Source organism: Chamaea fasciata, unplaced genomic scaffold (genome assembly GCF_029207755.1).
Source record: "Chamaea fasciata isolate MVZ Bird 193981 ecotype frontalis unplaced genomic scaffold, bChaFas1.0.hap1 SCAF_1, whole genome shotgun sequence".
Classification (NCBI taxonomy): domain Eukaryota; kingdom Metazoa; phylum Chordata; class Aves; order Passeriformes; family Sylviidae; genus Chamaea; species Chamaea fasciata.
Genome location: NW_027094086.1, coordinates 115,074,394 through 115,348,972, shown reverse-complemented (window position 1 = coordinate 115,348,972; position 274,579 = coordinate 115,074,394). Strand labels below are relative to the sequence as shown.

The following is a 274,579-nucleotide window of genomic DNA, read 5'->3' as shown; positions in this document are numbered from 1 at the left end:
CCAACAAGGAGGAAGCTGGATGCAGGGTCCTGTCCCTGCCACAGCCCACGGCAGCTCCAAGTTGTCTTTTTCCCTAGCACAGCCTCAGTAGCACTGGGCTCAATGCAGTCTCCTCAGGGCTCTGCACTCATTTTTGTCCCTGGTCTCTTATCCATCCTTCCAAGTCTGTCCCATATACGCAGGCATGGGAGGCAGTGGGGCCGGGGCCACCTCACAGGGCACCCAGGGCCACCCCACACAGTGCCCAGCATTACCAAAAGTCACAGGCATTCACCCCCCCACAAACCTCCTCCCACGTAATGACACCATTCCTTTTCCAGCCCAAAATTATGTTTGTGCTAGCACAGTTGTATGGCTGAAAGCCCTCTCAGACACCTCGATGGTCAGCAGAGCCAAATTCTCTGTAAGAACACCCGAAGCTACATTAAACAGCCCAGGAAAGGCACAGAGAGGCACTAAAAAAATTTTAAAATAATCCAGCCTCCCTCTGTTGCTGTGTTGACAGGTACAACAGACAGGAGGTGCAGTGCTGCAGCTTGTCCTCTGTAGCTGTGGACAGAGTGTAAACTTTGCTTTGCATCTCAGACCAAAAGCTGTCACAGAAGTTTGTACAAATACCATTAGGATTTCTCTAAGGCATGCATTCATAGCTGCACAGATGAACAGTGGGCTTTTGCTTTAAAAGAAAAGACAAAAGGAGGGAGGAATTCCTGCTAATGTTTCAACCTGGGCATTCAGGTGGCTTGGGAATTCTTCCCCGATTTGTGATACACACTTATGTTCAAAGTCCTACAAATACCAAGAATAAAAAGAGCAGACAGAGGACAACACCAGGCAAAACCATTTCCAACCTCTAAACCAAATACTATCTGTAAAATATCTTTCTATACAAGTGAGAAGAAATAATATAACAATTTATTCAACAGTTATGAGGATGAGATCTGGATCAACTACCCATTTGATCAATGCCTAGTCATCAAAAGCCAAAAGCTCTCCTCTCCTTTCCTCAAAATAATGAGAAATGGCTGAAGATACTACAAGTAAACTGTTTGCAATCACATTTCCAGATAATTAGATCACACTGTTTCTTTTTAAATCACTTCTGCACCACTGGAAGGACAGATACCTGAGAAGAAAATGGAAAACAGAGGAGAAAAAAAAACAAGCCCAGGTAATTACAAGGCACTGTTATTTGGGGTTCATCACCAGGACTTACTCATTCACAGGCTGCAGAGCCATCCCTACAAAAAGAAAAAAATCTGTCAGTGGTAAAACAAGCATTGTTACATGCAACCTGTAGTGCATGCCAGACTCCCTGACATCAAATTTCAGTTAGCTAAGGTAATGTTGGTGCAATACCCTTAATCATCAGTGAAATTACCCCTACATGAGAAAGTTTTAAGAGAAAACTTTTCAGGGACATTCAGGCTGCTGGTGGCCTAAGAGCTGTGACACCCAGAGAGTCCTGGCTGAAAGCAGTAGATAAACTCTTCTTGCAGAGCAGGTAGTTAATTGCTCATATTGTTGGTACATTAAATCTATCTATTGAAAAATAAAATGATTAAGCAAAAAAAGATAACATTAATCTCCAGTAACCACAGGTGATGTCACTTCACCAAAGAAGACCCAAGATGTTATTCAAGCAACAAATTTAAAGAGATTAATCTTCTCAAGAGAGTTAAGAAAAATAGCTAATAGGGACTGGTGACGGAATTCTCTGCTCACCTCAAAATAAAAAAGTTTCAGAGGATTTTGGGAAAATACCCGGGAAACACCTGAGAGTCAAACTCAGTCCTAAGAGCACAAGACTCTTATGCAAATACAGATTACATGTATTTGTTGAAAGTACCAAATTAAAGGCTGCAAAAAAACCAAAACTAAAGCTAATTGGAAATCAGATGTTGTACCCATTACCATCAAGTGGTATCAAATATGACTAATATGCTTATGTTACTATTAAAAGCCTGTGGTAGACATTAAAAAAACTATTCAGAAATGCACTAAGCAATTCTTAGACAAGAACCATGGAACCAGTTTTGGGGTGAGAAAAGGTAACACTAAATTTCAGAAAAAAAACCCCAAATGCTCTCAGTTAGATACTCTCAAAAACTAAAGAGTCAGAAGAAAAAGTAACTATTATCTCACTGTCTGTCGAAATCCTGCTTGTGAAATAAAACATATTTCCACACTGACAAACACACGAGCCCTGGGAGGCAGGTGAACGAAAGGAGAAAGACAGCTATTATCCTGCAAAGCAGAGAAAAGGAAGGGTGTCCTGTTCCAAGAATACACAAGCCTCTTTATTATGAGGCAGAAAATATAATGAAAGAAAATATCCTTCTTCACCTTTGCAAAGTGCACAGTCTCCACCTTGACTGCTGCTCTCTTGAGTCTGCTACATCACACCTACTGGCACACTTTCCATGCATGTGCTTTATAGGATTCAGTTGTGGAAACAAGGGAAGAAAAAACACTGCTTTGAGGAATGCGTACCAGTGCCTTGCCAGTGACAGATGAGGCCCAGCACTGTGTTTGATTGGCATCATTCCCAGTCACCAATGTCTGAAGGTACTCAAATCAATTTTCACTGTGGAACCCTGCTGAGGACAAGCAGAGTACTAAGGCTCAGCAGAACTTGTCTCAGGGATAAGGTCAGTAGGAATTTGAAAAGGACGGGAAAACTGACCTGTGTAAACCAGGCAAATCTATGACACACTGATTTATGGGGATTTGTCTGCCTGCCAAACAAAGGCTGGTAATTCGTTGGCTGGTTGGAAAAGTGGAGTAGGAAGATTTAAGACATGTAAGTGTAAATAGTCACTGCAAACACACCACATACAAAAAAAAAGACTGTCCCTTTTCCCCGGTTTTGTAGTAATTTGTGTGAACTTTCTAAAAGTCCTAGGGACCTAAATATAATTGTATGCCTTGGGGATGAATTTGGACACCAGTTATCAGATAACACCTGGTATGGCTTCCAGTACAGCACAGACCTAAATGTCAGATGTAGGAGAGGAAAGTCATATTTCTGGGAGGATTTAATAATTTACAATTTCCAACAAAAATTAGAAACTATAATACAGGGAGACTCCTCAACCACTAAAATCTAATGTACAATGATTGTAGTTGGTTAAGCTGGATACAAGATCACTGGGAAATGATGAGAGGGAAGAAGACTCATTTTGCTCATCTCAGGAACACACAGATATTTTTCATACCTTCAGTATAAACCAGCAGAACTGCTGCTGTAAGATGGCTCTAAATATGTGTTGCTGTGCTGTTATCCTGCAATACCAGCTCCTCCAGCACAATGCCTGGAATCGTTTCTGCACAAAGTGTCACCACAGCTGCTGCTGTATATTTGGCTTGAAGTTCCACCTCTAGGGAAACCCATGCCAAACTATTTATAATAATGGGCTGCAATTTATGTGAAATGACTTCATACCCTTCCTACATGAGAAAGATTCAGCATACCAGTCTATTCATTAATGCCTCATTAGTTTAAAGGTTCCTTTATAAAACAATAATACGGGTACTTTGCTTCGCCATGGTGTCGTTCTGCAAAGAATGTCAAAATGTTTTCCAAACGTAACCAAATATTTAACAGCCTCCAAAATCAGCGTGGAAGATGGGAAAAGATTATTATGTCTGTACCTAGTATACGTTCAAATTACTGATAAAAGGGGGCATTTAATAGTCAAAAGCCTCTGAGTTCCTACCAGGGCTCTCTGTTCTGGCTTTCACCTTGCACTGCTCCTGGAAAGAAGAGAAAGAAAAACATGTCACAGGCAGAGCTGTACACAAACTCAGGAAAAAAAGCTCACTCTGTCAGGGGAATCAAGCTCACCAGTGTAAAAACTGTGTGGAATTCTCTACACCCTCATGTGTGGGTTGTGCAGCCAGGATTTCTTACTTTTGTACTTGATGGATGGCTTGAAAACTATTATAAGAAAGTTACAATGAAATCTCAAAAAACTCCCACAAATTCAAGTCTACAAAGCACTTAAGCAGGAGATTAGCTTCCAGCATGGAAGTAATCGAAAACAATGCAACGTTACCTGTTTTGCCAAGTCACAGTATAAAGCAAGAATTTGCTCTCTTATTTAATGTCTGATGGGGGACAGTAAAGGCTGCCACACAGATGCACAATTCTTCCACAAAGCTCACTGTTCACTGTATTATCTACCTGAAAGTGGCCAAATTTAGACTCTCTCAGCTATGAGCTCTGTTCTTAGAAAGAGGTCATCCCCAGCTCCACAGTTTTGAATGCTGATGCAGTTTGAGTGTTGCCAATTTTCCTGAAAGCTTTGAACAAATTGTTCTCTGTGCTGCCCATCTCTTTCAGTTTTTCCTCCAAGGAATACTGGAGGCTGGTAATAGGAACTTCTGGACAGAAACAAGCAGGGAGTATAGCAAATCTCCACTCCTCTGCCCAAAGGTAGCCCTATTAATTACACTGCTTATTTTTATTCATGCTAAAATGAAGTGGACCACTAAGTAACCTAGTTTCTGTGAGCCAGACAGGTCTGTTGAGCAAACTCACAGCTATCTAATTCAAATCACATATTTTCTCAAAGCCTGCCAGTGACTTCCTACAGAAGCTACAGAACATCTTGGTTCATCTTTGTCTCAAACTGACAGTGACAACTCAAGCTGAGCAGATGGTCATTTTTCTGGTCAGGAGATTTCCTGTGACATTCCTTCAGCCACATATCTAAAATACTTCTAGCTCCCTCATTCGCACTATATTGATTTCTCTCTTTCTGAACGTGGTATTTACATCCTTAACATCTTTGGCATCTTCTGGAATGAGATAAGCAATCTTCTCTGTTTATTTGCTGTAGTGTACCTAATTAGCTCGCAGGCAAAACTCAAAGTAACCAAAACCAAAAAAGCAACCCTACCTCTACCATAGCTGGCTCTTTCCTGTGTAATTTGTCTCTGTCTTACAAACACCCAAAACTCACCCCACTTAGGGTGAATGATTGAAATTACTAATCCAGTGCTTAAGCTGAATGTATGAGGAGACCCGGGCCATCTGTAAAGATCACCAGGAACCTGTTGCAAGCCTACATTTTGACAATATGCATGTTCCTGACAGCTTAGATAATTGAACACTCTGCATACAGGCATGTTCCCTGGGGGGTGTGCTGCAGAAAGCAAAAAAACAGCCCCAGACTGTAAACCCTGCCAAGTACAAAGCACTCCACTCATCCATTACTCCACCTTGTTCAATTCTCTACTGCCTTCTCGCAGGCAGAGGAGATAGAAAAATCCTAGGAGGAATATTAAAATACACATCTTAACTCTGAATCATTATCCCAGGACTTTTTCCCTAAATAGGTAGCTATGGATGGGCTTTGCTAATTATGTTGCTCCTGACCAACAAATATGTGACATGTTCCCTGTGACCACCACTGACCACAGGACACTCATCACTCAGCAGCCTCATGAAGGCAATGAGGAATTTGATCTTCTGTGTAATGAAGGCTCCAAATAATCCCAGCCCCCCAAGAGCAGAACATAGTTGAAAGGACTGTGCTCACAATACAGAAATAGTTAGTTTTTCCACTTAGCAAGCTGTCCCGTAAGTAGTATATCACAGTTTTTGCAAAATAGTCCACAAGTCATTCTCAGCTCCCAACTCACTAAAGTTTATAAAGCATATGTTAAGTCCCATTTATTTTGCTGGAAGCAATCCCATTTTTAGCTTTCAGCTAGCAATGTTGCCAAATACAGGTATTCAAAAGTCTTGAGTAAAGTACTACATTCCAAAGTAATAGGTCAGTATTTTCTTAAAGATTTTATTTTTCCTTGGACTCATTTTCAAACTGCAGACCAGAACCACAAGGACTACAAAACTGGGTTTAAATTCAAAGTTGAAGATTTGAAACTCAGTTAACACAACTAAAGCCTTAAGATCAACACAAAACAGATGAGACATGGCAATGCTGAGTTAGATAGGCACATGCTTAAGTGATTTGTTTTGTTTCCTTCTTGAAGGGAAGGGCTTTGGATGAGAGGAGGTCAGAACTTTAACCTCCAACCCTTTCACCTTTGAATCCTTACTCAAAAGCTTCCAAGAAGGAAAAAGGACTTTGCAGCATGTCTGGGCACTTAACAAATCCAGGCTCTGGTTAATCAAATAGAGAAGCCCTAGGGCTGTACTAATTCCTAGACCCAATGAGGCCCCTCAGAATAGAAGGAAACTGTGAGCATAATAAGTAGTAGAGCTGCTTGAGTTCATTTACATGACATATCCCTGGCTCCTAAGCTATTCTAATGCTTCTGACTGAATTCAAAAAAGGAGGTTTTCCCCACCCAAAACACTGATCTGGTCCACTCAGGGCACAGTTAACTAGGTGACCCCCAGATTTCCTGCACTGCAAAGCACACTAAATATTATGGGGTGAGTGAGGCTCCAGGAAATTATAAATAAATCCATATATAAATATGGATTGTATTTATCAAGTGTGCTAATAGATGTACCAGATCTGACACTGCCTGTACAAAATCAGAGATTCAGTACAAAAACATACAAAGAAGAAAAAAGCTAAACTGCTAATTACACAAGAAAAGACACATCACAAATGTTTTCTTGCAGTCAAATTTTCTTCCTGCCCTCTCAATTGAATGACCTGCTATTACTTCATACCAAACTCAGTCGTAATTACCTAGCCATGATGCTTTACATCAAGACCTCTTTGGTAACTGGGTAGTTCCACGCAAGACATCAGAATTTAGAAAGCAATTTAAGGATCAAATGATTCAGCGTAATCTTTCTGCAACCTGCAATTTAAAGGGCTAAATGTCTTTCTGCAGCCATCAATGCTTTCAGAGTCATGCGCTTATTTTTTACTCTGTTATTTCACTTGGTAAGGGGACTGTAGATATTTAAGGGGATGGCTGATCCTAAAACAGGAGCTCAGTCTTTAAAAACTGTTCAGCAGACATAGTATTCTGGTTTGCAGAATAAAAAATGAGGGGGGAAGCTTTACTTGGGTTTGAATATTGACAATTTTACATATATAAAAAAGAAATTTATCCAGTTACTGCTAGGCAATCTGCTCTGGAGAATGTAGCAATATTTTTTTAAAACTACACAACTAAGGTTTACAGACCTTGCCAAAGAGATGAAGTCTCAAGTCTGAAATTTTCTGTAATTTTATTTATTTTAAAAAAGTCCTTTCTTGCCTCACAACAAATAAAAATGATCACTAACTTATTTGCGTCTCTTCAGAAATGCAAGCAGCCAGAAACTCAGAAACTGAACTGAGAAAAATGAGGCACTGATTGGACTCATTCTTGTAGGATGGTTCAGGTAAATATTACACTATGTACATAGATTATCTTCTTATCTTTTAGCAAATAGTTTTCTAGTCAGTCTTGGCTCTCACTAATCCCTCTCAATCTCAGATTTGCTGTATATTTCCAGTTAACAGTTTTCAGCCCATTGTTTATTGCTAATATCTAGGATGTGATAACCATTGTGTATCCGATACCTGGAAAAATAACTGTAATGCTACAATAATTAGAAGACCTTGCAATTAATTTTTGGGCAACATTTTGGCCCTACTTGATGAAGTTTTTTCATATTCTGCAATATGATGGACCCCAGAACAAAAGTGAACCAGAGCCATACTTCAGTTGGCTTAGAAGAAAATTAGATTTGTTGGGGCGAAAGCCTAATTGTAAAATCAGCTTAATCAGACATTCAGTTATTTAGCTAACAGAAGGAAAGCCTGAGTAGCTGGGAGTTTGGTAACAATAAGTGATGACATCATTAAGTTGTTCGACTCCCACCTTACAGCTACTGAAATTTATTGCAGACTGCGGTTGCTGATCAATACAAGTATGCAAAGCAGCCTTTGGGTTTTAAACCTGTTCTGAGGTGTTTGAAACTTGCATGAAAATCAATGTGATAACTATGATTAATTGCTGTCTTGCAACCCAGGCAAAGGAAATTACATTGTCCGCAAGGTGTTCCCTCTAAGTGAAGGGAGAGACCCCTACAGCACTAATCCTATTTGGTGTTCTATCATCACTTATTAAAAAAAATCCCAAACCAATAACAACAATTACATAATTAATAACCTACAATTACATAATATGGGTGAGGAAGAAAAAGTTTGCAAAATCAAATATTTTTCGTGTCAATCTCAGTTCTCTCAGATTTCAAACATTCTAAACCTTCCTGAGATCATATTTCCATGCTGACTTAGAAGATATGTGAGAGCTAAGGCTCCCAAGTCATTAATTTCTCCATCATCATTTGATTGTTTCTAATTTCCCACCTTAACTTGAATCTTTCTGGATCTTCTGATTGTTAGAGCAAAAGTTGCTTAGTTAAATTTATTCAATAAACACAGATAAATAATCATTGAGATGGCAGATTAATTCTCAAAATGGACAAGGATGTAGCACACTGTGGAACACATAGCCACATGGGGAACTGCCATATTTATCCCTTTACCTAGACCCCTTCCAAAACCATTCATGAAGACCTAATAATAAATAAACAACAACAATAACAACAAAAATCCCCCCCCCAAAAAAAAAAACAAAACCAAACAAACACACAAACAAAAACAAACAAAAAAACCCCAACCAACTGAATTCTGGAAAGCAATCAAGATCCCTTAAGAATATTGTGATTGTACTTATCCACTAGAATATCTTCTAGTACATTAAATATGGGGGGAGGGAGGTGTTTAATAGTTTCTTTATTGTCAACATGAGAATAAACATTTCTTGACTTTAACAAATGTGACAAGTGTTTGGGAAACCAAAGAAATTATAAAGCACAGACTCCATGTAAAGAGGCAAACAAATGAGGGTTTATTGCTGACTTTAGCTCCAACCAACAATTCTAGCAAGAAATATCAGAAATAAGAATTGAATTTCTTAAACAATTATCTGCTTTTCTTCTTTCAAAATTAATAAAAGAATGAACCATCTCAGAAAAAGCTTTTTTTTCTCCAATCCTTATATAAATAGCAATTGTTTTATTCTCTTTCTTCAGACAGTAACAGGGTATCCACTCCTCCCAGGGCTGAGATTTCCCTTCAGCCAGCAGGGGAACTGGTTCTGGGCCATTTCCCAGCACTGCAGGTTACTATGTCACACCTGTCAGTTATCACATTTCCCAGCTCGGGCTACTGAGTGTTTCAGTAATACCATGACAGTGCACAAACACATTTGTGTATACAAAGTGCAAACTTATACTTGCATCCTGAATGGCTTGTTTTGGAGAAAGGGGGAAAAGATTGTTGAGGGAAAAGTAAATCATTCCAGGTTGCTTCCATAACATGCAGCATCAAAGTTACTTTCCCAAAATGGCACCTATCCACACAGAATCTAAGTAGCCTGACTCTAAGTACCCTGAAATTCAAAGATCTGATATGCGAAGACAAAATTCCAATACCTAAACACACCTTTGTTATAGCACCTTTATTCTGTGATACAAGACAATATTTCACAGGGTTGTTTCTTCTGCTAAATATGTCAAGACCCAACACACTTGTTGTGCCTGCACTTGGTGTTGTGCCAAACCATAAGGGGCACCTGAGCCACTCTGGTATGAAGAGCTCTAAACACAGAGTTTGTGGGTGGCTCATGACTGTGTGATGAGAGATGAAAACACTGCCCTAGTGGCTAGTAACACACACCTGGAGCAAGGGATGGAGTGAGGCTGTACACAAATAAATAAAACTCACTGGTAGCTAAGGTTTTCTCTTAGCTTAAAACACTCATGCATACACACACAAAGACTAACACTGTCTTGACCGTGTCCCCTCACAATGCCTTGAGAACCTCAGCCCCTTGCTGGCATGGCAACGTAAAGCAGAAAAGGCCTTGGCTCTGCGTGAGCCCTGTTCAGCACTATCAAAAACATCCCTATATTTTCAACAATGTTTTCAGCACAAATCCAAGACATAGCCCCATACTCACCACTGTGAAAAAAACTAAGTCTAACCCAGACACTTGCCTTGCTGTTTTTCTCAGAGATGAGTTACTTTAATTTTATCTAGATCAGTTTGTGATACTCTACTGCTCTTATGGGCCAGGGAAGAGACCAGTCTGCCAGCCTTCATCCCACCTTCAATCAGAAAATGGAAGGGTGAAACCAAACTCAGATACTCACCAAAGGGGAAACAAGAACTGGTTGTGAATGCCCTTGGGGTTTTTGGTTTTATTTTCCTTTTTCTTTCAAGGCAAAGCTGATACAGCTATGCTCTTTTTTTTCTTCTTCTTTTTTTCTTTCTCTCATATACCAAGCTTGCACAAAAAGGAGAGTTGCTTTAGAGTCAATCTTCTCACCTCAGGTGGGAAATGACAGGGGACGGGATGGAGGAAGGACTGAGTTGCTGTACTAATTTGCAGGGAAAAGTTTTGGTAGTGGGGCGTTTCTGGTCACAGGGATTACTTCTGTGAGAAGCTGTTCCCCACGTTCTGCGGAGTCAATGCCAGATGGTTCCAGGATGGACATGCTTCTGGCCAAGGCTGAGCCAATCAGAGATGGCAGTAGCACCACTATAATAACAGATTTAAGAAGGAAATAAAGTTATTTTACAAAGGTAATCGTAACCAGAGAGGAGCAGAGTGAGAAAATGTGACTGGAACAGCTACACAGACACCAGGGTCAGTGGAGAAGGAGGGCAGGAGGTGTTCCAGGAACCAGAGATTTCCCTGCAGCCTGTGGTGCAGCTCGTGGTGAGGCGGCTGTGTCCCTGCAGCCCAGGGAGATCCATGGGAGTGCAAAGATTCCCCTGCAGTCCGTGGAGGAGACCCACACCAGAGCAGGTGAGTGACTGAGAGGAGACTGTGACCCTGTGGGAGGCCTGTGGCAGAGCAGGCTCCAAGCAGGGATCTGCAGTCCCGTGTCGGGGAGCCATGCTGGAGCAGCCTGTCCTTGAAGGACTGCACCTGGTGGAAGAGTGATTCATGTTTGTGGCCCTTTTGTGGAGAACTGCTGCCTGTGGGATGAACTCACACTGGAGAAGCTCACGGAGAACAAGGGGAGACACCCCATGGTGCAGCAGGGGAAAGACTCCTCTCCCTGAGCAGTGGCAGGAATAACGTGTGATGAACAGACCATAACCCTCATTCCACATCTCCCTGAGCTGCTGTGGGGGGTAAGAAGTAGAGCATGGGTAGATAGAGGGTGGGGAGGAAGTTGTTTTTAAGGTTTGTTTTACTCCTCTCATTATCCTGCTCTAGTTTTGATGGTTATAAATTCAATTAATATCCCCAAATTCAGTCTGATTTGCCCATGATGGTAAACAGTGAATGATCTTTCCCTGTCCTTATCTCAGTTCATGAATCTTTCATTGTATTTTCTCTACCCTGTCCACTTGAGGAGGGGAGTGATAGACAGGCTTTGTGGACATCTGACATCTAGACGGGTCAATCCACCAGAGCTGTGGTAGATATTTGGAAGCCAAAGAGGAGTATTTTTTGAAGAAATGGAAGTTAGGGTCTCCTTCCTGTTTTCCACATCTCACAGAGGCATAAAGAAAAAGGTAGAAGCCACACAAATGAAAAAATTTTGAGTATGTGTCTTTCCCAACGGGAAATAAGAGAAGTAAGAAAAACATGAGTAATAGAAGCCGGAGCTCTGATGCTTTGGTAAAACCACGTCTATTTTGGATGGGACTGTGTTTCCTAAGCACACTGCTGTTGGCCTTTTCCATAGCTTTGCTGATTTTGTAACCATCTACTGGAGGCTTCAGCCAGCAATCTTGAGTAATATAATTTAAAAGAGACAAAATCTATTCTCGTAAAACTTTACTAGAATGAAATTACACATTATTGAGCTCCTTTATCATAAAACATATTTTAAAATAAAGTACAGGGTTTTTTAGATCATGTTAGAAGAAAATGAGTTATTTTTAATATGCTGATCAATTTGTATGGAGACTATGAGTGTCTTCTCATGCTTCTGAAAAGGCCTCCCCTGACTACAGGAATGGGGTGTAAAAACTAGTGAATACATTATCTTTCAAATGCTATACAGAATAATAATCTAGAGAAACAGTTATACATTATAATTATGTGCTATTCAGAGGCCTTAACTAGGTAGAAAGACACAGTGAGGAGCTATAGATAGGAATGTTATTTTCAGTGTAAGATCTTAATTTCATTTCATTCATCTTCTCACTGATGTGATTTTGATCATCTCTCAGAATCCTGATTTGTTGGAGGATTTTATATCATATATCCTTACCAAAGTTGTATTTTATTTTTCTTTAACTAAGATGATATTTACTATTCAAGCAGTCTGTAAACTCCCCAGATCAAATTAATCAACTGAGAAGCTTCTGGAATTTTAAATATGGTCCCTATGGCAATAAACAGGTTTCACACTTGATTTTGATTTACCAGAAATAAAACACATACTCATTTCATTCTACAAATTGATCATGACAGCCAAACTCTACAACATGGCACTTTGGTACTGTCCTATGACTCTCCTGAACAAAAAACATATCACATATGAAATACCTTCTAAGATGTTAATGTCTTTGCTACATAATATTTCATTGAAATATAGTGTTGTGAAGACCAGGGCACAAAACAGCTTGGATTAAATGTCTGGGAAATTAAATCCCTTTGGATGACTGTCAGGAGTAGCCTGCCTCCATTATCCCAAGACACAAGCTGGCACATTATCATTTTTATACATAGTTAAATACCCAGTCTCTGATTTCATTAATCATTCAGTTAGGGCTGCAGATTTACCAGGGAGAGGGCATTCCCTGTCTTCACATGAAATGCTATTTCCTAAAATACTATAGATGCATTACATCATATAAATGTCTGACATTTTAGCAATAATAATAGCACTTGAATCAAAGGTGTTTTCCCCTCAGTTCCCCTTTAGCCTGCATACATTTTCATTTCTGCAACTCCTACTCCTCTAACAGAATTACAGAAGCCTTCTTAGACCAAAACAGAGCGGGGGGGGGGGGGGGGGGGAAGCGCATTTTTTTGAGTACTTCACTCCACTTCAATTACAGGTAGCTCTGGAAGTGCAGATCTTTATCCCCATCACATGCCAAAGAAAAAGTTATAATTCCTTATAAGCCAAGAAGGAAAAAAAAAAAAAAAAAAAAAACAAAAAAAAAAAACAAAAAAAAACAAAAAAAAACCACAAAAACAGTATCTGCAGAACAATAAGCTGAATCAGCTTCCAAAAGATGATGCCAGGGAATTAGAGCCTCCTGCCTTGCAAAACGGATCCATTTTCATAACACTGGAGACCCTGCCTGTCTCAAGCCAAGACCATGATCACACCATAAGCTCCCTGTAAAATGACTGAGCACAAGCAGTCTACTCAGCAATATTCGCTCTTCCTTCAGCATAAAGCTCAGAAATTTTCCAGTTGAGTCATTTTCAGGGTCATATTTATAACACAAACTGGGATTGGGATTCATTCCTAATTTGTCCCATCTTGGATTTCATGCCAGGACCAACTGGAAGAGATATGCCCTTCCACTCTTCCAGGATGCATTGCAAGGAGCTGGAAAGAATTTCGGTGTTCCGTGTAAGCACCGTGCTAATACACAGCGTTGATACCGTGCCACTGTGGTGGCATCGTAATATTTTCCATTACTAGCAAATGAAATAACTTGTACACTATTTCAAGCAAAATTTTAAAGCACAGGCTTATTTTCATTTGCATCCTTTATGGGGGGAAAAAAAAAATAGAAACAAGTTGTCTCTACAAAGTTAGGTCATCGCAGGTATAGGTCCTTTATAAGTAGAATCAGGTACTTCAATGTTTAATTTTAAAGAGAAAAATAGTTACAGATAACTGGTATCATCTGTCAGGGTATTTTCTGAGATCTCCTTCCTTATAGCCAAACTAATACCCAGACTTGGGAAGAAACAGTGAACTGTTAACTATATACTAGTCTTGGTGAAAATTTATTATTTTAAAACCATTTCCTGTAAAGGAAAGTTGTATAAAACCCAACTCTGTACTTTGACTAAGGTAATTTCTTCTGATTTTCAGGAAACTAGATCCTGAAATTATGCTAAGATGCCAATCATAATGAAAACAATTTCCTTTTAAAGAGAGATTTATATGATACACACCGTTATCCCAGTCTGTATCTGCCCTTTTTAAGCAGAACATGACACTTTTGTCCAAACTGTATGAAGAAACAGATACCATTAATAATCCCTATATGCAGGCATATAGGAGTTATAGTTTAAGATGGATCTGGATACTGAGATATACCATATTATTTTTTAATTCCCATTGAGATTCTCCCACTCCTCTTTCCTTGGTATTTAGTTTGCTTGTTCAAGAAGAATTACTGATATATAAAATAAACTGACATATTGCAAATAAATTCTACTTAAACAATGTCCCTATTTAGGACAGCAGGGCAAGCAGGATGTGGTCCTAGATGTGAGTACAATATTGATCTTGGATTGAGCCTATCTTAACAGGGTAAGGCTTTTTGTATGTAGTCACTAAAAAGAGCTCAGAGCAGTGAGGTATGAAAACATGCCATTTTGCTATCACTGGATGTACACACATTCTCCCTTGACCCTCTCTTTTTCCAGTTTAGTGGATGTCCTCTCCCACAAAGTCTAGATTTTCTCACCCAGTTATCTCCACTGCCTTTGGAACATCTCCTTCTGTACCACCTAGCTCAGTTAATTGTTTCATGACTTTCCTTCTAATCCAATTCTCTCTCATATGCTATTCTTTTCTAAATCTTGGCACAATATAATCTTTTTTTCAGATTAATTCCCATGCTGTTACGTGAGGCTATACCCATCCTCCAGCATCACAGAACAGGCCCTGTTCATGCAGCTCGGCAGTAGAACACTAGAACTCCAAAAATTCATTCATGTTAATAGTTAAATTTAAAAAGGGTGTTTAAAAAAAAATAATTTTGAAAAAAAGGAAAAAAAAGTCAGTTTGTAGATAAAACTTTCCTCACCAAATACCATTAAGAGCATTGTGTTCTAGCACCAAATATTTTTCTCCCATAAACATGACTGTCAGTCCCTTGGTTGATATGTAATTACAACAAACCTGCCAGGGTAAATCATTTTTATTCATAGAGAGTAATACTCAAGCAAGTTTTCTGCTTAAAGATGATGCAGAAACATTTTGTAAAACATCTTGTAGCAGCCTACATCAAACAAATCAGTGATGGATCCCTGACTCTGAGCTAAGAATCATGCAGTCCCACTGAAGTCTCTCTTGGCCTGGACTGAGAGATGCTGGGTTTGCTGCAGATAAAGACATTCCCCTTTAAAATAAACAACCACTTGAAGTAGTTGAAAACTTACTAGTTTCAAAATGTCTGAGCTTTGTACATCCCCAGGGTCTCTCTGTTTGCATCTCCTTAAACAATACAAGCCATTATTAAGAACATGAATAATGTGGCATGCTATCATATTAGGATATAATAAAAAACAAGACAGCAAAGCCTCAAAGCTGTGCTGAACATACCACACATATTGCAGCCTTCTGCATTTGTTCTGAATTAAAATCCTACTTCTCACTTGAATCCTCTCATCCGTGTTCCCCACACAGCAGCTAGTGTCTATTTGAAAAAACATTCACTTTTGGCAGAACAGCTGTACCATCAGTTCGGGAATGGGGGAGTGGGGGGGACCAACCCACGTGTTTCCCCAAGCATCCTTTCTCTCTGGCTGTTAGGGAGGGCTTAGGCAGCCATGGGAGCAAGAAAACATCACTCCTCACAGAACATGTGGCCAGGCTGACAGTTCACCCAACACCCAGCCCCACCAGTCTCTCTCCTGGAGGCAGCATATCTACCCCCTCTTTTCCCAAGTTACCAGCTTCCAGTCCACAGCAGTCCCATGGGGGCCTCTCCCACAGCAAAAGGACTGAATCTGCAGCTGTGATCATAGCCAGGACTTCCCCAGCACCATTAGGACTTGTACAAAACCAAATTAAGGCACCCACATATTCTTCCATCAAGCACTCCATTCTCAGAGCCAGCTTTCTCTTACTAATCTATTTACCTAACCTCAAATATTACATTAAAAGCCAAAAACATGTTGGCAGGTGACCTAATTTTACTCAGCTATCAGCTGACTCAGAGCCAGGAGGGATGCCAGGCAAGCACTGCTGTAGGTGCCAGTCCTTTGTGACAGCTCCTCTTTCCCCCTTTCCCTGCTGTTGCAGCAGGTTGGCACCACAGAGAAAAGCAAGCAGAGAGCTCTCAACCTGACTAAAGCCTTTGCAAGTGGCCAGTGTGCTCTGCCTGCTGATTTTAACTCACAATTCTTCTCTCTTCCACACCTTGAAGTGTAACAAGGCTGTCTGCCTTAAGCACTGCCCATAATGCCAACCTAAACCTCTTCAACTCCACAACCTCTTCAGACTTGTCAGACTGTGAAGAAATCACCAGGACTTTGTGGCCTGGAAGAATGGAGGCCATTGAGGACAAGAAGGAGCTCTAAGAAGTGTTCAGAGAAGAACCCGCTGGCTGCATTTCTTCAGCCAGGGGTCAGAAGAGTTCAGAGGCCTTGGGGATGACCAATAAAATTATTAGTTGTAGTCATTCTAGAAAAATGTCTGGAAAAGGTCCTCCCAGGCCTGCCCGGGACATTTCTAAAGCCAGCTATGGACTCATACCAGACCTGAAACATCAGAAACCTGCTGAGCAAGGAGGGCAGCTATAAACAGTGTAGGTGCTTTGGTGCCTAGCTTTGCTTTTGTGGTTTTGTCTGCAGAGGCCAGTGAACTGGTGTAGTTCCAGCTAAAGTGGCTCAGCACACAAGCCTTTAACCAGTCTGAAGGCTAATCTAACAATGATCTATTGCTCCCTTGGGCAGGATTAAGAGCTGTTTAAAATGAAATATTGTTGGAGGAGAGATATGAGTAATACTGGGAACCCCAAACAGAGGGGTTTCTAGTGCCTTTGCTTGTGTTCATGGACTTTTCTATTTTATTGCCCAGTCAGTTAAGCTCTAGCTCTTGATTGCCCCAAATACAGCTAGAAGATCAGACTACAGTCAGGAGCTTTGAGCAACTCCATGGGGAATACCAACAGTAACAAAGCCTTCCCCCTCCACGCACCATGACCTCTGTCAGTGAGGTTTGGTAGGGGGAAGTGGTTGGTTTGATTTGAGGGGTGCATTTTTTTCTTTTTCAGCCATCAAAGCATTAGACTTCTCAGGAATAAAATACAAAAAACTGATGAATGTGTTTTGTCTCCTGACACACTGTTCTTAGTATGACCTGCAGCTCAGAAGACTTCAGATCTGTCAACCTGTGACATGGCCCTGCCTTACGAAGCAGAGATGCCATGGCTACCACGTTGTATTCTCACCCAAGGGTCCAGTAGAGACATGCCAAGTTGCCCATTCAAGCAAAGAGCAAAGCCCGGTTTCAGATACGTCTTTCCAGATGTGGGTAGAGCCAGGTTGTGACACAGTAGTGAAAACTTCCTGACGAAGCTTTCTCTGAAGTCTGGAGTGCTGCTATGGAGACCATCCTTGAAAGCAGGCTCAGTGCCTCTTTTGCTGAGCTTTTAAGTTCTACCACAGGGAAGAAAAGTGATCTTTAAATTTTGTCCTGTTGCCTGATCTATTGCTCTATATCTTCTTCCTGCCTCACCAGGGCAACAATTTCTTATTCTCTGTATTGGTTCAGCTAATTATTCCATTAATGATTCAGCTAATATAGTTTAATACAGGAAGTGTAGATGTCACATCATTAAACAATTATTTATGTATTCTAGACCTTTTAACATAATCCATCTTGAGATGCGTTAATTTATTTCTCCCCTGGTGTTTATAAGGTATGACATCCTGCAAGCAACTAATTCTGGATCTCCGTTCTGTTTGAGATTTAATCAGTATTTGAGACTTACATCTGGTATTATGCCAGAATAACTAGAAAGCAAGAACAAGCAAGCTTTCCAGCATTTGGCAATTCCTTTGAAACAAGCAGAATTTTAGAAGTTGATGTGAAACCCATAAAAACCTTACAAAAACTACCAGTTCTTTCTCTCATTAAAAACAAAACAAATTAAAAAAGAAACCTCTTGCTTATACAAGCTTGATTGAAATAGTGCTTAAAAGTTCATTTAAAAACCTACACAATAATATTCTAGTTTCTCTCAAATAAAAGGAAAGCTAAGTAAATCTAATTGCTCTCAGTGGCACAACGTAAGCATGGGTCAGTGTGCCCTGAATAGCTTAAAATACAGATCCAGGGAAAACACAACCAGAGATTCCCTTGGCTGAGAAAAAGAGCTTTTCATCTTGCATCTCCAGGTAACCAAGGCCGTGTAAGTGTTGTGGATGATGTGGTATAGAGACTGACTCCATTATTCATGTTTTCTTATCTCTTTTATTAGTCACCTTAATTAACACCAAGTTAAATAGCACCTTAGACTGAAATCTATGTATGACTCAATTCAATTATTTACGAGACAATTGCTAATTAAATAATGTAGTTAATTTAGCAATAGACACATGTAAGGAGAGGTCGCTACCATTTTACAATGAAGGATTCTTTTAAAATTGAGGGACAAACTTAATGAAAGTGAAAAGCAAGAAGAAACATTGAGGAAGAGACATGACTTAGAGAGACACGAATGTTCCGAGTGAAGTCAAGAAACAGTGAGTGCAGATTTTGTGTTATTCTCTGGCTGAGCTCCTACTAACAGGACTGGCCTTCATACTCCAGCCTAAAATCATTGGATCCTTTACCTGGCAGTAGAGAAGAAGTAATTTGAGTAAAAAAGCTCACAGACCCATTCTGCTCCTTTGAACCTCCACACAAAAAATGTTCATTAACAGACCTCCCAGCTAGATCTTCCCATATTTGTACCTGCAGCTCCAGGTTTGATCTAGGTACATGACCTACCCTGTTATAGGTCTTGGTTCACTTTATCCCCCTTGGGAGTAAAGCTGAATAGGGCAAAGGAAGTGAGGAACCCTCCATGGGCCAACTACCATGTTATCATACAAAAAAGGAACCAAAGGGTTCAAGTGTGGAAGACATGAGGAGAGGCTGGAAGGGTACAAACATTTTTGAAACTTTAGGCATTAGAGAGGCCATGAGAGGAAGAAGGAGAAGAGATGGTGAGTGCTGGGTTAGGAATAATGGCAGTGGCAGGGACACAGTTCTGTGGAGAAGAGGAGAAGGAGAAGATCATAGTGGATCATGCACAGCATCCAAAGTTGTGCTAGTGGAGATAGTGGAGGGAGAGGAAGGATACTGAACTATCAAAGAGGAAACCAAAGCAGATCCAGAAACAGGCACAGGAGGAGACAAGACAGTTAAAAGCTGTGATTGAGGTGGGGGCTGTAGTATGAATGAGGGGTTGGTTGATCAAAAAAAAAAAAAAATTTGAAAAAATAGTAAAGGTGGAGGCCGAGGAGGGCCCTCTGCAACTGGGAGAGCATCACCCCACCTGCAAGGGAGCAGAGACATAACTCAGAGCTTCCCAGTGAGCTCTTCTGTTCTGTAGAGTAAGCTTTCCTATGAAATAGAAGGCATTTGATCTCCACAGAAAAGCTTCACCTAAGTCTGATAGATACACTTCTGGATAATTATGTCTCAGATGGCTGGCCAAGAAAAAATAAGTGGATTTGGCATAAGCTGGAAAACAAAAGAGGGCCTGTAAGTGTGCTCTACTTGCTTATCTGTTTCAGGTAATATACTAAGGAACAGGACTTCAGTGGATTTTTTCAAGATCCACTTTAAGGGAGTAAGCATTAAAATATCAGAGGTACAATCAGGGTATTATACAACTGCAACATAAAAATTGTAGACAGAGATAAAAATCACACAAAGTGCTATTTTACTGTGCAATTATAACTGGTCAGATGCACTGGGGCATGACAGTAGATGACAGTAATCAAGGCTCACTGAAAGCAATTATAGTTACAGGAAAAGAAAATATGCAAAAGCACATTTAAACCTGAGCCAAATTCAGCATGAAGCAGAAAGCCTTTTCCAGTTATCCTATGCAAAGAACAGAATAAATAAGTCAGCACTCAGGAGCAAAGAAACTTTTCATTTTGTTTCCAAAAAAACCGCAGCAGAACCCAACCGTTTCCAAAACAAGAATTTAATGCTAATTACTGGTGTGAAAGTGAGACTACAAAGTAGGTACTTTATTCCTATAAGCAATCTAATATGCCACCAGACTCTTTTTAAAAACTGAATTTACCTGGCTCAGTGTGAAACAACACATACATTTCATTACTTGCTGTGCTTTATTTGCATACCAACACGGCCATGAACCAGACTACAGTGTTGGCCCACTTCATTCTAGCACCTGCCCAAACCTCTGCAGCCAACTCTTCTGCATCCTATCACTTGCTAAAACACCAAATGCACAAGCACAGCTGTCAGAGCTGACAGAGCCACAGGTATTTGGGTTCTTTCTTTATTAGCACAATGCAAACACCCAACGCACATGACTCAGTTGTGTTTGCTCTCTTCTCACCCACCTCTGGGTCAGATGCGTCTGTCCCAAAAAGTCTTCCCTAGATAACATATCAAGCCTAACTCTTTTTTCTTTACAGGGCAGAAAACTGTGTTTCTGGCTCCAAGGCATTTCTTTGAAATAGGAACTGGAGCTGATCTAGTCCTTCATAGTCAAAAAAGTTTTTCCTGACCTTAAAATTGCTAAGGATTTATTTGGACAGGTATTTTAAGGCACCATACTAGGTTGCAATAGCTGTCTTGATCTAACAAACACCTTCTAAAAGCTTGGATAAAAAAGAAAACCAAATTTTACCTCTTACTGAAATTGCTTGTTTGAAGTTTTGATTCCCCTCTATAGTTTCAGGAGGTTATTATCCTCTCTTTGTTTTAATTTGCTTCAAACCAGCACTATTTATGCTGAGCAAGCCAGGTCTGGTCCAGCTGAGCCACATTTAGAGCATAAGTTGTTCCCATTGCACTGGGGTAGGCAGTATTGCAGTGCCTGCTGGACTGGAAGCAGGGATCAGGGATGAGCTGCAGCCTGAGAAAGAAAAGGCAATGATAGCTCCTTGCCTGCTCATGCTCTTCACTGCTCAGCCTCATCTGCAGCAGCAGCTGCGGGCCAGAGCCTTACTGTCTGTGTTCCTCAGAGGATAGTTGCTGCAGCAGTAAACCCCAGAAGTGCAGAGCAGGGAGAATTAGCAGCAGTGGAATAGTAACCCCACAGCAGATCCAATGATAGAGTGGGTCTGTGAGCTCTCCTGCCAAGGATGAGACAAAAATCAGACATCCTGCAAGGGAGGTATTTCAAATCCCTCTGAAGGCCCTGCAGCACTTCTCCTTCCTTCCCTAGCTTGCAAACTTATAGGGACTGGAACACTTTGTGCCTTCACATCCTGTATTCCTGCATCAGCCCACGAGCATTCCCTGAAATCACCATCCTGCCTGCAGCAACAAAGTGCTGAGACCATCTGGGACTACTTACAACCCCTGTTACTCTAAACTTTAGGCTAAACACAGTTTAAAACTGCTCCTCTATCCTCCAAAAATACTGAATACACCAAACAGCTCCAGAAACCATCCCTAGAATTAGCAAGCAGCCTGTCTGCTCTCCAGCAGTGTAAATCTATTTCACCTCAATCCTGCCCTGCAAGTGTTCATGCCTATGGAAATTGTGTGTTGTGTAGATTACACAAATTTGCCTGAGGGGTGGCCTGTCTGAAGTAAAGCAAGACTGTTTAAGTGTAACTGGTAAATCTTCTGTAGCACACTTTGTTCTACCCAATTTTTTTTAAAGTGACTTGAATCCTTTGACAATTTAAAAAGAACACAAAAAGCATAACCTTATGAGCATCTTCACTCAGACTGCTGCAATTTAATAATGTATTAAATAATAATAATAATAATAATAATAATAATAATAATAATAATAATAATAATAATAATAATAATAATGTGGTGAAGCAGTCTCAGTTTTCCTAGGTTCCTTTTTACCATGTTCTGCAGTCTTCTCACTGCAGGTTGTGAACTCTTTGGCTCTCACAGTGTAATCATGAACAGGTTGAGTTGGCATTTGGATAGGAAATACACAGGGAGGCCATAGTAGTCCTTTAGATTATTCAGTTACAGAAAGAACACTTTTCCCTTTGTACTTGCAACAATTCTTCCATGTACCTTGAGAGACAGCCCTGCTTCTCAGATAAAGATTATCAAGAAGCTGTAGGCCAATATTTGTGGCTCCACTTTTTTTTTCCTGTGGAAGCTCTCTGTGATGAATGGAAACCTAGAGACATAAGGCTTGCTAAATCAGCTTCATAGTTATGTTAGCATTCCATAAAAACAAAGGTATTTCTGGACTGAAAGTTCCCCCCCAAAAAATTACCATTTCAAGCCACTTGTGTTTGTCAACCTTCCTTTCAGTCTTGGTACCTGATTCAAATCCAGCTGCTGAAGACTACATCTTAAAAACATAAGCTTCAGGAGCTGGCACTGGAATCCTGGGTTCTTTTCCCTCTTCATGTGTATTATGGAATAGGATAATGTTAAGTCCAATTAAAGCACTGCAATTTATTTCCCACAGTAGATCCCCAGTGTACACTGCCTTTCAAACATCAGGGCTGCCTTCCCATTTCTGAGAGTTCAGAATCAAAAGCACTAGAAGGAGGAAAAATGCAGATCTCAAATGGCTCCCCAGTTCAAGGTTTCTGTTCACCTGATGGAAACCTGCAGACACAGAAGGTAGGTAAGAAAGTATTGGGCTGTTTCCCCAGGGTTGCCTGGCTACCAGGATGGGCTCCCGAACAAGTCATAACTCTGCCAATTGGCTTCCTCATTGCTTAAGAATGTAGCTCCAGTTTACGCAAGCTTCTAATAGCAGACCAGAAGGTAGAAATAAACTCTAATGCAAAGATATGCTGGTCAAAGCCTTTTTTCCAAAGCAAAAAATCTTACACCAGTAACCAAGACAAAGGAATAAAGTAGGTGCCACAATGGAAGTCAAGAATCTACTAGGTAGATTGCCTCTTTCAGGGCTGCTTTACTTTAAATGAGCACAGCAAAATCAGACCTAGCAGAACAGAGAACGAGAACCCATTAATTTCAAATATTGTTAATAGGGAATATTTGGGGAAAAAAAGTGATGCAAAATGCAAAGGATTTATTTGGCTGGGTTTGGTACAGTGCTGAATAAAAATAAAATTCTTACACTCATGCATCACTGAAATGAACAATCACTGTCAATTAGTACTTGCATTCAATATTTAGTGGAATTATTTTACAGTACTCTCAATCTTCAACATTACTACTAGTGTTATTTTGTTTAATGTATACAGCATCTCATTCAAATTCTGCACTTGTGTTAAGTGCTTTTTATGAGTTATTGATGCTCCATTGTTTTGCATGTACTTCATTCTTCACCATCAGTGACAAGATTTTTAATCTTTATACAGAAGAAACCAGGCTTAAGCAAGAATGACCTGTCAAGAATGCTTATGGCTTTGTGGTTAGCTTTCTCCTGAGTGTGATTTAATCGACGTAGTGCTGCCTGACAACACACAAGATTCAGTAACATAATAAAGTCTTGATCTTAACCTTCTGAGACCATCAAAGCTAGAGGTATAGACTATTGGGGATTTGCAATAGCACAAAAACCAAGTAATCTGGGACATCCAAGTTTCTTCTTTAACAAGTGGTTTGAAGTAGGTTTTATTTAAATGGGACAACTGCATGTTTACATTTTAGTGCTGCTTGATTTTTCATATTAGTGTTATGAAGACTATGGACAGCAATAAAAAAGACGTCCAAGTGCAGTTCTGTCACTGGGTCTTATCTTTATGTGAATATCAGTTTAAGCTACCTTTTGGGGCAGTCTTCGACCTCACTGTTGAGCAAACATGGCACTTGCTGCAATGTATATTTACCTGGTATGAGGTACACTAGTGCCACCAAACATATAATCTAGAAGACAGCACTTGGACACCATTCCAATACATATTTCAGGATAGACACTGTAGGAAGGAGACTCAGGAGGGCTATTAATGTACAGCCATGATAGGAAGAGAGATGAGCTACTCTAGTGATGAGGGGTAGGTGACTGGGGTCTAGGTAAAAAACCTGCTGCAGTGCTTATGGACTAATCTTCCAGACTTTTATTCCACTCCAGTGGATAAGCACTCATGCCAGGGTCTATCCCTGAAAGCTACATGCCTCCTCTCCTGTCAGTCTGCTCCACCTGGTGACAGGTCCATGCTTCCCCTAACACACTGGTGCCGACCTTGCTAAGTCAGCTGGAACACATCAGACGTTTTAATCCATTCTAAATCAGTCCACTAGCTCTCCTTTATCCACCACATTAGATTTAAACTGTCTGCTCTCACCTTTAGTGCCCCGCATAACTGCACGCTTTCTGTGCATAGAGGTTTGCTCTCTCCACTTAACAGTGACATCATTCTTGATGTCCCACTTACCTACCTCTCCAGCAAGCTTTTCTATCTCATGCTGCCTGGTTTGTGAGATGCAGTGCTGCTGATTCTGGTTGACTGAATTTGAACTTCTCATTCAAATCCCCCCTCTTGAGTTCATTTTGGTGGTGCCTACAATTAGTGGATCGCTGATCATAATTATTTTAAATAAACCATTTAGTTAAGCAATTGAGGTGTTTACAAGCCCCAACAGCTTAACAGCTTGATCTTACTGCTGTTATGTGTGAGGTAGTTCCTCACTCCATCTCCTCCTGCTGTTTATTACTCTCTTTTTAATCTAAAGTCAGATAGTAAATTCTTCAGAGAAGTGATTATATCTTTCTTTCATTCAGTGCAATGCCTGTCATGTTTTAGGGCCCAATAAAATGTAACACAGAATGTGCACAAACTGATACCTGTAATCCAACATAGGCTCAAACCCATTAATACAATTAAGAAAAAGTAAGTCTTAAAACCCAAACATCACGGTGTGTTTTCAGTGCCCAATAAAAACGGCAGAAATCCTTAACAGGATAACCATCTTAGGTGAAAGGCTTCATTTACAAGTCTCCTTAAAGAAGCAATGCCACACTTCAGGAAAATGGGGAAAACACTCAAGCAAATAGTACTATAGAGGTGCTTAAAACTCAGTAGACTGAATGAATGAGAATGGCCTATTTCAGTCTATGTAAGCAGGCAAGAATGTCTGTCTAGAAACGGTTTTCCAGGACATAGCTGTCACATGCTTCAGATGAATGTTGTGCTTGCTTCTAGTACAGCTGAATGTCTATGACTTAATATTATCTGTTTAACATCCAAGATTCCAGTTTTAGATTTGTGGCAGCAAGCATATGCTACCCCTGTGGCAACTGCATAACAACATAATAGAGTTAAAAAAATCCAGATCCTTTAAGGCTTAATTACCTCATGAAACTATTTTAAAATTCAGGGTGAACAAAACTGCAGTATTTCAGTTTACAAGCATCATTTTAGTTTACAGCTGTTTTAAAGGACCCATTCTAATGTTTAATGTCTTTCACCACCTGCAGAACTGAATGAAAATACTTATTCTATTTTGCAGAGGGCTACCAGAACCAAAAAAGCAGAGCTAAGTTAGAAAGAATAAGGTATTTTAAATTAAAGATAAGATCCAGGGTAGCTGACTTTATTACCACTCTGCAACACTGAAGATAGGTTAAAATCTTGCAAGGCCAGAATAAAAACAACCTACAAGCAAGCAAGAATCTTTTAAATGGTCTATTCCCTGAATTAGTATTTATATTAATACTTATAATCCTGATACAACCAAATCAGGTTTTTAAGCATTTAATTACTGTTTTTGAACCCTGTATGTTTATAAAAAGATGGGTCTCTTTAACCTGTGGAATTAATTCAACTGCATTCTAAATTCTTTGGGTTGGAACTCTCCTTTCAGTGATTATTAATACCAGCTGGAGGCTCCATTGTAATATAAAATAAAGAAAAAAATGGGATATATTATAAAGAAAAAGCCAGACCTTGAAAGAGCACTATCTGGGGCCAGGAAAGACATCCTCCTCCCCAAAATAGCAAAGACTAAAGAGAAAAGCGATGAATCACAAAATGAAAAAAAAAGTAAGTGAAGCAGGAAAAAGAACAAGGTGAAGGCTGCAGGAGGGGAATAGTAGGGAGTGAAGGGAGGAAAGATGATGGAGTTGAAAGGAATCAGTCTCTTTGGTTTGAAGTTAACCAAAGGGTTAACCAAAGGAATTATGTTAACACTGCAGGAAAAGGAGTTGAAGGTTTATATAAATGTCCTGGTCTGAGACCCAAGCAGAAACCCCAGGCAGTACCAGCTTTTCTGCAGAAGAGTTGAAGGATTCAGTGAGCAATGCCCAAATGAGCTCTGTCCAGATGCAGGAGAGAATTAGGAATGGAAAGAGCAGGTCTCCCTCTTCACCTTTCTCTTTGTGAGCAGTTAATGGATGCTAAGAGGTACTGCATGGTAGCTGACAGCACAGCAGGTACAGGTGTTGCCCTTCACACCAGAAAGTTCATGCTGCTACACTAATGTTTATTAACTGCAGCTCATACCAGAGGGGCCAATTCCACTACAAAGTGGGCAGGCAAGTGTCCATGTCCTTTTGTCCTCTGCAAAGATGGCCCCAAGGCAGTACGTGTGGTTTCACATCAGTGTACCTATTTACTAGGAACCAATATGAGGCCATATATACACTTCATTCAGAACAGCTGTCTGGCTGCAAGGCTTTCAGCAGAGCTGGGAAAATGATGGGCAGGGGGGAGGCAAATTCTCTATGAATTATGGAGCTGGTCAAACGCCAGAAAAACTGGTCTGTCAAATAAATGATTTGAGGAAAACCAGCCACATTCACTGAACAGTGAAGAGTTTCTTCACGTTAGAGCATATCCATCTACATTTTCAAGCTGATTCTGAACCAGACATAATTTCCATTCCTTCATGTCTCTTCATGGCAGGCACTGATAATCTTTTCATAAATAGTTTTAGACCAAGAATTATTATGTGAAGAAATGTATGAATAACTTTGAATTACAAGTAAGTTAAAGAGTTTCACAGTCTGTCCATGAACTATGTACTGGTGAGGAAAAGCAGCTATCTTCACTGAATAAATAATTTGCTCGAAATTACTTGCTTAGTCCAGACTTACAGACTTACCAATTTGGCCTGGATTCAAGCCAGTCATTAAGTGAAAAATTGTTTCCTGAAACCCATCCAACAAGAAAGGTCAATTTTCACAAACCTTAGATGTATTTAGTCACTCTAGGTAAAACATGATAGTTTGTAACTGGCTCATCAGCACCACAGGTCTGAGCAGCGATGTCTGCCTGCATCTGCAGACAGTCCGGATCATTAACTTTGGGAAACGTGAAGTGCACCATGAATGTCAATAGCATGTGAAGAAAGTGCTCTCAGGATCCTGTCAACAGCCCCTCGGGACGAGCCTGGAAGTGACAAGCACAGCGGCAGGTCCCAGCCAGTCACTCGAGAGAGTGTAAGGACTGGAAGACTTATCTACAACCTCCCCTCCTTCCAGGTGCTTTTATCCAGGGAAAAGCCTGCTGCTACAGCAGAGAGCTGTGAAAGTAGCCTCTTGCTACTCCTGCTCTACAAAAGTGAAGAGGGCCCCCCGTGCTCCTGTCATGCCAGTTTGGAGCAAGGGCATGGTATGGCTGTCATAGCAAGGATGCTATTTTGTTCCTGAAGCTCACTTCTTTTGGCAGCTATGCCAGCTTAAGTAATTCTTGCTTCTTCTTCCTTTAGCAATGTCTCAGTTGGGTTTGCAAAGGTCTGGCTGGCTCTATTGTGAATCAGATCATGGACTGACCAAGAGCAAATATAACCTTGTAAAAAAAAGTTATTTTTAACCAAGATGGGAGGGAATCGGGAAAAAGAGCTTTCTACCAATAGCTCACTGCCTGGAGTTAGTGAGAAATCAGTGCCTACAAACTTCTTTAGTGCTCACTGAAACATACTTGGGTGCACTATGGCAAAACTATCCTCAAAAGCACAAAGACAGGGATAGAGGCCCTTCAGTCTCTCATTATCCACCTCCTCAACTCACTCAGGAACCTTATATCTGTGATGGAAATATAGTTCATTGGCTGGGTTTTGTAAAACTGTGTTTGACTGGGGTTTTTAAAATTTATTTATTGTTCTCCATTTAGTGATGTGTTTGCTCAACAATTCAAGAAGGCTACTTAAAGTATGTTTTTATTTACAGAAGATGTGTAAAATATTCGGGACAGCTATGCTGAAATAATTTGAGGTAAAGTGATAAGAAAATCAAGTATATGGTTGACAGCTGGGAAAAAGGAACAATGTTAGAGGCACATTTTAGCAAAAACAGTATTAATGTATTATACCTTTATAGTACACTGTAAACACACACTTGATTAAGCCTACTTCTATTTAAACTAAGGAAGCTACACCGACACAGTAAGCAAAAGGATACATAGGAACGTGCTGGATTAGGTCTAAGCTGATGTGTAGTAACACATAACACTTTAATATATATGCCCAAACAAGAGCTATGAGTGGAAAAATAATATTAACACCAGAAAAAAAGGTTGCACTAATTAACTCCAGTTTTAGATTATTCCTAGATATATCTCATAAAGACAGTGGGATTTCCCAAGTCTCAGAAATATAAAACGGCCTCTGCAGCATTTAAAAAGGAGATTACACTCTTCAGCTTTTTTTCTGTTTTTTTTTTTAAAGGTTGTACAACTAGCAAAGAGACCTGCTAATAATTATGTAAATTATTCGACTCAGTATGAACTTCTTTGTTTAATATGTACCATGCTGTTATGCATATGATAATGTTTAACATTAAGGTGTCGAAGCAATAGGGGAAAATCTTATTCTTAATGAATTTGAATACTGCATATTTTCATAGATTTTTTTTTTTTTTGATTTTTTTTTTTTTTTTTGGTGAATCATTTTGTTGGAACAGCAGCCTCCTCAAATCATAGTCATGGATACTAAATTAACTCCAATAAAGGTAAATATTTTTGCAAATCCTGAGGTAGAATTATGTCAATGAAACCCTGACCTCTTTCCAGCACTTCTCCGTCATGTAAAACAGCCTTTAGTGAGGATTCACCCTAAATCACGTCAGCAATCAGATGAGAACCAGAGCTAAGTGAAAGACACTGCAAAAGAAGAAGATTTTTGCCTACAAACTTTGATTTACCTCAAACTTTGATTTAACCTTAAAACCAAATCCACCTAAACAGGCCTAAGGCAGGAACAGTAGAGACGCAACTTGCTATGCACAAGCATTCAAAAATAGTGAGGCAAAAATCATTACTTTGGCTTGAAAATCTAACACTGAGGGGTGAGTGCTTTTTCTAAGAGTTGTGAAACTACAGGATTCATTTTTTCAAAATTTTTACATGGTTTTTATAAACCTGAGGTTCTCCCCATGGTCTCAGAACATCTGGATATGGTGATTTCAGGAGAGCATTCCACATCACTTCAAATATTAATATGCAGACTGCCAGCTTGTCTCTGCAGTATTACCAGCAGAAATCTTCTTTTGGTGCTGCAGGGAACTCAGTTCAGCAACAGAGCAGCATGGCAGGAATTCCTGTAGGCAGGAGAGGAAAAGAAGAAGTGATGAGAGTTGGAGTTCCTCTTAGCACCTCCTAGAAAAGAGCACATATCATTTTATCATTGCCTGTGGGACAAAGGATGGTTATGCTGCTGCGTGTCCCCACTTTGTGCATTTTCAAGCAGCTTGTGGTTCTGGCTTGAAAAGCTTCAATGTGTCAAATCCATAAACTGTAAAATTTTGGTGGCAAAAGTATTTTTTTTTCTGATTGACAAGTCAAACAGATATCACTAGACTAAGGTGACTAAAAGGCCAAGATAGTTGAGATAAAGATGGGCTGGGTACAGGTTTATAGTGGTAACTGAAATGGATATTAAGAGAATTACATATGCAAATACAGTGCTGATGTGCTGAATCACATTTGGTCGTATTTTCTGTCCCAGTCCTCATGACGGATTCCTACTGTGGGTCAGCATCTGCAACAAGAGTCTCCTGAAAGATGTCTGGCAACAGCCACTGTCTGATTTGTTCCACTTTAAAAAGAAAAGTTTCTGACAAAATCATTGCCTGTTCTTCAGTTTCTATTAGCATTTTAAAATGTACTTCCTCAATACAGATTTCTTGGCTACTGCAGGTTAAAAATGACATGGCACTTGGTCAGTGTAAGAAGCTCTTTCAAATCTAGATATTTCAGTCCATAAAACCCCAGTGGAGTTGGCTCAGACACAGTCATTCCTGAAGGAAATGCCATGTGCCTGAAGAGCAGTTTTCTCTGAAAGTAGAGAGAGATGGGAGGGGACAAAAGCAAGAAGTGGGTGCACACTGGTTTCCCACTGACCTAGGATGGATTTTAATTTTCTGCTTCTTCCCATATGTTTCTCCTTCCCTCCAGCCCTAGAGAGCGTGAGAAAGTAAGAGCCAAGGCACAGCTTTTGGGTGAGAAGATTCTGGTATGGATTAGGAGACCTAGACAAACTGCTGAGCACAGTGCCTTCCACAGGTCAGCTGAATGTCCTTACCACCTAAGAGAAGCCCACAGGAGAACAAGTCTCTGTATTGTGTCCTAAAATAACCCACAGTGGTGCTTTCCAGGGGGTTTTAGGACAAGGCAGTAAGTCCTATTATTATTTTACTGCCATGAGGGAGCTGTCTTCAAATGCATGGTGATAGAGCAATAATGTACAATGTACATCCTTATCATCACTTGTGAGTCATATAAAACTCCTCCATTATCATATACCAGAAAAAGATTAGGCCACATGCACATTTTAAGTGGTAATTATTACATTTAAAGAAAAGAAACCACATTATGAATTGTATCAGTACATTATTTAGCACAAGAGGTGCCACCAATTTAATTTTTTTCCATTAAAGCAGGTTTTCATAATTCCTACTTGCTTAGAAAATAAAAGCTTAAGGTCAAGCATGGCTGCTGAAAAGCATTAAAGAAACCTGTGTCTGCACTGCAGAACCAAAGCTGTAGGAGAGGTGGCAGCTCGCCACAGAAAAGGGCAGATGAGATAGGGAAAGCAGTAACAAGGGAGGCATGAAATAGTAGGAGATAGCAAAGATTTACGAATGAGTTACTTGTTGCCATTCATTACCATCTATATCTACATCAGGGAAAAATGAAGTTGAGAAGTTTCACAGTTTTGAAAATGTCAGAATGTTACGATAATATCAAAGCTGATCACCAAAATCTCCAGTTTGACTCACTCACACATTACTTACAGGATCTGGTTACATCTAAATAGACATGCATTTGGAACCAGTCATTCATGTGGTTGGGCCCTCAAAGGCATATGTACAGTCTGTTATTAATCTTTGGAAATCGACTGTGTTCCTTACAAACACAAATTCATGTACTGCTTTTTTATATTTCCAAGTTCTTATATAATAAAATGCATCCTTTCAATCAAGGCAATGCAAGCTGACATGTGCTTTTCCTTTGTGAAGCAGATGTTTTAATTGTTAGATAAGCTCCTAATAGTTTGCTTTCTTTTAAAGGAAAGTGAAAGTATATGAATGACCTCTCCCTCCCCACGGCTTTCAGAGCAGCTACTTTTCTTGAAGATTAGGAGTCTCTTGGACTCCAGCCCCAGCTTCTCTTGTATCTGCAAACTACAGTCTGAATTAGTTTTCTCCTTTAACAAAAACTCCTGCTGTGTTGAGAATCTCTTAATTACTTTTCAAGCTTCTCCTGTTATTGTGCAACTCTGAAAATCTGATTACTGTGCTAATAAAGTGAGTGAATGCCATTTTTTTCTATTTCATCTGAAGACTTCAAAATGCAAAGATACACAAAGTCACACAGCAAGATTGCATTAATATAAATATATTACTGGTGTCAAATGAGAACCTTATGTGAGTAAAATGTAACTGTGGGAACTATTCAGTCTGTATCTGATAACAAGAAGAACTAAGGAACAAAATTTGACAATTTAGTTGTTCAGAATTCTTTATCAAGGTAGTTTATAAGACAGAATTTTTGTTCCTTCTGAGAGCCAAGAAAAAACTGCATTTAGAATCATAGAATCATCAAGGTAGAAAAAGACTGGCAAGATCAACAAGTCCAACCTTTGACTGAACTCCACCCTGCCAACTAAACCTTAGCACTAAGAGCCACTAGTCCAATCATTCCTTGAACACTTCCAGGGATGGTGACTCCACCAACTCCCTGGACAGCTCATTCCAGTGCTTAACCACCCTTCCAGTGAAGCAATTCTTCCTGATATCCAAACTGAACCTCCCCTGGCACAGCTTAAGGCAAATTCCTCTTGTTCAGTCAATGGCTGCCCGGAAGAAGAGAGCAATCTCCATCTCACTACAGCCTCCTTTCAGGCAGTTGAAGGGAGTGATAAGGTCACCCTGAGCCTCCTTTTCTCCAGGCTAAACATTCCCAGTTTCCTCAGCTGTTCCCCATAGGACTCGTGTTCCAGACCCTTCACCAGTCTCACTGCCCTTCTCAGGACACACTCCAGTACCTCAGTGTCTCCAGCCCCTCTTGCAGTGAGGGGCCCAAAACTGAACACAGGATTTGATGTGTGACCTCAACAGTGCTGAGCACAGGGGGACAATCACTGCCCTGGTCCTGCTGGTCACACTGTTGCTGACACAGGCCAGGATGCCATGGGCCTGCTTGGCCACCTGGGCACATGTTGAATCACGTCCAGCTGCTGTCAACCAGCACCCCCAGGTCCTTTTCCACCAGGCAGATTTCCAGCCACCCTGACCCAAGCCTATAGCACTGCAGGGTGCTGCTGTGACCTAAGTGCAAGACTCAGCACTTGGCCTTGTTGAACCTCTCACAACTGGCCTCAGCCCATTGACCCAGCCTGTCCAGATCCCTCTGCAGATATTCCTACCCTCCAGCAGACCAACACTCCCTCCCAGCCTAGTGTCATCAGTGAACTTACCGAAGGTGCACTCAATCCCTTCATCCAAATAATCAATAAAGATATTAAACAGCACTGGCCTTAATCAATTCCCACAACCTTTAGTAAAAAAAACCCAAATAACCCAAGCCAACAACAGGGTGGAAAACCTCAAGTCCAAGAACGCCAAAGTAGTGTGAACTTTTACAGGTGATAGTGGTGCTTCAAAGGCCACCAGATATGAAGATTCTGAACACACAGTCAGAGTTACTGTGTGTTCACCTGTCTTTTTATTAGCAATAAAGATTAAAAAATCTGCACAGTCAAAATTATACAGTACAAGACCAAAAAGGAAAACAGAGCTCTGCAGCAGGGAATTGCAAATCTGTTTTGGTTTAGCAGATGGTCATCTCTTCTGTATTAGATGTCTTTATCCTGGGCTAACTGTATCCCATACGAATGGCAAAGAAATTCACAAAGCTCCAAACCACAGCTGAGATAACCTGATTTGAACACAGTGGGCCAGGATAGAAGTGAAGTTTCCTCTTTTTTAAGATACTGATGTGTCTGGAGGAGAATTAAAGAAATCTTCTGTGGGAACAGCCCCAGATGATGAGAACCTTAATCACCTCATTGGTTTTGTCTCTGAAGAAGCCTCTTCTCCATTAATGTCTTTTTAAACTCTGTCTCCTCAAGTTGATTTGGAATGTACATTCCTTCAACATTTTTTTCTTCCTTGGTAATTTATCCTTTGAGATGAGTAGCTGGACATACAAGAAGATTTATGCTAGCCAATATTAGAAATCACAGGGGAGACAATAGAGAGCCTCATCTTAAAAATACATGTGCTTAATCATCATAAAAAGCATAACAGTGAAAGGGTGGTGTGCCAGACGGTGGAATTGATTATGCTGATATAAAACTAAAGAAACATGGCTGAATTCTATGGGGTTTTTACTTTATTTTTAGAAAAAATAAAGTGAAGGGGTGGTGTTTCAATAAGGATAAGGGTGCTGGATGTCCATGGTATCTGGCAAAGCAGGCTGCTCCACACTGCCTCCAGAAATTTAGCAGGAACTTAAGCCATTGCCTTGCTGGAGGCAGCTGATCAGCTGCATCCTGCCTCCAGGCTGAGCTCCTGCAGGCAGTCTTTTAGAAACCAGACATCTGCCTTCAAAAATGGCACTCAGTGTTATTCAAAATAAAGGAATGGAGGCAAGGCATATCACTCTCTTCTAGCACCGGACATCTGCATATTTATGGTGCTTGAACTCTCACACCAGTCCCATGAGTTTTATGCCAGCATTCAGCCACTGATCCTCTGCTCCTCAGAGATATCAAGGTGCATGGGCTGCTACATGCAAATTATTACTGCCTGAAAAAGCAGTGGCTTCCTGAGCCTCCCTGTGGAGAGATGGGCAGATTTTCACTGGCATTATACTGCCTTTGGCTTTGGCTCCTTGCATTTCTGCACTGACCAAGGAGTCCTTCTTCCCTACCTGTCAGCCCTAGGTACGAGAAGCCATTGACACACATGTAAACATTAGAGTTTTGTTAACATTTTATCGGTCTGCTAAAGCTATTGTGCCAGAAGAGGAGGGAGGGGGGAAAAGAGTAGAAGGCAGGCTGGTTGTTTGCTGGCTGTTTGCTCTCACGAGACTGATGTCCTGACGTCACCCAGCAGCGATTTCCTAATATCACCCACGAGCACGGGCAGAGTCGAGCATTCCTCTTTTGGTTCTTTTGCTGCTGTTCAGAGTGACAGTTCACTGTTGATTATGCTGCTGTAACAAATGGGAGGCAGAACACTTTAGTATTTTTTTTCTCCTGTAAACTCAGAGTAAATTAGATTTGGTGCTGTGCCAAGAACAAAAGACAGTCTACTATTGTAAGAATTGTTATGGGCCAGATCTACAAATCTGTACTACTGGCAAAGTGTGTTTGTCCAAATGTTGAGTTAGTAAAGATATCTGATTTGACCCAATACCTTTTACATCTCTGCCTTTAATTCTCTTCCTCCCAGAACACACCAGTGAATACAGGCTTTAGAATAGAAAAAAAAATTATCTGCTTAAATAAGCAGTTCAGGACTCCCAGCTGCAACTATACCTGGTCTGGCTGATTGAAGATCTTTGCTTCAAAACAGTGCAATTAATGTTTATAGTATACAAATATGAGCTCTGATGATCCCAACACCATTTGCATGGGTCGAATAAAATAAATCCAATGCACCTGAGAGGAGAATGAAGGTTGAAATAATATCTAGGAGTCGCAATATTAACGGCCTTACAGAAAGTTGGAAATTACTTCTGTTTTCCTTGCTGCTTTTTCTAATGCTTGTTGGTTTTTTCTCTCCAGAGCCTCTCAGAGTCTGAATAAAAGAATACTCATGATTTTTACTAAAATTTTAAAGTGGTTTTGTCCATAACTCATACATGTTGGCTTCCCCTAAACTGCTAATTTCTAGCCAAAGTCTTCTCTTTTGCACTTCACAAGGAGGGCACAGCAGACAATTTTATCTAATCCCAAAAGTGCAAATGTCAGACTAATTTATTTTTTGATGAGTCCCACAAATGATTTTAAATAATTCCAAAATAGCTTATACATGCATGTTATATGTCCAAACATTAAAATCCAACAAGAAGAATCCAGTAAACAAAAGTTTCATTATAATTGATTTGCCTATCTCTGTCTCACAAAATTTTCCCTGCATTGTCTGGATGCAATGATGCCTGCTGTCATGAATACAAATTACATGGTTTAGTATCTCTTCTTTGCTGTGAAAAAAATGATTAAAATAGAATTTTAAATGGAATCATTTTATAAAAGGTTACAATTTATTAGAGAAAATGTATTTTCATTGTAAAATTATTTTTAAATGACAGGATACGGGATGGAGAAGCATTCTAGAAGGACCAGAGAGCAGTGGAGGAATTCCAGTGTTTTCATGTGAAAAACGTGGTGCTTTATTAGTAATAGCCTTTTTTGATAATGAGATTTGTTTTAATTAATAGTCTGTTAAACATGTGCATTCCATTATCAGGAATTATTGTGCTTCAGAGGCCTCTCAGTGGAAGTAAAGGCACGGTGGAGGATGGTGTAAAGATGTTTGATGTGAAGGAAGCCACAGTGGCTCCACAGCCGTGAGGAGCAGATTCGTATTATCGTGGTGCTGTGAATGGTGACTTCTGCCAAGGAGTGCTTTAGTCTCTACAACAACGGGATCACCCATTCCAGGCAAACATGACCCTCCATAAGAAATGGACAAATGCATTTTCCATTTCTTGGGGTAGAAAATCATGTGGAATCACACGGCACAGTAATATAGATGAGCAAATCTATTAGGGCCAGGTTGAACAGGTAGAGTAAAAAGTTGTTTGCTTTTTGTTTGAAAATAAGGGATAGAAAATAAGAAATATTACCTTCTTCTTTTTCATATCCTTTCTACTCTTACTGCTTCCACAACTCACCTCACAAAACAGTCAGAGTAGACACTCATTTGCAGCTATTTCTGCTGTCATAATACATTCTCTAGAGGTTTGAGGTAAGACGGGGATAAAAAAGCTGAGGTTTAACCTGCATGAAGGAGTAAATACTGGTAACTGATGCCCACTGGGAGCAAAGCTGAGTGCTTCACTCTGGCAGAGGAGATGCCAAATCACTCTGCTATTTTCTTTACTGAGAGTACCATACCTATGATGACATGAACCTCACAGATTTAAACTGGTGTAATTGATTATTATTTTTGCTAGTCTTCCAGATGTTGAGATGCATATTATTTTCCTAGGCCCAGATCCCTCCCTCAACAATGTTTAGGAATGTGTCCTTGTAGCCACTCTGTACTACTCTGTTAATTACAGAGGTATGAGCTGTCCCTGAAGTGATCACGCTAATTTCCTTCAGTAAGTGGATGTAGAAGAGTGCTCAGCCTACTGAAGGTAATGTCAATCCCATCTGAGTTTACTGAGTTTATGTGTTAAACCACTTTGTGACTGCAGAGTATTGCATATAAAAAGACTGAGACTCTTCTGGGTGATCGCCATCTGGGATTGCTGATCTGAGACAAGGGTGTGAAAGCATGCAGTCTGTGTGAATTGTCTGTATCCTCCCAGTTGCTGCTGCTCTGCGTCATTCTTTGAAGTATTCCCTAAGGAATGGCATGCTACCCAGCTGAATCAAGCACAGTTAAATCTTGCTATAAAATCACATTCCCAAAGCTGGTCTATTTCAGCTTGAAATAAGTTATGCCCCTTGTTTGTATATATAATTGTTAAACCTAAAAATATTTCTTTTGCAGAACAGAGAGAATCCCCCCTTAAAGTGTGTTGAAGGAGTAGTGATAAATCAATTATATAAAAGATACTTGAGGCTAGCTTTCTCAAACAATTTTCCTCTTGATCTATGCTTACTCTGTGAATCTGACTGAAATTTAATTAAAGAATATTCTAAGACATTGATTCTGGAAATATGGTTGGCATTTTGTGTTAGTCAAATTGGTTTTGTTCTGCATGTAAACTGACTCCAAGAAATCATTTTCTGACAGCTGAAAGTTAAGGGAAACTCTTTCTCAGTATTTCAGTGACTCGCTCCATACTATGACTTGTCAAAGCATTCCTTTTTGTCACTTAAACAGCACCTTGGACTAAAGCATTTGTGCTGAACCGTAAAATGACAGCCCGGGTCAGGACAGAACACACAGGTATTGTTCAGAGAGCAGTAGAAGAAAGGCCCCAAAGAGACAAGTGTCCTTGTTAATGTCATTGCTCTAATACTGCTGACCTGACCAGTTTGCTGATCAGTACACTGAAGGAAGTAGAGTCTCCTAGGAGCTGAGGCCCTTCTTTTCTTGGGCAGAAAGTATTGAAAATCTAAGGCAGTTACTTTAGTTTTGGCCCTTCAGATCCACACAGCTCAGATCTAATGTACAGTTTATGTCTGGCCCATTAGCCATATGACCCCACAATAATATAGTTAAAGAAGATTCTCTTCTGACAGTACCGCTCCTATTTTAATCAAAATCTCCCTCTTAAAGTACTTCTAATATATTTGGGAGTTGCTGCTAATCTGGAAATATTTTCCACTTCTGAAATCAGTCATTAATGAGACTGCTACTACTGCACATTCCATCTAGAGTTTTCCAGGCATGCTAAAAGTATGGAACAAGATCTTTGTTTTAAAACAGTGCAATTAATGTTTATAGTATACAAATATGAGCTCTGATGATCCCAACACCATTTGCATGGGTCGAATAAAATAAATCCAATGCACCTGAGAGGAGAATGAAGGTCGAAATAATGTCTAGGAGCCACAATATTAACGGCCTTACAGAAAGTTGGAACTTACTTCTGTTTTCCTTCCTGCTTAAGCACCATAAGGTGTTTAAACTAAAATGGAGGATCATCTAAATGCTGTATTGTAAGAGGTTAGGGGGCATTACCAGATTAATATATGCCCCAATACAGAGAGGGTTGCAATTTCAATTATTGCTTCTGATTTTTAGCAATTCTGACCTGTAGTGTAGATGGCATCTTTGCAGATTTCATGCAGGGAACATAAATAGTTGCCTTTACTTACAGCTGCATAGACCTGTACCCTCATGATGTTGTAACAACATCTACAGTTATGCAGGAAATAATACCAGATAGGTATCCGACAGGCTTTGTCTTTGAAGGTGGCTCAGAAATTCAATATCTGGAAGAGAACAGCTCTCTGATTAACAGCCTCCCAATTTGTCATCAACCAACAGTCTGTGGGTTACAGTTCGTGAAGTGAAGAACTAAGGCACATGTTGACACATCTGAAAGGGAAAAAAATCACAACAGATTGGATTGGGGCAGAGAAGATTATCCAGGGACACAGTCAAGAAGAAGAATGTGTGTAAAGAGACAACAGGGAAAAATAGAGTTGTTGAAAAAGGAAAGGGAAGAAGGAAGAGACAAAATAGCAAGCTGTTCAGGTATGAAAGGCTTATTTGAAGAAAAACACGAAAAAGTAGAAGGTAAGTGACAAAAAAAAAAAGGCAAAAAGCAAATACAAAGGCAGAGAAAGGACAATGGGAGACTTACTCAAAGAGAATTAAATGTGAGATGCTCACCACAGTTTTTTCTCCCTAGTTCACCTCTTCTCCACTTGCTGTAGGGACCTTTTTCTTACTTTGGTTTTGTGGATTTTTAAGGCTTAAAATACTCAGCTCCCTTTTCATTATCTCAAGGTAGTTAATGAAAGCAGACTTCATTCCAGATGCCAAAACCTGTTTGCTACTAAATAAATTAATGAATAAGGCCATAAGCTGACAGACAAGTCAAATTTATAATACATTATCATCTGTTCCCTGAAGGGATAGGAGGGATAAAACAGCTTATTCACAGAAAAACACATTTTGCCTTAGATCACAACCTTTTAGGGCAATATCATGTGGAAAGCAGGCATTATACAGAGTTGTTCTAAAAGTCACAGTGGCTGTCAAAGGCAAGCTATGAAAGTAATCCCTGTCTTCAGACAGTGAAGCATGAACCATCACAAGAAAGCATAGGGGAGTGAGAGGGGCTGTGGTTTTTCACTTTCACATAGGGTATCTATGTGAAGAATTCTTTGAAGCAGATAGAAGGCTATCTGGTACTTTGTGTACATGGAAAATCTGAAAAAGACTGTAACCAAACAAGAGGAAGGTTTTGGTGAGGCACATACCCCTTCCAGGGTGCTTTTGGTTCCTTGACTCTTTGAAAGAGTATGTAGCTTTAGAACATAAACTGTGACGGAAGTGTGGTTTGGAGGAAAAAAAGGTTTCAAAACCTACTGTATTTATATGAAAAACTGGTAATAAAAAGAAAACAGAAATAGGCTTCGTCTGAAAAACTTAGGTAACCAATACGGACGAAGATGACAGGTATTCATGCAGAAGAGAAATACCTGGCATATGAAACATGTTGTTGACTGATTACTGGTTTGAAGTAAATATTTTCAAAAATTTTTTTTTTGCAGTAAAGTTAGTTGGTTGATTTCTTCTATGTCCCTGAGATAACAGGCTAGATGAGGATCTAAACTGAGATCCCTCGGGGTAGGCATACAGCCTTAAATGTTTGCTTCAAGTAGTGAGTAACATGGGTCCCAATCTTGATCCCACCTAAAAGAATGATAGGTAGAGGTCTACAGCTTGCAGTAAATAGTGACAAACTAAACAGAAGGTGTTGAAGTGTTGGCTGCTTCTCTCCCAGGAATCTTTACAGAGGTCACCAGACTTCTCCCCAAGGTTGCACCTAACAGCAGGGAGCTGAACAGCTCATGAGTCAGCTCTAAACCACCACAGCCTACAGCTTGGCCTATTAAGGTAAACCAACATTGATTTTGGTTTATGCTGCACTGCAAGGTTCAGAAGCTGATTCACAAGCCATTTGGTCTCCCCTGCTACAAGGTAGGTGCCCATGGAAGACAGCAGAGACAGGGGTGCTTTTTTTGCTTCAGCCACTGCACTTTCCCCTGCCATTAGCTATGCGCTGGTACCTTTATGGGAAGTTCACTGTGGAGAAGACCACAAAACAAACAACCTAAAAGAAACTTCCAGCTTAGTCTGGAACTCTTATAATAATAATTTGTAGTTTGCTTAGGATCTCTGTCTTCCTAGATCACTGTGTTGGGGGTTAGGTTTGTTCGTTCTTTCTCTAAAGAATTTTTTCCCCATAAGTTACCAAGGAGACCAAGTGTTAGATACTTGAGTGTACTTAACCGAAACAAAGAGGTGGACAAAGTTGGAAGGGGGAAATAATGCAGGTAAAGGACAGAGCTTGAGGTAGCTGCAGGCACTTCTTTTTCCGGCGTTTGGGGAGAGAGAGAACGGCTGTTGCTAGCTAGAAGAGTTTCACTGTGGCCAAAGGGATCCAGTCCTGGGAAATCTACTATCACCGGTTCGGCCTGAATCCGGAGTTTTCTCTGCCACCGGCGGGAGCTGGGCCAGTTCCGCCTCGCCTTCGGCTTCTTCGGCGCTGCTCCTCTTGCTACAGCGTGACCCTGCACCCCCTGCGCTGCCGGGACATCCTGCCCCTGCCTGCCGGGACACCCTGCCATCCCAGCTACCAGCCCGGGACTTTTCCACTGTTTCAGCTTGGTGCTCTGAGGATCCTGCAGGGACACCGAAACCAAACTGCCCTGGGTTTTGTGAAACAAAGCCCTCAAGGTTCTTGGTACTGTTCTCGTTTGTTATTAATGCTGTAGTTGTTTGGTGAGGGGTTTTTTTGTGTTTTTTTGCTTTGTAATACAGACTAGTAAAGAACTGCTATTCCTATTTCCCAAATCTTTGCCTAAGAGCCTCTGATTGTAATTTATAATTGAAAAAGAAAAAAAGGGGGTGGAGGGGGAGGTTTACACTCTCCATACCAAAGGAAACGGCAGTTGTTTTTTTTTTATTATTACCTGGCAAATACCTGTCTTCCCAAACCACGACACACTGTTAAAACTGTACATTATTGTTGTTACCAAGAATGCATCTGCAACCTGAGATGTCGGACGTGTATTTTTTCTGTTCCTGGAGTGAAAAATTGCATTCAAGTCGCCTTTACAGCTATACTGTGGAAAATTAAAGCTCTCGTAGCATTCACTGATGGTTCCAAGAGTTGTATTAATATTTGGCATCTCGACCTGGAGGATTCATAAATCTATACAAATATCCGGGGGAGGAGGGCTGAATTTTTAACATCCATGTGACTATTATGTATACTTTGTAGAGAAACTGAGGAAAAGTTGCTCATTTGTGTGGTTACACAAGTTATCTTAACTCTTCTTACTTTATATTCTATGTTTTACCAGAAAAGACAATTCTTACTCCATAACACTTATAAGAAAATCTGATGCCACATAAAACTATGCAGTTCAGAGTTGCACTGTAAATTTAAAACTTAGTTCCTTTTTAGAAAAAGCCTTACTATGACATTCATTAACTTTTGAATTAATACAGATACTGTTTTGAGCAAACTTTCCTATAGATATGTTTGGTAATCAAACTATGTGAAGTAAATGAAACCACATCACCCAAGCTTTGATGCTTCTAAGTCAGTTTTGGTTTGCATTTTGAGTTCCAGACCAAAGCCACAGCTGAGTGAAAAAACTGTTATGAATCAGAATAAAGAATATGTGCATGTGAGGTGCTCCCTAAAGAAACCCACAAACTTTTGCACAGTTCTCTATTTTCCCTATAAAATTAAAGAGCGCTTTAAGCCTTCTTTCAGAAATAAAGCTAAAGTCTCCTGTCAGAGAGCTTGCCCTTGTTAGGGTTTCAAAACAGAGACAGATTTTAAGGAGCATATTCCCTACAGTACATTCAGGACTGTTCTATTAAAATACATACACGGCAAATAATATATGGCACCACTAAGAAGGGTTTTATAGTGGCAATTGGGATTTTTTCCAAAGTCCATTAATCCCAATGGAAATGTTTCCATTTATTTCCAAGGAGTTTGCAGTAGGTCCACATGAAAATAGAAGTACACTGGTCTCTAAATCTGTCCTAGTCCACCCAGATGAGAGGGAACCTGTGTCTGTTTCACATGCCTCCCTTACCTTCTGGGCTGTTACCAATGGATTTTTAATTACTGGTAATGGGCAGACCATTATATTTAAATTGCCATCCAATTTCTGGCCCATTGTTTCAGATCTGTGGGCTCTGTGAGCAGATGCCGAGGCAGCTGTGCAGCTCACAGCTTCCATGGCATTTCACCTCAAGAGAGATGTAGCACAGCAAGCCATTTAGCTGGCATCCCCCACCACTGGGAACTTTGGTCCGGTAATGCAGCACAATCCAAGCTGCTGGCATGCAGGAGGGAAAAGCTATTGTTGAATCCCTTCCAAAACCAAATTATATCTCCCATTGTCTCAAAGGAATAATAAACCCTGGCTGGCTGATTGTGGAATATAATAATAATCTAGCTGAATTAGTGGGCATTCCTGGGAGTGACTGATTTCTGCTTTTTCCCAACAGCATTTTTTTTTTTGAAGATAATAATTCTCCTCTGGAAAACAGGACTTATGTATACATAACTATATGGAAATTAAATTTAAGAAATTTAGAAATGTTACACTCAGAATCATACTCCTTGTGTGTCCATAATCAAAATAAAATGCTCTTAGCAAAAATACATGGCTGTTGAAAATGGTTTTACTGACATAGTGTCTGGGTCCTGAGGGCACATGCAGCGCAATTCTCCTTGCTCAGCCTCCCCCGGGGATTCCGTCACCCTGCCTAGGAGTCCATGTTAGACCACCAGGACTGTCAGCCTCATCCCAAGGGAAGTTCCCAATGTCCAGGGAAAAGCACAGTGCATTATATTGTAAGGAATTTCAAACAAAAATGTCCTCACTGAGACTGACCACTCACCCATCATGTCAGGTCTGTTTGTCCCACTTGGTCTGAACGGGATGCTTGAAAACCTTGCTAGTGCATCAGCACACCTTTGCAGGGCATGTGTAAATGGGTAACACACATTTTGTTATTTTAATTTTAATGTATTTTTCCAGTTAGTGGTGGATTGTGGTGTTTTCTCAGTTTAAGTAAGTCATACCTTTGATCTCATGAGTAGAAACCCAGGTTTCATGTCATCAAGCAATTTAACACCCATTTGTGGTCCTGACAATCATGAATCACAAGCTAAGGATCCTGTAATCTTGCCTGCAGATGTTGTCCTAGCAGAGCAAGCATTCCCACTTTCACCAAAGCACGGGCAGAAGCACCTCTTCAAAACGTGAAGCATTTAGATCTTTGACTGAGGATGTCAGAGACACAGGCACAAGCCACCTGTTTTCCTGGAGGGACTCTTAATCTCACATTGCTACCTTGAAAACATGCAGTGGTGTGGGAAGGGGACAGGGGACTTCCTAATCTCTCTTGCTAATGCTATTCCATTTTGAACAGGATCATTAAATATTAAAAGAGTGAAAGATCAAAAGATAGAGAATGACTTTTAGCCTGTTTGTTAGGCATCTCACGTTTTCAGTTCCAACCCAGTGAAGATGTAGGTATATTTTAGAGAGAAGAGATGCAATGAGAGAGAACAAATAAGCCAAGCACCAAAATGCTGTAGTGTTTAAGACACAATTCTGAAAGTTATAAACTGTGGGGGGTTTGTCCTTTCAGGAAGCTGACAGAATTAAATTTCTACTTCCCAGATTATCAGTGATGCCACTGTCAGCACACTGGATAGGCAAGGGTTTTCTGCTAGAACCAGGAGATCATGAACTCATTGGTGATACTGGCACCATATTCCAACCAACTCAGCTAATCCACCTGTAGTTAAATCCCCAATGAGAGGTATGTACCCATATTTGCGGAAGACTCTGTACTGTTATCATCTCTCCCTGCCACTTCCTGATGACTAGGTTAAGTAGATAACTACTCAGCCAAATATTTGTGGACCTCCACTGTCTAAATATCTAGTCCTGTTAATCTATCTCCCTTGAAATGTGTGGCCTTCTCTGAGAACTGTGTACTTCACTAGATTTTCCAGTATCAATAGTTAGAAATTGCAACAGATATCAAATTGCATTTGTGGGCCTAGTCCTCAGCTATGCCTTGGGTTCCGGTTCCAAAAATTTGCCAAACACGGGAAACAAAGAGAAACAGTGTGCTGGATTTTCTATTTTCCACTTTCCCAGATTAACTGTAAAATGCAAGAAGTGTGCACTTTGCAGAGGTAGAAATGCCTATGTAAGATGCAAAGCTGGTCTAAATAAGGGTTCACTTGGATTAAAATACAGGAATAAATACAGCTATGGAGCCTCTCAACTGAGTTAAGAGGTTAAGCAAAATTTCTTCAAATACCCATTATGATAAGATGAAGGTGTCCAAGAGTCCACTTTTGTGCAGCTCAGGGCTCTGAACTGTGTTAAGGATACAGGAAAAAAGTCTGCTTACTTAGGAAGTAGATATGTGTTCCTGTGTTGCATTTTTCAGCCTCCTAAAATAAATGAGGACCTGTGTCCTCCCCACTGCCTCTCCATGACTTTGCAGGCTTGGGAACAGTTCTAGTGTGATTAAGGGAGTGCATCCCTACCCTGAAGTTGCTGCACCCACTGCTTGCTTCATTTTTTTGCCTTGAGGAAGACGAGCACTTGTTTTGATTCCTGCTCCCTGAAGTTCTACAGATGTAGCTTATGGAAGAGCAGAGAGAAGTCTGCCGGGTTCCGCCTAGACCTATAGGCAAGAGATTCCATTTATTCCCTGCAATAATTACCACCAAGGATAAGACAAAAGAGGTTTGATTTTTTCCTTCCTTTGTTTGTCCTTGGACTTAGCTGCTGGCAGCTGCTGTATTGGCACCAGTTGTGTATAAGATTCCACAAAGCAGAAGGAATAATTTAGGTTTATCAAACTGCAGACGTTCCCCTCCACTCCTTCCAATTACAGCCCAAATCAGGCTCTTTGGCTGGGATTTTCAGGAAATAAGTGCAAAATATGACTAGTCTGACTTATTACCGCAGGGGACTTCCACTTCACTGAGGGAATTCCCAGCAGAGAACAGAGAACATGCAGGTATTTCCCACTGTGTATGAGGCAGACAGTCTGCTTTAGACTCATTGTGGTCCACTGGGTTCCTGAAATATATTTGGTCACTCCTATCAAAGGGATTGAACAAGCCTGCATATGGGGTTTGCTTTGCTGTGGTGGATGCAGAGCGTATTCCCGAGGCATGCATTAATCATGCATTAAACATAGAGAACATTAGCCCACATTCTTCTGGAACCTTAACTTTATTAAAAGGGAACATGAGTGCCCACAGCTTCTTTTTCTGTGTAAAGATGTAACCTTCCCAACAGAACCACAAGAGATCCTCAGAATTTTACCCATCCTTAATCAGAAAACCAAGCTCTGATCCTGTGAATTAAGATGTTATGAAACCAACAGAAAATAATAGGAATGCGGAGGCGCTAAAGAGAGTGTGGAAATAACACCTAAAACACCCCAATTTTCTTTTCTAACCTGTCTTCACTTTTCAACATTTTCTCCCACATATGGTGATGAATTAAGACAGGCAATGCAGGGAATTCTTCCAGTTACTGGTCACTGCATTACAATAGCTCTGGAAATAAAGATTTTTCCCTTCAGTACATGCAACATGAGATTTTTAAAGCAGCAGCTTAGTCTAGGATTCAGTTGTCAACCATGTCTGTGTAGAAACTATTACAGAATTATCCTGCACAATCATCTCGCAGTTAGGCTCTAAGTTAGGCTCTAAACCAGCACACAGAAACAAACCTCTGTTCTGGACACTATGCAGTTAATTTATTCCCTGTCTTAAACAAAAATACAGACTTTCATTAAGGACATGGAAGCAAGTTATGACCTCCCTCTTACCCACTCCTAATACATTTTATCTTTATTCTTTACAATCCTGGATAGCAAAGCAGCTGAGAGCCACCAGGATTTCTGATGCCACACAGTTATTGTCCTGGTTGTTTGTTCTGGTTCTAGCTGAATGATAGTGGGAACTGTTCTGCTTCTGAGCAAAGGGGAGGAGGAGCTGCAAATTCTTAGTTTTTTAGGCTGGAATTAAAGAGACCTTAAAAGCTGTTTGCCACACAACTTACAACTCCTTTTGTATTTAATGGCATGAAAATATTAGAGTGAATAAATGCTAATGATTTGGGGGTTTGCAGTATTGTAGAGCAAATAAAGAACTCAGGCTAGCAATAACTTGCCTCTGTGTTCACACAATCATTTTACTTAAGAATGCCATGAAAATACTTTAAACAGATTTCTGTCAAGGCATTGTTTGAATAATAGGCTTACCTAGTGTTCAGGATTCAATCAGTGTTTTCCTTGATATAGAATGTCATTTTGCAAGTGATGAGGACATACACAATTAACTGAAAACTCTAATGAAATTTCTGCTGCAGATACCTTCTTTGCTATGCCACTTTATTGTACATGTTGATGGAAGAGCAACAAGAAGAATCCTGATCTCTGAATCACTCAGATTCTGCATTTTCAGACACAGCTGGCACTTCAGAGATCAGGGTACCTGTGAATTTCAGTTTACATTTGCCAACATACAGAGTGGGATTCATCCAAGTGGCAACACAAAAGCCAACAAGATTGTAAGGAAAAAAAAATTAGATGCAGTGTGAGAATAACCTATCTACAAATAGGAAAAAGAGAACTCCCAAAGAGGGAAAAAATAGAGAACAAGCTAGATCTGCGGGATGGTCCTTACAGCTTTGTGCCATCATAGTAGCGTAAGGAAAACCAGTTATGGGAGAAGCATCCTGGAACAGCATAAAGCTACTGCACAAACTCCTCATTTGGTGCCTCACCACAGCTCAGGATGGAGGACCAGAGTGGGAAAGAGAGAGCCTGCTGCTGAGAGCTGCCTGCTGTCCACTCTCCAAACGGCCCCATGGACCCCAGCTCCCAGCAGGGGATAGAAGGGGGAACAGCACAGGCTACGACAGCTCCTGTGGAGCTGGAAAGTGGAATCAGGTAAAGAATGAAGAAAAGCACCTTTGTCCCCATTCCTCCAACCTTCTGCTGATAATAGTTCAGATGGATGAAACAAACTGGCTCATTAGGACTTGGTTGGAAAAGATTGATATATCAGGCACATCATGGACAAATTAATATTACCATCTCACCTTTTAATATAAAATATTAAAGTTTTGAAAGAAAGATATGCTATCACAAGAGAGGTAGTTATGTCTTCACCTATACCATGGTTGGACGGTTTCTCATCTTTTCTCTACCTCAGAAAACCAAACCCTTTTAACCAGTTTTAACTTGACAATGGTGTCCATTCAACGATTTTAACAGTCACATAAAAATGACATGTCCTTTTAAATGAGAATGAACAGTAATCCATAAATAGAAATGCAAAGAAAACATCAAAGTTGCATTTTTCCTATTTCTTATTTTGACATAGAACAATATTTCCCTGGTTTTAATTAAAAAAGAAATGGATAAAGCTCACCATAATTGAGTAGAGCTCAAAAAGTTAAAAAACCTGAAAAATCTAAATAGAACTATTACTTCTCTAAATTAAACACTTTTAAATGGAAACTATGCTCAGATTTCTCCATCATAGATTTTGACTGACATATCTGTCCTTGTACCAGACACTCTAAATCAAGAGCCCTTAACAGAAGTGTCCTTAACTATAACAATTTTAAAGCGTGACTGCCAGGTGAGATGAACTCCAGTGTGCCTCCGCAAGGAAGCTCCAAGCCTCTGGAAGAGTAAAGAACTCATGTTGCTTTGGATGTGTCTGGTGGTGTAAATAATGTCAGCTTTTAGAAACGACACAAAACTAATCATATGGGGGTGGGGGAAGGTGTAACTTGTGTGCCTTAGCACTCCACCATGGGTGAAATTTAACACTGAAATATTGCCACTCACTTCAAAAGGGCCAGGATTCAACCTATAGAACCCAAATTTAGAAAAGTTCTCCAAAGGATTTTGAGCAATATTATGCAACCTTTAACATCTGAGGGCCAAGCATGTTATTTTGAAAGGTCAAAAGGATAAAAATGGGAGCAGCTGACTACCCTGCCCTAGTCTCTTTACACTGCAGAGGTAGGGCTCCTTCAAAACCTCGGCTTTTAAAACAGGGCACACCTCAGTGTGTATGTTCTATTCATGAGGCAGTACAAACCTTCTGCCTAGTTTAGTTGTCCTTAATTTAAGTCCTACCATTTAGGGCTCTGGACCAGAGGTTACACACCAAAAGAAAAAATCAGGGCCTGACTTGTGATGACTCAAACCTCTCACTCGGTGCTGAAACACTTCAGCGCTCCCTTGATTATTTTGGCACTGGGAATTTATGACCCAGATTCTGGGACACTGTATAGCCCCATCCTGCCCCTGTCTCAATTAGGCTATTCACTCAGCTTCTCCCTCTGTGCTTCCTGCAAATCCTAGCAGAAAAGATCTGTAATGAAGCACCATGAACTGTCACCAAAGAAAAGTCCTGAGACAGGCTGAGGAGTTAACGTAGATGAATGTATGCCTCCTTTAAGGCACCTTTAAGCCATCAGAGCAACATTAGGGAAATATAGTTAGAAGAATCATTTAGAATTTATAGCTTCCTGGATGGTTTTTGGCAGGTCTATTTTTGAATGACCAAAAGGAGAAAGCATGGCTTAAGTGATTTTAGAAGGAACCACGATGTCAAGAATGTGCAGTGCACCTTTCAGCACAATGAGAAGCATTACTTGCAGGAGGTTTGCGTTTTTTGAAGGACTTTCACACATCATATTCTATTAATTATTTCACTATTAGTTCTTCTGAGAGGCCAATGTATGCTAGCAGATAGAAACCCACCTGACTGACATTAGGAGCTTTTCTCCATCATAAGCAGGAAAATATCTTTGTAAATGCATGAGGAACAGGAAGAACTAGCTGACTGTGGTATTTTTAGGTTTAGGTGAAAATATCACTGGGATTATTTAGCGAAGAAGTAGGAAGAGTAAATATAGCAAGTAATTAAAAAACGATTTCTCAACAAAGAAAATGATTAATTTTACATACAGGGAAACTGCAAAATGCACTCAGGTTATCTGGATATAACATAAGAGCAGGTATCAAAAATGTTTCTAATCCTTATATATCTCAGTAATGCTTCAAGTTCTCAACTGCTGCACGTTTGGTGGCACAGACTCCACCTACACCTTAACCAGACGTCAGAAAAAAATACAATACTTCACAGCTCAGGCAGGGAGAAACTTTTCCTCCTACATGTGGAATGGTGAGAACACGTTTTATTTTTTAAATTCCCTTTAGTTGTTAAAAGAGGGAAAACATTTTGACTTAGCACTACCCCTTTACCTTTGGCTGGTATATTTCCCTGTTAGAGGAAGAAAGGTTTGAGGTGGTAGTTTACATAACACAGCTAAGCATATTATGTAAAGATCAAAGCAGCAGGGTCGGCACAGGGACAGAAACGTCTGACTCGCCCAGCGCAGCCGGGGTTACCTGACAGCCAGTTCTGCTGCAGGTTTGTTTTGTTCCAGGTTAGTATTCCCACCAAACAACTAACATTTAAGCGCAGCTTTGCCTTGGCCTCTCCCATTCCTGACTGCGATGCTTTCCACAGAAGCAATGCCTGCCTGCGTGGGAGGCGAGGTTCATTTACCTGGCCACAACCAGGCGACAGCGCCTATCTCCAGCCGGGATGCCGCACGTCACCCGGTGCCGGCAGCAGCTGGGGGCGGTTTGTGCCACCCAGCCGTGCTGATGCCATGCAGTGGTCGAAACTGCCACGGTAACACCAAGTGTGGCCACCAAGTGCCAAGGGCCTGGGCCCTCCCTGCAGGCCGGCGGAGGCACCGCGTGCCCTCGCACCGCCCCTCCCCAGGTACCGCGTCCCGCCCCGCCCGGGGCATCGGCCGCGTCGCCCCCGGCTGCTCCCTCCCGCTCCGCGGAGACAAAGGCGCTGGGGAGGTGCGGGCGGCGGGCCGGCAGGACCGGGGAGGGGGCGAAGGAGGGCGCGACTGGCGAGGGGAACAAAGGAGCCGAAAAAGACGAAAAGAGCCAAGAAAGTTGATACCGGCCTCCGCCGCCCCCTGCCCTGTCCCGGCCCGCCCATCCCACCTCCCGGACTTTCGCGTGGGGGCCCACGGCAGCCCAGCGGCGGCAGGGAGAAAGGCCGGGTACCCTCACCTCCATATCCCCCACCCCAAATCCCCGGCCGAAGATCCCCCGCTCGCCCCATCCTCTCCCGCCTCCTCCTTCTTCCTCTGCCCCGCTGACCCCGCCCAGCCCCCGCTGCTTCCCTTTAACGCGCGCTCCCGCCGCTGCCTCTTGCCCCTCCCCCCTGCCCGGCGGCGCGCGGCCTCCTCCAGCCCCCGCGGGCACGCGCCCGCCCGCGCCCCTCATCCCGGCACTTTCCCCCCCGCGCTCCCTGCCGAAATCGCGCGCGCGCGCCCCCGCCTTCCCGCCCCTCCCTCGGCGGCCCGCGAACGCCCGGGAGAATTGGCTGGCGGGCGCGCGCGCCCGCGCGGCGCCGGGCGGACGGGTGGGGGCGCGCGCGCGCGGAGGCGGCGGCGGCGGGGGTGCGCGCGCGCGCGCGGCAGCGGCTTCACTTCTCTCCGGGCAGCGGGGGCAGGAGCGGCGGCGGTGGGAGAAGCAGCAGCAGCAGCCGCCGTCGCTGCTGCTCGGGAGAGACGGGAAAGGGGAGAGGAAGCCGAGAGCGAGGAGCGCGGGGGAGCAGGCTCATGACTCAGTGAGTGGCTGCAGCCCCTTTCCAGCCCCGCGCCCGGCCGGAGTCGGGGCGACCGCGACGGATTGTCCCGCAGCCTGTGCTCGGCACCAGCGAGAGAGAGACCTGCGCTCGCCTGCAGGTAGCAGAGGCTTTCCCCCGTCTCTGCCGGGGTACACCTACCTCTGCCCCAGCTGAGCTCCCCGTCTGCCTCCCCTCCCCCCGCTGGGCTCCTAACCCCCCCGTCGCTCGCCATCCCTCCCCCACGGCAGCACCCTCTCCCCCACATTTAGCTGTGACCCTCGGTCTCTACCTTCATCCTTCATCTTCCCTCCCCTCTCCGCATCCCCCTGGCGCTGCCTGGTACCCCCTTCCCCCCCCTTGTCATTCTCGGCCGTGCCCTTTCATAGCAACCGTCCCGGCCGCCCCCCCGCCGCCCCCGGCCACCTCGGCATCTCTGCCGGCGCTCCCCGCTCCCCCAGGCTCCATCCAGCCTCCATTGCTCCTCAGCACCCCCACACCCTTTCAGCAACTCTTCCGTGTCCATTTGTCCTGCTCGCCCCGCTGCGGGCGGGAGCAGCCACCACCCCCGCTCCCCCCAACCCCTCTGGCCCTGCTCCGCATGGTCCCCGCGGCACTCTCTGCGCCCCTGGGTCGCTCGGGCGCCGGGGTACCCCCTGCCCCCTACCACGATCGAGCCTCCTGGGATGCGCTATCCCCACATCCCCCGCCGCAGCGGTGGGCACCCGGGGCTGGAACCCCTCGGGAAAAGGCACTGTCCTCCCCACTCCCCACCCCCGCGCCCCGAGGAGCCCCGCAGCCCAACCCTCTCCCTTCCCGCATGTGCCCCCGACGTCTTCCTCTCGCAGTCTCCTCCTCCTCCTCCTCCTCTCCCCGGTTGTCTGCTACTTCTCACCCTGGCCCGGCCGCCGCCCGGCCGGCCGTGGGTGTGCGGGGGGTGCATGGTTCTGGGGATGCTCGTTCCCGTTCCCGCACGGCGGGGGCTTCCCGACGGGAGAGTCGCGCCTGTGCCCACCCGCGGCCGTGGCAGCCCGGGGCTGCCATCCTGTCCTGTCCCGTCCTATCCTTCCGGGTGCCCCTCTCAGTGTCAGACCCTTCCCTGGCACAGACCGGGCTCTTTCTGCCTCCCGTCCCGGGGTGTTGTGGTCTTTTTGACCTTTATGGTTGTTAATGAAGATGAAGTAAGGCGGCTGCTGCCGTTGCTGCTCGTGGTGGACCCTGCAGAAACACTCAATTTATCTTGGCTTATGGGAAATTACGAGCGCTTTAGAAAGACATCATCACCAGCTCTGCCGCCCTTGGGACCCCATCCTGCACATTGCCAGGATCTTGCTGTCCCCGACTGGTGGAATTTCTTTTAAATATTATTTTCTTTTTTTTGGTGTGTGATGTGTGATAATGACCTGGTGGCTTGAGGTATTTTTGTTGTTATTGTTTGTTTTTGTTGTTAGTTTGTTTCAGTTGTTGTTTTGTTTTTAGTTTGAGGAGGAGAGGGAAGGTGCCAGTGGATATATTTGACAAAAGCAAAATATTTTGGACACTCTTCACTTCGAATTGATAGCTGTAGTTACACTTGTAATCTCTCTCTGTGCTGATTCATCTCACGTTAAGGGAGAGACTTTTAAGTCCCCCTTGGTTCCTTCCTCTGTCCCCTCTGCTCATTTTTCTGTGCACAACAGCAGGGAGGTTAGCAACCCTCGTCTGAATGTAGAATAGCCTGGCAGCCGGGAACCTGGACATCGTGTGTCTTCTGTGTGACAGTTGCAAACACACTTAGAGTCCTTCAGATTCAAGGAGTATATTGTATTTTTGTCTGTGTTAGTGGCAGCAAAATGTTTTCTTCACAGTGTCATATTCTGAGCTGATTTTTTTGCCCCCATTCTCTTACTTGTTCATGTGTTTGTGTGTCTTTTAAGTTTGACCCCATTTGGAGTGTCTGATTTCAGGCCCCTTAAAACATGCTTTTACCGCAGTATTGAGCATCCCTTGAACAAAACTTCCTAAAATTGCAGATATTGTGAGGAGAGGGAATAAAAAGAATTGCCTGGATGTCAGATGGGGGAACAGGGACAGAAGGAGAAAGGAAAAATACCATCGAAAAGCCACCCCCACCCCCAAAACTAGCCAGACATCAAACTACAGATTTAAGCATTTTCCTCTTGTAAATGCTAGCATTACATGTTACAGTAATTATATGCTCTGGGCTACTGTTACAGTGTTTGTCTGCTGGATAGTAACCTGAACTTATAAAGTGAATACAGTTGTTTTTTGGATAATAGTAATATTTATAGCCAAGATTATTCATAGCAGATGTCTTATGCATATAAGCATTATTAAATATGCTTTTAAATTTCTGGCCTGCAGTGTTAAAGCCTATGTACATTGTGAAGAGAGATTTTTCTCTTTAAAATTAGATGTATTAAGCAAAGTTCAGAAGTAAAATCTAGGGCAAATAAAGGCCAACGTAAGTATTATAAAAAGAGATGAGGTTGTATTTTAACTTTATGTAGAAGCAAGGAAAATGGGCACTTACTACCAAAATTGCATTATAGTTGTGTATTTTGACTTGTCAGAATGTGATGCTTTTGTTGTTTATTGCCTCTAAGTGTTCTGTTGCTTTTACCTTGAAATCTGACAACCAGGATTTAAATATCTGAATGCTAGCCTGTGTAAATTTACAAACTATGTTAAATATATTGTTGTAGCTCTGCTATAGAAGAAATTGTTCTCTATAATTTTAAAATACCAAAACCATGTTCCCTATAAAATTAAAATACATAATTATATATAAATTATGTTCTCTATAAAATTAAAATACAAAAATTGTCCATTCGAATTGAGTGGACAATTTTTTGTATTTTGATTTTAGGGCCGAAACTCTGCATTATTTCAGTTACCTTAATGAGCAGGCTAGGTGCTGTGTATTTATATATATTTAGATATGAAAATATTATTTTCTGTTGTAAAATCAAAAATGCAGCTTAAGCTTGTGGTAGCTGATTAGGGAAACTTTAGTCACATATATATCACTTGGTATAGCTTGCCGTTTCTTTTAATGTCTGTGCATTTTGAAGGGGTGCCATACTTCGAGAATTCTTTTTCAGTATAGCTGCACAAAATAGATGAAATAGTCCTAATTCCTCCTGAAGTTGGTTGAATGTGTCAATAATGTCTGAACAGATTATTTCTTCTTCTCCATAGTGTGTATTATTTGATAGGATTAGATCTTGGTAAGGATTTTTCAGTATAGGAGTAAATTTATTTCTATTCTGTAACAGGAACACTTACGCCTTTTTAAAAAGCATCCTTTTTAACATAATCCTGTTGGCATTGATATTAATTTACTTTTCCTTTGCTGTCTCTTTCCATAAATATGTACAGGGAGATGAACTTTGTTTAATCCACAGAACAAGCGTGGTTGAATCTGAGCCTGAAATCTCATTATTCTTCCTTGAGTGAATCTTAAAACATATAATAGTCAAGGTGAATCGTTTGGTTCTTAATTGGGATGATGTCTGTACATAGGTAAGAGGAAAAGCGAGTCAAAGTTCACAGCAATTTGAAACTCCTTGTATGAAAGAGCAAATTCTTGATTCAGACAGATTTGATCAGAAAACCACCCAGATACATGGGGATTGTGTGGGTGTAAGCAAATAATGTTTGGGCCTGTGTGCTTTTTATTAAAAATCTCTAGAGAAGGATATGTAACATAGGTATATAAGGTACAGATTTGGAGTTAAAGGAAAGACCTGGCTTTCAGTTTAGCTTTGATTTGGTTTGGGTTTTTTGTTTGGTTTGGGTGGGGTTTTTTTGGTTTTTTGGTTTGTTTTTTTGTTGTTTTTTTTTAATCAGTCAGTGCCACTGCATATGCTAATTCACTAAGAGTTTTTCATGGACATCTGCCCTTCATTGGAACAGTTTGAGAGTTTGAGAAGTCATGACAGCTGTAACAGTGGGCTTGTAATTCCTCATCTGTTGGCATATTGTTATACTATTTAAAATGAAGGAAGAAATTAAAATAGCTAACTAGTATTAGAAGTGTGTGAATAAAGCATTAACTTGACTTCTGAAATATGCTGAGATTTCTTGCTGCTCATGTTCTCTGACAAGTTTGTTGCCTCATGTTGCCTGACGGAAAAACTTCCTTATATCCTCTACCAATGTGCTCACCGTTTTAGTAAATACAAACAGCCCTGTGTTAGAGCTTTTTAGTTCTGTGTTTCCATCAGGCATGCCAAGATGTGGATTTTGTAATGTGGAAACCAACACTTTAGGCTTGGAATGAGCCCACAGATTTATTTCATATGGGATAACAGAGAGTCCTAAGATAGTAATAACTCTCAGTTTTTGTCTAACTGTGGTAGATTTGAACTGGTAGCATAGTTGATGGGACAGCTAACTCATGGTATTGCTGAGTGGTTGAAAAATAGAATTCACAGTGAATGGTTTTACACTTGAAGGATTATGTTGCCCTTAACTTCAATAACTTCTGGTTTTCATATATATATATGTGTGTGTATGAGGAGTTTGGCAGGGGGGTTGGTTTGTGTGTTTATTTTGTGCTTTTTTGTTTGTGGGTTGGTTGGGGTTTTTGGAGGGCTGGCAGTGGTACAGGGTTTAAAACTGCCAGCTCTTGAGTTATTGTTAAGATGCTTGTGGCAAAACTCTTCAGTACGAGGATTACTGAACTACTGTGACAAAAGCATTATTTTATTAAGACAAAGACACGCATCCCGTGTGTTCTTTCCTTAAGCATGTCAGAAATACAATTAGGCAGTTTCTTCTCAGAAAGCTAACTTCAGTTGTTTGTCTTTGTTCAGTGCAGCATCTGCCATGTCTACAGAGGGGCAGAGAGTGGATGATAGTCCAAGCACTAGTGGAGGCAGCTCTGATGGAGATCAGCGTGAAGGTGTTCAGCAGGAACAAGAAAGGGAGCAAGTTCAACCCAAGAAAAAAGAGGGGAAAATATCAAGCAAAACAGCTGCTAAATTGTCAACTAGTGCTAAAAGGTACAGTGTTCTTCCTGGTTGTTTATTTTCCTTTCTTTTCTTTCAGCTGCCCATCAGATCCATGTATTGACTCAGTATATTAATTTTCTGATTGTTTTATTGTAACACTACTGTATCAGTGTAATAGCCTTTTGAGGCTGATCACAATAATGAGACCTGTATACTTTTTCCTTTCTTTGTCAGTTTGCCTCTTTCACATGGTTTTAATAGTTGCTTTCATGATAAAAGCTGACATTTTTTTATTGCTAATAAAACTCAGACAGTTTTGTAGCCTTATAAAATACATCTCTGTGTTTGTATGTATGACTGATGTTGAAAGTTGTCAGTGTAACTTACAGTTAATTAGCCATAAACATTTCAGACAGTTCAGTAACTCAGCATGTTAGGACTACCGTAATACCTATTGCCATGAAGTACTGCCTTTTCTTTTCCCAGATGGTCAGGTCAGAAATACTTGAGTGAACAACAAATGTATGTTGGTTTCATTACTTTAAACTGTGATCTGGTTTAATACCCATTTATTTCCTCTCCCTTTTCTGATTGAGATGAAAGGTTGGTTTCTAGACTAGCTATTTAAATTATTCTATGCTATCATGTCCATCTCCAGATAACGATTGTCTTGCTGAGACCAGACAGAAGGAATTTACAGCTTAGTGTTGCTTCGCTAGTACATGTAGGGTTGTTAGTCTGGGCAAGTGGGATTATAGTGATTGAAGTTAAAAAGCACTCATAAAATAATCTGACAAGAGACCAATTCTGCCGACTGTCCTGATGCAGAATTCCCAGGTCTCGTTTCTTTGCTAGTCCAAGGCTATGTAAACTACAAGACAAAACAGTGCAGTTGTACAGCTGTGGTGCTGTAGTAAAGGAGAAGCATCAAGCCCCTGCTGCCCTAATTTATAACGTATGCATGTAGTCAGCCCACAGTAAATAACACTATATAAACATGTGCTTACATCTCGTCAGGATTCAGGTCTTTGTTTTGCTTTAATCTGTCTCTTACCAATTAAATCCTTTTCTGAATTAAGGTATCTTTTGTCTTTCCAGTGAGATACTGTCATGCTTTTCTTCTGCTATAGATACCTTTCTTACGGCTAGTTTTTCTTTGTTTTTAATTCCCTGGAGAAATACTTTCTGGACACCCGTTCCTACTATGACGCTATGAGAAGATTACCTGGTCGTATCACTTACAGAATGGCCAGCAAAACTTGCCTGTGCTTGCTTGTATGACAAGAAGGGAAAAAACCCCACCCAGCTTTCACTACAAACCATGATGTTATTAATGTAGTTAATTCTCACAGCTGTTTTGGTTTCTGGTCTTCTTCTCTTTCGTCTGCTTCCTGCTATTATTATTTTTTAAATATTAGGAATATTGGATTAGTCATTACTTTTAAGGTCATAAAAACAGTTTCCAGCATCTTTAGAGAGCAGTCTGTGTATTCTGAACCTTGTACAATGCCTGGTGTAATGATGCTACAATTCTGACAAGAGCCTGTGGACACTATCCTATTAAAAAATTAATAATGATATGTCAGAAATTGGTCTATTAATCTTAGCTTTGTATCTTCAAAGCTTAGGGCTTTTATCAACAAGCATTTTACAGCGATAAAATTACTTAAACCTTTTAAAGTTTAATCATATCTGCTTATGGTTCTGCTGAAACTAATTATGCCATCAGTTGCTGACATCAGTACATTTGCCAGTTAGACTCTAAAGCTAGTTTCACATGTGTAGTAATATTGATTATACATTTTAGAAATACGCATTTTATTATACTTTTTAAAAGCTGACATGACATACCATAGTTCTGTAGATATGTGTGCAGTATTTTTGAAGAGCAACGTATTTTAGGAGTGCTGGTTGTCATAGCACTTTCTGGAAGAATTACAGAAACAGTTTTTATAGTAATGGAGGTTTTCATTAGTATCATTGTAGGTTTTTTTCCTTTTTTTGTTTTTGAATATTGAGTAGTTTGTCATTGCGTTAGAGTTGGGATTGCACCTTCTCTAATCTGGCCAGATTTTCATAATATAGGTTTTGTTTCTGTGCTTTTTAATTAAAATCAGTAGTGTCTCAAGAAAGCTAAATCAGAAATTAAAGTAGAGGCTAAAAAGAGAGGAGTAGCATAAAGGAAGGGAAAATGTCTTGAAGTCCTCAATATGTGATAAGCATTCCAGAAACGGTCTGCATAAAATATCTTCATAGTAATATTGTTATTTTAGTTCGTTAGGAATGAGAAATAATGCAGGATTAATAAGGTTTTACTCTGGTAATATACTTTTGTAACAGTGAAGGAGTCAACTCAGCTAAAATCAGTAGAACACTGGAACAGCAGTGTGTAGTGCAGTTGCGGCTTTGGTCAAGATTCCTTAATTCCTGTTAAAAGCATCAAACACCAGCAAGTTCAGTAGAGCTGAAGTCACAGACTATAGACTTGATTCTAACCTGAGTTTGGAAATCAGATTTTCTCACTTGGTAAGCTTTTTTGTGCATATGGAATTGTGGCCACAGTATTTTACAGTGTATGAAGGAAGATTTGTGCATCTCTTTTTTGGAAAACTCCTGTTTTGCTTTTCATTTGTATGTTTATGTATTCAGTTAGATTTAAAAAATTTTCAGTAGCATGAGGTTTTATATAAATCACGATTTAGCAGTGTGCTGACTTTCGCTTGTGTAATAGTAAACTGCTCCCGTGTCTTATGTATGAATATACTGTTCATGCAGCTTAACTGCTTTCCAAAGTGGTCTGCTTACAGAGGGTGTATGAAACCACTTAAACTTCTATTTGAGTAAGATTTTTGGTATTGAGATACAGAGTTTCTTCTGTTAGCATTGCTGTGGATGGCATCAAGAAGGCAGAATGCCATCATGTGCTGTCCTACTCTGTTAATGCTTCAGGACTAGTTGCTGTACAGGTGTAATAGCTTACAGCATATGTCATGCAGTGTGCTGGTCCTTCAATTTTCCTCACCCAGAGGGCATCACCTTAAATAGCAACCTTTCTTACCCAACATGTCAAGACTGAGAAACTCGCTGCATATCACAATTACATTTCAGACACGGAATTGAATTGCTGTCCTTGAAAACAGCAGGCATCTTGTTACCTCTTAAGTAGCAAATCTTAGCATGACCTTTGGATTGAGAGAAGTGTAACCATTCTTGGCTGACATAGTAGCTCAACAAATAAATGTTGCTTGGCTCCTGAAAATCTGTAAACCTTTATGTCCAATCCTGAAATTTAAAAAAAATATCTGTGCCTACAATGAATTGTGAACTGTACAACTTTAGTTGTAATCTTTTCGTTATTCAAAGAAGTTGCAGCCTTAAGGAGAAGCAAATAAGCGATAGATTAAATTGGTTCAAAATTCAACAAACCTGAGCTATTTTTCCCTTCCCACTCCCCTCGCTCCCCCACTTTTTTTTTTTCCTGAGTAGTTTATCACAGAATCTGGAAATTATATTTAGCATGTTGAATATGACAGGAAAATATGGAGTGCTTTTTCTTACAAGAAATATCCTTGTCATTTATCCATCTTTTAGTACGTAGGTGAGAATATTCCTTTTCCTCCAGTATGAACCTCACCATCATTAGATCAATTTCTTGCTCAGTCACAATTTATTTAGTATTGAAATACATACCAGTGACTGTGTTTTTAAGTATTTTTGAAGTAGCATATTCTTCAGTATAGGGTATTGATTCATCTGGCTTTTATGGGTAGAGAGACATGTAGTTTAGAAAAGTGGATGTGGTAAAAATAGTTGATTGTCATGTAGTCCTTTATTTTATTTCTTTTCCTATTAATAATGTTGAGAAATTCTGTAACATGTTCTAATGTGCCTCAGCTTTAGAGAACTATTTCATGAAGGAAACAACACTCAGTACTTTTTGGCTTAGTACAATAGTATGTGTCTGTGAGAATTAATAATATTGGAAATCCACAATGTACTTTCATGCTTTCTGAATTTATGAGTAGATTAACCTTTGCACCATTACTGGTAGGCAATCAGTGTTTGTTCTTTTCTGTTAGTAAAATGGAGGGAATTTTTTTTATATTAACATATATATATGAGAGACAAGAGTCAAATGACTTCTCTAAGACCAAAGAAAGTATCAGATCTGACATTGCAAATTAAATGTTTTATGTGTGCAGCCCAGGGCTTTGATTACTAGCAAGGGCCTCACCCCCTGCCATTGTCCAATACGTAGTAAACCACAATGCCATTAGTTTAAATATAAACTGTACATATATAATGATTTTAATTTAGGGGGTTTTTCCTCTTTGACATTGCTAAACATAACTGTTATTGGGGCAGAAAATCCAAAGAAACAGATGCCAGAAAGGACCCTGAAAAAAATGTTTTTGTTGCCAGAGGCCGCGTATTCTCGCGGTGAATCCTCTGTGGTCAGCAAAGGAAATGAGGCACGTCCTCTGCTGTAGCAGGTTCTGAGGGCAGCTCAGTGAGGATGTGGAACGAGTGCCAGAGCACATGCAGACAAAGGGCTACTTGCACACTGGAGGTCTCTATCAGTGCAAGGCTCTCTGGGATGCTGGGCGATGATTTAATTGTAATTTTGAATGCTGTGACATGTGAACAAGCTACGTGTCAGCCGTTCCACAGAAACTATTTGTGAATGAGCTCTCAGCATGAGTGCAAGGTAAATTAAGGTTGCAACAAAAGAAATGTAAGGTGCATAAATTAATTTTAGTTTGGGACACCACGGAGAAGGAGAATAAACATGGACATCTTGCTGAGGAGCAATTGATGGACAGTATTGTGTTAATATGTTGATCTTGTTTGTATTAAAATAATCATGAATTAAGCATCTCTTTGTCTTAGATGTTTGCAAAAGCAATGATGTCCTTTGAACATTAATAGACAGTGCCATCTGATCAATTTTTACGTCTTGAAGCAGAAAGCTGGTTTGTCCATATCTGCTCAATCACAGAATAGCTTCATAGAGGGCCATTTTAGTGCTCTTGGCATTAGAAGTTTTGGGTTGAACTAGAACAGATGGAGAAAATGAGAGATTGTTTTGTTTTCAGAATGTAAGGAACGTGGGTTAGGATTTAGGAGGAAGAATGTAAAGTTTTTGATCTAGGACTGAAGTTGTTGAAGTTGTCAATCCATTCTTGACGTGCCTCATACTTGTTCTAATGCCATGAAATATTAACTGTTTTTACTACTATATGTAAAACAAAGGAGCGATCTCTGATTCTATAATAAAGTGCAATGCCATCATTCTGAAACTTCAAAAAAGGCTGAGAAAGGAAAAAAACCTCATAAACCACAAAATTGAAGTTCCCATGCAACCTAGGTTTTCTGTAGTTTGAATTTGTGATAGCATAAATTTTAAAATCGTGGCAGAATTTTGTAGTGTACAGAAGAAATATTTTAAGCATTCCCATACTTAAAAGATCTCCCTTCTAAAAGTTGTGATTTTTTAGGATTGTTTAAATGGTCTAACTGTTTTAATACATTTTTGTCGTGCTTAAACTTCACTAATTTAAAAAATGGGATGACTTTCAGCATTACTACAATCATTTTGTGCTTGATTAAGCAGACTGTGCCTGTATTTTTATAAGAAAGTTTGGATATTGGAGGAATTCTGTATGCTGGAGGTACAAACATCTCAATGAGTAGAAAAAGCAAGTAAAGATCAAATTTCTCCCCCTCTACAGAAATAACTACATGAGTTTGTGTGTTAGTATGGTATACACCAGCTCTGTATGTAGGGTATATACACCCAGCTGTGGCAGGGATCAAGTATTCAAGGACTTGACTTGGAAACATCAGCCTGGGAATGTCCAGAGATCCTTAACAACAAAGTTGCTCTCCTTGAAGTTAAAACTCTGGCAAGATGCCTGTAATGTCTTTATGGGTGACCTGGAGGATATGACAGAATGCGCTCTAAAGTTTTCAGATGGCACCAAGTTGGGTTTGAGCAGGTGGTACAATGCAGGGACATTTAAGATTATATATGCCAATGTACCTGAATGCTTATTTTGATAAGCCATTTGCTTTGCCTGTATTTATATGTGTAGAAGTTAGAAGAAAATCTAAGTATCTGGAGGAGTATTTTTATTTTTTCAATGATCTCATCAGGTCTTAATAAATGATTATTACCTCTGCCTACAAATCTTACCCACATATGTCCTAATTATTTCAGAGTGTGAATGATAAAGGCTTGAGTTTCTGGTTCAGGCCAGTTCTTCTACTGTTGGTTCATTTATTCATTATAGCCATAAAATCAATTCATAGTTACATAAGGGGAATTTTGATAGTGGCTGTGAGACTCCTTAACATGTAAGGTTGTGTTTGGATTATAACATTATATAAGGAATTAAACTGCTCATTTTTATATTATATATGCCAATATACCTGAATGCTTATTTTGATAAGCCATTTCCTTTACCGGTATTTATATGAAAAATGGGTAGCAGTCATTTTTAACAAGATATGCGTAGGTCAGGCCTGAACCTTTGGCTTGTGGCTTGAACACCTATCTCGAGAATTTGAGTGGTATTATTATTTCTTTTCTAGTGTAGGGAATATTAGGAATAGCAATCTCTTCTGTGCATGAAATCTTGTGAAGGAGAAGGCAAGAAGCAAATACTGAGGATATATTGAATTGTTTTTCTTTTCCTTCCTCCTTCTAAATGTTCATGTTTTTGCACCGAGGTAGCCTCTAAAAAAAAAACCTTGGATGTGGTTTATAGGGAAGGTGGCATTCGCAGTCCTGCTCATGGTATAATACTCTGGCAAGTCTTTGGGAACTGTAAACCCCTACAAGTTCCTTTGGGAACTCTGTATCCTATTCTGCATAATGACATTTCTTCAGAGGTCAAGATACTGGCTCTAATGCAGATGCTGGTGTAAGGGAAAAAAGCCCCATTGCCAGCTGTGGCAGAGATCAGGTATTCAAGGACTTAGCTGGGAAGCGTCAGCCTTGGAATGTCCAGAAATCCTTAACGACCAAGCTGCTCTCCCTGGAGGAAGAGCTCTGGCAGGATGCCTGCAATGTCTTTATTGGTGACCTGGAGGATGTGGCAGAGTGCACTGAGAAGTTTTCAAATGACAAGCAGTTTGAACACACAGGGACAAGGCTGTGGCTCAGAGGGATCTGGCCAGGCGGCAGGAGAGGGTTGACAGAGAACTCATGAATTTCAGCAAGGACAAATGAACACAATGTACGTGTGGAGGACTTACCCCCTTGCACACATACATACTGGGGATCGCCCCTGCTCAGAAGGGCATGGGGGCCTTGGCAGGCAGCAGGCTCGGTGTGAGGCAGTGACAAAGGCTGGGCTGCCTCCTGGGAGGTATTAACAGAAGCATAGCCCATAGACAGATGAAAAAGATTTATCTGCCTTTATTCAGCTCTCATTAGATTGTAATTTTGTTCCCTCAGTGAAAAGAAGGCAGGTATCAGAGCAAGTCCAGTTGCAGGTCCCCAGGCTGACCAGGGAGCTGGTGCACTTCCCTTTGGGAGAACCTGATATCAGCCCCTCAATATGTAGGAGTTTGTGAAGTCCTGGGTGGGCTTGTTCTGGGCAATTTTCCTTTGAGTTGGGGGGTTTGGCCCTGCCAGCACAATATATATTAAGAAGCTAAGTATTCTGGAGGGCAAGAACTATGAGACGTATAGTTGGAGGGGAAATAGAGAAGGAGGGTGTATGAGATATTTAGTAATTGTGTAAGTGAGGAAAGGAGCTGAGAATCCTGACCTATGGAAAAAGTGTGATTTTCTAGGTGATTGCTCATGGCATTTGTTTCATATTGGAGGTTCATTTTTTAGAAAAAACTTGGTTTTTATTTCTACATATTCTTGCACAGTTTCATGAAACATTATAGATCAGCTTTCAATCGGAAATTCAAATAATTATATTTTGTTACTATTGATTGATGTAGAAATGTTCATAAAGTTGAATGAAACAGATTTTAAAAAAGTCCTGATAATACCTTTTTTTTTCTCTTAAGAATTCAGAAAGAACTTGCAGAAATTACATTAGACCCTCCTCCAAACTGTAGGTAAGTTCACCTGGATTTTATTAATTTGGAGTATGGAAATTAAATGTATGGAGCTGTGGGAATTGCATAGGGGACTGGGGTAAATTTTAGCTATTCCTTTGTGCTGATTATTTAGTAATTTTGGAATAAGAGCTGATGGATAATATGTTGCCTACATGTAAGGAATTGATATGACATACTTTCTGGCAACCAAAGTAGTGGCATAAATGGATGAACTCCATGATGCATTAATAGATAAAGGACAAAAACCACCCTTCATTTCAGATACTAAAGCAATAGTATTTTGTTTGTTTCAGTAAAATGTGATCTTGGTGGCAGTTGCTTGGTATATTTAATTCCTTTCTCTTGCAAGTGGTGAATATTATGGAGAAAGGAAAATGGTATGGGCACAAACTGTTAGTAGTTTTCTGACTGTGTTTGTGGCAGTCAATTGTGATATATGATGGACTCTTCTTGAATTAGAGTATAGCATCATACAGACTTTCAGATAATGACTGTGCACTTCTTTAGTTTGGGTTTTTTATTTTGTTGTGGTTTGGTTTGGGGGGGGTGTGGGTTGTGTTTTTTTTTCTCAGGTATTTTTACTTATGGTATGTTTAAAGTTGGCTTTGAAATGAATGATGAGGTAGACCTTGAAACCCTCGCTGTCTGGTGGCTGGGGCTGTGTACAGTTGTTTTCAGATGGCTGTCTCGGGCTTCTTATCTGTCAGCTTGTGACATATGGTCAGTGTTGGAGCTGGGCCAGGGCTGCACATTGCTGTTTAAAAGAGCCCTTGCTACTGCACCTCTTGTGATGAGAGGTTGGGCTCAGTGCAGAAGAATAGCTTCCACCCGGTCCAGCCAACCCATTTCCACTGATGTGGTTAGTAGGTTTCATTCTGTTAATGCACTAAAAAGAAAGATTGATAGAAATGGCTGATTGCATGCAGCTTTTATAATGAATCCCAGTATGTTTCAGTATCGAATTAACTAAGCAACTGGTAGTAAAAATGACAGTCAGCTTTATTGTTTTGGTCTCTTGACAAAAGTATGTGTAAGAAAATACTCTAATAAGATTTGATGTGGTTGTGCTGGATCTCAAGATTTAAGTCAAGTGGCTATGTACCAAAGTGCTGCTTAGTGAAGTAGCCTTGCAATAATAGCATTCAGTGAGTATTTCAGTCAATTAGGATGAACAGTTTTTTGCTGGATAAAACATTTTAATAGCTAAGCTGTTCTGTCGTGCTTACGACTGTGTGTGAGTCTTCAATCACATCAAAGCTGTTTCATGTGGCAGATTTTACTTCGGTGTTGATGACTGATGCCTATTAGTGGATTGATTTGCTGAGATGAATATGAAACTTCTGTCTGTTGTAGAAGAATGCTTAAGTCTTTGAACTGAGAGTAAAAGGCTTACAGGTTTTTACAGCAGTGTCATTTCTAGATTTCTGAAGCCTTATGTTTATAACAAAGCAGTTGTTTCAGTGTACAAGATACTATTATTTTTGGTTTGTTTCTGTTTTTTTGTTTGTTTTTTGTTTGTTTTTTTTTTTTTTTGCTAGCAAGTGTAAGGTAAGCATTGGCTGTCTGAGTGGAAAGCCCTTTGGTGACTTGCAATTTACAGAAAAAACAAGTGAGCTGGAGATTTTGTGGGTTTGTTGAATTATTTACACTAATGATAAAATATCAAGAAAGTGCACTCCATGATGGTGTTTTGCAAAATCACAAAATTACATCTAACTTCATATGTCTGCTGCTTTAACACAGTTCTTAAGATGCAGAATTACTTCATACTGTGATCTTGATAGATAACCATTAGTAACTTCACTATTAGCAAATATGTTTTTATAGTCAATACAAAATCACTTCATTTAGTTTTATGCTTTGTTGACATAGTCTAAACAGTGTTTTCATTTGAACTTCATCTATTTTCTATTATAGTTAAACATTACAAAATAAATACATCAGTCAGGCATGATTCTTTAGAATAAGGGGGAAAGCTGAGCTATTATACAGTGTATCCTACCCTAAAGTATTGATACATCCTTTCTTGTTTTCAGTGAAATTTAAGTCATTGTTAAAAGATGTTAGTTTTATCTATTAAAAAACCCAACCATATTTCATGAAGATAAGTTCATTTCAGATGTAGGCTACTTGCAATGGTTGTGATTCCATCTTGCCCTCACTGTGTGTACTCTTTCATATATAAAATAAATCACGACTAGGCGATAGGAATGTGATAATTCTGAAAACTAAGTGTCATAGAAGGTGTGAGGAAAGTATTATTCAAGAATACAGCTGTGTTAAGTAGCTACTTAGGAAGTTCTGATAGGAAGGCTGTTCAGCTGAATTGGAACTTAGATGGAGTATTGCAAGACAGTTTGCAAGATTTTCATTAACTGCAGCAGGCCAAAGCTTCAGGTTTCTCCCATTCATGAAAAAAGCCCCAAATGGAGCAGTGTCTGTAGCACAGTAGCATCCCTCAATCGTGGGATAGACTACACAGTCGCTGCAAGCTCCAAGGCAGCTGCAGCTTCCACTGCTGCAGCAGCTGTGATCTTAACATTTCCCCCGTCTCATCCCTGTGAAGAGAATAGACTGTGCAATCTTTGTGTTTGTTTGGAAGACAAAAAAAAAGTCTTGCTCACAAATATGCCTTGGAATTGGCAGATTATCAATGCTGGGACTTGCAGCATCTTTCCAAAACTGTGGAAAGCTGTGGGTTTCAGAGTTCCTAAAAAATCTGTCTCTTCGACTTTAAAAGAAGATTTAATACTATAAGAAATTAGAGTTGCCTGTGTCTCTACTTCTTTTTCTGTAGTTTGGGTACTGGGCGATGGAGAGAGTCCTCTTGGCTCCACAAACTTTGGCTCCTTCCTCAGGACTGAGAATGTATAATGTTCTACGTGTAAAAAAGCCAAGCTAAGGGGGGGGGGGGGGGGGGGTGTAGGAGTTGAGCAGTGTAATCATTGCTATTTTTGGAGGAAGGCATGTCATAAAAAAGCCTGTTACACTTCACATTTAACAGAAAGAACTGGATGGTTTTCAGTATGTGTTGTCCCATGCCTCCCCCTATTTTATTTTCGTAATGAGCTGAATTTACTCTCAAGGACAGTCCTGAATGCCAAGCAGGTACATTTATGTTTTAAATCTGCAGCATTGTGAAATTTCAGTTTGTCAGGAGATGGGATACCTAAACTCTAGATATTTGCCACTCTTGTCTTTTTTTTCCCTCTCATTGAAATATCAAAACTTGATTGCTAGAAATGGCACACATGTTATACTCCTGAGTCATGCAGAGTATAGCTTTTCTCACAGGTGGTAAGATCCTCATATTTAAGTGTCATTTTCCTATATTGTCTTGCTGAAAGAGGGGAACAGTTGGAAATATTTGTAGCTAAAATAATGCGTTTTCAAACTTCCCCATATTTTCAGCTGCATTGTGCATAAGACAAAAGATTTCATAGAATACAACTTCTTGTATACTAGTTCCCTTCTCACTGGCAAGAGGACAACATCTCTGTGGCAACTTATACCAATTGCTTACATGGGAAAATAATATTTGGAAAGTATTTCATGTATTTTTAGCTTCTTTCAATGTGAACTTAGCAGCTGGAAACAAGGAGAGCCAGCATGAAGTGAATAGCAGCTCTCTGTGGACACCACTTGGAGCAAATGCTCAAATTTTTCCTATTAAGTCACTGATATTACCTGTCTTCCCCTTCATGTTTTCTTTTGGTGTTCTCTAGTGTACTTTTCACCATTCTTCTCTTTTCTGTGTATTTACTGCAATTCCTACTATGTTTTTTACATTTCATTTCTTTTACCCTCTAGCAATATAGGTAATGCTTGAGGCTCAGAAATCTACTGTGAAGGACTGTGCAGTTTAGTGGGCAGAATGACTGTCATTCCAGAACAATCAGTTTAAAATCCTGTGTGTAGTCTTATGTCCTCTGTTTGTTTGGAGTCATTACATTAATTCCTTGCTTTTCATACTATCTGCAAAATTGATAAACAGCCAGCATGTGTAGTTCTAGTATTTTGCTTTTGAAAACTAACCACTCTGATAATCTTTAAAACAGTTCTTTTTGTGACAGTGTTGAGACAAGCCAAGTGGAATGGCAAAATTTTCAGTTTGACTTAGGGAGAGACATGAGTGTGCCTCATGGTATCTCTTGTCTTATTAATGACTGTATGGAGTCCAGTATTTCTATTTAATACTGCTTTGACTCTGTTTTTGCTGAAGTGTTGAGACTGGGATCTTCACAACTCCATGGGATTATGTGAATTCCAATAATTTCAGTTATTGTTTTTGGGGCCACATTTAAACTCCTACCTAGTGCTACTTAAAAGCTAAAGAGATGCCACAAGTGTCAGGAGCAGAAAACAAAAGGGGGCACAATATCAGGGAAAGACTGGGAGGGAGAAGACGGTCAGCCTTGCTCTAAAATGCAGAGGGAGAGAAGTGGAGGGACCTGGAGCAGCAGGTACAGCGAGTATCTACCCTGCAATTGTGATTTTGGTTGTTTATCTTGGGGAGGCATCGGTCTGTTGCCACAGGCACACGGCTGTGATGCATGTGATGCTAATGTGTGAGCAGGATGAAAAACTGGAGTGAGAAATTATTTCTCTGAACATTTTTCTTAGCAAACATTTCCAGCCTGAATTCAGGCTCCCTTTCCATTGTGTTACTCATGGAGTTTACCGTCTGCCTGTATAGACTTATTTTGATCTGCTGCTAGTCACCTTCTTGAGAACATGCGACATGGAGCATTATATATACCTTAGCCTGGTCTCTTTAGAATAAGTAGCAAAACTTAGTCAAAAAGATAAGCATGGAAGTGGTTTATACTAGGGTGCAGGATCCTGTTGGTTTTAAATCCATGATGTTTTAACGATTAAGAATAAAGATGGTTGAAAAATTTGAGTGTTCACCACAATTTTTGTGTTTTACTTTTGAGTCCCTTTCTGCTTCAAAAGCAGCAAGAAACATGTCCCAAAGGTATGCAAGTTAGCAATCACACTGGGATTATATTTTATAATAGCAATCATACTGTATTTTATCACTTGAATTAGATTGCTTGATTTTTTAACTGGTGAGGTTTTTAGATTTTATTGCCTTGGTGCCTTGAAGTACCTTGGATGAAAAGTGGCAGGTTACTTTTTAATATATAAACTTTTCATTCAGTTTTTTTCTTCTAAGACAATGCAGAACCATAATTTGTGGTTTAAGCTCTGAAGTATATAACTGTATTGAAACAACTTCTTTAAAAAAATCTGTTCATTTTCACTGTAAAAGTGGCCTTTCAATGACATATTGTTTACAAAGCATTTGTTTTTTAAAAATAACACAGTTATTTTTCTTCATGTGTCTTCCTTGTGTCAAGATGCAATGTACTTGGAAGGCCCTGTAAAATAGAGGTGATTTTTTTTAGTGGTCTGATATCTTTGAAAATACATGTTTGATATGAAAAATTATTAGAGAGCACTGAATTTTTTTTTTTTCAATGAATAAACTGAGTTTTCAAAATCTGCCTGATTGCAGTATTGCCTGCGGTTCTGGGGTGGTTTTAGGATTGGTTACATGCAATGCTTGAAAGCTTCAGGATGTGTTGTGGCCGTTGGTGGCTTGAAATGTTGGCAACTTTCATGAAAGCAGGAGAGGTAATAAAAGAAAGAAAGGCAGTAAGGGGAACCTGCCACTGGCTGCCTGCCAGGTCTGGCAACCTCACTCAGTGATGACGGTGTAAGGAACTGTCTGACAACACCCATTAATACCTCCCAGCTTAACAATACCTCCACATGATTCCTGCCAGTTCTCCCAGGTTTTGAATGATGACAACTTCTCTCCCAGGAGGAGAAGAAAAGAGAAACTAGTGTTAGAGGAGAATAAGAGTACTTCAGCAAGCACTGTGTGAGTCGAGATTTGGAAGGTCAGGGGGAAACCAGAGGACATCCCATGGCACAGCTGAAACAGGGAAATGAGATTGGGGCATAAGGAGGGGTCCTGAAGATCACACATTCCTTGAAGCAGAAAAGGGCAGCAGGATACTCAAAAAGCAGCCCGTGACGGACATGGGAGGGTTCCTTGATATTTGCTATGTGCTTAGTGTAGAAGATAACTAAATTTCTGGTTTAAATTGTAACTTGGGGAAGGTGGTGTGAAGAACTGTAACAAGGGTAAAACGAAACACTTTGATGCTTTTAGTGTGGGGAATTCTGAACAGAGAAATTCTTTTCCAGCAGTTTCATACTGAGTTGCAGCTGGTCTTTATAAGTCAGTCTCCTACGGTGTACAAGAGCAGTCCCCAATGCTTTTAGCTCTAGAATTTTTCAGACCACCTTTCATAGACATTTCTTTTGCCTTCTCCTAAATAGCTAAACAAAGGTGCTGGTTTATGGTGGGAGATTTTTTGTTTTGTTTTTCATATGAGCCAGAATTTGGTTTATATTATAAACCTCATATTTTATATGCATGTTTTTGTAATCTCCTTAATAATGCCCTCATAAAACACGTACACAAAAGATACCCTTCCCCCCCCCCAACCCCTAAAATAAGTGTGTTAAATAAACAATCATTGCTTGCCAGCAAGGGAAGCAAAACCACCTTGAGTGAGGCTTTACATCATTGCTAGGGGACTTTGCAAAGAAATACCTGAATGTGTAGATTTTATATATCGTTAGCTATTTTTATGAGATTTTTTTTTCCTTAAATGTAGACTAATTTCTAGTTTGAAAACTATGTAAAGGTCAATTTCTTTACAGAAATTTGATGGAGAAGAATTATTTAAAAGTGTGACTGTAGTAGGTACTGTTGCACTGAACAAGCAGACACTGCCATTTCATGATAATCATGTAAAAAAACATGCTTTTATTAGCAGCTCATTACCCTTTAGTAATTTACTCATTATTGAATAAATGAGGGAAATGGAGGATATTTTGTCTGTTGGTTGGGACTGACAGCATAATGAAGTATTTGTTTTCTTCAATAAATGGCACAATCTCGTAACTGCCTAACACTGTTGTCTTCAGTAAACCACATTTGAGCAGAATTTGAATTCTGCTCTTCCCTGTAATACTTAAATCCCCTCCCCTTGGAAATCCATTTTAAAAGCAAATCAGTCTTTCTCAATTCCAATACTGCAATAGCTTTTTAACAGCTATTAATGTTTAGTGCACTTTATTTTTTTTTTTTTTTGGGGGGGGGAGCGGGGGGATATTGTTTGTTTGTGTGTTTTGGCTTTTTGTTGTTGGTTTTGTTTGGGGGCTTTTTGTGTAGTCATGACAGTCTGAGGCAATGCAGTAATTTTCCCTTTTGCTCTTGGTATATATGGAATGTATGCAGATTAAGAATTAATAGATCGAATTTAATAAAATAGTTGTCCAAAATCTCCTGGCAGAAAAGCTGCAGTTTAGGACTAAAAAGTCATGAACTAGTAACAGAGCATGCTTTGCAATACTTTGGAAACAAACTATGAAATTGATCTGGACGCTGTTTTCTTGGTGAGCAATAAAACTTATTTATGCTGTACTTACACATTTTCAGCTTTGTTACAAGCTTTTTAGGGTATCTAATTGGCTGCAGCTTTGAATCATATCATAAACATGCCAAATGTTACTAATTGCAATTAAGATATCTCCTTGAAATAATCTTTGTTTTCATTTTCTCCAACAAATTTTTTTTTCCACTTATTTACATGCCTTTAATTTTTCATTTTAACAGTTCTTGCAGCACGTTTTTTTTTGTTTCAAGGCTGTGGAATTGGATTAAACAGGGTTTTTAAATACTTCCATGTTGCTTGGAAAGAAGCCAGTTACTGTGTATTGGCTTAATAGAAACCATGCTTAGCAGTGCCTCACATATGGCAGCTCATGTTTGTGTGGTAAGGCATTATGTATTTTAAATATTACCTTTTATGCGATAGTCAAATTTATGCCAGAATCTGAAGTTTCCTCTGATTAATGTTAACATTCTGGTTTTTTTAGGGAGAAATGTGTAGTCAAATACATAATTTACTGTCTGCTTGGCACAAAGGCCATATTTATGTGGCCTTTATTAACTTGAGATGCATACTGTGCCTAGACAGGGCTATAGGTGAGTGATAATATGCTTGCATGACACTTGTAGCCTTTTAATGTTGTAAATATTGTGGAGGCCAAGATGGTGATTCTCTAAGTAAGATTGAATTACAAGGATTTATGTTCAATTTGGTAGATTGAGTTGTATTTGAAGAATAAGCTGTACATGGTTACAGCAATTACTCTTGGAGTAACGACATAGCTGACAACTTAAATCTTAAATTTCTAAAGGTTTTTTTCCGGTTTGGGTGTTGTTGTTGTATTAGGTTGTTTAATTATTTAATTATGGTAACTTTTATGGAATTTAGAGATTAGTATAGCCTCTAAGAATTTTAAAGCTTTTAAAGGCGTTTATTCTGGATTATCTTGCTGTAGGCAGTCTTTTTCTACAAAATTTCGGCAGTGAAATAGTAAAATTTTTTTATCAGAAAATAATGTTGTTTTGCAGTGGAGAAACAGTGAATAATTCCATTCTCTCAAAATGATTGCCTCATTTTTAATACACATTGGTTTTTGGGGTAGGAGGGCTTTTTATTTCTGCCAGATTAGCTGGTGTTTGATTTAACTTTTGTTTGGAAGGTATTCACAGTAAACACCATTGAATACTCACATCATAGAGATTTTTATCCTTTTTATTATAACTTTAAAGTTGTCAAGGGAAATTCTGTTCTTTCTGTGACAGCAGTGCAGTATCTTCTGCATATATCATAATTCTATGGGTAATGGAAAAAACCTGTGCTAACAAACTGGATTTTGCTATTTAAGGTGTTTTAATTCTAAAGTGGCTTTTATTTTTAAGTGTGTTATTACACTAGCTTATGACTAGTCTGTAAGAAGGCAGTATTTAGGACTCTAAATACTACTAAATCTACTTCTGAGCTAAATAGATAAATATTCTTTAAAGATAATTATAGTATGCTTGGGATAACTATATGGTGTCAGCTGTGTGGTCATTTTACCATAGATGGGATACAGAGAATGTTAAATTTCTGTCAAGTCTCATTATTTGCTATCTTAGGTAGCTTAAATGGGATAAATATATGTATTGCCTACAAAATTAGGCATGTTATAACCCTTCCAGAGAAGATGGATGGATGGAATGTAACACAGTTAATTTTCAGAGAAGTTTAGGACTGAAAAATTAGATGTCTGCCTAGTATGCAATTTCAGATTTGTTGATATAAATAATTGATTGCTAAGCTCGTAGCTGTTGCATTTAGGGTTGCAAACCAGGGATTTTAAAAAACTTTCTAAATTTAGGGCTTGCAGTCAGGGTGGATTCATAGGAATATTGGTTTCAGAATCACTGCGGTAAATGCAGTGCCAGGTTTTGCAGCAGCATGAAGTAACTGTGGATGGGATTCATTAAGCGTTCTAGGTTAAAGTGTTGGCTGGAGTTAACTGGGCTCGAGCATTCCACAGGAATTTTGAGAAAGACTCTAGTGTGAAAAACGGACCTTCCTATTATTCCAGATTTTGTTGGATAGCTTGAAAAGCAGGGCATTCATGACTGAACCTGTCTTGGAAGAGTGTCTGGCTTTTGATTACAGGAGAAAAGTTAGCCTAGCTCCATGTTACATTGGAGTCTGTTGCTTTTTCTGCAGCAGGCATCATGAGACACACTTGAGTTTGCTCATTCAAAATACTTTGTGGGCATGCGCTTCTTGGCACTGGACCTCTGTGAGAACTCATATTGCTGGCTGGGTCAGAAACACAACTGTGGCTTCTTGTATCTCCTGCATACAATCTGCCACATTGCCTGCCAGAAACGATCCCTGGAGTCACTTTGTGCCTCAGGTACAAAGAGTGGGTTCTTTGTCTCCCTTTCTTGAGGAGCTTTTATGAGATCTGCTGTAGTTTGGCTCAGAGAAAATACTTGGCGCTAGTGGGAGGTAAAAACCCAACACCCAAGGTGTCCTTCCTCATAATTGGCTGTTTGTTTATTTGTGTTCTGTTACACACGAAATAAGTTCTGTCAGTCTGTAAAACTATTTCCAAGAGAGGGCTTGCTTCACTGCCATGTCTTATTCACAGCAATGTCCTGTTGGTAGCAGCAAGACCAGTAAAACACTTTGACACACAGTGTGTGCATTACAAAAATGAAGTGTCATATCAAAAATGGCTGTAAACATTTTCACAGTCACTTGTCATTGCATGTTTGAAGGTGGGAAATTTTTAGAGAAGACAGCTCAATTTTCTTCCTTTCCTGCATGTTCAGGCTGCCTAGAAGGGAGGACATATTTACATAGTACGGTATTTCAGTGGGCTATTGTGGATATGACTACTACAATTCTAGTTGTCTGAGTACATTCTTCAGCAATCTGTCAACACACTGAGTAAGTATCAATGCAAGAGGGCTATTTTGAATTTTGATCCAGCATTAACCAAGTTAATTCAGGGGGATTTTGTTGCTACTGTTTTTTGCTTGTTTGTAAACTGTAGACTTTGAAGAATAAGGTCAGGTGATCACAAGTATCATTGCTATGGAATAGTGTATAGCTGGTAGGCATCACATAATCAACTTGAAAATCTCATGTGTGTCCGGAATTACTGTAGTGTAAATCAGATTTAAATTCATGATTCAAGTGTAATGGCCTTCTGCATCACAAACCTCCCTAAGTGATATTTAATTAATAATGTGTGTTAACCATGAGTGTTTTGGCATACGTGTGGGGCTTGCATTTTCAGGTAGCTACAAATGCAACCTCAAAAGCTCACAATGTGGTGGCTGTAGGATGACGCATTCTGAAGATGTTCTACAACAACCTGCTTGCTCCTTACTGAATACAAATAGCTGAGGGATGACAGCCATCTCAGCTTCAGTGGAGTCTTTATGATTTATATGATAATGATAATTTTATTCTGCTGCCAGTACAGAGCACTTTGCAGACTGATATCAAGGTTAATTGTCACTTTGAGAAGAAGTGAAGCACAGTCTGCCAACCTGATGCTGTGCTCAGCTGAGAAAGATAATTGTTATTCAAGTAGTATTTAAATGAGCCCAAACGCTGATAAATACACAACCAAAATACTTTTTTTTTTCTCTCATGTTTATTCACTGTGCTAAAGAATGAGGTCATCACTGTGTATAAATACCGCTAATGGATGCTGTAGTAAAAAAAAGCATGCTGAGTATTTACAGAACTTACCAGGAGTGGGTTCCTCCTCCAACCACATGTGGGCTGAAGGGAAGTACTTTAAACTTGAGTTCCTCTTGTCAACACATTCTAATTCTTTTATGTTGCTGGTTGCTTGTAGCAGTTGTACTGGTACCTTACACGACTCTTTATGCACTGTGACCTGACCTTACTAGCGCACCTGAGAGGTTTGCAATCTCTACCAGAATTTGTGAGTTCTTAGAGTTAGTCCGTGCTCAATGTATCTCATTGTGATTTAAAAGATAACTTCAATTTTTTTCCCCTCTGTGTTTGGGAACACAGCTTAGGACCCAGAGAAACAGTGCAGAAATATGCAAATATTGCTATAAGTTGGAAGGTTGGATTTTTTTTTTTTTTTGTATTCCTGGTAGCTTCACGGCTTTTTAAGGAAGATGGTCAGCTGTATACAACAATGCAGTTCTGTATTCCAGAAAGCAATGGGGCTGTCCCAAAATCTAGGACTGACTTTATTCAATTTACATAACTCGTTTCATCCAAGGGCCTTCAAGGTTAAGATTTTACTGTGGATTTTAAAACATTTCAGTTGAATAGAATGCATGCATTTCATTCCACCTGCTACCCCTCGAGATGATTTGTTTCTTCCTCCTGTGCTGTTTGAAAATTATGGGTTGCAATTTCTTAGCCTTGAGAACTTTTAGGTAATTTTGATACAACAGTAGATATCTTTATACTTGCATTGCTGTTCTTTGCTGCACTGTCAAACTGATTTTTTCTTCATCCACATGAAAACTTCCCATTTGTGTTTAGCAATTTGTTTGTTGCTAATATTCCAGTGAAGTAGGTGAGTCCTGTTTGTTTGGGTTTTTAAAAATTACTTAGGATGTTAATTTGATGCAATTTCTGAACTAAATTAGTAACCGATGTAACTCTACTAGACAGACTATATTATAAATATGCCAAGAATTTGCACAAAACACAGTAAAATGGTAGAATTGTTACTTTCAAGACTTTAGGAAGTAAAAATAAACTTGCCTTAGTGGTTTATGTCAAGGGAATGATTTTTCCCATGACAATTCATAAATTTGTGGCTAAAGTGTTTGCATATTATTACTTTGTAGGGGGACAGTTTAGTACTTAACTGGCAAGAGACCACTTGTTTGTTAATTCTGTTATTTCGCATGTGTTATAGTCCTGTGGCTAAGAAACATAAGTGCTTAAATGGCTTGTTTTCAGTCCTAAACACTTCCATACGTTCCTGTAATATTTTTAGAGTCTGTATGGCTTAGTAGCTTTCCACATGACTAATGCAGATTTTAACAAGCAAAATGGAAAAGGGCCAGCTCATAATTGTTAGTGCAGTGGCATAATCAGCCATACATGGTTTGTTTATTGTAGTTCAGCAATAGAAGAATGTTTCAAAGAGAAAACACGCGGACATGATTAGTGAGTTGCACAGTGATTTGAGACTGTCCAACTACAGAAGCTGTCTAGCTGGGTTATTAATTTACTTCAGGATATGCTTTCATTTTTCTTATCGTAAGGGGCACTGATAATGTCAGATTTTAGTGGCCATTTACACCGAGTTACTATGAAAAATATACACAAAAGGGTTTTTTTCTGGGATGAATGGATGTGTCATGGAAGTGTGGTGAATGCTGCGTGTTATACATACTACCGAACTGGTTAGAGCTTGCTTAATGCAAATAATGAAAAGAGGAAAAAATATTTGGCAGAAAGACAATTGTTTTTGAGCAATAAAATGTTTAATCAGATGGTTATCAAAGATATAGGTAAGTAACTTCAGCTTTTATATTGTAGCAATTGCAAAGGCTACAAAATAGGCATTCTTTCTGGCTGTGATTGGAAATAACAGTGCAGTGTGATAAGTAATGGGGAGAAGACTCAATTGCATAATGGTTGGTGTTACTGCTTTTCAATCTTTGCTGAATTTGTTGGAAGCAAGTTTTAAAACAAAAAATAAACCCAAAAAGAAACAAAAAAATGCTTGTCTCTTAAATAGAAAATGGTAAATTTGCTGCTTATATGTGGAGAGACGGTGTATTAGTATCTGTTTTCCAAAAGTAAATGCCACTTAGTCCTAAAATTTCCACTGAGTTTACAGATTATTTTGCCCACCATTTCACTCACCCTTTAGCAAAACAGTTGGCTTGCAAGCCTTATGCTCTTCCAGCTTCTACTATGTGTTCTTTCATACCCCTGACACAGTGACTTGAATCATCAACTTTTTCCAAATATGCAGGCTACAGAAGCTGATGAATTGGTTGAATTAGTTTTAAACTGATTTTAATTAAAATGTGTCCAGATTTTTTTTAATTCTTTAGTTTCTCTCTTATTTAGGGTTATATTAAGTCTATTGATTTTTAAACTGAATCAATGTAAACGTTGTTTCTAAATGTTCTTTCAACTTTTTTTACCATTGCAGCTCAAACTATTCTTAAATTATGTGTTTTTCTTGAACAGCGAAATTAGGGGTAGGCAAGCCTGCAGCTAGGTGTCCATTTTGCTTCTTTTTTCCTTAGTTCTTCCTGAAGAAAAAATCCCCAGAAAGTCCAAAACCTAAGTAGTGCGTTGGGGAAATATCAAGTATTTGTAGCTAACTTCTTCACCTCTTCGAATTTTATTGGTTTCAGTGATTTTATTGGACAGGAAACTTGCTTTAACCCAAAAGATATTTTTGGGGACAAGGTAAACAAAAACATGTTGTATGTTGTACAACATAATTTCTGATGACATCTGCTGTACAGCTTCTGTAAAATGAAATTCGGTAGACAAGAGGAAATACAGGAAGACCTCATGCAAGTGGATTACAAATACCAAGAAGGTGTAAAGAAGGTAAAGCCAGGCTCTTTTCAAATGTGCCAAGTGATAGGGCAAGAAGCAACAAGCACAAAGTGAAACACAGGAGGCTCTGTCTGAACATCAGAAAACACTTTTTCCATTGTGAGGTTGACCATGAATTGCCACAGCTCACCCAGGGAGGCTGTCGGGTCTTCATGCTCAAAGATACTCAAAAGAAGTCTGGACAAAAAACCTGGGCAACTGGGTGGAGGTGGCCCTGCTTAAGCCAGGGGTTTAGGCAAGAGGACCTTCTCAACCTCTGCTGTTTCTGGAATTCTGTGATAATTAAATTGTAATTTGTTTGTTGGTTTCGGGGTTGGGTTGTTTGTTTCCTTTTTCTTGTTGAAAAGCATAAATAGTCCAGCATTTTTTTGAGTTGGTCATTAAAAGAACTTAAGTTTCAGTTTGTATCCTTTTTCTGGGGTGACACAATGAAGGTGAGATGCAGTTTAAAAACACCCAATGTGTGGTGGTTGGCTCACATTCTGTGAGTTTATCTGTATGTAATGTATGAACGTGTTCATTACAAATTTTGCTTTTGTTATACCTTAATAAACCAGGTGCAGTGTTTCTTTTTGGAGCAGAATATGGCTTGTGTTGGCAGATAACTGATTGAAACTAAAAGTTAACTTAAGAGAAGCCATGGAAGAGATGTACACAAATTTTGCCCTTTTTGAAACGAGTTAATTTTTGGCCTGACATTTAAATTCACTAATTAGGTCTTTGATTGAAAATTTTATGGAACCACTTCATTTGAGCAGCATGCAACTATTTTTATCACCTGGATTGCACTGTTTTATATTCAGACTTCGAATAAATGAAATTGGCTGACTGTTGTCTTTTAATAACTGTGAAGTTTAATACTGTTAAGTGCTTCCACTTGCTTGTGTTACTGAAGTGTATATAAAGTCTCGAAGAACTCTTCTGTATACTGAACAATTTAGTTGGGGTTTTTTTTACACACTTGAAAGTTACTGGACTGCTTTTGGATTTATTCCATGTCCTTTTGAATAAAAATCAAGAGCCAGCCAGCACCTAAAGACTTTCTTAATAGATGGCAGCTGCAATCCCTCCTAAGCTTATAACCCATTTCACATACTCAGACACATCCAACCCCAAATACAGGAAGAGATCGATCACCACTTAACCTCAGAGCCATCCTGCAGAATGCCAGCCCTCTGTTATTAGCACTGGTGTGGCTCCTGGTCTGCATGAAGGAGGATCCCTGTCTCTCCCTGGCTTGCCAGAATGGTAGTAAATAGTTTATATAACCCCCACACTTGTTACTCAAAATATTCTTTTATATCCAAGCAGTAAACATTCTGGTCCTTTCATTTTCTTCTAAGAGTAGTAACTAAATAGATCAACCAAAAAAAGGAGTAAATTATACACTTAAACTTAGGCCTTGCTGATGACACATTGAGCACTGTGTGGGTTACATAAAGAACTAGCATTGAATACACTAATAAAAAGTCTGGACCTGTATTGGCTCATTGCAGTCATATCACATGCACTAAGTTTCAGAAGATGACTTAAGAGGCAGGAGTGGCTTTCCTGAAATGGAAAATAGAAGCATCTTTCACCAAAGAAGAAATTATCTGATGGATGTATAGCTAAACGGTTGGGAGACATTAATTCAGCATATAGACCACATTAAAAAACATATTTATATGATGATTTTTTGCTTGAAAAATAATCTGGAAGTCTGTCAAATAAGTGCATGTGGGTCAACATCATATACATGTAATTTGGTGTTGAAATTTCTTTAAAAGTTTACAAAATTTAGGAATAAAGTTTTAAAAAATTATGAGCATGTGTTTTTTTAAACAATATTTCTTCTGTTTCAGAACTTTTTGTTACAATAAAACCCCAAACCAAATCCTAACCTCAAATCTCAAAGAGACTCTTTGATGGTTTACGCATTAAGCCTAAGTATATTGATCAATTTGGAATGCAGTTTTTGCATTCATTTTTTCAAAACAAGGTTTTGTTTTTCCTTGCTTCAATTTAGTCAAATATATATATATGTAAAAAAAACCCCTGGTTATTCCTTGCACTCCCTTAACTTTATGAACCATTGTAGTTTCATTTGTGGACAGTTTGGTCCATTCCATACTGTGAAACTTTGGTTGTCTTAAATTGAAGCTGTAAGAGTTAATGCTTCTGACTTTGACTTGACTGGTTTGCTCCAGTAATTTTGTTATTAAACTTGGAATTTTATTGTTTAATTACAGTTTACTGGCAGCAGGCAGAGAAACTTCAACATTGGTTTAGGGAAGGGTAACAGTAGGAGAGGGATGCTGCTGATGATCCATGTACTGTTTAAAAGAGATACTTTCCTTCCTAAACAGCCACATGATTCCTCGTGTAAGAAATAAATATTGCTGAAAAACCTTTTGAAAATAGCTTTTAAATTGTTATCCAATTTTAAGTAACCAATCCAGAGGATAAATTTAACCAAGAGCACCTTTGCAGCCAGTTTGTTCTTGTACAAACATTCCTGTTGTAAATAGTCATATGTTCAAGCAAAAACTTTTTTTACTCCTTGTGGTTAGTGAATCTGTTCATCACTAAAAATGCCAGTAATAGAGCTTGTGACGTAGCAGTGGCCTTTTCATACAACAGAAACTAAAAGGGACTATATTTACCATGTAATCTTGTTGATAAAAAATGTTGAAAATTATTGAGAAAACTGAGTGTATTCATGGGGACTTTACTGCGTTATAAGTGACAAGAATTTGGTGAAAGTACTTCTTGTAATGGTAATTACCTAAAATAGCAATAGCATTAAAACAAACAAAAATATTTTGGGTACTTGATGCTGAGAGCATCTTTCTTGCTCTGAATGCTTCCGTTTTTTTCTTCCTAAGTACTATAAAAACTAGCTATTTAATATTTTTGGTAACAAGATGTCCATCCCTTGTGGTGTTTCATGGTTTGTCCTAGACAATTCTGTTAACTCCTTTTGTTTATTGTTCATGTTCTTTCCCTTCTTGTTACAAAGAGGAGATGGGCCCTCTGGACTTGTCACTCAGGTTTATATGGATAAAATGATCGACTCCAGAATGCATTTTTGGACTGTTGTTATTAATACTACTAGCTTATTAGAACCATCTGGCAAGGCTTTGCACATCATCCACCTATATTCTTCTGAACAAATTTTGGATGTGCCTGGGGAGGAGGGAGACTGAAGGAGATTCCCATCCAACAGTTGTATACTTTGAAGGGTAAGGGAGTATGGACAGGCTGTTCTGAGCCAGCTGGCCTTAGTGCCAGCAGACAGTCATGACGTGTTTAATTTACTCTGGTAGGTCCAGTCTTTGTTCTATACAGCATACCAAACAGAAACTGCGTGAACCTTGGCTTTCCACGCTGGGCATATATATGAGGGGTTACGTATCATTTGTCTATTAGATTACTTCCAGGTTTCCCCACTTACTGCTGGGTGCTATTGAAAGGGTGACTTTCATAGCTGTGTTTGGGCTGTATTTACTCAGAGCAAGGGGCCACCAAGTTATGCTGGGAAATACCTCAGTGGGCCATGGTTTTGCATGATTGTCTAGACAGGATGTTTTGAGAATGTAACCCGCTCTTCTCAATGCAATGTTGTGTTAGTATTTTGGAATTTCTGCACAGCAGTAGTATAGTTATTCACATCTCTTAAAACATGAACTTAATAACACTGATGTTAAAAGGTGATAGAAATTTCATTAAAATCATGTGTAAATTAAAAGGGACTTCATGTGCTGAAATGGAAGAAGGCAACTGCATGCCTTGCTTGTACCAAGAGATCAGAAGTTTGGTGTATGAGTCCAGCTGGTTGCCAAGGTATAGCAGCTATACCCCATTTAATTTTCTGGGGCTCTTGGCATTGATGATGGTCACCGTTGCTGGCCTTCCAGTGTGGAAGCACTGTTCCAAGGCTGTTGCTTTAAGTATGCCTCTGCAAGCTTGACAGATTATGTCAAAAGGTGATATGGGGGAGGGGAAGAAAAAAAAGGAAAAAGGAATTATTGGAGGGTTTTGTCAGCCAGAAATAAGACTTCACTTTATAGTGGCAGAAAGTGTTGCTTTTTCAAGTTTAACTTCCCAGACATAAAACATATAAGAGCTTCCAACCTGGTCCCAAACCAGAGTGGTTGTTAACCTGGTCAAAAGTTACCAAAATGTACACTCTAATTCTTTAAATGGCTGCTTGGTGACTTTTTATATGGGATCATAATTGATGGTGTCAGTTTTAATAAATAATTCAGTAGTTCTCTCTCTTTGATTGTATAGCAGGATTTGTGGATAATAGAAGTCTGAGGACTAAGTGTGACTGATGAGAATGGATGGCACATTACTATCAATCTTGTCACATTTTTACCGCAGGTTAAAATTGAATTTGAGCTGTTGACCATCACTCAGCATATTTGTCCTCTCACTGTGTGTGGACCTAAAACACGCTCAGAAGGCAATTATTAAACTTTGTGTGCCTGAAATAACCAGTGCTAGTTACATAGCCCCAGTGTCAGTTTTCCTGATTTTATTTATTTATTTACTACATGGAGAGTGTGAGAATCTTTTGTTAATTTCTTAATTTCATTGAGCCTTATTTTCTTGTAGTTTAGCTTTAAAAGAAATTTACACTTGTATTTACCGTTGTGAAGTCAAACTATTTAATCATTCCATGTGGTGAGAAAGGGCTTATTTGACTCTGATAATTACAGTGAATGCTTTGTAGTTAAAAGCCAAGGTCAATAAATTAAGGTATTCTAGTAACGTTTGTTCTTCTCTGTGTCTATGTACATAAGGACAACAGTCTTTGGCTGATTCTGCCTAACTGCCAGTTTCAATTTGTTTTTCTCTATCTCTTTTTTTGCCTAAGTTGTAGTTCATGATTCATCATCTTGGAGTATTTTCCACTGTTCAGTCATATTCAGTCGTAAGTGGAATTCTGATTGATTGTACTATCATACCTTTCTGTATCATGATGTCCAGTAATCAAGATGTTGTTGGATGTTTCTTCATTTAAATGTGTCTAGGGAGAGCAATAGGCCATTTCTGTCCACCATATTTCTTGCCTTTCCTTGCAGGTTTCTGTTTTTCTTTATCATTTTTGTTTCAGGGTTCACCAAGCCCTTGAATATGGTTGGAACATGGTAAATATTACCTCTGCCATACCAGCCTTTCCCCTAACCTAAAACAGATCAGTCAGTGATAATATAATGTAATTGTAAGTCAAATAAACTTTCTTTTCTTTGAGAGAGAATATATTATTGCTACTTGCAGGAACTTCTTTGATCACAGTCCAAAGAAGAATCCTAGCATTCTTTTAGGGTGGGTTTTTTTTTTTTTTCCATAAAATAAAACAGAAGACTTCCATGAATACATGGAAGCTTGGCTTCTTCCATATCCCAAAAGGTTGCATATGGATTGATCATCCCCCCTTGCTCCCTTGCCTCGTGACTTCTGTACCAGTATCAACTGTATTCAGTCCAGAAGTTATCCCTCTTAAAATAAATTGGAGCACTTCTCTACACCAATTTCTTCACTGTGCTCTCATCAGTAGCCCAGGGAATAGTGCTAGGAACACTCCAGAGCATACTGATCAGCACTTTGAGCCTGAAGCTTCAGCCTAACTCAAAAAACTTGCATTCTAATTTCTCCCAGCCCTTCCTCCACTGTCAATGCTCTTAGGAGCCATGGGCACCTGTCTCCCTCAAACCCTCTCTGGGATACCACACAGATGGCAAGTCAGGTCTGCTGCTTTGGTGCTTAGAAGTCTGGACATGAGATGGTCTTCCCTGGTGTAATTAAAGTACCTGTGTGCTTGATATTAAATTTCTGTCCACTTTCCTTCCCACTGTATATTTTTTTCTCCTGAGCATCTCCCAGCTATCAATAATAGAGACTAATATAATGGATGTCAATTGCTCTGTGCTGTCCCTCATGTTGATGTATGCCTCCGCTTTTGTGTGTTTTATTTTGGGATGGTTTGGTTTTCTTTGTGGTTTTCTTTTTCTTTTTTTTCTTTTTTTCTTTTTTTTTTTTTTCTTGTTAGGTTTGTGGGGGGTGGGGATTGTTTGCTTTGTGGTTGGTTGTTGTTTTTTTTTAATTTGGTCAAACTCTGTTCAAAGGAGAGTGTTCTTTATGCCTGGCATCTGTAAGCTGCCTGCAACAAGTGCATACATGCTGCAGTTTTTACACATCCTACATTAATCAAGAAATCTTTAGCTGCCAAGTTGGTCTTAAAGGATTGTATAAGGCCATAGCATGCTCCACAAATTATTCATGTTCATAGCTTTAAACCTGTGCCTGTGTGTGTTCCAGCAGAGGCCAGAAGGTTTGTGTACAGCCAGCGCATACCTTTTTGTGCTCTGAATGAACTGATGTCTTGATTACTGCCCTTCACCATGAGTGGTGCAGATTACTAGGGCATATTGCAAATGCCCCTGTTAAAGCCAAAACAAGCTTAATCTTAGGGTCTGTGGAGCTGAACTTCACCTTTTGATGGGGAGCAGTGTGGGAAGATATTTTGGTAGACAATTGAAGGTCCATTCAAACAATTCAAAACACTACTGCAGGTGAATAGATAATATTATTAAGCTGATTGCTATGTGCAGCTTCTTCAACTGAAATGAAATGTGAAACATGTGCTGTTTGCCTCAGTGGATGAGGAGCTGTTCCATGTTTAATGCCCCCCTCCACACCTGTCTATGCTCGTTCAGCTTTGTCTACAATCCCGATTTACAATTTATATCTTCTCCAGGCTGAGTATCAATAAAACATGAATGTATCGAGTAGGTACAGTCATTATACATTTAAAATAAATTAATTTCTGGTACAACTGTCTGGACGCTAGAAGCCTTTCATCAGGTATAGACCTCAATAATATTATTTTACTTGAAGTATTGTTTCATTCACAAAACAGCATTTGTAATATTTGCAGACATCCTAACGTAATATTGGGTTTCTAGAAATAGCTAAATAGCAAATAAGATTATGTTTTTGTATGACAGTCATATGTACTCTGTACCATTCTCTGAAAGGATAATGGAGCACTACTATGTACTTAAACTGGCTTAGCTTCTGAACTCTATTTTAAACCTTCATAGCAGTAAGCTTGTATTCTGTAATAAATGCTCGTTTCTGTAATGTTAAGCTCACATTTATTAAAGCTACAGCTTCCAATAAATATCCCAGTTGGTGAAAGCACCTCCTACAACTACTTCTTCTTTCCTTTATGATGAGCAGATACCTAGTTTTTATATTATTTTTATGTAATTTGGTTTTTCAATGGCAAAAAATTATACAATCACCGTGTTGTTTCTGAAGTATTCAGAGAGGAAGCTCAGTGGCTAATTTCAACCAATTTGACAGGAAAGTAGGAGTCTAAAAAATGCTAAATTCCTACAATAAGCCTACACACCATATGGCCCAGAGCCCGCTTGTAATCCTTGTAGCTATTCCTTTCGTGTGCCAGTGGCCAGGGGGCAACATGTTCCCTTTCATCACATATTCAACAGATCATCTGCAAAACAGGAGAGCCAATTTCTTCCAACAGTTTCTCTAGTGAATAAGCTCACAAGCAACAAAGGGTCAAAACACGCTTCTCAACTTCCTTTGGATAGGCAGAAGTCCTTATTTAGGGATATGTTTAATATTAAGAAGGAACTGAGTTTTGGAAGTACCTCCCATATTAAGGGATCTGCTGTTTTGGAAAGAGCTAGGGCAGACAATTTTCATGGTACTTTCTCTCTTGGCTCTGTGCCTCAGGCTGCCAAATAGCAGGTGCTGTGGGAGGACAGTGAGCTGACTGGTGTTCTTTAGAGTGATATGGAGTTTGTCTTTGAGCTTCAGCCTTCAGAGATCTGATAGAGCTGTTGTAATTTTAAGAAAAGATGTGGTTTTGTGAGGGGCTGTAGTCTCAGGGCTGGTTCCTAGTAAGGCAGCTGGCTGTCAGTGAAGTGCCTGATTCAGGCAAGATTCAAGATTTCTTTGGTCAAAGGATGGGAGGATATTAATTCCTGCAGAACTGTGATCATTCCACAAGTTCTTCAGCTATCTTTTTGACAAGAAGACAGTGCAGTATCTTTCTGGATCAACAGATAAATGATTTACCCTTTAGTATGCTGTAGCCAAGGAGATAAAAGTGCCCTCTGTCACAGTTCTCATACATTCCTAAAAGCTTGACTGGAATTAATAGCATACTTCCCCTGTGTCTGAGCATATGTGCAAACCTACAGTTGTTGATAATTTAGCTGTCAGGTATGTTAAATTAGTATTCACCTTCCAAGTCATACAGCTGTATGATGTTAGCATAGACCACATTTAAAGGTAGGACAGAGAATCAAAACAAAACTGTATTATATTGTAGGAGTTGGCGCATTCTAGAGAAGGAAGACGAGAGCAAGGTGCTTATTATTATTAAGGAAATAGGAATTTCAGATTATGCTTGCTATTTAAGTCTCTCTGTTGTGAGTGGGGGACAGTTTTACTGGTGTTAAACTTAGAAGTTTTCTCAATTCCAGTTTTCTTTATGTATTTTTGGTCTGTGTAGAGGTGTGAATTTTTATTATCTTGCTCAGATGATGTGTTTTTAGGTAAGTGTTCTTGTGACATGCAACTTGTGACATGTGGTTTGCCACTGTGCGGGTATCAATCCTGTCTGCTACTTCTTCCTTCCTGGTACTGTCCCCTATCCTCAGTGGCCGAATTTCAGCCAATGTTGACAGAAGAGGTTTCAGAGACACTGAATTCATATGAAGTTCCTGAAAATCAGATGACTAATAAGGAGGATTCTTTTGCCCTGTGGGAATATTAGTATGCAAATACAACCCATATTAGACATTAGAGAATCCCCATGGGAACTCAGCCCTGAGGCACAAACCCATAATAAACTGTTGCTTACTGGCACTATCTTTTTGTTTCCTGTTTTTACCAGTTGATCTCCATTTTGGGGCTTCTGGGGGTTGTGAGGAGAGGGGAGAAAGAGAAAAGCAGGTTTCTCTGTAAAACTAAAAAACTGGTTTGCTTCTGTTTCTTGTTAAAGTGTAGCAAGTTTTGAAAATGTTGTTACTATTCTTCAAAGAACTAACTTTGGCTAAATCTGCCTTTTCTTTTAAAAGACAGCATCAAAAGGGTTAGATGTCCTTGACTGAACATAAGTTGCAGTCTTTCAAAAATTTTATGATTTGGCCTTTTTCTGACAGTTGTAGCTGGAAATATCTGTTTCATCTCAGTTCTTGAACTAGAGTTAATCCATCAGTTAAGCAGCATTTTGGTTTATTTCTCTTTAATTCTTAAATGGGGAAAAATACTTCAATTAAAGTGCTGCTAAATATTAGGAAGCAAACATGGGACAAAAAAAACCTTGTGAAAGAAAAAGCAGTGGAAAAAGAAATATTGTGCTGCTCATTTCTATTTTTGTGATTTGCAGTTATGAGAAGAGCCTTGTATTCATAAACATATGTATATATTTCAGAGTGGACTGTAGAGACTGTCTTGCCCTGGATCAAAACTGAGTGCTTCTTCCTAGACAAGCTGTTGATTTAAATTGCAGGAACTTGGATCAACCAAATACACACACTCCTGCATGTATATTACATTTAAAGTTTAAAGAATTTCTGCTTCTAGAGGGGTAGAAAGACTATGTAGAATTTTTGCGAAACTACATATATTTGGTGTTCAAGTTTGTGGTGTACTCATCTGTCTGTCCATCCCCTGCCCCCCCACCCCCCGCCAAAAAAAAACCAACCCCCAAAACCTCACCCATCAAAACAAATAACAATTCATGCAGTCTGTTTATTTATGCAGTCTGTTTCTTGGCTAGAAGATTTAGATCTGGCTTACATGTATGATTCTCAGGTATAGGTGTCCTGCAGGCTACTGATTATTTCATTCTGGAATGCACATCAGATTGATAGGGGATGTCAATAAAAGAGGTGGCAGTGTAGAGTGGATGACTGTTACAGTGCTGAACCAAGTCAGGAACAGTCAGATTTCATTACATGTATTTATCTGGGACTCTAGCACTGCATTTCTAGGAAATCATCTGTAGGTAGAGTTGGGATTACCGTCAATCTTTTCTTGGATCCTAAGCCACTGTAGAATTGCATTTCCACCAGTCCTAGGAGAGGCGTTTGTCTTAACCTGTCTTTTAGGGTAACTATAGTTACTGGTTCCTTAGAGTTGCAACTTGTGTTTCATTGGCCACATTTCTTTTGCCCTTTTCCCCCAGGCCCCCTGCAGGTCTGAAACAACACGGGATATCCTTCTGTCCTTCCTGAAATCCTTCTGGTTTCACCTGCTTTGCAAAGGGACCGTGCTGGGTCAGGCGTTACACCTTCATCTGCTGAGGAGCTGATTAGCATTAGAGCTGATGATAGATACTTCTGCTGATAGTGCTGAAATCCAAAGACTTAATGCCACCCAATGTAAATAGATACGGCTTTGCCTTTCAATATAATGTAAACAGAAAAGAAGCGGCTCCCTTTGAAACGCAAATGATTGCAGCATTAGGGTGTATTAGTGTAATGACAGCGTTGAAGTAATGTCTGCTGACTTCTGAGTAGGTCAAGTAGCATGTAGTGTTTGGAAGACCTGTGTTTTTTGTGCATGAATATAGCTCAAACTGAGACAACAGCTTCTGTAAAATGAATTTATTCGAATACAAAAAGACTGATTTGCACAAAAATGTGTTTGCATTGTTCAGAATGATGGAAAGTGTTCTTAGGCTGCACTTCATTGCTCCAAAATTTTCAGGTTTTTGGTTCTTCCCCAAACCCATGAAATAAAGAAAGGTATCTTGTATTAAACAGCTGTATTTTAGCAGGAATTAACATACAAATGCTTGAGACTGAAAGTTTATAATGCCTTTTATCCTTTTTATGCTTATCTGTTTTAAATAGCTTCAGTGCTCTGTGAAGACAAAGGCGCTGGTGTACATGCCACTGATAATAGACAGTGTGACCGTATCATGTATGCTTCCTTAATAATGTCTGACATTATCAGATTGATTAACTCAGCAGGGGGCTTTAATCAGATTTAACTACTGTTGGCAGCTGTACACTGGCAGAATAGTAATACATCAGGGAGTAATATTGAACTTCTTTTATAAGTGGCATTAATCTTGAAACTAAAAAAATGTACAATAAAAATTATCATTATTTCTAGTATTAATGCAAAGAGAAGTGAAGCTTACACATTGCTCACACAGTCTCAGATCTGTTTTGAAATGTGCTTTACCAAATTTCCTGTTTTCACCAGTGCCAAATACTGATGATTTTCAGATTCTCCTTTGGTAGTTAATGACAGTGTATCTTAAATACAGATATTTCTTTCAGGATTCAATGACCTATAAATCATTTGGGACTCAATGACTTAAGCAGAAAAAGTAATGAAAATATTTTGTAGCTACAGCTTTAAACATTTGTGTAAGTGACAAAGTAATGTCAGTTGGGTTTTCTGCTTTGTCCACTTCAAGTCAAATGCCATATTATGACGCATTGCTTTAGTTTTATTTCATGCAGAATACTCTCAGTATTAATACATAAAATTAGGGCTTCAAAGATGTTAATGTAACATTCATTCATAGATCAATAGGTCAGAAGGGACAACTGTGATCATCAGATGTGACCTTCTGCCTATTGCATGACATTAAGATTTTCCGAGTTCATTCTTGTTTGAACTAAAGCATGTCTTCTTGAAAAGACTAACTTTTGATTGAAACAAATTGATGAAGGGGACAAGCATAGTCTTTGGCTATTTGTCCCAGTTATCCTTCAGGTAAATTGCAGTCTGGGTTGGTTTTTGGGGTTTTTTAAGTGTAGTTAAAGGCTGATTCTGCTGATGCTACATTGTGTTTTTCATTAACTTTCCTTGCTTTGTATTTCTCCATAACTTCCTATTTGAAAGCAAAATAATTCCAGTCCCTGGAGTATTCTTGTTCTACAGTAAGCTTTTTAAGGGTTTGAGTACTGTTGTGTAAGATACCTGTGTTCAGCTGTTTTTTTTGTGGCACATTATTGAGTCCTCCTTCCCAAATCAAATTTTATTGTTATTCTGAATGTACTGTCTGTATTTTTGTGTCTTGCATATAAGACTTTATGTTTCTTGATATTCCAAAGCTGCTATTTGCTTGTATTGATCTTGTCAAGAATTTCAGGTTGTTTGACCTAGGCAGTTCAGGGTTTTTCCATTTCTCCCATCTCTGTTGAAGCTGTAATTGTTACCAGTGAGGATTTAGTTTACTTCAGGTTATGAATATAAATGTGTAGCCACAGAGCACCAAGACTTGATTTTACAAGTTACTGCTAGACTGTTTCAACTCCTCCTTTTTCAGCTGTGCCTAAAATCCTGCCATTTTATTTTCTGCATTTCTTATATTGCAAGCAGATTGGAAGAGTATGACCTTCTCTCCTCCTCTTCCAGATTACAAGTTCTTTTAACTGACATCCCATAGCTGGTACAGCAGACTGAGCTGTGCTTAAACACTCATTTCCTCATCAGAACAAATTTTTCAAATTTTGTGGAAAATTCTTTATAAATAGTCTTTCACATTGCTTAATTCATAATTGGAAGAGCAAGTTAGTATCTAATTTGGGTTCTTTAGTGTCCTGTCTGGTATTTTTTGTTTCCATCTCAGACTCTGGCAAGAGGTGCTGCACAAGTGAGCTTTGCAGAAAAGGGAATGATGCAGCTGACTGCAGCTTAGAAAAATCCTTATTTAGGTTTCATTGTTCTGACATATCTTCAGCTTCATAGAGTTTCATGTCCATCTCTTCGAGGTGAAGTTGGATGAGACTCTGAGCAACCCAGTCCAGTGGGAGGTGTTCCTGCCTACCGTAGGTAGGTTGGAACTAGATGATCTTTGAGGTCCCTTCCAATCCAGGCCATTCTATGATTCTGTGACTATTGCTAAAACAGGATAAAATCGTTGGTAGGAGGTTAGGTGAGGAAATTATTAAAAGCGATCATAAATAATAAAATCTTAATGAAATATGTGAATTACTTTATAGAAATCTAATTTACTTTTTTTCCCAGAATACCAAACTTCTCGCTCCAAATGGAGCGAGATATTACAACTGCTGTAATACAACAATGTTCCTGCTGCTTTGCTCAGTTTGTAATGGAAGCATCTCAGGCAGTGACAACTGTGTGCACTTCATTATGTATATGGCAGAGAATTTCATTTATATAATGTAAGCAAGCAAAGAGATGTTATTTTGAATGTATTTGTGATTATACAGGAAAGTGCTGTTGGGGACCTGTAAAATAGATGAGCATTGATCACTATAACAGAGGTGGAAGAGAGTCAATAATAACATACATTCAAACAAATCAAAGTAGCATTTGAGCAGTTCAAAAATACTATCATTTCAATAAGATGCAGTAAGAACCATCAAAAGTGTTGATAGTTCTCCAGTATTTCTGCATACTTGAGGGGGAGGGAGGTGGGAAAGATAGTAAGTTGATGAATATGTCAGGTATGAAGAGGAAATGCTTCTGAGAACAGGCAAATGTTTAAGCAGAATGTTACTAACATTGCAATAGACATTGGCATCTGGCAGTCATGTAATTTATGACAGTGTGTATTTCAGCAGCAATTGCTCAGAAAGGCAGCAGATTATAAAAACGTGCATAAATTTTTTTTCTCGTTGTACTTTTGTTATTGTGATTTTTTTCATTTCACAGCCATCCTTTATCAGTCTAGTACCTCTGGGGCTGCCTTGCAGATCATTAAGGTGTTTTGAAACTGCTTTTGAATGACAGAGTTTTACAGATTACTTTCCTTCCATGTGACAGAAAGTGTTCTGTGCCACTGTTATGATAGATAAAATTGTTACCAGTCTGATGTTCTGGGAGCCCTATGGGGTATGCTTGTGTGTATTTGTTTGAAAATGTGTTATTTACAATTCTCATTTGTTATTTCATGTCTTAAGGCCTAATTATATTGGTTTGTGCATCAAACTGAGTCTCCAGATTTACAAAAATAACACAAAAAATATCCCACAAAATTAACAGTAGTGATTCAAACAAATCTTTTATAAAGATATATATATATCTCACATAGTATTATGCAATGCTATACCTAAATATGTATTTCCATGTTTTTCGTTGTTCAGGATAGACTTGAATACCCATTATGGTCTCCTCAGCTAGTATTTGTGTAGTATTTTTGTCACATAAGACTTAATCATTTTAGCACAGAAAGGTACACAACATTGAAGGGGTTCAGATAGTGCAATGTGGTTTTGTGTGGATTTGGTTGTTATTGCTAAGGCAGAAGAAAGAACACATTCTCTGAAAGGACTTTACTTCATGAAGAGATGTATGGGACACAAAGATTGATTAATCAGGTTCTCTAGCTGCTGGCAGATGTTTTGTTCCATGTCCCTGTGAGTATCACCTGCTCTGGAGAAAAAAATAAACTGCTTCACCAGCAAGGATAAATTAGAAAAAACCAAGTCAGCATTACAACAGTGAATTCAGTTGTTGTAAGAACTTAATGTATGCTAATAACTAGCCCACTTCTTAAAATTACTGAAAGATAATACATTACCTGTACCAAAAAGAAATTTTAGGGAATTGCATAGTTAAAGATTTTCCTTCCTTACCATTTAGATTTTTGCAAAAAGGTTTTTGCCTTCTGTATCAGTCTTTGAATACCAAGTATCTTATGAATTTGAAGCTCCACTTGCCTCTAGCAGCTGGAGGGAACAGGCTGTCCAAAGTATTTTGGAGCTTGTGAGGCTGAATGCTAGGATTAGATCACTTGCTTCTTTTGCAGCCTGCCTGCTGTTGCTTTAAAAAGGGATTTTTAAAGTCTTTCACACAATTCCCCAGGGTTATCTGGGTTATCCTGAGTTTTCTTTTTCCAATGAGTCAGTGCTACTACTCATGATAAGCTGCTCTGTTTGGTTTTTTTCCCACTGTTAGAGTGAGATTCGCATACTTATTGCTACTTTGTTTTGGGCATATGGCTGAAGAAAAGAATCAGAAGTTTAAAAAAAAAAAAAAAGTTAATTTTCATTCTGCTCCTGCAGCCAGATAGAATTTTCTTTAGGCTTGGGAATACAGCCTTACTGGTTTACAGTTGGTTATTAAGTTCATAATTGGAAAATTGCATTTTTGCCCTAGAAGGAGAGGAAGCTACCTTTGCTGCAAAACATAATTATTTTTCAGAAAAACTATTATTGAGTTAGATGACAAAGTGGTTATAAACCATTTTCCACTTGTCACTGCTATTCAGAAGAGTGGGTTTTTACAGCCCTTTTGCCATGGACCATCGAATTTTGTTCTAGGCAATTGAGTTGGGACCCAAAGATAGGACAAATAAATCCTGGAAATGTAATCCCAAATAAAAGATCATACACTTTCTAGTAGGATGGTGGGCTCCATTTATTTAGTGTCTTAGAAGTAGCATAACTTTGTATCTGATGACAAAGCTTTTAATTGTCAGAGAAAGCGACAGTAATCTCTTGTGTAAGATCCAGGGGGAAAAAAATAACTGAATATGAAAGGACAAAGGATGAGAGCAAACAGCTCTCATCAATAGATGTGTTACAGTGAACTCAGCATGCTCGAGATGTGTAGAATAGATCATTACTCCTCTGAAGAAAGTGGCATTTTCACTCCAATATGGAAGCAAATACAATTAGAGATACACTGACAATCTGCTTGTGGGAGTAGATCTTGCATCAAAAGAAAAGGTTTTTCTTTTGCTGTGAACTATAAAATAACTGGAATGCAATAATTTGGGTCAGATCATTGTAGCAGTATTATTAATTTAAATATTCTTCTTAAAATGCTATATAGTCCACATTAAAGTTGTGAAACCAAGATGCAATCATTACTGTGTCAAACATTGTTCCTCAACTTGGGGCACTGAGCAAAAGTGAAAATAAGTTTCTGCTTTCAGAGTGGGAGGGTATTACTTTTAGTTTAGTAGTGTGGCAGTCTTGAAGCTAAAACGCTAATTTTTATTTGGAATAAAGAAGCTGTTAATTGTTTTGTAGAATACTATTGAAAATCCATTAATGTATGGGAGAGCAAAATCGATTGTGCATCTGTTCACATTTTTACTGGTCCTTGGGAAAAATGTCACTGCAGATTAGAAGAGTTCTGTCCTGGGACCTAAAAAACATGTATTCTTCAAGCTTTATTAAAAAAAAGGACTGAGAAATGGCTTGCAATGTCAGTGAAGGCTTGCCATCTATATCCATTAACTTTGCTAGAAGGACATTGGAGTTACATTGTATTGTCATAAAAGGTGCTAAATTGTTCTCCTTCTGGGAAAATGTATCAAGAATTTGGTTGCATTCTACCTCAGCTAAATAATTAATTCCTCCCTTCAGTGGCCAGGGCAGTTACTTGGGTAGCTGACTCTCAAAGAGGGTGAGCTGATCTGCTCTTAGTGCTGTACAGAGCTTCTTGTGGGAAAGATTGCAACTGTGGCACTAAATTAACAAGGGAAGAGGGGTGGGAGTGAGTAGGTGGTTGTAAATGCTTAGGGAGAGAGTGAGGACTTCTTTTTGTGTATTTTTCTTAACCAACTGGACTTTCTGAGAGTCCTTATAAAACTAAAAGCTGTGTCCATCCAGCAAGTTTGTCACCATTATCATGGAGCTAGGCAAGGATTCAGGGAGAGAGAGGCATGAGTGACTGATTGTCATATCGATGTCAGTTGTTCCAGATTTATGCCAGCAAAGTGCTTTAAGAGAATGAAAACTATGGCAGGACTAAAAATTGCAGCAGGACTTCTAAACTACTTAGCAGGAGTAACACTGCGGTAGCATGTCTAATATATGCATCACTTCTGTTATTTTTGTGTATCCCTATTTAATTGAAATCTCAGCTGGTTTACTTGCAGCTCTGTGAAGTTCCAGGTCAGAGTTCTAGAATTCTTGAGCAGGATCCTATTTTAATCAACCATTTATGTTAAATGAGCATATTCAGTCATGGACGATTTTAAGTAGCCTACTGTATATAACATAGTAATTATGTTATTTTATATTGCAGCTATTTCACTTTCAAAACTACAGTGCTTGGTTTTTATATGCTGTTATTTGAAATTCTGAAGAAAATAAACAAAGATTTAAGTAATCATCTGAAAATGTTAATAATCTAATTTTTTATACACTGAAAGACTCAGTAATAAAACCAAAAAGTAACCTCTACAGATGTTTAAACAGTGTTTCAAATAGAGCATCTACATAATATATTTTCGCTAAATTCAAGTACTTTTTCAATTAAACATTTTAAATACTAAAATTGTATTGTTTGAGGCTTTGAACATTAAGAGTTCCTTATCAATCACATAATTATCCTTTATGGTATTTTTGCTCAAACCATTGGCAGTATTCAAAGCTGCCTTTTAGCAAAAGTTCATTTTTCTTTGATTCCATTTTATTTACAAATCTTATAAATAAAATGTTAACAATGGAAAAAAAAATCAGTAATTTAAAGTTTCTCTCTATTTAGTTTTTTCCCCACAATATTGTCCTGCTTTGACTTCCTAGGCTACACTTGGGGATCCTAAAAGGACTGTTTTCTACTCAGTACTGAGGATTGCCAGGCCTCTCTGGGTCAGCATGCAACTTTGACTAACAGACTTGTACGAGAGCAAGGTGCATCCCCTGCTGCATTTTTCCTTTCTGTTCAGCTAAAAATTGCAGGACAGTGTCAGGATAAATTTTTATGATGGATACTATCATTAAGGTTTGGAGGAGGGTGGAGTTGCCTTAGTTTAGCTTAAAAATTTTGATCCCATTTCAGATGGATTATCAGTAGACAGAAGCATGTCAGCTACCTTGTACAAATAAGCTTTTCAAGTTTTGTCCTTGGGGAGAAGTAACTAAAAGAAGTATTGATTGCTCAGTTAGGCTGGTCCAGGGACTCTGCTACAAAAATAGATCTTGGAGGAAACAGAAGGCAGAAAAAGCATGGACAAAAGAAAGGAACAGATAGGAATGCTTTCTTTGCAGATGAGTGCTTGTAATTGCATGGCAACTCTGCACAAAAACTGACAGCAAGAAGAGAAGGAAAGTGAAAGAATGATGTGTTATATAGAGTGGGATCCTGTTTTCTGAACCTTAAAATTATTCAATTAGTAAATAGTATGAAACCAGCGGGGAAGTGGTGAACTGGGTGTTTCACTGTTATGTGCAGAGCTGTGCATATCCTGTCCTGCATAAAATATGGGCAGCGTGCTCCATGTAGTGCCCAAAATATCAATTTGTTTAACTCTTTTATGTGCATATCTCGAGAGATGAGCCATAAATTCAGCGTCCACAAGGATGAAGCTCTGGGAAAATGTGCTAGGGACTGCTGAAGCATCTGTGAAACATCTCCTAAGGCTGTCTTTCCTTGAAGGACTATCAGATAGAGTTTGTGTCAACAGGAGACATGCCAGAAAGGATGAATGCCAAAGGCCAGAGCACACAGTTCCAGCTGCAAGCAAAGAAGTTCTGTCAGGACGATGGAAGTACATTATCTATTCTTTTCTCAGAGTATCCATAGCATCCCAACATTTTTCTCTGCCCATGACCACAATATCAGCCATGCCAGGGTCCTTGTGGTAGCATTCAACCTCCAGGAAAAGCCCATGCAGCTCCATCTCTAAGCAGGTTTGTACAGGCTGTGGTTGAACTAGTGGCTTATATTATTCTCACATTGCTCACTTCAAGAAGCTTCACCGTCTCTTACATTTATTCCAGATAAAGACATCATGCCTTGCCCACCAGTCCATACAAGGTTTTATCCAATTTGCATCATACCAGGATGTCTTGTGAGTATAATAATTAACAGTGGCATTATAGTAGAAGGCAACAAACTGCTGCATCACTAGACAAATCTGTTTGTTGAGTGATGCAGCAGTCCCTTCATATGAAACAAGTTCCTTCTTACTACATCAACTTCTTTTTTACATATGCCAATCAAACTAAAATCAGTTGTTTCAAAAGTGAAGTGTTAAATATAATCTTTGTGCAAGTCATACTGCTGATGATTCAGCTGGATTTCAAGAAAACAGTAATGGCATCCTAGTTAATGTGTTAAATGTACAATTTTTTAGAGCTATGTTCTTGTAATCAATAATTGGAGTTATTCTTTTGAGGATACCATTATTTTTCTCACTTCTTGTTAAGCTTAGTCTCAGGTAGGGGTTTAAACACTCTTGTAAAGTCAAATTCATTTTATGACTGTCTTGAATTAAGTGTATCGCAAAAATCAAACAAGGTAATAGGGAACAAATGCAGACATTAAAATTGCAGTGCCGGTTCTGCAAGGGATTGTTCAAACTCAATATGACAAGTATCTGAATAGTTATTTCATGTCAAAGGCCACATTTATGCTCTTAGTTTCAAAATGTGATGCAGCAATTTCATGTTTTGTGTTGCAATTTTTATGCCTGAACTCAACCTATATCTATGTATATTGTCTAAGTGAATGGATTGAAAACTGAACAAATAGGGGTTGCAGAATTGGTGCTTTTGAGAAGTGATCTGAACAGAGGACTAAAGCCTCTGCTGCTGTACTTAGGAAATTGGATTCTGTCATACTTTCTGAGACAATATTAAGAACATAATTACATATTTATAGTAGCACTTAGATTTCATTTGGTGAGAACTGATGCAGACAAGTGGGAATGTCACTTTGAATTACCCAGCATCACTACATTTTACTACAATGTAACAAAAATGGAAACATGTATATAGTATGTCTGGAGTACTACCCATGGGAAAGCCAAGGACCTGTTGGAGTGTATCCAGGGGGTTGAAACTCCTCTCCCATGTGGCACATTGAGAGACTTGGAGTTGATTAGCCTGGAGAAGAGAAAGCTCTGCAGAGATTTTATTGTGGCCTTTCAGTACGTACAGGGGGCTTAAAGGGGTAATAGTTTTAGACTAAAAGCGTAGATTCAGACTACGTATAAGGAAAAAAATTGTTATGATGGGGTTGGTGAAACACTGAAGCAAGTTGCTCTTAGAGGTGGTAGATGCCACATCCCTGGATGGCTGGGAAGGGTTGAACAGCAGCCTGGTCTAGTGGAACGTATTCCTATCCACGGCAGGGGAGTTGGAACTGGATGATCTTTAAGGTCTGTTCCAACCCAAACCACTCTGGGATTCAATGATATAATAGTTAGGGAAAGGGATTTTAATAACACTGGTATAAAGTAGTTCTCCTTTCTTACCTGAAAGAAGATTCTGTGCACCAGAGCATTCTGAGTGCAGTGGCTTTTGCCACCCCTTCTCACCAAGCCCACAGCTGTCACAGCACCAGACTGAAACATGGAAGTGGTGGATGTAAACAAAGGGCAGCACGCAGAGGAGTAACAGAGACTAGGAGAGCCTCCAGACATGGACCTAGCCTGGTGGTGTAGTTTTCTGTGCTCTCTCATTCCCATGTGAAACCATCCAGCTCTGTGGAAGGGCTATTTGCATAATCATTTCTCTCCTAAATTGGTTGCAATTTTTTTTGATTATTGCACCTTTCAAGATTATCAAACAGGCTGTTCTAACTTCACCTGCACTTCACAAGTGAAATTGGAGTTGGATTGGATTAGAAATATGAAAGAGATGGCTCACCTGATAAATCACGTCTTTCCTTAGCTTCCATATGATAGCATTTGCTACTCCAGGCTTTTGGCTTTTTGCTTAAGTAATCCATGAAGATTTTACTGTTTCTGATACCAATCACATATGTCAGGTAATACACCAGATTTTAGCTGTCTGGAATCACTCCTCAAGTAGTGAGCAAAAATAACACAAAAAATTACTTCACATAAAGTGTAGTATGTTTACATAATTTCACTGTACAGACAATTCCTGTATAGCTATATCTACTACAGTGATATATATGCATCATCCTGCAGCAGTGTACTGCATAAATGTGGGTTTGGATCCATTCTTCAATCCCAAAAGTAATGAATTCGTTAAAAATAAGTGGGCCTTTTTCTTTAAACTTCCAGTTACACTTCATAAATTCTCACAGAAGTTTCTTGGTTCCATCATTTTCCAGACGTTTATTTTTCTTCCTATTAACTTTTTTTTCCTTTTTTTTTTTTTAATTAAGCAAAACTATTGCTCTGACACAAAAGATATGGCTTGTTTTGGCTGGCTGCAAATTCTGCCCACCTTTTTAGAAGAAAAAGGCTTCGTATTGACTATAAATATGAAGCTCTCCTACCCGGTGGTCCCTGTGGTAGAAATGTATCTATAGTGCTTTTGACCTCTGATTTTAGCTGCTTTGTACAAAAAGAAGGCCAGGACAGGGGCTTGACACCTCTTGTAGGTCACACTAGAATCCAGATATGTTTTTTGGGACGGAGAGATGTAGAATAAAAAAGGAACTGTTCCTTTGTGCTGCTACTCTGCTACCCTGAGCAGGTGAACTGGAGAGCCTGGACACTGGCATCACTTCTGGGTGGTATTTAAGTCATCCATTGGAGCAGGGAGCCAAGAATGGTACACTCCTTTTCAGTGGCCCATTCTTAGGGTTGATCATTGCATGCATATGTGTATATGTACACATTTATCCACTGTATCTCAGCAGCTCATTTCCTGGTGTATTTATTGCACACAGACAATAAAGGCATTAGCTCTACTTGCCATGCTAGTTAACTGTAGCTGTTAGCTGTAGTTTGTTGCAAAACTGGCTTTGCTAATTCACTTCCATATTAATCTGCTCTGTTGCAAGTTTTCAGGCTTTTTTTTTTTTGGCTTTGTATTACCAAATTGTAGTTGGCAGCTTTATTACATCAAATAACTAAACTTCTTGCCATTTGTCAGGTATTTGTTCAGTTACTGTCTCTGTGCAATCATCTCTGAAGATGCTATTTTAGCAGTAGGTGCCCTTTGTCAAATAAAAATACAATGATGTGAAGTGGTGTAATTTAAAGATGATGTATTTTTGCCAGACCTGCGATCAGTCATTCAGTTGCTTCCTCCTGCTTTTCATGAAGGTTTTAGAGTAGCAAAAGCAGGGAATCTCTCTGTTTATGTGTCTCACAGTGCTAGTGAAACAGACTTTAAAACATCTAGTACTTGCTAAATCTCTAATGTGTAAATTCAGCTGATTTAAGGGTATGGATTTACAGGGTAAATAGTTTAAAAAATAAGACAGAGTGGAAATACTTTATGTTCTCTTCCATTTATCTTTGCTTAAGTGGGTTTAACTTCAGAATAGAGCCTCTGAATCCTCCCTATAATTTAAAGTGCTTTACAAAATTAACATTTAAAATACTGTCACTTTAATTTACTCTTCTATTTATGATAAGGAGGCAAATCTATCCTACTTGCCCAGTAGTATGACAGACAGTCTTTCTGAATGTGGACATCCTCTGAATTCTCACAATAAATCTGCTGTAATTCCTCTGCTTTTCTCAGGGAATTCTAAACAGGTATTGATTTAAAAAAAAAAAAAAAAAAAAAGGTGTATGCAGCCAATCAAAGAAATAGAACATTTATTGAGATTTTGACTTTAGTTCCTCTGAAATATTCACGCCTTCGTATTACATTTTCATCAATTTGTTTGGGGACATTTAAGATGCCGTTTTAGAAAGTTTGGTGGACTGCTCCAAGCTGATGGTAGGTGTTTTCTAGTTGGTTCTATTGGAGCTGCCTGCCCCACTGGCAGATCCTGGGCTCCAGCAATGTCGCAGGGCTTGGTCCCTTCCCTGGCTCATGGCAGGAGGTGCCCTGCTGCTGGGCAGCAGTCTGCTCCCAGCTGGTTCCTTAAAACCAGCTCTGCTTCATGAGCATTAATTAAAATAGCTCTGAGGGAAGAGATGAGTGACTTATTATGGACTGCATTACATTTTCTTTTCTATCTTAAGGGTGGAGGTAGGAATCTGGCTGCGAGAAACCCGTTTACTAGGACTTAATCTTTAGCTTTTGCTTTTAGTCACAACTGATGTTGAAAGCCAAGAGGTTGAAGGGGAAAAAGCCTTGAAAAGGACGCTGCCTCCCTCAGGCCCATGGAACTGTGCACATCTCGTCTGACCCGCATCTGGGGAGATGACGGCAGCTTCCTGCTGCCTCTGGAGTCTGACAAATGAGTTCTGGCAGCTTGTAGTGCAACAGCTTAAGGTGTTACCATCCCCAGATGCTTCTGATCTCTCTGCTGGCACTTACTACCTGGGAGAGAGCTCCCCTTTGATAAAAATTATTTGTTCACTATGATGCTTTGCTGTAAAATGCAGAAGTCAGTATGTGGTCATGTGTCCTGTTTTCATCTGATGTTGATAGGTGGTCAGACAGCTGTGGATGAGTTTGTTTCAGGCTCTTTCTATTAAATATATAGAGCCTGAAACAAACTCATTTGTTAAAGATAGGCAGCTATATCTTCACTAGGAATTTACCTCTGATACTTTGTTAGAGGTGGGTACTTACTTGACAACATACATTTATGCAAAATGACACATCTAATTTTCTGCCCTTTAGCCATTTTGTATCATTAGGCCCAAGTCCAAACCTTGTAATTGCAGAAAAATGAATATAAGTTAGGAAATGTATGTGCCTTTACTAGAATACTGACTTTTTCCAAGAACAGAAATGTAAGGAGAGTATCTGTATCCCTCAGAGATGGCAAAGCCCTTCTGGTTCACAACAAACATGGCAGAAGGTTGCTAATCCAAATAGGAAAAAAACAAGTGTATAAATTGCATGATTTCAGTAGTTTCATTTGCTCTGAAAATTTTGCTGTCATCCTGTGTCCTTGATGTTCAGGCATACATATTCTCAACTTCACTGCTCCTGGCTGGTTGCATCATTGCACTGTTCCTTTATCTATAGTGATAAATAAGCAAAGAGATTTTGGAAACCGTTAACACAAGGCTAAAATGCTTCAGGTGGTCTACTACTGCTTTATGGACAACTTCCTTCCTCATTTTGCCCTGATGAGAAAGTGGAACATTTCTCTGCTATGTTCAGTTCTTGATCCCGTGCTGTACTTGGTGCCCGCAGCCAGGCCATATCATCCGACCATCTGCTGTCATAAAACATGATCAGTTTGGGGTCTTTTTAAACTTAATTTTTTAATACATAAGATACTCTTGGTAATAATTTTTCCCTAACGCACATGCTCTTCTGCATATGTAAGTGTAGCTTTGTAGAAGAGAAAAGCTGTTGTGCAGAGTTGGCAAGAATGTACCTACACATTTTGAAGCCTAATCTGAAGAAAGGCATTTTTAAGTTAGAGCAATGTATGTAACTTCCTGGTGGTTTCCCTCCAACACAGACAGGACAAAAGGATAAACTGAAGTGATTAATGTTTCATTTGCAGCTAGTTTTGTTTTTCTGTCAGATAATTGCCAAGAAGGTTCCTGTTGATCACCTTTGCAGCAATGGCATATTAAGGTCTACTGAATTAGCCAATTAAGCAATTTATATTTATGTAAAGAATGCGACTGGATATATAAAATATAATCAACTGATGTTGTGTACTGCTTGTCTCCTTGTTTTCTTAATAATTAGGCAACATTAAAGCTTTCAGTGCAGAGTGAATAAATAAACGAATAAGGTAAATAGTGAAGCCATTATGCAATTACTCATGCTTTGGCTGTATTCTCAGCTTTTTGCAAAACTATTCACCCACTGGCTGCTGTCTACACCAAAATATTAACCCTATATAGTCTTCTTTTTGTGTCAGTCTCCAGGTTTAAAACTTTCCTTCATATTTTTCATATTCCTCAGATGGAGAAATGTATCTGGTTTACTGTGTATTTTGAGAAGTTTTCAAGATTTCGATTTGTCTTGGATATAGCTCATGTGAAAAAAAAAGCTCATGAAAGTGCTACTCATTTTTAACAGATCCACATCAGACCAGGACCCAAGAAAAGTGAAATTATTTGTTTATATTAATAGATGGGGTTTTAGAGCCATTTGAAGTGGGTTTCATGATCAGAATTGTGGTCAGAATTGAAGAAGCCTGTTACCCTCAGTCTTCTTGAATTAAATTAATTCAAAGAGACAGGCTTGTGAAATTAGCAGCTGACTCATTTATGGAGGGTTTCACAGGATACCTGTTTAAGCTAGGGAAGTCCTTTCTCACAGTTGCTGTGGATGCTGAAACTTCATATGGAATTGAGGAGAGACTGGAAAAGTGCCCAGAAGATAAATTCTTGCTACATCCATGATGCATGTAGAAGCCATTCTTGCCTTAGCTGCAGAAGATCCCTTGGTTGCAGAATAGAAAAGCACTGGAAAATGGACTTTATATAGTGAGCCTGCTGTGATCACTTCTGTGCATATCCCTTTAGGCCACTGGCAGAAACAGGATTGTGACCTATTCTGGCTTAGGTATGCTCATAGGCAGAGAGTACATTCAATATTGCTCTGCTCACATTAACACCAGTGGAAGTTCTGTGGACTAATTGGTAAAATAGTGTACTGCTGACCATAGCAGTGATCTACAACTTGAGACCTGTGTTCAATTTTTGAGTGTCGTTGGTAGATTGCTCTTTCCTGAAATAATAAGTTTGGTGGATGAGATCAAACCTATATTTCTGGGATTTTTCTGATTGATATTTCAGGGACAAACTTTTATGAATTTATCCTATGAGGTTTCTGATAGGGAAAACCTTTTTTTGTGTTGCCTTGCACAGCAGCAAGTAATTGGTCCTTCAGCATGGGCAAATTGTTAATTTTGGCCATGTAGTTAAAACAGAAGTTGTAGAAAGCACTAACTTAATTGAGGCCTAAGCCTTCACTTTTTTTGGCTTGAGCGGGAGTAGAGCAAAATCCCAACAGTGCTCATGAAGTATCCTAATTAAATCCCAGTATACAACAAATGCTAAAATTGACCATGAGGCATTTTGTGCATATGAACGCAGAGGCATATCTAGGCTGTCTCGTACAGCACTTCATGTTTGAGGTTTCTTTCTCTCCACCATATTTCTGGAGACAGGCAAGCTCCTTTCTTAACCATCTGCAAACAGGCAGGGCAGCTGAGGTGGGTTTGCATCTTGCCAGTGGAATGAATGACCCAGAGCTGTGCAGAGCTCTTCATGGCTGCCTATTTGAATGGGGGCTTCTGTGGTTTCCAGTACTTCCAGAAGTTTGTAGAAAGAGTGATATCTTTTTTTGGTTTGCTTTTCATTCTTTTTGGAGATGCAAGCTCAGTTTAACTGCCAAAAAAATAATAATAAAAAAAAAATCCGTAAGTTAGTATAGGAAAATATAGTGGCAAAAGAGAGAGTAATAAAAACACAGAAAGAGTCTCATACCTTAAGTTTACTTGGACTGTCAAATTTCTTTTCTATTATAATTTATTGCCATAAAAATTGGAAAGTTTTAATGTAACATCTTGGATTAGCTACACAGAGCGTAGTCCACAAAATCTCAAAGAGCCTCGTGGCAATGCTAATGTCAGGTTGATAGCAGTAATAAAATTTAACATCAAGCACACTCATGAGGATTAGTTTAAAATCTGCTGTCATGGAATATCAGAGTACAATGAGGTACTTCATAGCCTGCATGAACTGCTGGTAGGGTATGCAAACATTTTCCCTTAACCACAAAAGATAAAACCATTGAGGCAGTTCAGTTCCACCACCTCAGTACCAGCAACCACTACTGTTCAGTGTGTTCTAGGAAGACTAACTTTATTTTAGTGATAAATCTTCCTGTGTTATTCCACAGTTCACCAAGCATATCCCATGATTTTATATGAATTCATTGTTTGGCTTTGCTTTTGTGCTGTCTTGCCTGGTTTCCAGCATCTATTTTAGCCTGTTCTGTTTTTAACTAAGCACAGGATTTGGCTAGGTTTACAGAATCTGTTGCAAAAATGAAAAGTAGATGATTTTGCAGTTTTTGGAAGTTAAATTCTTCTTTGCTGTGTTGCTTTTCTTTTTTTTTCTTTTTTTTTTTTCTTTTTTTTTTTCTTCCTTTTCCTTCCTACCCTCCACCTCCTCAAAATTAAAGCTTTACTGAAATTAGAGCAGTAAAAAGTAATCAGAAGAGACAAGAATTTTTGAGAGTTTGGAATTTTCATCCTTCGTCCCGTTTTCTGCTTCCCAGTTGTATTACATTACCACCAAAACAACACCTTCTGCAAATACAGTAGGTTTATATCTCCTCTGCTCTCTAAGGCAACATTTCTTTTTCATGTTAGGTATGTTTCCACTTCACATTTACTCCTGGTGGGATATTGTATTTAACAAACAACAAGTATATGTACTTCCCAAACCAGAAAAAGCCATTACTTTCTCTTCCCACATTTATTCAGTATTCTGTTTGTGGCTACCTTAATTACTCCATTTTCTCTTTATAACTAGCAGATACTTATTGCAAGGTATGTGTCCCCTTGCTTGCAAAGAGGAACCTTTTCCAAGTAAATTTCCTATTTTTGTCTATCCCTTTTTTCTCATCAGTTTACTCCCTGTGGTGCTCTTTATTGTGTGTGGTAGCGTATTTCCTACTTCCATTGCCAAAATCTCTTTTTCAAAGTGGATCTCACTCTCAACAAATGTTTTCCTGAGAATTTAATATAGCCCCTACTGAAGCAGGAACATTTATAAAGGAGGAAAGTGGTTGCTTGTCTGATAGTCTTGAGGGCTGTGGGTGCTCCACTAGAGAGCTCTGCTGGCAGGTGGCTCATCAGGTGGGCAAAGTGAAGAGTCAAAAAATCAAAGAATATGCCCAGGGCTGTGGCGGGTTTTTGTTGCTGTTGTGGCCACTCTACTTTGTTGGAGAATTAATGCCTATCTTAAGCAAAGAAACAGTTTTATATAAAACATTAATATAATGGCAAGGTGGCTAGCCAACATGATTATGTTATGTCGCAAATCAGTAAAAGACGGAATCAAAAAGGTCAGTTTGATTCTAACAGACACAAAATTACTTGGTGATACTTAAAATTACTGGCACATGGAAACTGTAGCAAATCATGCATAGAAAATAGTTATGCAATGTCTTATTCCTTGCAACTTCTGTACAATTGTCATGTTCATAATGCAGAGGGAATACTGCATTAAATGCAGATGAGTTTTCTGCAGCTCATTGATACGAGAAAAGCTTTAGAGGTCCTGCTATTATTTCCCATTTTTCATATATGAGAAGAGAGATTAAGTACCATTTTAAAAGGCACACATACCTGAAAAAGGCTATAATTACATATAATTTCATAAGAAAATATTTTTACAAATCCTGCATTTCTTATTTTTTGTTCATGCTAATTAGTTCAATGGAGAAATATTAAATACTAATTTTGCCATGTCTGCCAAGATACATGAAGGGTTATTTTAAAAGATATTATTAGTGGGACTGGATACAATGTGTGTGGTTCCTTAATGCTAATTAATTAACTCAGGAGACAGTCCTAATAAGCAGATGTGAAACCAGAATTTTAGACAAAAGCATTCTGTTTGGTTGTGAAGTTCATCTGCTTTCTATTGCAAGTTCACTTGGGAGATAATTTCAATCAAACTGTTTTGTGTACCTATCAAAATTGTTGTATTGGTACGCATTGAACCGTAAGTGAAGGTTTATCATGAAGAATTGCACATACATTTCATAAATATTTTCAAGATTAAAGCTAATTTTGTGAGGCCTGTTGGTATGATCACAGTTCATTTACTTTGATTGCACTTATATATTTTTTGCTTTGTACCCAACTATTTCACCATTATGTCAGCTAGTTAATATTGATCTCTCACTGCAACAGTATCCAAAAGGTTTTGTGAAAATTAAATGAGGTTTTTTATACCGCTGCCAATTTCATTTAGACTTTTTTTAAAGTGTCTGGTAGAGTATAGGAGACAACTTCTTTTCACTAAAAATATTAATTTGGTTTTGTTAAAGTTTAGCAGTTCAACAAAAGAGAAGCCTGGAGAATATTGCATTAAATATCAATAGGTTTTTTTATCAGGGAACTGGGGGGGTTTGTTTTGTTTTCAAGAAATACCACATCCTTTTAGACTCCTAAATCATTATTATGGAGGCTGTTATTTTGTCCACTGCTGAAATGTACTCTCACCGAATCTGTTCTCATTGGCTTTATGTTGGTTCTATTATGTTACGTGATTTCAATAATGATTTCTTTTGTACATCTGATTTATTCTAAAGAAAAATGTAGATATACAAACCAAAAATTACTGTCTGAAAACAGGCCTATTAAATAACAACAGTGTTTGCTATCTATTTACTGAAAAATATTTACAGTAATTTTCAAGGCTTTATAAAAGGCGAGAGAAAGCTCAGTCATACTTGCTGCAGTTGTTATGCCCCTGGATTGTAATGCTGTAAAACCTGTGATTCATGCTGCAGATAGCTTCCAGTTTCTTCTACCTAAGACAAAGCAGGAAATTATCCGTGTTGTTTATTGTAGCAGTGCTAAATCAGCTATATGGCTCCAACTCTTAGTCTGAAACAAGGTCGTACATGACTTGTCTATTAGAGCATCGCAACTGTCCATGCTCACTGTATTTGCCCAAATACAGAGCTGTTAATTCTCCAACCCCTGACAGAAATAACAAAAGCATGGGAACAGAAATGATTAATCCACATAGTATTCTTTAGCCATGGGATTCAAGTTTCTTGATTAAAATTTTTGCTGTCGTTTTTTAATGTTTTAATTGAAAACAAACCCAGATTTCTGAGTCAGGCAAAATGTGCCCCGATGAAGAAGACAGAATCTTGCCGTGATAATTTCAGAGCTGCTGGCTCTGGAGCCCGTACTGGCTTCTGTTCCACCATGATAGTTGTTTGCCAGCAGGCAACATCAAATCCCTTGAAGTACCTCCTGGCTGCTTCCATGCTGCAGTTTAAGTAGGTTTGGAATACCAGCGGGTTTTCTCATGGAGTGGTGTTTTTCCAGTTCTGAATACTTTTTTGAGGCATATTTGTAGGTAAAAGTATTCTTTTGTATAACTTCTTTATAATGTTAGGAAAGATGTAGCCTGAGGAGAGTTATCTGCCATGTTTTAAAACTAATGAGACATTTTTAATCTGATTTGATTTGCTAGTTTGTTCCAGATTCCCTCCACTGTAAACGCATTCATTTGCTGTCACAGGTTTTGTGCTACATTTGCTGGACCAAACACATGTTTTCTTCTGGTAGAAGTAGATTCCTTTGAAGCCAGTGTCAGGTCCACTGAGAGCTTTAGAAGGAAGTACACTTGGCGTAAGACTTGACAGATGAAACCCAGTAGCATCTAATGGTAGATACAGAGTTCAGAATAAGTATACAGAAAGCTGTTCTGGAAGAGTAGTTTTAATATTGGTGACTCTGAAGATCATCCACTCCAACTTTTCTGCTCTAAGCAGGATCAGCTACAGCAGGTTGTGTCCAGTTAGTTGAAAATCTCCAAAGATGGAGATTGCCTCTGTGCAAGCTGTTGCAGTGCTAGATCACCCTCATGGTAATGAAAAAGTGTTTTCTTGTGTTCAGGTGGGATCAAGATGAGGCTGACTTGCTTGTGGTTCCCTGGATCCTCCTTCTTGGCCTTCTTGAAGCTTGGAGATCAGAGTTCACCTTGCTTTCTTCCATCATCAGGAACCTCTTACAGTTGCTGTGACATTTTAAAGATAATTTTAAGAGTGGCCTTGCAAGGACATCAGCCAGCTCCCTCAGCACTCTTTGTTGCATCCTGTTTGCTCCCATGTACCTGTGTGTGTCTGCCTGAGGTGTTCCTTAACCCCATCATTGTCCACTGAGAAAGTCTTCATTGCTCCACACTTTTCCTGTGGTAGCAGGAGCTTGAGGTTCCTGAAGGCAGGTATTACGTGCCTTCCTGAGGCAGAAGAAGACATTAAGTACCTCAGCCCTTCCCATATCCTTTGTGACCAGGGACTGTGTCCATTCGGCAGCAGGTGCATGTTTTCCTTTGTCTTCCCTTTGCTGCTCATGTAGAATCTCTGCTCACCTTCCACATACCTGCACTCAACTCTGGGTTGCTTTGGCTTTTCTCACTCCATTCCTGCAAGCCTCACATTTCTCCTGGGTCATCTCAACCCTGCTTTCACTTCCTGCATACTTCCTTTTTGTGCTTCAGTTTTGGCAGGAGTTGCGTGTTTATCCATGCAGGCCTCCTGCTGGCTTTGCTTGTGTGAATTGAAATGGTTCAGGCTGGAGGTAACAAAGATCATTGAAACCATTTCCTTATGCAAAGGTGTAAGTCTGAGTGGGAATTGTAATGAAAAAGTAAGTCAGGATTGAAAGAAGAAGGGATTTTGAGATACTGCTGCGGGCACTACTGTAGAATATGTTATGAAAAATGTTCTAAAATATTTCAAAATTATAGACTACAGATACAGTAATAGTCTATTGTGAACATAACCCTCTAGAATGTTGTGGAGTGTTATATGCAAGATTTAAAAGTGGTTTAAAAACTTGCTGTCAGTTACAATGTGAGTTTCGAATTCTCAAGTGAAAATAGCTTGTCTTTTTTTCATTTGAAAAGGCTTCATAATAAAAGCAACTAGTATTGATGTGGGTGAATGAGTAAGATTTAATGAACTCATACTCACATAAGCACAGGCTATCACCTAATCAATTACAGCATAGCTGCCTTTGATGCAAAAGAAAATGGAAAGATTTAAATGATCAATGATGATTGCCAGCAGTGATTGGAATGCCAGATCTGAAATTAAAAAAGTAGGACAGATTAGCCAGGAAACAGGCACAGAACAGCCTCTTTTTTTTTCCCTTTTTTTTTTTTTTTTTTTTTTTTTTTTTTTTTTTTATTAGGTTGAGATCTGTTCTACTACATATATATGGTGATCCTCAATGGTTGCTATAGAGTTAACATTCTTTACCATGATGTCAGGTAAATGTGAGCATGGACCAGCACCCTAGACAGTGGCAATTCGGAATTTTACAAGTGAATGATGGAGGGAAGTAATATTGGCCAGTTGAAGATAAGAGCTGATAAGATGAGTAATGGTCAAGTGGAAATAGGGCATGAAGCAAAGACAAATAGTTTGTATTGAAGTAAGATGGAGGAGCTGGTGTTAATGGGGGGAACTTATAAAGGGGGTTATATGCTAAGTCAAAGAGCTTAGGAAACTGATCCTTGCAGGTGCACTCTAAGCAGTTTTGAATGTGATAAACTTTATTTGCTAAAGAAATGAGAAGGAAAAAGGTCAGAGAAACAGAAGGTGCAATGAAGAAATTTGATATGATCCTAAATAGGAATATTCTTCATGAACAGTGGGAAAATATAAGTCATGGGCCAGTGACAAAGAGTGCATTTTAGATATGATTTAAATACAAAGAACTAGGATACCCAAATAAAAATACATTGCTTTAACTATCAATTTGCATAATGATAATGTGGGGATAGTGCTTGGAGAGCAGAAGGAAGGAGGCAGGGCTGATTGCTGGATATGAGCTGGCAGGTGTTTAAAGAGATGAGCTTGTATTTTGTTCTGATCTAGAGAATCCAGCATATCTAAAATAATGGCTGGTGTCTGTGTGGTCTTTGAGAAGTGGTAGTTGAGTTTGTTTGGTGGTGGCTTTATCTGGCAAAAATTTGCAAAGAATGAAAGGAATTAATTAGAAAAAGAGTTATAGAATGTATCCTCCCTGTCTGAAGGGTGGCTTCTGTTCTTGAGTCCAGATGGAAGAGCTACATTCTTGAATGATTGAATAGAGAGGTAGGAAAACAGAAGATGTGACAATATGTGTCACCTACAGTATTGGACAATGATCTCATTTTGTATCAGTTCAAAATACCAAAATGGAAAAGGATATGAAAATATTAATATTTCAACAGCCAATCAATAATTTCTGACACTGGTGGAGGCTAGAGGTTATAAAAGCTAGAACACAAATCTATACTGTAAAAAGGGCAGGAAAATTCCTTACAAGTAAGGCTCATCATTTGTCAGATTATGATTGTGGAAGAGTATTCTGAGACAAGTGGATGTGTAAAGGTAAGTTTTTTTCTATATTACATAATAAGAAATGTGTGACTTTTTTTTTTTTTAAAGAGAAGCAAAAATTAGAAGAGGGAGAGGGAGATTGGGGTGGGCAGATGAAGGCAAGTGTGAAAAGGTAGATGCACAATTCACACGTGTCTGTCAGTCTTCCCCCTCCCTGTTATCTCAACAACCTTGCTTTTCATCATAAATTGGTCTGATACAGAAACTGGTGAGGCACCAGGAAGATATAAGTGTGCAATTGTCCATGTGTATAAAATAAATGAGAGGACTGAAAAAGAAAGAGGTTGTATTTGGGAGTATATTTTACATAAAAAGAACAGGACCATGAAGTATTTCATTAGTAAGTGTCATGAAAATCAGCAGCTAAAAGAAATATGCAAATTTTTTCAAATGGTTTTCTTTAGCTTCCTCCTCTTCCTTTCCCCGGCTAAAATAAAAAGTGATGCATAGGGAGAACATCACATATATCAGTGAAGCATATATTACAGTGATGCTTGTGGTTTGCAGCCTGAGAGTTGAACATACCTCTCTTACTGAAAGGTTAAGAGGCCACATTTATTTAGACATATTTTCTCTGCCATGTTTAGTCTTATTTTTTGCACAAAATATATAAGAAATGCAAGTTACACCATGGACACAGCCCATAGAGCTACCCTGTGATGGCAGAGCCAACACTGCTGAAACCCAGAGGCTGGCAGAACTCAGGGTGCTGGAGGAGGGCATCTTCATTTTTATCCACAGCTCTCTGATGACCTAAGGTAGGATAATTTCTTCTTTGGCTTGTCTAGGAAAGAGGAGAGGTAGAAAAAAAAATTGTTTTTGCTCCCAGATTCTGCATTGGCCCTCTACAAAGCTGTCCGTGTGGCTGAAGTGAGGTAGATAGAGCTCCTTGCAGGGAGGCACCAGTGTGTTTGAAACTTGACGCTTCTTCCTAAATATTTGGGCACAGCAATTAGTTTTTAATAATAAAGTTTGCATTCCTTGGGCTTACTGTAGGTAAACTACTCAGAAGTTGTACATAGGGTAGTGAGCTTAAAACTATGTCAGCAAACAAAATTGACAGTGTTCTGAGTCATCAGATTCCCAGCTGATTGTATCACTGACTCAAGCACTCAGAAAATATATCATTGTTTAGGAGTTTGTTGTTCTAACAAAACAAGACATAGTTACTATTTTTGTGCTGATTCAAAACCTTGTCATCTGTTGTAATCAACCAAAGCTTAAAACTGAAATGTCCCCCTGATTTTTTGCTTCACCTCTATCACCTCTATAACGATTTGTGCATGAGAGTTTGGCTGCTGATGTACTAGTATTTTTTTCACAGAAAGCAGCTGATGAAATTTACCTTAAGAAACAAGGAAAAATCCATCAATTTGGTCTTCTTCAGATAGATACAGTCTTACGATAGAAAGCACAAAAATGATGGCTCATTTCTCTTATTTTTCTTCATTGTTACAAAACATAAATTTCCAGCATGCACAGCCCTTAAAACTAAGGACAATTTATATCCATTAATGAGTGGATAAGGATCTGGAAATTTTTCGACAGAATTAAAATTATCTAAATCATCTGAGGTTTCTTTTGACCATAAAGTGTTTTGGATGGGAGGGGAAGAGGAAGGTGCTACTGGGTGACAGAGCTCTGTAAATGATAGAATTTCCAAAAGCAGGGGATTTAATGAGGAAAATCTTCAAGTTAATCCCTGCTACTCAGCATTACCACACCCTAACAAAAACCTCTCCAGAATGTAACAGGTTTCTAATATTTTCTCTAAATTACTCCATTTTCTTTGAAACACCAAGACTGTACTTTGGATGTTTTGTGTTAGATGCAGGTTAAGTGCTTGATGTTGTCAAATAATGCAAAATTAAGTGTTTAAAGTTTTATGTAAAATCTGCTTCAGTGAATTAAAATGAAAATCTCTTGTTCTGTTCAGAATCCAAGGTAAGAGAACTGCAGGATTTTCAGGTCCTTCTTTGTTTTTTATTATTTCCTGGCAATAACTTGGACTGATGTAGAGAAAAGCCACAGAAAACGTAAGGGAAGGGAAGGACAGTGACTGAACGAGTGTGCTGCTTAAACTGAATCGTCTCCAGCTTTTATGTTATTCTGCTGCTATCTTCTTCATAAAACAGTGAAGAATGCCCAACATCATCCTTTAGATAAAGGTTGTCCCTTCATATTCTGTAAGTGTAATTAATACACAGCTAAGTACTTGTTATTTTCAGAATTTTGATACTCTTAGCTAAGTAAGATAAAGAAACATTTTTTAAAAAAGTACTCTATGGATAATTAGGTGGGAAATTATCTTTTCATTTTGGGAGTATTAGATTTATCTAGTGATATTTCAAAGCAGGGCATCTCACAGAGGTCAGCTTCCTTGGTTGTCTGAATTTAAAAGGACTTTGTGCCACCAGCTGTGTCACCATTAGTATGATACAGAATTCAAAATATTTTTTACCAAATCAAAGAATAGCATAAGGAAGGCTGTGTAGGGTTGTTGGTCTTCATTTTAGACAAAAAAACCCAAGATAAATAGGTACATCCATCATCACAGTCTCTGTTGGGGCTCTCCTAAGTTCATAGAAAGGGTTGGGGTTTTTTTGTCACTCAGTCTTTTGCAGCAGTTACACTGATATACCTTTTGACACCTCTTCTGCATATGGCCATTGTTTCTTTCTGAAGAAGCACCATTCTTTTTCCCAAAGCAGCTGCAGCAGCTTCTAGGATCTCATTTTGTGCTGATGTTTTTTGTTGTGTTTTCAGTGGTGCATGTATTTGCGGCTCTTCAATGACTGTAACATCCATCTTTAACTTAGAATTAATTGTTGGTTTTGGGTTTTGAGAATAAAATTGCAAGAGATGACAATCTGTGCTTCATTACTGCCACTCCATAGTTTAACAGCATTGGATTTGCACCACAGCTGGCCTTTTTCAGTGAGCACTTTGTTCTTTTGACAATTCTTGCCATTCACTCTTTTTAAGGAGACTAGTGAATTGCAGCAATGATTTTGAACCCATATTTCGTGGCTACTGGGCTAAAACCCATGCACACTAAAACTGTAGCTATTTCCTTCCCTTAGTCTTCAGTTGTGAATTTAGACAGATAAACAAATAAGGAACACAAACTGATCTGTCCCTGTATGTGTTGTTAATCATTAGCAAAAGCAAGGCCTTTAAAGATCATGAAAATACTAGTAAACTGATTTGAATTATCTCCGTTCTTCTAGAAGAAGTATCTGATTGGAGAGAAAAAAAAATAGAAATTTTGTTTGAGGTATATTTGTTTGTTTGTTTTCAAAATCAGTTGGTTTTCTTAAATATTATATAAATAAATATTTAGATTATATTTTTACAATACCATATGGTTCCTTATTAAATCATACCAACTTACATTAGTTTCAGCTTCTAAATAAGTGAATATAATACTGCTGGTATAGGAATACAGCCTCAGCTGATTAAAATAGTCATGCTTTCTGCTAAGTAGATGGTGCCAGTACTGTGTGAATGATAAATACTTTACCTGAGACCATCTGGATTCTTGCCAGGAATGCAAGACTGTTATCAAGAGCTTTCTTCCAATTATTTGGAATAAAAATTAAGCTAGGATTAAACTGTCTCTCTTAGCAGCACCTAACTGTGATATCAGGAGAAGTGGTTTGGCCGTTCACACCGTTAGATTCTGTAAAATTGCTGCTGTGACAGTAAGCCTCTTTGTATGGTTCTTACTCTTTAGCAGCTGTTAAACTAGACATATTCAGAGTTTCAAAGGTCGTCATTTTAATTTGTGGGTTTTTTTGAGAGCTCAGTTACTGATAACTTACTTGTGATTTAATGAGCAAATCCATCTTCCTTTTGGTTGATGGAATATGCATGTAAGGAACCTTTGTGGTCTGCCCAGTCCTCAGTGAGTGTGCTGAGACAGTTTTTTCTGACAATGATTCAGGTTCAGGTTCTGTTTCCACAGTGTGCCACAAAAAAAACAAACAAACAAACAACTTTTTCTTCCTTAATCTTGTTAGCATAGATATGCTGAATTTTAAACTGTTACGTGTATTTTTATATTCTACTACTCACAGCTTACACTCAGGCCATTGTGGGGGAAGGGACACTGTTGGAGCAGTTATACCTAAGCCTTAAGTCTTTACCAAGAAAGTAAAAAAAGACCTCTGGGACTGTAGGGGTGAAGTAGGGATTGGTGATAGAATGAGAAATTCTCTAGATGTTACAAAAACCTGTTATATTTGTCCTAGTGACCAAAAAGGTGCCATAAATTTAGTGCAGTATATTTAATTTGGTTACTGGTTTTGTGTGTTCACACATAATTAAGACTGCTAATGTCATTGTACCAGGAATAAACATTTTCTCTTATTTGTGGCAGAAGTTGCATGAAAGGGGTTTCAAATTGCTGTAAACAAATCTGACCCTGCCTGCTTGTTGACAAGAACTATTCCCAATCTACAGGGCAACTTTATGCTAAGGTCCAGTCAAGGCTCCCATTTTACAAATTTGAAATGCTTTCCCAAGTATGAATAAATTGGTTCTCACAGTATCTGGAAAAGTAAACAAATACTATCTCATTTGAACTGTGGGAAAAGCAATTTAGGCAGATGAAATTATTTGTCACATAAAGAAAAGCTGTATCAGAGCCAGAAATGGAAGTCAGATTTCCTTATGGCATGGCATGTCCTGCTTTATTAAACTTCTCTCCTATGGTTGACTATGTCATCACATTCTGTTGTCCATCAGGATTTCCACTCTGGATATTATGAACATTGAAATAAGTTGTTGGTATGCATTGTCTTTCTGAAGGTCACCCTTCAATCCACACACTGTGGTGCTTGAGCTGAAGCAGTGAAACCACCAAGTACAGGAGTGAATTATCAACTATTAGATGAGCCACAGAAGTAGGACACAACACAGTCTTTGCCAGTGTCTTATTTACTTTTCAGAACAGTTGTTTTCATAAACAGTTTGTGACACTTGTGTACACAGAATAAAAGAGTTCTTTTCAAAGAGTGAATGTATTAAAAATTCATTTATTCAGAATTCATATTTACCTACTTTAATGTATTTGTACAGCGAGGAACCCTTTGTACTTTTTTAATTGTTATTTTCTCTAGATGTTTAAGTCAATTACCACTGAGCAGTTACACTCTGGTAGCTTTTCTTAAGTTTAGAAAGGAAGAATTACGGAACTCAAAGTAAAGCAAGCAGCTTGATCCGTCGAAATTAAACTCCCTTTTCTTATGATGACAGAAGAATGTTCTGATGTCAAGGCTGCTCACTTTAAAAATAGCTGTTTAAAAATAAACCCTTAAATGATTTTTATTCTTAAAGCTTTTTTTGGTTATTGTTTCTGAATAGATGAGCATTTATTTTTGTATGCTGATGCTTAACATTTAAAACCCTTTTACAAAACTCTTCACTACTGCTCCATAAAACCCAGGAACTGCAAAAGCAGAATTCTTTGCTAATGGGGTATTGAATTCTGTTAGACACTGTCTCATCTCCTGTCACCAGAATTCAGAAAGAAAGGTGCTTTCAATGGGACAGGGTGTCAGATATTAAAACATAGCTACAGTATTTCACGCCAAACATATAAAAATAAATTTGATGTATAAAAATAAGAACCGTTTCTCTTACTTTATTCTTTGAGTCATGGTTTGCCACATGGCTATGGTTGTTGCTTAATTTCCTTTGAAACAAAAATGGTCAGACGATTTAATTGAGATTTATAATCATATGACGTTGACTATGGAAATTGTAGAATCAGGACTATCTACTAACAGTTCATTATCAGTGCACAGATTTCTTTTTTTCTTTTCTGATTTCAGAATAGGGTCAAGTCCAAGTTATGTACGTCTAAAAACTGAATAAATAATACTGTCATGCTGTGTAGACATGGTGTTATCTTCTGTTTTCAGACATAAATTCAGTTCTTCTTGCCATCACAAATTGCACCACCTGCAACTTGACTCCTTACTCATTTTGGATTGGAACTGCTCCACTTAGGATTGGTCTCTGACAGATTTTGTTACAGGAATTACGGCTCTTTCATGGCATGATGCTGATGGGCTTTCCTCTAAATTTTCCTGAGTGGTTTCCAAACCCACAAGGGCCACCAAGAGTAGTTACAGATGCCAGTGTTTCTAAGTTATTCTCTGGTTCTCACATGAACCATAAAACCAGGTGTGGCTGTGTAAATTTTAGTCCCCAAACTATTTGTTAGTTATTAAGAAACAGTAAGATATTAAGTTAATTGCAAATTATCTACTTTACAAATACACTGATTAGTGGGGAAAAGAAGACATAAGACATTTGGAATGCAAACCCTAAAAAGACACATTTCCTAAATACTAATCTGCAACCACCTACAATATTTGCACATAGAGAATCTGTTTCTCTGATGAAATCTGCATCTACTCAGTTAAAACTTGGTGTTGCTTTTTATCATCAGTTTCCTTGTGGGTGTTTTTCAAACTAAACTAAACTACGTATTTCCTGAACAGATTATATTTTCACCTTCTAAAATGCTTCTGAATGCAATGGCTGAATTATCTGCTTATCTTAACTTCTGATTTATACAACTGCACTGCATTTCTAAAGCAGATTCTATCTCATATTTATATAATTTTATATTTATATATTTATGTTTTACAAATACCACTATACTGCCACAAAAACATTGATTACAAACGTGGGCCTGCCTGTTATGGGTTCCAGTTTGCATATTTATAATCAGCTAAGTCAGGTCTGTTTTTTCTGGGCTAACCCTAGTGCAAAACAGGGCTCACTTCCTCATGTGTCTAAAGATCTAAAGGGGAGCTAAAATTCACAGGTGCAAACTGCCTGCTCCTCTTCCCCAGCCTTACCACATAATGGCTGCAGCTTGTGAATGTTGAAGAGGATGTGGTTGAGTTTCAAATTATTAATTAAACTCTTTAAGAGTTAATAAATGGAAATTACCTAGTCATTGTCACCAATGCTTTTTAAGTATACTTCTGTATTTATAATTCATTGCCTGTGCTGATCAAGCAGTACATTCTGCAAGTTCTCACTTTTAATTATTGGGATCAGAGCATTGAATCAGTAATATAGTCTGGGATTTCATATGCTCTTATGACAGATTTTCACACTTGGGTTCTACTTGGGCTTTCATATGAGAAAGTTAATATATCAATAATACACTCTGGCAACCTTTGCAAAAGAAACTTTGGTGTAGCCTCACCATTAGACACAAGTGTTCATATTGGAGAAAATGTATTATGCCCAGAGTTGTTGGAATATCTTCTGTATTCAAGAATTTAAATAATATTTAATTAATTTTGCACAAATATTTGTTAGTCTTTTTTATTACCTAGTATTATCAAATGCATTTGTTCATTCCTCCTTAATTATTGAGGAAGAATTGGATTCAGTGCTGCCTTTTTTTTAATATGCAAGACTAAGTGCAAGCTTAGCATAGTACAGCAGGGAATGCTATTGCAGATTTTTATAAACTATTTCATTGAACTATTCTATGAAATTTCCTAAATCTAGCAGACAGTATTTCTACTGTAGTTTTAGACAATGAAATTTAAGTATCTGGCAAAAATAGTTAGCACAGAGTATTTTTAGAAGGATAACAGAAAACCTCCCTCTGGCATGTTTCTTTGCTAAATGCAATTAACCATGCTGTGTCTAACTTTAAAAGGCTGGTGCGAGTTTGTAGAAAGCAGCTATTGGTAAGGTTTCTTTAATTAGATGTAGTTCTTGCACCCCTAAACACCATGCATATATTTTATTAATTAATTTCTTTAAAATAGAGGAGTGATCCATTGGAACAACATATTTAATGAATATACATTTCAGTTAGTTAAAGATATTTGGTAGCGTATTCTAGAATCATTTCAGTTTCAGGCTTAATACTTATCGAAGGATAATCTTAAATTTACCAACTCTAAGTAGATTTAGTATGTTGTATATAGGCAACAAAACAATAAACTTGTTTTATTGTAATACTTAGGATAAACCAGCAAATGGATCTCCATAGAGCTTATGTTATTTTTCATAGCACAACTAAGGTACACAGTGCTTTAAAAAAAACACCCAAAACATTTTATTTGTAACAAACTGAGGCAATGAATGCTAGTAATTGTATTCATTTCCAAACTGCTGGAAAAAAAATGGTATTTAACCTATACTGTTTTTGCTATAAAATTAATTCTGAATTTTAAATTTACATGTTTGCAAGTCAAAGCCATGTTGTTCAGGTTCTCAACAAGTATGTTTGCTGCATATCCCAGTGACTGGGGTCACCCAGTGTATGTTTGAAACTGGGGTGCGTAGGATTGATGGCTCTTATTGCTCTTTTGTTGGTTTTAATCAAATGATACTCAGTGTTTCATCTTAATCATAAAGTGTCAACTGGCATTTTATGTCTGGGTAATAAAAAACACTGTTGAAATTGAAATTTCACACCCATTTTTAATTGTAACACATCCTCAGGGCTTCAACAAACATGGTATCCGAGGGTTAATAGAAACGATTTTCTAGGAATGCTGTGCAGAAACTCGCCTCTATAAATAGCCTTTGTGAGTTACAGTACATACATTACCAGCTTTGGAAAGTGTTAAGAAACTATGAACTTAATTCACTTGTTTGTTTTTTGTTCAAGTATTTGTAAAATAGGCTATGGGCACATCGATCTTACAGTCTTGCTTGTGATGGTGCATTGTGTAGAATAATTGACTTTCTGTCCCATTTATAAAGTACTCAGTCATTATTCGAGTGAATAATGTAACACCGATGTTTAAAGGGCTTTCACGGGAGGAAAAAGTGGTGTGGCTCAGTTTACTGCATTGCCAGTCAGCGTTTCATTTGTCTACAGAAGCATATGCCACACCATTTCAGTTTTACCAAGGAGGCACTGTGTGTTCTTCAGCCATGAGGAAAGCTATAATAGGAAGTAGGTCAGTGTTTGAATATGAGTCTCTCTCGTTGGTCCTGGATCTTTGCTCATGTTTTGAGTCTGGGAACAGTTTTTCTCCCCAAGATGTGGCTTTGTTTAAAAGAAAAGAAAAATCAAACACGTCCTTCACCATGTCTGGTAAGTTTTGGGGGCGTAAAAGTGCAAAATTTAAGGTTTTTCACTTAAGGTCTGGTTAGCTAAGGAATTTAAATAAACTGTGAATCTTAGCATCTTTACTAAATTGCACCAATATATATTCTACAGACTAGAAGGTCTATTAAGCGGACTCTAAAGGTGTGGATGTAATATGAAAAGATATGTCCTCTACATTGTTTCATCTTCTAAAAATTCTGAGTGAAGGGAGAGCAGTGAAATTACCAAAGAAGATGGTATATAAATTCTGTCTTGCAAAATACCTGTGTCAAATTGGTGCAGCCCATTATCAGGCTTTTCTTTAAATTGCAAGCATTCTTGGCCAGAAAATGCTATGATCATGCAATAATCTGAGTCTCAAAGGGTGGTTCTGAAAAGACTTTCCTAATAACTTAGAAACTCTTAGGATGAAGTATGAAATGCTGTTTATTTTTTCTCCCTAACTTGCTGCATTCATACTTGACTTCTCTAATTGCAAAACCTTGTGGAAACTAGATTTCAGACAGGGCCTGTTGCCCAACTCTTAAGAAAAACAGGCAAACTACAGTTTCCATGGTTTCAGACACTGCTGCTCATCCTCTCAAGGCTGTTCTGCTCTTGGTAGGAGAAATTGAGAATGTGTGAAAGGCTAAAAGTAATAATATTTGTTTCAGGGTTATTTTTTCATTTTATTTTGTGCTTACTCTAACAGCTAGAGTTTTTCCAGATTGTCAAAGCTGAAGTATTTTATCCTGCAGAAGAAAGATTTCTCAATGATTTTATGAGCTGTCTTTCTTGAAAAATATCTTATGATTTTTTTTTTCGGGAAAAAGAATAGTTATTTCAGTGTTCACATTAGGAGTGCTTCTCTTGGTTTCAGGGATGGGACATCAATAGACAGTTGTTCTTTATTTATCTGTAAATGCAGTTATTCAAAAATGAAATGGCTTGGAATCGTTAGCCATAGGCTTCTGTTTCTGAAAGAGCTGTGGCTGGTTTTGGTGGGCTATCTCAATTCTTTGAAGGAAATTGTATTTCCTGGAGAAAAGGAGAGGAGGGGAGAGGACTAAGTAATCTCTTCTTTTGCCTGTCTTTCTTTGTCTTACTCCAACAGAAAAACATTTAAATGGTTTTCACAATGTTTAGTCACCTCTACGTTAATGGATTAATGTATTTCTCTGAGGAATAGCATTTCTTGCAAACTAACGTCTCACTCTTCTCTTTTTTCCTTCCTTTTTTTCTTTTTTTTTTTCCCCTTTAATTATTTTTATGGCTGCCAGTTAAGAGCCTGGGAGGGAGAAGATTTCTGATTTTCAAAACTTCTGTCTAGTACAAGACCCACTTGTCCTTTTTTGTACTATTTCCTTCTCCGCTTGTCACCAAATGTCATCTCCCCAGAACCTCTATTTAACTCCCATTTTCCAGCACCATCCCATGAGCTGTTGGAAGGAGTGAACAGCTGCTTTCCCCACTGCCAAGTGCCACTACTTGGATAGTTAGCAAAAGATGCAGATTTATGGAGTGATCAGTTTCCTCTGTCCCAGAGGCTGGATGAGTCACTCTGGAAGGAGCCTTGTGCTCATTGTGTCTGCATCTGAGCTCATACTTCCCCTGCCTTCATGTTTCCCACTGCTAGTACAATGAGCTGTTCCCCAGGGAACTCCTTTGCAGGGGGCAACCGTACCCTTTACAGCACAGCCTAAAGCCTAAAATAAGTATTTTCTCCTGTGCTGTTGAATCATCTGTTCCAATGGCTTCTCTGCTTTCAGCGCTGCTCACCTCCTCAGAGTCCCCCAACCACCATTCATTCCCCATCCACTGCTGACCCTTTGAAGGGTCTTTGTGGTTTACAGATGCAAATAAAGTCTTCTGGGGCGTATCAGCTCTATTTCAAGAAGAAAAGGAAAATAAACCACTTTTGGGGGATGCTTGGCCTACAAGTGACTGAAAAGAAAGCAAATAAAGGGAATACTGTGGTACAGGGGAGGGGGACCCAAATTAACAAGAATGAGGCTGGCAAGTCTGGCTATTTTAATTAATTTCAGGAAGCAGTTGCAACTCTGACTTGATAACTGAGCAGTTTTCTGTGTTTGCTTTTGACTTATTTATTGTCGTTTTGTGAATGAGTCTGTGTAGAAAGTGGTGGGGGAAGGAGCATGCCTGCATTGGAAAGTGTGTCAGTGCTCTGACTCAACTTGTAAAATGCTTCCTTTCCCTTTGCTTAAAAGTGATAGTCATCATCTTTGTTCTTCTCCCACCAGTCTCGGTTTGTCCTGACGCAGGGATATTCACAGGTTAGGGACTTTCCTCTCCCGAGGGCAGCTTAGTGTGGCACTTGCTCCCCTGAAAAACAACGTGAAGCTGAACAGCAAAAGTGACAGTGATGCAGCATGATAACATTTTTCTCTTTCTCTACCGCAACCACTTTCACTTGTTTTTTTAAGACACTAATGTCCTTCCTCTGAACATTCTGGTTCTCAAACAAACGATATTTTTTCTGTGTAAGATGTGTCACTGATCTGCTTATTTACCCTGCAGAGTGAGTAAAATTCACAGATACTTTTGTTCCCAGCATCGGGATTAACATTAAGTGTTATTCATTCACCTTCCCCGAATTCACCAAAAGATGCTGCTTAGTGCTTTCATCCGTAGCAGTGCAGCTCTTCAGTGGGTGAATGTCACAGAAAGCAGCAGTCCTGCTCTGGTTATTTAACTCCTGAGAGACTACTGCCTCATTTTCTGCACCATCACATAAAAGGCAGTAAATGAGAATGGAAGCCTGGAAATTTGTATTATGGAATAACAAGGAGGTAATCAGGTCACCGCACTGATCTACAGCCATGGAATGAGACTAATGCTTACACAGGACAGCTGGTGAAAGTGAACTCCCTGGATTATCACCAGATGTTGGACTGAGCAGAAGTTTAGTCATAATTTGATTTGAGAACCCTCTGTTTGGGGAGGTATGAGAAACACAGTCCCTCCTCTGGGAATAGCCAAGCTACCAGCCTTATCCTAGACCTGAACTTTCAGTGAATATTCATGATGCCTTGGGGACCTGCCCTTGAGTTTGGTCTTGAAGAGCTTGGGAAGTGTTATCTGTAGTGTCTTTATGTCTTCAGCCATTATATAGCAGCACATATTTTTAGGTATGTTAGATAAATGCTGCTAATGCTGTATGTTCTGAAAACATCCATTGCTTCCCCTTCAGAAGAAGCTTTGTTATTTTCTATAGGGCTTTCCAAAAATAAACACTTAAAAACAGTAGAAATTTGGCATTTTAACAACTCTTCGTTAGTAAGAAGCAGTGGTTTCATATTTAGTACTGTTTAAAATACGTTGAAAGCTGATTTAGTGGCCAACAAGAAAAAAACACAAGTAATTTATTACTGCTTTTCTTCTGCTAATTAGCTGAGATACATTGTGATCTGATTTGTGATGAGATTATAATTTTCCAGTATTTTGACTGTCTCATTAGTTTAATGCCTAAGTAATAACTTGCTTCAGATAATGTATTTAAGTATTTTGTCAGTGCAAATATATGAAGAAAATAGTTTTTCTTTGTGTTTGTTAGATGCTGTGATGATATACTGAAAATTACCACTATAAGCAGCAATATATAAACAGTCTCTGGTGGATTAAACCTGGCTGGATGCCAGATCCCCGCCAAGCTGCTCTATCACTTTGCTCCTCAACTGGACAAGGAAAAGAAAATATAATGAAGAACAGTGAGAGATCACTCACCAATTACCATCACAGGCAAAACAGACGCAACTTGAGGAAATTCACTGAATTTATTATCAATCAGGTAAGAGTAGGGCAATGAGAAACTAAACCACATATTAAAAACACCTTCCACCCACCCTTCTGTTCTTCCTGAGCTCAGCTTCACTCCCGATTTTCTCTGCCTCCTTCGCACAGTGCTACAGGGGCACCGGGACTGGGGGCTGCACTCATTTCATCACACGTTGTCTGTGCCACTCCTTCCTCCTCAGTGGCAGCACTCTTCACAGATTCGGTGTGGAGCCCTTCTTCTGAGGCACTACCACCATTGTGATGGGCTCAGCCTTGGTCAGCAGCAGATCTGTCCTGGTGCCAGCTGGCACTGGCACTGGCACTATCAGACATGGGGAAGCTTCTAGCAGCTTCCCACAGAATTCTCCCCAAAGCCCCCCACTACCAAAACCATACCACTCAAAGCCAAGTCAAATCAAGTCTGTTCAGTCTGATGAAAATGTGAATATATATTTTGAAGCCCTTTTTAAGTTCTTCATAATTCTGTAGTTACTAAATTAAATGGATTTTATTCAGTTCTTGTCCAGCAAGGCGCTTGACAACGCTTTTCTGTTGTCTGAAAATGACATACTTTAATGATTGTGAATTTTTTTTGCATCTGTAATAGGCAAATAAGTTTGAAGATCAGTGTTTTAAATTTTTTTTCAGACAGAGAGTATTTGGGGTTGGACAGGGCTAGATGCATCTATAATACAGATGGGGAAATTGCCTAGAGCACGTGGACTGCATTGTACTCCCCTCAGCCTCCCCATCAAATCTGTCCTTGTTTGGAGGACAACTCTTGATGTTTAATCCTGAAGCACAGCATTAATCTGTGAACAGATAGCCTTTGTCATCCTGCACAAAAACGGTGCTTTCTTAATAGAATTCCTTACTGCCAAATATTAAATTATTGCTATTGATTAGTTATAAATTGAACAAATGAGACTATTGCTGTTATCAAACAGATACTTACAGTATTATTACAAGAATATTGAATGATTGTCAGTTTTTCTCTCCACAAAGCAATCCGCTTATAATGTAAATGGCTAATAGCCTGGGAATTTCCATTTTGATTAGCTAATAATAATTAGCTGAAATAATACTTCTCTCTCTCTCAAAAAAAAAAAAAAAAAAAAAAAAAAAGAAGAAAAAACCCACAAAAAAACCCCCAAACTCATATTTTGGTGTGGTGGAGAAAGCCAAAACTGAGTTTGTAGTAACCCTCTAGTCCTTAGAAATAAGCAAACCCCACCTGATGTAGTAACCAGGTTGTAATCCTACGAAAACATAGGCACCTGCTTAACTTTGCTGACTCTACTAAGTCCTCTTCACTTTTCACAGTGTGCACAAGTTTTCAAAACCAGAGCCTAATACCAACTTGTAATGCAGAGTCTGTCTTACACCATTTGCAACAGTGTTTATCAAGCTCAATTTTTGGAACATCCTTTCTTGCTTTTTACACACATTTTAACATTGCTGTAAATAAAGTATGAATGAATGAATGAATGAATGAATGAATGACAGAAAGACTTAATGAAATTGAGTAACAGGAGCTCAAGGTACTACAGAATAGGTGGTGTAATATGGGAAACATAATTTTGCTAGAATTTGACTTTTGTTCTTCCCCGTTTTGATTTCTGATCCCTCAAATTAAAAAAAAAAAAGAAAATCAGTCTTTTTTTATTGTGTAAGGTTAAATTCAATGCTGTCATTATTTTTGTTAGAACATAATCTAAATCGTGTTTCCAGAACCTTTTACTCTTTGGTTAATGATTTTTTTAGTACTTGCTATATGGAGGAAAAAGATGTTCACAACCAGGGTAGAAGGGAAGAGAGAGGTTCTGGGTTTGTTTATTTATTTCTAAAGGAAATATTTCTTTCCTATTAGTCTGAAGTAATTTTTTTCAGATATGTTTTGGTGAAAATATCATGGAAGGATAGGTTGGTTATTTTTCAGTCTAGCGCTATCAATGATTTTTTTGCACTCTATAAAGTCTTAAAAAAATTGTTTAGTCATCATTCTTTTTGTTCAGCGAGGCATACAATTTAGTATAGTTGTACTGCTCTGAAGACATTTCGGAGTATAACTGTAATAACCAGAAGATCCTTTCAATATTAATAGGTAGCTGAAAGCAGCACTTTGACCTGCTTTTTAAATTAAATAAACTGAAATGGTGGCTTATACTCATTCAGCCAGTCTAAGTCTAGCCAAATACAACCTAACATCTACTATATCCTCTTTACTGTGATAAGACTCTGAATGAAAGACGACAATCTGCTCGCATTCCTTATAATCTTATCCTTGTAAGTATTTTCTTTATCTTCTGTTTAACACAACTTAGGCCTGATTATTTCTCATGTGTAGAGGAGTTTGTAGCTATTGGGTGTTTAGCATAATTGGCCAATTTGAAGGCAGTCTTTAAGTTTCTTTAAGGTGTTACCTTATTATTCTACAGAGTTGTTCTAGAATATGCCGCTGGGTCTTCTCTTCCATGGCCTGGGTTCAACCAAAGCATAACTGGGAATTGTACATATCAGAATGTGGAGAATCAAAATACATTTCAAATACAGTGCTTGCCTTGGGTTGCTTCCTACAGGAATCTTGATTTAGAAACCACGGTCAAAAAGGCAAGGAAATAAGATTCAGGTCTGAGATGAACAAGGTTGAAAAAAAGACTTCGCATTTACTTAAAATGAGGAAATACATATATGAGTTTCAGTCACTTGAAATTGCCCGACTTTTAATGTTAATGCCATGGGAGTGCTCTGCAAGGTCACACATGGCGAGACCAGTCAGCCTACAGATGAAACTCGTGAAGCCTGACATTAAAGGTGTTCCTGCTTCCATGGGAAGAGAGGATTTAAAATCAGTTGTTGTCCTCCCTCTTTCCCCTGTACTCCTCCCCTTTTTCTTGCTTTCAGACAATCCCCTATTTTGGCAAATAGAGCATCAGGAATTACTCTGGTAACAACTAAAATCTGTTGTCCTTGTGTGAGACATGTCATAAGTTCCTGGAGAAACATGAAAACTAGGTCAGAATTAAAGCCAACCTAAGTTCCTACTCTTTTTTCCCCCTCTTTTTAATTTAACTGGAATTCAATGTCTTACTCTTGTCTGTAAGGAAAGTTAACAAAAATTATGGATGTGACTGTAGCCTGTCCTTGACATCATTTGTAGGTGAAGTGATGTAGTGCAGGTCTCCATTGATACAGAAATAAAGGAGAGAGGTGTAACACCAGTCAATAGTTATTTAACTGTGTATCCATCTTTATTAGATTAAAACTTTGGCTGATGAAAGCTAATATTGTTACTATGAGATATACAGAATTCTGTAAGGCTTGACATAGCACTCTCTAACATTTTTATATAAAAATAATGATCCAAGAACAATCTGGCTTTCTAACTGAATTAGAAATTGGCAAACAAAGGGATGTCAATACACCTATAAACCAGGCACATTTTCTCTCAGGCTCCTATAGGAGGCAGTTCTTTGCTCTGTACTGCATAACATTTTGATCAGTAAGCTGATAAGAATAAAATTACTTGCGCTGTGTATGATTCAAGCAACTGATTGGGGGAGTCGTAATGATCAACAAGGGTTATTCTTACAGAACAACATTGATAAACTGGATGTGAGCTAGTGTAATATTTACATACTTACATCATTTTTGAGGGAACAAGCAAAGGACATCTTCTGAACTTGAATTCCCAATTCAATCATCTAGAAAGGCTAACATCCTTGTTTTAAGTTATTATATGGAAAGGCTAACATCCTCCTTCTGAGTTAGTATGTGATCAGTTTGTACCTTTGATTCATAGTTGAGGTTAGTTTTGGTTGTTTTTTTTAATAGGTTTGGATTCTTATCATGAGTGATTAAAGTTGATGGGGAAACATACTTGCAGGATAGTTAAATCTGTGTGAAATGTGATTTCTGCATTAAACACTAATATACACCTTTGGGTAGGCTGCATGCTATTTATCTCTAGGCAAGAAAGCAATTAGTTCTGTGCGATATGAGTGCTAGTGTGGGATTTGGAAGACAAAAGTTCAGTTCCACATTCTTTATAATATGGCGTGTTACATAGTCTTGGTGTGTTTTAATTGCCTATGTGTAAAATAGGAATAGTATGCTTTCCTATCTTGCAGAGTCATTGTAAAGATAAATTTCCTGAAATTTTTCATATGCAGTGATACGAGAACAGTGGAAGCCATAGAGATTTTCTTCCAATAATATTTCATGTGAAAAAACATTTTCAAATATTTCCCTGTCTGGTTTTTAAAGCCTAGATAACAATAAGATCCTCACAGATGTATGGTTGTGGCTTCTATTTTTTTAATTTGTCATCTTTAAGAAGTGAGTTGGCAAGCAAGCAAAATAGCAACTGAAATATTCTACAAGAAAAATTCTACAAGAATATAGCAGACTTTAATGGTCACTAGTACATGCAAATATGTGGAAAATTCTACTACAACTGAAATATGCACTCAATGTGATTCAATTCCAATAACTTAATATACTGGTGTAAAGCATAATACAGAAAAAAGGATTTGGGAATCTTGAAGGTACTGGGGCTGAAAAATCAAGTGCAATGGTAGGAACTTTAAATGACCAGGAAAGCTTTTTTCCCCTCATTTCCTCATTTTTCATCACGTGCATCTGTTTTGCTGTGATCATGCATGTAGCCCACATCTTAAAAGGAGCATTTGTATTAGGAATCACAAAAGTGGCTTGCATAGGTCAGAGCCTTATTAGTACAAGCAGCTCCTCACTGTAAAAAGCTGGGTTCCCTATGTACTTAATAACATATCTGAGCCTGTGTAGACTTTGTAGAGAGAGCAGTGGTGCAATTCTACTCTGTGTTGTGTGCCCACTGAACTGTCATCTTAAACCAAACTTGTTACCCGGACCAACTTTCTGTTGTGCTCTTAGTGCACAGAAAATCTATAAATATCTACCTTTATTGTGAAACTGTTGTGAAGTCGTTGTAGCATTTTCATTAAAGGCTTTTTGGCTTGGTTATTTAACCCTTTCGTAGCCCAGTGAAACATTTTAACTGAGTTTCTGACGGATCTATTTGGTGGGTTGATGCAATATGAGACAACTCCGAAGCACTGAAACCACTTTTATTTCTGATAGCATTTTAATAGTTACAGGAAAAAGTAAGAAATTAAACTACAATTTAGAGCTGCTAATTATCTAGTGTTTGCTGAAGTAATATGTTTTAAATACATGCCTCAAGAAGGAATATGTTCTAGCTGATGCACAGTATGCTCATTACCAACACAGTGGTAAACATTGTAGATTTGTCTTTCTCAGTGCATGAGGCTTGACTCACAAAGGCCTGAAGCTACTCCAGGAAAGACAAGAAACCCAGTGCTCTTTTCTCTCAAGATTCGTCAAAGGATGAGTCATCTGTTAAAAAACAGAGTAATCATCAGGCTATTCTGCTTTTCTGATGACTCTTACTATTAGAACAAAGCCTTTGAGCCATTTTTTTTTTAATTAATAAAATAAAAAAGAGAGAAAAAAGAAGACATTACTTTGATCTAATTCATGGGACTCAGGCTGATTTATGCTTTCAAGTTCTGCCATTGTCATAGTGTCTGTCATAGTTTACGTCTTAAGGTGGAAAGTACTGTGCCACCACCAGGCATAGCTCCAATGGCAAAACCTCTTGGTTGGGAAGCAATTAAACTTTGTGGAAACAGCTCCCTTGCTGATGAGGTGCTGTATCCCATTCAAGACAGGGGTGTAAGCTCCAAGGCAAGCAAGCACTTTCCTTTCTCTCCTTACAGCTTTCTCTCTTTAAAACCCGTAGCCTTGCAATTATGCATATACTTTATTTCAGATGGCAGGTTTAATAAAGTGATCGACAGTGAAATTATTCATTTTTACTCAGGCAACATCCAAAAAAAAAGCTTGTGAGAAGAGGGGATGAATATTCTCCACTGACACACTCTCCATGCAAAAATAAAATCCCTCACTGATTTAATGAGATTAGAGAAAATGTCTGCAAAACCATTCTCTTCAAAAAAGCTTCCTCTCACAGAAAAGACAGTATTCACAACAGGCCCCCTCCACACCCCCTGATCCTTATCTTCAAGAAATCCTCCTGCCTGTCTAACAGGTAAAGCAGGGAATTTGTAAGGACACTGTTGGCATAAGATTTCTTTTACAGTAGGAGAGAAATGGCAGGTGGTATTTCGTGAAGTCCACAGGGGTTTTTTAACACAAGGTACCTCATGAAGTAGATAGATACTAAAACTAAACAATACCATCAGGTTTTGAAATAAAAGTTCCATTGTTATGAATGAAGGTGTTTCACACAACTGTCTCAGAGTACAGCTTAGAAGATCCCTTATGATTGCCGGTGACTTTTCAAATCCTAAAAACACGCTAAAAGCCAAGATTAGTATTTCTTTCTTATAAATGCTTAGAAGGGCTTCAGCATTGTACTTAATCTGTTTACATTTAAATTTGAAGCATAGATTTCAAACATGGAAGTAGATGAATGTAACAAGGTGAATTTAGTTCTGAAAATGGTATTTATTTAGGTCCCATACTTTAACTGTTGTTTAATCCTTTATTCCTGCTATTGGTATCTGGTGTTTTAGACATTGAGATTATTCTCAGTTTTACAAAAATAAACCTTTTAGAAAATTATAATATACCAGAACATTTTCCAGTCTGGTTCCTGAGTGACAGCTGTAGGCTGCCTCCTTGTTATGTTATAATTTCTCCCTTCCTCAACAAGCTTGTCTCTTTTTACTTTTGCATTACAATCTTTTGGATGCAAGGAGGGAAATTTTACTTGTTGTGTAGGTCCTTTGCTCTGCTCTCCTAGATAGGAAGGCAAAATTACCATTGCTAAAGAGTGATAAATTCAAGTACCATGTTCCTGAGTGCTCCCTTTAATCAAATGAACCAATTCTCCCTCCTTCATTAAAAAAAATATCTTTATTATGTTTTGCACAGTGGATTCTACTGCCTTTTTAGTAAGTTCTTTGCTATGGGAATGTAAAATTTCATTCAGAGTCATTCAGAGTCAAAACTGTCTGCTTTTGGGGAAAGAGACAAGTTTTTTTTTTTAAGTGGCAAACATAAGGTAATTTTCTCTTAATGGCATCACATACAAATTTTAACAGAAATTGCTGGTTACAGCAGCCATTAGCAAAGAACTTACGAACTTCTTTTATGTACAGTACAGGTTATAATCAGACCCTCTATCAATACTGTAAGCTAAGAATACAGTAATATAAAACTTTGCATAAGTGGTAGGGCAACATCGTAGTGGTCCAAAGCCTGGATTTCTCCCCAAAGAGTAACTTTCATTAAAGCTTAATTATGAACTTGAAATTAAATTCATGTCCAAAATACTTTCTTGTTATTCAGGGTACACTGTTGTTATCTTGGCAGCACAGTTTGTTTCAGCCCTTGAAAGGCTATACATGGAAGGATTCCAACTCTGCAAGTTCCAGAGCAGTCCTGGTTTTACCCTGATCTAGTGATCATACAGAATATCTGATCCAGTTGTATAGTTTACCAGATTAGTCAGTCAGAGGGTGTTCTTTGAGACTGGAAGGGGGTAAAAAGTCCATAATAGCATACTAATGTCTCTTTCCTCATGCTGAGAACAACCAACAGTCATCACCACTCTCCAACGTGGGCAACATGATTCCATGAGCTGCCAGGGCGATTAAGGTCAGCACTTGAATTTGAACGCTTTCTCCTGAGAAAATGTTTTTTGTTGGCACTTGCTTTATTTCTTACTTGCACTCTGCTTCACAAACAAGATACTTTCAAAATATTTGACTTGAAAAGTATTTTGCTAAACCACTGTAAATGTTGAAATGGCTTTTACCAAATGAAATTCTTCACGGAATTAGAGACTATCCTGAACTGGAAGGGACTCACAAGGATCACTGAAAATCTAACTCCTGGCTCTTCACCAGATGGCCCCAAGAGTTCCACCACATGCCTGAGAATGTTGTCCATGTGCTTCTTGAACTCTGTCAGGCTTGGTGCTGTGACCACTGCCTGGGGGAGCCTGTTCCAGTGCCCAACGACCCACTGTGTGAAGAATCATTTCGTAACATCCAACCTAAACCTCCCCTGACAGAGCTTCAGGCCATTCCCTTGTGTCTTGTCACTGGTCACCAGAGAGAAGAGTTCAGTGCCTGTCCCTTCTCTTCCCCACACCAGAAAGTAACTGCAGTGAGGTCTCCCCTCCGGTCTCCTCCAGGCTGAACAGACCAAGTGACTTCAGCTGCTCCTCGTATGGCTTCCCCTCAAGGTTCTTCACCATCTTCATAGCCCTATTCATTCTTTTATTCTGATCCTGGTAGCAGAAAGGAAGAAAATAGAAAGAACAGATCCTTCTTTACAGGACTGGATTGTGCACCAAGCTCTAAGAGATAAATGTTAAGATTTTTGAAGCACTCTCCTGTTTCTATAAAAAATCCATCTCATTCAGAAAAACAAAACATAACATTGCTCACACTCCATGCTGGCTGTTGTAAATGTACACTTCACAATTAACACAACTGTACATCTGAGGTGAAAACAGGATTTGCTGTTTTACTAATCTGTAGATATAATTGTCTTATTCTCCATCTACACCTTGTCCACTCTCCGCCCCATTCCCTCAGTTGCACAGGGACTTTCTCTAAGTGTTTTCCTTCCGAAGACACAGGCAAATACTAAATGGCTTTGAACTGTAAAGCTATAGCATTGTAAGTTTTCATGTAAGTCAGGACAACTAAAGAAATATGGGTTAATTGCTATATAAATTATTATGAAATGTTGCAAATTTTCTTTTTTTATTATTTATATGTCATTAGTCATGCACAAAAGGGTAAGACGGAGTCTTTCATCACCAATTTCCTCTTCATGCTTACAGGTGGCTCTTGCAACATTATTTCCTATAACTTCATACAATTCCTGCTGAGTTACAGGTGCTCAGATACTCTGATGATGCCAAGCAGCCAAGTGATGCAGTGGAGGAGAGGCTGGGGGATATTGCTTTCTCAGTCCCATCCTAGCCACAGAGGGGGTTCTGTCTAAAGTACAAGGATAGGAAGAAGAGAATTTTGATTAACATGGTAAAGAAAATAGGTTTTTATTGCCCTCTCATCAGTGGGGGTCATGATATAACCGTGCCCAGGACAGAGAGAGGGGTGTTAAACGTGATCCTTTTGCAAGCAGTCATTCAAGCACACTAGTGTTGGCCACCAGAGGTCTGTGCAAACTGCTGGTGAGTTACTCTAAAACTGCAGGCAATCTAAAAACTGCAAGAAGAATCTATACTGTGAAGTCCTGACAGACACAACCATTAAACTCCTCATCAAAGCATGGGTCTGTTTTACTTCACAGGCCCTGGCTTGATCAACCTAGTGTCTGAATGTCCTGTGCAAATGTTTTTCTTTGGTTTAGTGCTATCTTGTGGATCTCTTAACTACACCTCATTGTTTGAAGCAGACAGGCTTATCTCTCTGTTGAACTCTGAGAACATAAATCAGTGTTGGCAGTTCATTTCCCCTACCACCTACTAAAAAAAAATCTAACACGTGCTTACATGGCTCCTCATAGAAGAGGCATTAATTTAGCCCAGGGTGTAAGCAGTGGTGTTCCTGATATTTCCCACTCAACAATTTGAAAGCCTGTAAAAAGCAGCCACCAAGATGATGAAGAAGGGGAATAGCACTGAGCTGAGAAAACCAAGTTGACAAGTTACAGAAATAATGCTGCCTGAGGTTGAGCCATTAATGAGCAGAAGAAAACAAACCTCATCTAGAAGACCGCCTGTCACTTTGAGTGTTATGCTATGAATATTTAAATGAAAATGTAGTAGAAGACATACCATTCTTTTCTTCTCAAAATCAGGAACATTGTGCCATAGATAAACTGTGTAGAAAGACGGCATGGTTTTAGAGAAGGCGATGTGTTGCATAATTTGAAAGTGGAAAGGACCGAGCCAAGGTGCTACAGAACTTTGTGGACAGCAAGGACCTACTATGTGGCAGCGCAGGAACCCTGGGACAATGAGAAGAACGGGTCTGACTAACTTAATTTTGCTTGTTTTCCATAAAGTAGGAGAAAAAATATTAAGTGCTGTTGCTGGCTGCTCTGTGGAAGCTTTTCTTGCCCCAGTTTTTTCCCCCTTACATGGCTGGCTAGAAATTAATTACCTTGACTAACATTGGGCGACTGTCTCTGCCTCTCACAAAATAAAAAAATGAAAACATAAAACAAAGACATCTCTGACACTGTACTGAACAATTTTGGCAGCTGAAGCTGTGTTTAATCTATAAAAAGGTTAGTAATATTTAATACTTCAATTTGTATGCTGGGAGATTTTCTTTTGTTCCTAACAATTCTATATTTAAGATTACCAAGGCTTCAGGCAGAACTGTTTGGGTAGTAAAGTGATAAACTGACACCAGAATAAGGAGCAGAAAAAAACCCATTATGCTAACAGCAGCCAACAGCAGTTAATGGTTTTCAGCTGTTGCAGATCTAATTGATCTTGTTGCTATAACAGAAAGCAGTTCTCTGTGATTCATATGCTTTCTTACTGGAACATATTCTACTCCCTTACTGTTTTTAAGCCTCACTAACTCTATTTTTTCCGTTTTCTTAAATGCCATGGCTAACAACACATTCCACTTAAAGCTAATATTAGTCAAATAAAAAAATCTGTTTAGTTTGCTGAGCCTTAAATTTTCTCTCTTCATTTAGAAGAAAGGCCAAACTACTTAATTTCAGTTGTGCATTTCTTGTATGTATTAATCCCCTTCTTTGAAGTGTCACACCTAGTGCTCGTTATTCTTGATTTACACCTACCTTGAAATCCATGTCTGCCACGAATGTATCAGATGGGATTAAAATGATGTAAACATTTACCATCAGCTGCAGTGTGATTCCAAAACCTCTTCTCAGTTCTGCATGTGGAGCTTCCATTGATTTCAACAGGATCCAGTGTATTTTCTGCAGGACATGGTTTGAGTAGTACAACTGATATACCCGCCTATACCATTTGGATTCTATATACAAATATTTTTCTTTTTTTTTCTTTATAGCATTTGGAAACTTCTCATGTATTATTTAAATTTTACAGAAGCATTAATTTGAAGATTTGAAGCATCTTACTGGAATTTTAATAGTAATTATTATATTAGGAGTGTTTTCTTGGTATGATTTTATTTTTTGTCTAAAAAGAAACTAGAAAACCTAGAAATTGTGTGAAGATCAGTAGAAACTGGGATTCATAGCTGTAATTCTAACTCATCAAAGGAGAGTTTGTTTTCTTATTCTAAGGATGAGTGCACATCAAGGGGGAATTTTCAATAGAAGTCTCGGGAATCTCAGTGGAAATGCACACTCAATGTTTTGGTATTGTTCAGATTACTTCTTCACTTTGAGAGCTGCCTGTATCCCTAAGCAGGCAAACTGCTCTACAAAATTACCTATCAGTTTTATGTAAAAAGAATCTTGGCTCTCAGCCTTTGCTGTAGTTGCATTGCTCCCTGTATTATTTAAGTTAAATACCATGTATTAAGAAACTTGAATCATCTTTCTCCAGGGGGAAAAAATAGTTTTGTAACTGTTTAAGTGTTGGAAAGTCTAATTATACCTCCTGTTCATTCCCTTTTGTTCTTGTAAAGGCATCCGTTGCTGCAACAGAAGATAAAGTAACATTTCCAGACAGGAAAGAAATGGGGATTATTTTTTTTTCCCCTTTCTTCCTTTCTTGTTTCTGTTGCTGCATTGTTCTGGTTTGTTTTTTTAAAGGTTGACACAGAACCCCCTGAGAATTTTTAACATATGAGAGTAGATAACCTTGTTCTTTTGTTCACTCATCCCTGCCCTGTTGTGATTGCCCATGGCTGTTTTCTGAATATTCCATTTCATATCCGTTTAACACTTTCTCCATTCCTCTTTCTGCCTTCATTCATCAGTTCAGCATAATGTTACATCCAATGCACCAGCAGAAAGCATAACATGACCTTCAGACAGTGTCTCATCAGTGTCTCATTGAAGGAACAGTCACTAAGAGCAAACCAAGGTTGTATAAATGCAAAGAACCCCACAGCAGGAAAAGGCTCAGGTTCAAATTTAGCATTGCATTTAATCCTTTTGCTTGTCAGAGACTTGACACTTAAAAGATTCTGCACAAGCATTAGGAAAGGCTACTTTTACAGTCACATTTATACATGAGCTTGGGAAATTTTAACTTTAGGTACTAGAACTTTGTTGGTAGTTCTGCTTCTGAGAGGGAAAACTGAAGTGCTTACAAGAAATTAAAAGTAAGATAATCAAATAGACTAATTCATCTTCTTTAGGTTTTAGAAAGAGATTGAAAAACAATAACAGAGTCAAGATTTCAGGAGACAGAAAACTTTAACCAAAAAAAGTAAAACCCTGCAAATGACACAACAGCAAATAAAGTGTACACCAGAAACCAAAGCCATCTGGCAAATTAAGTGAAAATTAATGATTAAAGAAAATCTCACTGTGTTTGTAGTGTATTTTCATCCATCTGTGCCCAATTATAAAGGAGTTGTCAAAGAAAGCAAGCCACTGGTAGTTAATGCCAAACTAATCCAGAAAGCCTGAAAACGTCCATCAATGTTTTTCTTACAGTTTCTAATCTCTGCAGGTTTCTGATAAGAGCAGCATTAAACTATGGTGTCATGAATCTTGGCTCTCACATTTGAAACTAACAGAGATGTACTACCTCTGATCATTTTAGATTAAGGAAATACTATCTTTCAAAAGCACACTACAGATAGAATTTATAAAAGGAAAAAAGCTCTGTTCAGATCCGTTCCTGTCATACGCAGCCAGCGGAGCAATTGCAGTTAACAATACCTGGAGCCTGGGAGCGTCAGCTGTGACCCGAGCGGATCCTGCTCGAGTGCTGCATTGTGCTGCCAGAGCAGGCAGTGCGGCAGAGGTGACACTGTCCTCTTGGCTTCACAGGGCTTTGGGCCCCAGGCACAGGAGCTGAGGCTGTGAATTTGCAAATTTCCTGACACCTCGCGTTGTACGAGCGCTGCAATTTCACACCCTCAGCTCACAGCCACCTGCATGGACTTGCTCACAGAGATCCACAGAGCAGCTGTACATTGTTCTCTCTGCAGAGTAGACGCTGTTCTCTATTTCAAGGGGGAGAGGCCTGTGACTCCTTTCCTTTTTTGGGGGCTCTGAGATGATTTTTAAGTGCTAACTGTGACATGATTCTAACCTGACTACATTTACTCCACAACAGAGCACACGGTGACATGGTGATTGGTAGAGCCTGTGTGTAACCTTCCTTGGGTAGGTTATGCTTTTGTCTTTCTCTAGAACAAATGAAAGATACACCCAAAACGCAATTTCACAGAGGTTACTTGTTCTCTCTCTTGATGTCCTTAACCATTAACTGAAAAGGAAAACTAGTTTCTATACACTGAAGTTAATCTTTATTAAACTCCTCCATATTTAGACCTAACAGCATTTTACACCCAACAGCAGGTAAACACCAGAAGAAATAATGAGGAACAAGTAATTTGCTTTGTGTTCTTTCTTTCCTAACCTTTTGGGGTTTTTGTCAGAGAAGTAAGTATATGACAAAAAGACGGTAGGTTAGTGATATTAATGAACTTTTGTGTGGCTTCTTTGGTACCTGGTAGTAAGGCATAAGCTTGCAGTTCGGTGAGCTTTTTGGTGTTGGGGATTTGGTTGGTTGGGTTTGATTTTGTTAGTTTAGTAAAAGGTTATTTTTCTTTTCCTGGCTTCTTGCCCACCAAATATTAGGAAGAGCAGTTTGGAGTTGTGATCCGTGGCAAAAAAAAAAAGCAAGAAGCATTGGGAAAGGTGTCATCATGTTCTCCAATGCTGAACTGTTCACCATCACCTTCCTAATATTGTCTCTGAAGTATGAACATTTGATTAATTCTCAAAGTCTTTGTACAAGTCCTCGTTCCTGGGGTGCTTCTGGCATGGTCTCTATTAGAACTCACACAGACTTGAGTAGCTCACATATATGAAATATTTACAGTTGTAAAACTTAAAACTCAGTGACATCTGTTTTCTCCAGTGGACCCGTACAAAGCTGTTGTACCCAACCCCTTTTAATAAAGCACTTGAATTAATCCGTAACACTCTTCTCACAGCAGCCACCATAAATCAATGTTATCATCTAGCTGGCAATCATAACATTTACAGACTTCTCAACATCCCTTACATCTTGTACATTAAAATTGTCTGCTCAAATGTAGGCCCTAGTTTGACATGTAGTCGGTTTTGGCTGCAGTTCAGGCCTACACAGTCCTTGTAGCTCCTTGGTTTTGTTGGTAGAAGATTTGTGCAGCCGTCCAGTGAACCAGATCAGTGACCTAAGCCAAGTTACAGGGTAAAAAAAAAAAATTAGGTTATTTTTGAGCTAGATCAATTCCCTGTACTAGCAAACTGCAGGCAGGAACAAAAAAAGCAGGGAAAACATGGGAACTAGTGCCAGCATACCATTGAAATGGAGGCATGTCATGCCATGTTTTCAGTGTAAACTTCCAGAGCACTGTAAAAGATTGCTCCATCTAAATGCCAACATTAACAGTAATTCAGGAAACCTCTTTATGATTGTCAGAGTAGAAATTACTGTCTTGACTAATTGATTTAGAATGCAAAACTCATTTTTTAAGCTTGGATTGTGTAATTCTTTGATAAACATTATTATTGGGGTGGGAGAGGTGGTAAATTGAATGCTATGTTACCTAAATGACTAATAATGTTATTTTAATATTGCAAATTAGATCCTGCTTCAAATGAAAAACCCAAATATAGCTACAAGGGGTTGGATTATGCCTCAGTTTTTACTTGTGTATTCCCATTTATGTCAGTGATGCTGATTAAAAAGTAATTTAGGTCTAAATTTTGTCTGAAAAGTTTCCACTCACTCCTTATGTGCACAGCATTCGTTGTTGTATGTCTTTTAACATAATTTGCACTGTCTGTGGCTTCATATATGTATTTTATTTTCAAGTCCTAACCGAGGAGGTTGTGTTGCGCATCTCATCTATTATTTCCAGACATGCAGCAGTAAAAGAGGAAATTCTGGTGTGGTAGTTTGGAAGTTCAAATACGTGACTTCCTTTCCACTTTTTCTCTTTCCTAGACACCCATTTTGAATGCTGTAGCACACAAAAATTACCTGGCAAATGTCACGTGTATCATCATCCACATGAATTGGATTTTGGTTTCACATAATCACGCCTCAAAAAATTAGAAAGTACTAATATGAAACTTGATATTTTAGGAGGTATTTTGCCTGTGTCCTGTCTGAAGGTTCAGCAAGCAGATGTGGCTTGGTGTTGGAATGATGTATTCACTTCATTCCACTTGAGGCTTTAATAATCAACCTCTTGTAAACTGTGCTCAGCTACACATGGCTAAGAATTTGTAGCTCTAACATTACTTGAAGTTGAGGCCACTTCAGATCGGAGGCCCTGGAGTCAGGGGGTTGTCTTCTGTGAAGTATTTTTTTCTTTTTCCTATTGAGAATGAAGTTTAAAACTCTTAAGAAAATTTAATGTTTGTAAAAGGGAAACTATTTGTGTGATGACTTAAATATTCCTTGAAGACAAGTTTTTATAAATTAAAGTAAATATTAAATCAGGGTTGTCGTTGTAGTTTCCCTTTAGCCCACTGTCAGTTTCCAACTTGTTCCTGGCATGAGAAACAGCTGCCATATTTCTGAGATAACTCTGCCCTAAATGATGTCACCTAGAGCACTGCCTGCAGGAATTCATCCCTTCTCAGAGCTGTCCCCTTTCCAAAACTTTATGGTAGGAGGGACTGCCAACCACTCTTCTGTAATGAAATCACCAACATTTCAAGAATCATTTTGAAAACTGAGAAATCTGGAAAAATTGTTGGCTTTCATTAAAATTATTAGAAATATGAAAAAGCTTGTGTTCTCTGGATAAATTCAGCATCTGCAAACATCAGCGGACACTTGACATGTATTCTATGCATCACCTCACTAGTTGATTCAGCTAGAAATATAAGTGTGTATATTTTAAATGTATTTGTATACCTGAACGGTTTTGCCTTGCATTTCTTTTTAAGAGGGAGTGTAAGGTAAAACAGATTAACGCTTCCTGAAAAATAAATAAAAAGTCATTAAAGCAGTCATGGTAAAATCAGGCCATAGGCAAACTTGTATCTTGTACAGTAACATGATATTCCTGGTGTGTGCCTGTTTAATATCTTTTAAGCCACCCTTGGGCAGGACCCCACTGTAAACAAGCTGTCGAGTTTGACTTGGAAGATCCTTTTAAAAATAACACTAATAAATAAACATTCTGTCTTCACACATTTTGCTGCCAGGGATTCACCATTTCCAACTTAAAACTGTAATGATTTTTAAAGGTTTGGTGCAATAACTGCAGTCTTCTTTATTTCCATGAATATGAATACTTCATTTTCCATTTGTTTAATATTTTAAAATTAAAACTTCTGTTTTCTTTTATAATTATATACTGTCATTCTGATAAAAACTTTTGTTGAAATCAGCTCTGTCTCTTAAATTATCTGTCTGGCATTGTCATATAAATCAATAATAGTAATATTGGGCAATAATAGAAGGGGAATTGGAGTTTCAAATTATTAATAGCTGAATAACAAACTGCACAAAGGAAATAGTTTGCAGTATACAGCCAGATACGGGCATTAAACAAAAAGCAAGTGAGACACATGGCCTCAAGTCTCTTCTATGAAGCTTCATCTGCAAACTGTTTATCTAAATATAACCTTCAGCTCTTCTTCTCTGTGCTGCTTTCATCTCCTTGCAGTTGCTCACTCTCCCCTCCAGGGTTTTATTGGCTCCAGCATTTGCTGCTGAATTTGCTGCTCTGTGGGAGGTTTGGGATCTCTCTGGGTTCTGTGCAATGTTGCACGGAAGATCCTATGAAGCTAAGTCTGCAGTAAAGAGGTCAAAACTAAAAGGACTTTGGGAGCACTCTTGCCCCCTCAAAAGTGAAATGTGTTATCCCACATTCTGTTTACATGAGTGGCCCAATGTTGCCTCTGCTAACAGGTACTTCCATCCAAACTGAGGTCTGCCTGGGTCTTTCCGTTTTTGTGAGCTCCAGACACAGAAGAAGCAGGAATTCTGAGTGTGGTGTTTCACCTCATCTGACTCTGAATTAAAAACATATTTTCTGAATAGCAAGCCCAAAGAATGCGTTCAATTAGATGAATTTGTGAACAACATGAGACACTATTGCTGCAGCATGTGAGAGGGACCACATTTGCTGGTCCTGAGAACTGACAACACTTCACATTATTTGGCACTTGATTTGTTATTGATTTAGTCTTGCTTGCTGCAACTCCTGGCCTGGTTTTTCTAACCTTTTTTTTTTTTTTTTTTTTTTTTTAAGCTCTACTACTATTTAGCTTTATTATATGGTGTCCCTTTGGAGAAGATGTATGCATGTATAGACAATGTTGACAAATCTTAACGTTTTATTGGGACTCTCATACTTCTTGTGTGTATGTGCGCATTTGCAGTACCTTAGGACATGTGCATGTATGTTAAAAAACATCCTTTGCTTGAGAAGAATAGATGTCTAATTCCTATGGTTTCAGAGAAAGCTAAAAGTGTGTCTAAAAGTTAGTAATGAAGTTAAATAAATGGATACATGTTATTATTTTATATTTTTATTTGAGTACTTGGAGTTGGCAATGCTGATTTAACATATTTTGTGTGTTTAAGACTTCTACGCAAAATAAAAGTGCATTTTAAAAGCCATGGGACAACTAGATAGGTTTCTCTCTCAGTTGAGAAGAGGGCACTGCTGTCAAAGTCAATGAAAACTGCAGAAGAATTCAGTGAGTTCTGTGTTGCTGTCACTTCACATAAGTATTACTGGCCCCAAAATGCTGTTAATTCTTACTGGGTCACAAAAGACCACACTAGTATGTAAGGTACTCTGGGTATGAATGGCACAATGACTGCAGCGTAGTTTCATTGAAAGACCTTTCCATTGTACTGCTGGAAGTTCAAAGGAATTTCTTAAGCAATAGCTGAAGGTTCTTTAATGAACATTGTTTCTCAGCTTTTAAAGGTTCATTTTGAAAGATACACAAATACTTATTTTTTTGGAATTAATTTTCTATGCTCTATTTCTCTATGTGAGATGCAAATGCCATCTTAGTGTTGAGTATTACTATGTTTTTGAAGGATGCTCAGTACATGGGCTATGCTTTGTGCATAAATTGTGTGTTTGACAGTGGAATTTTTGTGACAGACTGTGGAACCATCAGATAAATTTCATTTGCAATGCCTGTTTACCTGCCTCATCTTCATTCTTGTCTCTATTCATTTTGATTTGGACTCACTGTTGTGTGGAAGTATCATCCTGCAAAATAGAAATTTATTTTCCCCTGCACCATACGCATTTAGAAAAACAAAATCTAAAATGATTTTGTCTTATTTTGCCTTACTCAATGATCTAAGAGTCAATATCTTGTGAGCCACTAAAAGCAGAATCAGTAGAGCTGAAAATTCTGTTTTCTGGTATTGCAAGACATTCCTTTCAATTCGTGGTAGGTTGTGAGTTACTGGATGTTAAAACTGTAGTACCATGACTTATAGGGAATAAATTTTAATAATTTCCATAGATTATTGAAATATATTCCTTATCATTTTATTCTCCCTTTAAGGCCTATAAAGTTGAACTCATGATAATAAAATCGAGTTGAACTCATGATAGTAAAATCAAGTGGCATTACATGCAGATATATAAGAAATATTATCAATAAAAAAGAAATCTCTAAAACAGATCTAAAATAGATTATCTGCAAAAAAATGTCTTATAAGTATGATAAATGATGGTACAAAACAGAATATTATGAACACTCTCTTGGGATGATATACATTAAAATAAGGCAGCATCACTGGGCTCATACATGGTAAAATCTTAGCTGTAAAATTCATTGGGTGGGTGTAACAATTTAGAGCTATGAGGATGTGTTACAATCACATGACTGACAAACAATTTTAATTGAAGGTCTGTTCAATCCTTTGCCTTCACCACAACTTCATCAAGGACATTAAGCATTGATTTTAGTTTGGCTTTGGTGAAAATCCCTGGTGTCAAAGCAATTTCATATTGTTTGGATATAAATACTGACTTCCAGTATGAAATGAGTTTTTATCTTGGGGGTTTTTGGTAGGTTTTATTGGGTTGGGGGTTTAAGAAAAAAAAAATGTTTCTTTGGTTCAGTTATCGAATCCTTTTACAGTCTTCATTGCTTCATGGCACTCCATTGGAATTTGACGTTAACAACAGTAGGGTGGCAGTGATGTCCTATGCAATTTCTGCTGATCACGTTTAACTTGTAGGCAATTTCTCCAAGTCTTTGATTTTCATATTCTGAAGTGCCATTTCCACCTTCTTACCTCTGGCTTCTGCATTTTACAAGAAATCTGACTTCAGTACTTAGGATATTAAAAGTATGTATTAATAAACCATGCACCTTTGAAAAGAGTTATGGAATATATTCCCTGAGGGCCAGCGATAACCTTGTGGTTCATGGTCCACAGATAATTTCAATCCTTCAAGCTCAGTATGTGCTTTCATTCAAAGAGTCAGGTACCCAGGCTACTGAATAGCCTCATGCAGAGCTGCCTAAACAGGTGGTTACACCTCCATATTTCTCCTCCATGGCTTAATTTATGTATGCTCTCGGGTTCACTAGAAGGAATGGGTAACTTTGTATTAATTTTATGGCCGCTTCACTCTAAAGATTCATGGACCATTTTTATGGGTTTGGTGAGGATTTGGAGGCTTTTTTTATAGGGGGGAGCAGCATTCATATATGTCCATCCGGGTGAAGGATGCTAGAAAAAGTTAAAAGGCAGGAAAAGAAAGTAACAGAGAATGAATGGCTCGGTTTTGAAGACGGATATTTCAGATGGAGGCTGAACATGGAAAATCCTCAAGAGCATGAGAGGTACAAGTGGTGATCAAACCTAAGCTCAAGCAGGAAGAGAGAAGTGGAATTGAGAGACTTCACAAATGGGGAAAAGTCTCACAGGAAAACCTGAGTTTCTTCCTAAAGCACTTGATAGCTCTCACCGAGTGTGAGTAGATAGAGGGGCAGTTGATTGCTGAGCTCAAGCCTAAGAGGCATACATAGGAGTGGAAAAAGGAATCCTAGCACTGTGGTGTAAAGGGAAAGAATAAGTTGACAGGATAGGCTGCCGAAATGGCAAGCAGCAGAAAGCAAAGCAGAATGAAAACTTTAATTTGGAGACACAGAGCTTTGCAAGATTGGAGAGACAGTGCTGCATTAGATAAGATATATTGAATGGAGAAAAGAGCAGAGGTGGAGAAAAAGGCATATGGTGGAGTCTGTGTAATGATGGGAAAAATCCAAGTGTGCCTCTTTCCTGAGGTGTAAAGGCATGGAAAAGAAAATTTAAAATAAACAAGTAAACCAGCATTTTCCTTTTTTGAATTGAAGTGATGCTGAGACATTATCAAAGTTTGGTTTTGTCACTTTGATGAAGTGCAGGGTTAATCTGCACCTGGCATTGTTTCTTGCAGTAGTAAGAACAGTGAACTCCAGATAGTTCTGCTTCACCAGGGGAGAATGGGAAATCTGGTTTATCTTGCTGACTCAAAAGAGGAATATTTTTACTAGGACTGTTTGATTCCTAACAGTTTCCCATGGTATTCATACAGTCTATGTATGTGTTAATATTAGGGAGTATTAAATAGCTTATTCAAGTAAATGTCTTACTTCGTAAACAAAGTACTCAGGTCATCACAATTAATTAATTTATTAGGTTTATTTGTTTTCTCATTTACAGTGGTTTAAATGGGCATCCTTAGTTTAGCATGCATGCTAACACACAGGTAAAGAGAAAAAGAAGTGAAAAAAGCTTCAGTAAGAAAACAAAATTTACTTTATGATTTAACACTAATCAACCATTGCTAATGTGCTATAAAATAGTACTTAAGGTAGATACTGATTTCCATTATTAAACTTAATGGTCTTTGTTGCCTCATCTGCCTTATTCCAATATATTAAGCATGCAGACCCCATAATTTAATTATCACCTGTTAATATTGGTTCTAAATTAATTTTTGTGCTTTTGGGCTGAAGCTGCAATGATGAGCCAATTAGAAACCATTATCTGGCTGCTCAAAGCATCACATTTGTAGTTATGCTCAGTAGTACATGATTCTACAGGGACTTTCAAGATGGAACATGCTTCCCTAATGCCTTTAGGGATTAGCCAAACAAAAGGAAAAATGTAAAGGAAATTTTAAATATTTTCTCTCCTACAGGATTTTAATTTTCAGATCTCTTGCTTTGCTGTACATCACAGCTTTCCTTGCAGCTAATTTGCATAGCTGTAAGAGTGTAGCGTGTAGCTGAATTACAAGAGAGACTCCTGAGATCTTGGGTTTTCTTTAAATCCCAGAGGAAGAATTTGGTTCAAGAATGTACATAAGGTACTAATTGCAAGGATTGTGTGAGATAGCTACTATTTGAATGAGAGTGCTGAACTAATAAAATACAGCACATCATAACCTCAGAGATTTGATAATGAAAAAAGGAGCATTTAATTCATGTAGTTGTTCACAAAGCAACTAGAAAGAACAATAGCCACACATTGTATCACCTCCATTACAGTGTTTATTAATACGAATGACTCTTTTCCTTTTGTGTTATCAGCTTGTTGCTGACATGGAATTTCAAGTGCAGGTGTTTCAAGTTGATCGAAATTTGTGCTTTTATAATGGCTGACTGAGAAATGGCTGATTGAGATGATGCACTGCAGAATTTGTTAGAAGGGCAGATACATTTCACTTAAAACCATATTTTGTGTATGTGTGTGTGTGTGTGTGTGTGTGTGTGTGTTAGTCTATAGCTCTGAATTATAAAATTCCAGCCCTTTGCGTAGTATGGATATGCAGTAGTCTAGTGGCAGAATATAGAAACTAGACTATTTGATCTACTGTAGTTGTATTCATAGAATTGCAAACACTGAGTGGAAAGGGACCTCAAGGATCATCTGGTCTAATCTTTCTTGGCAAAAGCACAGTCTAGACAAGATGTCTCAGCACTTTGGCCACCTGAATCTTAAAATTGTCCAGTGTTGGGGAATTTTCCCCTTATTCCCTGAAGAGATTATTGCAATGACTGGTTGTTCTCATTGTGAAAAATTTTCCTCTTGTGTATATTTGGAAACTCCCCTTGTCTTTTCAAAGTGACTCGTTGTAAAAGGAAGTGTCCATCTTCTTTGTAACCACCCTTTAAATACTGGAACATGGTGGTAAGGCCTCCCCAAAGCCTTCTTTCCTCAAAAAGTACAGTTCTCTCAGTCTTTCATATGGCAGCCTGCCCAGTTCTTTGCTCAGTTGTGGCCTTTCACTGGGCCCTTTCTGGCCTGTCTACATTACTTTTGTGTAGCAGGGACCAAAACTGACCACAGAATTTCAGGTGTAGCCTGACAAGTGCTCAGTGAAGTGGGATAACCACTTTTTTGTTTCTGCCAAGTGATGCCCTTGCAGAGGCAGCCCAGCATGCTGTTGGCTCTCTGCTGCAGCAGCACACTGCTCATTCAGATTGAGCTTGTCCACCAGCACCCCCAGGCTCTTTTTCACAGATCTGCTCCCTGGTCTGGTTGATCTCAGCCTGTGCTGCTCCTGGTGTTTTCTGGGAGTTTTTATATTGTGCTGCATATACACAACACCAGGATTTAAAGTTTCTGGAGGAGGCAGAGAATCTTCCTGTATAGAGAAATCCTCTCTTCTGAAGGACAGCTGACCTAGAAGTTCTTTTGGGGACCTTGCTTGCCTGTGGTAAAAGGAGGGACTATCCTTTTGCCTCAATTTGTTTGGAGCACCACTGTCTTCAACTTGATTTTTCTTGGACCAATTCCTCAAATTAATCAAACATCATTCCTTGGACCTCTGCAGAGTTCCCTGGCATCTCTATGGAAACATCCTGCTATTAGCCACTTAAAACTAACACGAAGTGGAATTACTGCTGGACATAGATAGACAGGTTTTGAATGAGCTTGGTGCTTTTCAAGGGAACAGAAAGCTGCCAAAAAAAAAAGCTAGCCACGGATGAAGTCAACGAGAATTCCCCAGCTGATAGATATCTGCATATTTGGGTGCTGGTTTGTTTTGGTTTGGTTGCTTTCTGCTTATAATTTTTTCACTATTTTATTATGGGAATGTGTTCTTTTTGTCAGTGAGAGCTATTACGAACAGGGCAGGAACCCTGCTGTGCCTTAAAATTAAAACGGGAAGAAAGGCTCAGGCAGGAGAAGAGAAAAAATAAGCACAGATAAGAAATAAATGTAAATTAAGTTAGCAGGGTTAAGTAGTTTTGACCACAAATGGCAAAATAAATACAGCTTATCATTCTTAAAAATTCTTCTGCTTCTTTGAGTTGCCCTGGATAATTGTAAGCTGTATATTGCATTTTTCTCATTAAATGAGATGTTCACCCTTTTTCTGCCTCCCTGTGTGTTCACTAGTCTTTTTTCAATTGTTGGGAAAAGCAGCAGTTCAGCAGAGGTGTGGACGAGCTTTTCTCACCACTTCTCCCCCGACCCTTCTGCCTCGGGAAGGTCTGCAGGACAAACTTGAAAAATCAAGTTGATTTGGCCCCCATTCAATATCTTAGCCAGTCTGTGCACACATTTGGGCATTCCTGCCCAAAATTATTTGGAGGAAAACTGAACAAAAGCTGTAAGGTGTGAGTTGGGCGAGTTAAGGATTAGTGAGGAGATGCTGACGGTATTGCATTGAAGCAGAGGGCAGTTGTAGAGAACATCTACATCTGACAGGATATTAGATTATTGTGTCAACAATTTTGGAGGATATAAGACTCAGGAAGAGGCAAGTTTTCCTCATTGTTCACATAATATTTGGGATTTGGGTAGTTTTAAATGTAAAGAGATACTTTAATGTAGATGGTAACCTGTAAAACAACTTTGAGATTGCTCAGTTTCATAAAGGAAACTCTTGTCTTGCCTGAAGAGACAGAGTAATTTTTCTTGTAATTAAGCTGAATACTATTAGTATTTTCATCAATCACTGTGTCAAGTGAATGTATTTCATGTTTGTATTAGTAAGTTGCCAAGACAGTTTGGCAGAAGCGTAATGATTCTAGGATATCACTTGACCCTTGCAATTGCAAAGTAGTTTGGAGTTTAGAGTGAACCTCTACTATGGTGAGTTTACAGTTCAATTCTTTATAGGCAGGCATGTATTTAACACAACCCTGTAGTTTCTTTAGTTCGGCAAATCTAGCAAAGTTATTCACATTGTCTCTTGCAATGTAACAATTTGATCTCATTATGCATGAGTAAAACTAACACTTCAGAAGCACCATTCTCTACATCCCTATGTGTATTAGGAAACTTCACTTTATACACAGATTTTTAAGTATATAAAAATAATTTTGTTTGGCACTGGGTTGTACACACAAACTAGCTGATATGATTTGCCTTCTTTTCTAAGAGACACATGCCTTTAGTTCAGATAGTCCTTGAAGGCTTCATCTATGAAGAAATTGCGTATTATTAAGTTCTTTTTAATATTTGCTTAATAATTTAGTATTTTGCAATGTCTTACTGTGTTCTTATGAATGGAAACATTTGTCTCTCAGTAAGAGAGTCACAGGCTGTGTCTATGCAGCTCTGTTCTGGGTAAAGCTCCAAATGTCCCTGCCTTCAAAGCGTGTTCTGAAGTTCGGTGATGTGACTTTTACATTCTGGAGGTACTGACCAACTTTGCCTGAATAGCTTCACTTCACATTTATAACAGGAATCAAGGTGTTTTGTGCTATATGAAAAATTCTGTATCTTCTTCTAACAAAGAGGAATTACTCTTTGAGTAAAGATTAATTTTGCTGAAAATTTACATTTGAATTAATATTAAGAACTCTAGCTGTTGTGTCATAATTTACTTTATTCTGGCAGGCCTTAATAATCAGATAACAAGCTCTTTCCATAGAGTTAAAATCAGTGTGTTTCCAACATGTTATTTTAGAAGGAATTATATTGTTGTTAAACTAAATTATTGAGTGCTTATCTTCTCCTGTTGTGTTCATGTAAGTGTTCTACAGACAGCACAAGAGTTTGAACAACTCTTTTTGTAGAGAAATGTGTCTTGAGAAATTGCTTAGACTGCCATGATTCTTCTTCCACGTGAGGAGGTGGTTCCCTAATGGTGTCTGTATTTGAACATTGACTAACTGATGCCTTTTAACCATTGTGATGGTAACTCTTCACATCTTTAAATAGTTAGAAGGTTCAGTCAATATTATAGAAATGCTCCTTTAGAAATCTTACTACTACTGTAGGTCATGAGGCCACTTTCTCCCTCCCATATTATAGCTCCTAACTCAACAACTTCCTCCATTCAAGAACTGTGTGAAACTACTTCTATCTTGAGATACCATATTTTATCTGGAACAACTTTTATATAGCAAGAACATAGAAGACCACAGAAAACTATGTTAGTGAGACAAAACCAAATAGTCCTGGAAATTGGCATTCATCAGACTTTAATTATATATGGATTGCTTAGCTTGGATTATGGGAGACGGTAAGTGCCCTTGCTGTAACTGCTTAAGCAAGAGTAAATGGATGATAACGATTTAATATGGAATCATTGTTTATCGTATATCATGCTGGGAGGCTTTCTTTTTTCTCTCACCTTTGGTTTATTTAGAGGCTTTATTTGGTAGGCAACTAATTAAATAGAGAATAAATATCATGGGGTCATTGTTCTAGCTATTAGCATCCTCTGTTGTACAGGTTAAAATGACTTCTTTTTTATGGTCTTAATTTTTCCTGAGATGGGCTGGCTGCTTCAAACAAGATATCAGATTTAAAAGCCAAACATGCCCGCTGGATGCAGAGCAATTCCAACTTGTTCTCCTTAGACACAGATAGCTTGTGACACCGAATGTGATCTTGAACTGCATCACCATAATTCTGCTGTGGGTACTGAAAATATGACTGGGCAATTGTGCCTCATTAAGGTTTTACAGTTGGCCGTTTTGAAGTATAAATATAGTTCAGAATGAAAAATGCTGTTTAAAACAAATTCAGTCTCTGTATGGGCTGTGGTACTTGTGTCTGCAGTCAGCTCTTTAGGGACATGAGGGTCTTTCAGCCAAGCCCATAGAAACACTGGATTTTAAGTAACTTTAGAGGTCATGGTGTGCAACATCATACAGTCTTTTTCATAGAGTGGTTAGGTTTCACCCCTTTCCACCCAGAATTTTCTATCCCAGTCTCTCCTTTCAGAATGTTGTTGTAGGGCCACATTCATGTGATGATGATTACAAACCTCCTCTGAGTTTCCATCCTTAATTTATTCATAACCAGTTTCTAAGCATTTGTTCTAACACAAACGTTCTCTCATGAATTTAGCAAATCTTTTGTCCTCAGTGCTTTTGCTGCAAGCAGTCATCTTTCTTCCTGGGCTGCATTTTTCAGCATGAAAAAAACCAAGCCCCTTCAGTGTCCTCCTATAAGGTAGGCTTATGTTTGACCACTGTAACAGACCTGTTCAGCACCTAATTCCAATTTGAAGTCTTTTTGTTGAACATGGGTAACTGAAATGATACAAAATACTTCAGATGAGGTCTCAGTACAGGCTATACAATGGTATGAATACTCCCTGTTCTTTATGAAAATACCTTGCCTTGCCCTTTTCATGGTCAGATTCAATTAAATGGCTCATCGTCATCCTCTGACTGACTAAAATAGGCTGCTGTTTCCAGCTAATGAGCTCCCAGTATACACCAGGAATTCTTGCTATTAGTCCCATGTGCCCTTTGGACTGTTACTTTCAACCCAGTTCTCTTTCTGGGGTCTTCAAGATAATGCATTTCTTACCGCAGGACATTCAAATCCTCCTTCTCTAGGAAGACTACCTACTGACTTTTCATCCTCAAGAAAATGTGTTAGTGCATCTTTATTTTTATCCTAAGGTCATTACCTAGAACATTAAATAAAGCAAGTCCCAAACTGTAAACCTAGAATTTTTGGATGAGATTAGTCACTGCCATGAAGTAATGGTAGTAATGGCTCCTAAATGATGATTTTTTTTTAATAGATACAGTATGCATTGCTGTGATTCAATTTTTCATGTTACCTCAGAGCTCAGTGTTTTATACCCAAATACTCACTACTTGAAACTTAAAACCTGGTGTTTCAGAAACTGCAAGGTCATGGCTGATACAAAGGCTGTCTTCTCTAAGGGCCAAGCAATCTGTCCAGATTTTCACCAAACACCACGCAGGTTAGATAAATGGGCCTCTGTGGATGCAGCATTTGGCAGATTAGATGCCTGTTATCTGTTCTCTCCACCCGCTAACATATTGCTAATTAGGTTTGAGAGTGAGGTGAAATGATTCATCTTAGCAGAACAGTGAGTGTCTTTAGTAAATCCTTACTCTACTTCAATTCCAATCCACTCAAGAGAGAAAAGAAAATAGAAAGTGAGAAATGCTTTTGGGGTTGTACATGTATTTTTAATGTTTGTTTCTTTGTAGCCCTTATCTCCAAAAGTCCTTAGATTATCATTAAGTCAGTGAATATGAGACATTCATGTCAATTAGTGGTAAATGAGGAATAAATTCAGATAACCATACACTGAAAATGTGAACAAAGAAGTACTTGGGATAATTCTTCTGTATGTTTGTGTAAATACAATGATGAGACAGGTAGTTTATCTTTTTGCAGTACAGAAGATAACTGCACAATGGATAGAAAATACAAGTGCATGGAAAACAGTAAAACTGACATTCATGATCTTCCAAGCAGTTGATTTTTAAACTTAATTAGCATTCTTTGTACGCTGGGTGGTTCTTTTTTTGTTTACTTTTGCCTATGTAGGATACTGTTACTGAGTTCTATGGTAGCATCTCCTGTAGCAGTTCCTTTATTTCTTCACAGCCAGTGATGAATATGTCATACCTAATGATCTGCAGTACTCCAGGCTCTTTTCCCCCTGGAATAATCTGACAGGTGATCTTCTCATACATGTTCTGCAGTTTAAGTTAAGAATTGTTCCTCAAACCATGCTACATGTACGTATTTCAAGGCTTCTGTTAACAAATGCCTATAGCTTGCCATTTGTCGTAAGGGATACCATCCTGCTGTAAGATATTGCAGAGCAAGAGTAAGTAATTACAGTATTTGTCTGAGATATGAATGGCTGGATTAAACAGATATTACATTTATATTCAACTAGGAGAACAATGAGATTGATATATTGTTCCTCACTTGCATAATACAGTATGTACGATAACACTTAAAAATGCTCTGTAATTGCTTTGGTCCTTTGTTGATGTATAAATGGCATATTTGTATGCATCTGTGTAAGTGCCTTGTAGAATTTAACAAGTTGAAGAAACGTGTGACTAAATTAGTAACATTAATCTTTTCATGGAAATATCTGTCTGCTCTGTGGATGTACAACTGCTGATGTTTATTGATGTGAGAGGAGAAGTTGTTAGATAGGTGTCCCTTGGTCCACAGCTTCACTGGATAAGTATTGTGTGAATATTAATCTACCAGGTTCTGCTTGTCTCATGTTGAGAAAAACAGCAACGTACTTGCTGTCAGTGCTGGGTGTGAGCTGCTTGGATCTAGCTGATGGTTTTTTTCTCTATTCAACTATGGGCAAGGAGCAAAAAATGTTTCCTGTTCTCTTGTGCTTTCAGAAAGACAAGGGGGAAGAGACGTAAGCTTTTTCCTATTTGAGCAACTACCACAAAGACTGGGGAGAGGGAAGGTGGTTCTCTCCATCTTGGGCAGCTTTGTGTTCTTGTGACAGAAAGATGCTGCAGATGTTGAGAATGGTTCCTCCTAAAATTGTGTTTTTCTGTGGGAATTTCAGTCCTGGGGTAATGAGACCATTGGCATCACAAGACCAAGCAATGTACATATCCCCATGAAGCTACTTAGATTATTTTGAGGAGAATGACACTAGCAGCTGCCACTTTTAAAGATACCTCTGATGGTGTGGAGGGTGATAGGGAGTGCTTTCTTGGATCTGTGGATAACAAAGGTAAAAGATGCAGGAAGGGGAGTCAGGGTTAATTAATGCAGTTCTGAAAACCAACAATTGCTTATGGCTCTGTTAATCATGCAAGAGCTGCTGTGAGACTCCTGATGTCTAAGGCAGGGAGAGTGGCCAAGGATGTTTTTGCATCGGATGGAGCAATAGTCTGCTCTTCTTGGAAAAAGCAGACTTCCTTAAGCAGTTAATCTGCATAGGAAATCATGGAAAAGCCAACTTACTAGTTGAAACGTATCTCCAGCTATAAGTAATAGGGTATTTTGATTTTAATCTCCTGGTTCATGTAAGGCCCCCTGCTTGTGCTCTGGTTGGATTCTCTAAAGCATTGAGCTTTGGAATTAGCAACCAGAAACCTGTAGTTTTGGAGTTCTTGTAGATTTGTGTAAATGTAAACACATGGAATGCAGCTTCCTTGTAAATGAGGGACAAAACCATTTTTGGTCGCTTACACAAAAAATAGTCCTAAACCTGAACTTTAGGATGAAGCTTGTAGTGTTTATACTCTGACATGCAGGGAATGCAACCACTCAAAAATGTTTGATGTAGAAGTTCATACAGTGGGAAATCTCATTGGGAATCTGTAATTTCACACCCAAATAAAAAATGTTAGCTGGAGAAGAGTTTGGGAAAGCAGAGAGGGAGAAGCTTGAATCGCAAGTTTTCAGATTCTTTCAGATTCTTTTTATTTCCTTTTATTTTTTCCTTAAAAATTTCAAACATTTTCAAAATTGCCCTCATGAAATAGTTGTAAAAGCAAAAAATAAAGGAGTATGTGTACAAAAGAATAAAAAGAAGAACTGGTATTATTTTCATCCCTTAAGAGGGAGAAATGCATGCAGATACAGGAAGGCCTCGTGCAGTTTCCTTTATGGCCTGAGTAGGCTTGTATCTGCACTCTCCTTTTCCTGTGAAGATGTCTGGGGAAATCCTGTGCTGTGGCGTATTCCAGGGAGGTGCACTCTTGCTCTGTCCTTGGGGAACTGCTTGGATTTGTGTAAATAATCACTCCTTGACTGAAGCAGGAAATGGAGCTTGGGCATTTCAGGGCTGTGCTTGTGTGAATTGACCTGGGGGGCAGAAGAACAGTTCTTGTTCTCTCCCTCTCTCCTCTGTCAGACATCAGGAACTTTATTACCTCACAGAAAAATTCTATTTCCACACAGGGAGCTCAAGAAGAAGATTCTTTGGTGTCAGATTATAAGTGGATACAGATCTCGTTTAATCTTTCATTGAAATTTTAAGACAATTCATAGAACCTTTCTCCAAAACCTTGTCACAGCACTCTGTTGATAAAGAGTGAGTAGAAATTCTCGAATAATAAATACAAAACATGTAAAAAATTTTATTAGCCTTTTAGCACATCATGTTAATCTCCTGATACCTAATATTACGGGCAAGTCTATGTCTGGAGAGAGTAATAGCAAAGATCTTAGGAATGGAAATAATGTCTTTTTGACTTCCCAAAGAGGATTCAAAGAGCTAGTTGATTGTTATAAAAACTGCTTCTCTTAGTGAGCATATTAAATCGGTAGAGCATTAATCTGATTACTTGTAAGATGTTGTCCCTTAAGAATGTATTTTACCATGTAGAAAGCTCAATTAAATATATAAAATAAAGCCATGAAAATGAACAGCATTTGTACAAATTAAATATTCTACCCCATCTGATAGTAATATTTAGTATCGATAGATACATCATGTTCCACACTGAATCAGTAAAGGGTTAGAATAGCATTTAAATTATAAAATTCAGTACAGCTTTCTTTATCAGCTTTATTTTAACAGATATTAAGAAATTGTTCTCAATTATTTTTCAGACATTTCAAATACTGTGTTTTATCTTGTTGGGGAAAAAAAGAAGAAATACTGCAGAGGGAAGTCTTGGTTAACAGGATGTCTCCAAAGCCCAAGTCCTGTAAAGCTACAGATATTTAAATACTTTTAAAAGCTTCAGATTATGAATTGATCTGGTATCAGCTTCCTTTCTGTTCAGTTATCTGTACCTTTTCTGTTTTTTCTTTCCTGAACAAAATCTATTTTTAATACACCCTCTTCTGTCTGCCTCTCGGTGTTCACAGGCTAGTGGTTAACGGACTAGAAACTTTGTCATTCCTTTAATAACAGAAAGATTTTCAAAGTCAGCAGTGGAAGGGGAGAAAATTGAAGTGCAAGTCTTAGGGGTTAATTGCTGCTTTGTTCCCCTTGTACAAATTTCCTCCAAGGCCAGGCTTAGCTTTGTCTAATATTTTCATATCGAGAATACAAATTTTTTTCAAGACATCTGTGTTTCAATAGATAGAGATGCCTAAAACTTAAGTTGGATATGAATGTAATCCTGGCGTAACAATGCTGATTTCGCTCGACTTAATCAGAGCCGTAGCTGGGGCTTTGTGGTTTCACAGAGGGCTGTTTGTTAACCACATCGTGTGGGTTCCAGCGCTGCAGCCTGTCGGCAGCTCGCTTCATCTGTTCCCGGAGCAGGAGGGGGCTTAAAGCAGCGCTTGAAGGACAACGTGCTAAAAAAATTAGCATTCAGCAGTTTTGCAAAGAGACAGCATGAGCGTAGCAAGGTCAGGCGCATAAGCAAAGCGGGATTTCCAGTTGCCATTTCATGAATTAAAACATCAGATGTACTTGTGGTCGATTTTGTTTATGTGGCTAAACTAAAAGCATCAACACCTTCACGTGTGATTAGTATTAAACACTGTTCATTACGTGTTTCATCATGATAGATGCCCCCAAATTCAAAGTGTAGCCTGAAACCATCTTTTAATCCCCTGAAATTCATGTGGGTTTAAGGGATTTTCGGATAGTTCCAAGCCTCAACCCTAATTTCTTGTTTCTGTTATTTGAACCAAGCCCTTATGAGTATTTTGCAGTAGTTTTCTGGTGTTTTGTGGTTGTTATTTAAGCTTTACTGAAATACTTTAACATATTTTTTACTGCATGTGTTTTCAGTAATGCATCAGTTGTGAGACGTATCTGTCACACAAAATGTGTGTCCAACTCATGGACATTTGAGTCCTAATTTAGCAAAAATTGCCCATATAACATTTCAGAGGTCAGAGATACTTCTGATTTTCACTTTAACCCAAAATCAATCAAATTACCACTCTCCAGCTGGGAATGAAATTAGAATTAATTAATCATGTTGGGTCCTGCTTTGTGGGCATTTTCCTTAGTTTCCAACTGTGCCCTCTGAAAGAAAGTGCTAGGATCCTGTGGTAGGCAAATATCAAAAATAAATCAACATAGTAGGAGCTAGTATTTGGCTTATAGTCAGAACCATCAGGTTTACAAGCCAGAACCTTAACTACCTTCATTTGAGGCTGTCTTGCAAATACTTGTGTCCACCTGGAGCATGAGATTTATCTGTGTTGGCTGGTGCTGCACAATTCACTGTTTCATATGTTCCCCTGGGATCGTACTTACCCAGGGATTTCTTCAGCAGCACAGCATGGATACAGAGACAGCAGAAACTGGGCCTGAAGGGCATGAGGAATGCTCCCTCTGAAGGTGTAACCAAGGCTTGATTTTTCCCAAATCTGTAGAGGAGGAGGTATCTGGTTCAGATAGGAAATTTCTTATTGAAATACTGTGGGTGGTCCACATGAAAGGTGCAAAAGAGAGTGCAGTGTGTGTAGTTGCTGTAAAGAGCTTGGAACTATTGTAGGATTTGGTTTAGATTTGGGAATGTTTTACTTGAAATAGCATTGTATTTAATTATTTATTAGCATATTATATGCTTCACTTCCACATTTTATCTGCATTTCATTAATAGGAGTAATGTCTTTACAAGTACATGCCAGGCTAAAAGAAGGATGTGAGATACTTTGTCCATGTGCAGGAGAAATGGCAGATCCTGACTAAATGTCATAAGGGTTTGGCTGTGTTGGACCACAGTGTCTTTAAAGAAAGCACCAATACTCCTCTCAGTGTTTGCAATACCCTGGCTGCCATAAAACACTGCTAATGACCTGTATATCAATATAGCAAAGATTTTTACATGTGTAAAATAGAAGTTCACATACTTAATGTGGTCATTTCTTTAGAACTGAAAAAATACCTACAGTATAATGAAAAAGTTGCATGATGGGAGAGGAGACTGAAAATCCCAAAAAGTATTTTAAAATCTGAAGTGTTGCAACTTGTCTCTGCATTTGTCGGGAATCACTGCTCTTTTCTTCAAGACTCCCCTCAGTATAGCCCACACAATTTATTTTGTGAAGTATCAGCTGATTTGAAGCAACCAGTAGGATACATTTTTAGATCATTATATAATGTAAAAACGAATTCTTGCCACGTTTGCCAAGAATCAAGAGCTGTGCAGCTGCCTGTTGAAGGAGTAGGTCGGTGCTCAGTGGGAAAGGCCAGAAGAGGTGGTGGACTCCCCAAAGGCAGACAAGGATTATGTGAGGGTGTGCATCTTTTTGGCAGCTGGACTGTACCAAATAAAGAAAATGCAGAGCCAATAATAAAGATGGAATTGTATTTGTAGAACCTAGAGTGGTTTGGGTTGGAAGGGACCTTAAAGGTTGTCTATTTCTCCCTGCCATGAGCAGAGACACCTTCCACTGGACCAGGTGGGAAGCCCCATCCAGCCTGGTCTGGAACTTCCGGAGATGAAGCATCCACAGTTTCTCTAGGCAGCCTATTCCAGTGCCTCACTACACTCACAGTAAAGAATTTCCTCCTAATATGTAATCTAAATCTGCCTTCTTGTAGTTTAAAGCCATCACTCCTTGTCTTACCACCCCTTGCCCCTGAGAAAAGTACATCTCCTGCTCTCTTGTAGCCCCTTTAGGTACTGGAACGTGCTCTGAGGTCTCCCCAGAGTCTTCACTTTTCCAGTGTGAACAACCCTGACTCTCTCAGTCTGTCTTCACAGGAGAGGTGCTTCAGGCCCTCCTCTGGACTTACTCCCTATAGAGGTCACAATGCTCTCTTGAAGCGTATGAAATCTGTTTGTATCTTTTGTGTGATGCCCAGTGTAAGCCATTGTAAAGATGAGGCTATTTATTCAAAACTGTAGCTGCAATTATGACTGGAGTTTGTGGCTCCTGGGGGCATCCTGCTCAGTGTTAACGAAAAATAACAGAAGTGAAACAGTTTATAGTAAAAGATCATACATGACATGTTTGCACAGGCAGGATAGAGTCATGCAAACTTTTTCACATAACTAAAGTCATTTATTACAGACGTTTTACCAAAGCTGTAGAACAATGTACATATACTCCAAAGATATCCACCCACCTCTCTCTCTCTCCCTAGTAGTATTTATGCATGTAGAAAGAACAAAGTAAAGGGAGGATCATTCCCAGAGAGATTCCAAATTTTAAGAGAAATTCATGAAGAGATGCAACATGCAATTCGTGTTTTGATGCAGCATATACCAGGGGGCTTACAGGCTCTGTTGTATATTAGCTGAAGAAATTGTTTAGCTGTGTGTAATGCTTTCTAAGGACTTGTATAGTATTAATTTCAAAGGAGTTGTAATTATAGCTGTGTCTTCTGAGAGAATTTCTTTTCCTCAAAGACAATCTCTTATTCAGGTGGTAAATGTAATAAAAACGTGGTAAATGTAATAAAATCACAGCATTACTGCTCAGGTCATACTCTTATGCATGTGTTAAGCAATTCTTTTCTAATTTTTCGTATTTCATCTTGAAAGCTTTTTCCTGTGATTTGTAGCTATACACGAGTCTCTGAGCATAAGGAAGGCTGAGTTTTCATACCATTCACAGGACGAGAACCTTGAGTTCCAAATTTTCAGTTTCATGTTGTGACAGTTTATTCTTATTTGTGAGACTTTCCATTTCTTGTATTGAGGCTGTGCAAAAGAGATTGCAGAAGTCATTTGAAGGTTAGAATAAAAGACCTGAATAAATGCAATCAAGAGATCTTAGTAATATCTAGAAAGTAGAAAGCCCTCTTATCACAGTTATTCCTTTATAAAAAGTCTGTAAGAAAACATCTTTCTGAATGAGAGCTTCACTTTCTAAAAAAATAGAAATAAAAACCTGAGAAAAACAGAGACACTCCAAGGCCAGAACAGTGCCCACAAAACCAAAACATTTCTTTCAGTAGGTGTACCCTTCTCTACATTTTGTCACATATCAGATCAAATCACCCCTTTGATCCCCAGTTTGAAACTTCCCTTGCTGCCAGCCTGTGTAAGCCTGAGAAGTCCAGAGCCAACTCCCTTGCATTTGCTATGCCATTTGAACTGAATAAAAAACTGCAGGTTTTTAAAAGAATATAATTTTCTTCTCATTGCTGTGTTTCTCTGGCTTTGTTAAGTGTGGGAAATTAATGTAGACTTTGGAAGAGTTCCATCAGCTCTGAAACAGCCAGTAAGGAAAGAGTCCAAGAAGGCTCAAAATTCCAGCAGCAGTACCTAATCTCGCACATTATTTAAGATTTGTTTTGTTGTTTTCAGTTTTCTGTGTTACTTATGCTGTCTTTAACTGTTTAAGTGTGTTTGAGGCTCTGAAGCTCACTTCCAGGAGTTCCATACTTTCAAGACTTCTCACTGGCTTCCCTGACAGAGGAGTTTAAGCAAACTGAAATGAGTTGAAAGGTGGGGTAGAATGGCACACAACCTGAGAGCACAAGACTAGGCAAGAAGAGATACGAGACAGATTGTTCTTTTTTTAAGCTGGTTGATTACATGACCCTAGAGAAGTCAAAGGATGGTGTACTGCTTTGGTTGCCCTCTGCATAATGGTAAGGCATCTCTCAGAAAGCATGGGATCCTTGGATAAAAAATTTTAGACAGCATTGCTTTATGAAGAATGTCAGAGACACTGATCTTTTTTGTCCTTGCTGTTCCAGCTGTGCTCTCAGTGATTAGTCTAGCACTTGGATTTTATTGTATGCCAGCTCTCTTCTATTTTTAATTCTTATTATATTCTTAACAATTTTTAAATGCTTTCTTTTCCCCATACCATTTTAGCTTTCATCCTCAGCACAGGATATTGTATTTCATACAGCTCTTGTCTGTTTTGCTCTAAGGAAAATTAGATATTATTTTGTTTTAGGCAGTGACTATTTTGACACCTCTGCCTTGCAGTTATTTCTCAAATGACAGAGTAACACTTTCTGTATACACACACAACATATTATAAAGGAAAACATGAAAGACTGTGGTTATTTGATTACCATTGGAGGTTTTCATTATAGGTGTTACTTGCTCCCCTCTGTTAAATTGACCCATTGAAAAATTGATAAAAAGATGGTGTGAAATTGCCCTACTGTACATTCAGTTTGAGTTTGCTCTGTGCCATTTACGGACACTAAACAAAGCTACTTTAGTATGCAGAAATAATATGCTTCTTGAATGGTTTCAAAGCAGAGAATACCTATAAAATTTACCTCAAATGCTTAAGTAAAAAAATTACACACAACCTCAGAAAAGTTAATTTTAATTTTCAAATTGAGTGTGGTTATATATAGAAGCATTGAATGCCTTGAGAGTTCCAGAATTTCTTAAAATAGTCTCCTCTTTTATATATGGGGGTTTGTGCTATTTTTTCCCTTAAAATCTGGAACACTTTGTTTTAATCAAGAGATCAATTACTGTGCTGAAAATGCAGCTTGACATATTAGCCAGCTTGAAGAGAATGGAAACTTAAACTATCTTCTCTCCCACCATCAGCCAGATGTTCAGACCTTCACCTTTTGATCCCCTGAGCCAGGGTTCAGGAATTCTGAGCTCTCTGCCAAAGCTACAATGCAGTGTGCTGATTCTGTAGTAGTAATTTATATGTACTGTCGGTATGGCTGTGGCTGTCTTTGGACCCTTCTGTTGATACCCTCACATTTATTTTTAAAAATTTTAATAGGAGCTAATGTCTTCAGGTTCCTACCTCTTATTTACATGGAAAGATACTTCTCCGAAAGTGTCACATATATCAAACCATAACAGTACTAAAATACTAGGAAGAAAATTGCCTCGAGTTTTTTCTTTGCTGTGTAATACCTCTCCATCCCTTTGCATATTTTAATGCCTGCTCAATGCAAAGGATTTCTTGCTCCACAAATTTAAAGACAACAGAGCAAAGCACCTAGTGGCATTCCTTTGGGCATCACCAAAGTGGGAGAGAGCAGTTCAAGTATGTACAGTCCTGTGGAGGTGCCTGAGATTTGGATCTCTCTGCCAGGTCAGGCAGGGGATGCCTTGAGCAGGATGCAGAGATTAACTCTATAGATGTACAGCATATGTTGGAGGACTTGCTTATTTATATAAAGGCATATGCTGAGTGCCCTGCTGAAGGAATATCTACCATAAGAAGAAGGTTGCAGGATCCCAGTGTCAGTGTGCTCCTTCTGAGACACAGTTCCAGCAAAGAACAGAATTACTTTTATAAAACTAACAAAATAGAGTGGTGGAGGATTTAATTATATGAGATAGCTCTGAAAAGTGCTGCTTCATCTCTTCAGACCAAAATGTAGTGTGTGAGTTATTTGACTCTGTGATTCCAGGGTAGCCTGTATAGATTTTATGTCAAGTCTGACTTCTACTAGCACTGTTCTTAGTATGTTTCTGGTTTTATGGGTAAGAAACTGTAACTTGCAGGTCGTTGCAACATACATGTAAAACAGGAGACAGAAAGAGTCATACTGGAGAAATATGATGCAACTCAACCACAGTACACCAGTAAATGCCACTCCAGCTTTTGGTGTTGTTGGGAGTTAAGTTTGTTCCTTCTTTCTCTAAAGAATTTTTTCCCCATAAGTTACCAAGGAGACCAAGTGTTGGATACTTGAGAGTACTTAACCGAAAGAAAGAGGTGGACAAAGGTGGAAGGGAGAGATAACGCAGGTAAAAGACAAAGCTTGAGGCAGCTGCGAGCTTTTCTTTTTTCCGGTGTTCGGGGAGGGAGAGAACGGCTGTTGCTAGCTGGAAGAGTTTCACTGTAGCAAAAGAGACCCAGTCCTGGAAAATCTACTATCACCGGTTCGGCCTGAATCCGGAGTTTTCTCTGCCACCCGCGGGAGCTGGGCCAGACCCTGCCTCGCCTTCGGCTTCTTCGGCGCTGCTCCTCTTGCTACAGCGTGACCCTGCACCCCCTGCGCAGCTGGGACATCCTGCCCCTGCCTGCCGGGACACTCTGCCATCCCAGCTACCAGCCCGGGACTTTTCCACTGTTTCAGCTTGGTGCTCTGAGGATCCTGCAGGGACACCGAAACCAAACTGCCCTGGGTTTTGTGAAACAAAGCCCTCAAGGTTCTTGGTACTGTTTTCGTTTGTTATTAATGCTGTAGTTGTTTGGTGAGGTTTTTTTTGTGTTTGTTTGCTTTGTAATACATACTAGTAAAGAACTGCTATTCCTATTTCCCAAATCTTTGCCAAAGAGCCTCTGATTGTAATTTTACCTAACAAATACCTGTCTTCCCAAGCCAAGACAGGTGTATCCTTAACCATCCTGTTTTCTGTGCCCACTGACATCTTTCCCGTTGACATTGCAGTGAGAAAAAGTTTGGGGTTTAATGTGTATGAGTTGCATGGTTCAGAATAAAAGGTCTTCTTCAGCCCTGCTGGCTCTACCCAGCGTAGTTTTCTGGAATACCTGGTCTCAGGTGTGCAGCTAATGCCAAGCTGGAGAGCAGTTTTCTTAGCAGTTGTATAAAATTGAGACCTTGGGAGTAATTAAAAGGTGAAGAGGAAAGGATGGTGTTAGAAGTTATATTAACCTCTAACCATGTGTCTCGCAAAAGGATTTGTGCATGGTAAAGAGATACTATTTGCCATGTGTTAACGTTACTGCACTTTTCTTTGATACCTGTCAAAATGCTTTATTTTTACAGTTTTTGTCTATATTTTCCTTAGGAGACCAGATGTCTTTGAAAGTGTGAGAAACACTGTTAAGCGTGCCATGAAGGGACTGAAGGGAAAACCTAAAGCAGTTATGTTTCACTGAAATGCTTTCACATATTATTTCTATAAAAGCCTTTGGATCAGTGCTGTTTCAAGTACTGAAATTGAATCTTAGAAATGTAACTCCCGTGGGTTCAATATTTTTGTAAACATTAATATATAATAGGAGAAATAGGAATAAATTTGTTTCTCTAAGTGAAAGAAGGCAGTGTTGAAGAGGTTGGTGAAGCCACTGAAATCAAATATATTTTATGGTATGTGATATAAAATAAAATATAAAATTAAAATATTTCTGAAAGAAAAAGTGTATCAGTTGTAAAACAACATTATTTATATTTCTAGATTTTTAATCTTATTGCTCAAATGTTTTGCTTTCTAAGTTTAAATTATTTTAACTTTCTTTGTTAGAATTTCAAAACTATAATGAAGTTTATTATTTTCAGAGTAAATATCGGCATAGCATATTAAAACCGAAATATTCAGTGTTCTCTTAGTTTACAAAACCTTGGCTGACGCTTGAATTGAGAATCATATTCTTTATTACTACACAGCGGAACAATTTTAATTGCTCCCTTGAACATTGCAATACTTCCAACCATGAAAAATGGCATAATAGCTGTGAGAGTAAGCCTGTGTTATTTCAGTCACCTTTCCCATTTGACAGTGAAAATCATATATTTAAAGAGAGAAGCCGCAGTCACGTAAAAATAATTTTTGAAAGCTACTGCTGACATAGTAAGGAATGGAAGTAAAGGAATTCCGATGAGGAATATGATCTACTTTTCCAGCAGAAAGAGAAAAATCGTATCCTTTTAATATCATAGACTGTATTCGTTGCACCAATTACTGGAATATAGTCAATATAAAAGGCAGAGTGAAATCATCTAAATGACAATTAAACAATGCTTTGTGTTCTGGTTGAGAATGTTATAGGACAAAACTACCCAACAGAATTGAGAAAAACTGGATTCAGACTGCCTTGTACTGAACAGGAAAGAATCTGATGAACTTCAGTGAGCCTTAGATCAGCCTGCTAGGGAAATCACTTGAAAATATGGACAAACTATTTAGGCAAAAGTCAGTCCATTTTTTCCCTTTACTGAAGCATTTCTATGGAAAAATCTATTCAGTCTTACTCTAGTAAGAAAAAAAAATCCACAGAAATTTCATAAAGGTGTTGTGGGATTTTTTTTTTCTTTGCAAAAGTGATTTTTTTCTTCCAAGTCCTGAATGAGTATGGAAATTAATCTCCCTTTCAATAAAAAAATCTCATCTAAATTTTTGTTAATCTGGTGCCTTCAGTTCCAGATAAGGTATTTTCAGGAGAGCAAGCATTTCTGGTACACATATTCATACCTTTAGGGTAAGGTACATGCACTGCGCATCTCACTGTGAATATATATATAATTATAAGGGTTGTTCAAGCAGCTTGGTACAGAGTTTTATGCCCTTCTGGGATGAAATAGAACTGTTATTTGAGTTCCATTTACTCTGGCTGGCCCATGATGTCACAGAGTGGTGGCTGCCCCAGTGCCATCCAGTGGCTTTGTCAAAATGGCACTTTGCATCCCAAGTCTGTTGTGCCGTGCCCTCCCTCCTGCTAATCCGTGTGGAAGAGCAGCAGTAAAATTGATGCATAAAATGATGAGTTTACAAGACTCATTAACGTGACTGAAATTCTAATGATTGTGTTCTCAGTACAGGCATATGGAACACTAATCTTTAGATGCAAATCAGAAGAATATTTTTCTAAAAGGACTTTTCTATAGTGTGATATCCTCAACAACTTTATCTGAAATGACAGACAGGCCTTTCAAACAGTGTGCCTAAATAGAACTCTTAATCATATTGCATTTCCTCCCTCACCTGCTGAGTGGCATTGCTCACAAAATTTTCTGTGTAATTACTGACCTTTGACTAGCAGTGGAAAAAATATCTCACTGCTGTGTCTCACCATTCTTCCTCTCGCTCATTTTGAGTACTTGTTTATCAGTTCTTAGGGCAACATTCATGTTATTCACCATTGTCACAACTGAGCGATTTAGATCACTTAAAGAATCACCATTAAAGGTAATAGTAAAAGTGGTTTTAATATGATGTTGTGAAAGTGCAGCTTAGCAAGGTTTGGTGGCAAAGTTCACTCTCTTACATGGATGAAGGAAAAACAAGTTAGAATTGAGCTAGAATTAATTGTATGGAGACCAGAGATGCAAAAGTGTAAGGGAGACCCTCTCAACAAATCACAGGGTTCAAAATACGCCCCCTGACTTTGTTAACTCCCATTGGAGTTTGGGTGCACCTACTTTCAGTCTTAGTCTCAGATTTGAACAAAAGTTGATATCTATCAGAATTAACTACATGTGTTCCATTAGTATTAATTCAGTATGCTATTAGTCACTTTCCAAGGATCTTTTGGAATAAAACACCTCACTGCCTTGTGTAAGGAGGGATCTCTTAGTCTGAGAAGAAAGGAATCTCATACCTTGAGGGGTGTCCTGGCTCAAGAGGGGAGTCAGCTGGCATGCAGTCCAGTGGCAATGTAGAACTGGAGAACTCCAGTTAGACTTATCCAGAGGTCTGTGGTACTTCAATGTGATCTTTATTTGTTCCTTGACAAATAAATCTTGGAAAAGCCACACACTATTCATATGTTGATCGCACAGAGGGTGTTCCAAGCTCCTATGGAAGCTGTCTCTCTCTGTTTCTCTGTGCGTGTCCTAGAGGAGTTCTTGGCCTGGCTGTGTCTCAAACATTTACCTCCTTTGGAGCCTCTACTGAAGTACTGCTGGTTTGGTTAGGGGGGTCATAGCCACTCTGAAATAATTCCCTGGCTCAATGACCAGTTTGAAGTAATGTTCTTTTTGCTGATCTAGCAGTGTATACGCATACAATAGTTTCACTGCATTAATAGCGGGTCTTAAAATCCCCTGAGTTTGTTTCAAGTTACCTAAAAATATCAGGCCCTAAGTTTCATCTCTCTTCCTGTTTTATCAAACTTTACAATTGTTTGTAGAATACATTCTCAGTCACAACACAGAATCCAGGTTGTTACTTTTAGAAGATTTAGTTCCTAATTTTAGAGCCAAACTCCATTTTCTTTTTGTGAGCCTGTTCTATTGATCCATTTCTCTTCAGAGGAAAATGGGGTCAATACCTTAAATTATAGCTATGAAATGAAAGGATCCAGGAGAATCTTATGCTGTTGCTCTCTGGTTTTCACTTTTTTAGATTCATGCCTTCTGTTTATCACAGCTCTTCATTTCTACCATTTACCTTTACCATAGGATTGATCTCACAGTTGGTCCTCCAGAAAGAGATCTTTTCATGACTGGAAGACATCAGAAAAATATTCCACTTCCTCTGGGAACTCATTCCGATGAATTATCAGTTTCACTACTAAAAAAATTCATAGTTTATTTCTGATTTGAATTCATCTGGCTTAAGCTTTCACATACATATTGCAGTTTGATTTGCCAAGTAAGTTCCCTTTAGAGTCTAGTATTCAACAGTTTCTCTTTCACAACTTTCCAAGTCCTGACTCTATGTTTCTTTTCCTTACAGCTCTCAAGATTTTCCAGTATCTCTTGTAAATGCACTGCAGTATTCTGGGAATGCTTACTGATTCTCATTAGGTTTTCATGAGCTTTGGGTTCCTCTCTTACTGTCACCACACCTTATGGACAAGCACTGTTGACTGCAAATTCCTCTAAACATTTTACTTTTCACCAGTCTTCAAGGCATTCTGTGGTTTTATCAACGATCACCTTTCAGCTTGGTAATGAAAGTTGTTGAATAGTGTTTATTCTAGAACTGATTTGTGGAAGAGAATATTGGAACCACCTATTTAAATCATATATTTCTCCATCATGGCCATTATGTGAATGCAAAACCTTTGGTGGAAATTTTGGGATGTTGTTAAATTAACAACTGAACCAGAAGTTTGCCCAAATGTAGGACCCATACATTTAGCCAATTCATTCAAATGTTCTGTTTCAGTGAGCTTTCACATCATTTCCATCCCAAGCTTGTCTGCTGATGATCTAGAAACTGTCTAGTACCTTTTGGGGAAATAAATCTCTTTTTCTCATAAAGGTTTAGGAATTCTTTATTTATTCTGATTTTACATGCTGCTGTCCTAAAAGTTCTTGACAGAATTTGCAAAAATTTTTAAAATGAAACTGTATCCAATAGCAATTTGAGGAGATATGTTTTAGAATGGTTTTTACAGGTATTTACTAGTTAAATCAATGATAAGGCACAGTATTTCAATAGGCTGTTAAAGTTTGAAACAAGTTTCTACTACGTATAGAGCATTTTCATTATAATTTCTGTGGTGCAGTCCTTCAGCCATCTGAATCTTATATAATAAATCACAGAGGGAGAAGTAAACTGATGATGTGAAAATACTAATGGCACATGGATGTGGCTGTTGCAAGCAGATGATATGAAAGATTCTAAAATTATCTTAATTGATAAGTATAACAAGTATTATTCTTGTTTTCCAGATTGCAGGCAATTGTGTGGTGTATATTGCAACTTCTCTGATGGAAAAAGCAGTTTATAATGAAACATTAATTCTTGTGACATTTTGCCATGCTGGGGGGAAGAGGGTGTCCTTTGAAAGCAGCCTGCATTATCACAAATACCAGGGTGGGGGTTTTTTAATATTAACTTTGACATTCTTACAGTAAATTAAGATTCAGTGCCAGGATTATGAGCTTCTTCCTTCTCATGGTTTCTGCTATATGATACCCATTTATCAAACTTAAGTGGCCAAATCAATAGAGTGTTTCCGTAGCAGGTAGTAATTGCTTTAGACTTATTACCTATACTAACAGACTTTGAGTTCTTACCATCATTCTTCACTGAGTATCCCAAGTTGCTTTTTACAGGAGAGACTGGTATACCACTGCTTTTCCCTTCATACATGTTAAGTGTGTAAGATTGCTCTGGAAGAACTGATAAAGGGGTGGGTTATTTAAACTGACTCTCCACAATGTACAGTTGTACGCAGTAGCCACATTCTGCAGTTGTTTGTGTTCAGTCAATGCTGGGAGGTCCTTTGCACTTCATTTTATATTTTTGTTCATTAGAAGAAACTTTGTCTGAGATAATACTTTCATTGTGCTTACCTTTTACCAGCACTCTGCATTTTCAGATTAACTGAAAGGTTTATTGGTGCTGGTATTAGAAAAATTAAGCTTTTATGGCCAGTGAAATGTGTTTTTCTCTCCTGAGATAATGACTTGTACACCTGGCACTTTTACGGCATCTAATGGATTTTATTTTTAAACAGCTTTAATTAAGCTTGTGGTATCACATGACACAAGCAAGCAACGGGGTTTTTTCCTTATCTCACAAATCAAGATATTAAAATGGATTAATTAATAGATAACTATGGCCTTGAGATCTTATTAGAAGACTAAATATTTCATAGTTTAAGAACTGGATTATAGGGTACTATAAACTGCACATATTATATCATCTTTAAATACACTGAGCTCACCTGCTGGTTTTACAGGCATTGGCTAATGTTTCTTTTATAACTATATACAGAAATTGCCCTTTTCATATTCAGATGTATGCATCATATATTTGGTTTAGGTTGGTGCTGCTGCGGAAAAGAGAAAGATCCACCCTGCCAGAGTAGACAGACCATCTAAAATCTAGAAAGCTGGATGGCTTCTTTATTGATGTTTTCCTTAAGCTTGGCATTACATTATTGATGTCACTTTGCAGAGGGAGAAATCCCAGGATGACCTTGTCCAAACTGCACTGTACACCAACAGAAGAAAAATACTGGGGGGCGAGTTTGTTTTGCTTTTTTTTTTAAGGAAGTTGTACTCTAGTCAAGAGAATGTGGTATTATTCATTCTCAGTTTTCTATTCAGATTTATTTAAGATTATCTGCCCCAAGGGATAGAGGGAAACAGAAGTGAAGGAAAGAAAATCGCATATGGATATGTAATATTCATATGGACAGGTGGAACTTAATGCTTTGATCCAAACTGTTGGGAGAAAATGTGTGTAGTTCTTAACTCTGAGAGAATCAGGAAAGCCTTAGAAGTCCAATCAAGTAATAAACAAAAGATTTAAATAATATAGCAATGAAAGTAAATATTATGGAGGAATGTTTTCATTTTCATAGCTCTTGAAATTTTAATGCCTATTTCATTTGAGCTTCGACTTTTTTCATAAGGACCAGAAAGACCAACCATTAACTTCAAAATGAACCATAAACCCTGGAAGATTAGGCAATTCATCTTACTTGTGTGCATAGCATCTGCCATGGTGGATTTCCAAGTCAATCTGTAGATGTTATCACACAGAAAAAAGCTGAGTGAAAATAATTCAGATTTGTAAACTTAGTGAGCCCTTCTCTATCATAGTATTATTTCAAACATTTAAGGGCACTTATTCTGGATATCTAGTCCTGCATATTTAGAAAGCAAATAAACAGTCATACTGGGAGGACAGTGCTTTGCATTGAAAGATGAATGAAAAAAGGCAGAAGAAGAATTTCAGATGAATCATGTTTTCCTTCTTTGTCTGTGTGTCTGCTTTTTTAAGCTTGTAAAACTTTGATCTCTGAAAAACAGATCTGCAAGTTAATTCTTGTGTAAAAAATAAGTGTGGCATTTATCAGCCTTTTTTTCCCCTGTTGTTATTTTTCCTTACATTGGATGTTCCTATGTCATTTATAAAAATCCAGTTATTATAACTTATAAAATTTATTTATAGAACTCAAGCTTTAAAAGCTTACCCATGCACCCTGAACATTTGCCAGATTTACACTACCACTGTCTCAATGGCTAAAAGAAAAAGCAACTGAAGATAACTTAATAAAATAAAGTTAGGAAAGGCAGGAAAGGGGCAAGGCAAGGTGTTGTTTGTAAATGTATAAAAACCAGTACTCTAAAATTCAGAATTGCCAACTTTGACTCTCTTAGGAAACTTAGTGCAGTCAGTTTATAAACAATTCTTTTATTTACTACACCCTTCCTGGGGAGATTCTCATTTCTTCTGAAGTGCTTCTGTGGGATGTAGCAGAGAAGATAACACTTTAAAGCACTCTCTCATCTTCAAGTTGTTTAGTTCAAAGACACATTGGGGGATGGTTGCCACCTACTTGTTAAAATGTGAGGTGATAATAGTTGTGCTCATGGTCTCTCACGCCTGTGCTGATGCTGCAGTGCCAACGAAGAAAGTGTGGTAAAAAGATTGTAGTCTTGCTCCAAAATTCAATTGATTGTGAACTCATTCTGAGAGTAAAACTCATGAGAACTGTTGTTTTGACTTAGTAATTTTTCCAACCACAGTGGCGTCGTAACAGCTACCTTCTTTTGCTTGTTAACTGTTGTTTCATTAAGCAGGCTGAGAAATACTTTCATAGTTTCATGGACTCATAAAAATACAATTTGGGGTAGCTGTTTGTGCCTGATCAAATTCTACCGCGTGGTCAAGGGAAACCACAATAATCCTGTTCTTCAAAATTTGAGAAAAAGGTCCATGTCTATGATCCTGAATTTCAGTTATATATTGGGCGAAGGAAATTATTTATATCAGAAGTGGTAGTTTCAATTAAAGTAGCAGTGTTATGTTTCATCTATTTGCCAGTACCTGTCATCTCTTTACCAAAGGGAAGAAATTACCATAATGGGAGCCTTAGAGGCACAGTAGTAACTAATGTTTATGAGAAATACAATATGGTCAGGAAAAACTAGTTCCTTTGATATGTATATCATTGTATTTCCTCTATGGATGATGTGTGTAGTGGGTAAGATCCTTCAAAGATTGTCGGAGCAATCCTGGAACTTCATCATGTGTTGTCTTCGTCACTTCAATGGACGTGTAAAGCAGTGCTTAAAATGCATTTGATACAGTTTCTGTAATCCTTCCTTGATATTCCATTTGCCTATAAGTGCATTGGATTTATTCAGGTTAGTGTGATTTACAAAATCGTTTGTTTAGAAAAATACTGTGTTACCTTTTTGGACTGGGACCATGTTTTCATTAAATGCAATGTCTATATTACCTAAAGGAACCTTGGTCTTTGCTTTGGATGTCTTGTCATTGCTCTATGAAAAGTAATAAGCAGCTCTCCTGCATTTGGTGAGATCAGTGTGTTTAGCTCTCGTTACTGGACAGATGAGGTACTAAACCCATTTGACTACCCTGTGATAAGTTGGTGTTAGCAAGAGGATATATGTCATATAAATATTTGGAGTTAGAATTGTGGAGATGTCAGTCAGCCCTACTTAGTTGGATAATTGAGGAAAAAAAATCATACTCATCAGCACAGATTTTGGAAGCTGAGGGGATCTAGGGTTCCCAAGGACTACAAAGTCACCCATCACTGTAGCTTTGTGTGCTTGCCTACAGTGAGAAGAAAAAATTAGCAGAGAGCAATTATGACATCTGTAACAGCTATGTTCATTCTCGAAGTATTGAAAAAAATTAAAAAGCAATAAAAAAGAAATTATCAAGGAGACTGGGAGACATAGGCATTAAATCTAGGCACATTAAATCTTAAACACAGCTATTTGCTTCCATGTCTGTGCACACACTAGTTTTATTTTGTGGAGTTGTTTGTCTTGTTCCTTGTGGCTACAACATTTCTTAGGCCATACAATCAACTCTGCTGTTCAAATACTGTAATCCCTTCTCTGAAGTAAGACGTCTTGTTTTAAAAATCTGTAGTCCTGATGATTTTTAGCCTAGCTAATTTTTTACGCAGTATTTTAGGAGCAAAAGTTTGTAGTGTTCAGGGAGGTTGGGCTCATGTCATTTTTTACATCTTTTTCACTTCTGCATGTGTCATTTTTGAAAACAGAATATGTTTAACAGAGTGTTACTGAAATTACCTTGGCCATCAATGCCTGAATATCTTAAAAAATCCTCATCAAAGAGCCTTATTGCTTCAGTAGACTGAAAACTTTGCTCTGCAAGCTCTGCTTCTATTGCACCTACTACCAAAAGCTTCAGGAAGCTACTGGCTTAATCAGTAGGATGTGAAGTATCTAAATTTCACAAAACAGAGTTTTACGTTTCTGGCACACTGGTATTTTGAAGCAATTTAATTTAATAAGCCTTCTTTTTGCAGGGAAATCAGTAATATGACTTTAATTTTACAAGGATCACCATGTAAAGAGGTTTCTAAGCATCAGGAGAGTAAAAATGATGTGTTTACAGGAGCAACCAGGACATATATAGAGAATGGCTGAAATACATAATTTTTAAAGAGAATAAATTGATACTGAGCTCTGCATTTCTGACCCATTTAATTGAATGCGTTTACCCAGAAATGCTAAATGCAATAATAAACATGGAGCTAGAGCTCTGTGTTTCATTCTGTGAACAATGACTGCTTTGGTTTCTCACACCAGAAGTATTTCAGTTGTTGCAGTTTGATATTGCAGAAAAAAAGTTAAACTTCTTAGATGTATTTTTTACTATGTTTGATTATATTCCCATCATTACAGAGAAAGATAAAGACCATTTCCCAAGATACTTAATAAAATGGAATCTTCAAAATTATTGCCCAATTTAGTGCAAACAAAAGTTAATATGGCTGCAGTTTTAGCTCTCAGTAGTTTTGACATCTTTCAATCTTTATGCTGATTTAGTATTTTCTAGAGTATAGCTGCCATTTGAGGGGGAAAAAAAGTATGTTTTAGCCCAGTGTCCCATGGGTTAAATACTCAGCCTTGTTAGCTATCTTCTGAGTTCTTTGACCATGTCAGATCGAGATGCAGTTAGGGACCTACCCAAGGTACCCTACCCATGCACACTTAGGTACTGAATGATGCACTAAAAAAGGCTTTTTGGGTGGTGGGTCATTTGTGCCCCACTCTAGTGAAAAGCAAGCTTATCCTAATTTTTAAAAGCAAACATAAAATTGTATACTATTATAATGACTGTGTTAATGTCTCCAAATGGCAGATTGGGTCCTATTCAAATCAATAGTTGGCATTACTTTGCAAATGCTACTTTAATTGTTAAAAGACACTTAGCAAGATAACAGTGAGATTATAGAGTTAGCACCTGTCTGGAGACAGATCTTCATTTTACAATATTTGTATTGTTCAGGCCTTGATATTATGAGGTAATGAACCATATACATGCAAAAACAAGGCTTCATGTAGCCTAATATTTTGTTGGGAAAATTTACCTTCAGTGGAATGTTTCTTTTTTGAGATTGACTGCAACACACTTTTATCACTTCTGATCACTAAAGAAATTAAAGTAGTTCTCCTCATGCTCATGTGGGTGGATGTAAAACTTATTAGCATACCAATACACATATGGAAGCCGCCATGATCAATCTAATTACAATTGTTATCTTTTTCACTTACGTAAATTAAGGATGAGAAAATGAGAAAAATACAAACATTTCATAACAAAATAGAGTACTGAGTCATCAGAAGGAAACAGTGTCACTACTTCAGACTAACCACAACCAATTTGGCAACTTGGCATTACAGGAAATTAAGCACAATTACAGTAATACAGAAGTCAGCTGCTTTTTATTTTTATAATACCACTGAAATAGCCAAAAAGGAAATTTAAATACCTGCCTCTTAAATAGTTGCATGTTTGTGCCACAAATGAAAACAAGCACAATAATTTTAAATTCTTTCTTTCTTAGGTGACCTTAAAGAATTTGGGAGAAAAAATGCTGGGTATCATAGAAGGTACAAATAAATAATTTAATCTTTTAAGGAGAGATAATCATCAGGCAGCAGAATATTTCATTTGGTCTGATGTCCATGGTATTACATAAAAACATTATCTTCATGCAGGAAGAAGTGGGTTTTTTTACGTTAGACTAGTTGAAGGAAGACACTAAAGCTGATTCATTTAAGAAAACAACACTACATAACTTAAATATTGAGAAAAATTTTGTTTCATGCAAATATAATTTCAGTCCTGAAAAGATCCTTTACTCAGGCCAGGAATGATAAAAGAGATCTAGATCAAGTGTTTGATGGTAAAGAGTAGCCTTCAGTCAGACTTAAGCAATGGGCCTCTTGCTGCAAGCATTTGTTGAGTGCTTGAAATTTCCCAGATCTTAGCTAAAGATGAGTTTAAATTTTAAAAAATGTGCCTCTTTTTTTTCCATGTAGTTTTCTCTTGTTTGTTTAGGCCTAGATAATTTTAAAATATTTTGGGGACAAATAAAGGATATAAGCTAGGAAAAAATGCTTAACAAATATACTGAAAAAGGATAAAAATGAAATGCAAATAAGATACTTTTTAGGCACAGTTTTTAATTACTTGTTTTCCAGTAATCATCATTCCATAGTAATATAATAATGAGAAGCAGTAGATCTATACATAAAAGCTTATATGAAAACCTTCCATAAAAGTTATATAAAACATATACAGTTTATTACAAAAAAAAAAGTATTTTGGGCTTAGGAATGTTAATTTTACAGTTTTGAGTTGCAAGAGTCCAGAACCTTACTGTTGAAATTTTGATTTCACAGGCAAATTGAACTGCTTTTTTCTTTATCTCAGCTGTTTTGTTTGCTGTTCAATGAATCCATTGAGCCTCATGTGATCCAAGTTACACAAGTTCCTAGCCAAATTCTTTCAGAGGAATAGCTGTCCTCCCTGGTTTTCCCTTTACCTTCCTCCCCCTCTCCCATACCTGTATCCTGGCCCCATTCAGCGACTGCAGACCCCTACTCAGTAACCTCACACAAGGTACAGTTCCACTTTCTGCCTTCATCACTGCTCTCCACTGTGATACAAACTTCTCAGCAACATTCTTTGTGCTTTCCTGGTGGTTGTAGCTCAGTTCAGGACACATAAATAATACTGTTTCTGTTGTACTTGAAGTGACAGCATTATCATTGTTCTCAGAGGATTTGTGTGAATAACAAGTTTGGACTGATTACACTGTCATCTGTTCTCCAGGAAAAATGGAGATGATTGATAAAGATAATAATTTGTTTTCATTGGAATAAATACATAAAGAAATGTGTGATGGGGAAATCTGGGGTCTGGTATTTAGATTAACACAGACTTAATCTGGTTTGTGATATCTGGACTGATTTTGTTAACCTTGTGTTGTCATGAACAGATGTTCCTTAGCCCAAGGCAGTGTTTCATTTAAAACAACACAAGCAAAGTAAACTAACTAAAACACTGTAGATTTTTCTAAACTGTGAAGAAAACCCAGAAAAAGGTTATTGTGATCCTTCACGGAGGAAAGACAGCCTAACAACAGTCTGATGTAACTAGCTGGAAGGATTTGGGGAGATTTCTAAAGATAATCATTTAATTCTAAATATTATGATGAAATCCTTGTTGCCTTTGCAAATCCTAAGAAATGGGCTTTTTTCAGGTGACCTACTTGAAATTGGTAGGAACAGTCTTCTATTGGATGAGTTTACACTGTTTGTGTTGTCACAGGAGGAATTAAGTAGTATTTACCTGATTTCACTGCAGTGAGGATGGTATATAAATCTGCTATCAAATTAGCAATTTGCATTATAATTACATTGAATGTAGTGCAAATTTTCTTGAATTCACAAATAAGTCATATAGATTAAGTAGACTTACAGTGTATGTTATGTTACAGCCGTATAATAAGTGTGTATAAAATAATTAAATCAATTAAATGTTGTACAGGTCAGCAAAAACAAATAGATAAAGATTCTAAACTTTGATAGCTGAAAGGAAGGTCTTAGTTGGATAGCTGGTCGATTTACAAGAGGCATCAAAACAAACTGTTGATAATTTTTAGAAAGGAGAATACAAATAATACTGCCTTACTCTAACATATTTGTTATTATATGGGATAAAGACATTTATATCCAAAACTGATCTACTCTGAGATTTATCCTGCTCCCTCTTGATAGAAAACTGTGTAAGCCATTTAAAAATAATACTGTATGTATGTGCAAAAGGGCTCAGTTTTGCTTTGTTTTGTTTTTGCACTTAACACGTGTAATCCACGGAGTTATTAGTTTAAGTGGATTGGGAATCTGTCTGTGATTTGTCCAGGGTAAATCTCACTGAAATAATCTCATCTCTCACAACACAGAGACAGGGAAACAAACCTGAATGCAGGACGTTGTATTTGCTAAAACGAAGAAAAAAAGATAATGCGGTTTTTTCCCATGTTTTTGTAACAAAACAGATTTTTCATTATTTATTCCTTCATTCAACTGGAATGAGTTTGTTGTTTCAGTTTAATCCTTAATTTGATATTATTTTATTGTATCACTAGAGATCACAAGAAACCCTACTTCCCTTTCCAAAGTGTTAAGTAAAATATTTTAGTAGCATTTTGGGGTTTTTTTAACTGTAACAAAATACCACTTTTCTCCAGTGCTAGCTTACCATTTGTAAATATAGAACTCAGTTCACTAGCATGTCTTGTCTAACTCTCATTTTATTTGTCTAGACCCAGGAATACCATTGCCACATGTGTGCAAATAAAATAATGTTTTCTACTTTTGAAGATAGTTAATTTACCAACAAATTAACCAGTAGACAGCATGAAAAGAGGTCTAATTTTGTTTGTTGGAATAGGGAGGGAAAAAATAGTTTATGAATAGCCTGAAAATTGGCAGTGTTAAATAAAAATTGGGAACTTTTTATACGGACAGTCTAATTGTCTTTACTACTTTCTGTTCATTTCTGTGTACCAGGGAAATTTTAATCCAGCTTTTAAGTATCTGTTTCAGATTAGTACACCTCATTCAAATTTTTGTTAGCTTTGTGTATGGTGTCAACGTTTTATTTGATTCCAAGTCTGTTAAAAAAACCCATAAAATGGTACTACGGGAAACACTTTAATCAGGATACTTTAGGCCATCATTTGGCATTGTAATTTTCAAGGATAATGCCCCACTTTTAATCCAAAGCTAGGTAAAGAAAAGAATCTGGTTTATTACTTGCAGTCATAGAGGAAGGAGGATTAATAACATTAGAATTAAGAAACAAGAACTGTGTGTAGTTAAAATCATCTGTATCCTTGAAGACATTTTAGCAAGACATTATGATTCACCACTTCAATTGTATGTCTTAAGTAATTTGGATTCTTTTTTAAGTCCACAGCTGATTTAATAACTAGCAGAAGCCTCACTGAGTTCATTGCTGAATGTTATTAAAACTTTTATTATTTTTTCTTATGTGTATTTTACTGGTGTTAACTGAAAAAATCTCAACCTATCTAATGAATATTCACTGATCCCATCAAGAAAATCTTTTGAATGTGGAAAAAGAGCTATTTCATGTCACTTTCTCTTTTTAGACTTTATTTTCCATGGTTTGTAAATGATCCTGCAATATCAGAAGTGGTTCTGATTGTCTATCTGAAGCTGGGGGTTTTTTCTAACTAGAATTAGGATTGAAGGATAAGATAATATACCAAGTGGTAAGTCAGTCCTACAGCCTAGAGGAAACTCAGTAGGACGGAAGGAAGGACCTAATTATCATCTATAAATACTTTCAGAGTAGCTGTGTAGATGAAGGAAGGAAGGAATTATTCCCAGTCTGGGAAGATACCAAGATAAAGAATAATGGCCCAAAGCTATTAGAAACAGATTTTAAGAATGGGCTACCGTTGTCAACTGATGCAGATGGTAAATCCACACTGAAGTCAGGCTGAGGAGTTCTCCATCAGTGCAATCATTGGAACCAGTCATTCCCAGTTTGCTGATTCTGTCATTTCCAAAGAGGTCTTAGCTCACTTATTTGAGAGTGAGGTTTTGCCTGGTTTAAATAAAGTCAGCTGCATGAATAGCTGAATGTCACTCTCTCACGCTCCTTGTGGGCCACTGCCTTCCTCAAACTGTGTTAGTCCTGATGGGCTCTAGTTTTCACTGAGTCTTCCCACATTCACTTGTACCTACTGAGCCTGGCCCTGCTGGCTCCAGGCTGTACCTGGCACCAGCAGAGCCTCCATCAGAAAGGTGGGAATGATCCTTGCCTCACTCAGAAAAATGAGAAAATCAGATCACAGTAAAGCAGATTGAACTTCAGCTCCCATCTACAGGCCGTTCACAGTTTTCTTACTGAGTATTGCCATTTGTATGAATAAAAGTTCTCCCTGCCAGGGAGAACTCCAGAGGGGACACTGTGCCCAGCCCATGTGCCAGAACCAAGCTTAAAAGCAGCAGCCACAGGCCTGCACTGGACTACCTGTAGGGTTTAGCAGAGTTTGGATGAATTAATGGTTGCATGTTGATTAAGGCAAGTTAGAACACATCACCAGCAGTGTTAACACAAAGCACTTGTGACACACACCCACTTCTCTCTTGACTCTCAGCAGCTTCTGCCTTACTGACATGTGCTGCGGTGTCCTGGATGGCTGGGGCAGGAAGAGTGGGGTACTGGTGAAAAGGTGTAAGGATGTGTAAGGTGCATGGAAAGCTGATCTGGCGCTCACCTGACTGTTCATTGTGGTGATAAAATCAAGTAAATTAGGAGAGACTCATTCTCAAAAGAAAATGCACTGTCTGGCACTACCAGTTCTTGCTGAGAGAGAGATTTGCTGCCTATTGAATTGCCAAAACCTTTTTAAGTGCCCCAGTCCTGGGGTCTTCTCTCCTCATCTAGTATCAGCTGGTTTTACTCAGCCAGATAGGAAACTGCTTTAACAGTTTAGGGTGATGCTTTGGAGTAGCTGCCTAGAGCAGAGGCTAGACAGAGTTAAGAGAATAAAGTGGGTATTTATTAAAGGCCTTCAACAGATACACCTTGGGCAGTGCAAAAGCCTTGCAGAGGCTACGTCCAAGATGGACAATGGTCACGAGTTTTTCAAACAGTTAAAAGTTTGGTCTGTTTGCATATCAGAGGCTAATTGTCCAATTACAGCCTCAGATAAAGAAGTCATATTCCCCTAGTTTTCTCCACCTGCCCTGATTAACTTTTTTTTTATATTTTTCAGGGCCTGAGGCAAAAGGGTGTCCTTGGTTCTCAGGCCTGGAAGGATTGTTGTGTCTGACCAAAATGTGAAGACAGTAACCAACACTCTGTATGGAGTTCAGAGTTACACTAATGCAGTACAGGATTTGAAAAAATATAAAAGCTAAAAACTTAAGGCATCAGGGTGCGTGTTATTTTGTAGCGACACAGAAACGTAAATTAACTGTGTGCGGGGAGGAGGAAACCTGGACAAAAATGTGTGAAGTTTGCAAATGGATTACCACAACACCAAAAAATTGAGTGCAATAATGTGCACTAAAGAGCTATACTTATGTGTGTTGTTTTATAATATTTTTTTGCTACATAAATACTGTTTAATCAGTCAAATGGCATATGGTGAATAAAGGTAAGAGACAGAGTTTCTCCTGCCATATGCTGCTCCAGAGATCATTGCCAGCATATTACAGTTCCCTTTCTGCAGCTCTCCTACAGCTTCAAATCTCAGGCTTTCAATTTCTTAGAATTATGTGCTGATTTATAAGTCTGTAGTTTGTTTTTTATTTAAAAATGGATTTGAACATATGTGGGATGATTGGGTGAAAAAGCTACAAGTTCTTTTATCTTCTTATTTCATTGACTCCTTCAATGCACTCAGCTATTTCCTCTTATATGAATTTCACTCTTGAACATCCATAGTTTTATATTCCAAAATGTAGAAATACTAGGAGGAACAAAACCACTCTCATCTGCTCAATTACTCTTCTCAGAAACAAAATGAGTAAACCAAAGTACTAAATTTGACAAAAATTTCCAAGATGTTGCTTTCATTTTAGAAGTCAGATAATCATTTTAGAGTGTACTTTTTAGTCGAACTAATTTAATGCATTATTTGTAAGTATTTTTTACCTGTATGCAGTGTACTTTAATGCTATTGGACAAAGAAAATAAAAAGTAAGATTGCGATTTTCAAAGGATATTCATGTATTTGCATTCTGCCAGTCAGGACAAGGCGATTTCAAACACTTTTAATTACTTGAATTTTAAAGAAAATAACTTAAAATTGTCATCCCAGATGCACTCCTGTAATGTCCTGAACATCACATGAGCTCTGTTTGCTGTGTTGCTCTTCACCAGCCTGTGTGCTTTTTACAGGAGAAACATTTAATTTTGGTAAGGCATTTGGAGAACTGCACAGTGTTTTTGTTCCTTCGGTAAAGCACCTGTGTTATGGAAGCATGTGTATTTCCATTAGGGCAAATGGATAATTTGGTGACAATCAGAGTGTTGAAGCTAATAGTTTCATTGGTTCTAATTGGCCTGTTCTTCTACTTGCTCTTATTCTAAGGGGGTGAACTGCTTAAATGGCAGCTTTTTTTAGGACTGACATAATTCTTCCGTATTTTTTGAAGTCAAAGGAATAGTGCTTGCAGCGAAGAATTACCTGACTGACTATCTATGATATTAAAGTGAGGTAAAAGGAAAATACCCACAGTTTTTTCCGTATTTTTATCCCTCAGAGTGATGAGTGATTTTATGAGAAAGAAATAGGACCACCATAGTGAAAGGGGGTATGAAAAAAGCATGCCTTCTAATATTTATCCCAAGAGGGACACATCCTAGCTTTATACCAAAGTAACCTTCCCTAAAAGAAAGAAAATGTGTCAGTATCTTCTCTACAAAATGCATTGTCAAATGTTTTTCTCTTGTTGAAGACTTGTTTTGTGAGCTTGTGATAGTAAGACCCCAGAAAGGGGACATGGCAGCAGGGTTTACACCTGCCCTGTGACAGCACCCCAGTGGTGTGACAGTGTACCCCTGCAGCTCAGCCCAAACCCAAACCAAAGCCACGTGTGAAGAAGAGCTTGCTGGGTGCCAGATCATGTTGTCATCTAAGAATGTGTAAAATTGAAACACGGCTTTTTGGCAGTTCACTAATATTTTTACTTTTTGCCACGTAACAGTACCTCACCCTAAAATATAGTTATCTTTAATATTACTGCTAACAGAAAATGCCATGAAAATACAGATTTTTTTTTCCTAATTCAGATAGGTAAAGCACAGTAAAGCAGAGAGTAAAATATGAGGGCTTTGTTTCATCTCTCTTTCCTTGTTTCTCTCTCCCTCCCCCACTGCCTTCTTCTCTCCCTCCCCAATATTTTTTTTTTCTCCCCTTAATTTCAGGGGGGTTTGAATAGCCCTGTAAGGAGAAGAAATATGCTTCAAGGAAAGAGGCACGTGGGTCTCCAGAGCACAATAGGAACATAAAATCTGTCTCAGAGGCATAATTAGGTTTGCAATTAATTAATATTTGCAAACCACTTTGAGAATCTGGGTGCAAATTATTATTATTTTCATGATGTCACTGCTGAGACAGATGAACAGGAAGTAGAAACAAAAGGATAATCAGTAGATTCGTGAAGAGCTTACACTGCCGCATTAGGATCATTAACAATTGCTTCTTCTTGTGTATCATTATTATCCAATATTGGTTTTCCCACTCTGGTGAAAGAAAAGTACAAGAGCTCAAAAATTATGAAATCTTATCAGCTGATGAGACAGAAAATAGAATAAGAAATGAGAGGTGGAGAAACAAATATTTTCTTTTCAGTGATTCTGGATATCAGGTGGGGAAAGGGAAGAGTTATTTGTACGAGTACTGTATAATTTCATAATTTATTATTACTATTATTATTATTATTATTATTATTATTATTATTATTATTATTATTATTATTTTGTTTACACCTGGTAAAATCTTAAGTGCTGTCCCCACACAACTTCCTAATTTTGTGAAGCAATTTTATTTTAATACATGTGGGCATAAAGGCTTTAGATAGTCCCCAACTGATTTTCACTGTCTGATAATAATATATTGAACAAAATAGCATTGCTATTTGTGTGGGAGTTAATGCTTTTGAAAACAGCTAATACACTTAACTACAGTGTATTAACAGTGGGCGTTCTGCTTATTTTTATTGCAAGCTTTAGCACTGTGCAATTTTCCTGCAACATGTTAGCAATAATCCACTCCATGCTGGCACTTAGGTATTTATTGAACATTACTGTTAAAAACCTACAGGAAAAAATGGATATCAAGAAAACCCACGTTACGTCTTGGTATGGCATGGTGTCCCTGAAAGAAAACACTGATGAGGAAGTTCAGGCAGTTGTTCTTAAGATTATCAAAGGCTATTCCAAAAGAAATATTACATATGTATGGCATGATTTTTTCAATGCCTTTCACAGAATGATAGAATATGCTGAGTAGGAATGGACCCACAAGCATCATTAAATCCATCTCCTGGCCCTGCACCAGATACCCCCAGAATCACACCATGTGTCTGAGAGCGTTGCCCATGTGCTTCTTGAACTCTGTCAGGCTTGATGCTGTGACCACATCCCTGAGGAGCTGTTCCAGTGCCCAACCACCCTCTGGGTGAAAAAAACTTTTCCTGGTACTCAGTCCACACTCCCCTGACACAGCTTCATGCCATTTCTACAGGTCCTGTCACTGGTCATCACAGAAAAAAGATCACTGCCTGCCCCTCTGCTTCCCTTTGTGAGGAAGTTGTAACTGCAATGAGGTCTCCTCTTCTCCACGCTGAACACTGAACTCAGTTCCCTGTACTGTGCTTCCCTGGATTCCCATGGTCTGCTTGGCAGTGTGCTGGATGAAGGGTCATGGCACATACATACCTTCCCCATCCCAAGTCCTGTGAGGGTGATGACAATACTTAGCACCATGGAGAGGGAGAGATTTTCATGGAGTACTGATATTGTAGGTGTCTTTATGAAGTTAATTATTTCTGGCTGCACATGCTAGTGAGGTTGGTGATGGGATGAAGCGGTTTGCCAGCATCTTCAAGCAAAGGTTTAATAATGGCCACAGCAATATCTAAAGTGTTAGCTTTTAGTAATTGTTTGGAAAAATGTGGTTTAGAGAAACAAATAGTGTCACATGTTCAAGGAATGAGTGGATCTTTACAGCTGAAAAAAGCTTCTCACATACCTTCTAAATACAGAATTACATGTGTTGGCTGTGGTATCAGAAGCATGCTCAGACAGTAGTGGGAAGCAGTGTCACAAGGGGTGTTCTCCAGAAAAAGCCTTCGAATCTGTGTAGCAGCCATTCATCCCAGCCTATGAAAAATGTTCTGCAAGAAGTGCCACACTGCAGATGGGCAGGTCTGCACAGGACCACACGAGTATGGCAAGACAATAGGGAAGCAATGCTCAGAGTCAAATTCTAAACAAAAACACTAAACATGGGGAAGGTTAGAAAGGGTTTGCTTTGTTTTGAATGATGCCACAGAGCCCAGATATGTGGGGGCAGCGCTCTGGCCAGTAAGACCCCGTGTAACTCCCTGGAGGTTCAAGGGTAATCCATCCAGCTCCTAGGGTAGATCCACCTAAATGAAGGGTGTAGAATAAGTTCATTTTAACTGCACATTTGGTAGCACAGGTCTCTAAAGGAGAGAATCTTGCAGCCATCTGCCATAATTTGAGCTTTTGAAGCAACTGAATTCCCTAGGAAAGCCATACTAGTTTATCTGTAAACTTGACTGATTTGTTTGGGTTTGTTTATGCATTTATTATATCATCAGGCATTCCTTCTACTATCCTCGTTGAGTTGTAAAGCAGGACTGTAGAACACATATAATTCTTCTACAAGTTTCTTAGAGACTGATTTTTTTCTCTTTTGGTATGTTGGAATTGACTATCTTCAAGCATTATTACTGGGCAGGGCTTTGGTGTTGTCTTAAAACAGGTAATGTTTACCAGGAGTGCCAAAAGTGTGAACGCTTACCTAGGCTCCTTTATTTATTTACTCTTGAGTGGTGTAAAGAAATTTGGAGCCTTCATGTAAAATGTCTTTTGGAAGGTTGATTAAGTAACCATGCAAGTTTCCTTTTCATTCATCTTTTTTGTTACTGGCGTACACCTGACTCTCATTTTTTATGTGATAAACTCTTCTACTAATAACACGGGGGTTTTTGTCTCACAGATCTTTATTTTATGCTTCACTTATTTTCATTCAAGTCAAGATGCTGCCACAAATAAGAGCCTGATAAATCTCAGTGTCCCCTACTTTCCAAGATTCCTTGAAAGATGCATAGCAGTGTTTACAGTTAAACATCATCTGCATTGTCCTTCATTAAATTTTGTTTAATGATTTGTATGCATCTGTAGTCCCTTTGATACGTGACAAGATATGAGCATCAGAGGACAAAAAAAATGAAAAGCCTTTTTACTAATCCAGGCGCTCCTAGAGAAAACTTCACAAAATATGATCCTTGGAGAGGTATTTGTACAAAAATGGAAAGAAATCCTTATCAAATGCAGTGTTGCATTTCTTCTGGTGTATTCTGTGGGGTTGTTCAGTGTGTGAATTCTTTTGGAAAGAACAATATTTTCGCTTGAAAATATAGCAGTCTTATAGTCCCTGGTCCCTGTATGTGCATATGTGGAGTGATTTATGTGACCTGAAGTCCAGCACCTCAGTGTATTCCACACTGAAATGAGGTCCCAAGTCTGCAGTGCCATGAGCCCATCCCTTAAGTCATTTCCTTGTAAAAGAGCTGTTTAAAATATTCCTTGAGTATGTTTGACATATTTAAACATATGTTTCATCTCATCTGCCTTCAAAGAGCACTTAAGTAACACAATACATATAATCAAACATATTTTTCTGGATGATTGATTATCACATGCTTCAACTGCGAGTTTCTTTTAATCTCATCTTTTTCCTGGTCCAAATTAAGGCTTATATTTGAAAGGTATGGAAATGTATAGTGTTTATATGGTAGTCATACTTTGCTGTCACTGTTTCAAGTCACCATCCAGATAAAGGAAATATTAGCTGCTGAATGATCTGCTGGCTTCATAATTAACACAGGATTGATCACTCTTTCCCCATCCCCTTCATTAACAGGCTGCAGAGCCCAGCCTGCTTATGTCTCTCACACACGTAGAGCCACAATTTCTGTCCTCCCACCAGATGCTATCCAATTTTCTGTGCAACTGAGTATAACCCTGTAACACAGGGCAAAAGCAACCCAGAAAAGCAAGAAGGGTTCTCTTTCCACAACTACCATGGCTTCTCAAAAGAGCAAACAAACTGCTGGCAACTAGTTTGTGTGGCAGACGTGGTCCCCAGATTCTGACTGTCTGTAAAGTGTAAGAATGACTACCTTAAGATACTGCAGAAGAAAAACTTTTTCCCAGCTCTACCTTCATCAAAACTGAGGTGGAAACCTTTGCATGAGGGATGATGGCTAGAAAATAAAATACATTAGTGCTGTTAGCTGCTGTTATTAGGGATGGAGAGATCATCTGTATCTTCCTGATAGTTGTCACAGATCAAGCTCTGTGGTTTTTCTTTATAGCCCTTAGAAGAAATATAATTTCATCTTTTACAAAAATGCTTTATTGGTGAAGTGAAAAGTGGAAAATTATGCAAAAAGGGTTAGTAATGATTCAATCACAATTCATATTATTCACACTCATGCCATAATTGATGCTGATAAGAAAGTGGAAGCCTTTTGTTCAGTCCCTCAATGCTTAGAACAATGCAATCATGCATTTTATTTTAAAATTTGTAAATTACCTATTTTCTGAAATTGCAAACGACCCATTTCTAAACATAAGCATTCTGTGTTGTAATCCTTTCATTTTATTTCAGTGTGAACAATGTCATTCACTGGCTCAAAGCGTAGAACTAAAGATTTAAAATTTTAACAATGAATGTGTTCTATGTTTAATACTTGCAAAAATATTCAATTATATACGGTTATTTATTAAGCGGAGAACTAATTGAATGTCACTTCTAAGCAGTGTGTCCCTGGAATTTAAATGGAAGTGTGAAGAATCCCAAGAGACTACAGCAAGGGAATAGGAGTATGAGAGTAATGGATGGTATAATATAAAAATATATAGACTTTAAACTTTAGTCTGAAAAGCAAGAGACTACTGTAATTTACCTTTTGCTGTAACTAAGTAAATTGCTTTCATTGCAGCACTGGCACAATTTAGGCAGAAACGGGCCAGTGACCCCTTCCTCTATCCCATCCCTGGGTCTTCCTCAGCATAACAGGGTTGGAACATTCTGCTGGGAAGCGAGAAATATAAGTTTAAACTATGTCAAGCTAGAGAAGGAATTAAAGCAGGAATTAATTTCACATTGTCTGTATTCTGACCCTCCAGCAGTATTTTAGACGTGAGCACCTATTGTGTTTTGGTTGTAAAAGGAGGAATTGTGGTACCTGAACAAGTTAGGGTGCATCTGGGGCTCTGAAACCCTAGATGACATAAGCACTGCCTTACAGGCCATTAAAAAAAAAAAAAAAAAAAAAAAACCTAAGCTGCAAAAGGAGAATAATTTGAGGCACACCCTTCCCTTAGTGTTTTTCTTGGCTAGTTGCAACAACTCCCAGCTCAACCTTACTGTCTGCTCTGGATTCCTTCCTGAAGCATCCTTTTCTCCCACAGGCAGAGCCCTCAGGCACCCAACCCAGTCCTGAAAGGCTCGGTGTGGACTCCAGGCATTTGGGATGAGAAGCAATGACCCTCAGCATTGCTGGACCCATATCCCTTCATACATGTAATGCCAAACACATGCTCATCTCCTGCTGCTGCAGGAGACATCTTCAGTCATCCAGTAATAAACTGGCCTCAAGTTGTATGGGGCACTGTTCTGTTCTAAGAAAAAAAGCAGGCAAGAGAGATGTTATGCCATCCATTGAAAGTGGATATGATGTTTGGTTAGGTAGTAATATAGACTTTGCAGATGTGTGGTGTGAAAACTTTAAAGTTAACAGTAGCAACCTTACACAGGGTGTGATGTATGGATTGCAAACCATGGGCTTTGATTGATGAGAAACAATTTTAAAGAACCCTGTTTCACAAAGAGACTTCATGGGAGAGAAAAAGACGGAAGAATAATAATACATTGGTGTATGGTCTTGATTCTTCTGTGTAGACTTTAACACTGAGCACTGAAAATGCAGTAATTGTATGAAGTGCTTCAACATCAGGGAAACCAGAAGTCATAGTAATTGAAATAGCACATGGTTTTACTGCCTGGTTTTATTATTTTTGTTACAGCGTAAATTATGGCTGGGTATCATTGATTGTTTTTGTGTTATTTACATTATAAAATGTTATCGCTTTAATTAAATCCATACATGTATTTAAAACAGTTGTCACCATGTAGTTCATCTATTTTCATACAGAGGTTCCTTATGTTCATGAGGTTTTTTGCTTTAGCAAAGGAAATAACTATACTGCTACAGTTATCATTAAAGCCTTATAAAGCCTTGGTAGAAAAATAATGCACATGTAAGTAAATTCATTGCAATTGTCAGGTTTTGACCAGGCCAGACTCCCAGGCTTACAAATGGTTCCACAAAACTTCTTCAAAAATATTAAGCTCACATCCCAATGCTTTAATACCAGTAATAGAGTCTCTGAAGTACAGAAGATTTAGCCAGGTGTTCCAGCACTACTCATCTCCACACTACACATGGTCCCGTTCTTCCCTCAAGGTCATGATCAGCCAGGCACTGGAGCACAAGTGAGATCAGCCTTTGGGCTACTCCTCCCTTTGCCAGTAGCTGCACTAAAATAACCCTCAGTCATTCCCTTCATGTGGGTGTTCCAGCTCAAAATGCTCTTTTGCATCTGGCTCTGTACCTGCACTGTTTGGGAAATGTAATTGTTCTGGCACTCAGTGTCCTAGTTTTTGCATATACCTCTTTTTATATCCCTGTTATTGCTGAGAAAACCAAACATATTTGTCTTTTGCAGTTTAACCATGTACTTGAGAACCAAATAAATATACAGTCTGAGTCTCCTTAGATTCCTATCTTCAAGTTATTGTTGTGTTCTCCGAGTTTGTGGTTTCATACAGTGATAGTTAAATGGAAAGATTGCTGACATTACTGGTAATTTACAGCTTCTGTGTTTGATCTGTCAAATGTACTTTCAAAGATTAAACATGGTCTGTTAGTAGTACAATTACCTCAAACTTTTTAGGCTGCAAATTCAAGAAAGAGGAGCAGCTATTTTCCTTTAAACTCCTGTCTTCCCCTCGAAGCCTGATACTGAGGTGTTACCTTCTTTCCTTGTTAAGGTGCTACTCGGAATTTGGATAGCTGGAGGCATTTTAGAAGGTAATCTTACAGCTATGCTTTCTGCCTTTTATGAAAAGCAATAATTATCATATTTTTTGTGTCTCAGTCATCTCTCAGGCTGCACAATGTGAATGGGAACTCCACAGGCAAAATTAAGAAAAGATTTCATTAGCAGGCTATGATCTTAAGACATCTATTTTTGCAGAGAGCTAAATTGGTGGTGTGGTGTTTTGTTCATACAGACTAGGGCTTCCTTTGAAAATATACTGCATGCATATTTCTTAGCTTTTGAACAAAAAGGTTGTTCTTAGCGTTAAAACTTTAACAGCAAACGGTATTGTAAGTACTAAAAGGGGCACCAGAGTCTTACTCTGGCTTCTTTAATATTTACAGCGGTATCATTTAAAAAAAATTGAAACAACGTATTTAAAAACATTTTTTATTTTTACATTGAGAGAATGAAGTACAATGAAGTACAGCTCTCAGATATGTTTACAAACACTTGTTACCTGAAACACAACTGTTTTAAGAGCTCTTCTTACTGATAGCTTAAATAGCAGTACTGTTCTTTGTGGCAGGGCTTGATTAATTTTTTTACGACTGAAAAAGTTAGCCAGGTAAATTAATTTAATATAAACAGGATAAGTGTCGGTAGTATGTTAATTCAGCCACGTTCACCTCAGCCCTAGCCTGGTAGGCATAAAGCAGAGAGGTGGTGGGGGGTAGAGCACAGATTCTGTGGAGGGAGGCAGCTCATTCCCTTCCAATTACTGACCGGCCCATGCGGCCGCTCAGCACAGAATGTTGTTATCTGTTCCATTCTGTGCAAGTGGTCATTCATTAAAGAGCTATGCTGGCAGCATCTGTTAGCCCTTTATGAAAAGACTTCGTGCCTTCATTTTTCACTCGAGCTAATATTTTTTTAAGAACTCTTAAAATAATAAAAATAAAATTAGTTTAGGGTCAGTACTTAAACCAAGAGTCTTGGCTCACTCAAGAGCCCTGATTTATTATGGAATGGGGAAGGATAGGGATGGAAAACATTGTTCAGACTTATGTTTAATCAGACTGAGTGCTTTTAATTAGCTGGAGAAGAAGATTGTGAACATTTCTATTTAAGTGTCCCTGCTCAGAGAAATACTTTCATCATTAGAAAATGATCAGCTCACTTGGCATAAATGAAGAACTCCTTATTGCTGTCTTTTAGCGTACGATGTCTTTTAAAATTGCATATTCAATGTAATAGCAAGGAAGATGAAGCATCTGATAACTTCTAGCTTTTTTTTCTCTTGCTTTCTTTTTTTAAAGCTTGGGTAGTAATTGAAATATAATTAGAGAACTTTCCTTAGATCTGGATCTATTTAATTGATTTAAGCATGACTACACAGAAGATTCATTTAAGTTGTTGGTGCTTTTAAATCACATAAAGACATTGTTCTTACTCTGTTGTTTCTAAGCTGCTCATAAAAGGATATTAGAAATGTAATCAAGACAAGGATGAAGTATCAATGTGGTATTTGCATCATTAAAAATTAAAGTTAAGGATATTACTGAGTTTTTGCATTCAGTGAAATGATACTTTGCTGTCTACAACACTTCTGTTGCAAAATATTTTATAAATGTGCAAGGAATATGCAGCTAATGTCACTAAAGACCCTTTTTTAAAGTTCTCAGCAGAACCAGAGAAGTAAAAATTTTTAGTAGGACTTAAGATTTATTGTCAAAATTGAATTTCAGGAAAGTAAGCCTCTTCAGAATTAAGTGTGAGATTATCCAAATGATGTTTGTATTAAAATCAGCACTCAGTCAAAGACACACAGAAGGAGAAAATGTTACAAGTTTCATAACTGTAATACTGAGGATCCCTTGTAGGAATATTTAGATTGTTTTTTCTTGAATGTTTCCCTGGACAAATTATTTTTTATGGACCGAAACCATTTTTTTTTCCCTCATGTACCCAGATGTTCAGTCCCTTTTACTTAATTAATTTGAGTCAAACAAATCTTTTCTGACATTATTTGGGGACTTACTATATTGAGTTATCATATATTTTCTGCTATATAAAAATGCATATTACAAAAGGGACATAAGCCAAGCACACGTGATACTCTGGTGATGACTGGCCATTGCCAGAGTCTGTCCCATGGTAAATGTCACTTACCTTTGTTTTATTCCAGGACAAATTGTCTTGAATATCTTTGTATTTCCTATATGTATGGAAGCAGTATCTGTGGGAAGTAACTCCTTAGCCTTCTGTCAGTGTGAGGATGCTCTCCCCCACCAAAGATAGAAAAGGATCCTCTGGCCAGTGGGGATAAGGCTGAGGAAGTGGTTTCATGATGGATTTAAGCCTATTTAAGTCCCTGGGGTCACTGAAAGAGTGTGTCCCTCACCCTCTTTTATCCATCAGCCATTCATTGCTGCCTCTCTCTGTATCAGCACATGGCTTGTCGGTTCAGAGAGCTGCTTTAGCTAAAAAGAAAAAAACCCCCTTTTTTTCTGTAGTCAGATTAATTTTCAGTCCAGCTGCGCAGCTGCCCGAGCACTGATGCCAGCACAAACAAGAGAGCTGGAGCACACAATCATGGACAACAGGGAGGGCAGGACTGCTGCTCTCAGTAGCAGTAAATAAGGTGAAGTTATTCAGGAAACTGCAGCCTGTGTGTGAAACAAAGTCTCAGTATAATTACACATTTATTTCTTTCAAATCCTTGTACTTGTGAGTAATCCTACGTGAGCAGAACTGAGTGAAAATTGCCATTCATTCCTTTTTTTTTCTAATTTTAACACGAAATACTTTTTTTAAGAAAACAGGTTATTTTGCTGGAAAATATATATATATACATATACACACTGATATCTTTTTTCTCTTAATTAAAAGGAGGTCTTGGGTTGGTTTTTTTTGTTTCAAATTTGTTGATAGGGAAGGATTTCAGTTACTCATTCTTAAATATTTGTAATTGATTGTTCTCCCTCTCCTCCCCACCTCATAAAGGAGCTTTATATCTTCATGTTACAACTGGAAATGAGACATAATGAAATTAATTGACTCTACTGCCCTATTTGATGACCCAGGAGCTTCTGACAGTCGGGAACTGAACCCAGATCTCTCAGATTTCAATACAGAGTGGTAGAAAATACAGCCTGAGACCCTAAAGCCACAACACATCTTTTGAACAGATTACCTCCAGCTTTTTCTAGGAACTGTCATGGAAAGGTTTTGCAGCAAACTGGCCATGGGTTTCCCTATTGCTTTAATTACAAAGAAAATAGATGTTCCTCCATTCAGTGTTGACCCTGTAAGTTTGTTAGGCAGTGGAGCTCCTGGGATCAAAACATGTTTCCCTTCAGTTTCCCTCACTTGGGAGAATTATGGACTGTATAAGAAAAATTAATTAACAATTTGAGAGGAAATTTCAAATGTAGATGTTACCCACACTAAGGAGAACAAAATTATCTCATTTAATGTCAGATTTTCCATTAATTATATAATTAGCCTCCTGGCACTTGAGAAGAATTTAATATGAATACACATTTGAAGTCCAGAAAATTGTGTGGCCTTTTTTTGGGGTGAAGTGGGGCCTTCTGCCTTTGTCTTTCTTCCCCCTCTTCTGGGTTGCATGTGAGTTGCAAGGTGCAATGTACTAGAGGCAAGGACTATCTGAGAATATTGCAATTACAAAAGATCAAGGGAAAAATGGAGCAACTGGAGAGATTAAGAGAGTCTCTCAGGCAGAACTTGTGTCTGTTTAACCTAGTACAAGAAAATAAATAATTCCGTTCTTTACTGCAGTATTTTCTCCTGTTTCTTTCTTTCTCTCTCTATTTTTCTTCCTCTGGTTCCTCTGAGGAGAGAATAGAGTTACAGGCCTTTAGCTGAGTAGTGGCTGTGCAGTGTATTCTGGGCACAGAGCCTCTCCTATGGGCAGAATTATTTCTAAGTACGTTTGGATCACATTGACAATCATCACGTGTGTGGCCTGTACAAAGAACTACCTCTTGAGGTTGCTCTGAATATCATTAACAGGGGTAAAGTGAATTTTATCATTAACAGAAATAAAGTGAATGTAACACAGGTACACTTAGCTTCTTTAACTGATCGATGCCTATGTTACACAAAACTTATGTAAATATAGCCCACCACATTTACGTGAATCGAGCAGATGTGCATGGTTGCCCATGTCACACTGGTTTTAGCTGTTCAAACTGAGTGGTGACAACAGAGCTAATGCTGTCCTGAATTACACCCCTTTAAACCCATTTGAAGCCATGGTCTGTAAGACTCAATACTGGAATTTATTTCACTTTCAAAATGTAGGAATAGCTTAACATGTAGCATCAGGGTATTTTGCTTTAAAACATGAATTGTTCTGGTCTGTAACAAAGCCTTTTAACTTTCTAGGACATCACTGAAGGTTATTCTTTTATTTTAAACTACTGTACAGCTGAAGTCTTGAGAAAAGAAGGGTGTTTCTCTGAAGTGTTACAAAGCTTCAGTAGAATTCATACCTGACCAGGATCCTTGTGGAAAGGCTTTGCAAGGCAAGCTTCAGTTACTGGGCTGGAGCAAACGCAAAAAGGGTTTCCTGCGTTGGGTGCTGACAGTTCCGGAGTCCGACTTTGTAGCTCAGAATAGCGCAGATGCATTTGGGTTAGTAATTGAGCACTTATTAAAGAGGTTTCTTGAATCATGACCTGAGAGTCTAATTTGGGAAGTGCTGGGCAGCCACACCTTGGCCTCAAAGGTATTTGTGAGGTCTTCACATAAAAATGTCTAATATAGCTACTCAAAACCCCAGACCTCTTAAATAGGTGATCGGTTTGGTAGTTTGAGCCTGAACTTGCCTGTCAATGACAGTTCATACATATATTTGTCAACATTCTTCAGGCGTATTTTTGGAAATCTTTGCTAGTTGCAGTTAGTTTGATGGCAGCCAGCAATTCTGCAGCATAAAAACACATCTCCTGTCTGACCTTGAGGTGTGGTCCCTTTTTTGGGAGTGAATTTTCCTCACCAGGACTTGCTCTTACCTACAGGGACATAGCCAAGTGTCGTACAAGTGTTCCAGTTCAACTAGATTGGACTCACATAATGGTATTAAGTATTTTTTGCCCATGATTTCTCAAGGAGAATACATCAACACCTTATTTTGCTGTAATGCTGAAACTCATTGAATTACATGATGCTTGGGTCTATTCCTGGAATTTTTTGACACACAGAATTTCTGTTTTCAAAATAAGTAGGATATTTACACTATTCAGCTAAAATGCTTAGCAGAAGAGGTTTCAATCTGAAATCAGTCGAAGGTACTCATGATGTTTTCTGTCTTTTGGTTGGCTTATATTAAAATGCTAAAAGCTTGAAATTAATATTTTTTTTATTTGTTTTCCTACTGCCTTTTCCTGGTGCATTCCAGAAGCCCTTCTCCCCTCGCAGCTCCTCTTTCTAAAGGCATGTAAATTTGCACAACCTCCTCTCCCTCTTCGTATTGTCCTCTCCTTCCTATTGTGCCAGCCCCTTCTAGCACCAGAAATGGTTGAGCTATACCCCCTCTACTGGCGAGTGGTTTTATGCATTTTTGCTTTTCAGCTAAGCAAAACACAAAACTAGGTTTGGAAGGAGCTTATTTCTTATTAGAATCAGTACAAAGTTCTTTCCAGTCTGTTAAAGCAGGATTGAGACAAAAGGTAAATGTTTTTATTTTCTACGAGGAGAATCCGAATCCCAGAATATGTTCCAAATATCATGCAGTTAACTGGGAGCCTCTGCTACCGATTTGCCTGTGTTCAGTGGGAATAATATTCAGGCTATTGTTGGCATAATAGACTTTTTAAGAAGAATTTGCCTGCTTTATTTTTTACCATCATAGCCATAATTTTATATATATCCTGTAACACAAGGGAGGAACTGAAGAACTTGCGCATATCTGTAGGCTTTCCACTTTTTTACACCTTTATTTTCCCCCTAAGAACCATGCAGAAAGTCCTGGGTAGAGCTAACTGCTGCAGTAACCTCTGAAACATAAGGTCTGAATAAGCCTTCCTCCCCATATGGATGGAATTTGAGTCCACACGTATGCGGAATGAGGAAATGAGTTAAATTTCAGTCACAGAATGGTACATAACTAAAGGTTTCTCATATCCAGTGTTTTGGGATTTTTGTGCCTCTTCTTGTTAGACACCTGATTGAGTATATCTGAGCCCACAAGTCAGTTTATTTCAGCATGGGAAAAGAATTTTAAGAACTTGTCAGGGGGTGAGTTTCTAAATAATATGAAGGAAATTCAGAGTTTGATGACTTGTGACACAACAATTATTAATAGCATGAAACTGAAAAGATGTAGAGTGTATTTCAGTGTCAAGCTCTCAGTTGTTTTCTCTGATGCACTTTATCAGTTTGAAGATAAAATCCTGGATCTTAGTTAAACATAATTGGTATATTTATGACATAATTCCATAAGAGGTTTCAAAGTAAAACATACTTGTAAATCAAGAACTTTGCAGTGTTCTTTTCATGAAGTTAGGACTATCACACATCTATACAAAAATCATGAAATTGCAAAGTCATCATTAATCATCTTTATCAACTATGTTTCCTGATTTGATATGGCTTTGTGGATATGTGACAAACTATTTCAGATGCAAGATTTTTGTGCTTTAAAGGTCAAATGTTTCAAATATGTTGCGTTCCTAATCAACATTGCATTTTATTTGCCAGCTGGAAATTTACTTTGACTTTGCATGCTAGAGAAGGGAAATAGCTGTGAGCTGTTTTTTGGTACAGTACCATAGTTAGGAACAAGTAGAGTAAGGAAGAAGAATGAACTGAGTTATTTCTTGCTCCACAAAATTACTAAAGACAAGAAGATTGTATTTGTCAACTCCTCTGTGTATGTGATAAATGATAAACACATTAAGTCAGCAAATACACACTTTCAGCAAATAGGTAATTCTAGCTGCTGATTCCTAGGTCATGCATTTGCTTGTCAGCAAGCAGAAACCATTGAAGAGGTAATTTGAAATCTTAAATAAAAACCAGGTGCATCTTCTCTGACAGCCTTTTACTTTTGCTTAAAAGGGTAGCTGTCACAGCATGTGCTCCGTGGCCAGTCCTGGTCACTCCAGAGGTCTCAGTAATGTAGTGGAGCCAATTGACCATGCTAGTATTTGTTTAAAAGGAAAATATCAGGATACAGAAAACCAAGTTTAAAGGAGTCTGAGGTTAGATGTGCTCTGAAGAGCTAATGCATATGGAAGATACAAAATAGTTGTACTCATTTTAGAAACAATATGTGGGAGAAGCTCTCTCCGTAGCCACGTTTGCTTCAGGATCAGTGTATGTGTGTGACCCAGTCCCATTATGGGAGAGAGACTCCACAGTTTTAAACTTTAGAATGAAGATCTTAGAAGAGGTTTCTTCAAGGTATATATTTTAAAAGAAGCTAACATTATTTAAGAAATAGTAAATACTGTCTGCAGTCTAGTCCAAGTATATAATCCATACATAGACCTTGCCAGCATTCATACTTAGCTGAGTGAATGAATGTGATACTGTAAAATCTCATTTAGCCTAATGAATAAACTCTTTATTTCCTATTCATATAGTAAGTTATTCCTGAGGAGGGTAAACGTGAATATATACTAACAGATCAAATTCAGCCCCTCCTCTGTGTTCAGACATGTTCTCTCTAGATGTTTCTATGCCAATACATCACTATATTGCAACTTTATTGTGGTGACATCTGCACACCAAATGATTGGCAAGCTGAGTGAAACTTCCAGGCACTAAACAAGGTGTCATCTCCTCATAATTTTTTAGCATGACATTGCTGACAATTTTTTAGAAGTCCTGCCTTGCTGTACCCCAGCTCTGCTGTGTCCAGGGCTGATTGAGACCCTCATAGTGTTCAGTGGAACTATCTTCAGCTGTGTGGGACAGTCAGACCAGGGTAAGCATGACACCACTGTGACATACCAGTGGCTCAAAGGAGGCTTTTTCCTCCTGGCTTTTAGAAACTCCGTAGCAGTCACCCTTATGGTAGGTGTATTTGGTTCTGTGAAAGCCAGGATAAATAGCGCCAAGTATCTGCTGAGCTGAACAGATCAGTACACAAGCCATTTCTTGCCAATTTATGAGGTCAGAAAAATCTTTTGCTTTCTACAGATTGACAAAATGTGGACCCAAGGTGTTTGCTGAGATATAAATAAGCGAGTTGACTGACTTTGATCAGATTTGTCTTTTCCCTTGTAATGAAACATTTTCATTTTCTAACCTTGAATAATGTTTGGAAATGCAGAGCTTTTACCTGCCTCTTTTCATTCCCTTCCATTCTGTTGCCTCCTCTGAAGAGAGGAAGCTTTTTATGCGGTTTTCTCTGAGGGGAAAACATCTTTTGCATTGAACCTGGGAGAATTTTTATCTTATTCTATTTTTCTCCAGTAGTGAGTGTTTCTTTACATTGGATCACATTCTGACAGTGCTGATCTTGGGACAGAGTTTTGTGTAATTTTCTTTATTCAGCTATTTAATTTTTATTCCATTGTGAGCTTCTACAATCCACTTCCATAATTAAAAAAAATCATTTCTGTAGCCTTTTGTTTTCCTAATGATCTTCCTCAGCCAAGTTTAATCCTCAGTAAGCCAGTACAGCTCTGGATTGTATCATGATAATGTTTGTCCCATTACTTTAATTTCTGAGAGTTTTTTTACGTATGCATGTGTTAGAAGAGGGACGTGTTTTTTCATTCTGCTGCAAGCAGCTCTAGTTGGTACTGACAAACTCTTGAAAGACTGTATTTTCTGATAAGAACACACTGGGGAACATAAAGAAAAGTAAGTGTTTATTCTAGTGAAAATTAAATCATGGAAATGTGTGTGTCTTCAATAGAGTATGGTGTATTATGATTGTCCAGTGTATTTTTTAATATGATACAACGTGATAGACTTATAGAACCACAGAATAGTTTGGGTTGGAAGGGACCTTTTAAGATCATCTGGTCCAAATAGGTGCATGGGCAGGGCCATCTTTCATCAGATGAGGTTGCTCAGTGCCCCATCCAACCCAGGACCTTGAGTACTTCAGAGATGGGGCGTCGGCAACTTCTCTGGACAACCTATACAAGGTATTCTCAGCACCCTCTTAAAAAGCATTCTTCCTTATATCCAATCTGTATCTGCCCTCTTTCGGTTTAAAACTGTTGCCTGTCAAGGTCCCTCTGGGTGGCTTCCCTTTCCTCAAAGCATGCCAGCTGCACCCCTCAGCTTGGTGCTGCCCACAGACCGGCTGAGGGTGCACTCAATTTCACTGTCTGTGTCATTGGTGAAGATGTCAAATTGTATTGGTCCCAGTACAGACCCTCGAGGGACAGATACTGCCCAATTTAAGGAAGAAGAACAGAGCATATAAAAGCCTTTTTAAAATAAAAAGAAGGAAATAAAACATAATTTCGTATTGCCATCTGTTCTGAGGCAAATATGCTGATTTTTTTTGGTGGTATTTTACCTTACTTTCTTGCTCTGGTTGCATTCATCTGGTTACAGAAAACAAGTGTGATCGCTGTGATAATGGATGTATTATTCTAAGCTGTGTTCTTAAGAGAATGTATTTTGTGCATCGGTTTTCATATCTCTTAATACAGGGACAGAAAATCACAGAGCGGCAGAATCCTCACGTGAAAGATGTTATATTAGTCATAAAGGGAAAATTGCCAATTAAAGTATGTTACAAATGGCTCCACTCTAAACAGTGTTTATTCTGCCCATTGACAGAGATTTTCTTTGCCTATCTTAAAGTAAATAGATTCCTTATAAACAGTGATCCTGAATATGTGCTGAAGTGTTCTACTCATTAGAGGTACCACAGTCAGTTTTCTGATTTTCCTCTCCCTGCAGGATGTATTGCAGTGAGGCTGAACCTACTTCTGTAGTTGAGAAGAGTCAATTACAGCAGACAGCCACCAGCACACTAAGGTGTTATGTGAGGAGGCTGGGTCTCTTCACCTCAAGCTCTAAAACCTGTTTCCGACTGTCAGGTGGTAGAGCAGGTACAGATGTTCAACACGAGACATCCTGATTTTGAACTTCTGCTGAACAGATGAAAACCTGATTATAACGTTTCTCTGAGCTGATAAAAAGTCTTGTATTCTGTGCCTGCTATGGGTACTTACCGCATGCTCCATAACCACAAAACGCGAAAATACTCCCTGAAAATCCAAAACTAAACTCTTAAGGCCCTTCTGAAATGCACCATCCTTGGGTAATTGAGAACTAAATAGGCCTTCCTTATTAATGCCTCCTGGTAGTGTACCGGCTGAAAAATAATGCTATAAAAGAAATTTATTTCAATTCCTAGAATATAGCTCTTCACTTTGCTGTCAAAAACAGTAAGCCACTTCTTGGAAGCGTGGGTAGTGAGCAACTTATGTCCTTAAGTAGCTTCATGTGCACAAAATACTGTTGTTCACCTCCATGTGTATTTTTAGTACTAGGTCCTAACATTTGGTAAAGACCTGAAGATAATTAATGACTCCTTTTTATAGTAGCATGAATATTTTCATTGGCATCACCCCATAGAAACATATTATTAAGTTTTAACTATTGTAGAGCAGTAGCTGCCAGCTGTGCTTTGTGTAACTGCAGAGAAATAGCTTCATAAAACTATTCCCTTCACCCCTCAAGTCCAGGTCTTTTTCTTTGTGTGGGAAGCCCACAGCAAAGGACTAGGCATTGCTCTGAACTTTTCTCTTTGTTTCTTCCATGTACCTATATAAGAAATGTTATTGAATGAATGAGGAATGTCTTAACCGTGGGTTGTTAAAGGATTTGAAAATATATTTGGCCAAGGAACAGCTGGCCGCCCCCATTCCTCAGTCAGGAGTTTCTGGTTCTGGGTCGGTCTCTGGTGAGGACTGGTGTGAAGTATTTTAATGAAGCAAACTACTGTTTTTAAAATGCCAGGAAAATAATTGTGCATGTCTATTTGCATATGCATTTTTTGGATGTTGATTTTTGGGCATCTGTGGTGGCTAGCATAACACGACCTCCCCTGAAAAAATAATTTCCAATGTACATGTAAATACATTTTCTGAGATTTGGAATTAATTATAAACCACAGAGCAAGAATATTGTGGTGAGTTTCACTGCAGGTCCTGAACACAGAGCAAAAGGTACACAGCCACTTCTGCTCATGATGTGATTACAGGGGTAATAAGTTAGTGTCAGCTGAAGCCCCAAACCACTTGGATTTTATTTGATTCATTAGTAGTGTATTAAACTGAGAAATGTATTCTGCTATTGAAATGTACTCTAGGTGGCTATAACAAGTATGCCAAGGCCATATGTGATGAATAACTATAATGTTTTATAGCTGACAAATGAAAAGTACTCGAGGCTGTTATAGGAAAACAGAGATGAAAAGGGATGAAAAAAAGGACTTGATTTTTTGAGAAATGTCAATGCAAATCTTTTAAGTAACATTGTTGGGGAATCTTGATTTGCGTAAGTTGAAAAAACATAAATTTGAATTGTATTTGAGGCACTTGCCACATTAAATATCTCGTGTAATTTTTTTAAACATATGAAAGTTCAGACGTAAAATTATTTATACAGTAAGGTGTAAGGACAGTTTAGATAAGCTCTCCAAAACTTACAAAGTGAAAAAAAAAAGTTGATATTTGCAGATTTTCCTCAATCTGTGAAGTGAAATGTATTTATTTTGTTTATGAAGTCAAAGTAAGGAATTAAATAAGATAGCAGTCTCAACACAAGAGCAATGGCTATTGCAAATACTGCTTCATTTGCAAAAAATAAAATTATTTTTAAACCACTTTTACTACCCACTGTTTATGCTAGTTTGTTTACCACAAAAAGCTGTGAACAATGGCAGAGAGATTTTAAGGGACATGCTGTGTGTAATTTCTATTTGTAAATATTATGATTCTCTATTTAAACACAGTATTTACAGTCACATTTGGGGAGGCAGCTGACTGCGTACATTTGGGAGCACCTCTTATTCACACAGTCATGTTTTTGGGGAAGATAAGTATACTTTACCTGCAAATTTGACAGGACCTCAGTTTCCTGATTTTCAACAGAAAGGGTATTTCTTTGCTCTATAGATTTTTTCAGAGGGAGTGACTGAGGGGCAGGGGTGGGTTTCTGTAAGGTGGTGTGATTCTTAGACATTTTGTCTGTTTGTGTAGTTTCTGCTGCAATAGCACAGCAAGCTGGAACATGGAATTGGCATGCTCTTAGAAGTTCAAAAAAAGAAGGATAAAAAAAACTCACTGCAATAAAGAACAGAAAGCTAACCTTGAAACTAGACTGATTATCTTTCCTTCAGTTTACTAATTCATTTTCTCCTGTCTAGTGCTCCTCTGTTTGACCTTTTGCTTCTGCAGAGAAATTATTCAAGTAAAAGTGTTTTGTTTTTTGATACTGCACTAAGATTTGAATCCTGAACCCAACAATAATCCCTATCAATTATAAAATTCCTTCAAAGTAAGTGTAAAAATGCAAATGAAAATAGAAATGTTTTTAAATAGGGAGTATTAGTTTATGAAGAAATGTACACCAAAAATGTAATGCATCTAGATTTCTCAAACAAGTTAATAGACTTCCCAAGTTAATGAGTTCTCTTACTTCACACAGGAACAGACATTTCAGTTCTGAATGTCAGAGAATTGTATTTAAATCATTCTCCGCAGAGACAGACTCCCTCTAAAGTGATGGGAATGGAAGTCAACCAAAAAGTGTGGTTCATATTTTCATGTGATTCTGAAATATTGCTGCAACAAAAAAAACCTTGATCAAAGCTTGGTGGTTTCAGGGACCAAACCACTATACCCTGCTTTTTGATTTTGAAGGTTTGGGGTGGAGTTTTTTTGATCATCTGAGGTTACAGTTTTAGAATATTTTTCCTAACATGATAAACTGAAAACAATTTAAAGTAGGTCAACATAAATTTGAATGCACAATTATACACACAAGACTTTTTTTTCTACAAGACTCATTAAAAGTAGGTGATTTTAAAATTGCAGGCCCAACATCATGCACGTTTTATGTTCTTATAAATGGTTCGTAAATGTTCTCTTTTGTGCCCTGTATTGAAGTCAGTGGGAGTTTTATCCCTGGCATCACTGAAAGCCAGATCTACACCTGAGTTCGCAGCACTGAGCCTTCATTTCCCAGGAAAGTAATGTGTCACTGACAGCTTCTCTGTTTTGGGGTTGGATACACCTAGTTTGGTAAATTAACATGTAAATCAATTCAGTATCATTAGGAAAAGCTGAAGAATGTATTCCGTAAGGGGAGGAGTGCTCATGTATTGAACACTGCTGAGTTGACTTCTTCATTGTGTAAATCATGTTCTGAGGATATTCAAGATCAGTTGTGGACCCTGTGGTATCTTTTACACAAGAGTGTGTCTTGATATGAGTTAAAATCTACAGGAAATTTCTATAATCTGACATTTTCCCAGTCACATTTACCACGTTTCACAGGGATATATGTTTGTGTACCCAAGTGCCTTTGGGTGGGTGAGGGGGTTGCTTTCCAGAGCACAGCTCCAGTCCTCCATATGCTGTACATTTAATTTTAAATACAGCTTTTATGTATTTTGAGGGAACTGCACTAACTTGATAGTGTTGCCTGGGGGAGAAAGAAATGCTTTCATGCAAAGATTGTCATGGGCGGTGAAGTGATAGCTGAAAGTAGCTGGCCTTATTAAGCAAAGTTCCTGGAGGTGTTTACATGTCTGTGTAGCTGTAAAATAGCCTTTCTTCAGTCCTGTGTTTTTTTCCCTTTCTCCCAGTTCTGTGTTTCAAGTTAATATATATATTGTTATATGTGAGCTTCTGTTTAGAAAAAGATTGGGAATAAACACTAAATCCCATTTGCATTACATATGTGGGTAGCTCAGTTGCTTTCAGTGTGTCTATTTGAACAAGTAAAATAAAAACAGATTTAATTCTAAATCCTTTTACTAACCAGCAGGGAAGAATACTCATTGACCATAATAATAACAACTTAGCGGAGTACTAGATGTCATCTATAAATGATACACATTTTTTAGTCATTAAGTCATATTAAGCAGTACTAAGTTTTGCCCTCAGCATAAGTAGTCTGTTGCAATTGCATCTGTCTCTTCACTATGCAGAGAACATGAAAGGAAGATTGTGTTTTACCCTATTATCTAAGAAATTGCAAAGCTATGAAAAACAGATTACTATTAATAAACAAAATTTTCTTCAAAAGGCTATGCTGCAGTTGTGAGGAAACAGCTGCTCTCCCTTCCAGAATGTACAATTGGCAAGTACATTAATTTTAAAAAAAGATTATTTTGAAGGCATCAAAAACAGTAAAAGTGCAGAAACTGTGACAAGAATACATATGCACATTGTTGAGATTCAGTGTGATCTGACGGAGGAACACTTTTTCCTCTTAATGCATAAAGTGGTAAATTTTAAATCTTTCTCAGGTAGCTGGGTTTCCACTAAATTATCACAAGCAGTACAGGTGAACCATTGGTGACTTTGATCATATCCAAGTTACTTAAGCAGTAATATGGCTTGAATTTTCTCCACCATGCCTTCCCTTTGCATCAGAAAATAGAAACCAGGGTATTTTTCTGTTAAAAACAAAGTATGGTGTTTGTGAAGAGTACCTGGCCAATTGTTACAGCAATTAGTACAGATACACCTCTAACTAATGGATGAATAACCAGTAAAGATAGGCAGCTGTCTGGCATGTGTTCCCATGGCATTCTCAGGGCCTCCAACAAGACTTGACAGCAGCAGCCAGAGTATTTCCTCCTCCATCCATTCCCAGCAAGGCTGGAATCAGCAGCGATAATCTTAGGGCTTGGGGTGTTTGTCCACTGAGAGATGGATTTGTAAAAAAACCCCTTCATTAATGCAGACCAGCAAAGAGTCTCCAACTACAAACAACTTTACAGGAGCCATCTAGGCTAGGACCGGACCAGAGACCACAGGATGAACACTTCTGTAGCTCATAGCCATTTGCTCCAGTTGTTTTCTTTGAATACACAAGATTTAAGCAAGAGTGATTAGGGTAATAAAGATAAGCAGTAGTACATGATAAAGATAAGTAATACAGCTCTAGTGTTCATAGTTTAAGCCATATATTATTTTTACACTGTGAATTTCTGCATGAGTGGTGTAGTGTTCTGGGGCTCTCCTGGTGGTGGTAGCTCTGACTCAAAGACCAGTTGTTTGTCACTTAGTGCAGACAACCAGTACTATTACGAGTAAATAAACAATGATGAGAGCAGGTATCACCAACAGCTGAGCCAAGGAGATGAACTGGAACTGAAAATGGGAAGGAAAACAGCACAAATGTAATTTTCATCGTGCAGAAAACATCTGTGTGTGTAAGGATTCCAAGTTGTTGTTGCCAAGGAAATTATAATGGCAATTTCAACTGTTGGTGGTATTTTATATTGATGTAGGGAACATACGCAGTGGTTATAAAAAAACCTGTCTTAAAAATGCGATGTTTTATTCTTGTATGACAGAGTCATTGATTATGACTTACAGATTAGAATGCTGGTTACCTCTTACTAATTAGAAATGTTGATTCTTCTTTAGATAAGGTGTCATTTCTCATGTAGATCATGTGTGAGGCCCCAAAAGTAGTGAAAGTGTCACCTGAAATCTTGAGAGGAATTTTACAGAGCTCTGAGTTCCTCAGCTGTAGCTCTAAGGTGAAGACTGCTTTCACCAGCAGGTACCTGCACTCTGGGTGTTTGCCTTCCCATCCTGAGAACAGAGGCAGAGGACTTCTCCTTCCAGCCTTACCTTTTGTTGTGATCTTTATATGACGAACAAGCATCCTTTTCTTAAACTGATTTTGCCATCGTTCTTCGCAGAACCACTTTGTATTTTTCAATCCTGCTTTTAAATACAGGCAGGGATGAAACAAAGCCATTTATAGGAATGGTTTTCTAATTAGAAGTTCTGATCCATGGGGCACCATGGAGTTGTGTGTACTGAGAAGAAGGTAGCCTCAGTTTTCCCAGGTGAGCTCCCCCTTTACTGAAAAACACGTTGGAACCATCTTATAGTGGAGTCTATGGTATAACCATTTTTGGGGCTATTGTAGCAACACTTGGTAACTCTAGGTCTGATTTTGAGAGGATTCCAGTCACTTCAGAACAGAAGACTTCCTACCTTACAGAAGGAAAGAAGCCCCTTCCTAACCTTAGCCCTAAAGACTTCCCCGAAAGAGCATAGGAGAAAATGACACTGATGAATAAACAAAAAATTCCTTTATATTTAATTTTCTGTTTACCCTGTCATGTATCCAGACAAGTCCCCTCACCCCAGAGACATTAAAAAGTCTCAACAATATTCTGTTGACTTAGAAGAAGCCACATTATTGGGTCCCAGTCTGACTCAGGCATGTCCCCTTTCATTTTGGCTGGTCAGTCAAGTGGTGTAAAGTTCATACCTCAGACAGTGCTAAGAAAAATGCCTGTAAATGGTGGTTTCTTCTGACAAGGCAGAGTGTGAGCTGCAATGGGGGCAGTCAGTCTCAACCGAGGGTTGAGACATTTTAAGGTTTGTTTTACCTTGGACCTGTGGCTGGTCTCCATATTTGAAGTAAGAGAATAAATTCAAATTAAGGGGAAAACGTTGTGAAAACGTGTCCATTTGCCAGTAATTTCCAAGTGTGTTTTCTTCTGTTTACCAGAGATCTGGAGAAAGAAGACAGCCTCTCAACTAAATTGACTAAATAAAAGGAATCTGCTTTTGAAGTATATGGATTTCAGAATCAAATTTCCTTTTTCTGTGCCTGTTGGCTTTTATAGGCTTGTTTACTCAGGAGGAAATTACTTGTTTTATAATGTGTTTAACATCATGTTAGTTAATCTGTGCCATAATAAAGAGTTGTTTCCTTGTGTAAGCAAGCATTTCACGTGTAAGCATGTGTGAATCTCCCACTGAAATGAGGTGGGGGGCAGTCTGTATCTAAGCCTGTTCCTCTGTTTACAAAATGGACATGAGCAGAGTTGTTGTTGGTTACACAGCTGTATTATATGCTTGAGATAAACTATAAATAGTTCTTTAAATTTGCTTCTCATTGCTTCCCCTCATTAATATTTTGGAACAGTTTTACAAGCAGCTTATGTGTAAAAACTAAAGTCTCGATAAAGTGTCACAAAAGGAAATTTCAGAATTGGGCCCTTCAGAATAAAAAGTTGCAAAATTATCTTGTCTCATAAGGTTTCAAAGTTTCTAGGCTCTTATTTAGACAACTGCCTAAGGACTCTTAAAGATTACCGTCTTGAACAAATCAAACGTCTTTAGAGGCCCATTGCATAAATCACTTACAAGCTGAGAAACGATTCAATGACTGGTGGACCAGCTAGAAGACCAGCTTTTTGAGGAACGCAGAATATGCAGACGTTGAACAATAGTCCTGCCTTGCTTGTAGCATTCATAATAATCAGGAATTGTGGGCGGATATATATTAGAAATAATCCTGTCTAAATCATTCTCAGTTGCTGAAATGTCTGACTACTGCAGAATATTTTTATGCTAGCATTTTTAAAAGTACAGTAGTATAAAGAACTTTTTTGGATACGACTTAAAAAAAATTCTGACATTAAATCAGCAGTCCATTATCTCAAAGTGAAGGACGTGTTAGTTGAAGTTCAGTTGATCTATTCATCACTAATACATCATGTGTGGCCTTTTTTGTCATTTTTCATCATTTCTGATAAAAAGCGAGAATTTGCCATCTTTTTTTTTTTTATTAGTGATCAAATCAACATATCAAATGCATTTCAAATCCAAATCTTTCAGTGTGTTACACCCATTCATGAGAAGTCTTTCTAGTATGTTTGAGCTGGTCTGCTTTAGTCCTGTCTACTTCTCCCTCCTGCATTGCCTCTAAGGTTTCCACAGAAACTAAAAAGTCAATGCTGTTTTAAAGAATGCTTTCTTCCCTACTACACCTCTTAAATCTTCGAGCTGCTCTGGGGTTTTTGTGTTATCTGTCTGCACTTAGTCACCTCATCCTTTTAAATTAGATTTTAAATTTAAAAATACAGTGCCTGGTAGTGCCACCCCACTGTTGCATGTCACAGATTCTGATTAACTTAGAGAAGAGATAATGGTAAATTACAACTGTTGTCAGCAAGGGGAAATGTTGTGAAATTTACAAGTAGTTCTATTTTGAAAAATAAATTACAATCCTGGGAAAGGAAAAAAAAAAATAAGGAAAAGCAAATAAGAAGTAACATGGAAAAAATACCACTTGGCAACTTGCAAGGTTGGAGGTCATGTTAGAGGGTCCCAGGACAGCCTAGTCATTCTTCTGTAGTGTTTTTCATTCCTAGTTACTTATGGTTTTCTCTTTTACTAAAATAGGGCTACAAATCATGCTTGATATAATTTCCCATAGAGACAAATCAGGCTGAAAAATATTTTATCTTTTTTAAAATATACAGTCAATTTTTGCTAGTTTAAAAGAGCTGGAACTTCAGATACTGGTATTACTTTAAAAGAAAAAGAAACAAAAGATGTGGCGAAAGGGAATTGAGCCCATGGGTGTGTAATAGGAGGCGAATGATTGTTTCCTACTCTGAGCAAGGCAGGCCTTCTGTGAAGGGTTTTATGTAATTTTCTTCAGCTGAACAAAGCGGAGAATACTTAACAAAATTGCCATTTTTAAAATCTCATTGTGAATACTCAGCATGCTGTGATCATACACTGTGTAATGGTGTTTGCAGTGAATAAATTGCTGTAGATAGTATAATATAAATAACTATTTTGTGCATTAAGAAGCAGTTCTCTTCATGATGGTTTCTATCTCAGGAATGCTCTGAGGATAGGGCTTTGGAGAATAAAAGCATCAAAGTACTCTCTGAATAATACCAGTCTGCTAAAGCACTAGGATACTTTTAATAATTTTTAGCAATATTATTTAGAAGCAAATAAAATCTACTAAGTGATACTTACTTTGGTCTTAATCTATTTGATATTAATACTGTGGCCCAAGCTTACTAATCTTAAAGGCAACACAGCTTCACAGCTTCAGCTAATAATTTTTAATGGCTCCCGTGATAGGAGGGCAGGTAAAATTTGTCACAAGAAAAAAGGATTTGCTTCATACAGACTTCGGGTACATTGACCTGGTGTGCTGCATGTTTGTTGTAAGAAAGAAAGAGGCAGGAAGCCCTAAAGTTGAACTACATCTCAATTTGGATGATAAATAAACCTCTAGGAATACCTTGCTAAAACTACAGAAAACTGACAATTAAAAAATGCTGTACCATACTGAATTCCAGTGGTCTCAATATAAGCATAAGAAGCAATGTCAAGCAATATCCTGTAATACATTACTCCTTTATTACATCTCCCAGCTCTCTGGGATCAGTTTTCCTATATGTTCTTCCAGTCAGGTGTATACCACAAACATATTGATTCCAAAGTGTACATGAAAACAGTAACTGGCTTCAATAGAAAGCACATAATAAGAGCAGGATATAACCACTTTGAAAGAATTGCAGCCTGACTTAGAAAAATGTCTTAATATCCTCTTTCCTTTGCTGCTTGCCTATAAGTAATTTTAAAAAATAAAGATGTTCCTTAATGAAAGATGGTTTCAATCAGAAAACTGGAAGAACTGGAAGAAAGTCTGACTCAAAATTTTCAGCTGAATTCTCTCACTGCAGTGGAAACAAAGTGGTTTAAGTGATTTGTCTGATGTGTCTCTCTCTGGCAAAGCCTTTCTGAGTGACAAGTGCCCCAATCGCTTTGGCCTCTGTTTCCATTATAAATAATTAAGTCTCATGAAAGATACATACTCAAAAACCATACTTATCTCGTCTAATAATATTGGTATTCCAACATATGTAAGACATAAATTCCCATTTATTTTGCAGGGTGACCAAAAATACTGGATCTAGCATAGACCCAAATTCTAGTGTTAGGTCATGGTAAGGCAAGATTTTTCACTAACTGTTGAGTCCATTTAAAGTAAAATGAACAACTCTTTTTTTCAAAATGTAAATATATATTGTAATTCGTGTAAAGAGTTGATTTACTTAGAGTACTTAGAATAGATCTCTTGGGCCTCAAATTTAATGCTGAAAAATTTCTGGGTTTGGTCTAGATTATAACTAGTAACAAAAATGAGATCTTCCAACATTTTAATAATGGCACTTCTTTGCACCATCTAGATGAATGAGTTGAGATGATGATAGTTTTAATGAATTACTTAACTGATTAATTGAAAACGAAGATTTTTGGGATTTTCAGAAGATTTTCAGGGGGAAGAAAAAAACATTAAAAATATTATGCATTCTAAAAGTGGGGGCTTTATTTCTTGAGAAAAAATTAAGTTATCAATATTATAGCCCACGTAAGCACTTATCTCTAATTCTAAAAGGGTTTATTTCTTTAATTGTTCTTTGATTTTACTGCCTGGAGACCAGCCTGCTAATTTTATTCATAGCAGAGGTATTATTAACCGCACAACAGCACCCATTGCCACAGGCAGTCTCAGTGCTATCTCTTTGTTTTTGTTTTGTAGAAGTGTATTCTTTTGGCTGCTGTGGCAACTGTTTATTACATACATTTACCAAAGTACCTCCTGATATCACTGTAGCATCTGGGTAGGCAGCTGTGACTCCCTTTTCCTTCCCTACGCCAGTGTTCCTGCAGCTCCTGCTCTGCTTGCTCTTCATTTTCCAGGGAAGGAAGGAAACAACATTACTGTACTGTAATAAACCACACCTGTACCATTTTTCACCCCCTCTCAACTCTGGAAAAAGGTGGAAAAATAGCAGGATGTGTTGATGGCTTTTGATGAGGAAAAAAGAAACAAGGTGTTAGAAGGAGTGGGATCCGCACCTACCTGAAGTGAGGAAGGATCCACCATGATGAAGGAGCAATGAACTGTCACCACACAGAGAGAGGGTGGGGGAGAAACCACCCCTGGCAGAAACCAGAAAATACATGCGCTGCAAAGAATAATAGCCACTAACAAGGGAGTCATAAAGCTTGAGAGGTGGTGGATCAAGTGGGCTTCCAGGTTGCAGAGGAGAGAGTATTGGGACAAGAGCAGAAGAAATTCAGCACATAACCTGTACTGTTGGCACCATCTGTATCCTAATACTGTCCATATCCATTCCAAAGTTACAGAAACATGACCATGGCTTATAGGAACTGTGATGCCACTACTTCTCAATGGCACTTTTTGCATTTTGTTGGGTCAGTTTTGGAGGGGGATTTGAATCACCTGGTGATGTATCAGCATAGCTGCTGCTGATTTGCGTCTTCCCAGATGGAGATTATCCAGCAGCCACTTCCTCAACACAGCCCCACTGCTCATCTCATGGTTGTCCCCAAGCACAGGGTCAACCTTGAGCTGTGGTGCAGACCGAAGCAACATTTTTGCTTAGAACAAGTTTCATTATTGGCACGGTGTTCAAAACAGAGAGCAGAGAGTATACTGAGTTTATTTTAATGAAGCTTCATATCTGCTTCTCAAAAGATGTATCTCATTGGAAGATGAATCTGTAGTCTTCTGGTTTGCCACATCCATTTCTCTCCTCACCAGCTGTGCTCTTAAATTATTTTGTCAATCTTCCAATACTTTTGTATCCACTTTGCCCTCTAGGCAAGTGGCTTCCCAGAAGCATTGGCAGAAAGCAGCTAGAGGCAGGATCGGCTCCTGCATATCTGTTAGATGTGCAAGAAATAGGATTGCAAGAAACTGTTGTAATACTTAGAAATGGAGATCATTCTGTAATGAGCTTCTGTCCTCAGCAGGAAGACCCCTAAACATTGAAGCCAAAGCTCTGCACAATAAAAGACAAGGAAGAAAAAGAGCCTTGCATGTGTCCTTCTTTTCCCTACTGTCATAAGTTACCAAAGATAGTTGAAGGGCACTGCATCCTCCACAGACTGCACCCTGGTTCTGATGTGTGTTTCTGTGTGCCAAGGCAATTCAGATTACAGAGTGCAATAATAGGAGTGAATTGCATAGACAATGCCAGGGAAAGTGAGTTCATGGGCGTTAGTATGATATCGTGGTTTTGCTTTATTCTTCACTGTTATAAAAACTCACACACTCCACAAGAATCTTTCAATTTCTTTCTGAGCCCTGAGGAATAGGAAGGCCTCCAACCCATGTCGTTCCTATTTTATTTGGCCTGATCAGTTCCCTGCCCTTCCCTGTTCATGTATCAGGTCTAGAAAACCCTCATAGTTAAAATCCTAAGTGTTTTGTGCTACAGTCTTGCCTTTCCCTTGTGTTAAAGAGTATCCACTTTAGTGGTGGATACCAGCAGGATTCAAAAACCAAGAACAGAAGGGAAGATGCTGAAATTATCCTCTTTTTCCACATTACCAGAAACACACTGTGAGTTTATGCTACCTCTAGTCATAGACACTGGGAAAGCATGTGACCCCCCTCATCAAGAAATATAAGGTGGATTAAAAATGGTAACATTATTTTTACTAATCTGTTTTGTATGACTACTTGATAATCAAGGTAGACATTCTTAATTTTTTGACCTTCTGTATTTTCACTTTTTAAACTTATTCACTGGAAATGAAGTACATTTGTATACAAATGACAGCTAAAAATCAACTGTACTTTAATAACTTCTCCAGATAGATTTTCATCTGGTATGTCTCATGAGTGCTGTTGTTTTCATACGACTCTTCTAATACATTATTTTGCATTAAATATTTTAGGATATTTTAAATGCAAGGAAAGCTTGGTGTTTATAATGCATTGCACTGGACAAGCAGTTTTTAGCAGGACTACTTTCAAGTGGCTGCCTGCCTGAAACATATTGAGAGAATAGAAAATACTCCATGTGATAAGCAGATTTAAGGCAAAGTTAATTCAGTTCTAGTAGCATTTGAAGTGTTTTGCTAATAAATGTAACTGATATCCATAAATTTCACCTGCAAGGATCTATGGGAAGCCATGGCAGAACTGAAATATAGGGGAGGCAAAGGAAAACGAAATAAAAAGACCATTTTACGTGTTTTCTCTCCTTAGTCCTGAATTTCATACACTCATATGGATGTCATTCTGGAAGAAAACTGGCTCCATGTCCAGCTATTCCAGCTCCTCCACTGAGCAAACCTCCACAGGGGTGAAATACGGTATTCTGTAGGGGTCTCATCAGCTGTAGGGGAATAATAGCAGCAGACAGCTGGCTCTTGCCAAGCCATTAATAACTTTAGGTCACCAGGGGCTCAGCTGCACCTTCTTGGCCCTATGTTAATATTCCACCTGGCACGTAACACTGGAAACATAGGGAACACCAGTTCCAGTGCCACTCTACAACCTGTCCGCTGATTCCTTGATTGCCCCACCCTGCAGAGTCACTGGAGTGTCAGCATCTGGGCTCACACTGGGAGGCTGCACTACTGCTCTGACAGCAGGCCTGTCCTCCTAACCACCTTATAGTTCACCCACTTCCACCTGGAGATGCCCAGCCACCATTATCTCTCCCCTGGAGCTGACTGCTGTAGCAGTAGGTTTGTCACAGGCTGCACGGGTGTGCTCTGGCCCTGGGTCAGCTGAGTTCAGGACAGATTTAGTCTGCCTTTTGCTGAGAGGGTGCACATCTGAATCTGTCCTTCCAAAGATTACAGAACTTCAGGCACTGAGCTGTTTGGTGCACTTTCTTTGAGATCTGTGGTTTGGTTGCCAGTAACTTTAAGAGAGCTGGAATATAAATCATACTGAATGTAAAACATTTGGGCTTTAGTGTGTCGGGCAGATATCCATGTAGAGAGAAGGGTAATTAAATTCTCTTGCATTTTAAACCTTGCAGAATAAGGCTCTGGCTGAGGTCTTGCACATGTGGGAATTTTCTCTGGTGTAGCCCGTTCGGATTGCTAGTAATGTGGATAAATAAAAGGCTTAACAATTAAGAAAGAAGGAAAGCAAAGATAATACACCTGTCAAACTTTTTGTATTATTAATGCACAAATGAAAAACTGTGGTGCTTGTGCATGCTGTTGCCCTTAATACCAGCTGTTGCCTGTGCACATGGGCTGGTATTTCACATGTCTGAACAGCCCTGCTGCCAGCAAGCACTCAAACAGGCAGCATCAATAACAGCAGTCTTCCCACACTCCATACAATTTAAGCTATTCTTCAAATTAATAATAATACTTAATAAAGCTTCATCTCTCATTTGCAAAGAAAACCTTCAATTAATGGTAATCAGCATCCTCAGAATGTGATCAGGCTGGGCTTGTAGCTGGACGTGCCGAAACAGTTCAACTGGCAGATGGAGCATTTTCCAACTATTCTAATTAATGACTGCTCATTTCAAATGTTAATGCAATTAAATAAATAGGCAAAACAAATAAAAATAATATACAGTATGAAAATACCACTATCAAAGAGAGTTCTGATCAAAAAAGTGAGCCTCACTCAAAACCAGAAAGGGCCCAACTATCCCCTCCTGGCTAAATAAATTCTGAAAGAGCTAGGGCTAGCTTTTGTTACTTATTTCCAACCATTTCTCTGGGAATGACATTTATATCACTTCCATTTTAACCTGCTGGCATCGACTGAGGAATTGCTTCTCTAAGTGTAAGAACATTTTCCTGCAAAAAATGAGAAGGAATTCCTTTCACATAATATGGGCTTTTTAGACTTGCCTTGCTTCTTGTCTTTTCTATTTGAAATAATTGCCCGCTTTTTTTTTTTCCTTTTTTTTTCCTTTTTTTTTTTCCTTTTTTTTTTCTTTTTTTTCTTTTTTTTTTTTTAAAGTTTTATTTTCTATGAACATTGTATACCATACCACTGATGTAGGACTGCATTTGTTTGGGCTTATAAAGAGTTCAGTTAGCTCCTTAATGCCTAGTTCAGTCACAATTAAACCTTCCCTGTTGACTCAAGATTGGTCTTTCTAAAGGCAGTGGAGGTGGTTTTAATTATTCATTCTCTGGTTTGTTTCTTACAGCAGTCTCAGCTGTGCTTTATTATTCAAAGGTTAATGCAAACTGAGAACTGGGTAAATTAAATTTGTTTGGCAGCTAGCAACCTGATGTATTATCGACACTGTGAAATATGGATGGCAACACTTCTGCTATTGTGGCACTTAAAAAGCCAGATTTTATCTTTAAAACAATTGCTAGTTTTGTTACTATGGCTGATAGAAAATGAACGTTCCATAATGTTATAGTCTCTGTAACCCATTATTGTTAAGAAAGCAAGGTAGTTTAGAAAGCCAAGAAGCATTAACAGCTATTATAGAAAATGGATGTAGGTACCATGACTAATGAAGTGCTCTGCACAGGACTAAGTCATGCAGCTGTATTCAGGGAATCATGCCGTCAGAAGTTTTAATGAAGGGAGCCCAAGGAATTGCAGGTGAAAGCGGGTTTTATTAACTTCCAGTGAACAAAACGAATAGTTGAGCAGTGTACATGACATGATGTCGTATAATAATTGTATGCCTTGGGTATATTGTGAGGCATGGAGCATAGCCAAGAGCTTTCAGCTGTTCTACACACAGAGTGATTCCACAAACCCCTGTACACTGCAGAAATCTTCACTGCAAACATAACAAGAATTGTTTCACAAGAAATGCCTTAAGACAATACCACATCATTTTTTGAGATGTCTACCAGCACTGCCTTCCTCAAAAAAATATTAATCAGATATCTGGAAGTCACCATTACAATTGATCATAATTAAAATTCAGGTCCTGTATCAGTGACTGTAATTAGCAGGCTGTGAATGGAAAATAAGAGGCCTATGCTTTAAGAGGCCATCCTGAGTAAAATAGATATTTGTATGCACAGGCATTGTGTCCTATGCAAGGAGGCTGTTCTGGCTTTTGGAAGAGTCATGCCCAAGAACTTTTATTAGTTAGTATTTTGTTTCATCCTTTTCAGGAATTCACCATACAGGGGAGAGATTTTTCTCATTTCATACAGGATTATGTTTTGTACATTTTAAATATTATTTCAGTACTGTGTTTTTAACCAAGGACTTTGAATTAACATAATCCAACACTTCCTGTTGGATTTAACATAATTAACATAACCCACTTCCTGTTGATACCATTTTTGAGATAGGACAATGGTTGCGGAGCAAAGCAGCCTTCTGTGGTAGTGACTGGAGACCTTAGGTTGGGAACAAGTGCAGGTGCAAGGTTGGTTGTACCCAGCTCAGTCTTTAGTAGAGTCTGTGCTGTGTAATATGTGTAATTACACTGCTACTGACTGAGGAGGTAGGTGGATGAGGAGGTAGGTGAAAATAGGATGGCTTGTGAAGCAAGACAGTGACAAGGCATCTCAGCAAAGTCTCTATATCCTTGCACTGCAAATACTTCACATCTGCCCACTGAAATATTTGAGATAAGACAGTTGGGAATTTTTCTGTGCTTATTTGAATAATTTATGATGTGATTTTAATACTTCTTCCTGGCTAAATGTATCACTTTTCTGACAGAGCTTAGGACATCAGATGCATGTTCTATCGGGGTCTAACTTAATGAATGTGATGCACAATTTTAGTTTCTGGTGTTACAGCAAAACCAGCAGTACTACTGGTAGAGTATAACTGTTGCAGTGTATCCTTGATTGTATGTGGTTATTATGTTATATTTTTGTTTTCTATTTTAGTGCTGGACCCAAAGGAGACAACATTTATGAATGGAGGTCAACTATACTGGGGCCTCCAGGGTCTGTATATGAAGGTGGAGTTTTCTTCCTTGACATAACCTTTTCACCGGACTATCCTTTTAAACCACCCAAGGTTAGTAGAAGGATATTCAAAGTCTGACAGGAGTCTTCTCCTTCTGATATTTTTTTATTGTGTATGTTGGAATATCATTTTAGGATGAAACATAAAACTTTCAAAGCAGTAATGAATTTTTAAACTTGACTTTTTTGATAGGAAGAATTTAAATAACTGGCTAAAATTTGCTTGCATGCTGCCAGTATAGCTGAATGAATATGGATTTATTTAGCAAAAGGTTGCATAATTTCCAGTAGCTATTTTTTTAATTTGGATTTGTTTCTGATATGAAAGCGTTTGTATTTGAGTTCCACCCTTTATAAGTAGCTGAAGAAACTTAATCTTTCCTGTTGACTTATATAATTCACCAGGCTTGTATGGCTGTCTGGACAAAAATATGCACCTATTTCACTACCCCATATAATATCTGCAGGTGCAAGTTATTATAAATAATTGCTTTACATCCGTTTTCTGGAAGAATGTGGAAATATGGCGCCAGAGTCAAGAAACTGGAGTGACAGAGATTTACAGAAATCCTTAGAGATTCCTTTTATAATGCTGTCTATAATGATACCAGGCAGAAACAGAGAACTGTATCAATAACATGAAGGTGACAGAACATTACCATGATCAACTTGAAATGTCAAACATGAAAAATCTAGTGGTTGGGAACACTGCAAAAACATAAATGGGTGGAATGTGGCAATACAGAGAGCCATCTATAACCAGTAGTAATAATTGCTGAGGAGGATGTCAGAATGGGACTTTATTACTTGATCACAGGATTATTGCAGACCACCTGCTTAATGTGTTTATAAAAAAGGAAAGCATCCTCCTAAAATGCATCCTCTGGCCTACAGAAAGAAGGAATTACTAATGTCAGACCCAAGATTCTTGGAAGACCTTATCTGGAAGACTGAGTGCAAATCTTAACACACATGTTCGCTAATAGGAACAGAAACCAGGAAAATTGATCCTGCAGAGCTGTTAATAGAATAAAATAAATTGATAGGGCTGTCTTGCATGTAACAAAGTAAAAAGAGGTGCTTTGTTCACCTTGTCACTCTTGAGAGTGTCTGGAAGATCCCCCAGGAAGGGGCTATGAGATCAAAAATATTCACCTTGTTTCTAATGCATTTATGAAAGGATGGATGTGCCATGTTGGTCTATAATAAAAGGATATTGCATGAAAAGAGAGAGAAGCCAATTCCTATTTGACCACTTTGAGTAGATTATTGAAATATAGGTGCTTATATATAGAATTTTAATGCCACATTAGTAATGTTTACAGTAGTAGATAACATTGATGTTATCAGAAAAAGTTTTGTAAAACAAATGAGAGATGTGAATGCAAAGCACTCGTCATTTTGTGAATTGGACTTTCCCAGCCAGTTACCTAAAGATGGGTGAGAATAGCAGTATTAGAGATGGTCTAGTTTTGTTTCCCACTTTTACTGTTGAGTTTAGAGAAACCTTGATGTCACTGAAAGGTCTTAGAGAGTTGTACACCTTTCTGACTGCAGAGTTTCAGATTTAGGCAGCCCTTGTTACGCAGTGAAGAAAGAATTTGAAACTTTATAATGTCTCCTTCAGTTAGTTAAAGCTCTGGGCACGCTGTGCTGGGTTCAGTCCTGTTCTGTACTTCCTCCTGTGCTGTTCTTCCTGCCTCCCCACAGCCCAGCCCACTGCCTGTACAAGGTCTGCTTTAACAAGCCCTATTTATTTACTTCTTTCTTGGGCTTAGTCTGTTTGCGTTAGCTGCCATGCAAGGGTTACATTCAGTCCCCCCCAAAAATTAAAATTATATTATTTAGGGGATAAAGTGGCTTTATGGTGTATAAAATAGTGCTTGACGTTCTCTCAGAGAACTAATACATAAGAGCTACTCTGAATAACAAGTTCTGTCATTCTCTCTGTTGAATCTGTTGAGTCTTGAGGCAGTGTATGCAATAGACACCCTTTTAAAATAGAAGTTGCAGGTCCAGTTTGCTATTTCACCACAAGGTAAAGTCTTTTTCAATCTTCACTCAGTTGTGCTCGGCAACTGTGTTATTTTGAGATATGAGTAATGCAGCTGTGCCTTGCTTATTAATGAAATGTCAAGCAAAGAGGTGGTTCTTGTCCTGCTTTGTAATAGATTTTATTGTCTGCCTTTATCTTGATGCCAGTTGTCACTGTAAGAAATGTGTGCATATAAATCATATGAAAACGTACTGTTTGATAAAGGATAAGAGAATTGATGATGCTATATTGTATTACTAAATGGCCAGTATTTACGATGAGGGAAATTGTTATCTGTAAGAAAGTAATGAGTGCCTGTGCACAGGGGACTCATGTCAGATATAACTGTGTCATAAGTATGTCCTATACACATGGATTCTTACTTTATTCACTTCAGCCATTTCAGGTTCTAAATGACCCCTATTTTCAGTCCTGCCCTATTACTTCTCAAACTGTTGGTATTCCATTACACCTATTTCCCAGACCATATGAAGCTCATCCATAGGTAAAATAGTTAGGGAATTCCCTTGAATAAAGCAGCGTGGGCAGACCACTGCTTATCATAAGGTAGCTGCTGCCAGTCAGCTGTGCTGGGAAAGGGTAGTTAAATATGTTCTCCCCAAGCTGATTTCTAGCAAAAGAAATGTACTGAGTACGTGGAACATAGCACATGGCCTCACAGTACAGTGCTATCTGTGTCGCTGGGTGTTGGCATCTCTTCTACTTCACCACAAGATTGGTGATATTTTGTGCTATTCTCAGAATCAGGGATTATAGGGTTATGGGCATAGATCATTTTAGATTTCTTTGTAACTATATTCTAATTTTTCTAACTCCTTATGACTCTATCACCTTAAAAAACTTAGCGATAAAGTACAAGACTGTGAAATGTACTGAGAAAGGCATAAAATGTATCCTGAGTGTTGGCAAGATTACCTCCCTGTAAGAACATAGCAGAAAGGGTCTAATTCACATTTTTTCACTATGATTGAATTCATAAATTACTCCTGAGATTTGTGGGCCATTTTCCTTACTATGAAGTAAGGAAATATTTAAACAAGTACTGTCAAAATTGGTCTTCCAAAAATGTGGCCAGAAAAAACCTATGAAGAAACAGAAACTGCATTTCTCAGATGCAATTATTTGACCCAGCCTGGGGTTCCAAAGGGAAATTCCCATGTCACATAACAGAGTCACTGTTAAGGGGCCTAATCCGCAGTATGTTAAAATCTGCAGAAAAACCCCTTTTCCTTATCTATTCTCAGGCGTTGTGCACTCCATTATCATGCATGTGTATGTCACACATGGACCTTGAGCAAGGTAAAACAATTTTTTAAATAAGAAAAATACATGAAAATGGATTTTGGATATGTGCCTTTTATTTTTCTTACCGTCATTAAAATATATTTGTAGTGTAACCACTGTTTGATTTGTATTATACAAAGTTCTTGATATTTTTTGAGGGATCCAGATTGCTTCTATAAACACTTTGATGCTTGTTCTGATCACTGGGCACCCTGTTGCATGTTGGAAAGCATTAATTAAATAAACAACTGAGACCCCATTTGCACAAGTAAAGATGTTTGACCTGTATTTTGGTTTTTCTTTTTAACAAATGTACAAAGTAATTTTCATTTGCTGTTCTAGATAGTTAATCTGCTTTTCTACTTTGCCTTTACCGCATAAAAGAAAATTAATCACTTTCTTTCAGGTTTTGTTTAACAAAGAAAAGGTATCTATCCAAATTTTCACTTTTAGGTATTTCTTCAGATTTTGCAGCTTTGTAGCCTCCAACAATCTTAAGATTTTCAAGTTTTATCTCCATTTTCCACATTAATTCTCCAGTGTTATGTAATTCACATTTCAGGTTTTGTATAGCAACACATCACTGTCATCAGGTTTCCCTTCCAGTCTGCACCAACAAGTCTTTCCCCTATGGATCCACAGTTTTCTTTTTGTCTGTCCTTACCTGTCAGTGTCTTTCCAAAGTTAAACTATAAGCATAGTATCAAATTAAGTAATTCTTCACCATCGATACCACAGAAAAAACCATGTGGTAAGTTGGAGTATAATTTGCTCTCACACTGTTAATTTCTTCCCCTTTGAAGTCAGTCTGTTTCAGTATTTCGGCTTTGTCACATGCCTTGAAACTGGACTCCGAATTTTTTGAGCCAGAGGTCACTGACCTTTTCAGCTCTGCTTTCCTTATAAATCAGTGGCATTTGGCTTCACTCACAATTGCAGCACAGTCATGCAGAGGAGGGAGTTGTTCTTCCCCAAAAAAGTTTATCTCTGTGTGACCAGTTCTGCTTGAGTAGGAGTGATGGAGGGCCAGCCCAGCCTAACTCTGATTTAGCTCTACAACCAGAAAACAAGATTTTTAGAAAAGCTCATCGGAGAACTGACAAAATTGGCTTTGGCTTTCTAGGAGGCTCTAATCAATTAAAAATATTTCCTTGCCTCCACTGTGAAGAAGCTGCTGTAGCACTGCAGAAACGAGCTGAGCACCTCGTTGGCTGAGTCAGCAGGAAAGCAGGTGGGCTGCATGATCACCGTTCTCCTCTCGGCTGCATCCTCAGCATCACATTGGTTTTGAGATGCCAGACAGAAGGAAGGTATAAAACACACAAAGTGAGGCATAGATGGAGTGATGAGCTCACTTTCTGCTAAAGGCCAGATGCTACTGAGGCTTCAGTCTCGGTCACAAGGTGAGATTTCACTTCAGCCTAAAAATACAGCACATCTCTTGTAGTGTGGAGGACTGAAAAAAAGACAAAGCCATGCCCTGCTCAGAGCAGAAATGAATGAAAATGCTTAGATGACCTGCCAAGGAAACAGCCTTACATTTTTTCAGTGGCTTAATGACCCCCTCGACCTTTTTTAGAAATACCTTTGAGATTTCTTTTTCCTGCTAACTATCTTCCTTTCATCCTTAATGGATTCAGACAGTTCACCGCTTGGCTTTAACAGAGGAAAGCTCGCTCTCGCTCTCTCTCTCTCTCTCTCTCTCTATCCCATTCAATACCCCAAAGCTCCTTCTTCAGGATATTGAATGGGATCTTGCCATGCATCGATGTCTCTTGTGGGAGGACGTGTGTGTGTGTATATCTGTGGGTGTACATGTATGATTATTTATATATATGCTCATGTGTATATGGTTAGGGGGTATCACATCTTTTAGTCAGCCTGGCCTGACAGAAATAATTTCACCTCAATTTCTGTCCTCAGTCCACATAAGAAATCAGTGAATTTCCCAAGGATGAAAGGTTTTGATCTGAGATCCTTTAAAATTTAGCCATCAGTACAAACACCATGACTTTGTGTACACTACGCAACTGAAGGAAAGGCGATAAGTTCATTATCCTGCATACTGTCCCTCTGGAGCAGGAAGCTTTGACAAATCAGGAAGCCATACCAGTCTTTTGTACAGGTGTTTGTAGAAAAATGAATGCTCTTCAAGACAACTTTCCTCCCAGGAATTGTCACTGCAGTGGAGTCTGCATTTTCATCAAGAATAATCTTTATTAATAACTTCTACTCTCATATTTGACTATGTTCAGTCTATTACAGTGTCAATTCAATTTAGCTGTGGCTGATACAATATGGATATATCTATCATTATCCTAGTATTCTGCTGGCTTTATTTTTGAATTTGAGTGATTTATAGAATCTCTTAATCCCAACTCTACAATTAATCCTGCTGGGGACTTTAATCTCAGCTGACTGGAAAATGGTTCATAGGACTTGAAAGCTGCAATATGCTAAATCACTTCTTAATCAAAATTAAAATAACAGAAAACTGTTTCCTCCATGTAAATCTCCTATGCCTATCGACTGACTGAAAAACTGTTCTCAGCACTTGAAAGTCTAGATGGTTTAAATCAGCTGTTGAACTGCAAGGGAGGCCCTTTTCCTTGTTAAATGTAATGCATAATGTCTATAGAGTCTGATCTTAATGAAAATATTAAACATCTCTTCAGGGTTTTTTATACATAATTGTAATATAGCACTAATCTCAATGCACTAAGTATCCTTTTGTAGAATTCTTCTCGTGTGGTAAACACTTTCAACCTATTTTGTAAGTTCAGCCTCATGTCTGAGGGGCAATTCTTTTTGTTCCTGTCTGCTACTCTACGTGTTCATACTTGTTTTATATGTGATTGGCTGTTCAGGACACTTTTATCTGCAATGTAGTAGAAAAGCAATGCCTCCAAGGGCAGATGAAAAAAAAAAAAAAGCATTCTTTGGTATTTCTAACCTACATTGTTAAAATGAACCTTTCAAGGCAGACTTGCACCTTAAATTGTGTTTATCACTATTAACACAATTGACACTTGAAGCTGTAAAATTCCTTACGTACAGCCCATTTTATTGACCCCTTTTTACCAGCTCTGCAACCCTGATGCAGGCAGGGGTTCAGTCTACCTCCTCTTGCCCCCCTTCCCAGATACTGCCTTCCTAAGGGTAGCCTTCAAATGCAATGGCCTCCTGTCAGCCTTATCCCTTACACTCATTTGCCTCGTCATACTTCTCTCATAGCCTCTGTCACATCCTATTAGCTCTCAGAGCCGTGCTGTGCTGCTCACAGCTTTTTTCAGCTGCCTGCTGCCCTCCCCATCCTCCTCCTCCTACTGATGGTGTGGCGGTGCCTCGCCCGGCGCATTCCCACAGCGCTGCCTCCCGCGGCCCCTTTGCTGTGCCCCCATGCTCCCTTTTCTTCTCGCCCAGCCTTTCTATTTGCATCTTCTTGCTGAGAGCAGCCCAGGAATCCTTCATCCATGACAGTAAGTGGAGTTGGCAGGTTTTCCCAGCAAGTGAAGTCTTTGGGTGTTTGCAGGCAGAAATCAGATGCAAGGGGCGTCTTTGAGAGGGAGAAATGGACAACCTACCACCAGCAGGCCATTGTCAGAGCCAGCAGGATCAGCCCCAGTTTTGCTCTTCTGGAGCAGCTCTTTCCAGGAGTTTGAGCTGCAGAGTGCAGCTCCTATGCTCACACAACCTGCAGTGAAACTGTTTGTTCCATAGGTCACATCCCTGGGATGCCCCAGCCCTAGAAGTGTTGAGGGCCAGGTTGGATGGAACTTTGAACAGCCTGGTCTAGGCTGGTCTAGGGGGAGGTGTCCCTGCCCATGGCAGGAGGGTTGACATTGGATGATCCTCAAGGTCCCTTCCAACCCAAACCATTCTCTGAGTCTGTGATGACTTTAGGTGATGTTGAACCAGCATACAGTGGTACAGGACTCTGGACAGCTCAAATCCAGGTGGTTGCTTAAGAAACTGTAATGTCCTTCAAAATGACAGGGAGTTTCAAAGTGGAGGACACAGATGTGGACAGAAATACGTGAGATTGAGGAGAGAATCAATAACTACGTTTTATTGGGAATAAATGCAAAATATATATTTGATAAGGCAATGCCATGGAAATCTCTGAGATTTCCTTTAAATTTATTTGTTTCTGCCAAAATAAAAAATAAATTTGAATTGCCAATGATTCTTCTAACGAATTGCTTCCTTATTCATTCTGTTTATAATACACTAATTTATATCAGTAGTTTCTATTGATTTATTTAATCTTGATGCAAACAGCTCTATCTAACTAAACTCCTCCTGTTTTCCTTCACCAAGACTTAGGTGGTTTATCATTTCTTCCAATTTCCTGTGAATACTCAGTACACTAAGCTCTTTAAGAGGGCCTGTAGAGGCATCTTATGGGGAATATCTTCTGCCTCACAGCATTGAGGTTTTCATATTGCTTGTCAAATATATTTTCAGAAGACAACTTGTCTTTAGCTACATAAGTGTGTCAGAAGCTACATAATTCTGCTGCATCAAGCATGTTTTACTACTGCATAAAATCTGTGTGATCTAAAATATATATAATATGTCAATATTATTTCCTGTCCTCTTTTACCCACATGCAGATAAATATACATGGATGTGGGAGAAAGAATTTTATGCACATCATTACTATAAAATGAGAGCAGATGAACTGATCAGGTCAAAAAAACTACTAGTTCTGAAGTCAGTCTGCCTAGGACTTCTCATGTATGGAGTACCTAAATACCCAAAGGCTGTTGGATTTGGGTGAGGAAGTTTCTTAGAAAAAAGTCTAGGAATAAAGTCTCGTGCCTGGAGCACCATGCAGGAGCACTTTGGTGAACTGAGAGAGGTGTGCATGCAGGACAGTACAGCCTGCGTGCTTTCAAAAGGGAGGTTTTATTTTATAAAAGTCAAATGACCAGTAAATCCTGAAAAAACCTCTCCCTCTATAAAAGAACATTTTTGCTGACTTTCAATATGGAACTACTAATTGTAAGAAAGATTGTGCTGATTGTATGAAAATTATTTTATAAAAACTCACAGTGACTTTGCCAGAGAAAGCTTTTGATGCTTGTCATATTACCATCTTGTTTCTATTCTGAACATCCCTAACCCAAACAGAAATCCATTTCCCTTGTCCTCTCCTTCTCTTCCTTTGTTTTCAGAAAACTTTGTACTGTTTAGGATTTTTTTTTTTCAATTTGCCCTCTTGGATACATCAAAGACTATCAAGGTCCCTTTTTACTTTTCCTACTGCTAAATCTGTGTGCAAAATGAGTGCATTTATATAATATAGATGCTTAGTACCACTGTGCTTATTCAGTTTTTTCCCCCTGCAACACTGTTCAATGAGACAGTGTGAGTAGTTACTCAGCTTCATAATTACAATGAATATAATGAATAATTACTCACATTGCATACTGATTCATTTTCAGTAATATTAAAGGTCAACTCATGTGGATGCTATTATATCCATTTAAATTGTTACCACTTTTGGCTACTGATGTCTTGCATGATGTCTTTTGCCAAGGAAGCACAGCACAGTTTGCATATCAGACTTCTCTGTAGGTCAAGCAAACCTAATTACAGTTTATCATTTCCTGCTAATGCAGATACCATATATTTCCTTTCAATAAAATAGATTATATCTGTTTTTTACCAAGTAAAATTAGATGTAATCAAGTGTTTTGAGAACTGGATGAAGTTCATTTCTTGGTGTAAACTTAAAATGTTTTCTTAAATAGTGAGCATCATCTGGCCAGTCATTTTTATGCACTTTTTGTGATAAATCATTAAGTATCTCAACAATTGTTCATGTGCATGCTAGAAATCTGTACTGACAAACTGGAAATAGTCCATCCTGTCTTAGAAAGGCATCCTCAGTGCTCATAGATAAATGAAGTGCACTCTGTAAGAAATTAAAGGGTGCTGATTAATATAAAGGTTATTGCATGAACATTGTGTCATTCAGAGCTATATGCATTTTTCATTTAGATTGTTTCAGACTATTTTTCTCATATGACTGAAGAGTGTAAGCCCCGATTTTGTTTTTATTTTCTCTGTCTGAGCAGACAAATGTATTGCTCATAAAGTCTGACAAACTGAGATGGGAACAGCTTACTCTCTCCTGAGCTCTATGAACATCATCATAAATGGCATCATTTTATATATATATATATATATATAACCTTTTCTGTATGCAGTACAACTTCTTCCACTTCAGGTAGTGCCACTGCAGTTTTATTAAAGCAGAACTCCTGGGGAATATTTGAGGAGACTGAAATTTCATCTCAGGCAGGCATGCAGGATTCTGTCATTGTAAGAAATGAAAGGTCTTAAAAGGAACTTTCCAAAATCGTGGGAATGAGAGCCCTGGGATCTCAGCTCTGCTTCCAGTGTTAGCTGATCAAAAGGAGGTTGTTTTTGTTTATTCTCCTGTTGGCTCTGGGAATCCTTCCTCTCTCCCTACACAGACACCAGGCTCCAGTGACTGAGAATCAGGAGGCGAGGGTTTGAACCCAAAAAGGCTGATGAAAGCAAACCCTCAGGACACACTGTAACCCCTTGCATGTAATTTGTAAAACTGGGGAATCATTTCTTCCTCCTAATACATTTTTGAAGAAGATTTCAACTGAATTCAGTGGAGTCTGAAAGTGTGTGAGATGGTGTACCAGGCACCATAGTGACTGTTGTGTTTAGATCTCCATGCAAAAGAGAGATAGTAAGTTATTTTAAGACTACATCATGCTGGAAAATTTGTGTTAAAAATCACTCTGAGATCCAGAAATTACTTATCTTGCCTTCACCAGTTGTCTCCTTTCACTCAACTGAAATCCGTCTTAGTTTCCTCTTCCCAGGTTTTACAAACAGTCTTATTTCAATCCTAAAACTTACTCAGTGAACAGTCAGCCACAGGTTTGCATGTTTGGCATTCATAACAGTAGATAACAGATGAGTTTACTATCATTTATTTCCAGAACTGATTGAATATAAATTTCTTATCATTACCTTTTGGAAGTTTGTTTGTAGTACTAACAGTTTTCAGAAGGTGGTCCCATTTTCCATATTTCGCATAATTTGCATTTTTCTGACCTGTACTTTTATTCAACAAAAATTAGGTACGCTCTTTAAATTCCAGAATGAAAGAGAATAAATCCATAGGGAACACTTATTGTTCAAGAAAATCTGTAAATTTCTCCTTTATCATTTAATTGTCTGAGGGTGGCTTTGCCTGCTCACCCACATGCTTCTTTGAGCCTCTGCTTGGGATTGTTTAGGTGTTTTCATTAGGGGATAAACGGAATTAGAGTCCACCATTTAAAGGAAACATTTAAGTGACATCAAAGGTAAAAATATGACCATAATAAGAAAATGCAGTTCCCCTGGAAAGGTATTAACACATGATTTCTCTCTACACGTAAAATAGGAGGACCCTGCATAACCTTATAATGTAGGTATGGTAAGCACAACATCCAGAAAGTTACTTGTCAGCATTTCCCACATTATAAGCAATTTGAGGCACTACGTGGATGAGGAAAGCAATGTGTCATCCCATTTGTATTCTGCTGCCTTGGGGTAAGAGCTCTGTTACCTGCCACCTTCAGGCCGCAGTTTGCGGCGTGTTAAGGCTGTCATTAATACAGCTTCTTTTGCAATTCTAAACACTGTGATTCTTTTCATCAATTAATTGAACTGATTTTTCAATATTAAAATTAATTAATAAAATATAACAGATTGCCGTTATAAAATACCTAATATGTTGATTATATAAACAGTTTAAATGCCTCTGTCTTAGGCAGGCATTTTAAAGTGCACTGGCATATTTGGTAAGTTGATGACATTGTCAGTGGTAAGCAGCAAGCCTTATCTTGCCTTTCTCAATGTCACAGGTTTAATATGTACTCACAGTGAAAAAACGCTGTATTTCAGGTCTAAGCATTTTCTAAAAACTGCCTTCCAACTGCAAACAGGTGTAGTCCCACATACATTTATCCACCAGGTAGCCTGAGATGGCAATGAAGTGTTGAACAGTTCATGTAAGACATGAACTACCTCCATTCATCTCAGCGGCTCTGAATCCTGCCAAATTCCCAGTGTCTTTGCTTCAGTGCTTCAGAAGCAGCTGAGGCAGGGGAACATGTGGCAGTGTCTGTCCTCTCTGCTGGCAGCAAAACAGTTACACTTAAAATACACCCTCAAATTGATGACCTTCTCTGAAGCAGGTTACAAGCTCAGACTGACCTGTCTATAAATATTTTAGAGGGTATAATTTAATCTGTGTGGTGGATTCAGTGTTTCCCTCACATTCAGTGAGACCACACATATCTTATTACTGAGTTTATTTTGATGCCATTGAATGAAGTCCTCAAATTTTTCATTGTGGAAGTACAGGGAAGCACCTTTGTTGAGGTAAAATACTTAGGCATAAGCTTTATTTCAATGGTATACTGAAAAGTTGGCATACAATACTTAAAATTAGGCAGGTGTTTGCCTGAGTCCTGGGACATCCTGCTAGGAAACAGTCACTGATTCACTTCTAACTGGAGTAGAAGAGTTCCTGGAGAGAATCTACCTGGGGAATTAATGAGCACCTACAATTCACAGGATGCTCCTCCACACCATCTCCCTTTCTGGACACTTTTGACATGCAGTTTGTGTAAGCTAGTTTATGGCTTTTGTGCTTTGGTAACCTTCCTTGTTCAAAATAGCTTCCCTTTGTAGACAGACATTTAATTTTAGCATGAAATTATAATTATTTAAATAAATAATTTTTTGATCTCACAGAAGACTTCCTTTCCTCCAAATGCTGAATGTCCTTGGGCTTCGAATGAGGGGGAGAAAATAGATTATCTGGCTATAGCATTTGGATTAACTGAGATCATTGTGCCAGAAATATTTTAAATTCTCATAGAAGTCCCAGAAGTGTAGCACTTAGTCTGGAAAACAATAAGCAAAACCTCAAGTGAAGGGGAAAAATGAAAGAACCTACAAGTATGTAGGGTATGGAATGACAAACTGTCAAATTATCCTATTAATTAGCAATACCTTTAGATAAAGAAACATTTAAAAACTGATAAACTTGCTTAGTAGGGTTCTTTGGTGCAGAACTCACTGGTGCATAACAATGGGCTCCAAAGCATTTTTCCAGATCTATGTAGAAAAGTACTGACAAGAAAAAGTATTTCTTGTTGAATGCAATGTTTTAATACCATAAATCTACTATCTTTTCTTTCCGTTATTTTGTCAAAGCTTCTTGATTTAATCCAAAGGTGCAGAGTTTTTTGGTGTGCTAGGGAATGATTTCTATAATTATTTTTTTATAGAAGGAAACCAGGTACTGTATCCTTTCACTTGTATTCTCTCTTCTGCTTACTGAGCGGGCTGATAATCCCACTCAGATCCCTGAGATCTCTGATACTGAAGAAAATCAGAAGAGGACCGTGCCTGTCACCAGTTTGCATTACTCTCCAGACACCGGTTTATCCGTGGTAGGGCAGGGGTGCGTTTGTAGGCACTCCCAGCTGACATTAGCACTGTCCAAGTGGAGTGAAGAGCACAGCTTCCCTGAGCCAGGGAGCGCCTTGCCTGCTGCTGGCTCCTGCCTGCCCAGCCCCTTTCTTGGCAAGGCTGTTGCTGGTGAAGTAGATGTCTGAAATTCTACATCTTAGTTTTAGATTTCATGAACGTGTTGTTGAAACCATCTGGGTTTGACTTGACATTTGGGTAGAACTGATGGAGAAATTAGTCCTCGATGACCTCCAAGAGGTGGTGGGGTTTTTTCACATTGTCTCTTCTTATCCAGTAGCCCCGGTATTCATTCTGAACTATGAAGTAAACTTTCATAGCTGAGCTTCTTTTAAAATAAAAATCCTGTGTCTTCAGCTTGAAGAAGGAGGACATTATTCTGAGCTAAAATAATCTCCTTGGTTTGTTACCTACAGGATCACCTGGAAGACCATATAAAATAGATACAGAAGTCATCAAAATAAACTACTAAAAAACCCCAAAAGGTGTTTGTAAACAATTCTACTGATAAAAATATAACCTAAAATTTGGAAATAAAAGCATTTTATTTAAGCAGTCTTTCTCAAAAATATTTCACTTCAATTTTTTCAGGAGTCACTGCTGTGATGCCTCTGCATTTTTTTTTACAGCTTAATCTATTGTGTCAGATGAACAGATGAAGACAGTAGAAGAATCTGTCTTGTTCTGACTTCCTTCAAAATGTGAAAAAGCTGTGGTCCTGAGTTATGAACATTGTCCAGGGCGCTGAAATAGATGCTGCTTTTTTTTGCCTTTTTTTTTTTTTTTTTTTTTTTGGCAGTATACAAAATAATGAGATTGATAAGACCAAGGCAGGAGAAAGCTCAGGAAATGTGTCCCATTCTCAGCCTGCACAAACTGGTTTCACTGCTGGCCACAGATGCAAGAGGCAGAGTTTATTTCCTTTATTTTGTCTTGCCCAGTCTTTAACCAGCAGAGTACTGTCATTTTGGCCTGGAAAGCAGAATGTTTGTTCCTATGGTTTTTCATTGCTTAATAATTGTGTAGTTATTGTGGCTTGAACGCTGTTCCACTGAGACACACTGTCCTTTCCAGGTAACGTTCCGGACAAGGATCTACCACTGTAACATTAACAGCCAAGGCGTCATCTGCCTGGACATTTTAAAGGACAACTGGAGTCCAGCGTTAACCATTTCTAAAGTTCTCCTCTCCATCTGCTCCCTCCTCACAGACTGTAACCCGGGTAAGACAAATTAACTTTCATATCCTTGTTCATCCATCATTCACATTTGGTCAGCTCACTAATATCTACTCAGTGCTCTGGTTTACTGGTTTACCTACTGAAAAAAACCACAAAAATGTAAATTTTAAATGCCATTCATACAAATAGTACAAAAAGAATGCAGAATTTCAGAAGCTCAGGTGCAGTTTTAGTACTGGAGAATATTTTTTTTTTTAATTCAGAAAGTTTGATCAGTAGAAAATACCTTAGTCTGCACTAATTTGGATATTACAACCAGGATATTACCATCAAGAAATATTAATGAGTTAATAAATATTGAAAAGGAAAGCTTTCATTTAAATATGCTGATAATGTGGTCTCTGAAAAGAATATTAATAGTACTGACAATGATAGATGCCTAACGCTGGCTCTACAAATAATGAAAATTAGTTTAAATGAGGTTTATTCAATGTCTTGGACAGTCAGCATGAGTATTCAAAGCAAGCTGTCATTCTTATTAACTAGCATAGCACTTAACCTCTCCCCCTCAGCTCTTTTAGATTTGTTTTATGCCACTGACCACTAGATCTGTAATTTCCACTTTCTCTTACCCTATTTACCAATGCATAATTCTGCCTGTAGCCTTGGAAAACCATAATATGTAGAAATTACTAAAGAATCATTGAAGAAAAATTATGGGATCTGTTTATATGTCATGAGAGTTGTTGTTGGTTTGTTTTTTATTATACAATATTTGTATTTTATTATTCAATATTATTTTTAATTTGCCCGAAGGGGCAGAATGTGAGATTCTGGCATAATCAGGGCCTGAATCAAAAACTGTAATAGAATATTGGAATATTTCGAAAGTCAAAAGAAGGTGAGAGCGGGCAAAAATGTGATTGACTGCTTTTATTTTCATGTGTGTTTGTTGCTGTATAAAACATTGAAACCTGTGGTTTTCCTTTCAGCTAAGAGGGGAGTGATAGAGTGTTACCATTTTAGGCACATTTATTTCAGGCGGATTGAATGCTCTCTGCTAACGTCTTGGAAAGATTGATTTCTGTTACTGTTCGGCCAAAAATATGCAGAAATATCTGTAGGTAGTCGGGCAGATAGATGACAGAAGTGTTCAAAAACCAAATTAATGTTTGCTCATGTGTCTTAGAGACCAGATAAAGAACTAGAGACACTGTAAAGCTGTGTAGGGATTGAGAAATGGGCAGTAAATACATGCTCTCTTGTGGTCAACACTCTTTGGAGGGACACAGTCATCTTGAAAGCTGGACAGTTTCCAGCGGTGATTTGAAATTTAGAAATTCGCTGCTTCCGCCTTCTCAATCTTAAATCCTTGCAGATGCTGTCAAACAACAGTTTTAGCATATCAAGTGTGTAAGAGGAATACTGAAAACAGTTATCCATACCATATTATCATGTACAACAAGTTAACATACCAAAAATGGGAAGTTCTTCCATTTAGCCTCTTTCAGTTAGCAGCCATAAGCATTGTCCTGACCAAAGTAAATAAAAGAATTTTATGATGGCTCATTTCCAAATCTTCTCTTTAATTGTGAAGTAGTTTTGGATTTTGTCACCACTGCTTCATGGTAAAATTTTCCCTTTTTTTGATGAATTAATGCAATTTTTTATTTGTATCCCAGTCTCACAAGGCACTGATGGCAGATATTTTTGAAGTGCTGAGTCATCTTTGCCTTCCTTGGAAATTGCCTGTTTCATGTTAGATATTCTTTTTATTTAAAAGTGAACTTTGAATGTTAGTGGTGTACAGCAGAAGGCTTGCAGAAATTTATAAGTCCTTACTTTTCATCATATTGCCTAATATGATGCAGTTGTACTGCCTGTCTCATTATTTTTTGTGATATTTTATCATTAAAAAGGTTTTGCTTACTTGCCATCAGATGGATGGTTGGATGGATAGAAAGACATGTCACTGATATATATATATATATATATATCATTGAAATATATCACATATATATACACATAAGTAGCTGCAGAAACATGCGTATATATTTTTTCCTCTCTGTCAGCTGGGAGTAACTTTCTAATCCCTCAGTCCTCTCTTCATCTAACTAGTCTGCCCCTTTCTAAAGGCAGAAACACAACAGGGGTCTCGATTTGATAAGCAACTTTGAACTCTTTTTTCACCATTCATCAGCCAGAAGCAGATCAAGTCAAATGGAAAGGCAACACTGAATCTCCCACAAACATAAACACATAGGATGGGCGAGTCTTCCACCCTGGCCTCTGAAGCAAAGAATCAAGTATCAGTTACCCCCTACTCTTACATTTATGCAAATCTTCATTAGAACAACAAATAGGAGTAAGAATGGCAGCTAATTAACCCTCAGTCATACACAGTGATTAAACGGCGCTGAAGCACAGCTGCAGCTTCATTGGCAAGCGCTGCTATTCTTCTCCAGCAGGCTGAGCAAATGAAAAGAGGTATTTGCTCCTGCCGCTCCTGTCATTCACACAGTAATCTACAAAAGCTACGGAGAGAGTCTCTTTCCTCCCTGGTTATACATCACCGCCCTTTGTTCCCTATCACTCCAGGCAGGAGCAAGTTTGTCCTTTTTAAACAACTAATACAATCTTTTACTCATAAGCTGTCTCAGACCCTTCAGTCCTGATTATTATTAATTGTCTCTGTTTTGCTTGGCACTATCAGCCAGTAAACTGTGTTAATGAGAGGTCTGAATTTTGTAACAGCTGGCTGACTTTTTCATGGGGGGAAGGGGTGTTGTGGGGTTTGTGTATGACTGAACACGTGTGCATTATCTGGGAGTTGGAGAGAGCCAAATGGATCGGGATGGGAGAGATGGTGGGATACACTAGCCCAATCCAGGCATTAGTGTTTTTCTTTAAGGTGGTACTAGAGGCCACAGCGCCCGTCCCTTTCCACAAATCAGGGCTCCAGTCCTGTAAATATTTTGGCACATGCATGAGCAACCCCACGGAACCTGATAGATACAGTCACCTGCATGAAACAGAGTTGAGTGAGCGAGTGAATGTTTATGGGCTCTGTGCCTGAGTGCTGAAAATGCCTGCTTCCAGTGTTAACTGCTGGGGCTGGCCTGTGTGGGCAGTTAGTTATTGCAGAGTATCTCCATGTGTGGACACTCCTCACTTTGAAAATGTATTAAGTTTCAAAAACCTGTCTTGCTTGGACTAAAAGTCAACTATACTTTAAGTGTTCAAGCAGAGCCTGGGGAGTGTAAATTCCCGCACTGCCTTAATCCAAAGAGCTTTCAAGTGCAGATGGCCCCTGAGACTTTGCGTTTTACTAAGTTTGAAGTGCTAAGCAAATTAATTGTTTTATAGTTACAGAGCTGATGATGCTGATCTGGGTTAGAATGTTTATTTTTCTCAGTTGATCATTGCCATCCTGGCCCTGCTGAAGGTTCTTGAGCCCCAGGACGAATATCATTTGCAAATGCTTCAGAGAAAATAAATTGTAACACTGCAGCATTTTTCTTTGCACGGCTCCCTTCTTCACATTCAAAATCTGAACTTGGCTGGCCTGATTATCCCCGATGTCTAAACAGTCTTTAACATCGAATCATGTCTGCTTAATAACATGCAGCTAAGCCTTGATTAGAACATCAGAACAAAGCCCACCTCTCCCTCACACCAGCCTCTTCCCTTCTGGTGTCATCCTCTGGCTCCGGCTCCTTATCATTTTTCCCACATGCAAGTTCCACAGTCAGTGGTGATTTTATCCCTCAGCTGACATTCTGGAAGCAAATGCTTTGCTGCTGCTGCTCCTGGCCCTCTTCCCTGCATGTCAGCCATGCCCCTCTGTGAGCTCCTGCGATGGGAATGTGCCAGGGGTGCACAGAGAGGACGAGAGTGGCAGGCTGAGGTGTGGCCAGCCACAATACTGCTTTCCCACAAACAGTAGGCTAAACACTTGGATGGCAGCTGCAGCCAGAGTAACTCCTGAAGGGCTCTGCAGAGCCTCACTTGCTTTGCTCTTTAGATTCCTCTGCCTGATTCCTAACCTGAACTGACTCACGGGAATTTTATACCCACTTGTTTTTAAGCAAGTCTTGTCCTGTACCTTGAGTGACCATTTTTCTGGTTTTCATTCCTGGTGTACTAATGAAGGGCCATCCTCTGCCCTTGTTGTCTTTATTTGCTGCTGTGTCTGTGAGCCTCCTTCTGTAAGAGAGGTTGTCTGTTTCCCTGCTCATCCTCACTGCACTCATCCTTCCTGAATGTGCCTGACTCTTGGAGTTCATTGGGGCATGAGGCACAGCTAGAGAGACTAACCTGCTCATCATCACCGTCATCCGGGTGGAAATACTTACTGCTCCCTGTTGGATGTGCCTATCTCACTTGGCAGCACCACTGAAGGTTATTTCTGTCTTAGCCCTGTCATTTTCACTGTTTGTCTGCTTTTTAACCCAATTGAGTGAAACGGTAGAGAAAGGAAAAGAGAAAAAGAAAAGAGAAAAAAGAAGAAAGGGAGGAAAAAAAAGAAAGGAAGAGCAAAAGAAAGAAAAAGCTTTTGCTAGAAAGGGCATTAACCTCTGGCAAAGGATATGCTCAAAAAACCACCTGCACTACCCACTTCACTGGCGTCAGCACAAGTTGGTTGCTCTGCTCTCTGATACTTCAGTAACACATTATCCGTGTAAAGATGCTTGTCTGGTTACCTTTTTAACTCACCAGAAACTGTGATGCAGTTTGTTTAATGTTACATGTAAAGTTTGCTGTGAAGGCAGTTTGAAGCTGAAGCATGCATGCCCTCACAATAAATGTATTTATAAGAGTAAATGAGTAGCACTACATTACTTTGAACAAGTAGCACTACGTAACTCTGATGTGAGACCCATCAATTTTTATAGTAGTTGCAGTTGCATAGCACATCTGAAAAGTAGACTATTTATGTTAAAAAACTCTGCGGTGTACATTGTGGCTTTCAAATATATTGTACCCCGGTTAGAAGTGGATGTACTGTTTTCTACAAGTACTGCCATGAATCATGAATTTACTAGATGGTTTCATACTTTGTTGACCCACAGGAAGTAATGTGGCTGTGCATTTTAATGACTTACATTTATCTAAGCTCAGATAAGCAAAGTCAAAGATCCTAAGGTTCTGGGGATCTTTACACGTCTCACTAAGGGACATAAGACATGCTTTTAAGCTTTATTTGTATGAGTCATCCTTACATTTTGCCTGTATTTTCACCAGAAACTTCTTGGTTTTATCACAGAGTAGGTGTAACAGGTAATTTTGGATAACATGCTATTGTTCTTTTTCTATTGCCATTACAAGTTATCCATGTGGTTTAGCATGATTTAGGTCTGCCAAAACTTTCAGCCAAAAGATAATAACACACTTACATACACCTGCATAAAGGTACTGGTATTTAAGAAAATTTAGAGATGGGATTAAGTTATTACATTATTCTTTTCCCTTTTTTTCTTTTTTCCTTTTTTCTTTTTTCTTTTTCCTTTTTTTTTTCCCTTATCATTTTCCTAAGGGTGTGCAAGGTTCTGTGCTCTCGTTGCTGAGGGTATAAAATCCCTGTTCTGTCATCTTTTGCAGAAAAGGATTCAATAGTGTAATTTAATGCACATCTTTGATCCTCAATGGGTTCTAAAACAGCACTTTGGAGAGTGACTTTTCAACATAATCTTAAAAGCCCTAAAAGCTTGAACGGTATGTGCCCTGTTACAAAGCTGCTGGGATTGCTGCTGTTTCCAGAACCTCTGCAAAACATGAGTAGGTGGGGAGATTTAAGTCAGACAACATGCAATGAAGGGAACTGAATTAGTGATTTCTCAGCCCATTTCCCTTTCAGACAGCAGTATACGTTCTTGGAGGGAAGTTGGTGTCCTGCTGCAATGCCACTGCCCTGTCTTGTGGCAGGTTTGCCTTCAGCAGCCATCCCCAACGCCAGCTGTTGGAACTGCTCCAGCCAGGGTTCATACCTCCAAGTGCAACGTGGATAGATCTGCTGCCTTGACAGTTTTGAGCACCTCCACATTTTGAATTTGTATTGGTATTTTGGAAACGTAAGCTTCATCCAAATGTCTGTTCATAGCAATTCCACAATCCCTACAAATTTGCATAAGGTATTGACAGGTATTAACAGGAATACTTGGGATTCCCAATATACAACACAATACCCATGGAACTGTCTTCTGCATACCCCAGGCAAAGGGGAGTAGGGTTAAACTTAAACCCTCTCAGGAAAATGCATCTCCCACCAGGAGATGGTGTGAGGCTACCAGACTTTGATGCCCGCTGTCACACTCCATGCTCCTGACACTGCTTTGGGCTGATCATCTCTGGTACAGGGGCACCAAGAGCCAGAATTGCCACTGCCACTTAAAAACCCAGTGTGTGCCGATGTGTCAGGTTCCACAGGAACAGCTCTGCTTCTTCAGCCAGCAAAGCCCCAGTCATATCAGCATACATTTTAATACACTAATAGATGTCCACAGTATCAGTAAAAAATACCTATTTTCAGAATTACTATGATACTTGAAAACACTAGCCTGTCCAAAAAAAAAGTTTAAAATAAATCCAAGGCAGCTTAATAAAGGAAAATGTAACATAGCTGTAATAATAAAATGTGTTCCATGCTGGAGCATTTGGCTCTGAGTGGGAATTTGGCTGACTTGTGGTCACAGCTCTGCTATTTGGCTTCCACATTCAAACTTTAAAATAGCTACCCAGCCCTAGGTAATGAAGAACAGGTCCGTGCTCCTCTCCACTCAGCAGCCTGGATATACCTTCATTTCCTTCCATTACTCCATATATCTCAATCCAGCAGGAAGCATGTACCATGTTCCCCCTCATCTGGTGCTTCCCCACAGCAGAGGCTGCTTTCTGTCAGTGCTGGTTCACATCAGGTGCTCCTTCTGCAATTTTTTAGACTTCCCAATTATCATTCCTTCTTTTCCTCTGACCCCCAGTTGTGAAGTGAATTTAGAAACTCTGGATGACACCAAGTTCAACGGATGAGCCACTTCTCATTTTCCTCATTCTTGTAATTTTTTTTTGTAAAGCCATAAGCTGCACATTTTGCTACCATCAGAGACTGCTTCAGAATCCAATCTGAATTTTTTTCTTTCTCATTTAACATCAGCTTTGTTCAGTGTATCAAAAAGGACTCTTAGGCTTTCCTGTGCCCAAGTACATGCTGTTGTGGTTTCTAGTGAAATTTTGTTTCCTTCTTGAACATTTTTGTCAAGATATATAGAAGACAGGAACAGTATAAGTACTCATTATAAATACTCATTAGAATTATAAACACTCATTCTTTAATAATCCATATTTGAGTAGATTTGTTGAATGTGATGAATATTCTGGAAAATGACTGAAATGGTTTTAAGTTGGTAAAACAACATTAATTTGTCCAATTTTATGAGGCTGGCTAAGCCCTGCTACTTTGATTCTTTCCTGGCACCCACAGGCTACCAGGTGCAATGTCATAACACAGTACTATCAGACATACAGCAAAACAATCTCATTTTCCCATGTATTCTTTTTGTAAGCAGCAGAGGGTCATGTAAACAATGAAATTGCTCTGTTGTCTGAGATTATTTATATTCTTTAGCTGGGAGCTGTTTTTTCCCTTTTCTTCAGAGTTTGTATACTGTGCTCTGTCAGGAAGTGGGCAGGTTTCTGAGCTGTTTCAGCACAATGGAAAATGCTTTCTTTGTATCTGAAGCAGGAAAATACTCTATGCCATGTCACTCAAGCATAGCAACAAGTAACACAGAGTAAATGAAAATTAAAGCAGCCAGGAATCAGTCCAGGGAATAATGTTTTTCAGTTTGTCCTGAGTTGCAACATAACCTTTTTGTTCCCTTTTACGTCTCTGACGTGAGTTGTCTCCAAAAAAATTAGCTCGTTCAGGAGGCTGTGGCTTAGCAAATACAAGGTGCAGTGTATGGTTGCCTTGGTGCTGCTGGGCTGGGAGCAGAGCAAATGGGTATTTGGCATAAAGGCCGTTCTAATAAGTTGTCCTAAGGGAACATGAAAGGAAAATGCAGCATAAAACTGTTGGGGTTTGTTCTGCTCTCAGTGAGTGTAGAATGACTTCATCAAAGGTGGGGTTGTCTTGGGAAAAACATGAGCAAATTGATCCCATCAATTGCGAGGAAGTTCTTTTTGCAAGAAAGTACTTGTGTATCTATAAATACTGTATGCTCCCCTCCCTGTTCTGCAGAACCTGCTACTTAGGTAAATTTACATATTTGCACTGATCATATCATAGTATGTAGAGCTGATATTTGCAAATTCTTGGTAGTTCATCAGTGCTTTCTATTTCCATTCCTTTTAAAAGATACTGTGCTATACCGGTTATGCTGTAGTGTGTATACAATACTAACCTCTATTCTATAGTTTGAATCACTTACAGTTTCTCATATTCTGAGCTGAGCACACAGTACCAATATGTTAAAGGCATTTAGGCACCTACAGCTGCTGGCTGACAGCCGGCAGGGTTTTCAGTACTTCCCATGGGATTTGAACATCTGAAGTCTCACTAGGAGCCTCTCAGCACTTCCAGGAAGAGACTTGCTATCTACATCTGGTCTTTAAATTTTTGCAGAGACATACACCTATATGTCTTAAACTCTGTGAACATGATCTATAAACATGAAATTAAATGGATGTAAATGCAAAAAATGCAGCAGCACATTATGAAAATTGCATATAGATGTACATTGAAATGGAATTAATTTCCTTTGCCATGAAAAGCTGATGAAACTGTTACAAGATTTGTTCTTATCAGTTCAGTAAGTCCCCTCAACATGAACTCATGACTGTGGGGATTATTATAACAGCAGGAAAAACATTTGTGAACTGTCATCCCTTTAGTAGTTCTCAGGAAAATATGTCTTGGAATATCTCCTAATTATGTGTGCAGGGGGAGGAGGCTTGGATCAGGATTACTATTGATGTTGGCCTAAACCATTGCTCTTTTCAGTTGCACTTTGACAACACCTTATGGATAGAAGACCATTATTTGTGAGCATAGAGGCTTTTAGTGTGTTTAGATTTAGGCTATTCAAAGCTCACAAAACATCATTAGAAAGATTAACACAACTATAGAAGTAAGATTGTTTAGAAACACTTAGTTTTAAACCCCCCATTATGGTTTCAGAAGTCTACAGTCTGTTTAATTTTTTTTTTTTAATTGAAAAGTGTCTGGAAATATTTACATAAGAAAATTGGTGGGTTTATGAAATTTAGAGAGCGAATGGTAGAGATTACTTTTTAAAAATAAAATCTGGATTTTGTGGTATCCAAGGCATGATGCAGTCATTAGCTACAGCTCCAGATGCCAGTCACACACGCACTTACCCTGTTCTTTTTTTTTTTTTTTCCCTGATGTATCTGGAACTCAGCAAAGAATAATGACTAGAAGGAGTACAGTCATTCTCTAGCAGAAGACCAGTGCTACTCATTGAGTCAGGTACATTGCCTGCAACTGCTCATCCCTCAGTGGTTCAGAGAAAAGTGTAAAACTCCCTCAAAGCACTTTACTCACACAGCAATACACAGGAGAGGAAATTCCCTCCTAGCCACAGCTAGCAATCAGATTATGTGCTGAAGCATGAGCAGTACAGCCTTTGCAATGGTGCATGGCAACCAAGTTTTCTAATTCTTTTTTGAGTTTCCTAAATCACCTTTTAGTATTCCTGCACTATACTTTTTGTGTGTTCTTTACAATTTGGTATATGAAGCATCTCCTTCCCTTTAACTTTTCCTAAATGTGATGGAGTTTTGTTTGTGTTCCTTTCTTGCCAGGGAAAAGATAAACAAGACCACTTTTTTTTTTTTTTTAATCAAATTACCTGGCACATCTTATTTTGTGGTTTTTTCCTTCTCGAAGAAATCACCTTAGATTTCAACCATTCCTTAAATGGAAAAGGTTTGACCATGCTGTTAATGATTTCTTGTCCTTTTCAATAATGTTTCTGCTCCTAATTTGTTTTTGCTTAAGGAGATATGAAAAAAAAAATTGAACTTCAGACATAATAATACCCAACCATCAGTTTATTAAATGGCATCTGATTAAATCAGAGAGTGACTGAAATCCAAATCAGTAAAGAGGCTTTGTACATCTGTGACAAGAAATAAATGTAAAGGGATGTAACTGGCACTCATAAGAAAAAAGAGCCTTGTCACAACACTTAACTGTTCCTGATTTTTATTATTCCTCAGAAAGGGTTTCTAGAACATATAAAATACAATCTTATCACAAAATGGAAATAAAGCTGGAAAAAGATATACCCGACTTTGGGGTTTGTTTTTTGGTTTTGGGGTTTTTTACATGAAACTTAGAAAATCTGTATGATAAATATACATACAGGACTTTTAAAAGTTTGTTGATTTCTGTTCAAGAAGTTTCTGCACAGAGTTTCTTTAAGCTTAGACTCTACCATCATTAAATTAAAAGTAATTCAGAAAATGCAAGAGTGATGGATGCTACAAATACAAAAGGCTAGAATTCATTTTCTTTCCAATAAACATGGGTAGTTTAAAATACTACCATTGGATGTTTCCTATGCCCATTACCTCAGAGAGAAGACAGGTAATTTAGTGCATACACGTCATAAATCTTTGTGTGAACCAAGACCAAAATAAGTCATCAACGTTAAATGTTGAACAATGTGAAGTATTTAAATAAAGCTCTTAGTTATTTCTCATGTATAAAATACAGATTTCTAGGTTAATTTGAATGAATTCCAAGATAGAAAGTAAACTGCCTTTCAAAATACACTCTAATGTTTTAAAGTCATTAAATGTATTTTCTTTGTTTCATGCAGGTTTTGTCTGCCAATATAGACATGTCTTTAATCACATTGGAATCTTTTCTTGTTGTTTGTATGAAGTACATACATCACTTGCAGGCTTAAACCATTCTACTGAATATATTTTTCTCACTAATATAACTGTATATATTTAAAGGAAAAACACATAAAACTAGAAAATCAATGAATTTAGACATCACATTCTAATTTCACCATAATTTAATCTAATGTTCATTATTCTCAGCCAGTAAAAATAGCTCAAATCTCAGATGGAGTAAACTGGCTGAGCTTTTATACTCCAGATTTTTCATTTAGACTTTGTTCCATTTTACTAAGTGGGGGTTTGTTTTGTGTGTTTGTTGATTTTCTTTTTCCCTGTGTAGCTTTTTTAACATAAAGGCAAGGACAGATTTTCAAATTTCTTGCTATACATTTCTAACTGCCTCAGAACCACCCTCAGGACCCTAATTAGTATGACTATTTTTAAGACTGATTCTTCCTGTTCCTAAAATACAAATATTTTTGTTTCACCATAGAAATCACACTGCTCCACATTCTTTAAGCTCCTAAAAGGAAGCCTGCTACATTTGGCTAACAGATTCCCAATAAGAATGTAGAGTCAGTCCTGAAAAGCAAAATTTATAAGCCCAGATATGTTCGCTATTAAATCATTTAGTCTCTCACTTTCTTGCATAGGATTTCAGAAATTAGTATTCCTGAGTCATTCAGATTCTACCTTCAGAGATGATTTACACCTCTGCAAGACATGTCTCTCGTATTTTGCATGGCTAATTTTCTACATTATTCAACAGGGGAGGAGGAAACGGTTGTTTGTTTTTTACAGTTTTGCAGATCTATCAAAGGCAACAAATAAAACAAATTATATGCAGTGCGTGTTTCAGAATCTCTATTTTCACAGCAAATTAAGTTCAGGTGCATTAGATGGAGTTGTAGACAGCTACTTAAATACCAAAATATATGGTGCAATTGTCCCAAATTTAAGGATGGGCCGTACTGTAAGATTTCATATTCATGTGGGATACAGAAATAGAGCTTTGATTCGTAAATTGTTTGTAGAATTTTCCATCTGTACAAGGCTTAGAAAAAGGCCCTTCTATGGAGTGGAGCATTTACAACTCCAAGATGAATTAGATTTCAGAAAATTCTCAGAGGCTAGAATCCTCACTGCTTGGGTTTTTATAATATTGATTAGATAAAGTGGCTGTATAAAGTGTCATGAAAGTAGAACTTACTGTAAGACATAATATTATAGTAGCAAAAGGAATTCCTTAATGACCTTCCATGTCTTTTTCATCTCCACCTTGTATAGCTTTTTTGTACAGCTCAATCTTAGGACTCTTTATGCCAATGCCTGAAATCATTTTGCAGAGTGATTATCATTTAGTCAGGCATGCCAGTGGAGTCAATGTGACCCGTCAGGCAGGAAAGATAAGATTTCCAAATAAAGTTATATTAACTGTTAGTAAATAAGGAATTATTGCTGTAAAATATCACAATTTGAATCTTTTTTCAGTATTGCCATGTAACTTCATTACAACTAATCCAGAAGTAAAACTTGGCTATGTGATGAGTGCTACTTATTTTGTTTAACCTGTTTTTTTTCCTTCTAGTCCTATTGAACCTATTCATAATTGGACATAATTATATTCATGTTCTGAAGTTAATCTAGAAGTGGATAGTCCAGTTGGTTGCTAAAATGGGGTTCTTTTCTCACTCACCTGCTGGTTCCTCAGTCATTGCCTGTAGAGATAGGGAATGGAGAGGCCTGACTGTTTTTTGTGTTACTGGGTAACAGAGGTGTTTTCATGCAAGGCACACCTAAGTTCCTATTCCTGTTCCAATGGATGTTTAACTTGCCAAGGGATTTCAGGCCCTGGGCTATGAAAGAGTTTTATTTAGTAGGCCTTTAGAAGGGATAAAATTCTTCACTAACCCAGCCTTTTGTAAATAAAGGCCTCTTGTATTCTTTTGACATTTTTATGGGATTCTTAATAGCAGGTTTGGATTTAAATTTGACAAATTAATAATGAGGTTTGGACTTAAATTTGACAAATTAATAATGAGATTTAATAGGACGAGAAGAGGAAAATCAAATTAAACCGAAATAAGCAGCATTCATAGCATATGTAGGCTTTTCTATTTTTTAAGGATGTATTGCAATAAAGGCATAAAAGGGATAGATTTAAGAGCAGGATTCAGATGATTCCTGCATCTGACCTAAAATGAGTGTATTTAAGTTGAAGGTCTTTGATATTGCTTACATTCAAACACTCTTCTAAGAGTGAAGATGGCTTTAGGACTCATTTTTCTCTCAGTGTCTAAATGCCTCTCATTTAGAGAGGACCAGACCATGCAGTAATACCTTCTCCCCTCCCTGTCATCTGGGAATCCACACAATAAGTGGATCCTGTAGGACCTCCCGGTTTTCTTGCAGAGGAATCTACCTTTGGTACATGTGGTTATAGGATGTCTAACCTGTCACAAAACATGGTCACAGAGAATGGCTTTACCCACGTTGCTTAGGGATTAAACTGTTTGCTCAGGATGTGTAAGACCCATGGGTCAGTCCTTTGCCTGGAGGTGATTAGTGGGAAATGAGGAGAGACAAATCCAGAGGAAAACTGGTTCCATTATCTTTAGAGGGAAGAAATGCCAAACGCACGAGCATTCCTACAGAATATCTATCCCTCCTTTAGTGAATCTTCAGACACACACAAAAAAAAAATCACATCCACAGTGCTTTTCTGAAAATACAGTTATGACCCTATGGATAAAAGCCAGTTTAATTATGGGTCTTAGCATTTTGGTTGCTTGACAACATGTTGAGATCCGAGGCTGTGATTTTCTTATTATCCACTCACAGCCATCTTCCACAAGGTAAATGCATATTGCTGTAACTTCTTCAAATTTTATCAAACCACATGCCATGTAATGTCTTTCAAATTAAGTTCTACAGTTACTAACACCTTTTTATTAATTTTTTTTTCTAATAGCAATGACTGCTTCTCAGTTGAGTTCGTTATTATGAACAGACACATTGCTAATGTATCTGTGCTTTTAATATTGAGATTCATCCAAGCATCAAAGTGAAGTGTGTTATTTCAGAATTTTAATTGTTCCAGCATACTGGCACTTCTAAAAGGTGCATGTTCTTCCTTAATTAAAGACAACTCTTCAAGATTAGTACACTGTGCCTTGCTGATCCATGATTGCCTCCGCTAACTCCCAGTCAGCCAGTAACGTTTATAGAAATCCTGCTAAAAACTGAAGACTGAAAAAAAAAAAACTTTCTCTTTAAACAAGAATGATTTCCCTTGGCAAGGTACAGAGATGAATCACTGCCAACACTTTCCTTTAAGAGCTGCGTTAATAAAATTGGGCCAGATAATACTCCTTATTTCTGAAACATCTTTTTCTTAGGCAGCCTCATATTTCACACAGGTCTGTGGTAGGTAGCCTGAGAGCAATCAAACACAAGTCTAGAGAGAAGAATGAATTTCTCCCTCCATGCTTACAAAATGGATATTTTAGTAAATGGATGTTTCCTAAACTAGATTTGCAGAGCTCTTTTATTTTTGAAGATAGGTAACATTTTTTCTCCAGACAACAGTTTGGACATCATAATCAAGTCACGTATGCCTTAATATTTGCGTAACTGCAATCATTGTGCAAACTTAACAGAGGTCAAATGTATTTCTGGCAATTCTGCAGAGCTCAAAATTTAGAGTCAAGTCATGGATTGCAGTCTTTTTTGTGATGTACATGTGTACAGCCACATTTATGAAAGTATCTACATGCCTTGCCTGAGTGATGGAAAAGCTTTAGTCCAGCTTTTCAGGTGGAAAACTAAGGTACCCACTGTAAGACCACTTGACTTTTCTTTCTATATGTATTAGAATGTTTCTATTGAATGTTGAGAAGTGACCAGACAAATCTGTAAAACTAGTTCCTGAAATGTGAAGCGGACTTCATTATATGTCATATCGTGTGGTTTCTACTGTGAACTATAATTTCTAAAGTTGATATTAGGTTCACTGTCTTTTTTCCTAGTACGTATTTAATCTTTCTAGAATTTGCTCCTTTCTCCTCTAGTGACAACCATTTTTCTTTGCTCAAACAACTAATTTTATTTGTTCTCTTTTTTTAATACAGTGTTTATCGATCACTTTATCATTCTTCTGTATTGCTTTCAAAGAGCCCCGTGGATGGTTAAATACGTTCTGTGCGGATAGTTGAAATTGTGATTTTGTGAAAGTCAGGAATAAATTGTAGTTCAGCTTGTAGGCTGTGTAAAGCAATTCAGAGCCCTGCCACCCGCCTTTGTTCTGCCCTGAATCGCGCTGTTGTTCCAGCGCGTGCGTGTGTGTTGATCAGGCTCCCGACCGCGAGCTCGTTTCATTGCTGCACAAACAGGGATTAGTGCTGCCGCACTCCTTTTCACCCATGCCCTGGGCTTGAGCACTCTTTTCAAAGGTGAAAGGGTAGTGGAGTAACTCGGTGTGCCACTTCACCTGTCTCTGCCACCAAAGAATTACTTAGCCTGTGCATTATTATTAATGCTAGCAAAAGAGAGAAACACTGCTGCTCTAAGATCACTGAAGGATGCTATGATGCATTTCACATATCTCATTTTCTACATCAAGACTCATAGTATCCTTGACACGGTCTTTTAGGAGTTCACTGAGTTTGAAACAGGTGATATGTGGCTAACTGTGAAAACTTCCTGAGGCAAAGTGGCACAATAAATAAAATTACTCACAAACAATTCATCTTCTCTTAATCCCTTCCTCCAGGAGTACTAAATTGTTCTGTGACATATTTGGTATAGCATGTCTCACACTGACTGGTCTTTTTATAACACTAACCTGGATACCACTGAAAACAACGTAAAAAAAGTATAATTATATATTAAATAATTTTCAAATGCAGTTTAAGGGTGGTTCTGGTGTTAATCAAACTGTCAGGATTTGCTGTTAAGAGAACTGGTGTTTTGGTGTAGTACTAGTTTCTGCTCTTGCCCCAGTCCTACTTTTTTTTTTTTCTTTTTTTTCTTTTTTTTTTAGTTTGCCTTTTAGGTCTTAAAGGTTGATGCAATATTTAAACCAACAAATATTGGATTCAGAAATCTTGGCTTTCGCTGCACGCCGATATGGGAATATATTGTCTTGCACCGCTATTAGCAATGAAAGCACTGAACAAAATGTAGTTACTGAAAATACAAACTTTTATTCTGGGGAGGTTTGATTTCAGGGTAACCAGTCCTGCCTATACTCCTGCATCGAAATTACTCCAATGCAGGTATCCTGTAGATGACATAAAAAGCACATCAACTTTTCCTTAAAAAAAAAAAAAAAAAAAAGTTCAAACACTCCACATTTTTTGGCTGAAAAATAAATACAGCATAATATATGGTAAGAAAGGCTGTCCTAAAAGAAACAAACAAATGAAGTAGTATTCCCTAAACCAAAAACACTTCTAAATGTGTAACTGAAGTTAAAATAACTAGAAAAATACTTACTTGTTTCATGTCACACATTCTGTCCAAAGAATAGGAAACACTTAAGTTTTGCTGACTGCTGTTTCAGTACAGGCAGTTCTGTAGAGCCTCTCGTTGGGGTGCCCTCACAGCTGTGAGCATGGAGTTGTTTAGTTCAGGAGAAGGAGTAAGACCTTCCAAATTACATCTAACCTTTGGAAATTCTTCCACTTGAATTCTGCTCTTCAGCTGGAGCCCAACTCTTTACAGCCTGATACAGAGCTGAATCTAAACCTGGACCAAGAAAAAAGTACATTCTAAATATTTGGCTGAAGAAACTGAGATTTTTATAGGGCTGCGGGGTTTTTTAGGTTTTAAGGTACTCCAGAACTCTTTCTGAGAACCCACTTGTGGTGGTATAATAACTGGCTCCATCAGCTGTTCTCTATTAAAACTGCAAAATACTGCAATGGAAATAAAATTCTACTTTATAAATGCTCATAAAAAAATATATAAAATGCTTACAAACACCCGTAATGCACGTTTTAAGTCTAAATGTGTGTCTCTTTAACCATGTTGGCATTGCCGATTGGAATTTCATTGCATATTGTGTGGTTGATGGGGAAGGCACATTGAAATCAAGCTGTTAAACACACCATCTCCGTTTTTTATTTCACTAGAGTATGTTTGCTGTATTTTTAAAAGAGCATTGCAAAGCCCAGGAGATGAATTCTGCTCTGAAATTGCTATTTGCTGACATAGAAATAGCTGTAAAAATACAAGCCGAGAAAAATACAGTGTAGCAATATATTTTCATTTATTTGGGGGGAAAGTAGCTTTTAAAGAAGAATTATAGTCTGTCTTCTGAATGATAAAGCAGTTTAACTAGCATTAAACACAGCTGAAATTTTGTAATGACCAAACCTCAGCTCATCCAAATCCCCAATAGCATTAACTCCCTAGAATTGAACTGTAAATTTGATTAGCCTTACAATAGACATGAGACACAAATGTTCTTCCTTATACAGTCATATTAAGTGGCTGCAAAAGAAGACGACAAGGTATTGTAGAGCAGTGCATCCAACCTTTTTAAGCTAGGGACAGGCTCCAGCTCACCCAGCTTTCAGAACCACATAAATACAGGGCAATTTCATGAATTCTGATACAACATAAGGATTACATATGGTGAGGTGAGGAGGGATTTAGTAGCTGCAGTCTTCCTGTAAATCATCCAGGAGATTTTTTTCATAGTCTGGTTCTTTGGATTGACATTTTCCTTGTAAACGATGTTGCTGAAACTTAGCTTCTGTCCTTGCCTGTATAATATGGGGTCTTTTTTATATATTTTCATTACTCATGCACTGTCCTCTGACGTGAAATTTGATCCTGTAATTCCTGGTGTGTTAATATTTTGCATGGAATAAATCAGAGTACAGGATAACAAATTGCCTTTAAAGGTTATGGAGGCATCCTAGGGTAGGTTTTTAGAAGTTCAAAGTCTGGGACTGGAAAGAACAGTAAATTACAAGGCCTTAAAGATTTCTGGGTCCACAGACTTGCAGCAGCTCCTCACCTGAGCTGAGAGTGTGGACCACAGCACGACTTCCCGTGCTCCCTACATGTGGCTGTCACAGCCAGTGCCACCTGCAAACCTGCTCCCAGGATCCAGTGTTACACAGGATCACAGGTCACCCTGCCTCAGCCAGGCTGGCACAGCCACCAGCACCCCAAAGCCCATTCCTGCCCACAGGACAGGGAAGGAGCTGTGTACAGAGGGTGCCATCCCAGCTCTCGAGCCAGCCACCACACATCTGGTGATCCAAGAGTACATTTCTCCTGCCAGGCCAGGAGTTTAATAGATATGCCTTTTTTTATAAATTTACTGTGGGTTTATTTTAATTTCTTTCACTAAATTGTTTCAGTAACACATTCCAGGCATAGCTTTATACTCCTATCCCCTGGGAATTGTTGTCATTTGGGCAGAGTCCTGTTTAGAGTCAAATTCTGAAATTAACTCTGATTCATTGATGAATCATGCTAATGCTTTAAGGGGAAAAAAATAAAAGGTAAAAAACTAGAGCAGTTTACTAGTTATAGAAACAAATTTCTAGCATCAAGAGTAAAACCGCCAATACATGCAAATGGAAAATAAGAAAGTTTTCTGGTAGAGAGAAATGGAAACAAAAGAAAAATGTTGTTATGAATTTTGAGATCCAATTTTCCTTTTCATCTCTTAATTAGATAGTTTACGCAGCGGTTGTTTTATAAATACATATTTGGCCTTACTAATGGATATTTCACAATAACCCTTAAACAGTGCAGCCCAGCTGAGCACCAGGTGGTGCTCAGTCATGTGCTACATAGCTTAGTGGTGTAAATGGGGACCATTGTTTCTTCTTCATACTTGGTATTTTGTAGGATTTCTTCCTCATACTTGATATTTTGTAGGACTTGGGCACTATGACAAAGGCTTGTGCATGTTGGGAGTTAAATCTTTTAATTGTTTTAATTAGGATGCTTCAATTTATCTTGTAATCTCTGTTATGGCCCGTCACGGGGAATGACGTAGCAGTGCGGACTTGTGACTCATGGAGTGTTGAGAGATGTGTCTCCTTGGACCTGCTGACTGGAGCTGCCCACACAGATGAGGGAGAGACCAATGGCATTTCTGGAGCTCACACAGTGTCCTTACATCCTGCGGCACAAATGCAGCGTACAGCTTCAAATTGGCCAGTGCACCATTGGCTCTGGTCTGAAGTTTAAATTTCCCTCCTCAGCAGCTCTCCTGGCTTCCTAAACAAAGCAGTTGTGCCTCATGATGGCTTTATGACCTCACAGCAACTGCTAAAATATGCCAGTTCTTCAAACACCTATTGAAGTGTCCTTTTTAAAGTCCTCATAAATATCTACATGTGACACACCTCCAGACCCTCTGACAGAGATGTGAAATGGCTGAGCCTTGCTGTCAATAGCTATTTTTCTATTCCTTGAAATAAATTCCTTGCTCTCAATGAGCAAGTGGCTTTCCCAAACTGTGTTTGGGGTTTTTTTATTCAATATTGTTATAACCAATAAAACATACAGCCAAACTGAAAAGAAAAAAATAAAAAAATGCCATTGCTGTAATTACTGAAAGTACCTTTCAGTAACATTTGCTTGGCAGGTGGCTTTGGGTGCAGCTGGTCCTGCTCATGCTACAGCAAGCAAGGACCTCTCTTTGCTTCCAGTCCTGCTTCATACAGGCAGACACCAATGGAGGGAGGCACTGGCTTGGGGGAAGCAGCTAAGATGATTGACAGTTGATTCTCAGGTCACTCAGCAGGAATTTTGTTGTAGGAACCTACAACAAAAGCTTTGTAGACGTTCCAGGCCATCACCTCCACTCTTGCAACTGCCAAACAAAACACTGCAGAGACAAAGGCTTGAACCTACAGATAAATAAACAGCCCCATTCTTTGCATTATTGGACTTGAACAGATTTCCACATCTTACCAAGAACTCCTCTCACTGATTCTCTCACTGCAAAGGAAAGGAGACATCCTCCCATGCTGGGAGGAGGTTGGCAGGAAGAGCCTTACCTTCAGAGCCTTGTAAAGATGTATGTTGTTGAAATACTTTCTTCCTCATAAAAGGAGGTACAGATGAAACCCCACACTAGGAAACCAAGCATTCTAATTATCGTCCAGGTTTGCGGATGATGATGTGATCCTCAGTATCCTTGCTGTATATCAAGGAAATCAATTTACAGCTCTCAGTATGAAAGACATGCTTTTGCGGAAACATTCGTCCTGCCCCTAAAAATAACTTCCAGACTTGAACTAGATAAGCCTTTACTACAGCACATCACTGTTCACTGACTCATACAAGGTTTTATAAAGACCTCAGAGGCATCACTTTAAACACACACTAAACCTCAATAAGAACTTGTCACATTCCAGATCATAATGGTGTGATATTCCTACAACTCTTCCCAGCCAGATGCCTCAGAGGCCAAACCCCACCTTCCCCTACACACATGAAAATCAGGATATCCTTCAAATTTTTCTTCAGAGATTCCTTTCAAGTTCAACACTTAGTCTCCATTTCTCCACGAGACTGTGGAAGTGTTTCTTTGCAGAGGGGCCTTGTGTCCGAGGAGGATGTGGGAATTTGCAGTAGTGCTCTCACACTCATCCCCAAGCTACCATTACACTATGACAAGGTTTTCCTGTTGCTATTGAGGGAAATCTTTTTGCAAAGAGAAATGTTGCCCTTTTCCTACTGCTCAGGTTTCCTATTTACCCTGCAGGGCTTCTCAAACCTTGTTTCAGCCACAAATAACTTTTTGCTACCTAAGTGCCTGTAGACTGTTAACCTCCTATTTGCACAGGACAAAATCCCTCAGATAATCCCCTGCACAGTTTTTCTCCCTGGGTGTGGAGTTAAAGGTGATATACTTTCTAGTCTATGACTTTTACACTCTATTTTAGACCAGATATGCTTCTTTTACACACATGCATGTAAAAATAATCAAGCCCAGGCCTCAGTGAGCTCCTCTGGATATATTAAGACATTAAAGGTAAGCACATGCAGTAAGTGTTTGCAGGACAGAGACTACAGGGATTTAGTACACTGCAGTCACAGTGATAATTTGTCTTACTAATTCAGAAGGTACAAACTTCACATTCAAATCACAGGCTCTTCCTGAAAGCGCAGGTTATGCATGGAAAGCAAAAGAATTTGTTTTATTAGATATCACCCACTAATATTTGGTGAGATTGGCAGTCAGCCATTCAAACTATTTTTGGCTAAGCCAACATATTTCCCCTATCATAAACTCCTATCATCAACAAACAAACAAAAAAGCTCAGATTTACTCTGCTTGACAGAAGGCCTGACATCTTGTCCTGGGAATTTCAGTGGTTAAAAGTGCAAGCACCACACTCAGATGACAACTGTACCGAGAAAGCCGATGCTCATATTGTTCAATGGCACCATCTTCAGACAACAACAAAGTTGATTATTACCTGGCTTTCACAAGAAGTCATATTCATCTGTCCTAAGTCAGGGAAAAGTGTGGTATAAGTGCCTCTGGACTTGGCACGGTACAATCTCAGAACATTTACTGTTGCAGCAGAAATATGAAGAGTATGGGTTCCCCTCAAAAAAGGGAGGAAACTATAAATTTTGTCTGTTTAAATTGAGAAGAGAAAAATGTTGTCTGAAAAAGAAAAATGTTGATGAAATATGGTCACTTCTGGGAATGTCTTGTCTTGGATTGCCTCTTTTTAGGGGACTGATTGATTTTGATTAATTATTTGTGAAGTAATTCATAGATCCAGACCATATCATGCAGCATTCTGGCCACGGGAATACTCAAGGATCCCATGAATTAAATAACAAGTCCCAAAATTTGGAATTAAGTTCTGTTGCTTTGAAAATAGTACTTGCTGCCCTAATTCCTTACATTTCTTTATGTCTTGAAACTAAAGGTATTTTAAAAAAACCAAAACAACATTCAACCTGATAATAGAAATAGAGCTCATCCTCTTCTTGGGTGAGAATGTGAATAGTTGTGTGAGTCTAATACCATAAATGAATTGCATCACCTGAAGGTGAGTTTTAGCTCAAAATAAAATTACCGGAACATTTTTTGTGAGGTAGAACTTTAGAAAATTGTTTCAGTTATATGTTTACAATGCATGTATAGCTAATTGTCATCCATCTCCCCCTCATCTCCTTCTCTCCATGCTCTGAAAACAAGGCTGTTGTATGTAGGCACCTTGTTCTTGCAGTTAGACCTGAGAGAACTGAACGAACATGGATCTGAAAATAGCTTTTCCATCCTCCCGAGGCTGACGTGCATTTGATGGTTTGTGTTTCCTTTGCAGCTGACCCCCTGGTTGGAAGCATTGCCACTCAGTACATGACTAACAGAGCAGAGCACGACAGAATGGCCAGACAGTGGACCAAGCGATACGCCACATAGGAAACTCCTCTAGGATTTGCTGGACCTGTGCAAGCACATTCACTAAGTGCATCAATAGCCCTTTCCCTTCATTCTTATTTTTTATTAAATTTTGAACCATTTTGTGACAAAAGGTTGTCCCTACTTCCTTTTTTGTTTCGTTTTGTTTTATTTTTATTTTTATTTGTCCTGGGTTTTTTTGTTCTGTTAACTTGAAAGTTGTTTCCCTCAAATGTAGACAGGGAATTTTGGTTATCAGTGCAAAGAATGTTGGATCTGTAATAGTATAGAGCTTTATCAGAAAGCTTTGTATTAATGTGTGGGGTTTTTTTTTTTTCTTTCATGTGGTTTTGGGGAAAACAAACAAATTCAGAATTATATCTCGTTTCTACTTAAATGTAGTGTTTAGGGTTATTTTTTTGTACTGAAGTCTTTAATGGTGGGTGCATGCTACTGGGAACAAGTTTTGTATAAAAGCTTAAAATCAAGAATCACTGTGCATTACTAAGACTGTGTTTATCACTAGCCTTCTGTTTCCCACACAAAAGGCTATTGCATTGAACAAATTAATATGTATTTTGATTTACTTAAAAAACAGAAAAAAAAAAAGTGCTTGTAAATTTCTTAGGGACCTGCCACTTTTGACTGTGGATCAGTTGATGTACACTTGTATTATTAAAGCACTCAATAAAACACTGTGGCTGATAAATGCACTTCTTGCAGGATGGTGCTTTTGCATTTATGCAGCATAGGCTGCTTAGTCTTCACATAATACCACTGCAGGTTAAAAAACTATTTTTAGACCTGAACTATTCACTTCTTCTCAACAATGCATTTCTTAACTTCATTGTGTTTTTCTTCATATACAAACATCTTTCACATTTCAAGGCCTTTCTTTGCCATGTCTGTGCTCAGCCTTGCTATTCAGAAGCCTCTTGCTGCATCTTTTACACTGTGGCTTCACCATATCCATCTTGTTACATTTAAAATAGTTGGCAATAAAAATAGCCTTGCAGTGAAAGCAGAATATTGATGTTGATTTTATACAGCAGGCCTCATTTTGCCTTTCTCCAAGCTCTTTGACTGTAAGAGCAACTGTTATTTAAAAAAAAATAAATGAAGGTTTTCGATGGGAAAATTGAGCCCACTGCACCAATCATTCCCAGCACATTCAATGATAAGGGTATTTCTATTCAGATTTGACCTTCAGGCTAATTTTAGATATGCAGCCATGGAGGGAAAACTTCTACTTGGCTAAGGAAATGTGTGGGTGTTGTGATTTAGAAAATATATACTGTGGTGCTGATAGCTGAATGTTCTTTGTGTTGCAAGGCATATTGGAAAACCCCTGTCTCATATAATGAAACGTTACAGATGCTATATACAATGCTTGCTTGCCCTCTCCCCTCTCTCCTTGCTTCTTATATTTAAGGAAGATCTTATCTTAAAGAAGATACATTACCGCGGGGTCACATACAGGGAGAGCCGAACCCATCACACTCCAACCCAATTCAACCACCATGAAAACTAAAGCAGTCAAGGTGATACCACGGGGCCTCTACACCCACCACTGCATTGTCCAGCATTTCCAGGCTCTTTTGTTTTTCTCTTGGTCATTTGCTAATAAACTGAGCGGACATTCAGCTTCAATCTGCTGGTGAGTTGCCCCCTCTCTGCATGAAGAAAAACTGAACATTGATGTAGTTGTAGATGGTCTAGAACTACTACCCCAAGAACCACAGGGATCTCAAAGAAATAATCAGACTCTCTTGATCAAAGCAAACAGAGAATATTCTGGTGTCTGCAGAAGCCAAGTTTTTACAAGCCCAGCCATACAACATTTCAAGGCCAATGAATCCTAAATACAGATATGAAAAAACAATGGCATTTCAAAACCAAACAAAACACAAAACCCAGACTTCTCTGAACCAGAAGTTCTTACGGTTCAAAAGCTGTGCACTTCAAATTTGCAGGTAAGTTGCCCTCTCTGTGAAGCTGTACAATCATATTGTCCTGGATAATATAAAACTACTGCCTTAGGAACCATGAGGATCTGAAAGAAATAATGAGCAAGGACCAATCCACATTGATTAAAGCAGATGCAGAGTCTTTTGGCATCTTCAGGAGCCAAATCTTTGCAAGTCTGGCCATAAAACATTCTCCTCTGTTTGCAAATCTGCTCTATTTGCCTCCCAAGTAATTACTTTTCTTCATCTGCTAAACCTGGGAAATATGAAGCATTATTTAAAACCTGCTGTTGTTGCTGAGGAGAAATGAGCCATCCCCAACACAATTCAGTCTCCCAATAGAGGCCCAGTAAAAATAAAGCATTGGCATAATCTCTTTTTCTCCTTTTTTTTTTATTTCCCCCCCTGGGTCTAGGAAATAATTGCACTTTATTTTGTCTCACCTTTGCTCTTCAGATCCTCTCTAAATTTAGCTGATTCCTGCTTCTTCTTTTATGACAGATTGTCTTTCTCATTTCTTCTAGTTGGTGAAGTCTGTGTGCTGTTTTCAGACAGCTGGGTATGAAGATCTTCAAATGACTTGCACATACTAAAACATTCAAGAGCATACAGTTGGCCTAAAACCACATGCAAAGGCCATCAGTTCAGCAAATCTCAGTATTTTCTCAGGGACACACAAATGCTAAAGCTGGGACTTGTTCTTTAAAGACATCTTACAGCTGTTCTGAATTCAACTGCAATATCAAGTAAACAGTATTTAATTTCCAGTAACCCCAGCTAAATGTCACTGTTCCATACCCTTTGAGTTCAACTCGGATGAAGCAGGAATCAGGGAACTCTCCAAACTGCATTCCCCATTCACGGATTACTGAAGTGGCGTTCACATCCCCCTGTCCAACTGACCAGCTGATTTCCCTCTTCAGAAAATTGCAGAACAACAATGCTTAAATCAAGGTTTCCAAACCCGTCCTGTGTTTTTGGAGATAGCACTTCCAGACTGCTGCAGGAGTGAGCAGGAGCAGGGCCATAAGCCTTTTGATTGCATGCATTCTGGGTGATTGCAGCCAAACAGTTAAAATTCATTACAACCAGCTGCTGTGTCATGAATAAGGCAGGAGTAATTCTTCTTGAAAGATCTTTGTTCAGGTTTTCATATTGTGGGCTGCAGATGGATGGCCATATCCCGTGCCCAAGCAATGGATAGCAGCTCACAGCCCTTATTCCCTGCTACCCTGTGCAATGGTAGCAGGGGAGCATAAAATACCAGAGGGGTTGGGACCCATAGGCCCCAGAATTGGGCTCCTCTTCCAAGCCATCTCAACCTTTTAAATTCTGTCCCAACACATGCTCTGGGGGCAGTGCTCGCTGTAGACACTTCCAGCATGCTGATACAGTATGCTTTAATCCTTCTGATTTATTCTCCTCACTCACCCATTCCTTCTTTCTGGATCCTTTCTTCTGCTTGATGAATTTGTTGCTCACAGCTGAGAGGCCTCCCAAGACATTGATCCCAGTTCAAATACCTTTTCCTGAAGTTGCCTGAGCACAGTAGCCCATTTGACCCCTGAAGCAGATGCCAAGAACCTTACCCCAAGCCTCGTTTGATCCCACTTGTCTGAGACAATGTCTGTTGGAACAGGAAAGCAGAGGTGGCTCCAGTGGAGTAGGAAGGTGCCTTCAGGCAGTGCAGTAACTCCCAACTGCTCCAACTTCAGTGGTATCCTGGGGTCCCTTTTCTCCTTTACAGTTCTCAGAAACTTGTCTCTGAAGATGGACATTTACCATGGGCCTGCATTTTGAGTTGTAAAAACTATAGCAAAGACCCAGTGAAAAGTCTGTCACCTCCAAAGTCCAAACATCCAGCCTTGGCAGCCACAGTTGCTGCAGAGCCAATTCTCCCTGCTGGTTTTATTCATCATCCATTGGTCTTTCTTCTCTTCTGCTTTTCATTCCCTTTCATTTCTCCTCCTCTCCTTCCCTCTATGACATCAATACTACATCTTGATGTTTCCTTCTCCCTTCTTCCCTTGCCTCAGTCACGGCTCTGTTCATGGTCATGAAGACACCACGTCTGTAACACTGGAGCTGCTTGAAGTCCCCTGCTTTTTAGGTCTTAAAAGCAAGAAAGAGCTTTGTATGAATTAAGTACTTCCTCATTGTGCCATGCCTGGCACTGGCTATAAACTAAATCACTTCTCCCACACACATCATTAGCAGTAATGAAATCCGGGCTAGCCTCCTTAGCATGGCATCCATATGCAAATTAATTTCCTCAGCTCAAAGGATCTGCAGAGCCAATGCATGGCTGCTTGGGATGCCTCCAGCAGCCTCTCTCAGGTAACAACTGGAATATCTTTCGGGACTACTACTAACCAGGAAGAGTTTTATGATACCTTTAAATCCATCATTCGGCACCCTAATTCCATCGTGAATTTAATAGGGACTTACAGCTCTCTGGAATAATGAAAAGAGCAAAGCAAAGCATCCCTTTCATTTCTACTTTGTGAAAGAAAGTAGTCATGGACTAATGGAAGGTTAAAACAAAGGCAGGGCTACTAAGACACTCTAATCCCTTGCCAGTCCTAAATTAGCAATACCCCACTTCACATAACAGCTGAATAAAAGACATATTAATTTCTACAGACTTTGCAGAGCAAAGTCTAAAAACCTCATTATCTAGGTGTCCTAATAGTACATGTGGATGATCAGGTCATGCATTTCAGGAGAGGTTTTCAAGCTAAATGCATCCACTAGGAAGAGCTTTCCGGCACTTTTATCTCCCCACCTCAGTCAGGCTGCAGGGAGGATTCCCTCCTTCACAGCCCCTTGGGAAACAAGGGCTGGAAACAAGAACCTCGGGTCATTCCTTTTTGTCACTGCTCCTCAAATACACTCACTCACAACAGGCATTTGTTGCTGCAGAATCAGTGCTGGGGTCCCCTTTTGTGTCACTGAGGACCTTGGGGTCAGGCAAAACAAAGGGTCACACTTCAGTTTCTGTGAAATGCCTCCTTTCTTTGCAGTTGACTCATAGCCTTTGTAAGGCCCTGAATGGAGCCTCTTCTCATGAATGGGGCTCCTAGCACACGTATTTCAGTACAGCCCTGCTCCTTTCTTCACTTGTCTTAAACCTGGCAAAGGATCTGCCTCGCTCATCAGCTTTGGAAACACCTTGCTGATAGCACAGCTGAACTGTGCACTTGCCCACCTTCAAACTCTTCCATTTACATTTCTTGGACACCTCTCAATTGTATGAACATTTCTCTAGTAATCACTGCTCAGTGCCAGGGATCTGCAAAAATCCTGCTTCCTTTGTCCTTTAGACCACATGCAATCTTCATTCCTGCTCCTCTCTGCTGCTCCCCATTTCCTAAATCTGCTTCTTCACTCAGGCTTCAGGCACCCAAATCCCGTGTTTAGCCCAGCAAACACCAATCAGCTCTGCTCCAGAATGCTCGCAGCCCAGCGCTGTCTCAATGTGGTGCTCCAGCATCTCACTGAAGAAGGGAGAAGTCCACCCCAGCACTAGAGATAGCTGCCATCTTTGCAAAAAGAGAGATGAAAACCTGCTTAATTCTCCTTTATGTGGAAGAGAATGTAATCTTCCTGGTGCTCAGCACTTACACTAAGGTACAAATCCTCTCTCTGCACATCTCCTGATCTGAAAGTTCACAACAGCACTCTTCTTTGGTCTTCAGTATTGCAAGTAGTAGCTAAACAGTTTGCATTAAATGCTCTGAACGTTTAATATCTAATAACCGAATGAAACTTCCCCCAAAATTTCTATGTGGTGACAACTCCATCATCTTTTGCACAGGAAGCTGAGTAAATTAAAAAGTCACTCCTGTTTCCTGTTCTGCTTCATTAAGTACTGTCCACCCATTACCTCTTGCTGCTGTTCCAAAAGAAAATCTTCCTGAAATCTACTTAGAATTTAAATCCTTATTGCAAAGCATCAAAGAATAATCACAATGTGTTCTGTCATATCAAGGTAATCTAATCAGAAAGTCTCATAGAATTATTTATATACATACATTTTAATGATAATTTAATAATTTATAGGCTTAAAGAAATAATCTAATTCTCTTCTATTTCATAATATACATCATGAAATACTATATTTCATTACCATGTACATTTGCCATTTTATCTACTTAAAATAAATGCAGATTGGAAAAACTTTGATCAATAATTCTCTAGTGGAAGAAGAAGGCTATTTCTTTTGCAGTGCAGCACGTGTGGACTTACTTGTCTTAAAAACATAATCCTATTTGTAATTTCTTCCTTTCAATTTGAGTAAAAGATTGAGTGAAATCTGCAAACAAAAAATGCCAGTAGTCACTCGAGCCCTGCTAATGTGCTGGTTGGAGCTGTTAGGTGTAACCACTCTAATTTCAGAGGTGGCACTGAAACTCTGGAGGCAGAAGGACAAGAGATACAGTCAAACGCCAAGAAGAAACAAAAAGGAACTCGAGAAATATACACTCCACTCATGCACTACAAATTTCCTCCAGCAATGTACATACATCCTTTCATCTCCTCTTCCTTCTGCCTCTCCCCTGCAGAGCCCCTAGGAGCAGGTAAGTGTGTGCATTGTTGCATTTTTAATATACAAATCCCTGCTCTGGACACATGCTGGCACCTCCAGGACCAAAGATGGTTTGGTTAAACCTCCAAGTGCCCCCAGTGTTGTAGTGTTGGGTAAAAGCACAACCACCTCCAGTGCTGCACAGAAGAGTGGTTCCATCAATGCTGAAGGTGAAATTTAAAAAATAAATTTCACAGGAACTAATGGTGAGGCACCTGGGAGTTCAAAAAGGGAGAAATGTCCACAGAAACCTTCTGTAGGTCTAGCAGAAGTAAACTTGTCTGAATGGGTGAATTAAGGATCAAAATGTCACCTTCCAGTCATAAAAGATTATCCCAAAGTACAGAGCAGCTTTTCCCTGTCTAGTAATGCCCTACACCATGGTAAAACAGAAACAAGACACTTCTACTAGACACCTAGTAAATAGCCCTGACATTTGTAGACTAGCCTTGTCCAGTGAGAGAGAAACATATTGAAATGTTTGTTGCTTAATCCATACCTGCTATAGCACAGTTGAATAAGAATTATTAAAGTTATTAGAAATATTTAAATCTGCTAAAGTAAAATCACTCCTCAGGCTGAACATCCTAACATTAAATACTTGTCTTTTAAAGACCTGTTCCTCCAAATAAACATTGCTGCTCCCAGAAAGCAGCAAAGCCCATCAGCAAGAAGAAAATGAAAAATATCTCCGTGTCATTATTAAATCATTTGGGAAAAGTAAAATGCATTAGAATAGGTTGCTCTCCAGGGAAGTGGTAGGGTGCTAAGTGGTGGCTGAAATTACTTCCCTTTTCCCAACAGCGGCTACCGCAGTGCTCCACCCTTCCTGAGCAGGAGGGACAGACCACAAGACCCATGCACAGTCTCAACCAGCCTGCTCCATGGTTAAATTCATGCAATGTGAGTTACAGACAACCTGTAGATCTGCACAGCCATCCTTGCTCCACGAAGCTCAGCACATGAAGGTGTTCTTCACAAAAAAGGAGCTTTTATATAGTAGGTGGTTTTGCCCAGGGGGGAAGATTTCAACAGTATTTTGTAAAAAATTTAATATAAAACTCATCAGAAAAAAAAAAGTTATTGACTATCTGTGTCACCAAGCCTCCAAATATTTATACGTGTAACTGTATTTCTTGCATATGTATGAGATCGCTCTAACCAATCTGCTTCAGTTGGCCAAATAACTTTAATCCATTATGTTGTTTTTCCTACATATTTACTTGGTTTTTAAGTATTTCGCTTGTTAAAGTGCCTACCCTCAGTATGGGTTTACTTTAATTTCACAGAAGTACTTAAAAAACAGTCCTGCATGGATTTGCTACACAAACGTTGCAACACTGAAAATCTGAATATAAAACACCATGTAAACCTAAATTAAATTGCCCTACAGGAATTGATTTTTGTTGTCTCAACTGATAGAAAAGCAAAATGCAAAAAAAAACCATGAAGGTAAATTCAATTAAGTGCTAATAATCTGGGGTGTCATTAGCAGCATAAGCAAAGAGAGGTGTTGATGTACTATTTGTTGTGCTCAGGCTGGTTCTGGTGCTCTAAGCAGCTGTGCTCTGCCAGGAGGAAGTGATCTGGAAGTGGAGGAGTGAGCTCCAGAGATTTTCTGTGGCCTGTCCTCTGGGTCTGATGGCCACCACAGACGGCCCTGGAGGTGGAAGCTGGATGGGGAATGGGTAAGGGGTGAAGACTTTCCGTGCTGACCAGGTCATGCATAGACTATGAAAAGAGCTGGTTGCTGAGCCAGGGTGAGTAGGACTTTTTCTTGAGGTTAAGGATAGCTGCCTAATGGCATGATTCCATTTCTATTTATTGAAATTTGGCTGCAATGTTTTTTAGTTTCCTTTTTGGTTCTCTGAGCTTAAATGTGTTCCTGTTCTTCCTGAACTGACTCCAACTAAAACCATATATTCTGAATGTGTATTTGGGCAACGGTGTCATCGGAGGTGGTGGACTGGAGGTACCAATGCTTCTGACCTCTTGTGTCTCATGACGGAAAAAAAAGAGAAAGGATTATGAGTATTTCTATGTATGAGCCTTTTTGCAAAATAAAAAGGTGTTCTGTTTTAGCAGCTGAAGCCACAGGAGGTGCGTCAGTTCTTAGATGACAGTGGATAAAACCTTAGGATGTATTTTCAGGTGAAAGTTTACTGTAAATGGGAGGGATTTACCTGCAGCTTAAAGGACACCCACAGCAAGTATGAGAAACCTGCAAAGCACTGTAGCTTTTAAATCTGAATTGAAAAAGAGATCATCACTGGGAGGTAATGATGGCCTTGAATCAACTTCAGTTCTTGTGTAAATGATCCTCTGCCTCTACCCTTCCCACTCACTCAGGGTGAACTCAGATGGGCTACACTGTCAGTCTTGTAACTTTCATTTTCTCATGTCTTTCATAGACTTCACAGGTCATTGTTGTGTCAGACTCCAGATATAATGTATACCATTACACCTGTGGAGGTATATGTACTCTTAATATTAAACTTTATTTTCCCTGTTTATTTTTTCTTTTTTATTTTTTCAGGTTTGTTTTGCTTTAATTTGGGTGGTTGGGGTTTGTTTTGGTTTGTTTTGGTTTGTTTGTTTTTTGTGGGGTTTTGTTTTGTTTGGTGGTTTTGTTTGTTTGTTTGTTTTCTGGCAAGGCTAAAAAAAATAACCTCTTGGATAAAACCAGATAAAGTATCTTCTTGATTAAGTCGTGGCATCCAGTGAGAGCTTTCAGACCAAGCAGTAAAAGCTGACAAAGTGAAGCAAGTGATAATACAGTATTTAAGTGCAAAGTGTTGCACAACTTCAATAGGGGAAGCTGCCTACCTGGCCTTGAATGCCTATATGTGATAATTCTGCCTTAGAGAAATTGATTCATTACCATCCTTTCTCTCTCCAAAATCTCCTTCCATCTTCTTCCACAATGAATCAAGCAATGCTCAAAACTATACTATTTTCAAAGCCGGTGAGAAGTAATTGAAGTTGGTTAAAAAAGCAAACTTGGGGGCTTTAACTTTACTCTTAGGAAAGTCAAAGCAAGTTTTGCTATTTGTCTGAACCTGAACAGGGTGAGAGAGGGAACTGCTTTTTATAAATCTTGTGGTTTTCAATGTAACCCTGGCTGGTTCGTATTTAGCTTGGCCTTTAAACAACTGAGCTCTGAGTTTTACTGTTAAATGAAGTTGTGTGAAGAACTAGGAAGTGGTGCTGATGCTAACCAGTGTGGAGCTCCCTTTGGGTTCTGCTCAGCCCTCCCTGGTGAAAATAGCCAAAAAGTTCCAGGGAGGCTGAGACTGAACTCTCCACATTTTCCAAAAGACAAGTCAAAACTTGCCCTTGGTCCCAAGTAATGGGCTCTGCTGGAAGTCTGCTAGAGCCAAGAATTAAACCTCAGTTTTCCCATCCCTTAGATGTGGCACTGATTTTTCCTGTCAAAAGGTTTAGTTTTGTCTATTCAGAATGGGCTCCTGGCCCACAAACAACAATTTTCTTTCAGTTTAATTAAAACACTTCTTTTCTGCCAGGATGCCATCAAATCTATCTTTAATTGTATTGCCAGTCATGGCTCATTAGCCCTGTAGGCACAGTGGTCAAGCTGAAATACTAAACAAGTAAACACTGATGAGAACAAGTTGTGAAGATATTTCATCAGTTCATAAAATGCATGAGAATGAAGAATTTTCTTCTCTTTTGAAGGGGAAAAAAAAAACCCTCCAGCAATGCAGAGGTGACACATTCTGAAAAAGGAAAGTAATCAGCACCTCAGGCCCCTATCTTTAGACTGACAGTTGGGGCTTGACTCTGGATTTGGCCTCAGCATTGCAGGGTTCCTGTCTTCTTCCTCCCAGTGCTGCCCAGCAGACCTGCTCTGGCCTGTTCTCCCTACTTATGCTGTGCCACTTTGTGCAATACTCCAGTTTTAAGCATGCAAGGATTCTTTTTGGTCTTCTAGCCTCTCCACAAGATTACTTGGTCTTTTGTTTGTTATGCAACAAACCCATTGGCTTACTGTATTCTCTCTCATCCTTTTGCTTTTCCACATGTTTTTGTACTATTTCCAGCACTGGTTTGCACGAAGCTGACTAACCAAGGCTCTGTGGAGTTTGCATGGTCCAGTAAAGCACACAACTTCCTTTGCTTATTTCCTTTCCTTTACCACATTATCAGAGGTTGTAATATATGGTAATGTACATGAGACATCATTTCTATTTATAGGTACAGACAGATGTATATGAAGTGTGGAAGAGACAGTGCTGCATAATGTATGAGAAAACTTCTCTACAGACAAGCACTTATCTTCATATTAAGACTCTGTCTGTGTCACAAAACACTGGTAAATCCAGCCTGGGAGAAGGGTATCCTGTCAGAAATCTCAGCTGTCTTCTTGCTGTAGGGCTTTGCTTTTTCTTGCCTTCTTTTTTTTTTTTTTTTCCTTTTGTTGTCTTTTCTTTTTTCTTTTTTTTTTCCCCTTTTGCATTTATTTTTATTAAGTTCTAGCTACTTCGATGTCTTTGAATTTCCTGTAAATTGACTTATGTCAATTTACGTCCTCCAGAAAGATGTGGCTTAGTCCTTGGTATCCTTATACGAAAACAGGGCTATTAGAAGGACCAGGTAGAACAAGGCCAAGGTTGCAAGAGCCTTCCCTAGGAAGCATGGTTATTGCTCAGCTCTTCGATTCTCTTCGGCTTAAAGCTTTGTCTCTAATTCTCTAGCCCGGATTTTAGGGTAACAGGGATTCAAATGCATGGAGAAGCCTGAGGCTATGGCTTGACAGCACTGCTTAGATGATCTAATGGCTCCCTGGTGTTGAAAAGGAGAAGCCCTTCTCACCTCCAGCCATGCATTTCCATGCTGGTAAGGACTCTTGCTGAGCTGAGTGAATTTACTGACCCTGCAGAAACCGTGCGTGCGTGTGTGTGTGTGTATGTGTGTGTGCGTGTGTCTAGGGAGGAGGGTCTGGTTAAGCTTTGGATAATTTAGCACAGGATGGGATTAAACGGCCTGGGCAGAGGCGGAGGGAGCAGGACTACAGGGATGAGATGTCATATTTCTGAGCCTCGTGGTCCCACGCTGCCTCAACTGAGCAATCCCACGTCTTTCTTTTCACCGGCTCTAGTGTGCATCTGACCTGGTGTTGAGTCACCCCAGCGTCCTAAATCCGTAGAAAAGGGGTGGGGTTTAGGGTGTCGAGGGTGTGTGTCTGGCTCGCATGCCCGAATTGCTCAGAGCAGGGTTGGACAAGCACGAGAGTTGGCGTAAGTAAGGAGATGGGGAATGTGCAACCAGGGGTGGGAAGTCGGGTGGGATTGCAGCAGACAGCAATTAAATTGGTTAAAGCTGTTGTTTTGTGGCAGCCTGAGCCAATTTTTAGGGGTGGCTTAAGCCCAAGTGTAAGGATACAGTTAAGTACCAAATGAAAATATTTTCTTCAGTAAATCTAAATATGAGCATTGTATAGCTGTTTTCCTTGATTTCACAAACACTCACATGAAGCATCTTTTAATGTTGGAAGTATTTATGGCCAAGGAGGCAGCTCTTTAAGAACTGCGTCCCATCGACTGCTAGTCACTCCTGTGGCTGCGGGAGCAGTGCCCCTCGCTAGGAGTTTTCTGCCAAAAGCCCTTTGATTGCCTCCCCGTTTGGAGCAGGGTTATGCCAAAAAGGAGACCATGTCTTCTGGAGAACTGGCAATGGAAACCGAGTTTTGTCTTGCAAATGTGTGTCGATAATAATTTTTGTTACTAGCTTTTCTCTGTGTGTTGCTTTGTCTGTACCCAGTTGCTGTAAAAAGGAGGAATCCCTCTCTAGCTGAGTGCTGGTGTCCATCAGCTCTCTGCAAAGTCTGGGGCAAGCTGGTCGACTATGACAGCGTTCCTGGGGTGCCTGTGTCAGGGGATGCTCCTATAACGGGATGCTCAAAAATACTGCACCCTTCTGCGTCTCTGTAATTGCCCTTGGAGAAGCCTGGCTGCTGTAATCTCTGAAGTCCAGCTTCAGGGGTCCCTCTTATCTCTCTGGCCAGTGTGAATTGATCTCTGGGCAAATCTGCAAATGAATGGCTGCAGATGGGGAAAACAACCCGGGATAAATGCTTCCTTTGTGTCTGTAACTACCCAAATGCCATTAAGGGACATGCCAAAACCTTAATGAAATAGTGCCGGGTACTTTCTCCCTGTCTCTTGGGCAAGGCAAAGTGGATGGAAGCATGATGCCTTGCCTTGTTTCACCCAGGGTCTCCATCCAAAAAACAGTCATTCTCTCCTTACACAGTGCTCCAAAAACAGTGGAAACGGCCTCAGCATCCTGCCAGGTCATTTTGCTTTGGAATCTGTTGGCCCACAAAAGCTGCTAAACATAATTACAAAGTCCCCAAACCAAACATTAATAAAGGAAGCAGCGATATCTGAGGTGCTTCATTTAGGGGTTGACTTAAACACAAAATCCAAAAATGTCAGTGGGAATGTTTTGCTGCTTTCAGTATGCTGTGGGCCTGGATGTTGCCCCATGTTGTGGAAATGCTGTACACATGACTTCTGAGCTGCATGCAGCAACAGGGTAGGAAGAAGCCTGGAGTGTCTGGGGCTCTTGTTACAGCAGGAGGAAAGCAGTGCTACAGGAATGAAAGCAATCCTTTCCCTGACTACTCACAAATCTATGCCATACATTTCTCCTTTTGGTGCGCTATAACTGAGCACATCGAGCTGTAATGAGGAACTGAATGGACAGACAGGTAAAGTAGTGCAGTCACATGAGATCTCACCCTGCAGCTCATTATATCAAGCTTGTGCAGAATGTGATGTGTTGGCACCACGGGAATACTTGGATCTGGATTCACTCTTCACCCTGTCTTCCCCATGGCAGCTGCAGATAGGCTATTGATCTTTCTCCTCATTAATCAGAATAATTTTGAAGAAGAAATAAAGGACTCATTTCCTATCCATTCTTTCCCTCAGTTCTTTAATTTACAAACAGCTTTATTTTGAGCTTTTCCTGTTTCCTGCCTCCTTTATGAGGCACCATTCAATGACTGCAACTTATTTGGTAGTGATATGTGACTCACAAAGTGTCTGAAGTTTTGCTTTGTAAAGCATTAAGATGTGAGCAAAAAGGGGAAGAGGAGTGCCTTGGTTTTAAATAGGATTTTTTGTCCTGTAACTTGATCAAACACTAGGTAAACGGATTCAATTGTCCCGGGTGGAGGAGGGAAACATGTACAGTCACAGTCATCTTCTGGGTCTGCATTTTTAAATGAAAATGAGGGCATCTATCTAGGGAACATATACATCTGCCTTTACTCCAACCTCAGAATCTTTACTTACCTTCACAGCCCTGCTGTGCAGCAATAAAATGCTATTAACCTCACTTTCATTCAGCAATTTTGTTTATTTTAATTGAAATTCCTTTTGCAGACAGGAACTGAATACTTAATGTGCAATTTGCAGGCAGGGTTTAGTGGTAGACTTGACAGTGATGGGTTTAGAGTTAGACTCGATGGTCTTAGAGGTCTTTCCCAACCCAAATGATTCTATGGTTTGTGTCTTACCCTCACATAAGGGAAGAAGGCAAGGGAAGTGAAGGGCTAGCAGAACCCAAGCCAAGAGGTTTACAACCCTGGTAGAGCAGATGGAGACTTGGTGTCTAAGCAAACTGCAGCAAATCTGCGTGCTGAATGGAGAATTTTCTACTTTGCCAACAAAAAATGTGAAACAGAGAAGCCTGCCTTCTACTTAGGATTTCACTGCCTGAATGAAAGACACATGGAAGAACTCCTACCCATTTTGAATCGAGTTTGCATTTATTTTCTAAGGAAAGAAGTCATATCCAGTTATTTAATGAAATTATTTGAGCTCAGGATGATTTTGAAAAGGATCCCCCACATAGGCAGAGGAATGACTGAAGCACAGAAAAGGGTTTGCGTGCAAGGAAGATATTTGAGCAAACTGATGTAGTGAGCACTTAGGAACTTTAGGGATCAGTGGAACTCAAATATCTAAATAACAGTTTAAACCAATTTAAATAGCCTGAAGTCCCTTTTGATTTTAAACTCCCCTAGAGCTGACAGCTGAACATTTGTGCTGTGGCTTAGGCAATGGTGCCCTGGTTCTAAATGTGGACTTGCATCTCATGTCCACCAACATGGTAACTAACCAACATGATTCATTATCTGACTTGTTCTCATTTTTTCCTTAAGTTGTTTTTGGTTCGTTTGTTTGTTTGTTTGTTGGTTTTTTCCACTCCCCCTATTAGTGAACTTCTATGAAATAATAATTTTTTAAAAAGGTCTCTTTTTGATGCAAGTCGAGCAGGAGGTTTGAATAGATTGCTGCTTTTATGGTAGGCTAGGTAGTTGCAAGGACCAATTACTTAACTCCCTAATGTGATACAGCAGGGTTTGTTTGTTTATATATATATATATATATGTGTGTGTGTGTGTGTATATGTGTATATGTATATATACACATATTAGGGAAAATGTCTTCACTGAAAGGGTGGTCAGGCATTGAAACAGGCTTCCTAGCAAAGCGGTAGAATCACAAAGCCTGGAAGTGTCCAAAAGGCGTGTGAATATGGCACTAGGGGACATGGTTTAGTGGTGAACACATTGGTGCTGGGATAATGGTTGAACTCAATGGTCTTAAAGGTCTTTTCCAACCTAAATCATGTATATTTCCAACCTATTATGTATATATATAGGTGCATACTACAGAGGGAAAAGCAATTGTACCCATTTCAGGGTTGTTTGGAGCCTTCTCTGAGTTGTTTCTTTATTAAGCAGTGCCTCAAAAGGTGATAGGAGTAAGGGCCATGCACTTTGACTCTTAAAGACTACATACTTTCAACCAGATATACAGAATTCCTAAAATAGCCAGTGAAGAATGAACCATAGAGCCCAAAGCAGCATGGGAGGGTGTTACTTAGGAGGAAGTTGTCAGGCTCTTCGCCACTGTCGTATCCATGAGGCTTCTTGAACAGGTTGCATTAGGACAGCATGATCCAAAATGAGAACTCTCTTACTTGATGCTTGGAGAACTAGATGTGAGATTCCCAGGAACCTATCCAGAGGAAAACAAATGGCTGCTGCCAGGAAGCAGGTGTTGCACCTAGCTCTCAAACTATGTAGCAGATTTGTAAGGCACTGTTGAGGTCATGAGCATTATTAGGAGGTGGTGGAGAGCTGTGAGCTTTTGATTCCCCTTGTCAAAAGGGATTTGGGGTTATTGCAGAAGTTCTGACAGCTCAGCCGTGTTTGCTGTCTTATTGTGCATACTGCAAAAGGTCAGTCCACCCTGGCTCGGGGAAAGGCTTTGTAGCCAGAGTCCTCCTGACAATAAGCTATAAATGTTTTGTCTATCAGAAGGTGATGATAGCTTGGTATTGCACAATTTTCCCGTGCTACTGGAAATCTTTTTTTTTTTTTTCCTAGAGATGCCTCTGTGGCCAGGATTTATCAGCCTGGCAGCAATTATAAACAAGACCCCATGGGCTTGGGACTTTTTCTGAATGTCTTCAGAGAAATGTTAAAATGTATTGGTTTTTCTCACTGAAGAGTCACAGCTTATTATTCTGAGCTCAAGAGAAAAAAGTGGCATGTATTTAAAACTGAAATCTGCCTCTACTATTAAAAGTGAAGGATGTTCTCCCAGGGGTGATCCTGGGGGATGGACACCCATCTCTGCAGTGCTGCTGCATGCAGAAATGTGCACACATTCCCTGCCAGTGAGAAGCCTGCCTGGGGCACTGGAGAGGGGACCCCCACACTTCTGCCTGGCCAACTTCTTCACTGATTATTCTTTGGCATCAATAGTGAGGGGGAAATCTTTGATTTCCACAGCCTTAGTCTATTTATATATCCAATTCTAAAGGCTGTAAATATGGGCTCTGTTAGTTGAACTAGTTCTGGAGCTTTGTTATGATATTGTCATCAGCATATCCAGTAGCTCTAGCAGCTAATAAAAGGATATTTGCACTGTGGGGGAGTGAGAAAATCCAACTGTCAATATCTTGGAGTCTGTGCAGAATGCTCATACCAAGCAGTTTAAAAGGTGTTCTCCAAGGGGCTCAAGGAGAGAGCAGGAAGCATGCAGAATTTCCAGGCGAGGTGGTGATGTCATTGAACCAGAGTGCCACAACTGTGCAACAGGCTTAGGTTGCTCCAACCAAAGCCATTACTAGCAAAAGCCCTGCCAGTGTTAAGTGCTTTGCTAGCACCAAACCACCACATGCATGAAATCAGTGACACTCCAAAGAGGTGAACAGCCTCAGGTCTGGATAGGGGTTGAGGAGAAGAGCTGAAGAGCAATTTGTATTCACACTCATTGCCCTAATCAGTTACCTAGGAGAGGAGATGGGGATTAATGCTCCTTTCTGTCGAGCTGCGACTCTATGAGTTTATGTTCATTGCCACACAGTGCTAGACTATCAAGAGGAGGATACCCTGTGATACTAACACCTATTCCTTAAATTTCTTGGAGACATGGGTCTAACTCCTTCATGAGTATGAAGGGAGATGAGCCCAGGTCTCTGCACATCTCAAATCAATGTCTTAAGTGGAAGATTATCATGTTAAAGGCTGAAGGAGGTTTCTACACCTTTCAGGAGTCAGCCTGGGATTATGAAACTCAAACAAGCAGAAGTGAACCTTCTTGCAGCCATACTCCAATGCTAAAGTTTGGGGTTGGGATAGGATTTTGGAGCCCACTTTTGTTGTTTGTATTTTCTGTGGGATCATTCTGGCAGGTCCTTAGTCTACAGACAGGAGGCCTGGATGTCTTGAGGGGTGTTTTGAATCAAATTTTAGACACACGGCCTCAGGTAACACCTATGTGAGCTGTTGCTGGAAGGGGTGATCCAGCCCTTCCTGTTCCTGAGCACCAGATTCCAGTTCATCACTTTTTGCCCCAAATATCACTCCTGTACATCTGTAGGCAAACCAGCACAACTTGCTAACCTGATGTCAAGAGCTTTCTGGGGCATGTCTGGAAAGAGCAGTTTTCTGACAAAGGGAATCTGGGCAAACTTGAAAAAGAGTGGCAGTGGTTGCCAGATCACAAAATCCAAAATAATGTGGTGAGGACGCCTCCCTGCAGGCAGGCAGTGTTAGAGAGGAGTTCAGGATTGACCCTTCTTGGCAGTGTCCTACCATGATGCTGGATGAGGAGGGGCAGCAAATGCCAGCCCCAGCAGAGCCCTTTGCTCACTAGATTCTGGTGGTTCCAGAGACTGAGCATGGAGCACATAACTGTAAGGAGTCTGATCACAGCCATGCAGTTTTGGACCCCATAAAGTGCACATGATATCATGTGGAATGGAAAGTGCCTCCAATTCATCCTGTGGAAAGTATTTTCAAGATCTGGCTCTGATATATTGGATGATTTTTTGTTGCATCTAAAGTGCATGATTTCAATGACCTGGATATTGGTTAGTGTATTTAAGTATTTCTGACAATTCCTTCCCTATGCCTGTGGAGAGTAATTGTTCTTCTCTATCTGCCTAAATTCCATTTTTCTTTCCATTTCTGTTTCTGGTTTAGACAAAATGACACCATTTTTTTTTCCTAACACTTTTATCAAAAGGCAGAAAATAAAGTGCTCCAGTCCTTCATAAATGATTTTTTCTGCCCTCCTTCCCCCAGCCCATTCAGTTTCGAATGGAATGGCATATGTTGTCAGATATGCAGCAAAAGGAGAAGTACATAACCCAGAACCTAATAAAACAACAAATCTAGTGTGCCCTCCTGGTCTGCAATCCTTCAACAGGCTCCCTTCATTAAACATAAAGCCATGTGTTTTGTAAAACAGATCACATCCCTGCTGCCACAGTGTAGTATGTGTTGCTCTCACTCTATTTCATGAGGATTTTCTAATTTATAGGAGCACAGTTTTTATTCTTACAATTTTTTTTTAAAGTATACCCCCTCCCCCCCCAAAAAAAAAGGGGGGGGGAAGTACTGATATCTGTGAAAGCTGTAAGCTATTTAAAATTGATCGAAGCAGCAGTATTTACTTGCAACTAACCTTGACAGCTCAGCTTTATTTCTGGCAGTGTCTGCAGCAGTCCAGCTATGTCTTACTTCTTCAGGCATTGTGGTTGCCCAGACGAAAATCCCAGTTAAGTCTGGAGGCTCTGGTGGGGTTGTTCTGGATTTACACCAGGCTACCCATGAGCAGAATTTAGCTGTGAGCTTCCATGTGCTCCTGCTGCCTGGACTTTGTTTCCATGGCACAAGCAGTGATGGAGCACCCAGGAGGACTGACAAGTCATAGAGATCTTCCATTTGTATTCTGCCAGCTTGACCCAGCTCCTCTGTTTCTCTTTCACTATTGTTTTAAAGCAAAAGCTAAGGAGGTTATGGCCATATGCCTTCAGTTGGTGCTCAGGCTTTGGGTAACTAAAAGCCCTGGTGAGAAGAGGACATTAATGGAGCTTCTTTGTATTTGATTAAAGAATGGATTGCTGCACACAGGGAAAGAAAACCAAGCTCTCTTGTAGAACAGGTTCGTACCTTGCCATTTGGATATTTTTAACAATAAACACAGCTCTTCAGAAACAAGTGTGGCAGATTATTTGTACTAAAATTGCCTCCTTTTTTATATATTTTAAGATAAAAACACCATATAAAGCTGCACATGTAATTCAGGGAGGGAGGAGAGATACATTGCTCTTCATTAGAAAGGTTGCTATTCATTTACAAGCACAAGAAAATAGCTTTTTACTAGCTGAACTCCTGGTTTTCTATGCACATCTCTCCTAATAGCATCTCAGTGGGCCAAAATTTCCACTGAATTAAATGATCACAGTCAGCTTGACTCAAATGATGTCTTGGTCTTTTGCAGAAACAGAACTTTTGCCCTGCTTTACAAAAATATCTGCAGTGTTTATTAATCTAATAAATTCTTGAACTAAAAAAAAAACCCCACATTAATGAAAAGGGTTCTAATTAAGCACAGAGCTGAAAACTTAAAGTAGTTACTGCAGACCAAGGCTCAGTTATGCTGACATGGATGTGAAGTAATTTTACTGAAGCCCATGCTGTTACCTCAGACTTTCCCCTCTGTAAGCAGAATTTTGTTCAGTCTGCCTAATTATCTTTTATCTGGGCTTAGTTTCAGCTCAGTAACACATCTCCACCTTGCAAGCAATGCTTTGGCTTTTGTGAAAGTCTTTTTTGTTGAAAACAGTGCCATTTTGGTTTCCATTTAAAGAGAATTAAAGATCCAATTATGCAAATTAATTTAAAAAGCTTTTTCGCCAGTCTTCTGGGAGAAGGGTTGTTGCACAGACTTAAAACAAGGGTTCTTTTGCTTTGAAATGCATCCTGGCGTGACACCCGCCTCTGCCTCCTGTCACTTGGCTGGCAGCTGAGTGGGAGACTTTGGGCACTTCAGGGACCTGACCTGGAGGAGCTCTGTGGGGCTGCCAGCACCAGGCAGGGCACTGCTATTCTCCTGAAAATAAATAAATAAATAAATATATATATATATATATATATATATATATATATATATATATATATATATATATATATATAAAAAAATCTGGGCTTGGTTCATGACCGTGGAGTGGGAAAGGGCAAGGTAAAGGCACAGGGCTGTATTTAGGTGTGATACAGGAGACCCCAGAGCCCCCCCTGCACATGGGGGGGACTGCTGGGTTTGTGTCTTGGCTCTGAGACTTGGAGGTTGAACCTCTGCCCTGGTCTCCTGAGGATTTAACAAGGGCAACTGAGACGAAGGAATTGCTCAGGGACAGGGTGGAGTTTAGCTCAGAAAAAGCATGTTCAACCACAAGCCTATGTTATTTAGGCTTTAAAAATTATCTACTGCAAATATTAGGGCAAGACAGGGAAGAGCGGGGACACATTAAATTAATATTTGCCAGTACCCTATGCTTGGCATGATGTGCAAGGTTAGCTACCCTTCTACTCATTTCTGCCTGACAGGGAAAAATGTTCACAGGGAAATGCAAAGCTCAGAAACTACCTGGAAGAAAGTTCAGGGCCTGTGAAATAAGCTCCTACCTTAATTGTGCTCCCTTCTCTGTATCCAGTTCTTCCTAACAGTATGCAAAGGCTGCTCAAGTAGCAATAGGGTTGCTTTTCACGCATTCTAGCAGAGTGTGGAAAATCACATGTTACAGAGGACAAATGGGCATTGGCATTATGCATCCATACCATGGAAGCTACAAAAATATTTCCATGTTGCTGCTGAAAGAAGGAAACCAAAGGTGGGCAGGCCCAGCTGTGGGTTGCACATTGGGGATGTGCAGCCTCTTGCAGAGCCCCAGAGAAGCTGGTGGGGACCTCCCTGAGCTGATGTGGTTGCTCATCAAGAGCTGTGCTGCAAAACTCCAAGAGGCAATGAAACTTCTGGGAGTTCAAATGTCTTCTATACTTAGCCTTAGGAAGGGAAAGGGTGAGGGATTTGATGCTAGGTGCTAGGAACAGGAGCAGCTCCAGCCAAAATACACTCCCTGTATCTGTGGAAAACCTTCACTGCTCTGTGGCTCACTGTGGTCTCAGAGGTCAACAAAGGGCTCTGTTTCTCCCATGGCATTTGGTGTCCCCATTGCACACTTGTCAGGCTGGCATGATGAGGACCATGCTGGCAGAGCCTTCCCTGCTCTCCCCTCCTGCTCATTAACAAGCCAGCAGACAGCAAAGTGATAAAGGAAGATCAGCTTAGAGAGTAGACCAGAAAAAAACGGTTTGTGGGATTGTTTTCTGTTCACAGAAATTTCCCCTTGTAGCTATGTAAACTAGAAGGTAATAAAAAAGCAGCAAGATTGGACAAATTTGATCCTAATGATACCACTGCAATGGAAATGCTTCTCAAAAATGGGATGGGTCCTATACCATTCCTTGTCTGGATGTTGAGTGGGGTAAATCTTTTATACAGATGTGAGTGAGAAGAAGCTAAAGTCACTAAAACACTGTGTATTGGAAGTAAGCTAAGGATTTTAGAATGGCAAGACCCTCCCCTTGAATTTTGCCTTTTTGATTCTGTCAATTTGTATAAAGGGACTGCAAAGAAAAAGAGAGAAATATGTATTTAGATGGACCTGTAACACTCCAGCAGAAAAGATTAGGCAGCATTTTCAGAAAGAATGACTCTCACTGTCCTTTCAGTATGTTGCTTTACACACACTAGCATGCTCTGCAGACCGCCACAGAGACAGACAACTACAACTGATGTAGTAATAGCCCTCAAGAGCCAACAGCATAAGACAGTGTCATAACATTTGAACAAAAAGGGTGTCAGGAGCACCTTCTACAGGGATCATCTACAGCTATGGTGCTACTGGAAGATTTGGGGCAGAGGCACTATAAATATTTTTAATTGATTCCTGTCCTATTGGAAAGCAAAAAAAGAGTTGGCAGGAAAGCGAGGGGTGTTGCGGGGAGAATGGGGAGTTCTACATGAAAAATTTTACTTCATCACTCTAGTACAATGCCACAGAGGCTGTTGCCTCAATGAGCATCCCCACAGGATCCCTGATAAAGCTGTTTAATATACATATGATTGTGTTTAGCTGACTGAAGACGTGGTGGGAGGGTAGAGTCTCTGCTGAGCTGCAGCGTCTCTGATGGACAGAGGCAGCAGTCATGCCCTCAGGGGCCTGAGTGCGAAGGCAGTAGTGCTTGGGCTCCTCTAGGGCTCGTGTTATTTACACTCCTGAAGATGATGCTAAATATCTGTCCAGTTGTTCATTCAGAGGACTCAAAGATTGCCCTGATTATAATTATATTCCAGGGTTAAGAATTAAGAATCAAGACTTAAGAATTTACAGTGTTGTAAGTGCACAAAAACTCTCTTATTTGCAAATCTCTGCTTCTCTTAGTCAAATTCATGCAAAAATTCCCATTACAGCTGGTGGCAGGTAGCTCCCAGTGCAGTTCCAGTACCATCCAGAAGACATAAGTGAGACTCCACTACACTAATAGCCACTCCCTTGGGACAGCTTGCTAAGTATCTCTTACCATGATACAACAGAATTGCTTAAAGCAGCAATCAACACTGTAAATTTTGGGCTATACAGAGCTAAACCTTAAGGAAGTGGAGAGAAGAGAATATCCAAGACACCCTATGAAGATCTGGGCTTTCTCAGAGCGGAGTGAGGTCAAAGACCGAAGTTGAAAAATTAAGAAGGTGTTTGATTCATTTGAAAGATCTTGTTCTTGTCCTTGTTCTGACTTCACTGAAGTTGCTGCTAAACTTTAATAACCAGAGCACCAGGGCCAGTCAGGATCCACTTTGTTCAATACAAAAGGATTGAGCAGAGAGAAGAGGGTTGGGGCAAATTGGGGTAAACTGGGGAAAACTGAAGTGGGACACCAGAAGTCCAGAAAATAAAAAGCTGATCGAGCACAGAGGGAGTCAAATTTCTTCTGAACATTGCTGGTACAAGCCAGTAAGGGTTTCAAACAGATGAGAGCTTTTATTCTCTTGCTTTTTTTTTTTTTTTTTTCAGAATGTACTGTATATGAGCAAATTACTCATTCATCAGTGCTTCCACTCTTGGTGTTGATGGCTTTTGTTGATTTTTTTGGTGGGACTGGGTTTTGGTTTTCTTTTTTTTTTTAACTTTTGCGTTTCTACCCAAACAGCCCAACCACTAAAACAAACTCTAGCAGAGCCTGTTAGGAAGTGGTTTGAATATGCTAAAGATCAAAGGGAGATGCTACCCAGGGTCTGATGTACACTTGTTCTTAATTCAAGGTTAAAGAAACAGCAAAGCAAGGATGTACAAAATGACCCCGACTGAGAACGCATCTGGGAGGTGAAGGGAGTGACATTCCTCCCTAGAACCCCATAAAACTATGCACATATGCTTCTCCCTATTGTTAATCCCTTTTGCTGATGGGATGTGGAGAAGATTTTATACAGTGGTGCAAAATGGAAATCTATTGCAGTAGGAAAGAGTGCTGCAATCCCAGAGGGACTCTTATGTTCAAAACAAAATACAACAATGGAGTTAATTAGCATTGCATGGTTCACAAAATCCCCTCGAGGGGATCTTTCTCTGTTCTAAATCATCACTTGTATGTGAGCTAGAAAAGCTCCCACTGAGCAGGCCCCTTCCACAAACTTTTAATAGATAT

General features: G+C 38.8%; 1 protein-coding gene across 4 annotated transcripts; it reads left to right on the top strand.

Annotated features, from left to right (window-relative positions):
* Positions 1–50,900: 50,900 nt before the first annotated feature.
* LOC136295838 (ubiquitin-conjugating enzyme E2 E2) lies at positions 50,901–251,636 on the top strand. Of its 4 annotated transcripts, none has more exons than XM_066194544.1 (6): positions 50,901–51,163; positions 55,868–56,051; positions 64,032–64,082; positions 214,510–214,642; positions 228,545–228,692; positions 250,847–251,636. In XM_066194544.1, exons 2-6 carry the CDS (start codon positions 55,876–55,878, stop codon positions 250,942–250,944), a joined length of 606 nt encoding a protein of 201 aa, XP_066050641.1. In that variant the 5' UTR covers positions 50,901–51,163; positions 55,868–55,875; the 3' UTR covers positions 250,945–251,636. The 4 variants fall into 4 exon arrangements, with proteins under 4 accessions (XP_066050641.1, XP_066050622.1, XP_066050632.1 ...); XM_066194525.1 differs by having other exon boundaries at positions 50,995–51,045; positions 55,863–56,051; XM_066194535.1 differs by having other exon boundaries at positions 51,026–51,045.
* The last annotated feature ends 22,943 nt before the right edge of the window (positions 251,637–274,579 follow it).

Coding starts and splice junctions, on each gene's coding strand:
- LOC136295838 (XM_066194525.1), top strand. Junction 56,052..64,031: donor TTGTCAACTAGTGCTAAAAG/GTACAGTGTTCT, acceptor TTTTCTCTTAAG/AATTCAGAAAGAACTTGCAG. Junction 214,643..228,544: donor ATCCTTTTAAACCACCCAAG/GTTAGTAGAAGG, acceptor TGTCCTTTCCAG/GTAACGTTCCGGACAAGGAT.